Source organism: Melospiza georgiana, chromosome 16 (assembly GCF_028018845.1).
Source record: "Melospiza georgiana isolate bMelGeo1 chromosome 16, bMelGeo1.pri, whole genome shotgun sequence".
Classification (NCBI taxonomy): domain Eukaryota; kingdom Metazoa; phylum Chordata; class Aves; order Passeriformes; family Passerellidae; genus Melospiza; species Melospiza georgiana.
In genome coordinates, this window is record NC_080445.1 from 10,426,353 (window position 1) to 10,714,710 (window position 288,358).

The window sequence follows — 288,358 nt, forward strand, 5'->3', positions numbered from 1 at the left end:
TGATGCACCTGGGCAATGCTCAGCACCACCATCCACTGAAGGGCATCATCCATCTTTCTTTCTAAAACATTATTTCAGCTGGGACCCATAAGGACAGGGTATTAAATGTAGGTTGGGAATTCTTGTAAATTAATTTAGAAAAGGTAAAGAAATCATTAAAAATGAACTCATTCAGAGCTGGAAAATCTTTGAAAATGCTTTATCTATGTTGTTGTGATGAATAAGTGTTAATTAGAATGTTTCATTATGCCTGTCTCCCAACTGCTTTAGTGGTAAATAGATGTTTTCTAGTGCTGCTGAATCAGTACTGGATCAAGAGTGTGTAAAGCAATCACAGTTACCTGAACTGGCTGCTAACTCTGACATTCATGCTCTTCATGAATGATAATCTGAGCATTTAAATTTTCAATATAATTATTTATCAATGTGGAGACACCAGATTTTTTTTTTGGTAATGGAACAGTAACTTTTTTCATTTTGTAAATGACTCTGTTGAAGGGGAAATACAGAAAAATCAAGCACATATTTTGTAATATAGGCTATTACAATTGATCTTGGCCAGAATTCCTTGCAGGTTGAAGGGCATTAGTCTGTGACTCCAGGTTGGTCTAATGCCACTGTTGGTGGTGTGAGTGAATGTAGGCTGGCTGATTTTAAACTTAGTTAGTCTTAAAGGTTTTAGTTGCATTGGCACTTAATTTTGCATGGAATTGGGCTGACAGCCCAAATGAAGACAAATTACTTTGGTTGTGTGTGACAGATTGGTCTGAGGGCAGCTCCTGATGCAGAATGGGAAGCAAATATGGAAACAGTCATCTGAAGCCTGTTTGATGTATTGATATTTATTTGTATATTAACTTAATAAATATATACTAGAAAATAAGTTTCTACTTAAGAAAATTCATAAAATGCATGTAACAAATAGATGCAGCACATAGGATGCTGGAGAAGAAGGCAAGAGTGGGATTATAGGAAGACTTGCATGAGTCATTAGTGAAGAATAAATTCTTCCTGCCTCTATGGACTGTGAAGCATGTGAATTTTGGTTATTCCTAGGTCCTCCTTTTTCATTATTCTTAGGTCCTCCTTTTTTCTTTTCAAATTGTAGCTTCCTGTCTTGCTATACTAACAGTTAGCTTTCTTATTTTGCATAATTTAGTTCCAGACTTTGATACTTTGTTTCATATTCTGCACGAAGATAAACCATTTTCTTCCCGAGCTCTGAAACTGGGAGCCAGGCTCTGCAGCATTGTGTAAATTGGAGCTTTGAGTCAGAGGTTTTGTATTTTAGGTCAGTAAAGTGTTTTCTTTTTTGGGCCATTGACTGTTTCTGACTGGGGATTTGGAAATGTGGATTATATGTGGTTTTTATTTTTTAAATTAGAGCTGATATTCCCTATGGAAGCATTTATTTTCCAGAAGAGCAGCCTTTTGAGAAATTTCTGGTATGTTCTTTCTGTTATCAGTTGAGAAGGGTAGGTACATAGTGAGAAAGCCTGGGAGAAGAAAACAACCCAAAAGGAAAATGAAGTTGATTAGCTCAACATGAAAACATGTTAGGGAGTTTGAAAGAAAAGCATCTAAAGTAAACAAAGCAAAAATATGATATTTGAGTGGGAGGAAAGATGCTTGGAGAAGGATGGATGGGTTTTGAGGTTCTAAATCTTGAGAGGGAGATCTTCATCCAGATCTGAGAAAAGGTATGAGTGGTTGGAATAAAAGAAATAAAGAAGATAGAAATGGCTTTTGGCAGGTAGTGCTGACTGTTTGCATTGTGGAAGAATATTCACTCTTGGCTTTTGGGCAATGCAGCTGTGGGACATGCCCAGCTGAAACACTTTATTGGGCAGAAATGTTCAGTGGCAGAAATCTCTTCCTCTCCCCCAATTGCCTGTGCTCAGTGGATTTAATCTGCTCTTATTGTTCACAAATGTCACAAAGACATGGGTGAGCTGTTTGGAAGGGAATAAACAATGAAATCCTGGGAAAGCAGGTTGCCTCACCAGCTTGTTCATGTCCACAACAGAAGGCCACAGTTGCCTTTGGCAGGTCCACCAGAAATTATCTGTCTTTTTACCCTAAACAGTGGCTCCTATGGGTTTTCAGAAAGAATTAATTCATTGGCCAGAGTCCCTCTCCAAATTTTTTTTTTTTACAGAATGAAATTTTGTGAGTTAAAATTTTAAACAACAAAGCAAGTAACATTTAGTAGAATGCATATGCATACTTGAAGGATAAGTAGCAGTTTAGTAGTGATTTCCGTGCAACTACCAGAAGGAGAAATAAAATGAAAATCAAATAATCCCACCCCCCCAGTATGAATTCCCTGAGTATGTTTAATTTGGGAGATGAACATTTTTCAGCCAAGTGAATTGATGGCACATGTTTGCTGCTCGTATTGAGGCTGGAGTGGCAGAATATGTGTTGTCTTGGAAAGGAAAAAGTTTTACTGTTTAATTGTGTTTATCCCTTTTTATCCCTTATCCATAAAGAACATGCTGAAAGTAGAAAAGCACAGAGGCACTTCAAGTGCATTGCCAGGCAGCAGGTGTCCCTACTTGGTTATTTATAGAGCACAAGAATGCATATCATGGAAATGGGCTGTGAATGGCCAGTGACCCATCTGTTTTATCTGCTGGGTTTTGGGACTGATTGTGTGGAAACTGTTTTTTTTTTTTTAGCTGAAGAAATTTGTGCTTCTGAACAAACCATTAGATAAGTGACTTTCTGCTATCCTTTTAGTTCTGAAAATTAGTCATATGTGGTTTAGGTTTTTTAACAGGAGGCTCTTGCTGTAGACCTTTTCTCATTCCTGCTGAGCAAAGAGATTTCTTCTGGCTGTGAATGCAGCATTCTGGATTGTAGCTATTTAGTACAGATGATTTACTGATTTAGCCTGTTTTTTTCATTACATGTCTAGTGGTTTTTGTTTCCTCATTGTCCCTTTTGGTTTCAGATTAGCTTGAAGAAATGTCATTACCTACTTCCCAATACTTTTCTCTCTTCTCTGCATTAATCTGAGCTTGTGTCCCAGAACTGTGGCTGTCACTGAGAATATGTGAGCTCTTGCTTAGAAATATCCATTTTTTTAGGATCTAGGTCAAAAGCTGATTCAAATGCAATAATTTATAATAATGAAACTAGGGCAAAACAAACAAACACAAAGCTCTAAATGTAGCTTTTCGAGTATGGAGAGGGGGGGATAATCAATTACAAACAAAATAAGTTGAGAGCAAATTACTGTTCTTTAACAAATGAAGCTGTACAGACCTTCTCAAGCAGCTTTAAGCACTGGAAGCTCCTTATGGCTCAGTCTTGCATTTTCAATTTGTGCAGGATGGTGACATCTAGAAATACTGTTACAGCTTTCAAAGTGCAGAAATGAACATGGTAAAGGGAAACTGTCTCACCTCCTTCAGTGTACATCGGTCTATTATAGTGTCACTGCATAAAATGAAAATCTGCTCATTGGTAGAAGAATTTCTTGAGATTGTGCATCACAACAATTAAAAATATTCATATGTGTTGTAAGTGTCCATGGTAATCTTATAAATAAACTGATCTTGTGCCCCTTCTGTAATGATGAGGATTTTGCATCTTGGAGTTGCTGATATTATTAGGTATCTTAAAAGTGTATATATGCTGATTAAAATAAAATGTTGAATTTCTTTTCCCTTTGCTTACTTGCTTCCAGATTTGAACTTGTTATGGTGGCATTGCTCCTGTTGCTCTGAGGTTTTAACATGGAGCTCATTGTCTATTGAAATTCTGTAGAAATGATGCCTTCTCTCTCTGGGATGTAGGATCTGTCCTATTAATTCAAACTGGGATTATTGGGGACTATTTTTCTGATTTTAACTAAGTTCTTCATACAACTAATACATTTTTAAGTGCAATTTTGTTTATTCATACTTTCTGATATCAGAGGTAGTGGTTAACATTCCCAACACTGTCTTGATGGAGAAAGGTATTTAATTAGTCAGTGCACAGAGTGTGCCCTCCCAGGTGGAATGGCTTGTAGGATAAATGCTGTGGTGTACTTCCAGTGGTTAACACAATTAATTATTTCTCTGATCTCCTCAAAATAATGAGGAAGGCAGAGGAGCCTCCTCTGGAGGTGCTGGGAATCCTACAGGATCAGCACTTTTCTGGAGAAGTCAGGACAGTAAAAGGGGTACATAAAGAAAAAAGTTTTTAATGTGTTCTACTTATGAGTAGAACTAGGACAGACTCTTTTCTGGCCACTTATTTATTCAGTAGATACAGATTTGGGTCAGCCAAAGGTATTATAATGCTATTTAATCCTATTTAAATTGTCCAGTTGTGACATAAATAATTTTAACCTGCTGTTTTTGAAACAGTTTTATATTGCTTAGAGAGCCATTTAAAGGTTAATATCCCAGCATTTCCTTCAAAGGCAAGTTTTGGTTTAAAGTGTACAAAATTGTTTTCCTATCTTGGTCTCACCACTGAACTGAAAATATCCTTCATTTACACAGCAATATTTGCAATGCTTCTTTTGGGGGAAGCAACAAACAATTCAAAGCTTCAAAGTAAATCTGCTGTAATGTGTTTAAAAACATGCAAGATATTCCTTGATGGGAAATAGAACACTTCTATATTATTATGTAATATTATGTAAGGATAAAGAAGCTGAGGAAAAAGGGGACTGACTCATCACCAAGAAAGCTGATGGAAAAACATTTGCTCCTTTTCTCCATTACAAGAGTTTTGTGGGTAAGTGTATTGAGAGATTGTGAGATGCTGAAATACAACGAGTGGGGGACATATCTCTAGTTAGAGACAATTCCACATGTTAATGTTTTCTCTTCTGTCCTGACTTGTGCACAGAGATCACTTTGCTTCTCTGAGCCATAAATTTTAAATGTTTTTGTAAAGGCAGGGTAAGTTTGGTTCACACTGATTACACATATGCTCATCTGCTGGAAGAGAAGGAAGTGATGTGGAACAGTTAGGAGTTACAGGTTAGGTTCTGGGCACGTGCTGCAGCATCTTTCCCTTCCACTTCGTGCCTTTTCACCTATTTAAAGTGACGGCAATTTTCAGAATTGAGGTGCGAGTTCCAACCCACTGGAGTTAATCCATGGTCCCAGTGCTGAGGCAGGGGATAAAAGTGGTTGACAAAAAGATTCTTCTGTTTGTTTTGTCATACAGTGAGTTGGTTTATCACAAGTGATGGCACTAACACTTAGAAAAATGTGGAATAGCTGGAGCTTATGTTTCAGTGAGACTCAGCTTGCTTTGGCTACACCTCAGGTTCCTTTCCAAGGCTTTCTTCAAAACCTCATACAGGAAAAATCACATGAATTAAAAACTTATATAGGAGAATGAAAATACAAACTCAGGTATGACTTTGGGAATGGCATCCAAATCCTGAACAATCTTATTCAAGCTCTGTGTGTAGAGGAGAGGGACACTCTCATGGTATCTGTTTGCTGTCCCTTGTTTTTATTTCCATCCAGAAATTTGCAGGCAGGCTATGACAGTGATGTAATTGTAAAGACAAAGAAGATGCAGCTCTACTTAGAAACTTGGAATGCTCTTAAGTAGATGACAAGGGTCAGGGATTATGCCCACAGCCTTCACAAACTGATTTGAAAAGCATCAGGAGAAATAAAGCAATCCCAGCTTGACCAAGCAAAACACTTCAAAACTCCCAGAAGTGAACTGCAATGTTGGTCTCTCTTCAGAGAGGGCTGGAGATGTAGTGTTGTACCAGGGTCAGGGAGGAGGGAAGCATCATGTGCTTGTGCTTGTGTGTGCACTTCAGAGTACTTGGGGGCAGTTCATGTGCACACATGCTGTGACTGCATGGCTGTTATGGTCTATAAATGTTCCCATGCCCCAGCAGATTAGTCTGGTAAAGACCTAAATCAGGGGATTTCTTCTGTGCTATCTATGCTCTGCCAAATTTCTGTTGGCTGCTTATTGTGACTCTGTCTGAAGGGTTAAATGTGCTATTCTTAGCTCTGCTTCTTTGCCTGCTTGTTTCACCTCTGATGCAATGCAGTGCTGGAACTGCAATGCATTGTCAGTTTACATCACGTTACACCAGTAACAATTTTTAAATCAGCACGAGGTAATGTGATTTGTTTTCCTTTCCTGTGGTTAGATGTCTACTAAGTAATCAAGGCTGCATGCTAATGACTCAAGAGTAGTTACAGATCATACCTTGACAAAGTAATTTGATGTGGACACTATGTGGATAGCTTCTCAAATAGTTTTTGTGTAAACAATATAAATATAGCTGTGCACTGGAAATCTTCAACCCAGTTTTGAATGTAGTTTCCATGCAGAATCAAACTAAAATAACTTGCTTATGCTTCATGTAGCTTTGGATTATTTCATGTAAGATAGACTTTATTTTTCAAAATAATGCAGTTGACTAGAATAACCTGTTTTCCTTATTGTTCTATCCAACTGATTATCTTGAAATAATAGTACAGATGGGGGGAAATTTTCTGTTTGTGACTTGAGTTTTGCTCTGAGGACAAATATGTCCCAATCATATGTTTGGTATCATTCTGAGCTTCCTTTTTAGACAGTTGGACAGAAGCACAGAGATTTTTTTCCTTAGCTCATGCAACAGGATTTAAATGAAGTGTCAAACTAGGGAACATTATAGATGAGTGTTCTGGATCCAACTGAGAAACTGCAGTACAGTTGCAGGCCTGGATTTTAAACTTAGCCTGAGACAATGTTAATGCTTAATTTGAGGGCAATTTAAGGTCTCAGTGAATCATTTCACTGCTGCCTACAGAAGTGTAAGAGACTCGAAGAGTGGCATAGGAATGGAGGAATTCTTGCTGTGTGGAATTAGTTCCAATGAATCTATAAGCAACCTGTATGGAAGACAATTTTAACGAGCTTACTCATCCCTGTGCTGCAGTTGGAAGGCATGGTAACTGCTGAAATGACTGACTGGAGTTCTAAGTTTACCTTTCCTATAGAACAAGGTGCACTGTGCACTTGCTCTGTGCTTATGCAAGATTGCTGCTCTTGGGTGACATGCAGCATTTTTTTGGTAATTGCCATGCAAGGCAATGCATGGAGCTGCTTTTTGTCCTCCCCTTGAGTGGTTTTAACATCCTTTGACTTCTAGACCATCTTTCCATCCATTTTAGGGAGTGGATTATATCCTGCTGTTCCCTTTCCTTTTCTCAGAGGGAGGTCGAACACTGGGATACTGTTCAGCTTGATAAGAGTAGTCGTAGAGGAATTTTGGGATTTAGCCAGAGCTTTAACTATTCAGAAGCTCTTGTGAATGAAGTAAATTACCCTGAGCATATGACACTTCAAGAGGAGCATTTTATACAGTGACGTACTGGATGCTAAGAATAGCCCTGACTTCATGTGGTTAGATTAACAATCCCGTGCTCCAGAGGTGATGGATGTACAGTCCTTCAGGGTGCATGTCCTTCTTCTGGGCTCTCTGCAGTCCCTGGAGTGTGTCTGTGTGTGACAGTAGTGTGTGTGTATTTAGCTGCTGCAGGGCATGGTTTGGGACATGGCTTTGTAGGTTGAGTTTGCATCTTGGTCTAAGTGAACAACTGTCCAATCAGACCTTTTATTTTGAATGGTAAATCAGATTGTAATGACCCATGCCCTTTTCTGCAGGAATACACAAAAAGTAATTTCAGTATAAGAAATATAAGGAAAACAGTTTCTGCAGTAAACCCCTTGGTGTGCTTTATCAGTAAAATATTTGCTGAGTTTCTAGATGATTAATCATTTGTCTTTTAAAGAAAAAAATTATTACCTTTTTAGTATTTCTTTTAGAAATTGAGTGCTTCATACTATAATGTTTATATTGTTGTCATTATAAACATTGTAGTGTGTGTTTATTCCTCACATTTAATAAAATTAACTTATTTGGAAAATAATCTGAGAAAATCCTATTCACTTATCCCTGGAAACTGAGCTTGATTCCTGCCTATTCTTTCCTCTCAGCAGTCTAAGTGCCTTAATTGATCATCTTGATATGAGGTTTAACTCAGCAGTTAATTGAACTTCAGGGAGTAAAATACACTTTTATTTACTAAACTGCTGTTGTGCTGACATTGGACCTGCCAATGCTCCACTGCATTGAGTTAACAATTCAGAGATAAAATATAGGTGTAGATCAAGGTAAGATGCAGATTATCTCAAAGCTTCTAAGAGAAATATGGAGGCTTAACATGCGTTGAAAGTATCAAACCTTCCTGGCCCTAGTCTGGTTGGTTGGATAAAAGAAAAATTATCAAAGTTACCCAACAATCTTGCCTGATGTGATGCAATATATTTAGGGTATATATATATTACCCTGTGTGCATGACAAGATAGATTTTGACATAGTACAGTTTTTTATATACATAATTTGGGTGCTCTCTTAAGGAATAGAAGTCTTTATCATTCAGAGGATAGCTGGGTGTTCTTTTTTTTCTTCAGAATATGCCCCACTAAGATTCTTGGAGGGCATTTCTCTTGGGGGGATCTCTTCAGTAACAGTGAAGTTGGAACTGCCTGTGTAAGTGTTGATGGTGATGTTTTAATGACTCTAAATAAGAACTGGCTGTGATAAACAGCAAAGGATTGTCAGCATCAGGGAATTTTGCCCTTTTCAAATACCATAGTGTTTGTCAGGGCATGGAACTGGAGCAAGTGAAACAGATGTTCTAGATGAGTTAATATGAACATCTGTAAATGTTGTTTTGCATCTGTGCATGCTGATGAGTGGTGGAGCTGATAAAGGCTTGCAGAAGGTAAAGCACCAACAGAACCCCTATGAATTACAGGAAGATGTTTTCAAAATAATGAAGGGTTAAAATGACCTGCTTAAACCCCACTCCATGCCTCCTGTCTGCAAACTGAGCCTAATCCTAGCTCAGAGCATTAAGATGTCCTGTCCCATCCCCAAAAATAGGATTGTTGAGAAAAAAAATTCACCTCTTTCAACCTTATAACTTACTCCTGGAGTAAACAGCCAGTCGAGAAATTACTGTTATTAAAAAACATTTTGTTCAACTGGGATAAGAATGAAAGCTGAAAATTCTGCAAAGAGTAAACACAGAGTATATTTTTCATTTTGTTTTTGAACCTTGAAGTGTTTGGGATGAAGAGCTCCTTCACCTGCGTTCAAGGATGAATCCTGATAACCAGCAGAGATGAAAAGTCAGCTGGTAAAAAATATGGTGTTTCAAGTTTTCAGACTTGCATCAAGGAGAGCTTGGAACCATGAAACAAATCTGTGAGCTAGTACAGCAGTGAGATCACTAAGGCTAAGTGGCTATTTAACACTTGGGGTGAATATAAACCCAGTGTGTTTTGAAATTTTTAAAAGAATATAGATATTGTATTCAGTATCTGCTCCTTGGGATACTGCATAAGAAAATGCTGTTTGTCCTGCAAATACTAACAGTTTTTGGTTTTTGATAGGAGAGTCTGTGTAAAGGTGAAGGCAATACAAGGTAAAGAGATGGAGTAGCTCCTGAACCCTTGTCCAGTGTTGTGTACCTTGGAAGAGGGCACTGCTCCCCACTCAGCAAGGCAGTCTGAAAAGGAAGCCTTATCCTTTTGGTTATCTTCCATCATTTTAGCTTTCTGGCTAAAATCAAGAAAGCAAGAAATCTGTCTGATCTTTGCAGATGAAAGATAAGATCTGGCAGGCTATAAACTGGAGCAATATTCTTGTTCCTACATATATCACAGTTATTTTGGAGTCTGTATGATAGAAAGGACTGGTGGGAACAGAAATAGTTGTGTGAGGGTAGATAGCACACAGCCGTCTGCCAAGTGAGATTGCAGTTAATTGGCTTATAAAAATTAAGCAATTATATTAATTCCAGAAAGTGGCTCTGAGACTGATTTTTTTTTTTTCAATAAGTTGGTGAAATAACTTCAGGTGTTTATATTTTTTAGATGATTTGTATATATAATTGTTGCTTAAACACCCCTAATCCTGCATGTGTTTGAGTGTTGCTGAATGTTTGTGATGTATCTATATGGTCAGGTAAAACAAAACAGGATATTTATAGTTCAAAACATATACTTGAGCATATACTTGACTATCTCATGAGTTTCAGAAGTTTAATACTTGTGTTGATATATCAGATCTTGTTTAACAGATGGTATTTAAAAAAAGGAATTGATAACAGTGCAAAGAGTATCATTAATGTAAGCATAGGTTTAATTTGGATCCATTTAAGTTGTTCTAATGAAGTCACATTTGTGAAGTCATTCCAGTAACTCATAGAAGGCTCATTATTTGAAAAAATAACTTTTTTTTGCTTTTTATGTTTCTTAATGGCTATTATAAAGCTCATCAGAGAGGATGCACTAACGTGCATAAAAATTTAAAATGCATTTAGGCATTTCTATTCAAATACCAAAACAACACAAATCTTAGTGCAAGTTACTTATGTCACTGAATGTGGGTGGAATTGTCTTGAATGTTGACCCAGCTTGGAAAGATGAGAGAGCAGCAACACTGCAAGCCAAGCCTGCAGTCAGCATCCTCCTCCCAGGAGTCACTGAGTCTCCCAACTATAGGATCCACTTAATCTCAGCCTCTGAACTCGAATTCTTTCTCAAAGAAAGTTTGAATATATCCTGCATCACCTGGAGAACCAGGAGCTTCCCAGTCCTTGACCTTTCTTTGCAGAATTCATGCAGGAATTATTTTCTTTTGTCCCATTAGGATAGGAGAGGAGGGAAAACCAGGATTCTTGATAGTATCTTTTTTTGGGAAAAGACCTCTTTAAACCTGTATCTTTTCACTGTAAAGAGACCACCACAAACAAAAGGTATGTCTTCTCCTAAGGATTAATTCCATGAGTAACCTTGCAAGCAGACAAGACAGGAGACAATTCCTGTGTTTCTAGCAACCTGAAAAAAACCTCCACTGAATCCAGTTATTTTAGGTTTCAGAGCTGCCCATCAGTCAGACAAGAGTTGAGGTAGGTGAAACTGCATTTGCTTTTCTTGGGAAGACATTTCAGAACTATGGTAATTGGATATGGATGTCAATTCCTAGAAATGTGGTCTCCTGGGTAGGCTAAGCCTGCATTTTAGGTAGGAGACAAATGTGCTTTAATATGTTATTTTATTTAAAAAGCCCCTTTGTCTTGCTCATTGTTTCCAACAGTGAGATTAAGTCAGTTTGAAAATACAGTCAAATGAAACTAATTAAATCTGCTAGTAATCACAGTTGTGATTATTATTACTGCAGCCTGAAATTCTCCTTGGGCGGGGAAAAACAAGGGGAATTCTTTCTACAGAAAGCTAAAAATGGGGTTCCTTTGGAGCAACAGCAGATAAAATGCAGGACCTAGAAGCACCATGGTAATTGCACTCTAAAGAAAGCTCATACTCAAGTGGCTCAATAGCATTCCTGTACATGAACAAAAGCCATGTAGCCTGTGTGGCAGAAATAGGTGACAGAAGGCTCTGACTCATCATGTGGAACTGTAATTTAAGTTCAAGGGGGATTTTTCTATCTTGGATCTATTCCTACTGGCTCAGATGTCTCATAAGCCTTTAGCACCTAGTTTTAATAGAGCCAGTGCCTGCAATTGAGAGATGGGTTGGATGCAGGGAGCAAAATACTACTCATCTTAAAAATATCTTCCAGCTAGAGCTGAGGTAACTTTGTGCTGATAAGAAGCTTCCACTGACCTTTACTAAATCTGATTTTCTAGATTTAGAAAAGTCTCAACTCCCTAAGAATTTGCTTAGTGAAGCACTGAGAAGCAGATGCAGTGTAGGCATCTTGGTGCTTCCCACTCAGTACAACTTTCTTTTAGCAAACAAGTTTCTGCCAATGAACAATGTGTGAGGGGTCACTGCTGGCTCTTATCATTCTTAAGTAGTATTTTTTTTTATGTTAAAACAAATTTTATATAAAATAACATAATATTCCATGAAAGTTTGTTTTACAAGTAGTGCTAATATTGGTGAAGACAAGTAGCTCCCCTCTCTTAAAGATTCATAGGGTATTTTTCTAATTATTTTCAAACTTTACAAGTCTGTCCAGCCCCTTTAATACCTAATACATGAGTATTGTTTGATCAAAAGAGCAAAACTATAGTAATCTCTAACTTCAACCAATTTTTGGTAAAGATCTGAAAAATATACATCAGCTATATATGCAGGGGCCTTTTTAGGTATACAAAATCTTGAAAAAGGTAGATAAAGGCAGAGCGTCTCAAATGTGGGAGCACATAGGATGTTCCAAGTGAGGCAAGAGCAAAACTGCTGCTGTCATTATACCATTCCAGAATCTGAGCATCCTTCAGGCAGGCTAACACAATGCAGTGACTGCTTGGCTGGGAGGCTCATCATGCTGTCCCCAACAGGTACATGAGGCAGATTTGTGGGGCTCAGGGTGACTGAAGAGGAGGCTTCAAATGGTATTTTAAAAAATTCTGCTTTATAAAGGCTTACCACTTTAGTGACCAAATTAGTGACCTAACGGAGGGTTAGGAGATCATATTTTGGTCCTAAATAAACAGTGGCAATTTTTGACTGTTCCTTTACTGCTGTAGGCACTGATGAATAAGCTGTACTGGCCATGCAGTGGTCAGGTGTTTCCTTGGGTGTTCCAGGAAGATTTTATTAGAAAATATACTAACATTTCCCAATTTCTGATAGGGGAGTGCAGAGAGGGAAGAAGAGAAGCAGTGTTAAACTAGTATTTACCTGCTCCAGTTCCCTGAAGCCCAGGCCTTGTGCAGGCAGTTCAGTGTGTGATGGGATTGGTACTGACACAGTCTGCACAGGACTGCACTGCTGTGACACAGATCTTTGTTAACAGAGCTGCCTTAATTAAAACCAGAGTTCATTATGGAATTCTGTTTTGACCCTCAGAGTTAGATTTGAATATAAAAGAATTCCTCTTGGGAGCTGCATAGAAGAGTTTGGAAATACATCTGAAATGGGAAATTGATTACAAAAGAGGCAGAGACCCAATGCTGGTGAATCCTGAATAGCTCTGATAGAGTGAGGTGGAAAGGACCAGTTCTGGCTGAGCAGTCCCTGGGGTGTTCCTTCCTTGCTGGGGCTGTTTCCAGAGAAGCTGAAGTGCTGTAACAGCCCCAAGCTCCACTCAGTGATGCTGCATCCTCTTTTTTTCCATAGCAGCTAGCTCATGTCCTCTGCACAACTGAGAGTAGCTCAAGGCCATCATTTCATGCATGACTTGGTAAATTGTGCAAGAAAGAGCACTGCCAAATGAGGAGCTATGCCAGTTCTCAATAAGAGGGCCATCTGTGGCAAAATGTTTTAGCAAGTTTGAAAACAATTGAGTTCTTTCCCATTTTTACTTTGATTTCATTTAGCATGTAAGTAACTTTGCAGCCTCCCAAGAGAAATTTATGTTACTGTACCCTTGTTTGCTCTGCATTAAGTTGTTCTTGAGTCAAATGGTTCCATTTCAGGCCTGATCCTGTGTGGTACTGAAAAATGATTTTGCATCAATGTGACTTTTGATTCCTGTTGGACACATTTGTCAGCGTAGGTGAAATTCAGATATTTGTGAAAGATAATAAGCATATAAATAAATTCTTAGTAGTTACAGCAAAAGTAACTAAATGTAAAAGTAGTTTATTGCTGGAACTACAGCATTTTTAAATTTGGAAAGAATTCCAAGTAAGCTTCTCTCCCTTAACCCAGCCTGTAATATCTCATTACTACTTTGTTTAATGAAATTTAAGAAGTTGTTGCAATGGAGTTTTCATGTAGCAAGGATTATTGAGGAAATCTGCCATTTGTTTGAGATCTCTCAAATTGTCTTAAACTCTTGCAAAGAAGACTGTAAATACTACCTCTATTGATGGTAGAGGGGCAATAATGGGACCTCTAATACAGTATTTTTTAAACTGTTTTTGGTGTAATTTCATGAGAAGAGTTTTGGTTTTTTAAAGAACATGATTATACTTAGCTTACTTAACTGCACTATCTAAAAGCAAGAGGAAAATTGGAGTTGTTTTCTGTAATCTGGAGGTTTAATTTGACTTTCAGCTGTCTAACATTCTGAGGTTAAGCACCTTTCAGCTGGTAGAGTAAAGCAAATTAGAGAGCAAGTTAGTGTCACTCACTGAGGAGTCAGTGACAGAGACAGAAATCTGCCGTGGAAGCATTGCCTGTACCTCGCAATTTGGCTGCTTGTTTCTGTTGGCAAGTGCTCTCTGCAACAGGTCATGAACAGAAAGAGGGAACCTTTCTGTAATTTGATGTTATTTTAGAAGGGACGGAGTATGAAGAAAATTCCTGACCTTTAAATATATGTTTACACAGGAGACAGGCCTGTTAGGGAAACTTCAGGTGGGAAATATCCTCAGAATGCATGATTCCAAACTTGTTAAACTTGTGTTGTAGCTGCTTTTAGAAAAGTGCAGAGTTGCCCATGTGGAGCAGGCAATCATTTAAGGGTGAATCCACCTGCCTCCCAGAATAAGGGCTGTCCATGAAGATGCTCAGTGCAGGGGTGTTAGTGTTTGTTACAGTGCTTTTGAAGTAAGTGTTCCCTTACACAAAATTTACAGGGGTTGGACACTTAAATGCAGCTTTGTTTTCTTGTTTCTGCTGAGTGAAATTGATGACTTGTCATGTTTGCAGCTCTTTAAATTAACTGTGCAAATATACCTAGAGATGGAATACGAATATCTATTAAAGCAGTAGACTTAATTTTGCAGCATTTGCTCAGTTCTGTAGGCAGTAATCTGCTTGAATTTGGTGAAGCTTTTGGGAAGACTGTGTATGTATTGCCAAGATTAATCCCACTGTGTTTGCACAAAATTTTAATATGCTCTATTCTAATTCTAATTTGTAAATTTGGACTGTTTATAGCATGATATTTCACAAAATTTTATGAGTGTAATTGAGGAAAAATATTTGGAAATAATGCTAAACTATTTCTAAATTTGGATTAATAAAAATCATATAGCTCTGAAGTTAGAAAATGTGGGTATTTCTTGTATTGGTCTTTCACACCATTAGACTCAGTGTATTGTACACTTGTTTACTAAGCATTTCCCAAAAATATATTCTAAACATAGGCTAATGTTAGTGCTGCAATTTTTTACCATTGTGAATTTCACTTGTATTTGAGGATTTTGAATCTGTTTTTGCTGCTGTTCCAGTAAATCTCCTGAATGATAACACTGAAATAACCCTTACACAAGGATGGAACTGCAACCTCATCTCCAGTAACCGTGACAACATCACTATAATATTTACAGGGGGAAAATGTTCATCCAGGGTGAAATGCAGAGATGCATTAAAACATCAAACATTTAAAAAAAAGGGCGGCAGCTGAAACTGCTTAATTGCTTTGCTTAGAAAGACTAATGTAATGTCTGAGGAAGCAATCCCTAAATAAGTTAGGAGGTGAGATCTTTCAAAGGAGGAAAAAAACCAGGCATAGACCTATCAGGGAATTCAATGATGAGACTGTCAAGAGCAGTAAAGCTTATGTGTTGTTAAATGCCTTTGGGAGAGATTTCTTGGTGTTCTGTGTTTTAATGTAGGGAAAAGCAAACTTCAGAGGGTGAACATTTGGCATTTTCCTATTTGGACCCAAAAGTTTCCTCTGGCACAGGAGTGGGGGGTCTGTCAAAACGTGTGACTTTGCCTTACTCTGAAGTCTTCAGTGTGGGAATGAGCATGCCTGTAAAGGATGGAGCATGGAGGAGGCCATCCCTCTGTGGTACTCTAGCTGGCACATTCATTTGTGCTAAACCAAATAAGTTGTGGCAGCTGGAGCAGGATGGTGGAAAGGAAAAAGCAGGAGAGCAGTGGAGTGAGGAAGAAGGCAGAGCAGTGTGTGGTGGAGGGAGGTTGAGGTGGGGTGGGCAGGGAGGCAGGAATTGCTCTAAGGCCGGGGGGGTCTGACACGGGGGCTGTGAGAGGGGAATGGGAGATGGGGAAGCAGGCTCCAGGCTCTGAAATGGGGGATGTGGGAAGGAGGATGGAGCAGCAGGGATGCGCAGATGGAGCTAACTTCTACAGAGCTTTTTTGTGATATTTGCCTGCTGTCTGGAGCTTTTAGGGCTGCTTTTAGTGTGTAAGCTGCTGCTCCACATTCATTCCCCCGAGCCCCACGGCAGGGATTTCTGCTTGACAGCCCCTGCACCAAGGGAAAGGAGAGCACTCTGGGGTTTCCCGGGCTACCAACCTTTGGCCGGGGGATGCTACCGCGGGGAGAGCGCTGGAGTTTGCCGCTCCTGCGCCCCAAACCCGGCGTTCTCGCCGTTCCCCCAGATCTGACACCCCCTCCCCCGATTGCCTGCGTCTGACTCATTCGCTGGTGCTTGTGCAAGCAGAGCGGGGCGGGGGGGTGGGGTGGGGGAGAAGCCTTCAAAGTATCCAGAGCGGCTGCTCCGGCTGTGGCAGGGCGGCCGTGAGCTGCGCCCTGCAAGGGCGGCGGTGCCGGGGGCGGCGGAGCGGAGCGCGCCCGCAGCGCCGCGCAGGCGGCCCCGGGTGGAGCCGCCGCACCTCCCGGAGCCCGGGCAGTGCCCGCCGCTCCCAGGGAGCGACAGCAGCTCCGTGCCCGCCGTCCTGGGGAGCTGCTGCGGCAATATAGCCGTTTAAAAAAAAGGGAAGAGAGGAAAAAAGAAAAGGGAAAAAAAAAAAAAAAAGATGAAGATGCTTAAATGCCTCCTGCCAAAAGTAAAGAGCGAATCTCAGTTGCAGTGGCTCTGCTAAAACTTGATCATGCGGGATTTCAAGCGATAAAGAGCTGCCGGGCTGCTATTTACTGCGGTGGGAACAAGTTGCAGGATGAAATCCGGGCGTTAAGGGACCTGTTTTCCACTTCGCTGTTTGCAAAGGAATCTACTGAAATGACTTTGAGGATCTTTAAACTGGAACTATGTGGAGGGAGAATGCAGTAAGTAGCGCTGGTGGGAGCGCGGATCGCGCCCAGCTCGGGGCAGGGGCGCAGGGCTCGGGCTCTCGGTGCCGGCTCCGAGTTCCCCGGCAGCGCCGAGGGCCGGGCAGGGAGCGCCGGCTGCTTTGCCTGGCGAGCCAGCGTCCTACATAGAGCTGGGGGTGCTTGAAGAACTGCCTTCATGCATATTTACTGATTATGAATGAAAAAAACCGGAGCATTCGCGCTTTCCGTGGCGGGCTCTGCTTTAGTGTCTCCCTGGGTTTGTTTATGGTAAATTGGGAATGAAGCGGTTCTGATCCAGGAGAGCTTTATCCCACACCGCTTTAGCTGTGCTCCGGGTTATGCTCGTTCTGAACCTGCCAAGAAAACTCCTGCCCTTGCTCATATTAATTAGCTTCCTTCTAGCTGCGCTTTCCAGGTTGGATGTCTCTTCCCTCAGCTCTCAAACCCGTCCATCTCACTTGGAAGCACACGGGCAGTTGGGAGCTCAGGATTTTCCTGACCTGGATAAGATGAGAGACGTATCCCGGACGGCTGAGGGCTCACGGAGCTGCTTTTAGCAAAGAGCTGAAATCTAAGTGAAGGGGGGGAACTTTTGATTGTAGTCACTTTATTTCCGCTCACATACCACACGCGATCGAAGTATATTTCTTTTTCTCCTGTCAAATCTGCAACCTGACTAACGGCTTCTCCTCGTCTCCTCTTGTCCCCCCGCTGTCCCGTCCCGTTCCCCCCGTGTCCAGCCCCCCCTTGCCTGTCTCCCTGTTCACGTAGCTGCCCTCCCGGGATGCCATGTCGCTCGCAGGCTGCGGCGGGGATCACGCGTGCGGCCAGCGGCGCGGAGGCCAGCCCTGAGCCCGGGCAGCGAGGGGCGCGACATGCCCGCGGTCGCGACATGTCCTGCAGCGACACCGACAGCAGCACCGGCACCTCCGGCAGCCGCCGCCGCTCCGTCTCCTGAGGCGCTGGGTACGTGCGGCCCGCGCCCGCACGGGGGCGCCCTCGCAACGCGGCCGGGCCGTCCGTGCGCGCTCCCGGCACCAGCGAGCCGTGCCCGAGGGGGGCTCGGAACGGGGGGATCGGGGGCCCCCAGCGTTCCTCGGGCTCGGGGGGAAGCCGGGGCAGTTCGGTGTGCTGTCCCACCGCGCTCCGTGTGACGGGGCCGGCGGGAGCCCGGCCCGCAGTGAATGTGCAGCGCTGATGTGCGGTTGGATGCTCTGTGGAGTGCCCCGAAAGGAGGTGGCTGTGCTGCAAGCCCCTGTCTGGCTGTGTGTGTGTGTCAGCAGCAGGCGGCTGTGGCTGAGGATGGGGATAGGGCTGGCGGGATGAGAGGGGAGATGTGGAAAATGCCACCCCTGATTGGACAGCCCCGCTTGTGTGCTTTGCGTGACGCTCCGCAACAAGCTTGGCTTGATGTGGCACAGGGACTCCCTTCCTGCAGCTAGCGGAGAGCCAGTGTGGGGGTGGAAATCCCCCGGGGCACAGAAACAGGGGGAGATCTTGCAGAGTCAGACCTGCTCTCCTTCTCCCTCCTTCAGATAGCTCAGATCCCTTCTGTGGCTCATCTCTCTCCCCATCCTACTCCGTCTATACTCAGCCCCCTACAGAGACTCAGTGAAGACGTGAGGTAACCGGTGCAGTGATGCTCATTTATGGAACACCCTCCCCTTCAACACTAGGGACAACTTTGTGTCCGAGATCAGCAGTTCTGAGATGCTCAAGTTCTGAATGCTGCATGAGAGGACAGAGAAGAATTAAGATAGAATATTGTGCTTTTGAATCTGTTCCAGAAATGCAGTAGGATTCCTTAAGCAGCGGCTGCCTAGGGGGGATCCTCAGAAATAAAACAGCATGAGTTTGGGATGCTGTGAGATGTATGGAGTGTGTGAACTGGGGTTTCCAGCAGACCTTTGGCTCACTTCTCTCATTTTGGGCTAAAATACCTCTCTCGGATAGACCGTGACTAAAGTTTAAATAGATGTCCAGGATGAAGGAAAATATTCTGGATGGAAAAAGATTGCTTTTACCTATTTTAGCACAGCAAGGTTAAAGAGAAGGATGAGAATGTCTTTTTTAAAAATTATGTCAGTCATTTAAATTTTGTTGGCTATCCCGGAAGAATTTTAATGGGTCTTTTCTCTGAACTTCTGCTACAGTTTTTGCCTTGCTCATGGAAGGCCAGCTGTAATACTGTCATCAAGCCAAGTTTTTGATAGGATATAAGAGGCTTGACTTGGAACTAAGGTGAAGGATGCATTATAAAAAGCTGCTAAAGTTTGCATTATGCCCAGAAGCTTTCTGTTTAAAACCTTCTTTGAAGATATGCAGTATATATATATTTCTCTACTTTCTTCTTATGCATTGTGATCGCTTTTACAGGGGATAAAGCTGGCAAAGATGAGGAAAATTGGCTGTGCTCTCCTGGTACTCCAAGCTCTTCTGGCACCTTTGGATCTTGTTCGTGGAGCAGAGAAAAATTATCCCATCCTGAACATTGCAGTGATTCTGGGAAGGACCAAGCACATAACAGAGAGAGATATCAGAGCTCTCTGGACCAGGGAAATGTCAGCAGACCTGACTGTTGATATCAATGTCGTGACTCTTCTTGTGAACCAGACTGACCCTAAGAGCATCATAACACATGTTTGTGACTTGATGTCAGGCACCAAGATCCATGGAGTGGTTTTTGGAGATGACACTGATCAGGAGGCAGTAGCTCAGATTTTGGATTTTATTTCATCTCAGACTTCTATTCCAATTCTTGGAATTCATGGCGGGGCCTCCATGATAATGGCAGATAAGGTAGGAAAATTTATTAAGAGCTCTTGCTATTCAGATGTACTTCATTGTATTGGTGTCTATCATGAATAATTGCTACAAGCAAGTTTAAAAAAGATGCTCTTAATTGTCTCTCTGTACTTGAAAAAGTATGTATAATGGTGTCTTTGATGGCTCATCAAATATTCAGAAATATTTCAGGGTTCATGCCTGAAACTCAACTTTCTAACACTATCAAAGCAGCCCTAATGAGATATTACTCTCCAGCACATGGAATGATGGTCAGTTAAAAAACTTCAATGGCTAATATGATCAATACATGTAAAAACAGCCTCCTAATAGTAGGATCATCAAATAATTTTGAGGATAAGCTGTAAAACTATAAGCAGATGTTCTGTGGTGCTTATGAGAAATAGCAAGGAATAGATGCACCTGAATGTATCTGGGTGCAACAGTAATAATAGGACAATAATAATCCAGGCTTTAGTGGTCCACTACAGCATCTGAATTAAGTAGTCATGCACACATGAACCACTGCATTCCATGAATTCATTGAATGAGATTTTTGCTAAATGGATAGTTGTACTTTGCTACTGTAGTTCATGAAAATCCAGTAAGGGCCGTCTGAAATCTGGAGGTAATGATAAATGGTCTTGTTGGAAAACATATTTTTATGTAATCTGTTGTGAGACTGGAAGAGCAAAAGTGACTCATGTCCCAAGTTCCTTAATGCTGTAAGGATTTTTAAGAGCTCTTTGCTGGCACTGCAGCATTGATTTTGAGAGGTGATCCCTGCTGCTCCTGAGACAGGCACTGAGTGCAGGGCTCAGCTCTGCTGGGGGCTCTGCCTCACTGGGACTCGGAGGAGCTCCCGGTGCGGTGTAAGAGAGGAGAGCTCAGAGAGAGCGCATGTGTGCAAAGTCACTGGTTTGCCAGCACTTGAGCATCTTTAATGTGAATTCTAACTTATTTCCTGGTATTTCCATGCTTTAGGGTTCCTTATTCATTGAATATTATCTTTTCTTAAGAGTGACTTTTGAGTAGTAAAGGGCTCTCTGAACACATCTGAAAAGGAAGTGGTCCAGATGTATTATTTTGTGAAGCTGGGGGGAAAAGAAGCAGGGTTAATTATGACTGAGGAATCAGCTTTGAACTTTGGAAACTTTTTACCTCTGGAATAGACTTTTTTCCTTTGGGATAAGAGGTCTGTTTCTCTTATTCTCTTATTTGAATAATGGTCCTATAGAACTTGTCATACAAGGGAGGACAATAAGTACTGAATTATAGCAGGGGTCCTATAACAATGGCTTTGACATCTTGATTTATACAGAAAGATCATTACAATCAATGCTGCTATCTCAAATGCAATTGCAGTGACCAAATTACAGAGGCAGTTACTTCATGTGCTTTTAAATTACAGTGCAGATTTACTTGTCTTTTAAAGCTGGGTTTATATGTATTTAGTGCTTCTATTTGATACATATTTCACTTAACTGTGTCTGCCAGTGTAAGAACACTTGATCTCAGCCAGGGCTAAGTGATGAAACACTGGAAGAAATTCTTACAGAATCATCTTCACTCTTGGTGGCAGATGCAGGATGTTACTGATACAGATCTATTTTTACTTTTATGTAAGAGCCTCTAGAAAATGAAACAGTCTATTTTTCTGTCTCAGTAAATTACTACTATTTTCACTGTATGCTAATATCATTATTGTATCACTGCCATTTATTTTAGGGGTTATGAAAGTTTTATTAGCAAACTTTCCTGCTGAAATTTAGCTTCTAAGATTTCCATTTGGGAAATCAAAATTGTCTTTTGTGTGTTAAAACAATCTAACAGAGCAGTCTTCAGTAGCTTGAATTGGGTGAAGGAATTGTTTGTTCATGCAACTAATATTGCCTTAATTTTCAGCCTGACCTTTGCAATGTGCAGTGTCTTGCAGTGGGGTTTGGAACATCTCAGTAATGAGACTTGCAGGTGTCACTCAATTAACCATTCATTTAGGAATGAATTCCTTGGAGATGAAGTTGAAATTCACAGTGCTGTCATAAAGGCGGGGAGATGAAATCTGAGGGAGAAGGATTTGAAATATGAAATGTTTCAAGTCTCTGTCAGGATTTTAGCTGGCACACAGAGGTGTTGGCTGACTTGTGAAGATTATTTTAAGTCTCCTGCTTTGTCTCATGCATTGAGATGCCTGGCTGTGCAAAAGGTGCTTGGTCCCACTCCTGCTTGTGGATGTAGTGCTCTGGCACTCTAATAAGGCCATTTCATTTATGTCCCTATCCTATGAGCTCTGTGCCAGGTTGTTATGTGATGCTGAACTCAACTAAACTGAGGGCACAGGAATGGGAACTCATTTATAATGCTCTATACTGCTGAAGACTTCACTGAATGACTCAGAGGAGATAAGCTACCATATTCTCTGTGGCTAATAAATATTATGTCAATGTGAATCTTGACTGAAGACCCATATCTGTAAAAAAAGAAAACTGTTTTATATTTCCAAGAATGAGGTATGGCCATATTTGGAGTTTGCAGTGATTAATGCAGGACATAGAGCTTTTGAAGTGCTGTGTCCCTGTCTGAACATCTGGGGTGAGTGGTGTGTTGTCTAGACTGCCTCCTTTGCCAGCCCAGCTCTGCTTCAGTTTGCTCAGTTTGCCTGCACTATCTGAGGAGGGATTTTGCATGATTCAGACATGGAAAATAGACAGGCATGTGAAGCCAACCAATCCAGAATGTTTTCTGAACTCATTGATCTCTTTTCACCTGATATCAACCCTACCAACAAACCAATGGGACACCTGGGGGTTTATGGCACTTACCTGCTCCTGACTGTGCTGCAGAGATGCCCTTTGGGCAGTGCCACAGCTGATTTTATCCCCTGCTCTTGGCAGGAGCTCTCCTGCCAATGAGCTGCTCCTTGGCTTTGGTCCCCAGTTCTGCCACGCACTTCAAACATTTTCAGATGTGGGAGAGTCTGCTGAAACAAGATGAGAATTGTCTGGGGCATCTGTGCCAGCCTGCTGTGCATCAGCATCCCTTGGAGGATGCTGAAAACAGGCTGGCTGTTTATTCTTCTTGTATCTCTTGATATTTGAGACGTCTCAACAAACATTGCTTAGGAACTGTTTTCTGACTTGAGCATTTGTTTCAAACATAGTTACCTTTGTTTCACCACATGCTATGATTATAATGGCAGTATTTGTGATACTTTTTTTTTAAAACAGAACATGATGTGTAGTTCTGTGTCAATGCTAAAAGACTTCTTCACATGTGGGAAAATTATCCCTATGTATTGTAAATATGTCCAGGAATATTTAGTGTCTTTGAAAGATACTGCTTTTGCTGATTGCAAACCTAAATGTTTCCAGAAGTCTTTCTAAAAGACATAATTTGAGGCATTTTATTCTTGTGGAAGCACTCAAAGTTATAACATAGTCAAGAAGTGTTAAGGGTGAGGGTAATTTTCCAGAAGGGCTATCACAAAGTGATACTTCTTGAAACAGATCTGGGAATGTTATGCAAAATAATTAACTGCTTTTCCAGAAGGTTAGTGCTATATATTATTGCAGAATCATCCTGTGAGAGCCCTGGAGGTTAGACAGGGTTGCTGGAGGTTGTCTAACCCAGCCCTTGCTCTCTGATGAGCTAATATTGAAATCAGATCATACAGTCAAGTTTTGAATATCGCCCTGGAAGTAGATACCACAGCCTCTCTGGGCAATCTGTTTCAGCAATTAACCTCTCTCACCATGCAAATATTTTGCTTTTATCTCATTAGAGTTTCCCTTGATACCACAGGCTTTTGTTCTTTTGCTGAGTCTGAGTCCAGCTCTCAGTGCCATTGCCGGCTGCAGTTACAGCGCTCCTCACCTGTCGCTTTCCTGGGGAAAAGGTTCCTTCAGCCCTTGCACTTCGGGCGTCCTTGGATACATCGGTGCCTTGTATGGGGAGACCCAGATAGGGCAGGGGGCTGCAGGTGTGGCCCAGCGGGTGCTGCGGGGGGAGCAGCGGCTGCCGCAGCCGGGCTGGGCTGTGCCGCCGAGAGGGAGCACTGCTGACTCACCTTCAGCCCATCCCCTGGGCCCCGGGGCTCTGCCGGACACTTCATCAGCATCGCGTCTAACTGCTCATAAGCACCCAGTGAAACTCTGCTTTGAAATCTTTCCTTCCTTTCGTGGTGATTTTTTAGGTACTTCAGTGAAACACTTGAAGATGTTTGCATTACTTGTCATTTTCACCTCATTATAGGTATAGCTGGAATTGCTTTGTTTTAGCTCGTTTGAGAGGCACAAAACCGTGCTGCACTTGTGCAAACCAGAGCTCTAAGCAGCTGTGATCAGAGCACCCCACAGACTCCGGGCTCTGGAGCATTTATGCTCCCATATCTGTATGTGACTTAGATGTTCAAGTTCCTCCACACATCCTCCAGCCTCTTTGCCAAATGTCTTCATGGCACAGGGATTCTCTAAAGGACCAAAAGAGGTTCAAAAGCCACACTTAACTCTTCTACTATGTGTAAGTGTGCTTCAACTCCTAATGCTTTCAACCTTCTTTGATGGATAGCAGGGGGATGTTGTATTTGTTTTTTATTGTAGAATCTTTTCTGGAGGTCATCCTACATGGAATGTGCTCATTAATTCATGTGTCTGCCATATGCATACATAGATTTGTCTAGTCCGTTTAGTTGGCTTGTAAAAGCAGTTCTGTATTTCATTATAGAAAACTGTAAATTTAAGATTTTCTATAATAGTAACTTTTCATTTCCCCCTTACTGATGGCTGATGTGTATGGCACTATGTATCTGAGCATGATACTCACATTGGCTTTGTTACTGTTAGGAAGATTAAACCACAGGTTAATAATACTTTAGTGCAAAAATAGCTGTATTCATATAACTGCTGTTTCAGGTCTAGACATAGTAGCTTGCACTACTACATAGTCTGTTGCACACAATATTTCCAGCTTCTGACTCATTTAAAGAAGCAATTGAATTTGATTTTCTTCCTTTCTAGCTGTATGAAGGTCCCTATGGGAAGAATAACCTTCAGATATTCTAATTTTTATTTTGAGCTGCAATAGGAATGTAGCACTGACCTCCTTGCAAATCTGTGTTTACTTGTCCATGTCCATAAAGTCAACCTATATGTACTTTTAAGAAAGTCTTGCACATCCATAAGATTTTTAGACCTAGAACGTAATCTGTGGCAGTACCTTTTGCACATTCTGCAATTACACATTTTGTAATCAGTGGTGTTAAATGGTTAAAAACATGCCTGGGATTTGTCCTGTTGAGGAGAATGAAGTGAGTGCATACAATATCCCGTGTTTTTCCTCCTCAGGAGGCAGTGCTGTGCTAGGGTGAGATGGTTGGGATAGAGCCTGCTGGTTGAGACATTGCCATTACTGTGCTGGCATGGCTGGGAGTGTTTGCCGCCTTCAACTGGGTCTTGGAACTCAGAGGAGCATTATATTAATGATGTGAGCTTTGCTTTCTTGCTCTCTTTCTCCCATTCCTTTTACTAAAGGGTTTTCCTAGCAATAAATTTTCCTAGAAGTGATTTTATTCTTCCTCTTTCGCTTGTCCATGAAAGCTTATCCCTCTTAATTGGGTGAAGGAAACATGGATGGATTTCTGGAATACTGCAAGAGTAGACTTGAACTGTCACTCTTATGGAGCTCAAGGGAGGGATATTTAATTTAATTTTCCAAAGCAGAAGGAAGATAGTTTTGAAAATATTAGGAACTTTGGTAACTAATGAGCAGGTTATAGGAAACTGAAGTCTTCTAGAGTTTGCTTGATTTTTCATGCAGTTTACATGTAGGTAAGTTCCTGATATCTTAGTTTGCTTAAATTTGCAGCTGAGCTGAGGGGTGCAGGGCTGGTTTCCACACTCCACTCATTTAGGAGAAAGGATGGTTTGGCTTCACTTTAGTCCTTTGCAGTAAGCTGTATATTTTCATCTCAAAGGTACTGATTTCTCTCTTCCAACTGTTCTTAGTTTTACCTTGGAAATAGAAAGCTTTAAGTATCTTTGTTTTGAGCAGCAACATCTTAAAACTGCTGGCAAGTCCCTGTTGTAGATCACCCAAGCAATCTCTCCAAACTTTTGCCTGCCTGTGGCTAATTACAACACAGCACACTCCTGGGCTGTGAAAGTAGGACACATGACCTTCAGCATGATTTTCAGCTTCCAGAAACTCCTGGTGACTTCTTTGGATTTTTTTTTTCCAAGAACATTCTCAAATAGAAAATTAAAAAATATTCCTTTTAAGCTATAAAATAATTATAGGTCATTACAAAATACATAGCAAGTTTCTGGCAATTAGAATTATCCAGAGAATGTACCTGAAAGTCTAAAATTATGCAGTGTACAGAACAGAAGGGCTTTGATATAGTGTCAAACACATTTGTGTTTCATCTATTAATTATTTTTGAGGATGCTTAGATTACTTGAATAGACAGTTCATTAGTGTGTTTTGTCACTTTATTTGAACTAACAATTTAATTTGGAGAATTTCTCTATAATTTTTTTTGCTTGGAAGACTCTGGGATAGATCTGCCTACGTGGTGATGGTACAGAGGGCTTTGAATAGATGCACAGAAAGAATTTGCAGACTGTAGCTTTTAATTTTTACAAATCTGTGGTCATCTGGTTTGTACTCTTTCCCTTCCCCTCTTCCCTCCTCCTTCCTCCTTTGCCTTTGCTCTTGCCTGGAGCTATGAAGTTGTGTGGATTTTACTGAGAGAGCCCAGCCTGGATTGTCTCCACACCATCTGTCACCATATTGTTTGTTTAAATCCTTGAGATATTTTCTTCTGTACTTCACTGAAATAAATACATAAAGCTGCAGCAGCATCATTGGCTATTTATATTAGATTTAGACTTAATGTCCTTAGGAGAAAACCCCTGTGCTTGCAGTTGAGGTGCATGAGCTGGAGGCACAGTGTGTAAAGCTGCACATGGTTCAGTTCCCTGCCTGCAGAGCTGCAGTGGGTTCAGTGCATCAGCCCAGCCCCTCTGGCTCCTCAGGGGGACACCCAGCTGGGCCCTGATGGCCCTGCAGGGACACTGCTGCTCAGGGATAATGCTCTGTCTCTCCACTCTTTCAAGGAAAATGTTTTGTGCCCTTTGGGAAATGCAGGATGAATCCTGTCTGTCCTGAGAGTTGATAGTCTGGGTCAGGGAAAGGTGAAACTCACAGGCTCTGTGAAACCAGAGCTGGAAATGAGGGGTTGGTTAGAAGGGGGAATGTTTGGAGAGAAATTGAAGTGTGCAGAAGAAAGGTAGTATAAAAGCTGAACAGCCATTAGGAAAATGAGTTTTGCTGTTATGCAAATGTGATATTCCAAGTTGCTGATGGGGTTGGTTGGTGCCACGCTGCTGTAAGTTTATGATAGGCAGTTAACATTGTCTCCTTTCCCTATAGCAATTTTTTCTGTATGTTCCATACACATGAAGCTTAAGGGATTAAAAAGTCTCAGTATCTGGGGGGATGAGCAGGTCCCAGGTGTAAAAGTTCTCTCTTATTTGGGGAAGAGCAAAATTCCTCTGGAGAGGTTTGTCCTTTCTGGCCTCCTGGGCTGAGGGGTAAATGGGGTTCCCTGATCAACCTTTGTGAATGATTTAAACCTCTTGAAAAAGGAACCATTTCTAGTCTAAATTTGAGACTAAGATTTTATTTGCATAGTGATTCTTTCAGCTTCACTTGCAGATTAAAGAAATAATTCATGAATGTACATATGTAGATGGCTTGTATAATCCATTTCTTTTCTGTTCTCCTCTTCAACAGCTACAGAAGCTGAACTAAATTTAGGAAATCCAGCAACATTTCTGAGGTCAGACTGGTCATAAACTTCTAGAGCATGGCAGTAACTCCATTTGGTTGTACATTGGTCAATCTTGCTTAGTAAGATGAACATGTTTTTGGATGGGGAAATTGAAAGTAGAGGTACATTTCCTTCTGGCTGTAACACACTGAGAAACACATTAAAGGGTTCTGGATGAGATTTGACTAAAACATTGTAATATTCTGCATACAGCTCCAAATCAATCTCAATTTCTTTTGAAAGAAAGACATCTCTTTGGACATCTTTTGTGTCTTATTTGGGTGCGATCAGCCCTGAGAAATCAAGGTTTGTGATTTTTGGTATACATGCAGGCTCTTCTCCCTGCTTTTTCCTGCATTCCCTTGCTGAAGGTGGAGAAGGAAGGCTGAGAGAAAAACAGGTGGTAATCTTTTTGCTTTAATATTTTCCAATGATTTACCTACTCATTGGGTGGAGCCTGCAGGTGGTGGTGCTTTGGTGAGCTGCATTGGCTAACAGAAATGTGATTTCCCAGCAGGATCACATCCAGCCATTCTGGAGTAGCTTGGATTTTTTTCAGATCAAGACCTCTCAACTTTGTGCATCCCTTGATCTGGGTTTTGAGTAAGCATTTTTGGAGAGGTGCTTCATTACCACATGACTCCCCAGTCAGTGTTTTGGGCTTCCTGTCTCCATCATAGGTTTGGGAAAGTAATTTCCTTCTAGGCTCTTAATGAAGATAGGCTGAACCATTTCCTTGTCACAAGTTCCTTGCTGCAGCATGACTGAGAGCTCCAGTGCTGGTCTTGCTCCATGGCCTTTGCTCAGTGTTTGTGGCTATTTATAACCTGCCTTTTGTGCACATTGCAGCAAGATATTTCTATAAACATGTTTCATTCAAAGGATTGCTGAGTGGAAAGCTGCTTATCTTTTTTTTTTTTTTTTTTTCTTGACAGTGACAGTTTTTTTAGTGTCCTAACTTTTGGTTCAAGATTTCTTTAAATTTATTGATGGAAAGTTTTGTCTATTTGTGCTGAGCAGTTTGCCTTTCCATGTGACTAAATTAGCAATAGGACTGCTTTGTTTTCACTGCATTGATTTTGTGTCTAGTGGAAACACGCTGTGTATGTAGAACTACTATGAAAGAAGAAAGAGCAGGGATTTTATAGCCACCTTTCAGCTCAACAAAATTTGCAACACAATTATGTATGACAGAATATAGAATTAAGGTAATCTCTTCTAAGTAACAAGTTGCTTTTAGGAGTTACAGAAACATATAATTACCAGATAAATTGCATGTTATTTTTTGTGTGTGAGGCTAATTAAGAGTTCTGAGTAAATTGTGTTGATATAGGCATCAGAGCTTATGAAGTACCTAATTGGGATGAGATAAGGCTTGTGAATTCATCATAAGAAAACAAATGCCAGAATTATGAATTATGTGTCTGTATTCTAGTCAAGTACCATTTAGGATGGTCTGGTTTATTTTCAGCAGTCACACTATTTTTGTAGGAAACAAACTAACCCTGTTCTTTATTTGGTTTTGATCTGTTTGCCATCCCCTCCTCTCTCCTTTATCTGCGTTTAACTACTGTTATCTGCAAAAAGGCTGGCAATTCCTTTTGTGGAATCTGGGTTCCAGAGCAAGATGTGCATGGCTCAGCTGCTTAGCATGTGAAACTTTAAGCTCTGTCCCATAACTGTGTAACAGCAAACTGGTGCAGAAGTTGTAAAAAGAAATACTTGCTTTCTTCACTTGCTCTTAGACTGGATTTTCCTTACCCAGTCCATTGTCTGCTCACCTTCTTTTCCCAGGAGCTGCTTCGAATCCCCCTCCTCTGCTGGAGCTTTCAGCTGCTCCCCATCCATTTGCCATTCCACTTCATACTTGACTGTCATTCTAGTTAGGATGGCTTTTTATTTTCATTTATTGCCTTAATTTACTTCTAGTAGAAGCAAAGGTGAGTAGGAGGGAATACACCTCTCAGCCTAAAATTCTGTATCCCTGAATTTTAGGAATGCTGGGACTCTTTCAGTGTACACAGAGCACAGAAGACAGTTGCTAAAATCATCTTAATTGGAGAAAATAAAAATTCTGTGGGGTCCCAAGAACATAGTAAAAACTATGAATTTAAGCCAAACCTCTTCTTATTTAATAAGTTGGAAACAGAGGAAAGGAGTATAAACTGAGCCAGGTGAGTGAGGGCAGTGTTGGTGGGAAACTGAGGTGGTGATAAAACAGAAATAAAAATTGGTGATGGAAGTGCTCTTTTGTGAAAAAACCAGTATGAGAACCAGAATTACTCAAAATTCTGAACAGTTTCCATCTCTATCTTTTCAGGGTTCCTGACCTTGGCATTTTGGGCAATGCTTTTCAGTCCTAAGTCATTCCTTCTGCATTCATTGACTACTTTAGATACTTGCACAGGGAGGTTCTTGGTTTTCCTTTTGCAGTGTGGGGAGTCTGGGCTGGAGTTAACCATCTGGAAACTGATGTATTCGATTGTCTGCTTGTATCCATTCTAAGGCAATTTGAAATTTCTCTACTGCTCCTGTTTTTTTCCATTAGTGTAACCTCTGAGACAGGGAGTCTGTTATAGGCTTTTCCTGAAATAAAATCCTCCCCTTGTTTTGCTGTGCACTTGGTTGGCCACTGATGCTGTTCTGTGTAAAAATTAATTTCTATAAAAATGGAAAGAGTGTTCACTAATTCTCTGATTTGTAGTAATAGAAGTACTTTTTTCTATGCATCTATATTCACTCTGTTCAGGTGCTTTGTGGGAGTGCCTAATACCTTGCATTATTTAGGAACTGGAGTCTCAAAATATATTAATAATTCCTTTTTATAATTGAATTCAATTCTGAATTTTGCATCTCCCATTAGGGCCTTTAGAATACTTGTGGAGAGGACAGACTGACAGGAAAAAATATGAAAGTAAATTTCTTCCCACTGTCTTAGGTGATTGCTGATTTTGCAGTCTGCCCTGTATGTGAAGGTGCTGTGTTATTACTTTAGAAATGCCATTCTGAGGCTCAGGTTCACTGGCACTTGGTTCCTAAATAGTTATTACATGCACTGAACAAATTCTGGATCCTGAATAACACAAATCCTGATGTTGTCTAACATCTGGTTGGATCATGAGGCTGAAAATGAGCAGTGTCTGCAGAGAACAGAGCTCAGGGGAGAGCCGGGCAAGGACAGCCTGGGCACTTTGTGGGGTGAGCTTACTTGTGAAGGGGGAAAATACAAATTACATGATGCCCTCCACACTCTGGGTTAGAAAAAGACAGAAGTTATTTTCATAGCCATTTCCAGATATACTTATCCGGTCATTTTACCAGTCTTAACAACTGCAAAAATAATGTCACACCTTTTCTAACCTTTCTCAGGTTTCAGGCTTGCAATCTCTCACATTCCTGTTGCTCTTTGCTATCCATCACTATTTTATAGTATAAGAGTAGCTGAAATATTTCCAATGATCAGTGAAAAAATTACACTAAATAGATGACTTAGGACAGGTGCAAATAATAAAAGAAAAATCATGTTATTATATCCTGAACCATTGCTCAGTGTCTTCTCACTATATACAGGTATTTTTGCTATATACACTCCCTATATACAAATATTTTTGATGACATTCCCAATTTCTCATAAAAATCAGAGATCTCACATGATCTCTGAATAAAATTTTAAAAGAATGTGTTGGAATTTTGTGATTGCAGCTGTCACCTGCAGTATGTGTGGTCATTGAAAGCCTTACCAATCTTTAGAGTGCTTGTTTAAGTTGTTTTAATTTATTCTTTCTGACTCCTTCCTGGTATGACATGACTCCTGGCTTAAGAGATGTTGGTTTTTGATGTAACTTTTTTACGGTATGAGGCAAAGATCTTTAAATAGGGAGAGATTTCAGGCAATAATAGAGTGTAACAGTCCACCTCAGCAATCCTTATGCCCGTGTAGGTCCCATTGATTTGTTAAGCTGCAGTGCAGCCCTCAGTGGACACTGCCTGAAAACAGTGAGAAACTTAAGCTGAAATAAGAACGAACTCTGCACATTTCCAACACTCTGCTGTGTTTTTTTAACTGTACAAAGTAGGTTATAGGCATGCAAAACCTTAGTTTTAAATAAGTTATGCAGAAGAAAGCTCTCTAGGTCAGCAAAGGCATTTTTAAAAGCTGAGGAACTAAATGCCATGAGGAAAAGATAGTGTGCAGGTCATATACAAGTCCACGTGGAAAGCAAAAATCTTGCTGGTGGGATCCTGACTTTGGTGTGATTGATTTCATTGGGAAGTAAAGGATGAAGAGCAAGTGCAAAGTAAGCAAACGCTTTAAATAATTAGTCCTTTAGTACTTATTTAATTGCCTTTCCTGAAAATTTCAATGCTGCCATGTAAAGAGATAATGAAGGGGTTTTTTTCTTTCAAATGAAGGGCTTAGTATGTTCTTTATGTAACAGCCATAAAGATGCAGACATAGTCTTGTAATATCTTGTAATATGAGATAGAAAGGCCAAGCATGCAATAGACTTAAAGCATTTTCTGCTAAGAAGAGCAATCTCTGGCTAAAGCAATGATTTGGTTTGTTAGGGGCTGCACTTGGGGAGTTCTGTCTCATCATTTACTGGATTGCTAGTGAAATACCCTGTTGACAAGCTGGTTGGTTTAATTTGAGTTAAACCTGATTATTATACACTAACTTATTTAAACTTCATTTTGATAGCTAGGTTTTTGCCTTACTGGGTCATTCTGAGGTTTCATTTGCATATTCCACCCAGTTAAAAATTCTGGTAGCTTTTCTAATTCAGCTCAGATGGTGGAATATTTTCCTTCTTAACAAGCATTCTAGTTTGTGTTAAAAAAAAAATTCTCCTTTCATTAGTTTCTTTTTAAATCAAGTATGTACAGTAAGCTTGGCTCCCTATTGAGCTGGTTTAATCATTTGTTTTTTCCATCTGCAGAGAGCCAGTTCCCAAAGTAACTTCAAAGAGCCTTCCCTGAGTAAAAGCTTCGAGCTTGGGAGCAACAAAGATTACAGAAATGTGCTTATGCAACTGCTTGAAACCTCTGGCTATCTTGACATGGAGAATAGAACTGAATATTTCCCTCTATTATTCTGTTACTATACACCTTAAATATTTGTAACAGAGAGTTTTGCTGCCACTCTGCTTTTGGCTCCCCTGGTGCCTGCACAGTGTGATGCGTCACACAAGTGCACAGACGAGGCATTTGTAGGCTCAAGGGGATCACTGGTGTTCTGGGTCCTGAAGTGATCTCTCATCTAACTCCAACAAGAAAACAACCATCAAATTCAGCCTTGATGTAAATTGTCTATAGACAAGGCTGAAGACTGGCAGCAGCAGCAAATGCAGACTGTTTGTAATATTTTAGATTTGTGCAGGCTTTAATCAAGTGATGAAGAGGCTTCGAGTGACATGGCTCCTGGGGGAGTGGTAATGTCCCTTTTCATTTTAAAAATTTGTTATGTTGACATGTGTAACCTGTCAGTTTGCCGAGAATAGTCAATCCCTGCCCAATACAGGTAGATAGATATGGGGTGCGTATTTTATATCTAATATATATGTCATGTTTTTGAGGGCAGTAACAAACTTAAAGTAGCTAAGATTGCCAGTGTTTGTGAGAATCTGATTCCTATTAAGGTCAATATAAGTAATTGTCTTTATTTCTATGGTCTTCCTCACAAGTGACTGTTCCTCATTCATGACTTTCCAGTCCAGTGGTTGTCATCATCACTTTGAAGAAAAGCTGATTTTTTTTTTTTCCTTTTTTTTTTTTGACAAAACTATCTGAAAATCAGTGTGTCTGGGATTTGTCCCAAATTAATTTCCTGTGGAGAGAAGAGTTATGAGTTTGGTCTCAGTACAACGACTCTTTTGGATTATAATATCTGTCAGTGGAAATGCACTACTTTAGTTTTAACTGAAGCTATTTCAGATCTTAATTTTTGGCTTAATCAAATCCTTAGCACAAGCAAATCTAATTCTGGCATACTATTTCAATTGCACAGACTTTCATTTCTGACTAAGGATTGGAAGGATTAACCCAGATTTTAGCAGTTCTTTCCATGACTGGGTGGATAGGATTAAAATCTGTGCTGCTCACGGTGGCTTTTTATTCTAGTTTTTGATTAGTTATGTCTGTTGACCAGGGAAATTTTCTGAGGTTAAGACTACAGCTAAAAGAACTATGGTGAAGTCACTGGATGGAATTGTATTTTGATTAAAAATACAGCCCAGACATGCTTTGCCTGCTTACAGCACCACAATTTATAGTTTAGTCTATTCTAGATAAATTTTGTTGTTTGAAGTATTTTGTTGTTTGAAGTATTAATAGATATAAATTTATCATCTTTTGGCTGTATAAATACAAATTTTAGGAAAAAATAATTTGGTACAACAGGAATGGCATTAACAGGCCCCAGCTGTAACATCTTGTTAAGGACTGGCTGAACACAGCAGAAGTTTTTGGGCCAGAAGCTGGAAGGATGTTCCTGTGTCTAATTTCTATCAGTGCAGCTATTAGCAATAGATAATTTTCTGGAATAATGTCTGCAATTAGTCTCCCACCTTCTAAAAAGCCCTGATCCTGTAATAAGCTTAGAAATTTGTTACTTCAGTGACCAGGGAATGAAAGTCTCACCTCCGGGAGATAAGGCACTTTGGTTTTGTTTAATCTGGTAAAAATGAGCCTGGGAGGAGGATGTGGTGGCTGGATGCAGGAAGAAGAAAAACTGATGAAACAGCATAAAATGAGTCAGGCAACTGAAACTTGGGTGGGAAATTGAAAGAGGTGAATGGTATTTAGATGAAAAATGAAGAAGCTCAGGAATGGCAAGAATGGGCTGATGTTATGATGGAAACTGGTCAATGAAGAAGGATGAGCATGTTCTTTCTAATTCTACATTCTTTGCATTTACAGAAATCTGGAGATTTCTGCCTCCACTGCCTCCAAATCTAGTCTTATATAAATGTCCAGGCTTATATAAATGTTAGATTTGGTAAAGGTGAAGTGGGAGGAGTAGGATCCTGGTGTACCCCTTATCAGACAATCAGGAACTCTGCTCATCAGCCTTGGAAAGAGACTGGCCTTGGGATTCTTGTTGGAATATGGCAAACTATGTTCTAAACACTTAAAGCCTCATCTCCTAGAAAAGAACATTTCCCCAGAAGTTAGAAGTATCTTTACCTTTTTACATGAAGCAGGAGAACTCGACTTTTTTTGGGTATTTCTGCCTTTTTGTATTTTGTTCTTTTGTGCCTCAGGCAGTGACAGAATTCTCAAGAGAGAAGTGATGAAGATGTACTCTCCACTTGGAAAAACGATGCTGTTTGCTGCTTGTCATCCTGGTGTGTTAGGGGAAAGGAGAAACTGTTACCAGCCCTGGAGCTGCGTGGCTGGGAGGTTGCAGTATCCATAACAGAACCCTTGTGTGTTCCAGGGTTCAGTCTCAGCCTAAGCTGGCAGTGATGATGTCTGCCTGTCAGACATGCTCTGCAGTGTTTTATAGAACCTAAATTTCTGAGCAGTCTGGGTTGCAGTTGCAGCTGGAAACCCAAAACATTGCAGATTTTTCATGTCTATGCTGGATGTTTGTTGCCATTGCACGGTGGTATTTCTGTCTGTAAATAATCAGGTGTTCTGGGCCAAACAGCTGGATTTGACACTGAAAAATATCTTGATGAATGTTCTGACTCTTATTTAAAGCTTTGTTTCATTGCCTAAAATATATTTTTCATTTTTTCTTTTGCTCTGGAGAAAGGGATTGTAGTGATTGCCATGACACGCAGGGGGATGAGCCATGGGCTAATGCATATGTAGTGAAGATAAGGAGGTGATGATAATGTGATTATTGTAAGTAATCTAGTCAAGGGAGTAGAAATTGCAGTATCATATAGCAATTAGTGCAATGATATTTTCTTTTCACTATTGTCCTGAGGAAAGGATGATTTCAGGTGTCTGTTCACAGAGCTTGAAGAGTCTTCAGCTATGAAGGGTTCTTCAGAGACATCACACTTTTATCTGGCCTTGTTGAGCAATTGGAAGTGAGTGTCACTATCACTGAGAATTTGGTTTTATTATTGAATAGCTGTTAAAAAAGGCTACAGAAGGCAATGCTTTCCAGAATCTACAATTTTTGTGTAGATTCAAGCTGTGGAAGAATGGATTTTCAGTACTTGAGTGAAGCTGTCAGGTCAGCAGACCATTAGGAAAGGAAGACTATAGAACCTTAATTGTGCTGCATTATTTTATTGCCATTTTCTGTGGCTATGTTTAAAGAATTGAAATAATGCCCTTCCAAGAACAGAATAGTTCCTAAAACACTTTGATGAAGTGGGCAAAATCTTTTTTCTGATTATTTGCTATGGCTGGAGGGGAAGGTTAAAATGATGTGTTAATGCTACATGTAGTCTACAACACATGGTTAGACCTTTGTTTGTATTTTTTCCTCCAAAAAAGGTTGAACAGCAAATTGGATAAAATTCTGTTTCAAAATGACCAAGCCTGTTTCTTCCCTGAAGCAATTCACTCTTTTTCCAGACTTCATTAATACTGGAATTCTAATCTCTTTAGTTCTTACAGCTGTTTCATTTTCAGGGACCTTCGTAGGCCAATTATTTTGTTAAAATATGCTTATTAATGAAAATATGTTGCCATGTAGAAAGAAAAGGCCAATGCAGATTAAAGAAAGTGCTTCAGAAATTTTAAGGCCCTCCTAGCTGTGCTTTTGGGAGAGCAGAAGAAATAAAATAAAATTGGAATAGCATACTTTTTTTAGGGTTTTGAGTGTTTTTGTGATGAACCTTTTTTCCTTTTTTTTTTTTTTTTTTTTTTTTTTAGTGGGACTGATGTAAAGGGGATACATCTGTTTCTTTGTACTAATGTCATTAAACAGGAAGGTATGCGGTGCTGGAAGAAGTTAGTGTAGCTTTATGAGGCCCTTGCCAGGCACCAGTTTCTTTTTGAAGCACATCCTTGACCTCTGAGTTAGAAAGGCATTGTCAGTCAGTCACTCAGTGCTTCTGTTTTCACTGGCTTACTGATGAGACCATGCAGATTCATGAAATAAAATCGTGTTGCTGGCCCAGCCAAAACTCCTGGAGCTGCTTCCATGTCTACCAACAAAGCCGTGTTTGCAGTTGTTCTCCTCTTGTTTCTTTTATCAACTGAGATTTCAATTTTTGATTTTGAGAGGAGCACCATCTACTTTCAGCTTTGTGTTCATCAAATAAGTTGTGTCTTGATTCCCCTGATCCCTCCCCTGTGCTGCCAGTGTCACTCTGCTCCAGACCTACTTTGCTGGGTGAGCTTTGGAAAAGCATTTGGAGTTTTAAGTTGTCTCTTCCATCGTTTTTGCTCTTTTGCTGCATCTGATCTAGTCTGACTGGCACACAGAAGCCCTCAGGGCCAGGTGAGTTGCCTATGGTTTGCCTCTGCTTTAAAAGTGAGAGTTGGTCTCCTGCCTTAGTTTCATTGGAAATGCCTTGGAATGGCAGCTGTGCTTTGTCTGCTGTTTTGGACAGAAAAGTTGCAGAATTTGCCCTGTATTTTTTCCAAAGGGAAGATCACATGCTGCAAAGAGAGCAAAACATTAAGAAACATCTAGAAAATCAGCAAATGAGCAGTTTGATCTTTTATGTTAAATGATGCTTTTGAAAAAAACTCCATGCATTCATAATTGCTATAATTTTAGTCCAAGTTAAACATGATCTCAAAATCAGACCCTGATTTTCAAAGCTGGCTGTCCTCATGTAAGCTTATCAGTAACTGTCTGAATGGATATGCAGGAAAATTTGTCGTCCTTAAAGGACTGAAGTACAATACAAGGCAGATACAAGTGTGTAAGGAGCTCTTGCTCACATATGAACAATTGATATGTCAGTTGCTTTCTTTGGTGTCATCTTCTATTGAAGTATTTATTTTCTGCTCTTTAAGAGGTGATTAATGAGCTTGTGAGTGATAAGTTTACTCAAAAAGTGGTGCTGGTGATGTCGGGGCATTTCTGTGGCAGGGAGGAGTTGGAAAGGCTGCAGGTGTGACTCCTGGAGAAGGGTTCTGTGGGGCAGGTTCCTTCTGTCCTCCAGGTACTGGACGTCTGAAGTTCAGCCTGGGACATTGTCCAGGGGATGGTCAATCTGCTTTCCCAAACATCATCTGTGGTTTGGGATTACAGCAGTTTTTACTTTATCGTTATTTCAGACATGGATGGCTGATCTGTGCTGCAGTGTTATCTTATTCCATGTACTCTGCTCAGACACAGCTTTTGTGTATCTTGGTAATATTTTAGGGTTGAAACAGCAGACATTAGCAGACACCCAGATTTGGAAGGAGAGAATAGCTAAAGAGTTGTGACAAAATGGAGCAGAAGATGCTATTACTCAGGCTGTCAGAAAAATAGTTTTGTAAATTACATGATTTTAGTCTTTTCAGGGGATGAGGGGAAAAGAGTAAATCACCCAACATATTCCCACTCTGGCACTTAGTAACTTTTCCCGTTTTCTCCTAGTCCAGTGAATAGTCTGTTATTTACCCTACCAGGTATATGAAAATCGGTATTTTCCTCTGGCATACTGCCATGTTGATTAAAGTCCCACTGATATCATTCTCTTTGGGAGCTGCCTTGATGAAGTTTGAAGTTATGAACTGTGAACTGTCTTCCACTGCAGAAAGCCTATCAGGTAAATAAGTTGTAAATCCCAAATGAGAACAAATGCCCTAATAGGATACTGGGCTTGAATATTAATTTTGTTACTAACTATTCTCAATAGACTTGTAATCTACTGGCTGTTCAAGTAAACTGGTTTTCAGGCCTCAATTATCAGTATGGCAGCAAGTACCTATGAAATACTGTGTGGGTAATGAAATGTTCTCTTTCTCTAACTTTTATTGGCCTTTCATTGAGGATAATGGACTTTTGATTGCTGGGAAAGGCAAAACAATAAACCAGATAGTGTTTATTTCTCCTTAGCTTAATTCATCATGTACGCACTTGCTTGTGCATTGACAAGAAACCTAAAAAATGTATTTTCTCTGCAGGGATACACTTTGCTAGGATAGATCAGTTGAGCTGAGGTATATGCTGAAACATACTGAAGTGATACCAGTATGGGTGTAAGCTGTTTAGGAAGTGCTTGCATGCTCCTCTGTGAGAGACCCCTGGGTGTTGCTTTAATCCACTGCAAGTTAAACTGTAACTGTGCCTGCCATTCAGTGAAACAGAAAGTACCTGGAATTTTGACTGATGCTTTTCTTTTTAAAGAATTTATTCCTTTTATATTTGTAAGAGTACTCATCTCTGTGCCACTGGCCTATGAAAGACTAGAAATAAATTCCATTCCAGATCTCCAGTTATTATCCTTGCATAATGCCAATTTACCAAATTGTTAGGGGAAGTTACATCTTGTGTCACACAAAGTAACGTCAATCAGAAAATTTTGCATGCTGGTACCCAGTGCAGTGCAGCAGCAATCACATCACTGGGACTCATTCTGCTCTTTAGTCTGAGAAGGGTGAGCAGAGCACAGGACAACCACTGGGCAAAACCCAGTGTGAGGGAAGATCACTGTGCTTTGAAATCTGAAACAAAGCAAACAGCCTGGCAAGGAGGCTTAACAAGCTCAAGTTGGCTGAGGCAGCAGTGGATGTGTGAGAAATTGAAAAGCAAACAGAGCTGTTTGTGTGCTGGCCGTGCTGTTCAAGGAGACAAAATTTGTGTTCCGTTTGGGAATAATAACAGAGTGTGTCTGTAGAAGAAAGACAAAACTGAGAATTTTTGCTGTGTGCCAGTGTAAGTCAGTCCTGCAAGTGCTATTGAATGAGTTGGTTTTAGCCCAGAAAGATGTATCTTGTTGCCTCTTTTTATTGTATGTATTATTTTTTCCCCTTAAACTTGCTATTTGTTATTAATGATAAATTACATTAATAACATCAGAGTTAAAATGGAAGCATTAGTGGTACTATGGGAAAATATTTGGTTATGGGGGAAAAATGGAGGTATTGTTGTAGAGGGAGAAAAAGCACTGACATTTATTATATGCATAAATGCATTGTCTGGTGATCACATGAATGGTGTTATAATTGGCAAGAGAAATGTTTTATATAGTTCATGGTATGAAATCCATTATTTAACGTAGTTGCATGGTATATGCCAATGCACTGCAACTTAAGCAGCACTTCCCATTTTAAGGATATTTTCTTCTGGTTCATGCTAAAAGGTGAAAACAGACAATGCCTACATAAAAGAACATTCAACAACTACTTAACAAAGTAAACAGGGGTCCCAACTGATATCACTCCTGTTTGTGTACTTGTGGCAGGAAATTTAGATCTTTACAAAAGATTGTTCTTGTCTGGGATGCTCTTGAAGTGGTAGCTATAGTTAACTCTCCCTCTCTTGGAATATAGGATAATTTCTTTCTTAAAAGGAAGTAGAGCAGTGCTTTGTTTAAAGATAACTGATAGCTTGCCTCTTCCAAATTGTGAATAATGTCAGGATCCCCATCTTGGCATGCACTGCGGAGCTATTTTCAGGAAGTGCAAATAAAAGCTATAATTCCTCCTGGCACATCAGGGGTGTGATGGAGGTGTCTGGCAGCATTTCAGTAAAACAATTAGGTTTAGTGGAAAGGATTCCCTCTAGGCATGACTGTCAGTCAAAGTATAAATAGAGGATGAGAACCTCCTGCCCCAGCCTTGGGACCTCCTGGGCAGCAAGCTCCAAACCAGCCAGCACAGGTGATATGTAATGCTTGTCCCACGATTTCTGGATTTACAGCTTGCACACTGACAGGCAAGGGGCTTGCAAATTAGATGTGTTACAGTCTGTGAGATGAGGCAGAACTCGGATGTTTCAGTGTTTGACATTTGTAACGAGGTATGTGGCAAGAGAAGGCAGCTGAGATGTGGCTAAATTTTGGTAAGACTTCTAGAATGGAACTATTTATTAAAAATAAGTTTTAGAAGGAGATTTGAAACTCCATTGGGCTCTGGTTGCACAGGAGCACGGTGACATGATGATTCATTTGCTTTGTAGAAGTGGACAATTGTCACTTTCACCTCCACAGCTCACTCTAGGGAATGGAACCAATGACACAGAAACAGGTACTTGATGCTTCCTTGAGAAGAAGTGGCCAGGAACATTACAGCACCTGGCCAGTGGAAATTTGGTTTCAAAGGTTTCATAATAAAGTCTTCTTCTGCAAGCAGAGTGAAATTTGCTTTCTCTAACTTTTATTTCTGGCAATTCAAGTTGGTGAGATGTCAAAAGCACTCCTTACAGTGACATTAATGGTGACAGTTCCTTCAGAGTGATTGCCTTCTTTTATCAGAGAACACAGGCAGGGCTGGTCTACACGGAGCTTGCCTTGAGGGCACAAGCTGTGCTTTATACTGCGGATGGGTATCTGGAACTTTTGTTGCTTAATCATGTAAAATATGTAACAAAAAAAGGTGAGGATTATTATATTCCTAAGTGAACTTGTGAAACATAATATGAGAGGCCATCCTTCTCTTATTTTGTATATGGGAGCTGGCTTTTTAGATAGATAGGATGTATAGAACAGGGCATGAAAATGTTGGATTATTATTTTCTTCTTTTTGTGTTATAGTCACTTTCCTTAAAATATTTCTGCATTTCTCATTGCAGCATTAGAAATGTTTTCGTTTTCCCTGCAAAATGTAGAGCCTCAGGGCTCTGTACTGCACCGGATTCCTCTGCCAAGGCACATCAAAGTGGGGAAAATTCCAGTATTATTCCCTTATGGTTAGAGTCCACCTTCCTCTTGGACTCCAGCGCTGTTTTGCTGTAGGTTCTGGTAGTGCCCTATCTCCCAATTACACCACAAGGCTGCACTTGGAGAATTGATTTGGGCAAGGGGTCCCCTCCAATTGACTCCCATTTTATCCATCATTTTACCCTCCTGCTCCCTCCTCCCAGGAGCTCCATGACAGCTCTTGCTGGTGGAGATCTCCTGCAGCAACATCTCCAGAATTCAAGCTGCTCTTCATGACTATGTAAATAATTGGTTAAAGCTGCAAGGTCCCAAATCCAGAATAGAACATGCTGTTTCATTGCAGGCAGTTACCCGTGGATTTTGGAATATTTAGCTGATGGCTTGAAGACAGATTTTGTGAAAAAGCTCCTGCATCCTTTAGCTCCCTGCTGGAGATTACTGGGCGAGATTGCTTTAAGCGTGTTGTGTTCAAGCGCTTTACATAACGGGGAGCAGAGGGAAGGCACGCAAGCATCAGAAAGTAAAACTTTAGTTGGAGCTTTTCCTGGTTCCTCTTTCTTAAGGATTTTGAATTTTCTTTTTTTATTTCAGGAACCTATTTTGGAGCAATGTGTCTGTGGTATATGGGACAGTTTCTCTGGGCTGTTTGTGTGTTAAGATATGTAAATGAATCTTCCTTTTGCCATATGCAGTTACCCTGAAGATTAGCCAGACTTAGTGAGACTGTTCTGTGGCAGGTGTAGGGTTTAATTTTTAATGTGAATTTAGAACTTAGGTAAAAGTAGTTTTAGTTTTTCTTTCCACTAGTCCATGCTATAAATTTTCCTAGATGTGTTGTGTGCTATCCATTCTGCTTTCTTCACTGTTACCTGTTTGCAAATTTGGTTAAATGCTCGAATAAAGTAAAGAGGTTATGTGCTGTCAAGACTGGTTTTTATAAAATATGTGAGTTTCTTTTCAGACTTTCAAGGTATTGGAAAGTGTATCAAGATGTGCTAATGTTTGCTTTCAAGTGGAGGGAGTGGATTTCTGCAAAAAATAACTGATGCTTTTAGTTCAGATGAGGTGCTGTTGATTTAAAAAGCATCTCTCCTTTGTCATGTTTAATGTACATCCTCTATACTTAAAAAATTGAAATAGGAATTGAGGATGTGGAAGAAGCACATCAAGAATAACTAAACATTGTGGAGCAATTATAGGTTTATTTTAAAAGAGGGGTTTTAAAATTGAAAATGGATGTTACTTTACACTTAATGTCAAAACTTAATGCCTTACCTCATATAAACTGCTTTTGTAGGAATAAATCCCATTTATTTGATGTTTTTAATAACTTTGGTTTCCTTTTATGCTATTATTAATGTTCATGCATAACTGCACCACCAAAGAGATAACAAGTGAAACTGGAGGCTCCAGTAGTCATTTGGGAGATGACTTAGGCTGTGGGATAAACATAATAGTTGGGTATATTTGCTAGAATGATCTGTAGTGGTTGGAAGTTACAATTTAGAAGTGAGACCTGCACTTCCTAATGACCCCTCTGAGATGAGAAATTTTGATTATCTGATGTTCTGAATATTCAGTATGATGTGTAATACCATTTTACATCTTCTTGAACTATTTAAGGATAACTGTTGGTAGGTATGATGCTAACCATAAAACGTCTTACAAAGATTGAAATCTGGGACTTGGCTTCAATATTTTGAAGGAGATGATTTGTTGGTGGAGGAGAGTTCCCTTTGGGGGATATTTTGCCTCCTTTTCTGTGCTGAAGGTGAACAAGATGAATCCCCTGTTTTGTTACATTGAGGACCCAATTTAGGGTTAATCCTTTTGCAGAGTGCTCGAGGAATGTGAATGTGGCAGAGGAGTGCTGTGCCTGTGGCTCCTGCTTCTAAAGATGATGACTTAGTAGCCATCATTTCTCTGCTGCAGCATCATTTGCTGCCTGTGTGAGGCTTCCAGCTGCAGACTTCAGGGACTGTCAGAACTGCTTGTCTCATGGAAAAACAAAAGTACTCTCCAGCAGGAACATTTGAATCAGTCTGTCACTATGAAGTTGTTCCTACTACAGCTGTGGCTGCTCTGGATGCTTCAGAACCATGGGATGTTGGCTCTGGGCAGTTGATCCAGTATGTGGGTTTCATCCATGAGCCTAAATAAGACCAGAATGGAGATTTCCAGGTGTGGGACCCATACAGGCACCAGTTTTTCATGTTGGAATCCCAATGGCAGCAGCCCTGGGGTGTCGCTTGGGGCAGGAGCTCAGTCTCTGTCATGGTGCAGTTGCAAGGGAAATGCTTGTTGATCTGTTTATACCAGCTCTTGAGGTTGTTTCTAAAACTCTGTGATTCATTATTTCATCAGATCCATACCTCCAGGAATTCACTTGTGTGGGAGTGTGCAGAATAACCTTGGGAGCAATTGCCAAGGTTTTTCATTTTTGGTCTGTTTAGAGGAATACAATAAGAAAAAAAAGGACTTGTAATTGTGATGACAATTGACTGCTGGTTTTCTTCAGAATTTAGCACCAGTAAAGTGCATCTCTTATATAGGACAAGCTATGAGTTGTGAAATGACAATGCAGCTTTGGTTGTTCTAGGTCAGCATTGATGTGCATTGGATTTCAGGATCTATGAATGTCAGTCTGCCACATCATTTATATTTGGGTTTATTTTTAGTTTTTCTAGTTGAGTAAACTTCGAGTTTCTGGAGGTGCTGTAGACTTCAAGTGCCCAGGAGACAGAATTTCAGCAGTTGCAATCTTGTGCCTCACTAAAGAAGTAAATCCTCCTTGGCAGAGTGTCGTGACTGTATCAAATGCCTCTGCTCAGAATTTGTTGCTATGAATGTTCTTTTGTCCTGAGATCACGAAGGCTGTTCCTGCAGAATATTACAACTTGCTGTGTGGTGCAGGCTACATGTGGACATCCCACTGACAGAGTAAGATTGCTCCTGAATGATGCCTGAGGTTTTGTTCAGAAGGGGTTAACTCACAGGGTAAGCATCCCTAAATGCTCAGTTACTGGGATGCTTGCCAGATGAGGCCATGGATCCAAACAATAAAAAAACAAACTCAAGAGGTCAGATGTGTCCATGCCAATGTAAATCACAAGTACCATGGATCCAAGCTGAATTTCCTATCCATGATCCTACCAAACCTGGGACATAGCTGGTTCTCCAGTGTTATATCCATTCTGCACATGCTTGGTTGCACAATCCCTGCTTAAAAACTTCCTGGCAGCCTTGCAGGGGGAATGACTTTTCACTTTGTGAGGGTGGGAGACAGGACAACTCAAAGAGCCGTGGGGGCTTTGGATTGGGTTTATTCTGCAAGCTGTTTTGGTGTGTGTGATAGCCTGCAGAAACCAGCCCATGGAATGCTCTGTGTGAGCTGCAGGGGCCCTCCCTGGACACTGGTGCTGGGAGAAGGAGGAGAAAGCCCCACTGCAAAGTTTTTGGGAGACTGAGCAGTGAAGAAATGAAGGAATGTCTGCCAATGGTTGGGACTGAGACTTTTATGAGTGGTATCGCTGTCTATGACAGGATTGTTTTCTTAGGCAGATCACATAGTGGAGTTATATGTACATATATGATGGAGAAGAGGGATGAAATTGTTTGGCTTTTAAAAAAACTAATTCCTGGACTTCTGAGCAAATGCATTTCTTCAGTCAGATCCACTGCAGTTCATGCCTACAGTAGTTTTTTTTCCCCAGCTCATCTGTAGTTCTCCTCAGTGCACCTTTCCCCATCAGAGGAGGGAGAGCAGCTTGCTGCTGCAGGAGGAGAGCATCTGTGAATAACTTCTAGTCATGTTCCATTCTGAAAAATCAATACAGCTGGGAGATTTCAATTGGAGGCAGTGTGCTTGTTTTCATCTACAGCTCACATGAAACCTAAAATTTATGTGCATATTTCTCCCAGAATCTCCCATCTGTTACCTTAGAACATGTTTTCATATTTATAAATAAGCTTAATTTGCAGTTGAGAGAACATAAAAAATTATCTGTAGACTCTGTAGGTATCTCAGGGGTTGCCTTCTGCATTAATGTGGTGAAATGAAGACTGTCCAAGAGTTAGTATTAATGATACAAGAAGGATCAACTTAGGTTGGCATTTTTTTTTACAATTTAAATCAAGAAAGGCATTTTTAGGAACATCTTGGTAACTTTTGCTTTTGCTGAGAATTTGGAACTAGTGCAAACTTACCTTCCTTGTCTAGGACCCTGGTGTTTAAACGATCTACCCCAAAAATACTTATTTAAATTAGAGGTGAAGAGAGTCCATAGCTTTAAAGGACTGACTATGAAATTTCTCATAAGATGTTCAAGTTTTACAGGCTCCAAGCTACTATCACATGCTATGCAGGAGAAATCACCTCTCTTCAGTTAGCCTTCTCTCACAAAGCTTTCCTGCAGTTTCTTAAAAGATTCTCACAGTGTTCTTGTGTTAAATATGAGAGACTTTTGACCAATAACCAGAGGCCTGTAATTTTCAACTGGAGTGCAGGAAAGTGAATTGGGAACTAATTCTATTTGTATTTCAGAAGTGGTCATCAACTCCAGGCTGGGGGCAGAGATGGGTGGGCTTGTAGAACACTCTGTGCCAATCTGCTTTGTATAATCCTCTTGACTGGGAAGTTGGAGCCTTCCTGGAAAGTCTTGAGTGGTAGATTGAAATCCTTGTCTAGGATCAAGCAGGAACTGAATCCTGGTAGGAGAGAGAAAGCATGTCAAATTCTAGGAGTTTCACCTGAGCTGAAGAAACAGCATGAGTAAGGAAAAGCTATCTGACTGCAGAAATAGCACAGAGGAAGGTTACTGATCGAAACTTATCACTGAAGGGTTTTGCTGTAACAGTCCTCAAAGCCTCTTCTGTTCCATTTGCATGGCTCAAAAACATCTTGTCTATAAAAAACCCTGTTTTTCTCTGTTATTTAACAACAGCAGGTAGTATTTTCTCTAGTGGTGCCCCAGTAAAGAAGAAACCCTGCTTTGCTCCCTGCTCTGACTGGGGCTATGCTGGGCAAGCCTCTGACTGTACTGGCAGCATCCCAAATGTGGCAGTGCCCACACCTGCACCTGTCTGAGCTAGAAACTGGTTCATTTTGAGAACTTACTGGGATTCAGAAATAGTGGCCCATTTTGCATGAGAGAGCAAGTAATGAATGTTAATGTGCAGTGAATTTGTCAAAAAGCATTAATAGGAAAAGAGTTTGTGCTGGGAAGCAATTAAACCTGAGCTGATGGAGGAAGCTCACTGTACTGTGAGATTACCTGCCAAATGTGCTTAGACAAACAAAATGTGCAGTGCAAGTAACATCTCATATCTTAGCTGTGACCTTAAGTGATATTTTAAAGGGGTATTTATTGCTACTCATGTATTTGTACAAGTTAGCCCTGAGTGGGCTTTGCAAGCTTTAAGAATGAATAGAGGACCAACACAAACCAGGTTGAAAAGGTCTTTTTTCAATATATCACTGAATTTTTGGGGTCCTGTTATATAATGAGTGATCTAGATTAAAGTTGCTGACATTCAAATAAAGGCACCCAGTGAGAAAATCCCAGCAGTTCTCTCACTGGTTCTTCTCACACTTCTAGAATGTATTTTACACTTTCTTGAAGAGATGAGATCAAGCTCTCTCATAGTGCTTTCTTTACTCTATAAAAAGTGTGAAGCAGCCTGCTGTAGAGAAATAGGCTAGAGTCAGTGGAGGTTCTCTGACACATTCTCAGTCTTCTCAATTTTCGTGACTCTACAACAAGAATACCCAAGGCCTATTTTCATAAATACAAGCTATGCATTGTAATTTTAATTAAAGTAATGGTTGCCGGTAGATGAAATACACAAGCAAGCAACTTTATAAATATACCAGTGTTGGTTAAACATCCAGCAAAATTGCCACCTGGTCCTGTCCAATTTGTCATTGTAGGTAGGAAAAAAGCTCTGAAGACTGCTAACCTTGAGGCTGCTCCAACGTGTATGGAACCCAGGGTGATTCTGATGATTTGCTCCTAAAACTCTCTGTAGGATTCTGCAGTATAAATTGGACATTAGATGATGGCAAAATGGTCAGGCATGAAAAGCCTATCCATTACTTCAAGAAACATTTAAAGCTAATTTTAATTCCATTCTTTTGGGGACAACTATCTGGATAGGAAATAGCTCTAGATATGTCAGATACAATTTTTTTATTGAGATCTTTGAAATACTTTTCTTTTTCTCTCAACTTCTGTGTAAAAATAGACAGGAAAGTAAGCCAAGTAATTTTCATCTGAACCCAATTCCTTATGTTTGAGTTTTCAGTGCAAAATTTCAGCATGATCCTTTGAAGAGAGTGTTGGGCTACTGTACTTGTGCAATGACTGAGGAAAAAGAGTTGCTGACAAAGAAAGACTCATCTTTATAGCAAAGGAGCTTATGAAAGTCTACATTGGAAATTAGTTTAGATCTTGGCTGTAAATAGAAACTGTATTTTTCAAATGAAATTTTGTTTGTTTCTGCCCTTTGCCCTCTACTTTTGAATAAGACATGAGTCAAGCATTAATCCACTTCTGCTTCTGAGTTATGATGATAGAAGAATGAGGGGATAATTGGAGTAATCCAAGGAAAATGATTTATCTTTCTATTAGGTCTGCTGCTAAAGGTAGTTTATTGTATTAGATCACCTCAGCTGGTGCACATAAGGTTCTAATTCCTGTCTACAAACCTCGCCAGTGATGTTTAACTGCAGCCATAGAACATGGCTTAATCAGCTCAGTAAATACTGCAGCCAGTCTGAAATGTGCTGGATTCTGTGTGTTTAGGTACAAATGCTTTTGGGAATGTGGTGAATAAGTCTCACTTGTCCAGTGATATTCTCCAGAACCTGGCTGTATCCAGAGAAAAAGAATTCCCTAGTGTTTGGATCTTGCTAAGACCAGCCATTTTTCTGATAAATCCTGTATGAAGAAAGGATCTTTTAGTGCTTCTTGGAGTCCTTTCTTTTCCTTCTGTCTTGCCATGCATGCTTATAATATCTTCCAGTCTTTGTCCCCTAGGCTGGCTCTGTACTTGCCAGTTCACATATCTGCACTGTGAAGGAAAGAGGTCTTGAAATCAAGTAAGCTTCAGTATTATAAATTTAGGGTCTAACTAATATTTACAGTTCCTTTAGTTATTTTTCTTGTGGTTTAATTAAGAATTCATGTTCCCTGAACAGCTATTGAAGAGATGAAGGCCATTCTGTGGACCTAAGTCAGACTTGGTGCGGGGTCTGTGTAGCAAATGTAACCTCTTAAAGTAGATGTTGAAAATGGTTACGTCAATATCTTTCTTTCCTGACCCATTTCATTAGATAATGTACATATTATTTCTACTTTGTATTGTGAGTTAAACTTTTAATTCTGTAACTGCATTTAAATGAAAACCATTTATTTTCAAATTCAAGTCCTTAAATGATGTTTTTCCAATTCAAATATCATGGTAAAATATATTCCCCCAGAGGCTTGGTACAGTGTGAAAATGTGCGAATAATGGATACATGTGCAGTGTACATCTTCCTACCAGATGGTACTGTTCAAATTTATAGTGTGTTGCATAATTGCTTTAGAAGAGGCTGAATGAATTTGCTCAATTTTAAAATTTCTTTTGTAAATGTTGAAGGATTCTTCTTGCCATGTGTGATGCTACTTCATTGCCAGTTTTGCCAGTGCACTGATTTAGACCACAGACACCTGAGTTAAAAGAAGATACAACATCCTATCTGTTACCAGTTGGAGGGCAAACAGTTTTTGTGATTTTTAAAGAACAATTTTAACCACTGATTCTGGCATATCAGTAAAATAAACCTTTTTGCCTTTAGATCTACAATTCACGTGAGCCAATGCATTGGTATGGGGAATGATTTTGGTTGATTATTATAAGAAAGCTTGGAAAACTTCTTTTCCTTGCTGCTTCCCTCAGATTTCTGGTAGGACATTTATTGAGTGTCCAAGCTGTGGTCTTGCACACAAGTAGTTGTTATTTAGCTACTTGTAGTGTGTATATTTTCTAGTGATTCAGAAATTACTGTGGAAGCTGAGTGATTTTTTCTTAGTGTTGGCTCAGGATGCTCTCTATCTTAATGAAACATATAGGCCTTCAAATGTGCTTAACAAATTTAGAAAAATTCTCACGTTTCTTAACATTGTGTTAAATGCAAAGAAAACCAGCAACTGTCTGGGAGAAAATGCTTGCAAAAGTGTGCTGGGTGAGTCACTTAGTACAAGCAGATGTCTTCACTGCTTAAAATGAAGACAACTTGTAAAACATACATTTAGGGCTGAATTATCAGGCTTCTGCCATTTGTGACCTTGGACAGAATTCTGTAGATAACTAACAATCCATTTACAAATATATCTGTGCATGATTTTAGCTTAAGGGCAGTTTATGTTGGAGGATGAAGGAAGCAAACCTGAAACACTTAGGGTAAAATCAAAAGCTTTGTTTTGGTTTTCTTTGAAGCTCTATCTGGTGTTTTATAGTGGAGTAGAATGGAACAAGATTTTATCACCTGTTTCTGCCCCCCAGTTAATTCACTTTTGGTTTTGATAAGAACAGTTGGATCCCTATAAGTCTATGGGCTCTGATGGGATTCATCCAAGAGTACCCAAGCAACTGGCTGAGGCCTCAATGGTTTTTGAAAGGTCTCAGGAATCTGGAGAGGTACAAGTTTACTAGAAGCTGACTAATGTCCAAATTTTCAAAAAGGGCAGGAGGGATGGTCCTGGCTACAGGCCTGATGACCTCACTTGGATGCCTGGTAAAATTACAGAGATGATCATTCTGGGAGTTCTTGAAAAACATCTGAAAGACAGGGCAGTCATCTGTCACAGCAAGCACAGGTTCATGGTGGGGAAGTCCTGCTTGACAAATTTCATTTTCTTTTCTAACAAGGTAACTCATCTAGTTGATCAAGGGAAACCAGTTGATGCAATCTTTTTGGGTTTCAACAAAGCTTTTGTTACTGTCTCTCACAGGATCCTTCTGGACAAGATGTCCAGCCCACAGCTGGATAAACACATCACATAATGGGTGAGCAACTGGCTCATGGGCTGGGCAAAGGGTTGCACCAGGTGGCACCAGGCTGGTGACCTGTCACTAGAGGGGATCCACAGGGCTCCATCCTCGCTCCTGTGCCCCTCAAGGTCCTCATACATGGCTTGGATGGGATACTCAGTTTGCTGATGGTGCTGAATTGGGAAGAGCCATTGACAGAGGGGCCCTGCAGAGGGCTGGGCACTCCCCGCCGTGTCAAGTTTAACAGAGAGGTGACTCTTTGTTCACTGGAGAAACAACAAACTATTTTTAAAGCCATTGGAAACTAATTTCAACTTTATTAGATTTAATTTGTTAAAAGGGAATCAAGGTGACCTCTTTGGTTCTAAAATGTTGACACAAAAATACTACTGAAAGGGGCAAATATGAATTACATTAAAAGCACAATGGTGACAGCAGCCACTGCCTTGCTGCAACTAATTTTATGGATTTTTAGTACAATAATTTATTTTGTACGGTTCCCTAGAGAAATCTTGAAATGTAAAAATAAAAATACAAAACCAAAATCTCTAGAAGGTTGGAAGCAAAAAAATAATAAGATTACATTGCTGGTTTAACAAACTAGTGTTCACATTCTGGTCCAGACAAAATCTGTCAAATTAAACACTCATTAACCCAAATGAACCCTTATTTTAAGCATTATCTCTTTTGGTCAAACTCTGTCATTGATGGATAAAATGCTACTAATGACTGTATACTGAGAATCTACTGAGGATTATCTTAGAACAGTTATACATGTGCCAACACCAGCTTTCCATGATCTTGCTGGCGCTCTGTTAAGTGTATAATAATTGAAATGATACCTGTCATTCAATTTGTCTGTGTTTTGGAAATTGCACAGCTTGCTGAACTTTGTTCTGAATCTGTAATTAGCTACTTCCAGCAGAAAAATGAGTTACTATTCTAGTCTACCCAAGACTCATAATTGACTAAATTTGGATCTTCCAGGAGTCAGTATGTCTGTCTGTATTTTAGCCTCATTTATAACTTCATGGAAGACTGATCTTTGCTTTGTACTTCATGGCCCATTGTGCTCCATAAGGTTAAATGTAGCCTATTCTGTGTAACTCTTTTATAGATCTAAAATAATATATTTGCTTTACTAATGGTTAACTTAACTTTCAGACATACTTGCTCCTGCACTCCCGACATGTGGGTTTCAGACTAAAAGGTTTGTACTTAATTATATGGACTTTAATAAATCTGGCAATCAAGCCACACAAAGCAGAATGGATGTGTTGGCAATGTAGCCAGACTGTCTAGAATTCAAAGTGATTTAAGGAGAAAAGCAGGACCTTGGATGGGGGAGGGCCATGCTGTAACTTTTAAGCTTTCATATGCAAGATTTATATATTCCTTTTTTTTTTCCTTTTCAGTAAGGGGATAAAATAATAATTTTGCTATTAGAGTAAGAGGGTTTAGAGAAAATATTTTATAGCTGCACAAAAAGAGCAGGTTACATGCATTAGTTCTAGTAGTAACAATACCATGCTAGATTTGTATATGGCCCTAGATATTTGTGATAATTTATGCCAGAATTTCCTATCTGTAAAACAGATACTGAGAAGGATAACTCTTTTAATGAATTTTCTTCTGAGGTATTGTTAATTTTGTGTTCTCTGCTCAAGATTTTACTTAGTGAAGGGTTATTGTGTATAACAGAATTTCACTGAGTTTTGTCCTTTGGAACATTACAAAATTTCCTTGTTACTGGGTACAGAAATACTGTAGTCCAATCTAGAAGCAGTCAAAACTGAAGTCACAAGGCAAATCACGTCCTAAGAATGTGACAGTTGCCTTGAGAAATAATTTACCAGTGTAGGGGAGTTGTGCACTGTTTTGATGAGCTTTGTTCACAAGTCAAAGGATGTCTTGAAGTAGTAGAAGGAGGGCTTGGCACCATTTGTTCTTTCTTCCAGACGGTCCTGGTGACAATATAGGTTACATCTGTTTGTCTGGACATGTGATGCTGACTGGTGGTGACTTTTTGAAGTCTGGCATATGCGTCAAAGCCAAGTGATGAAGTGCTGAACGAGGCCAAACCATTTAAGGACTTTGGTGCAACCTGGAACAAGGCCTGGACTATTTTGGTTCTTGGCCTGAGCAAGATCTGCTGTGCACGTCTGCACCTCAATCAGCATTACCAAAGTGTGAGAGAGAGAGCCAAGAATAAAAAAGTGAGAAATTGGTCTCTTTCCAAGGCTGTGGGCAAAGTTACTTTGATGGGGAAGCTGCTGGGACAGCTGTGGTGGAAGGGGCAGTGAGGGGTGGGAGTGCAAGTCCTGCTGGGCTCAGGAGGGGCAGGCAGGGGCTGTGAGGAGCCGCTCCCCTCTCTGTGCTCAGGCTCAACTCCATCTCTGGGGCTCTGGAGTGGTTCCTGTGAGCTGGGCATGCTGCAGTCCCTGGCCCTTGCTGAGCCTTTTGGTAGGGAAACAGTGAAGAAGGAAGAATGAAATGTTACTGGAGAGTGTGTGAGTGTGTAAAAATCCCTATGTGAATATACACACCCATGATAACAAAAGTATGACTTTGACATGATACTGACAAATGTGAGTATTATGTGTTTGGAATTTCCTCCTATGAGTCTGGCAGATGTACAGGGGAAATATCTAAGTCAACCTGAGGCAGAAAAATGAAGAGCAGTGAGTTTCCGGCTCAGTGGAGCATATTTCACCTCCTCCCCAAGGGGAAATGCAGAACATTTCCTTATAATTCAGGTGTGTAAATGAGAAGCACTCCAGGTGCATTATATCAGTCTTTTCTTGTGGCTGTAGCTCACTTACAGAATCATTTTGTCAGCAGTGGTATTTAATCTGTGGTCACTCTTCTTATTAATTTGATAGTTCTGATTAATTTGCATCTGATTTATATGTCAAATAAGAAATTTAGGTTATAATTTGATCATTTTCATAGTTTGTACATACATTGTAGCAGTGTGACCATCAGTGTATAAAGGATATTTTTTGGAAAAGATTATACTATCTGTGAGTGTACTGTCTCTTTCTTCAGACTTTTGCACTGTTCCCCTGAATTAATAAAGATGCCTAATTTATTAGATAACAAAATATTGTTGATGCTTACATTTCTAAAGAATCCTGTAAGATACATAAAAAGTGAGTTTTGATCCAAGCTGAAATGACAGCACTGTCCTACCCTTTTATTCCTTAGATACTTTGAGGAAATAGCCTTTGACACATACATCTCAGAACAAATGTATTTTACCCTATTATTGACAGCCTAACAGCCCTGTATAAATCAGCATTTCCTGCAGTTCAGCTCTTAGCCTCATTTGCTCTAATAACAAGGTGCCCATGGGCTGAGGTTGCTGTACAGGGGACTGATTCCTCATTCTGGTCTCTTAATATGGCTTTCACCAGTTGCAGTTTCCTTATTTCAATACTGTTGCACCGTTAACCAGGGCAAATTCATGGACATGCACATGGGTATTGGGAGAGTTTCTTGGATCAGTGAAACAAAATCTCAGAATAAGAGATGTTGGAAGGAACCTTGAGAGGTCACCTGGCCCAAACCCCAGGCTCAGGCAGGGTCACCTGGCCCAGGCTGCCCAGGGCTGTGTCCAAACAGCTGCAGGATATCCCTGAGGATGGAGCTCCACAGCCCCTGGGTGTCCTGTGCCACTGCTGGGCACCCTCACAGAGGGAAAGGGATCCCTGTGTGCACAGGGAGCTCCCCATGGCTCACTTTGTGCCCTTCTCTGCTGATGCTGTCACTGGGCATCACTGAAAGGAGCCTTCTGCTTCATGAAGACCTTGAAACCTCTTTCTAGCATGGCACAAAAAAACTCCAAGTTAGCTTCTGAACTTCCTTTCCCTCTCTCCTCATGTGCAAGCTGATGTGGAAATTTCCTAAACTGTAAAAAAACATGAGCTCTGGATATACCTAATGAAATGTTAACAATTTGGAAGGTGTGAAGAAGTAAATGTATAAATAATCACAATTCCAAGCTGCACTCTAAATGTTTTGAAACAAGGGCAGAGTATAATAGGCACTCAGCAACTGCAGTTTGTTAGTGTACTTGATTACTGAAGCACAAAGAAAATCCAATAATCTACTAGAATCTAATTCAGTGTTGCAAAGTTTTATTAGCTGCTAGTTTGAATATGATTGCAGTGAAATTAATAGTGGAAGATAACATTAATCTTCTTTTCACTGCTTATGTTTAGAAATGCTTTTTTGTCTTCTCATTGCTGAATATACTGCTTGAAATAATTTTTCTCTGAGTAGCCAGTACTGTGTTTTCCTGATAGAGGGTTGTATTTTGCAGCTTTGATAATGATCTGAAAACACTCAGAGAAGCTCCATTTGGTTCTGCAGTATAGTAAATGAAACACACTGAGATACAAAAAGCAGTTAATCAAATTTTAGCTCCCCCTTGACCTTTTTATTATCTACAGAAGCATAAATGTGCTTCTTCAATATAGTCATCATAATTTAATTTCTTTAGCCATTTAGGTGATTTTCTGTTCTTTAAGTGTCCTTTTTTGTCTGACACTTCTACCAGTGTTTTGAAATGGCAGACAGTTTTATGGGTGAAATCTTAGTGGCGCCTCACAGAGATTGTCCTGATTTGTGCCAAGTCTATAAAAGTGGCAAAACATGATAATGGCTTTCTCCTACCTTTGGTACATTCTTTTATAGCTGGTTGAAAAAACAGCTGCTTAAGTGAGAACTTTTCTCTGACTGTCATTAATATTCAGACAGTTCATTTTTTATCCTTTCAGTGATACTTTTCTGATGGGCCACTGTTTAAAATGGCTTGCACTTGCTTACTATGACAATCCTGTTGCCCATTGACTTGCTCCAAGTTTTATATTTTAATCTCACTGCTAGGTTGGGCTGGAGCTGTTGTCCAGCCTCTGCTGTTCTGTTCCTGCCTTTCACATCTACAGCCAGGAGCCCTGATTTGTGCAAAGGTAACACTTGGGATGATACTGTTGGCTTTGGGTTTAATGTTAAACAGCTACTAAAATAGTCCAATTTTCCAAAAGCCACAGTTTAATCTTTACATAGTGTTGAGAAAATAAGAGTTTCATTGCACAGCTGTTGGCATGATAATAAATGTGAACACTGGAGTCCTGTACTGCAAACAAAAGGCACATCTGTTCTCTCTGTGGAATGTTTTAACATTTCTCACTGACCATTCAGTTGGCTTATCTCTGTCTTATTGGTCAAAAAAGATAATGAAGTCTACGAAAATGTTTTAGTGGCATAAATCTGAACAACCCTTTACTTCAACAAGGCCACCTTCTAACCCACAAGCTACGTTGAAGCTTCTGTGACTGGGAATGCATCAAAAGTTCTTTGGTCAGAGATGAAGGTTAAAAAATAGCTCCATTCTTAGAAATTCACTTAGAGTTCTTAAAACAGGCAAGCAAATGAGGAGATACCTGACTAAACTTGCTATTAAAATACTCAATTTTTGTTAAGGCTAGTGTAAAGAGCTTGTCCTAGCACTGGAAAAAATAGGTGAATGAACCTTTTGGATGTAGCATAGGATTTGCTTTTGTCACAGGCTGCAGAAATATTGCTGATATAAATCCACAGCTGACAGAAGTCATATCTCTGGGTGGTCTTCCAGGACATTGTCCAACATGTGAACTCAATAACCAGCTGTCAAAAACCCTCCCAGTTCTAGTAACTCAAAAAGTTTGCCATTCATTTTAGAGAATTTATGTAAGTCTATTTCCCAGGGTTGATATTCCCATGATTCTGCAGTGTTCTCATTTAACTTACAAGTTTACAACAGGCCAAAGATTAATCTCTCTGCACCAAAGGTAGCAATATCTGCCAGTATTTGTATCAAGAATTGGGAGAAAATTTCAAGCATAGAGATGTAATAGTTTTTGTTACAGAAAGGAGAACCATCACCCATACAGGTGCATGTGCAGCCAGTTGTGCAGGAGGGAGGCTCCATTTGCGAAGACACCATTTCCAAAGCCCTCCAAAGCCATGTGCCAGCCTTGTGACTCGTGTGCTGGACAGGCCTGAGGCTGGGGGGCTTCAGGAGACCTGGGGGTCACAGGCTCTTGTAGCAGCATCTGCTCATTCCCTGTGAAGTGAAAAGGAGGGACCAGGGTTCTTTCTCTTCAAGTCTGTCAGAGAGCAGGCAGCTGTCACTGTAAGCAGGCAAGCCTTTTGTGGAAGACTTTGGCTGCTTTCTGGTTTTGTTTTTCTTTTTTAGTGAGGCTCTTTCCACCCCTTGTCCATTATGCCTTTGAGTGTCCAGTACAGTTTGAGTTCTAAGTAATCACAGATCAAAGGCTTAGCATTTGATTAGCAGACAAAAAAGGGAGATGTTTAAGACAGAAGGGCTTTGCAGGTCTTAAGCCTGGTTCAGCAATTCAGTGATGCAATTTCTGTATTTTGAGGCTGAAGAGGAGGGACAGGCATTCCTCATTCTGAACCTGTTTCCTGCCTGGGCAGTAGAGGTGGGTGGTTAAACCTTATCCTCAGTTCTAACTTGTGGAGCTCTGCCGCTGTGTTAATACTCACTGCACGCTCTCAGTGATGAAATATGAAACATTTTGATGGTACTTAGGAGCAGGACACAGCAATAAAATTTGCTTTCTACTGTGCTGTCTTACTGTTGTCTCCTGAGCAGCATATGCCAGGGCTTTGCTTGTTTGCTTCATCACTGCCTGTGTGTCGGGCAAACAGGTTGTCACAGGTAAATCTGCAGATGGTTTTCTCAGCTTTGATCCAATTTGTCTAATTTGTAGGTTCCTTGTGACTTCCTGCTTCTCCCTGAACTGTGAGACATAGCAATATTGGAGCCACATGAAAACACTGTGTGGCTCATTTTCAACTAAATTACCCCGAGCATGTAATTATAGCAATTAGTAAAGCTCCCTCTGTCTTTCAGCATTCTCCAGAAAACACTCTCCTCTTGCAAGTTAAGTAAAATGCCCTGGGTCAGCAGCTACACAGACAAGTCATTTAAGAATTGCCTTGATGTGACCAGGATAGGGTTTACTACGTGTAATAAAACAATATATCAGCTTGGCAAAAAATGTGTAATGATGTTGTTGTTTGGGATTTGGAACTAGAAAAAACTGAACTCTTCTACAGGTTTTGTGGGTACTTTTTTGCAGTGTCGTCATCCATTTCAGTACTGGGGGAGATCATAAATACCATTGGAGAGCATTTGGGATGTTACTGAAAATATCTTTGAAGACAGCATCATTCCAGGGGTGTGGTTACTTGTCTACTTTATGCTTTGAAATATCAACTTTTTTTTGTTTGGTTTTTCTTTTATTGGTAGTTTTTGTGGAGTGTTTTACTTTGTTTGCTTGGTTTTGTTAATTAAAAAAAATTAATTTCATTATCTGCAAAAGCAAAACACTTAAAATTGTTAAATACACAAACCACTGGGGTTTAAATTCTGCAAGGAAACAAAATATATATATTTATATATATGTATAAAAATATATAATATATCAATATAAATATAAATATATATAAATATAAATATTTAAATTTATATATATAAAATATATATTATATATTAATTATATTAAGGCTGATTCCATTCTGTGGTGGGATCCTTCTTCCTTGCTGGCTTAGCTGACAGTCCACATGACTGTGTCAGAGTTCAGCACTGTTGGGAGTTGGCTTGATTTAGCATTTTGGAGGAAAAGACCATTCTGTGCCCCAGGAAAAATCTGTCCAGCACCGTGGAGAAAACTGAGAACACCCAAAAATACAGCTATATAAATAACTTCAGTTCAAGACCTGTGTTATTTTCAACATCACCTCCATCATGGCTTGGTTTAACTGTTTTGTTGCTTTAAACTCTTTTGGACCAAATCTCTTAGCTGTGAGTTTTGTGGAGGGCTGGTGAAGAGAGTGCTCCTTGGCATTGTCCCAGAGTAAATCAGAGATTTGGGAGTGTTGCAAGAGGTTACTGGATGGAGAATCGGTGGCTGCCTCCCATATTTTTATCCTGCCTGTGTGTATGTATATATATATATATATATATATATATATATATATATATATATATATATATAACTTGAAAGAGATTTCAAGCAGAGTTTAGTACTGCAGCAGATTTCTTGCAAACTCTTGGCTTTCCTTGTGTCTTTGCATGAGATGCTGGGAGTGGGCACTTTTGCTCAGCAGGGTATTTATATCGATGCGAGCTCTTGCGGCATGAACGCTCGCATGTATTGCTGCCTTCTTTTTATAGACTGCTGATCTGAAATAGAAGTGACTGGCAAAGAGAAATGTCTTGAGGCATTTGAGCATCTTAACAGAATGCAAAATAGTCCATAATATATATTTACCTACCTAAACAACGAACCTCTTTCACGCGTCCTCTCTGAGGTCGAAGTGGAATTGTTAATGATTCTCACTGGTTTTCTCTCTCCAGATCTTATTTATCGTATCACCTTTGCTTACAAGTTTTCTGAAGATGATCATTGCACAGCACAGTTCTTTCAGAATGGCCAGTATGTCAAGAAGTGCAATCTGTAATGTGATCTGCCAAGCAGTGTGCCATCCTGTGCACCTGGTGCTTTTTACAAATCTCACCTTTTGAGCTCCGGCTTGTAGTAGAAATGAGCTGGTCTCTGAAGGTGCAGAGGTTCACCTCCCTGAGTGCCAGCAGAGGGATGGTCACTGTGGTGCACTTGCCACCTGAAATATGGAATGGAATGTGAGCATGTGGTTTTCCTGCAGGGGGTTCTCTGTGTAGTTTAAAGACCCAGAACAGGCTATCAAGCAGAAAATAGAAGGAGCTACCCAGGTTAAAAACAAAAAACAGTTTAGCAGGTAGGAAAAAACTTGCAATGCTCTATCTAGGCAAAAAAAAAAAAAAAATTGTGTGCAAGGAATTTAATAAATCAAAGTTTGTAGTTTGCAGAATAGTGAAGGTAAGGTTCTGTGAATGTGGAACAAGCACTGCACTTGCTCCATATTTGCCCCTATTTCAAAGTGCAGGCCTGAACCTGGATTTTTTTTTAGTTGAGTTTTCTTGTGTGCCTGATTACCAGTCTTCTGAGCATCTTGTGTATGCATAAGAACTTTTTTTATTCCTTATATCCTTTGCATGCTTTGATGGAATCTTTATCTGTCCTAAAGTCCAGGATAGGATGGTGCATGCGGAAACCTCACAGGTAAGGGACAAATTAATGCTAATGGTTGTATTTATAATGTAGTTTGGAAACATTCCTTGTCAGTTTCTTTTTTATTTTTAATCTTTTTTTTGACAAATGAACCTATTTCTACAACTTTCTTCATCTCCTCTTTGCCCTTGTTCCATGGTTTCTTTTCTTCAAAGAGAAAAAAGTCTCATATTTCGACAGTTTTCTCTGACCTTTCCAGCTCAGCTCCTGAGCAATTCTGTGTTTTGATGTGTTTATTCAACCACATCTCTAAACGGCCTTATGACTTAGAAGAAATATATTGTCTAATTACATCTGTGAGCCATAGGCAACTGAGAATACTTCTTTGGGTGCATAAGTGGCCAAAATATTTTATAAGCATCCTTTATCTCTTGTGCTAAACCTCACTACAAGATAGAATCTAAATGTTGTAAATAAGTCATTAAAACAATGAAATCCCTTCCATTTATAAAACAGATAACTCAGTTTGCATCTGCTTTTGCAGCAAAGCTTGTCTTGCTGAGCTGGTTGCATCACGTATTCAAGGTGCACACAGTTTCCTTGCCACACAAAGTATGAACACCATCTTTCCCCAAGCCATTTTCCTTTCTGCTTTGACATTGGTCTCTGGGGTAGCTCCCCCAGAGCTGCAGGCAGCAGCAGGATTGTCCTTTCCCAGCTGCCAGCCCTGTTTGACCCTGTGTGTGGTTTGCCCTCCTGGCTGCTGCTGACTCCTGGGGGATCTGCTGCCCCCAGACCCCTTTTCCTGGCAGCTTTCACTTGTCCAGGCTCTGTGGAACCACATGGGGAAAGTCTGACTGCTCTGCTGGGAGCTGCCTCTCCTCTGCCCAGGCATGGCCACTCACCCTGGCTGTCAGGGCAGCTTTGCTTGCCTGTGGATTGTTCCCTGACCTTGGATGAGAGCTGTGCCTGTGCTGTCACCATCTATAGCTGTGAGGGGGTGCACACAACCTTTTCATCAGCCAGCTTGACCACAGGCAGATGCTTCTTCAGTGCAGACCTTAGTGACCTCAGCAGGTCTCTGTCGTTTTGAATTCTGTTCACAGTGCTTGTTTGGGTCTGTTTTAAGGTCCTCTGCACCAAAATAATAGTAGGATCAAACTATTCAGCAGCTGCAGTGTACTTGTGTTATCCAGATAGGTGAGAAATGTGCAGAGAGCTGTGCAAAGTGTGCATGGAATCTACTAGAAGTAATTATCAAGAGATTCTTGGTCCAAAGACACCATAATAATTATTTTACTTCTCACTATCAGGAGTTAAACTGTGTATATTTTGCTGAGCAGGTGGATTTTTTTTTTGGTTGTTTTTGTTTTTGAAAAAGTAACTTAATGACAAGAGGAGTTAGTTCTTAATGTTGTCATCACCTACTTTGCCAAATCCTCTGGCTTTGTTACATGCATATAAGCCATTGAAAAAAAATAATTAAAAAATAGAGTTATGCCAGGGCTAGTTTTAGTCTGGTCAGAATCTATCTGTGGCAAAATACAACTAAAATATTTGATTCAATAAAGAATTCTTTATGTAGCTGGTCACTTCTATTGTTGCTGTCCTCTTGGAAAGAGTTTCTGTGTGAGGGTTTCCATGTGGAGCTGCAGCAAGGTTTTCCTGTTCAGGATAATGATATGACAAACCACCAGTGGAATGATGCTGTTGGGTTTTTAATGCAAATTTACTGGTGTGATCTCTATGAGAAGATCAAAACTAATCATGCTGTGTTTGATAAGCTGCAAATGTAGTGAACAGTCAAAACTGTATGTTTTCTTACTTCAAAAAAACCCCTGTTGCTATTATAAATATAATTGACTGTGTTTTGAGACTCCAGATCTCCAAGATCAAGTCTTCAGGATAACACAGAGGTTTTGCTCAATTTTGTTACCTGACAGAGATGAGACCTTTCTGTTGATGTATCAATTTGTGTGTGCAGGACAAAATGAATATCCACAATTATGCCTACTGTACATAGGGTTTTCAATGTATTTTTTAATAGCTAGATCTTGCTGGAATTGAAGCCTCTGGGATGTTTGCCCAAGCCAACTGGAAATCCTTGGTATATCCACTGAAATGTGCAGATTACTTGTTCCTGTACACTAAAATAATCATGTTTTGATGTGTTACATTTCCTGTCCTGGTGGGTAGCCTGTACAACATGTGTACAGGTTTGTCTGGGAAATTCTAGAATGTCCTCTGCTCTCCACATTGGAAAGCTACTGTAGAAAGGCCAGTGGGCATTACCTCTTTTTGCTGAACTAGGAGATGACAGTTTAGTTTCAAAGCTTGTTTTTCTGCCTGTTTGTAGTTAATTCTCACATTGTCTGAAACACATTAAAGATCTGTTCAAACAACAGCACAGATAAAAATGCAGAAGAATGATTATAGAAACTACATATGCCACACAAATGTGTGGTATATAAATGTTATGTAAAGAAAGGTATTAAATCTTTTATTTTAAAGGAGTTCACACAACGGTGAAATGTTCAAAGTTTCTTAAAAGTCAACATGTGAAGTGAGGTGGTTTTTTATTCAGTAAGCCATTGTTGGGAAGCATTCCCATAGCTATTAATTATATAGCAGTTCTAGTAACCTTGAAAGTTCTGTGTTATGTTTTTCTTTGGGTTTTTTTTTTAATTTTGTTTTGGGGGGGAGGCTTTACTTCCTCCTTATGACAGAAAGATAGAGAACATGGCTATCTCAGAAAAAAAGAAATTATTAGACAAGCATGATTGGAGATGAGGGAACACCCAAGGGACAACTTCACAAGCCTTTGCTCAGTCAACCATGCAATGAAATGCAACCTTGTGGAAGTAAAGGCACCCGAGAGGCACAGGCAAGGCATGGCCCAAAGTCCACAGTCTCTGAGTCTTCTCTAGGTGCAGCTTCATGCTAAAATACTTTAAAACTACTCTACATGCAAACTGTGATTTGTTGCTGAACTTGCCAAAGCATATGTATTCTGCTTGAAACCAAATGCATTTTTATTATAGCACAAAGATGAAAGTATATACAATTAAGATTATTGAGTTTCATTGCTCTGGCAATTGAAAGCAGGGAAGGACTGGTCACTAGTCTGAGCTTGCTAGCCCTTAACACCTTACAGGGATCACTGTATAAGGGAAAAAATTAAACAGTTTCTAAAAGAAGATGTCCCATTTGATTTGGCACTTCCTTTATTTCTTGAAACTAATTTTAAGTAACATCTAAGGAGTTGCAGACTAGATCAAGTAATAATTTTTTTAGTGTATCACATAAACCCCCTCAAACTATTTTCTCATTAGAAAGCCTATTTATACTGCATCTATTTAAATAGAAGGCATTGATATCATCTACCAGGAAAATGATTTGTTGAAACTTGGCTGGGTTCTAGCAAGTGTATTTTTATATTCTTTGGGGAAGTGGGCAATGTGACTGTGACAGTGACTTGGAGGAGTGGTGGTTCAGTGAGTGCTGGTGGGATCAGTGTGAGGCAAGTGTTTGATAGATCCTGGGGGTGCAAAGGCTGTTTGCTCTCTGTGTTTTCCGTGTGGGCAGCGATCCTACAGTGAGTCCCTGCTTGTGTGCCAGTGTTGTGGGACCTTTGGGGGAGCTGCAAAAGAGTGGGAAGGATTTGGCCTCACTTGAAGGGGTGGGCAGTGATCCCACAGTCCGGAGCAGAGCTGAGACAGGGAAAGTCCATCATCCTGCAGCCATTGGCTATGACTGAGCAATTTTAGGGGTTTCACTCTGCATGAATCCAGCAGACAGTCTCAAATGGCAGTCAGCAGCCAGCTCCCCACTGAGACAGGCTGGAGGGAGCCCAGGGAGCTCCAGAGGCTGCTCTGCACCTGGCACCCCCTGCGTGCCCAGGGAACTGAGCCCTTGTGATGCTGCCTGCTCACCTCGCTGTGCACTGGGGCATTGGCCATTTCTGTGCTGGCTTTATCTCTGCAGGCAGATGGTACTCAGCAATGTTAGAGAATTCATTCATTAATTGCTGCTCATACTTAAGTCTCCTGAAAAAATGAGCATTTAAATTTATTTTAAAAAATACATGCAGGTTTTTGCTACCTGCTTGAGATGTTGCGGGCTGTTTGATGTTATTTATATTCCAAATAGGTTTGGGATCTTGGAAAGGTTTAATAATTTTAATTGTGTTTTGTAATGTCTTTTATTCCTGTATCCTGCATTGACCAGTGCACCCAAAAATTAACTGGAAATACAACTAATGCTTGGGAAGTGGAACAGAAATAGCATTCAGTCAAGCATAGATATCCATAACTGTTTGGTGGCTTTGCTCCAGAGTTCCAGCAAAAAGATCTGCTTTTGCAGCTTCCTTCACAATTACAGACTGATATACAGATGGAGCAAAATGATTTCACTTTGTGTTGCAATGCTGTTGGGAACTATTTAAATTCCTGTGCTCTAAGCCTTTTAAAGGTTAAGAAAGACTGCACATGTACTTGTGTGGAGGAGCCCGTGTTTGCTCCGAGGATGAACTGCCAAAGGGCAGCATAGGATGCTGTGAAATTCAACCAAGGAGTTTAAGAATGGCTGGCTCACTCTTACAGTGGTTTATATAGTTAGGGATGTCATTTTGTTGTTCCGTTGTAGTTGGAGAAGATAAGAAAAGGGAAATGTTGCTTCTCATTGAGCTGATTACATAATATAGTTTGCTAATAACTTTCATTAGACATTCTCATTTTTAACACTTGTGTAGAGAAGCAAGTAAGTAAAAGGACAAAGAAAAGTTGAGTGAAGGCCAACAGCAAAGCTGGGGTCAATTTTTCCTGAGAGATTTCCTCTAGCAATGTCTGCTGTATGTGTAATGCTTGGTTAAGGAATTAGCAGTCATACCTTTCTCAAACAAACACCTGCCCATTGATCCATGTCATGTCGGTATGTCAGTTGAAAAGTTTTGGCAGCTTTTCTTCTTACATAATTTTTTAGACAGGTACTTGCTGTCTACAAGAACTTGCTGGTGAAAACCTTCTAATTAAAGTGTATTCTCTGTGCTGGTAATTTCAGAGCTGTCCTAGCCAATTCTGCTTTCAACAGATTTTGTATTTTCAGGCTCAAGATAGGCTGCCTAAATCTTTGGCTCGTAGATAACTGTCGTCTTAAAAATAAAACTTAAGTATTTGAAATTCATATGAAGCTAGAATAGAAGCAGCTTCTCCCCAAACTATGATTTATACAAAACTTCATAGATAAAATTAAAGCAAATGCGTGTTTGCTTGTTTGAGCTTGCTGACATGTTTCCCACATGGTGCCTGCTGTGTGCTCAAGGGAGAACATTTTCTGTGCTCCACTGTGGCTTATCCTTCTATCTCATGGTACAGCAGGAATGCAGGGGCATGGGCTGGAAATGGAGGTTGAAAGGGATTTTATCGTATATGTCTTGTTTCATGTTTTCAGTAAAAGATGGTCAAGTTGTTAAAAGCTGTTCAGCACCTGGTCAGTGTTGTGGTAGAGCGGAGACACAGCCCTGTGTGCCAGCTGGGTTGGTGTTTGTTTACCTGCACCATGCTCTGCAGAAGCACCTTTCACACAGGCCTGGGTAGAAAAAGTCACCTGATATACATTGTAAGTTTTATTTTTGCTAGAAACAGTGGGCACATATCAATGTCCAGTGGCTCAATGTGTGTGACAGCAGCATTACATTCTGGTGTGTGAGTGTACCTCAGGTCCCTGACCTACGCCAAGGTCTCATTGTTGTACAAAAGTGACTGGAATATTACTGCCCAGTGGCTGAAATTTGTGAATTACTGAGCATGAGCTTTGTAACTGTATAGCTGTTAATGTCACTCTTTTTGTTGTCAGGTTCTGCTTTTGACTGTCATTTTCTGGAAATGCTGGCCACAGAGAGGGCAAGTGTGTGCCTGTAAAACCACTGCCTGCCTGCTGGGTTCACTTATTTTGTGCGTTGTAGGGGCTCTGCCAATGTTTCCATGAACTCTTTCAGCTTCTGAGCTACATGTGCTCCCTGCAGCACCCTGCTGACTCGCCTCTTGGAATGGATTGATGTGGAAAATCAGGGGCATTGCTGTGTAGGCAGTTAAACCTAGAGGTACATTTGCAAGTGATGCTCACTATTAGCTGTCAGCTCATTGTCTGTTTAAGATGCCAGTCAGCAGGGGAATATGAACTTCCTGCTATTAAAAAATCCAGTATTGGTTGAGGAGTGGGCATGGTGCCCAGAACTCAGATGAAATTTTTGGCAGATCCTGCGTGATCCCGTGACCAAGCATCGTGATGGCCATGGTACATCTTGAATGTGAGAGTCCCTCGTGGTGGCAGCGCAGAGGTGGCTGCTCTGGGAAGCTCTGTGAGAGAAGGGTCAGGAACTGGAAAAGGCAGGGCCCTTTATTTGGAGGGATCCCCTGGGCAGATGCAGCTGTTGGGGGACAGGACAGAGCCAGGAGTGCTGCTGGGGGAGCAGGAGCTGTGGAAATGGCCTGGGCAGCACCAAACTCCTGTGCTGTGCTCTCCCAGCAGCATTCCAGATTGTTTTATTGCAAAGGCTTCATTTTCTTTCCTGGTCCACAACCTGCTCTGGCAATGTGCACAGCTTGAATGGCCAAATACACATTATCAGGAATTTCAGACAGAAGAAAACGAGCCCTTTCTGCGTTCAGTTACCATTTCAGTAACAGACTGGCAAGGTGTTGGAGCAGGGCCAGCTCCCGCTGCCAGAACAAACAACATTTCTGGGGCTGTGGAGCTACCCTGGTACTGTGTATTTAGTTAAGGGTTTAGCACTGGAAATGCATGAACAATTAAGACTTCATTTCCTAATTGGAGTGCATTTTGTGATTACAGAAGAGAACACTGGTTGGGATTTAGTGTATTTGGGGCTGAAAAATGGTCTTACACTGTGAAACCTGCTGTTTACAGTAGAGCTGACTGAAGAAAAGAAAAAGCAAAGTTTTCCCCATAACTGTAGTTTCAAGAGTGAGATTTATCTATATCAAAGGAAGTTGCCTGATTTTGTAGCAAATGTAATTCAAAACATGCTTTCAAGTTATAAAGGTTATTGCCTCCGTTGTAGAGCAAGACAAAATATTGCCGTAGAGATCACTTTATCCACTTTCATTTGCATTTATATAATTTTTTGTCATACTCTTCACTTAGATTTTTCTATGTAGAGATTTCCTTATACCTTCTAAAGATCATTATGATATCAAACAGTCGTAGTGGCAGATGAAATAAAAAATGTCACATTTAAAGATAGAATGCATTTATCACAAAGAATTATTTGTTTTATCATATCTTTGTTTACTTTTGTGGAGAAACAAAAGAAAGGTGAAAATAATTCTGAATATACCAAAGGCTTTTTTAGCTTTATTTCAGCTGTTTATGTGAAAATCTTTCACTGTTCTTTCTTGATTTTTATATTCCCTGTAAAGTGCTGAAGGGAATGGTGCATTACTACTGCAGGTGACATTAGCCACAGCAGTGTGAGCAGATGTGTCTCAGAAATTGTTTGGAAATCATTGTTATCCCCTGGCTATTTCCCCTGCCCCCTCCCATGGACTGTAACTCTGTTTGGAACTGCTGCAAAGAGGAACAGAGGTGGAGGAGGTTTGGTTTCCAAGCAGTTCATTATGCAAAACCTCAAGGTCTTTATCTGACAAAGAGTGAAATCCTGAGCTCCGGAGCAGCGCTCTGTAGATGGCAGCATTGACAGGCCTGACTCCCTCTGCATCCCGAGCAGAGCAGGCAGTGGGTAACTGCAGGCGTGTTCTCTGCCTCTGTACACAAATATAGAAGTAGCTCTTGGTATTTTTCTTACATAATAAATCGAGGTTGCTTCAAAGTCCAGTGACTTAGGGCTCAGTTCCAGGCTCTACGAGTGTGCATAGATTTTTTTTTTTTAATTTATTAACAATTTCCCTTTTAGCGGGGTGCACTTTGTTTTTCAACCTCTGCTCATTAAGTTTTATTGTGAGACTGGAAGCAGGTGTTAACTAGATCAGTTATCAGTTCTCTTATTTGATCAGATACATAATATTTTATGGCTTAAATTCCTTATATTTAAGCCATATTCCTTAAATGCCCTAGATACTACATGAACACAGGCATAACTATTGCTCTGTGTGCTGCTGAATTACTTTACACCTGGTGTCTTCTGGCATTGACGCATCCTATTTTTTTTTTGGTAAGCAACAATGAAACTCATTCCAAATGCCTGGACATCAAGATGCTGTTCCCCTACCTTGATTAGGATATTCTTCCTTGCTACAGAGCAAGTAAGTCTTACTAGGAAAAGAGAATTCTTACTTAGTAATGTAGAATAATAACTCAGAAGCTTCAAATGATGTACTTTTAAACTATAGATTCTTGCAGGAATTTTAGTTTTCTCACTCCTTGTTTGTCTGCCCTGAACCTTGGTTTCTATCTGTGCTGGTCCTTCACGAAGCAACCACAGGACTTTGTAAAGGGCATCAGGAAGATCAGGTTTTTAAGGAACTTATAGATTAAAATATGTTTACTGATTGAAAAGATATTTACTTAAGAGGTCCATGACACTGTAAGTTGCATGACATCTTGAGACATCTTCATATAAGCCTTATTAACCTTTTCATTTCTCTTGAAATCCATACTTGGGACTCTGCTTGGCTGTAATGTCAGCAGGGCATCCAGCATTTAGTGCAGGCAGGGATGAATAGTTTACTGCAGACTGAAGTCAGTCAATTTTTGTGTCCTTTGTAAGAAACATTCTTGCATGGTACCTTCTGTTTCTGTCCATAGGGTAGGGAACCATGGATTGATGTTTTTGAGTCAGCTGAGCACTCTTATTTTCTTAGTATTATTTCTAAATTATTTCTTAGTGGGGTCATCAAAAACTGTAGCTGCTTCTGTTCTTTTGGATATTTATAACTCTAAAAAGCTGCACCCTTTTCGTTGGAAGAAATAGAAATGGTGAAAAGATGAAGCTAATTTTTTTTTTCTAGTTTCAAGCTTCCAGTTTCGCATCTGCTTCTAGTCACACAATTCTGTTTTCAAGGGAACATCTTAATTATTGTGCATTGGCAGTTATACTTGCTCTGAAGTTCCAGAGTGAGAATGCTAATGAAATAACACTTAATGGAGTTGGAGGTAGGAAAGTGCTCAGAGTTTTATGATTAAAAAATTGTCATTCGCCTGTGTGTGCATTTGTAATTAGTTAGATTGTTTTCCTTGGTAATTTCTGATTTTGCTGCATGAATTAAGACGTGTAGGTCCTGATAGCCAGCATTGTGGACAGTATGCAAATCCTAAACCATAGCTGGAAGTTAATTACTGTCAGTTCTTGGGGTCTGCAGTCTGGACTTTGGGTCAGTTTGAACATGACTGCATTTTGCTGAATACATTGCTTTTACCCCCTGGAAAACAAAGATACTTCTGACCTTGCAGGGTACTGAGAATTAATTTGTGTGTATCAGTAAATTGCTTTGCAACTCTAGAGAGAAGAGTCAAGAGATTGTCAGAATATTGAGAGGTATTGTTATTGACATAAAAGCTTTAATTCTTTAATCACTGATGAATATGCTTAGAGCCTGTGACTCCCTGAGTATGAGGTAAAAATGTTCTTGGCTTGCTGGGATATTAACATGCTGAACAGTCTGCTTATAAGTCCATTTACAAGTAAGACAGCCCAGATATTTGATTCAATTAGGCACAAACTTGTTTTGATGGCTTTTCAATCAATGAGACAAAATAGAGATATGAAGGTAAAATCAATGGAGCAGCAGCTGCTGTGTCCCAGCACCACAGAATGGACTGAGCAGCAGGGATGTACAGATTAAAAATGAAAAGCCTCTTCAGATATGTAGAAATCACTACTACAAAAGGTGTTAATGAACTTGTTCTAAATAATAAAACAGGACTTAGGGTTCATCCTAGTACTGCTTTGATGCCTACATGGGCTTTCTGACAGTAATTTTGAGGAAAGATTTAACTTAGAGTGACTTTTTTTTTTGGCAAATTAGATTTAACATGATTTGGTAAGTCATAATATCTTCCAGTTCAGAGCAGATATTGGATGGATACTTCATTTGCTGTTCCATTTCTATCAACTGCAATGAAGTCATATTATAGACTCTGCTTAGTTTCTGCTGTTAGTTTCTGCATTATGCAAACTACTAAAAAGCCATATGAATTAGGGAAGAACTTTTTATGCACAGTTGAAGTGACATAAATGCACAATCTAAAAATAACTGAACTTCAGTTGCCTTATTGTCATGTTAACTTTTAATCTTTAGATGCTAAAGTCTGAAATGTTTTATTAATTGTAATAGGCCCTGCTTTTTGCTGGTCTCTGGTGTTCATTTTCCTGGCTTAGAGAGCAAAGGTCTTTTTAGGTGATTCCATATATGCTGATGCAGAAATTCACATTCTTGGCTTTTTCCTCTAACGTTCCATTTTAGTTCAAGTAAATTTTGGAACATAAGTTGAGACCTGGATTTTTCAACTTAAAAATGAAGCAGCATCACTTGCTCTGGATCTGGTAGACTGACCAGGTACAGAGGAGACACCCACAGGCCATGTTTTCTCATCCAAGTTTGTGCATGTTCCTGAAGCCTGACTTGCAAGGCCTTTTGCTAAAACCTCTGATAATGGTACCTCTGGGACTATTTTGCACCTTGAGTCTCCTCCTGAGAACTGCTCAGCCCAGGGGATGAGGCATTTGCAAGCACATTGAGATCTTCAGAATTTTCCAGTGCAAAGTTCTGGTTTAATTGTCATCAACAAAGATGTTTTATGTTTTGTCCAATATGTTTGTGATTGACTTTTTCTAAGACAGTTTTTATAGTGTGGCTGAAGTATTTTAAGTAAGATAGTAGGCCCTCTTAAAGCAAGTGTTGCTCCTTGTACATACCTTGCATGATTTTAAGGCAAAAGAAGAACCTGCTAATATTAGCACAGCTAATTACTTTAATCAATTAGCATGGGATTTCCTAAAATAGCAAATTACATGAGCATGATTATTACTAATTTCTTTAGGCACTGACAGCTTTCTGCCATTGTTTCCTCAGTGCTGGATTAGTGTTTTGCATAAAAATGAAGAGCTTCTCACTGTGGTGATGCCTGTGTTCTGTGGGGTAGGGAAGGTGCAGAGGCCATGGTCCATGGGGCAGCCTGGCTGCCACAGTATGTCTCTCCTGACATGGAATATTATATTATATTATATTATATTATATTATATTATATTATATTATATTATATTATATTATATTATATTATATTATATTATATTATATTATATTATATTATATTATATTATATTATATTATATTATATTATATTATATTATATTATATTATATTATATTATATTATATTATATTTTTTATTTTATTTTTTATATTTCCTTTCTAATCCTTCTACTCTGACCACATTTTACATCAAGCTTGTTACTTGAAATATTTTACCATCCCAGTGGTTCAATGAACTGCAGTGGGCACCAAGTCAAGGAGGCATTACTCCAAATGACACACCATTAGAATTTGGATCTAGATTTTTAGCTCCGTGCTCAGTCTTTGAGTCACTACTTGATCTTGAAATATGGTTTAAAATAGCTATCAAATGAGGAGCAAGACAGTAAATGTAGATATTTAAAGCTCCTTTGACATGGAGAAGAAAGGAAATTGGGGCTCTTCGAAGGAGTGTCACTCAGTGTGACACATTTTCCTTGGCTGAGTGTGACACAGAAGGGCTGCTGAAGCCCCAGTGGCAGACTGGGATGTGAACACCATGACAGAAGAAAAGGCTTTGTCCATCTGTTTCTTGCTGTCTCTGAAAAAATTTGGAAAATTACGGATTTTTACTTGATAGGGAAATTGGTGTGAGAGAAGCTAAGTTTTAATCTGTGGTGATATCACTCTTTGCCACAGCACAAAGGAGGATTTTTATGACAGAAGGAGCTAGACATGGCCATTTCTTAGACTACACAGCTTCCCTGAATATAAAATGATGCATGAAAATGTTATATCCTGATAATAGACTCTACTTCAATGTGAAATGTGTCATTGGAGCTCATTTTTATAGTGTTGCACTCTTTTTTTGCAAGAAATCCTTTTGTAAAATAGCTCAGACTTCTATTAGTGCTTCTGAACCTTCTCTTCTGGAACAATTTTTGTCACACATTAGGCATGACTTCCGTGGGATGACAGAGATGAGATGTGGGATATCTTCACTTCTAAGTGCATGCCATACACTGACTTGAGTTTAGATGCTGGATTGGATTTTAGCTGTTTTATATCCTGAGCACTACTTACTGGCATCTGTGAGGAAAAACCCCTGAAATAAGCCCTTTCCATCTGAACAGTTATTTAGGAGGGCAGGTATAGAAACAGGCAATCCCCCAGCCAGGGAATAATGTGTGTTGACTCCAATGATTTCAGAAAGCTGAACAATTGCTTTATTAAGCTATACTATATTACACTAATACTATACTAATTACATACTAAAGAGATACTATACTAAAGAATAATAAAGAAAAACCTGTGGCTGTCTCCAGACAGTCACAACACAGGTGGATCCAGTTGGCCAAGGAATCCAAACAACCTTCACCTGTGTTCAATTAACAAATCACTTTGGGTAAACAATCTCCATAACACATTCCACATGTGCCAAACAACAGGAACAGTGAGTAGAGATGAGAGGTCTCTTCTTCTCTGAGCTTCTCACTGCTTTCCCCAGGAAAAATCCTTGGGGAAATTGTGCCTGCTGCTCTCTGTGAAGGGAGCTGTGGCCACAGGCAGGCGTTGCCATGCTTCTTCCACGGCACAGTAAGTTCAAGGATTTCGTATGGTTTTCTATGAAGGTCTCACTCTTTCATGTGTCCTTTAGAACAAATGCTCTAAAATTTACATCTCATAAGGAAGGGATAGTTTAATGTGATTTAATACATTGATCATGGTGAATGTTTTTAATTGTTAGTTGTTTTTCTGTGTAGTTGAACAGCAGTAATGCTCCTTATGGGCTGTCACAGAGGCTGTTGAAGTTCATTTGGTTTCAACAGTCTCATTTTATTTCTCTTGCTTTGGCTACATGCTTGATAGCCACACTCAACACTAAGACTCTTTAATTAGTTTGTCAGATTGGTGAAGTTCTCATTACTCACAGCAGTGCAAAGAAGTAGGTCAGGGTTTGTATGACCTGACAAATGTTTTAATTATATCTTTATTAAAAGAGTTATTAAAAGAGTTAAACTTCTGGTGGGTATAACCCAGTAGGAAATGAGCAGTCGAGTTGATATTTGTCTTAGCTTGCAGATTGCATGGAGTAACTTGGAAAGAACAGAGGACCTCTGAGGATTGAAGGAGCTGAGGTTTTGATCTGGTTCTTGTTCTGGCCCCTCCCAGCACCAGAGAGGTGATTTAGCCAGCCTGTGTAGTTCGGTGTGCTTGCAAAAGCACGTTTGAACACACCAGTGGGAAGGGAATTGTGGCACAGTGGCTGGGTTATGTTTTGCTGGTGACTCCAGACCCCTCTCCAGTGAGCAATTGCTCTACAGGGCAGGAGAATGAAACACTTCTTGGTGTCACTATTCGCCTTTCACATCAGTGAGTCCTGAAAAGACTCCTACTACAGAGCTGACACTGCTGAATCGCTTCCAATTAGAGCTGATATGATGTTAATTAGCCTGATGCTGCTTGGTAAGCTGTTTAGCACTTTTGTCTCACCTATAATATGTGCTAAGGGAATTGTGGCTTTCCTTTGAGCAAGCCAGTGAATTTCTGCAAGTAGGAGACTGCCTTGAGGGTCTCAGTGTGTTTATGTGAGGACAGATTTCAGAAGGAAGGGAAAGATTTTTTCCTCCTTGGGAATTTTGCTTGTGAAGACCTGTTATCCATAGCAAAATGATCCTTTGTTTATAATCTAAGTGGAAATTCTCAGTGAAATTGTTCACAAAACACTAATGTATTTACCTACGTGTTTAATCAAGAAAAAAATGAATGTGGAACTCTGTGTGCAAAGCAGCTGAATTAATGATGTTTTCATTCCACATTTCCTGTGCTTTTAGCTATGTGAGTTCAATACAGCTTTAATTGCTATGTGTGTTTTGCATATATTCCTCCTTACAGAGATGGTGGGTATCTTGGAGTTGATGATGTTGTTACCTACTGAAGAAATGTCAAGTGCTTGAATATTAAACCTTTATAAGGAGTAGGGTTTTAATGCAAATAAACTACCAAACACTATCAGGTGTTCTTGTTCAACTTGGTAGTTGAACAAGAACACTTGATGGGTGTTCTGTCAATTGAAATGTGCTATTGTGTTGCCTAAACAAAATCATAAGATTACTCCAGAGTGCCCCTGCTCATTCACATGTGATCACTTAGAATGAAGCTGGAAAATGATCTCATGCCATGTGAGCCTGCTGTCTGAATCTGGGCTGATACATTGGCACACATTCCTTTAGTGAAAAACTTGAATTCCAGCTGTGTCTATTAAAAATGAAAATTCCCTTATCCTCATTTATAATTTAATAAATATATATTTTTATGTTCTCTTTATGTAGCAGCCAACAGCTATTCCATATCTTTAGTATGCAAGATGTGTTTTTTATGCTTTTATGGAGGTACTATTAACAAGGCAGCTTCAGTAGTTACCACTTGATTCATCTTTCCTAAGGAAGTGTTTGGCAGTGCTGTGTGCTCACCTTTCTGAAATGGTGCTGGGATTTTGCTTGGAAGTTCAGATAGACTTGCACATAGAGCAGAAACCTTGTGTGACATGTCAGCTCTGGAATTACACTTTTGAATGTATTTTAGAAAGCTGTCATGCCAGAGGAAATGGGGTTTAAATATTGGAAAGCTCTTTTTGGTCATTGGCCAAATCAGTACTATTGTATTTTTAATAGATGGATAAATGAAATCAAGAAGTCCTAGCTGATTTGTTAATTCATATCAGTTTGTATATTTGCATTTGATTTGAAAAATTTTGGTCAGATGTTAATGGAAATGCCTCAGTGGTGGAAGCAGCATCCTCAGCTGAGTACAGAGAACAATGAAAGTGGTGGTTTCTATTTAATTAGCTTTAAAATGTCTGTCTCTCAAGTGAGCTGTGCAAGAACCAATAAAAATGTATACTTGATAAATTAATAGAGCCCATGAATTTTGAATGAAAGGCATTGATCCTAAGGTGCCTTTTTTTCTTAAAAAGCTTTATTAAATGCTCAGGAATGGTTTGTTACTGACAAAGTAATTTGGTCTATTTATGCTCAGTAGGTATTTTTGTTTGGCTTGGCATGTCCTTTAGTTTAGGCCTGTCACAGAACTGCCTGGTTAAAATGGGAACTGACATTTTATGTGACCATACTAATAACTGTGACTACAATAAAACAATTATTTTGGCATTTCCTACCTTCAATAAAAAATGTTACTAATAAAAAAACCCACTGTAAAGTCTTACAGAAACTCTTCATCAGTTGGAGTATAGTTTACAATCATTGATGCTGATGATTATTTTTTTGAATTGCAGGAATCCTGGAGATAAAGCAGTTGTAATGATTGCCTGTTGTGGTGACACTGTTCATTTGAACCCCTTCCCCCTGCTTCTGAGAATGTCCAAATAGGATTTTGTTTTGTAAGAGCTAAAATTTATAAAATTCCATGGTCTCCTTGGCTTTGAGACAATGGAACACTCCAGGTGATGAAGGCACAGTCAAAACCTCTCCCTGAGCTCCTGCCTGGGTGCTGCTGGCCTGGAGCTGCCTTGACTGCTGGTTGTTTGTGGTACTGAGAGCTGGTGCATTTCTAGGTGGAGACCTCCTAAAAAAGGATGAGGAAGCCAGGAAAGCAGTCTAAAGGGCATTACTCTTGAATATTTGGGAGTCTGCAGATAAAATACAGAGACTCTGGAATGCAGTGGTTGGTCACTCCTCTGTGTGCTGTATGCCTGTGTTGAGGATGGGCTCTGTCTGGGCGCTCTGATAAAGGTGAACCCTGTGCACCAGAGAGTGCTGACTTCTCCAGGCAGCTCTGGCGGTGGTGGCTGCTGTAAGGAGCTGTCCAGCCTGGTGCACAGAACGGTGAGAAAATGTGGCTCCTCAGGGAACTGCCCTTGTCAAGTGGTCTTTGTTGGCTGGACAATCCTCTAACCGGCATGGCAGGTTTTAGTAACGCTGCAGAAAGTGTGATTTGTATCATATCAAGTCACATCAGACTCTCCTTGTCAGACAAAGCTGCAAAGGCTCCAGCATGGCAGGTGTTGCAGAGATTTTATCAGGTTCTCAGTATTAAGTAACTTGGCATTTGCTGGTAGGGAGAGAGCAGCAATAAATAGAGACAGTGAATGCCCAGAGATATTCCTATCAAATACAAATGAAGTGAGCAGTATTTGCTAACTGAGGATACTGAGTGGCAAAGGAGGGAATGTGTTTTACTGTCCCCTTTTCACTCAGGCATGGCTCTGCATGTTTCCTGCTGTTGGGTGTCAAACACCTCTGTGGATGCTGGAGAGCAGCAGCTGGTGGCTCCTGTCTGGACCTGGCTTGGGGAGCTGGGAAGGGCTCAGCTCTCCTTGGCTGCAGGCATGGGGACAGGCAAGGATGACAGGCACAGAGAGGGAAATGGGACTGGAACATAAAAGGCTCCTTCTGATAGTTTGAACAGGAAATATTGTCTGGCTTTCATCTGTCTGCAGCCACAGCGTGTGTCGCTTCAGTGCGTTGGGGAATTTTTGTGAGAACTTGTTAATGGTATACAAGTTGGGTGAAAGGCATGGGGGTTTTTGTTTGTTTTTGTGTTTTGTTTGTTGTTTTGCTTTTTCCCATTTAATGCTTGAGTGAGTTTGGATGTAATTTCTTTCTCAGTCCCATTATTCTTCCTTTGCATATTAAGGAGTTTCAAAGTCAGTGTCTGATTGTTGTATACTGGAGGTTTGCCAAAATAGATGCATTTCAGTGTCTCCAAGACTTTTTAATTACAGTATGACATTCAGATACCTTTTATTACAGCATGTAGCCAAGGCTTTTGTTTTCTTTTTGTGAATTAATTCTTATCTTTCTGGAGACAATTAAATGTGTAATTAACTGAACTTGACTTACAGGCTCTGTACAAAACTGTGCACCAAAATGACTCATTAGGATTAGGGTGTTTGGTCTATTTTCAATATGAGGGGGAAAAAGTGCTGGTTTTTCTTTGGGGAACTGTGGATGGCAGTAGCTGGAGGTAGAAAAAACCCAAACACCTTATCCTTTCCCTCCTTAATAAGGTCTCCCATGAAGGGACTCTGTGTTTATTCCTCTTGCTTCTGTAGCTGATTTTGATTTACTCTTACAGTTGCTGTAGTAATTGCAGTTAAGAAGGTACAGAATATTTTAGGTCTTCTATCATTAGGAATCAAACACATGGTTTTCAAGAGATGTTTATTCTCTTAGTGGCTTGATGTTATTTAAATCTCTTTTTGCATAAAATAGATAAGAATTTAAACCCTGAAGTTTTCATAAAGCTGTAATCAGTCAACACAGTGAGGAAATTATCAACAGAGAATAAAGTGTGTTTTATGTAAATAATGCATTTTGTGCTTGAGGGTGCAGAATAATTAAATAAGAGCATAAAGTTTGATAACTGGAAAAATGCTTTCACTGTCTGAATCTATCAAAGGTCCAATTATATTTAACTAGCACCTGAAGCAGAGCAGGGCAGTGGAAGCTTCCTGCCATTCTTCCTGACAGTCCGAAAATCCTGTGCCATATTCCCATGAATACGGGAATATTTTAAAGTAGTGAAATAGTTTATGTAGGAGGTGGAACCCTAGTCATGAGGATTTTTGTTAGTGTATATAAATTACATCTGCAAGTGAAATTCCTTCTTAGTTTTTCTTATGACCAGTGCATGTATTGGCTACAATCAGTTGCTTCTGGATAAAGGAAGATCGCATGGTGGACTTTGCTTCCAAGAGGCCCACCTCCACTTCATGGCTGCTTTTGGGCATTTAAACATTCAAAAAATGAAAATGAAAGTACAATACTCTAAATTTTGGGTTGAAAAACAAGTGATTTGTATTGAACCTTCTGCTTGAGCTGATGGCTGTGTAGATATTTTCTACACAGAAATTTAGAATATCACTGTAGGCAGGCTGGAGAAGTGGGTGTGTTTCTTTGTTCTCCTCCAGAATGTCTTTTCTCTCTTCTAGTCAGCAGTCTGTATCAGTAATAAGCAGATTTAAACCATATCTGATTAACAGCCTAGTTACCATTATATGTAAATATTTTTGAGGGACTGGACTAAGTCACCCATGTGTTTTCATGCTGGAGAAATCCACAGCTTTTGCTTCCTTTTTGCCTGTAAGGTTTTGGGCATTTTTCAAATGACTTCATCTTGGGTTTATTTGTCTGTTGTCTTATAGAGAGGCTATGGCTTGGTGGAGAGTTGTTTTTGATAGCAATACACCATGAAGCATGCCTGCTTCCTCACCTTCCCCCAACCATCTGTTGTGCCAGCACGTTTGTACGGCGCTGCCGTGAACCAGAGCAAGGAACTGATCTGGCTTCCAGCCAGCATTGCCAAGCCTATATGATATATGGCCTCTTTCCAAAATGTGAATGAATTTCAGAGGACCAACAACTGTGAGAAAATGTGCCCATATAGGTATTTCCTGTGCTGGATGTGAACTTGTTTCATGATCAGACTGAAAGCACAGGATCTTCCCTTCCAGAGCATTTCAGATCACTGCCTTCACATGCCTGGGAGATGTGGTGAGTGTTGGATGAGGATACAACTGCCAAGGAATCCATTCACTTTACAAGAGGAGTCTAGATGGTTTTGGGATGAGAACAGTAAAGATGATCCACCTCATAATTTCAAGACATTTTTTTGGAAAGTGTTACACTCAAAAAAATAAATGCTTATAAAATGCCGCAATGCCAAAACCCACTGATGTCACAGGGTACTGCCAGTTCCAAAACTGTATGTGCAGAAAATAGCTTAATTTTAGATCTTTGAGTGTGTTGGTGGATTTTGATCATCCCCCCAGTTCCTCAATCCATCCAAATTTCACAGCTAAGAAATTACAGAACCAATAAACAGTTTCTGGTTTGAACCCCTTTGTATGGAGTATGGCAAAGGCATTTTTTCTGGTTGTTTTTGTTTTGTTTGTTTTTTAATATATAGCTATTATGGGAATTGATCATAGACACAGTATAATACTCTTAAGAATGCAGTTCTTAATTTATCAGAATATGCTGGAGGCATTCACTCAGTTCCTCATCTATTTGATTAAGTTTTCACTCATTTTCCAGTGTGAATATTTTCTTTGTAAGAAACATATTAAAGTCCTTAGGTGTCCTCCCACACACCTAAAGCTGTGTTTGGCAGACTGAAAACACTTTGACAGCTGGCTTTTTGGGTCAATTAAAAATAATGCTACATTACTAATGAAAAATTTCTCTTTACCATGCCTAGTAAGATCCAGCAATCCTGAGGGAGCTGATGTTTGATTGCTGTGTTCAGTTTTTCATAGTATGTTGATAGATGCCATCACAAATCAAATTTACTGTGCATTTGATCCAGTCTACACTTTATTAATTTAAGAAAAAATTATTTTTCTACCACTTCTTTTTCTACCACTGACTCTCCTCAACATCGTTAAGGTTTTGCTCAGAAAAAGGTTTTGCTTACGAGAGACAGTCCTGTAGTCCAAAACCACCTGCTTAGACTTAAAATTAGCCAGGCAGTGCTTGTTTCTGGTGTCCGCAACTGCTCTGCTCCTCACTGGAAATTGCAGTTGGAGACTTCTGTTTCCAAGCACGGATTTTAGGTTGACATCAGTCCAAGGAACAGCCTCCAGCCACCCTTTTGGCTGCCCAGGTTCACTGGACTGAGTGGTTTAATCTTCTGAGCTGGATGGGGTGAGGCTGAGTTTAAGGACGTGTCACTGAAACATTGTTCACTCATGTACAGCTCATGTGGGTAAAATCCTCTCAGAGAGGATCTCAAATGTGTTGGATTTTTCACTGCTTTGATTCTGTGTTTCTCTGCCTCTGTGTATGAGTATGTTAAGAAAAGCAATTCTTTTTGGGCATGATTTTTTGATATTGATACAACATATGCAACAGTTAAGGATTATCTTTGCAGGTCCAAGACAGGTATTTTGATACATTTTGCATTCTCAACTAAGGTGTTTGGTTGGGCTTTTTTTTTTTTGTTTTAAGACACCTATCTCAGGTACAGTTGTACTTTTCCTTCCAGTGATTTTTGGATGGGTGTTAAGCCATTTATATAATCTGCTAATAAGTAGGTTACTGTGGACTCAATATCACACAATGATTAGAAAGCATTTATGCATTTCATGGCTTTCCTGGGGAAAGCAGTCACTTTTATTATAATTGTTAGACTTCTCAAGTAATTCTCCTGAGCCTGTCTCAAAACTAATTGTGATCAAGGTTGGAAGAGTGAAGAGCTTTGGAAGCTGCGGAGGCACATGGCTGTAAAAACTGCTTGAAGAAATCCAGCATTTTTCAGCCAAAAAAGATAGCTTCAGGCTATAGGGACTTAGTATATTTGGGACTTCCTTGTGTGCTGGCACTGCAGATGGCTGCTGTGTCACTGGGCTCTGAGCACCAACTCCTTGTGACACACCTCAGTGACAGGAAGTTTTTGCAGAGAGCTTGCACCCAACTATCTTTCAAATTTAAATTCCCATGTGCTGAAAAGGTTTCTACAAATCCAAGATGACAAACTAGCCCAATGACTAGGAGTTATGGATGATGCACCACTTCTTGTTGATATATGCTCCCTTTCTAAAAATAATTAGAAATGCTGAAGTAACAGAACTGCTTGGAATGCATTTCTGAAGTTCATCGTGAACTGATTTTTCTTGTGCCATCCTCTGAACATGTCTGTGTCAGCACAACTGAGCCTTCTTCCATGATGTAAATGCAAAACTGCTGCAGGTGTCAGAATAGGATTGTCATATTTGGAAGCAGAGTACTGTGATGGCTCAAGACATTTGGGTATAAGCATCAAAATTTAACACAGTGTTATTAGTCACACAGCGTCCCTTAGTCATTGGACACAGTCTGTGAATATGTAGATTGAACAATCAAAGTAAAACTCAGATTCCCAATGGCCTCTGGATGTCTGGTGTCTGCTAATCTGCTCCAGGCAGTGCTGACTCTGGGGACTGGGTGCTTTGCAGCCTTACATGCCTTTAGTGTTTTACCAAATTTTCTTCTATTTTCTCCATCTAGATACTTACCAAGGCTGTACTTCCCTGTAAATGTGTGTGTCCCTGCAGTCTATTCATAGCTCTGAGTGCAGTGATCTCAGTGTTGAGACATTTTTCCTTTTTGCATGAACCAGAATGAGGCTAAATTATTCACAGAAGGTTTGGGATAATAAGCAGGATAAACACCTCTGCTCTAAGCATCCAACTGTTGGAAACACAGATATTGAGCAGATTGATTTTGTGAAACTTGTAATGTCAAGTATTTATTCCACTGCAAGATGGTCTATTTAAGTTTATAATCATAAATGCTCTATGCACAGTTTATTTCCATGAAGATAATTTAATTTAATATCTTGAAATATATATTAATAGAGGTGAATTTAATAGCTTGTGCAGTCAGCAAACATTTGTACCCTACATGACAGTAAATCAGATGTATCACACTGTTTCCTTCTTTCCTGGCAAGTTATGAAGAAACAGCTCAAGAAGTGTTGGCAGCTAGCACAGCCTTTTAGGCCTAGGTAGCTGGGAATAGTCTGCCTGGTTTCTTCAGTTCTTGCCAGGGAAAAGGATGAAGATTTGGAGCTGTATCTGATCTGTGCTGATTTCAGTTCTCTGGTTTCTGCTGAGAGAGCAGAATCCCCTCGTTGTTGTCCATGCTGCAGCCTGGGAGCAGCTCCTGCCTTGTGGACCTGGAAATCTGAGACGTCAACATTTGGTTTTCCTCTGAGTATCAAATATGAATGTCCTGGTGTGCCTGCTTGTGAAAATACCAATTATCTGTATTAACATAGCTATATAGCCTCAGAGCCTGTTGAATTTCACCTGTAACAGAAGTTAAGCAGAGATGAGGTGACTGAAGTTTGTTCAGGTAATTTCTGCCATGCAGCTGCTGGGATGGGTGTGGAGGTGTGCTTTGCATACAGAACTGCGTTTAGTGACAGCAAATTCTTAAAGTCAGTTTGAAAACTTAATGTTTCTGGTGTCTCTTCTCTCTCTTCCTTTTTAATTTTTTTTAACTATTCTACTCCCCCACAAACTCCTGTGCTTTTTGTATATGCTAGTGATTATTTTTCTATAGAATTTTTATGGTAATCTTTTGAAGGTTGGGTTGCTTGGCAACTACTAATTCTCATTTAGGAGGAGCTTGCATAAAACAATCTTGGGCTTTAAAGTGTTTATAACAATCTTAGAGAAGAGTTGTGTCCAGAAAGAATCCTGCCTTTCAAATCAGGAGGCTTCTGTTCTGGTTAGAAAGGTTCTTCTGTGAGGATTCACATTAGCACTTTTGACCAAGATAGTTCTTTGCAAAGACAAAGATGCATTTTCAGTGCTCAAAATGATTACAGTTGAATCAAAGGAGTCAGAGAGCACAATACAGGGAGTGCTGCATTTCTGCTCTCTCACTCTTCAGCCCAGTGGCACAAAGAAAGGATTGGGATTTGGCCCATACAGCCTTGGCTCCAGCTTTTGTTCACTCAAAGCTTTGTGACTGCTGGGAAGAGACTGCCCTGCCTCTGGCTCAATTCCAACCTTCTGCTGAACCATTTCCCCCTGTGAATGTCTCTTGTGCTGTGTTCCCGAACAAGCAAAAAATGCCATTTCCTGCTTGTTGTAATAGTGAATGGTTTAATATGAATTCAGTCTTGACATCAAAAGAGGATAATTTCAGTTTCCTTGGTGGAGGTTGTAGGTGTTGGTACCCCAGTGGTCTGTCCTTATTTGTGTCCCTCCCTCCCTGCAATTGGTCTGACTTTCACCCAGGGTGGCAATGGTGAGCTGAGATGTTCCCCTCTGTGGTGACACCTGCCCAGCACACCAGTGTTGTTTCCCTCTCTGTACACTGATTAACTGTGGCACCTCATGGTTTCTGTAATTCTCAGCTTGTGCTTCCACAACTTGTAGCCAACTGTCATATTTCAAACTGGTGTGAAAACTCTTTGGGGCAGTGTGAAAACACCTATAATTAATTAATCAAGCATCTAGTGTGTGTTCAGTGGGTAAATGACAACATGTGGCTTTGCTTGGCACTCCCAGGCTTGTCATAGTCTGTGAAGCTGCACTTAGCAGAGGGTGACAGTAAAGAATAAGGGGGGCTTTCCAAAACATCTTACAGATCTGGATTTGCTTATACCCACCCCTCTTCTGAAGTTTCTAAGGGCATCAGGGCTCTGCAGTTGTCATTTGGCACCTTTCAGAAGTGGTGTTTCCCCTCAAAAGCAGGCCGCTGTGGGATTCTCCTGTGATCTGTGGCTGTTTTACCCTTGATCCCCTGGCTGCTGCAGTGTAATCCACGGGCTGCACGAGCTCTGGCAGCTCCTGGTTTGGTTGGCTCTGCTGAAAGTGCACATGGAGCTGATGCTGGATAACTGTGAGAGTTCTCTCAGAGCAATACCAACAGCTATTAAACACAGAGCCCTGCTTGGAAGTATGGGATGTGTTAGGAATATACCAATGCCTGGATCCCAAAGGGATTTGGGCTCTGATAACAATTTGTACTTAACTGGACTGGGCATCTACCTGGATATCTTCAAGAATGTGAGCCTTAAGCCCATAGGACATTTTAGTCCTGCAGTCCCTGTGGCCTTGGGAACATTATTCAGCTTTCAGAAGATCTTTTCTGCTGTAGAATGAATTAAACCAAATAATGTTTTATTCTTGTAAGAGACTCTTTTTTTCCCTGAAGGAGAAGGAATTTAAAGCCTTTAGCAATGCTAAGCATTAGAAGAGTTAGAAGTATCAAAGGAGATAGATAAGGATAGATGGTTTCTTTGACAGTTTTGTCTCCCTGCTGTGCCAAGTGACAGCCAACATCTTATTTTAGAGGAAAGCTTTCCATGCTGAAAATGGTGGCACAGAAATTCTTTCCTTTGGCCTCATTCAAATGCAGCTGATCTTGGTGATGCTTCATGCTGATGGCAATTTAAAGTATTGTACATCCTAAGATAAATTTCATTCAAAACCAAGTAGGCCCAATGGGAAAAGTTAGATTCAGTTTTAGAAGAGCACAGCATAAAGAACTCTTAATGAAATTAATTTTCTGGTCTCATCTGGCTGTGTATCTGGAAAAACTGCTAAATTCAGCATTTAGTTGTGGGAGAGTAAATTATTCTAATTTTATTTATTGATTGAAGCAATGCTAGGTTAAACTAATATCACATTAATTCTTGCACTGTTTGCATTAATGTAGTATTTTTTAAAACATAAATAAATATGTAGGTGTCTTCTCAAAATCAGAGAGATCAATTTTTAGACTGTTTTACAGACTTTGCCAGATTAATTAGTGCAGTTATAAAAAATGTTTGCAGAGGCACTTTTCATTAGGACTATCAATGAAGGGTCTAAAGCTATAAAAGGACACTTCCTACATCAACTGTCATTAGGTGTTTTTCACAAAGAGTGCAGTGCATGCAAAGAAGGACTCTGCATGTAAATACATAATCTGTGAATAGGCAGTTTTTGCTAGTGGACAATTAGAAAACTCCATGGTTGAGTACCCTGAGACCCTAAGAGAGAAATTGAGGATTTTATGGAACAGCTTTTCCCCCTGTCAAAACCTCTCCAACCTCAATAACTCCTATTTACATCCTGTATAACTGAAAGTCAGGTTTTTCAGTCTGTGATTTAGGTCTGCCAACATGTTTATTTTATAATTAAAAATAATAAACAATGCTGTTGAAGAATGAAATAAAAGACTGGGGTACAGTTGTCGGAATTGTCGCTGGAGTTGTGCTGAGGCTGCTGCTGCCCTGAGGTGAGGAGCAGGAAGGGGCTGGCTCTGCAGTCTGTCTGTCTGTCTGTCTGTCAGTCCTGCTGTGCTCTGGGCTCCCCTGGAACCTGCTCTGCAGTCCAGGCACTGCCTGGTGCAGCTTGGCCATGTGCATTCTGAATTCAAACACCTGCTTAATGAGCAGTGCTAGGAGTGATACAGGACTCACTCAGCTTTAATTGTGAACCTGTTTTGTCTTTGCCTTGATCCATTAGACAGCCTAGCTCATCCAGACAGGCTGGTACAATAAATTCTGAGAGGAGAGAGTCCTCCATGGATGTGAGATGAGCTCTGCATCTCTGCCTGAGCCACTCTGTAATCACTGCCATCTAATCAGCGCTGCTCTTCTAATCTAAAAATGAAAGTTTCCTGTTTGCTAAAAATTTAGCAATTCCAGTCGGGCATTTTATCTTAACCTACAAGGAACAGATAACAGCTTGTGGCAGTTTTCGGTCAAGCAAAAGCAATCACAAAATTTATTATTTTGGGGTGTGGGGTCTCATTTGAGCTGTTCCTCAGCAAAACCCTCTCCTATGCAATGAGCTTCCCCCAAAAACTCAAATGGCTTTAAACTCTATTCTAATGAGCAGAGGTTTTAAAAAATGTGTTAAGCAGCAAAAATTGGAAACATTTCAAAGAGAGGACAGGAAAGGTTTATATGGTAATTTCCCAGGAATCACTTTTCTAAGATGTGATTACTCTGCTTTGCTTTCCTTCAACAGGATAATTACAGACAGACGTGTTGGGATAAACTCCTCTATGTTTAGGAATCATTGAAACACTGTAATGCTATGATTATGGAAAGCCTGTAAATTAGCTATGAGCACTACAGAAATAATCAGTGTGGCTCAGCACACATGGGGTTCAACACCCACAAACAGGCTTTTCTTGCTGAAAATATTTTTGTTTGTTTCAAATGCACTGTGGGTCACTTGGGAGCTATGTCTTTCTTCCACTTCTAATTAAAACAACTCATTTAAAACAGGAGGAATTTAATTTTCTCTTAATTATTTGTGAAAAGCCCAAAAGTGATTTCTGTCACAGCCTTTTAATGACAGAAGAAAATGCCTTCCACAAAACATCAGGCTCTTCATCCAGGGAAGCATTATGCCAGCAGATTTTTTAAAGGAGTACTTCACAGATCTGAAAATTAGAGATTCACCTTTTTTAAAGTGAAAAGAAAGAGGTTTGCACCCTTTTTGCTCTAAGGAAATGGATACTTGCTTTCTTTTAGCAAAAATGCATGTTTTCTATTCCTGGGTATCAAACAGCTGAGCACACAGGTACTGCAAGGCTTTAAATATAAATTTGGAATGTCAGAATTTTCTAATCTGAGATTTGTCTTTTATGGAAAAGAGAGCATGCCAGATCTGCATAGATGAAGAGAAAGTGTTAAGTTTTGTGGGTTTTGGCTTTTTGTTTACGACTTTGCAAGGTTGGTAAAACACTGAAAAAAAGAAGAAAGAATACATGCAATTTCATTTCATAAATGAACCATCATATGATTTTTGCTATTCAAGGAACCCTGGAATGTGTTTGGGTTATGTTTGGAAGTTATGACCATATGCCAGTTCAGGTATAATCCTCTCTCACCACCTCCTAGAGACAGTACCTGGGTTTTGGTATCAATTTTTCCTGAGCCGGGTGTGAGTAGTTGAACACCTCTGAGACTGTTAATGGTGATGAATGTGATACAGTGATCATAAGAAAAAGACCTGTGTGTTTTGGAGAAACATACTCCTAACATGCTAATGACTCTACTGGGATCCTTTGTAGATCTAAAAATGAACAATTAGTTTAGGTTGAATTGTTATGGGAAAAGCTTCTGTAATTTGTCACAGATGGCAAATTGGGTATTTACTTTTCTTACATTATAAGTGCAGGTTTTACAGCCATGGATGCTGACCAGCTGTAGAATCATTTGAGATTTTTGGATCAGACCTTTCCTGTTTTGAGATTTTGGTTCTGAAAAACTGCTTGAAATATCATTCTGGAAATTGATGAAGTCTAAAGGGAAGAACATCCCTGCAATCTCTGTATGCTTTATCTGCATGATGTGTTATGAAATTTGCTACTCCTTTCTGTAGTATTTCATCAGTCTGCCTGTGTGCAAGTGTAGTAGAGCTAAGTTAAATTTCTGTGGGTACACAGAGTATTACTGACATGAAAGACAAGCATGAAAGCGCTGTGGAAGAATTGTAGCCTGAAGGAAATTTCAGCCAGTCCACTTTCATTAACTTTAAATAGCCTTGGCAAGTCTGAGGTGTAATCCAGAGAGAAACTTGGATGGCAGGAGCACTGCAGAAAGGGAACTGGGATGTGAAGAGGAATTGTGAACCGGGTTGGAGAGGGAATACACACAGAGCTCAGAACCTGACCTGGATTCTGAACAAAACAAGCAACAAAATGCTTTATCCCTGCTTACCTTCAATGCAAGTCTTCAAAACTTTCATCCAGATTTGATGCTGTTCCAATGCTTAATTTGGCTGATGGGTAAATTATAGGCAATGTTCTTCTGGTTGTGATGAACTAGAAACCACTGTTTGAATCCTTCTTTATGGAGAGGCCATACTTTTCCATGTATGCTAATTTCTGCCATAGCCCCAAGCATCTGTATATTACTTTAATTATGTTACATTTATTTATACCTAATTCTGTGCTTTGTGTTGAATTTTGCTCATGAATAGTTTATAAAATCTGTTCTTTCTCTGGGATTTAGGTGAGGTTGTAAGAAATAACAGTTTTTCATAGGAAACACAAATGGGATGTTGTCACTGATCACCACAAGCTGTTTGAAATTTACATAGAGAGCAGGAACGTGTTAGTGTGTCTTGTTTCTATGGAGTGACTGTATAACAACAAATTTAACTCCTTAATGAGATTGGTTGGGCAAAAAATTACAAGGAAAATGTGCTTCTTAATATTCTGGAGAGGGATGAAACTGCAGAAGTCCTCTGGTGTAAATAATACTACACATACAGTGTAAAATTTAGTATGTACAACATAGTTGATTTTACAAGCTTGAATTTTTTATCAGATGTTAATAGAATTTACAATTTTTTCATCTTTAATTTTTATTGCACAATCAGATTGTGTTATCAATTGAGACACTAAGATAATGTAAGTCAATTTATGTCCTGTATTTTAGTTGTATCCTGTATTATGGGCATCAATTGCAACACATCATCATCCATATGTACTAAGAAAAACTCTTCTAGTAAATAAACCACTTTTAGACCAGACTTATCACTTGAAAGAGATTAGAAACCATTTCTGTATGGATGCGTTTTGAGACATTTCATGAGGTGGGGCACTGTGATATGATTCGTGCTAAACTATTCCATCTATTGTTGGGGATAAGTAAATCTTCCAGGAGGAAAGATTTACAAGGATATACATTATTCTGTCTCACTCTAAGGCTTACTCCTTATTACAAAGGGAACCTGTTATATCTTGGAAACTGAGAGCTGTTGAAATGTAGCTTTTGTGAAAATCCCATTTTATGATGCAGTCATTTTACAAATGCAGTCTGAAATGACAGACATTAGTGCTGGCTAAGCTACATTATGGAGAGTAATGGACAATTATTGCTGTAATTAAGTGAGTTAAACTTTTATTGACTCTTACTAATTTTATTTTAAATCATGTTATTCTTAGTATTTGTTTATTAATAAGGGTGATTAACTTGAAGAAATGGGCTTTGTAAATGGCATTCCTTAACTGCTTGTGATTTGTGTCCGGTCACCTGTCACATTGCATTACTTCTGTTCTAAGCTTTTCTATATTTTCTGAAAAAGGCATGAATTCAAATGACAGGACTTCCTGTTTGTGTTTTCAAATGGAAGTGTTTCATTTATAATTGAATAAAAAATTTCATGTTTATTTTTTATTGAAAACCAGTGGTTGTCCAAATTTTTACTAGTAATAATCCACTAACAGTGAAAGGAAGTATTTTCTGATACCCATGAGGGAGTTAATTGTTTTGCACTCTTCATCTATTTCCAACATGCTGAATGTTTGTCTGGCTCTGTGCCAGCCCTGCACAGCAGAACTGGGATAAGATGTGGTGGAAATAGCTGAGCTGTCACAAGAAATGGCTTTTAGAGGCAGTGCTCCAGATGAAATTCTAACTTGTGGGACACCTGGTAGGGGTCGGAGCTCACCTGACTCCTCCTGTCTTGTGGTGCTTTCCAACTTCTGCCCTTCTTCTCCAGGCCTATAAAGGGGAACTGTTCCCTTCCAGTGGGTGGAATTTTGCTCCTCTCCTCCACTCTGGTTATCCAAGATCCTTCGAGTGGCTCAGGGATTCTGAATTCCTTGCCAGTGACTTTGCAGTCTGTGCCAGGCAAGCTGAGCACAGAAGATCCCTGCTGTGGGGTGTTGGCCCACTCCCTGCAGCACGTGTTTGGTGACACAAACATGGTCATTTGTTCTGGGTGTGCTTTTTGGAGACACCTTTGTCCTGAGTACCCCGCTCCTGACCTGATCTAACCAATTCCTCCCCCATGAGGAGGCAGGAGCAGCAGGGAGCTTTGTCTACATAAGCATGTTTTTGCTCCTCTTTTTGGGGTTTCTAATGGACTGACAGACTGTGGACATGCACAACAGCTGTCTGTCCATCAGGAGGAATGCCAGGTCCCATGGAGTCATCCAGGTATCCATCTCCTCAAGAGCTTCACCTGGGTAAGCAATTCCACTTTCTGTGGAATGGAGCCTGTCGAGCAGTACAGCAAAGATTTTACATCTCAGTTTTCTTTCCCAGTTTTCAATGTATACTGTGCAGAAAGGCTGTCTTATTTGAAAAATCAGCACTTCTCTCCCTAATATGAGCTGGATCTGAACACAGAACGATCCCTGCTTGCTCCAGAAGATTGCCTTCCTTGCAGAAAAAGTGGAGATTTGGGACAGCTTAATTATTTGGGTGTTTTAAATTATCTGTTAATGATCATGAAGTGTTATCTTACAAACTTGAAGTCACATTGCTTGTATACAGAGAATTATGAGTCACTGAGAGGAAGGTCAGAACTGCCTAGTGAGAGCTGTGCACTGACTTTCCCTGTTCTTCCACATTTCACCTGTATTTCAGAAGTTCTTGTGGAATATATATATAAATTATGTATATATCTGTTGCAATATATTGCAAGGAATCAGATCATAACTTTTATCTTTTCCTTTCTGATGTTACATCACAGTAAGTCGTCGTGAAGATCAATCCTAAATTACTTAATGACATGTTTAATAACAGTGAAATAATACAGCTGCTGTGAAGATCAGGTATCAGATGGAAATGGCTGGGATGCTGCTCAGTTAGTATTTTCAGACTGGATTTTGGGGACCATAGGTTATTTCTAAAGGACTTGCAAAAGAAAAGCAGTCTTTGTACTTTGTAAACTTAACTTTGCTGTTCCAGAGTATGGCACTGGGGACACAGAGACAAATGGAGATGAACAGTTTAAGGGAAAGCACATTCCCTTGTGCCCTTACACTGAATTCTGATCTGCAACTGCAACTTCCTTAACAAGCTTTGTTACATAAGGTCCCCAAAATGTAACAATACTCATCTTTTATGTGTGGAACCGAAAGCTTTTAACAACTTGTAAGAACAGGTGTTTTGTTTGTTAGTCATCCCACACAAAAGGGTTTTTTTCAAAGGAACCCAAAGGATTGGCATCTAAATTCTTTTTGTTCTGTTAATGAAAATGATCAAGAACTCCCACTTTGTGTTTGTAGAGAAACTATTTCAGTTAACTGAGCATGAAACTCTTTTCTGAGGACACACAGTGTAGCAAAAATATAACGGGAATGGATGAACCCTCATATTTATGCAGATGCTTCCTTCTGCTTAAGCAAACCCACCCCTGAAAACTTTTGAACACGCTGAGCTCCCATTGAACTTAGATGTGATGGCATTTGCAATTTAATTGCACAATGGATACTTGAAAAAATCTGTTGTTGCATATACCAAGATTAGCTATAAGTCTTTTTTGTTTGTTTGTTTCACGCCTAGGTTAGAAAAGCTCAAAAGTATAATTTCATATTTTCACTGAAATCCATGGAAGTAATTTATTTTTTTGGTGTTGTACCAGAAAAGGGCTGCATGCTTTGTGTTGTTAAATGCACCTAATAAAAATTTCTGGGCTTAAAACCATCAACCCATATAATAAGTTTTGTTACGTATTTGTGTTCAGTACAAGGATTATGATGTTTCTTTCCTCAAAGATATTGTGCAGGTTCAGAAAGATGTCTTCAGTCCTCTTCACATTGTACAAGCATGTTTTTTTAATAGCTGGAAATGAGATACTCAGTTTGCTGTAGCACTGCAGCATTTACATTGTGTGATATGACTGTTAAATCTATAATAATTTTTAGAAAGAATTACTATGCTTTGTAAGGAGATGATAAATCGTATTTTGAACATTTCCCTTCTTGATGTTATGTTTTCCCTCTGATATTAACTGTAAATCAGAGCCATGCTTAAAGATGTTTTGCCTCTGCATAACTAAGGAAAAGTTAACAAGCTAAGCTATTTCACAGAAGAAGTAGTTTTACTGCCCATGGAAAGTCTCAGTAATTTGAATATATGTTGGTAAAGCTCTTCTGCCTGGAGTATTATTTGCTTATGGGAATAATGCTTGGGAAATCTCTTGATGTGTGATATTCTTGCAACTAAATAAGTTGGTGCATCCTTAAACAGAATGCCAAAAAGAAAATGTAGATTTAATCAAATGTGTGGAACAGTGTGGGTAGTCAGAGAAGTAGGTGCATTGGAGTTTTTTGTCTGCACATTTCTGTTACATTACCTCACCCTCCATCACAGAATGCAGTCAGTGCTTATGTCCTTATCTGGATTGGGATGGGGGAAACTGTTGGATCTGCCTGCGGCTGAACTCCACAGCCTTCCTGAGTTCCTTCTGCTGTGGATGCAGCAGCTCTGAGCACTGGAGCCCTTGCCTCTGCTTTAGCACAAATGTGATTTGTTTTGTGATTGTTCAAAGGCTCTGCAGTGAGTGCCAGTGAAATACTGTTCATTGTTGGTGTATTTTGTGCTGCCTTCTTATCAGTAGGATTAATTGTAGGATGAGTAGTTAGTCACCCTCTCCTCTTCAGCTAGGGTGATATGTAAGTATGGATTTAGATCACATATCAGGAATTTTGTAACTGAACGTGCTTCTGACCTGCTGCTCTTAAATGTACAGTGGAAAAGGAAATTAATTTCTAGATTGATAGGCTGATCCCTCAGTCTGAGAAAGGCTGTAATATCTAATAGCATAACACAAGAGCAGCTGCAGTTTTGCCCAGAGGCTGGAGATGGTGCCTGAAGAGGAGAATAGAAAGGATAAGCATAAATGGAACTTCCCTCGAGTACAGTCCCCTCTTCAGATGTGCTGATTGTACCTCAGAGCAGAGGAGCATTCTGAGCATTGTGAAACTCTTCCTCCAAGAGGAATTTAATGTGCTTGGGGTGAGTTGCAGGGGTTTTGTCACTTTGCTTTCCTAAGGCAAGTGAGTCAGGTTTGCTCCTCTTCTTGTTTAGCACCCAGACTACCTGGGGAACCAAAATGCCTGTCTTCTTGATGAGATCAAGACTCTTCAATCTCTTATCTTCCTCTGATACTTAAATTTATCCTACAAATCTCTGTTGCCATGGAAAGCTGCTTGGAATGGCTCCCTTGAACTCTGCTCAGCCTTCCTCTTAAAAAATTCCCTTCCCATCTGTCTGCCTGCCCTCCCCAGCTTGTCTCTGGCTGTTGGGTTTGTCTCTTTGGTCCAAGCAGGTTCACAGAGCTGCTGCTCCAAGATTTCTGGCTCATCAAGGAAAAGCACAGTTATAAGCACACAGCAGAAAATTAAATTGGCTTTTTAAATTTCTTTTATTCCCCTAATGTTCTATACTCACCATTTGGTGAAAGGGGGTGGAGGAGGAGGTTGTTTGTTACCTTCGTTTTTACTTGCTAAGTGGAGATGTATGGAAATGACTTAGTTAATGGTTTTCTGGCTTCTCATCCTCAACACAAGTGAGAAGTGTTTTAGCATTCAGTTGAGGCCAAATGTTTTCAGATAAGGAGATGATATCTTAAGGCATTTTTATTTATATTCAATTATGCTTATCTTTCTATATAGTGTATGACATTTATGCTCACGTGCAATACATACTATAAGCAAACAGCCTGTTTCGCTTAATTCAGCTGCTATTAAATCCTAAATTGCTACTGATTTTGGATTTAATGCTGAATTCTTGGCCATAGTTCTGTTTACAGGATTAATGAGATTGGATAGTGTTATTTTAAAAGCTCCTAATGGCAAAAGCTGTAAATTTTTGTAACTTTTGTCGATGTGTGAACTGTAAGTGGTTTCATATTGCAGGATTTTCCTGTGCAGTACTTGTGCTAGAAAAGAGATATGAACAGAAAATTAAACTTATCCTCAACCCTAAATCTTTGTTCTAAGCAACTTTTCATATAGGTTGGGGTATACAATATGTATGCAAATGACATTTTAAAAGTCATATAATTATGCAAAGTGCTTAGGGGTCTTGCATACTAAATACCTGGAATGAAAATTTGTTCCTGGGTGGAATTATTGCATAGCATTGATTCTTGAAAGTTTCCATAAGCTGTTCAGACAACTTACACTTTTTGATTGCACAGCAATAGTAATATAAACACATCAAATTTTATTTAGCTAAAATATTACCACTACATATTTTAATTTAGCAGATACTCAAGAAGATGTCAAGTAAATTGGATTCTAGCATATTCTGTGAATGGCTCACAGTAACTTGTGTGCAGGTTTAAACCTATGGCTGTGGTAGAGCGAAGTCAATATGGGTAACTGATCCTGGAGAGAAAATGAATTAGGCTGGTGCTGTAAAAAGCTGCTGATCAGACAAAATGTGACCACTGTGCTTTTTAAAAACTTATGGTATAATCCTTTGGGGCAGTAAGGTATGTAAGTCTTAACTATTAAAATAAAATTTTATTTACTGAAAATCTAAAAAATATGAATTGGCAAGCTTCAATTCTTATTTAAAGAGGAAGATAAAGCACTATTTTAAATTTTCTTTCTTTTTGGAGTTGCTTGAAAACTTTAGAATCTTCCTTTGTGTCACAGATCCATCTGACTTACCAAAACCTGGCTATCTGGGATTCATTTTGGAACTGGTTAAACCCCATTTACAGGGCTTATTTCAGGAATCAAAGATATTATCAGCAGGATTGTTTTCAAGATTAGTAATTAGACCTAGCTGTCTGCTCCAAGAAATGATATAACACACTGTAACCTAAATGCTTTGCTTTTATATTCATTTAAGTTCCCCCAAATGCCCATGAATCAAGAGCAGCTCACTTGTGATGGCCTTATGGGAGCAGATGTGGTTCAAAGTGAATGAACTAATTGATTTGATAGATAATTCTCCACAGTCAGAGTGCAGCTGGAGGAAGGTGAGGTATTCCCCATGGCCCAGTGTTTGTTTTGGCACTAAAAAGCAGAGTGATATGAAACAAAGGGAACATTGGTAAATAAAGCCCCAGTGGAATATGAGATGTAGTGGGGATGGACAGTTTATATACAAAGATTCTTATTTGTTTCCCAGACATCTATCCAGCTTATTTGATTGGTATCCTCCATATATCCTATATCTTTATGGTATTTTATTTCAAGAGATGAATTGTGTGAGTTATAAGGAGGTACCAGTACTAGGAGAGGAAGGTTACCTTGACTTTTCCTTTCTCAAAGTGCCTGTGTGTATCCCTGCTGGATTTCCTGAGTCTTGGCCTTTCACTGGGTTAATTCACAAGCTCTCTGATGCTCTCTTAATGCTTTTTATTTCTGATACCTGGTGAATAGCCTTCTATAAGGTTGAAAAATGGTTTTTGTTTCTGAAAATGCACCGAGGCTTTCTACCTTCCAACAAGTGCATTTTGATAGTTTTGCAGTAAAATCATGGTTTGGGGTTAGGTTGAATCATTTATTTCTTTTTCTCAGCCAATTAGGTGACCTGTGCAGAACAAGTCACCCTCACTGTGTTCTGAACTTTCTCATGGGGAGAGCTGGAACAGGACCCCATTTTTTTTCCCTAATGCTGTCACCAAAACTTTGTTTTGGTGTTTCAGATGTGAGTTGTTGGCAGATGAATGTTCCCACACAGCAGAAAGCCAGTTACCTTCACCAGTATTAACTGGAGTAACTTCACAGCAATTGCTTTTCCTGTCTTTGGAAAGTCTTTAATTTTCCTGATTACTCTCCCCTCATTCATGACAACTGCCTGAAGAGGTTTCACTGAAAGGACAGACTCAAGAGCTCTCCATGTGAACTCAGGTGTTCCTAGAGGTGAAAGATGTGCTCCATGACTCATTTAAAGTCATTTTCCTATGGAAAATGAAGCCTTCTTGGGCTCTTCAATAAGCTATTTACTTACATCAGTTTAGTGATGACTAATTGCATGAATAAAGCAGGACACTGCTTATACAAGCCACGAAAAAATCTAAATTTAAAAAATGGCAAAGCATTTATCTGCAGTCATGGCAAGGGACATAAGGGAAATGATACTCAGCTATAATCCATCCTCCTTGCTACACAATGTATTAGGTCAAACACATTTTTCAATATTTATTTTCTGGGTGAAATTCTGACAGGAAACAAAACTTGTATGCACATCCCATAAAGGTGAAGTACTTTAGGATAATGCTGATTACACTGATGTACAGAACTACATGACCCAGTGTGGGTTAAAGAGTCAATGATTTATATTCAAGAAATATTTGAACGTACAAAACAAATAGATTCTTTTTGAAAACACTTTTTATTCTCCCTTTATTCTTTGAGGCATCAGTACTCTACTTCTTACATTTGGATTCTTTTTGGCCCCAAAAGCTGCAGAATAGCTGTTACTTATCCAAATAGCAAAGCAGCTCCATATTGCTATTTTGTAAACCCACAATTTTGCCCTTCCTTATTGAAATATTAATGGTAAACATGGTAATGCAAAGCATTTCTGTAACTGTGGAAATGAAAGTCTAGCTAGAAAGAAGGCATCTTGTAAGTCAACTTTGCATCAAATGAGCACCCCAAAATCCCTGCTGATTCATGTGGACATTCTCAGGATTTTATTGCCTGGTCACAGTCTTGTTGGCTCATATTCTTGTTGGCTCATTTCTTGTTGGCTCATTTCAGCCTTTGAAAACATTTTTCACCTGTCTGTCCTGGTTGATCAGGAGCTCACACTGAGCCACCCCAATTTCCAGAGTTTGAACAATCTGTGAAAGAAAACCCAGACGGTGAGTGAGCTCCAGCCCAGGAATGGCTCATGAGCTCTGTGCAAAACTAGTCATCTTCCATAATTAGGTTATTTCACTGTAATCACATATTGAGTTACTTTCATTAGACATGACAATCTATTTTTTGAAAATGTAAAGGATCAAACCCAGGTGACTCTGCAATGATTGCTATAAACCCTGTTCTCATTACTTTCTCTTTGTTTATTTGCTATTCTGGTACCCAAAAAGAAAAAAAAGCTACAAACTTCAGCTCTTTTAACAGGCCTAGGTAAGCCAAATACGTGGTATAACATTAAATGGATATAATAAAAAGGAAAAAAACCCACAGAACCTGTTATCTAGCAAAATTCTTAGGATGAAGCCATGACCTAAAAATACAGAAGTCTTTGCAAAATGAATTTCTGCAGACTCCCTCTGGAAAGAACATGCTTGATTAGGCCAGTGCTAACCTTTTGAAATCATGTTTCTCTGATATTTATTCCGTGAAATAATAAAAGGGGACATGTCAGATATTAGAAACCCATAATGCACTCCCTTGCTTTCTACTGCCCTTCTCTAATTCAGTGTTCCTCTCCTAGAGCAAACTTTTAAAATAAAAAGTAAGGCTTCAGTTTGTCCTTTTAGTTGACCTTTATACATTTAGTAGCTGTGCATTTGCAGCAGTTAAATTACAGAGTAAGAAGATTTCCACCCTTTTTCTGGCTCTGGTTTCACCATGTGTGAGGCCAGAGAGGTGGCAGGTCCTTGGGAAGCAAGGATTTTCTGCTTTTTGTAAGAATGAGTAAATTACTTCCACCCTCACATCTTGCTACGCTTTGTATGGAAGTACAAATTTTTGTATAACCTCCTTCAAATTGCTCCCATGGTGATAATGGAGGAGTTTTCTCCCTGGGCACCTCAGTGAGCTGTTTGTGTTGGGAATTGCCTGCTCTCTCTCTTAATGAATAGAGGCGGAATTTAATAACTTAAGGATTCAAAAATATGCAGGGTGTCTTGGAGGAAAGGTTTTCCTTTCAGCTCTTCCACTTCAGTGCTTGCGTTTACTTGCAAGTTTGGCATGGGTCTGTGCCCCTCCACAAAGGAAAACCCTGTGGCTGGGGCCTGGAAATTCATGGCAGAGAAATGCAATTCACTTCATGTTTACCAGGGAATCAAGGCACCACTTCAAGTAGTCCAAAAAAATGGTACCAAGTTAACACCTTGCAAAATGCATGTTTTTACCTACATCTGAGATCAGCACAAATAATTTTATCCAGTGTATTTTTGATGCGATGCTAAATTATTCAGCTGAATTCATGACTAACCTCTGGCTTTCATTTTTGCCAGTCTTTATAAAAATGAAAAATAACTATCATATTTCATTAAACAGGGAACAGCTTGCACTGTGTATGGGACCTGGCACCACATGCTGTAAATCTTTATGAAAATGGGCTGTCTGATTTACAGTGGTGCATAATCAGAGAAAAATTATTTTTGCTGATCTCTGTGAAAGAGAGTAAGAATGAAGCAATTAAGATAATGTTAAAGTCCTACTTGTAGTCCTGTCATGATAATCTTGCTGCTATTTGAATAAAATCATCCTCTGGATTGCTTTTTAGACTCTCTTTCATATTGGTTTTTCCCTTCCTATTGTTTTTCCCTTCATAATATTGTCTTACCAGTGAAGTGATTGTCCCTTGCTATGTCTGCAGAGAGGAAAATTGATTTGCTCCCATGTTGACCCCAGTTTTGTTCTGGTTGAGGGTTTAATTTTCATTTAACAAAAGCTACACTAGTTTAGATAACAAGTATTTCTTTCCTCAGCTGACCAACTCCTGCAGCCTTTTCCCTGCAGGCACAAAGCAGCACCAGGGCTTCCCTCAGCTGGGCTCGGGGAAAAGCCAGAGCTGGGAAGCTGAGATGTTGTGACAATGGCTGAGGAGGAGATTTCCAGAGAAATATTCCTGTAATTTGCTGGAATTGGGAAGTGAAATGTGCATTTCTGACAACAGTGACAGATTTATGGACTGGGTACACTAATTAAAAACAACTTACTCTAAGATATGAATGTGCAAATGACAGCAGCAGGAGAGCTGGGCTGCTCTGTGCCCGAGCGTGGGAACATTGAGGTGCCCTTCTCCTGCTACCACAGAACCTTGTCACATACAAAATTCAGGAATAACATTCTGCAAGAAGCAAACTGAAGGATTACTTCCTTCTGCTGTGAAACATATGGGGAGATGTTTTGCTGTAAACTGTACACTCATGTGCAAGACAGAAAGAAGCAAAATGTTTTCATTTGCTCTTCATCTTCTCACTGCTGTTGCTTGTTCACATGGATGTGGTGGAATCTAGCTAAGAAGTTGGAAGAGAAAAATACTTCCAACTAAATCTTTACTCATACTAAATGTAGCATCTTGGGATTGTCACGCTTTGAGATTTATCTGAGAAATTCCTCTGTAAAAATTTTCTTGCCCTGGATAAATTGTACTACTTCCTTGCAACCTCCACCAGTAATCTCAATAGTTGGAGGCATTGAGGAATGAAAGAAAAATATTTCTAGTGTGCATTCAAAGCACCTCTGATATTACATCTGTATTCCTGCTTCAGCAATGATTTAGATGGATGTCTCAACACATGACAAGATGACAGTTAAATGAAAATAACGCAATAATTTTGTTTTTTGCAAACATCACTCTAGTTTGCATTTGAATGTACAAAATTGGAACTTAGTATTTTATTACACATATGGAATTTAAGTCTGTATAAAGCAGAGGAATAATGATGCTTTTTGAAAAGAATGTGAAGCTTAAAACTCCCCAAAATGAAAGGCTCTGTAGATGTTTAAGAATACAATAGTTGAATCTGATACAGTTTTATTTATTTGCTATTTCTTCACTAAACTTCACCCTTCCCCCCTATTTAATGGATATGTCCTTGAATATTCTCCTTATAGTCATTTAAGTATCTGCTGAAGTTTCTAAAGCTGCAATTTCCTTGTAATCTTCCATCTGTTTCAAATGCATTGTAAATACTGTCAGGTCTTCAGCTCCATAAAAGCATCCAGTGAAGTCAGTGCAGTTACATGGAATTTCTTCAGATGAGAATCTCACTTGTGATGTTTGTTTCTCCATTTTTCCTAACCCCAAACTTCTTTCCACTGTATAATTACAGGTTTTTTTAGCATTTTAATCACAAATTGATAATGGTTGCCTGATGTTGACTAGACTTTGCATTCACAATTGCAGGAAATGGGTTCTTGTAATATGAGTGTGACCTTTACAAAAATGCCTGAAACTCCTTTCATAAACTTTTTCTAACATAATATTTACAAAAGGAAAGGATTTACTTTTATGACTTCTCTTTGGTTGTCAACCTGCTGCAATGGTGACATGGAGCATTGTGCTCAAGACTGTTCTTAATTGCCAGGGAAGATGCCAAGGACTGCTCTAGGTTAAAAATATGTATTTACTAGTTAGAAAGGTCACACTAGCAAATGTCCATGTGATTTTTTTTTTCTTGCCCTCAATTGTTGGGGGCAATGCCCTCATTGGAGAAGTTCCTTGTGATGCACAAAGGACCAAAGTGTATCTATTGTTTGAAAGAATTATTCCATTGTTATAAAACACATACAGAAATGAGAAGAGTGAAAGGATATGATGGATACAATCTACTTAATCTACTGTAAATGGTTTTACTTTTTACTGTAATTTAGCACAATCATAAATGGAAACCAAGATAAGAGTTGGAGAAGAAAACTGAAGTGATTGGCTTTGAATTGCAATATTTTTTATGATCAGTTAGGAGCTGCACCAAAGTTGGATTCAGGGCACTGTCTGTAGACATGTACTTTACTTTGTAGTAGTAAATCAGTAATTAAATCATTAAATATTGACTCTGAGCAGCTTTTCTGTGTGCTGGGTTCCTTAAGCTGTGAGTCCCCACATGAAAATCTTTACTGGTTTTTACGTATCTAGTCCAAGTCACCAGGAAATAGCTCCTTGTAGAAATCAGCAACCAAATATTCCTCATTCAGTTCTTCTCCAAAACATATTTTATAACATTTGTAATTAACTCAAAACATTTCAAATCTGTCTCTGGCATTCAGAATGTCATGAGGTACCAAAGGAGCCATGGCAGATGATTTCATTACCACCAGCAGTGTGATTTTATACCTTCAGTATCAGTCTTCAGGTCTTACACAAGTTGTAAGACTTTTATTGCTGTCAAACTATATAAAATCCTGGTGCCAGCTTCTTAACACTTGGAAAGTAATAGCACTCTTCATCTATTTGAAAAAGTACAGACTGTTTTCTTGGAATAGATTTGCAGAGCTGAGCTATCATTCTCACTAATATTTGTATGTTTAACACCACCCTCCCATGAAATCAATGAATCTGTTTCTGTTCCCTGCAAGTGTAAAAGAGGATAGCAGTTTGTGACCATGATCATGAAACTCTTTAAATTAAAAACATCATATGTGTCTTCCTTCAGAAGCCTGCATAAGAAATCTTGAATGATTCATATCTTATTTTTAAATCATAAGCTTTTGTTTCACCAAGAGTTCATGCTTTCTGTGTCTGAAAATGATGCAAATAAGTTTCCTCTACTGGTCAAGAATAAATACTGAAGTAAATATAAAATATAAAGAAAAATAAAGATTATATTGCTTCCCATGTATAGTTTAGGCACTCTAATTATTGTATATAAATGCAGAATGTAAAATTAAAAAAATAAATTTAGATCTTTCAGCAGCTTAGTAAAAATATACCACTGAAAGGGTTTGGAAATTTAGTGCCAGCAAAATGAATTGTGCTGCCTATTTCTGATGATGTTAAAATAAGCAGCACCTGCCCTTGTACTGTATAAAATGTTATGAATTCTGTAAATCATAAGACAAATATTAGAAACAAATCTGTGTTGGGCAACATTACAGAGCAATTGCAGACGGTGAGGCCATTGTTTGAAGTTATTTCCATCTAATGAGGACACTGACAGATTGCTGGTTGTCCTTGGAGTCCCATCCCCTTAATTTTCCATCAGGCATCAATGGGCCGTGTGCTCTGAACGGAGCAGGACCAGCACTGAACTCAGTCCCTGGGGATGGAAAATCTCCTCCTGCAGAGTCTGAAAGCTTGCACCAAGCCTAGTGAACCTTGGAGATGAATTCCCCCTCAGACATTATGTCTGGAAGTGCAGAGCTCCTCCAGCATGTGCACTGCAGTTTATTTCTGTTGTAACTACAAATTGCTGTGAGTTTGTTGGGTTGCATTGATGTGTTTACAGGAATGTTAAACTTCCTGCTGGAGAGTTGTTTAACTGTGGGTGGCTGTCCCCAGGGAGCTGCCTCAGTAGATACTGATTTGAGTTTTCTGCAAATGATCCAGCAGTTGGAAATTTCTCATGTAAATATCAGTTTGTTCTTTTTGGCAAATATTTTGATTAGCTGTAAGTACCTATGGTCAGTGTTGCTACTGATGGTCTGAAAATGATAAACCACAGAAAGTTACTGGAATGCAATGGAAGTTTGGCAGCTCCGGTAGAACAGAAAGCAGAATTAGAGATTCTGTTCCCTTTGGAGCTGTACCAAGTTGCTAATCTTTTGCTGTGTTTGATATTTTAGGATGTCATGTCCACGTTCTTCCAGTTTGGGGCTTCCATCCAGCAAGAAGCCATTATCATGCTGAAGATCATGCAGGATTATGACTGGCACGTGTTCTCTCTGGTGACCACCACTTTCCCTGGATATCGAGATTTCATCAATGTCATTAAGACCACTGTGGAAAACAGCTTTGTGGGCTGGGACATGCAGAACGTCATCATACTCGATACTGCCTTTGGAGATGATGCCAAGACCCAAATCCAGCTGAAGAAAATCCATTCATCTGTCATCCTGCTGTATTGTTCCAAGGATGAAGCTGTCTACATCCTGGATGAGGCTCGCTCTCTGGGCCTCACTGGCTACGATTTCTTTTGGATAGTTCCCAGCCTGGTTAGCGGCAACACAGAAATCACTCCCAAGGAGTTTCCTTCAGGACTCATTTCAGCAGCTTATGATGAGTGGGACTACAGTTTAGAAGCTCGGGTCCGGGATGGCCTGGGGGTCATTGCCACTGCTGCCTCAGCCATGCTGGACAAGTACTCCTTCCTTCCCGAGGCACGGACCAGCTGCTACGGACAGCTGGAGAAAAACGACCGGCCCTCTCAAACCTTGCACAAGTAAGGATGATTGCTTTGGGCCATTTTAACCTCTGCAGCCTTGATAGTTTTCTCTTTTATTGCCATTGTATGTTTCTTGAAGGGGAATATTGGTTTTTGCTAATCCCATTGAGCCCTTTTTCAGCACGGATTTTCAGATGTTGCAGGAGAATGTCCAAAAGGACTTGCTGCACTGATAGATTGTGGTGGTGTTCACAGGGGTCCCAGGATGGGGGAAGAGATGAGAATCTTGACTCCATGTTTCAGAAGGCTGATTTATTATTTTATTATATTGATCTATATATTGATCAATATTGATTGATCAATATATTATTGATCTATATTATATTAAAAGAAAATGGTATATTAAAACTATACTAAAAGAATAGAAGAAAGGATTTCATCAAAAGGCTTGCAAGGAATAGAAAGGAATGAAATGATAATAAAATCTTGTGACTGACCAGAGAGAGCTGGACTGTGATTGGCCATTAGTTAAAAGCAACCACATGAGACCAATCACAGAGGCACCTGCTGCATTCCATAGCAGCAGATAATCATTGTTTACATTTAGTTTCTGAGGCCTCTCAGCTTCTCAGGGGAAAAGATCCTAATGAAGGATTTTTCAGAAAATATGTCTGTGACAATAGCTGTGCTCCTGGAGGTGATGTGTGCTGTGGAGAATAAACACTGCTCTGAATCTAGTGTGGAAGATGACAGAAATTGGTCTGAGAGGGTATGAAGCTGAGTGAACAAAATTGGACTGTTGTGTGCTTTAACTATGAGGTAAAATTGCCAAAAAAGCTCTGGAGGCTGAGCCTGTATCACTTGCATCAGCAGGAACCTGGTCATATTTTAGGAGACAAGCAATATGCAGCATTAAAGCACTGTCCCTGGAAATTATGGAAGTATTAGATTAGTTAGGCAGCTTTTATCACATGAGAACTGAAATCTGTCCCCTTTACTTGTAAGGGTATATTTTTGTCACCTCTGATAGAATAACTGTGAAACTTAACCGACATTAATCCAAGCTGATATAGATGTTTTCTCTAAACAGTTTGTCAGATGGGAGCTGCCAAAGTTTAAATCAGGATTCCTATTTTGTTATTATTATTATTTTCTTTTTAATTATCCCTTTTAGACTTGATACTTCTGATTACTTCTATCCAAAATGTTGCATGGTAATATATTTCTTTATCTGGTCTATGAGAGGAAGTAGGATCTCTTGCATATTTTTATCTCTTGCATAACTCTTGTCAATATGGAAGTTACTAGGAAGTATTTATGACCCTTGTTCTAACCAAATAGTGCAGATGAAGTGCTTTCTACAAAAAAGCAGGCACCGGAAGGAAAATTGGTGCTGATTTCCAAAAGGAGGTTTTGGAACAGTTTTAATCTTGAGATGTATGTGCATATTTAGATTAGGGGTTGATTACCACACGATGTCCTGGAACAGTTTTCCATGAAAACAGCCTCTTTGCACACAGCATTCTTCAGAAGCTTCCTTAAAAGCCAAATGCAACTGAGTAAAATAATTTTAACATTTCCTTAGCAAGAACTTGCCTTTAATATGACACTTGCAGGCTTTTTTCTGCTTCCTTTCCTATTTTTGAACCTCTGCCTCAAAAACTACAAATTCCCTGGAGACATTGCAGAAACCCCACGATTCTTTTCCTGCTTTTCCTACTGTTTTAATTACAATAACAAGGTAATGCTCTAATCCAGTAACTTGCTTCCTAAGCTGACCAAACCTGGGAGAGAATTCTAATACAGACTTTCAGTGTGTTCTGGAGTCACTTTTTGGGGCAGGATTTGCAGCTGTGGGTGGCTGTGGTGCCCAGCAGGGCTCTGGGGAAGCCCTGGCGTGTCCCTGGCATGTCCCTGGCGTGTCCCTGGCGTGTCCCTGGCGTGTCCCTGGGCTCAGGGCAGAGCAGGGGAGGCACTGCTGGGGGACTGTCCCCCCCATGTCACCCCCGTGCTGGTTCTTGGTGTGCGTGCTGGCAGTGCCAGGGAGCAGTGGGAGCCTCCTGTTCACCAAATCCTGTGCCTGAACAGCAGCACCTGACCTACAAACCAGGCAGGCACTATTAATAATTGAAACTCCAGTTTCTGTGAAAGTTTAGTTGTATTCTGTCATAAGTGTTGGGGTTTAAAATACTCTTGGAAGGGGCACAAAAACTTGACCCTGGTTTGAAAAAGGCTCCTACCCTGTTGTTTGGCTAATACACTAGTGAAGACTTGAATTAAGTATTCAGAACCCAGCATAAGCTCTATTTCTCTAAATAATCTTTATTTTCTCATTAAACCTGCATGAGTACAAGAACAGGGCTTGTGAGTGCTGGAGTAGTGAGATTAGACTTCACCAGGAGATTCTGCAGCATGCAGTGCATGATGCTCCCAGGAATTATTAATAGGAGAAGCTGTAGTGCACTGTGGTTAAAAAAGTCTCCTCCTGATGTGAAACACTGAGCTATGAAATAAAAATACCTTTTCTGTACTGGAGATTCTTTGAGCTTTTCCAACACCACAAGAACAAGAAGTAGGCTGTTTTTTTAATTTAGAAATGTCAGAATTATACTAAAATAAATAAACTTTAAATAGTCATTCTTATGTAATAACTCCCCAAGACTATTCCTGTCACATATAATCTGCTAGCAAGTCAAGTACATACAAGCAGTTACCAGGACTAAGTAATCCTGGGGAGCTGACCAGTCTCTCTATGCCAAGGTGAATTACATAAATTCATTGGACTTTCTCATCCTCATCATTAATTTTACTTTTCTACTTTACATGAAAAATCAGTGGCCTAATTGGGGTTTTATTTTGAAATGGAATCTTGACAGTTTCAGGTCCCAGACAGTGCAGTTTCATATTGTAAACTACAAGACAAATGTATATATTCTGTATTATTAAACTAACCTGAGGAAAGGATTTTGGAGGATGTTCCAGTGGAAAGGGCTAAAGGAACTGTAAGTAAATTATCGACCTGGGGTTTGCTGTGCTCTGTCCCCCTGTCTGTCAGGGAATCAGTGCTGGGTGCATCAAGAGGATGCTGCTGCAGGCTCAGGAACAGAGAACTCAGTGGAAGTCAGGGAAGGGGCTGTGTAAGGGGATGCCTGAGCAAAACAAAGCTCAAAAGAGAGACAAACCCCAGGAGTTTTGGGCTCCATCTATTGTAATGGCAGTCTAATTCAGCTTTAAACCCAGGATAGTATTCTGAGGCTATGCTATAATAGCTAATTTGCTTGTAAATGGAAGTTAATAATGCTTTATGTGTGACTTCCCACATCTAGATAGCCATTTTATCTCTGTTTGTGAAGAAATTCTATGCAAAGAAAGCAGTGAAGTAAAAGCTCCTCCTCCCTCTTTCTCAAATCCTTTGAGTATTAAATTGGTTTGAAGATATATTTGTTTTGAAGCACACAATTTGTCTTTCCCCCATCACTGCAATTCTGAGATGCATTTATTGGCTTCTTAGACCCAGAAGAAAATAAGGTTTGCTTTAGTTTTTGGAACGATCTGATCAATGCTCATTTCTGGTACACATAGGAAAGCCAGTTTTTCCCTATGAATAAAGGATTTATAATAAAATACAGGGCTCATTTTCAATGCATTAAAAACACAGATATATATGTATATTTGTATCTGTATTGATTCAGATCATCTTTTTCTATCAGTGTAAGACCCAGGTCTCCCAAGGCAGAAAACCACTATTGTGTGAAATACTGGCACAGCAGGATAAATAGAATTAGCACCTCATTAATGCCAAGTCAGTTGAACAAACTCTTTTTCTCTCTAAAAAAGGGAAAACACAGAAGCAAACAAACAGCAAAACACAATAACCCTGCCAGTCATGGAAAATGCTGCAGCTTTGTGCATTGAAATGGGGCTGCTTTGTTTACCAGAGTACTCATGGTGTGTATGGAAATCCTGACCCCGGGAGAGACATTTCACTGCAGCATTTCCAACCCTGCTGGTCCTGGAAAGTCTGCCCATAGCTGGTCAGGGTGTTTGCCACGTGGGGCTGACATTTGGTGAGATTCTGTTCTGCAATGCAGCCCAGCTGTAGGCAGGATTTAGAGACCCATCCTTCAGCAGTGAGGGTGTGGGTTCAGAGTGTATCCTATCCTTCCCAAGCACAATTTCCTTTATTTGTCATCCCTGAACCAGGAGCAACGGGCAGTCCACAGGGCCAGGGACAAAAGCTCATTTGTCCTTGCTGTTGTGCTGCTGTTATCCTTCAGCACAGCACCTTCTTCAGAGGGAGAGGGTTTGCTGTCCCCCTTGTCCTGATAGTCAATCACCAAGTTCAATATTTTGATTCCAGCTTCCATTATGACAGATAGATTTGCCTCTTTTTGAGTGAAATCTGCCATTAAAGGGACACAATGGTTTGATGAATAATCCAGCAAATCTGTTTAATATTTTCCCACTTACAGATCAACAGCCAATTTATAGAGGATTTGTTCATTTAAGTCAGAAGACTTGGGAACAATATGTATCATCTTCTTTATTGGATGATTGAAGGTGTATAGATATTTAACTAATTATGTAGGCGTCCAAAGGAAAACTGAACTTCACAGGCAACAAAGGAGGGGTTCTGTAGGGGAAAACTGCCCCACAGACCCCAGCATGGTGCTGGTTTACTTACGAAGTGATTCAAGAAATTACTGAAAATCTGTATTAGAATTTTCTCCCAGGTTTGTTCAGTTTAGGAAACAGAAAGTACCAAACAGTTACTGGATTAGAACATTACCTTATTATTGTGATAATTAAAATAATTTAAAAGAAGAGAACAAGCATGGCCTCTGGCAGTGGAGTGGAGCCTGCCCTCGGGGCTCAACATCAGCACAGCAGACAATGTTCCTGGAGATGGAGCTGCTGCAGGCACCATCCCCTGGCAGGAAACCAGGGACAGATCATGGGGAGGAGCTGGGGATGCTTCTGAGGTGGTGCAGCAGTATATGATCAAATTAGGGCTGGTTATGAAATGTTGATGCTGCTAATAGAATTAACTTGCTAAACATTCTGGTGTTCAGTTACACTCACCTGTGGCACACCGAGGGAGCTGGGATATGTCTGAATTCCTAACTGTGCTCCCTCCCTTTGCCTCCCTCTCTCGGAAGGGTTCCCCAGGAGTTCTGCTGTTTGTCTGCAGAGCTGGGGCAGGGTGACTTTCCCAGAGCCAGTGCAGTGAGTGCTTTGAGGAGCAGCTGGCAGGAGGTCCCAAAGCTGGCGTGCTGTTCCTTTTGCACAGTCACTGAGCAGATCCTCCCAAAGCTTTACTCATCCTGCTGGCTCCAGGCCTAGGGAGACACAGCTCCAAAGCAAGGGACCCTTGTGCAGGAATGAGGGCTGGGAGGGGGAGGAGGAGGCTGCACAAGAGGAAGAAGTGACTCTGCATCACCGCAAAAGATTTGAATTTAGAAAAAAAAAATCCTACATAGCATAAGATATAGAATTGACTTTAAAAATGCATCAGTACCCTGTTTAATAGAGTTCTATTGCAGATGTATTTCTGTATGTACTTCACACATTATATAGTCTACATGAAGTATTTTTTTGATTTAATTTTACAGAGGAAATCTGTTTCTTAATGATAAATAATGTGTCTTGGGGGTTTCTACAGATAAGTATCATTCAAATGTCATGGATGAATCATAGCAAGGAAGTTCAGCAGTTCAGAGCCTCAACAAGATAGAGAAGAAAAGACAAAATTTGCATTCACTCCTGCTTTTTTAGGTATGAGGCTGAGTGAATGCCAAGCCCAGATCAGCTGGTTGTCTAGGTTATTAAAATGGTTGGGTTTACACTATTTGCAGGAAAGAGAAATATCTCCAGACAACATGTTGGTTTTGAGGCATTTCATCTGCTTTAAATCTCAGTTTGGAAATTCCTTGTTTGAGAGAGAAGAGGGAGAGTTTCTCTTATGCAAGATGTATTTCCCCAAGCCTCTCCTGCTTCTCTTCATTGCCTGCAGTTCTCAGAGATTTGAAATTCTGCCCCACGGTGAAGAAGACGCTAAACAAAAATGATAGTCCCTGATGATGGCACTTGGGGAGTTTATCAAGTGTGATTATCTCACCTGAGGGCAGGAAATGTAGCTCTGGACTCAAGGCAGAGAGGGGTCCCCTGGTCTTTGTGCTCCCTGCAGCTCTCAGGCCCTGTGCTTTGTTTCACAGGTTTAGGGATTAAGTTCTCTCCTCAGAAGGTGGCTTAGAGGTGACACATTTTCATCAATGCCTCTGCCTTCCCCATTCTGTTTTTCCCAGCTGCTGGTGTGTTTGGGAGCTGCATTTTAGGTGAATTTCACACTAATTATAGACAAGCCCCTTGCTGCAGAGCTGATTGTGTTCCTGAGCCTGCCCAGGCCTGGGGGGTCTTTGGGACTCAGCTGGGTGGGCAGGAGAGGGTCCCTGCTGAGGATGCTCCTCCCTGGCACCCAGAGAGGGCACCTGGAGGGTGCTGAGGCTCCATAGCTGGCCTCACACCCACCTCTGTGCCATGGGATTGCTCTGCTGGGCTTCCACTCTGTCCTTGGTGGCTTTCTCAGGTCACTCTGAGGAGTTTTTGAAACCAGGGCTGGGGTTCATCTTTGCTTGAAACAAAGTGACCTTAATAATATACATAAAATTATGGTTTTTTCCCTTAAAATGATGCCCAACATAGAATCCACTAAGCCTTCTTGGTTTTGCTCTCAAATCCTTTGATCTGTTAGGAGAACACTTGTGTTTCTTGAATAGATATATATATGGTAAAGCTCAAAAGAAATGCCATAGCCTGCAATTGTGTTTGCCTTTTCTTTGAGAAAACCTCCAAGATTCTGCTCCAGAATTTCAGCTGTTCCCATTCAGTATAGGAAATCCTTAACAAACACTCATGGATGAGGAAGTCCATGTCTCCTGTGAGGAGTCTGGCCAGAAAGGTGCCTCTGTGTCAGCACTATTGGATCCAAGCAAATGGTGCTCAGAAAACTGAGCCCTGATCCCTTTGGCAGTCTTCACCCATTTGTTAATTGAATTGGAGTCAATGAAGTTGTGATACTGTAGTTACAGGGTAAGAAACCCCAGCTTTTTCAGTATATTCTGGCTTTCAGGGTAAAGCTAGAATTTTGACAGGGATAAATATTACAGTTTTGGCATTAATCTGAAGCTCTGTGTGAACTACTTGATCTTTCTGAGGCTTAGAAAAATGAAGTTGGAAACCTTTAGAGAAGTTTGTAACCTGGGTGCTTCTAAGGCTTGCTGTGAATACAACAGCAAAAGTGCTCTGCTGTTGTGTTCCAACACTTGTCAGTTTTTTGGGGAAGGTGACAAGCAAAAGAGAATTGTATAAGTGTTTAAAAGTGTTTTTAAATACATAGTGAAGCTTTGGTTCTTTGCATGATAAAAGACCTGTTTTGGATTCGATGTGAGACCAGCTTAAACTTCTGTCAGAAAAATGGTGCCATTTTGTATCACTTGGGGAATCTTACAAATTTCAGTTTGCAAAAGTTAATTAAGCCTTCAGTGTCATAATGCCATCACAAGGCCTTGTGCTGTCGTGCCTTTGCAAAGGCTGTAGCTTTAATGAGGAATGAAAACAGATTAACTACAAATCCAAGGTATGTCGCTAATTGCCCCATCAAAGTAAGGAGTTCAAATAACTAAACACCTCATTTAGTTGAGAACGGGAATTTGCATTTCCAAAGCTACTTCAGAAATATATTTTACCAATTCACAAGCCAAAGACCTCTTGCACAGAATTAACCTTGGATAAACTTAAAACTCTAGAAGAGTAACATAATATAAATTCTTCACAGCATTATTGCTAACAGGACCAGACAAGCACTGGGCATTTTTTGTAGGAAAAGCAGTTTGGGATTGTGGCCAGTAAAAGCAGAGCAGGACTTCTGTCCTTTGCAGAGGAAAAATGACAATTCAAAAGCGAGTGTAGGTTGTAGGCATTGATTTCTGGAGAACACAGCAGCTGATGAATTTTGTACAGAAGAATGTGCTTGGGGAAACAAGAATCTCTTTGAAGTTCTTTCTTATTGCTGCAGTGTGAGAATCTGGGGTAGCTCAGAGTGCGTCACTCGCACCTTTGTATCAGGATCAGAGAATACAATTGTAAGAGACTTTTCAGATTAGGGAATTAAAAAAAAAAACCCTCAAACCTTGCAAAATGTGTTTCCTTACTTAATAGCTGGTAAATTCACATGATTTAAAATATACACTGAGCTCAATTTTTCACTTTAGAGTTGTGGTTCATATTAGTCTTTTTGGAACACTCGCGCTTCAGCACTGCATCTTGTGGTGACCCTTGCCTGGCTTCCACGCTAGGACATTTGAACATTAAGCCCAAAATATGATGAGTAGTGTTTGAAATAATTTGAACATTAAGCCCAAAATATGATGAGTGGTGTTTGAAATCAGGAGATCCTACTGAGGAAGGGTTCAACCTCCAGTCCAGTCACCATATTCTGTGTGGTTAAAAGCCCAGGTGAGCACAAGAGCCTGATGCAGTGCAGGGTGTGTGTCTGGGGTCCCTTGGCAGGGGACACACAGCTTGGCCTGCAGCTCCAGTGGAATGAGGGGGTTTAACCTTGGCCTTGTCAGGTGATTTATTCATTGTGAGGGGTGAAAGCTCATGGGTGTGAACTGGGACAGGGTGCAGAGGTGCAAATGCAAGTATTGCCTGTTTTCACAGCACATCCTTGGTTTCCTCTTGTGCTCACTGCCAGGGCATTTCGCTCCCTGGGTCACAGTGAATGTTGTGCTGGTTCCCTACATGTGAGCACAAGTAAATCCTGTTTGCTGCCTCTCAAGGTGGCAGACAAGCTTTTTGTTCCCAAGCAAGATCTTTCACTGCTGGATGAAAAGTGGAATATATAGGAAATTAGTTCAACTGGACAGCAAAGTTCTGTCAAGGGGAATATTTTGACACTGGAAGTCTGTAATGAAATGTGAGTCATTACAATGGGTGAATTTACAAATTGCTGTCAAACTGGTGCTGAATGATGTTAATATGGCTGTCCAGGTGCCCATTTATTTATTAACTGTTATGATACAATGCCATTATTTCTTCTGGGTCTATATATGTTTATTTAGTGTGTATCTGCCACTGGGATTTTCAGGCAGCTATGTCAATACAAAGCCTTCTCCTTTGAATCTGGAGCTGAGGAATTTTTTCAGTGTCACATTCCCCAAGAGATTATGCTGCCACTACTGCTGAAAAAGCCAGCCATAACAACCCACCAACTAACCCCAAAATCCCCTCCAAACCAATGCAAACATATAAAACAGTATTGGTGTCTTGTGGGTAAATCACTACAAGTAATGTATGAATAACAGTGAATTTCTGCCCTTCAGAACACATCTCTTTATAGGATGAACATCTGCACTTCTGTCTGCATCAGTCTTGGGCTTAATTTCTTTCAATTAAATACACTGACAATTCAGAGCAATTCAATGTGAATAACTTCAGACCACAGACAATGCTGGGGGATGCATTGTCTTCTTCCCAAGACTTTGAATTGCAGTTCTACCTCTTACTGTGGGGATAGCCCTGTCAGCTTTACACTAACAGTGTGGAGTTTTGATTTTTTTCAACGAAATTTAAAAAATTTTCATTATTTTGTATTTTATTTTGTGTCCTTCTATTTGCCCCTATTCAAAATACTAATTAATTCATATGTCTTTTGAAAACTGTTGAAAATTAAGCTAAACAAAAAAGAATAAAAACATAAATCCTTTTTCTTTTGAAATTACTGAACTGAATATTTACCAACACCTTCAAAGCTTTCGTGTGTGGTTTTGGCATTAGTGGAGTTTATCCTCGTGGCACAACCACTCTGTGTAGCTCCAGTTTTGGGAGGAGCTGACAGGACTCTGGAGGTCTGAACAGGGGAACACAGATTGGATGATTTGAGTATTTGCTCTGAGTATTACTCAGTGACACAGTAGTACAACGCTACCCACAGAGGTGATGTGGGTTTGTTTAAAATGCTCCTGAAAAACTGGTGAGGTTGTCCAAAGTGCCAGAAAGATTATTCAGGGAGGGGACAGATTAATCATATGTAACATGGAAGCTGTTAAAAATGATGTCTGCATTATAATTCACACATCAACAATATTTTGCTTTGTCTTGAGCTGTGAACTGCCTTGAAATGCCCCGAGTCCCCACGCTGCAAGCACAGGATTCCCACAGCACTGGCAGGGCTTGGTGCATGGATCTCCTCATCCCTGCTGCTGGTGACTGCGCTTGCTGCTCGTTAACTGCTGGACAGACAGCCCATTAATTTTCCAATGAACTTTTCCTCGTTGCCTTGCAGGTTTATGATGAATGTGACGTGGGAAGGCAGAGATCTGTCCTTCACAGCAGACGGGTACCAGGCGCACCCCAGGCTGGTGGTGATCGTGCTGAACAACGAGCGCGAGTGGGAGAAGGTGAGCGCGGCTGTGGGACTGGGGATGGGTTCCTGTCACAGCTCAGGGGTCCTGCTCCTGCAGGTGTGCCACAGCACTCAGAAGGGACCATTTTGCACCATCCTGAGTATATCTGATGAGCTTTAACAGATCAGTGAAGAAAAGCCATGTGGAGTTCAGATTTCTATGAAACACACTTTGCATTTCCAGTTCTTCTTAAAATTTAGTAATGTAAAATGGATAACTGAAAAATGTCCAAAAGCTTGGTCCTCAGCTACTTGAATTTGGATGGATTTTTATATCTTGACTATTCCATTTCTTTCATTTGCTTGATTTTGTGTTTTTTAAGACAGATAGTTTTTATAGTAAAAGTGCACTTAAAAAACCCAACTGTGAAGTTCCTGTTGAATTGGGGAATAATCCTATCCCTGTTTACCTAAAAAATTCAGAATCCTGACTAGTCCGGGTAGACAAGTGATCTCCATATAGACTTCTATATAGACTAGAAGGAAAAATGTTGAGGCATCAATGTTAATCATGTATGCAAGTAGTAAATGAAAAAGTTTATCACAAGCATCATCTCTTTTAAACTCCAGTCTCAGCCTGTGATTTTTTTGGCTCTGAGTTTTGCAGGCTGTGGCCCTATGTTTAAAAACTTGTTTTAGGAAACTGTTTTTAATATAAGACTGTAGGAAAACATACATCTAATCATCCACCAGTTTTATTTTAAATTCATGAAACATGATTCTGCATTATCTAAATTGCTGCTGAAATTTATGAATTCTTTTTCTTATAGTTTTAAAACCTCATTGAATCAGCTTAAAACTCCAGTTTATAAGACTACAAGACTTTTCATGATGATGAATAATAATGACAAAATCAGAATTACTGAAGGACATCTCAATAAATATGCTAGTCATGCAGAAACACAGAGACTAGTCCTAGATTATGTTGTGTATTTCTTTATGTTCATTTGATGCAAATTTAATTCTCTGGATAAATTTAATCCTCTCCAAATGTGTCAATCTGAATCTTTGGAGGAATCATTTGCTCACTAACTGTTATGAAAATTTCTTACCCTATTTTAAAATTCTTCAACAGTCTGCATATCATATATAATGTTCTGGAAAAATATTACACTGCTTGGGGAATGTTATTAGCATGAGGTGCCAAAGGAAGAAAATGCTCAAAGAGGCAGCCAACAATGCTTATGTTAAAATAATTTCATACATTTTGTACCTTGAAACTTCTCTAAAGACACCATTCAAAGGACAAGGAGAGATGGGTTTGGTTTTTTTTGGAAAATAATCTAACAGCAGCAAGGAAATACTGGATATATGAATGAACATTATTCCAAGAAATAACTGGAGCTGTTTTTAACCTTCCAGCGAGTCCCTGTCAGAGGATGAGGTTTGGGCTGGTTGTGCAGTGCCTGCCATGGTTGCAGGGCAGCAGTGCCCGTTCCCCTGCAGTGCTGGGCTCCCTGGAGGCTCATCCTGGCCTTGTCTCTGCAGTTTTCCAGCTGGTGAATCCCTTCCTGCTGTCTGTCAGGTTTGAGGGGTTTCTAGGAGGAGGAACAGCAAGGGATGTGTGTGCTGGTGTGTGCCCTGCTTTGGAGCCCTGCTGGTGCCCAGTGAGGGCAGGGCAGCTCTGGCGCTGCTCCAGAAGGGCTGTGGAAAGGGGCCAGCTTTAATTAGGAATTCTGTCAGAGGGCGGACGTGAGAGGCGGCCAAGAACGCTCTGTCACCACCAGGCTGATTCTCCTGACCACGGGCTGATCCTGCCTCTGTGGATGAGGACAAATAAAGTGACTGATCAATTGTCCTGGCACGCTGGATGTGGCTCTGGGCTGTCTGGGCACACCCCACATCTTTTCAGCAGTGTCGCCATGCACTTCAGCTCCATTGATGGAGGCCCTTCTCTTCCACATGGTTTATTTGAGCAGTTCTCTCCAAGTTGCAGGTTTTACCCCATATCTCTTAAGCAATTTCTTTCCTCTTGTTCCTTTCTCCTTGAGCTGTTTTGCTCAATTTCAAAACTGTCAAAGTTACTCATCTGAGATCTAACATTTGCTGCTCTGAGTTTCCAGACAGGCACTTGCTTCTCCTTTCTCTTACAGTGTAGCAGGGATATCACAGAATGGTTTTATTGAAGTCTTATTAAATATCCTCAATCCTATATGGAAAAATCAAGTCTTAGTATCTAATTAAATAATTTACTCATGTGAAAAAATGACAGTGACACAGCCTGTAAATCCTCATAATGTAACTCATGTGCATACTGCAAGTACCTAATTTATTATTCATGTAGAAAGAGTAATTGTGTTTTATGTGAAGAATTTTTTACCTGGTATTCTCCTAAAAATTCAAGATTTATTTTAAAAACCAATTTTTCTTTGTTTTTAAACTGCTTTTATTCAAATACAATTTTTCTTTGGTTTCAGAATTGATATACTTCACTTAAATCTGAAGGTTATAGAGAAGCTGGAGAACATTTATCTCACCCCTCAGAAAATAAGTTATTTTTTCTTTACTCAGTATTGAAACTTTGAGGTGGTAACTTCACACGTAAGAGGGGTTGGCTGAGGGGTTTGTCCCATATCAGATGCTGAAGAAAGCTGTTTGAACGATAATAGTTTGAAGACTGAAAAATCACTTTTTGGGCATGTTTCACAGGCATCCAGCGAGATATTTTGACAGATCCTAAAGCATATCTCAAACTTCTGACACCGACATTCAAATTCTTGACAGGCAAAGGGGATGCTATTCTCAGGCAAGAGATTTTTAAGAAGACAAGCTTAATGTGCTCGTTAAAGTGAAACTTGATAAAATTTACCAGAGTTAGCAGTGTTGCACAAATATCAGCAAAGCACTGCTGGATCACTGTGCTGGTGCTCAACAACCCTCAGAGGTTCAGCTGCAGCTCCCTTGTTCGTGTTACCTTAGGGAGGTGGGACCTGCGTGTCTCACCTGGCCCATCAACTTCACTGAACTTCACAGTGTGCTAGGCTTTTTTCTTTTTATTTTAGCTTATTTTTAATATGGAAAGAAACCAAATCAATCCAATATTAAAGTAATATGCTAGAATATGATTAGCAGTGGCAAAAGTAGGCAGTTTAATTAGCGGTGTGTATCACATATGTTAAGTGAGGTGGGGAAGACTGCATTTAAAGATGGGTGTGTTCCATGTGTAAAGATGAGTTCCAGGGTAAAAACATTTTTTACTGATGCTCCATGATACAGATAAGTTTATCATGGTGGTCTGTATTCTGGGTGAATTTGTGTACTACATGGCACAATTGCTAATGAAACACCACTGCAAGAACTGTTCCTTTAAATCCAGGTTTATTCTAAACAGAGCCGGTCATCTTTAACTTTCCACTAATGCAGGATTTAATGCAGAACTGGATTTTTCTCTGGTTAAGTAGCATATGCCAGGTTTACAGGCTCTGTGTGGGGTTGTACACATTTGTATCTAAGTAGGAAGGAGTGGGCAGAGGGTGCATGGTTCCTGCCTGGAATAAATGAAGCAAGGTCTTCATGGAGAGCTCCATCTGGCTACCAACATCCACTGTCATGTAGCCCAGAACAGACAGCTCCTGGGGCTGACTTCACTGGGCAGGAGCTGAGAAACCCAACCCAGTCTCAGGCAAATTTCTGACAGAGCTTTTTGACAGGGTACTGTGGGGGTAAAAAAATCAGTGAGGTGCTCCATGGTAATTTTTTGTGAAACCCCGATTGATTTGAGCAAGGGTCATGACAGATGAGAGATCCTTGTGTCTCCTGATGGATATTCCCTAACACTGGTGAGAAATGCAGATATTTTAACTAGAACAGATGAAATTGCCTGAGCTAATAATCTGTTTGCTGGGGTATCTTTTGTCAGTAGCTCTGTGCTGTAATGTGATATATTCTTTTTGCCCATAGCAGAAGCAGCAGCGTGCTCTCTAACATCTGTTGGGTTGTCATTCCCTGTATTCCATCCTTGTTGTTTTGTGTATTTAGCCTTGCTGTAAATATGCCTGTCCTGACACTTACTGTCAGCTGAAAATTGCATGTTGTTTCTGTATCAGTGAGCTTCTGCCTAGCCTAAAGGCCTTTCCTTTGACCTTTACTCTGCTGAATTGTTTGAATTGCACCAACTATTATGCAGCATTTCTTAAATCATGTATTCCCAAGGAGGATCCCACCTCTTTGCTGCTGTAAAGGACTCATAACTCCCATGGAAAGCAAAGGTGGTGTGCTTTGCCCCTGTTCTTTACACCTATATATTAGAGAACAGGAAGACTCTGAAGGCAGCTCTCCCTCTCTGAAGGTAAAGGTGTGTCTGTCTGGGCATTTCTGGAGAGCTGTAAGGTCTTCACTGAGTGCAGAGGTGACAAAAAATCTTCCCCTACTGGGAGATGGAAGAATGAGCTGTCAATTTGTTTATCTCTCTTTCTTTCTAATGACATAATCAACTCTTAAAATGGCTTCTCTGGTATGAGCCTGAGCTCTGGCACTGCACAGAGTTATCTGGGACATTGCCCAGAACCAAAACTGTACCAGCCCCGGAGGATTTGGTGAGTGCTGATTAATAATTCTGTGTTGAAAAATGAGGTTGCAAGACGTGGCAGCTTTTCTTTCTCCTCTTCTTTGTTTATAATCTCCCTGGATGCTGTGTTTTCCTTGGAGCCCTGCTGGGCACAGGACTGGTGCCTTCCTGATGGTGTCAGCAGCAGCCATGAGGGAGGAGCAGGACATTTGCATTCCCCATATGAGAATTTTGCAGCAAATTTTGGAAACTTCAAAGTCTTTAAGTGGACGTCTTCAAACCATTCAGGACTCAAAACCACTTCTTATTAATAAGACATGGAATTGCTCACATCATATTTTGTCATTTAAATTTAGAGTGCCATTGTGAAATATGGACCTTCAGAAACATAAAAGTGGCACAAAGGTTTGCAGCAGGTGGTGTACAGCAGATGCTGTGTCTGGAGGAAAGGTTTTGTTCTTGTGCTTTGTTCTGCAGCTGTTATTGCTAACCTGACAAAATCTATTTTAGCTTTTTAGTTATTGATTTAAAGCTTGCCATAGTAGCTCTTTCTTTTAAGTGGAAAAGTGTAATGAAAAAATAGTAGTAAATAGTTTTTCAATAAAGCAAGATAAGCTAGATTTTTTATTTGCTCAGCACTATTTTCTTAACTGAGACAGCTCAAAAAGTATTGTTGTGCAATGTATGTGTGTTAAATGTAAAAGGAACATCCCTGAAAATCTTTCTCTTTTGAAAGGTTTGGCTGGCTAGTCTGGGAGTGCATTTAGTATCATTGTTGTCATGTAACATTTTTTCCAACAAAGGGATGATGGGTGTGTGCTGTGTACAGCTCCCATCTGCTGGGAGGAGGGTGACAGGACTGAGGTATTGGTTTGTTTTTGGTGAGATATGCTGGTGGGACAGAATCTCTTTCTGTGCCAGCACTGGCACACAGGGAAGCTCTGCTCAGGATCTGGCCTTGCTCTTTTTCTCTGGTTCAATGGCCTCTGTGAGGTGTGTGAGCAGGGCTGTGCTAATCATCCTCGCATTGTTCAGAGACTTCTTTGGGATGCAGCAGGAGGGGGACTCTGAGGTACAGCGATGTGGAACTGTGCAGGTCTCTGTCTGCCACACAGAAACACACCAAATTGTTCATTCTCACTCTCCTTGGCTGCAGTCTTCCAAAGATAACAAGGCTTGGATGGGGTGGTAAAAGCACCTGTGCACCTGTGCCAGAGTCAGATGTGGGGAGCTTTAGGCAACAGTGGATGAGAAGAAATGAGCACCCTGTGGCTGCTGCCTCAGTCTGACTTCAAACCAGCTCTTCTGTCCTCTCAGCTATTTTCCTCTTTCCTTTTTGCATCCTGTGGAGATTAAACCAAAGGGAATATTCCAGACTGCGTGTGAAGTCAGAGAAAATAGGAAAGAATGTGCAAGTTCAAAAGAAGTACAATGGTTGTATGTACCATTGCATGACTTTACTTGAAGATGAGTTTTGCACCTACCATAGTGAATCAACAGTTTGATGTGTTGATAAAACCATATTTTTAATGTAATTTCCATTCTTTTGGCTGTAAATGAGGATTTCTATGGTTTGGGACACAATTTGTCCCAGAAATGTTTCTATTTCTTTTGTCAAGTGAAGGTCACCTTCTGTATTTCTCTGGGATCAAACCCATATTTATTATCAATATAACTAGGAATGAAGGAAATTTTTTATAAGTCTCTGGATATTTTGTGTCATTTGTACATAGTACAGTAAATGGATATGTTGACAGTTCTGTAATGGAGCATGTCTGCATTTTTAGTGTGTTACCCACAGCTTGAATTTTCTTTTTAAAAATTTGGTTTACAAATACATACTACTTTGTTTACTACCTCAACACAGCAGTTTCATAGATGCAACTCTCAAAATAAATAAGTGTTTCTCCAGATCCAGGCATTTAAATGCGTCTGGTTATATCCTCCTCAGAACAGTAAAATGGAGTTGCTCCCATTGAAGTAGAAAGAATATCAGAAATGATGATATCAGAGTATAGAACAGTAAAATGGAGTTGCTCCCACTGAAGTAGAAAGAATATCAGAAATGATGATATCAGAATATCATCAGCTTTAGTGTTCCTCTGTTAATAACACCAGAGCAATCGCTGTGTTCTTGATAGGACTTGGTGACCTCACTGGGGTGGTTCCAGGTGCTCCCTGTGACAGGGATGCAGATGCCAGGGGTGGCTGGCAGGGGGATGTGCCCCAGGATCAGGATCTGCCTCCTCCCAGCATCCTGCCCCAGGTGGTTTGGGATCTGCTGCCCTCCTGACCACACAAATGCCATCACGTTTCCTTGCTCATGTGTGGAATAGGCAGACAGGCACATTTTCCACTTCTGAAATCCCTGTCATCCCTTGGCACGTTTGCTGTTTGTCTGAGGGCCTGGGCTGGCTGGAATCCTCCCATTCCAGATGGTCACCTCCATGTAGTGCTCAGGGCTGTGACGACACCGTGTGAGCTCACGAAAGCCAGCACACGCTGCTGGCACTGCCACTGCTCACCACACCTCCACAATTAAACTGGTTTCTTTATAGAAACAATAGATCGTTCCCCTGGGGCTGAACTGGCTTTTCTCCTAAAGGCTTTGGTTAAATTTCATACTAGAAATATATATATACACAGTAATCATATACACAACTCCCATTGATTTAAGTGAGAATTGCTACTTCCCTTGAGATACTTTGAATTTCCTAATTTAAGTGAGTAGAGATTTGACATTTCTGCCTCCTACATGAAAGTTCAGTAAAACGACTTATAAACAGGATGGAAAGAAAACTGCAAAGGTCATGTGCTTATAGGCTTCCCAAAATAGGAATGGATATAAATCATGTTCTTTGGGAATTTTTGTGATTAATTTTCAAGATTTTAGAAGACAGAACATAGGTAAAAATTTTAATTTCTTTAAATTGCCTGAGTCTCTGATTGTACTGTTAATTCCCACCATTTTCCTTGCAAAATAAATATTTGAACAGTCTTATGATTATGTTGTCATTTGTTTAGCTTAAGCAGCTCAAGAATTATTAAAATGCATTAGGTTTATAAATTATGTGGATTGCTAGCTCATTTATATTATCTGTCATCAGATAAAACATGTAATTAGATTTATGGATAGAAAGTAGTTAAACAATCTGAGGAGGAAAACACTAGACTCAAAAATATTTAAATCATAAACCTCCTTCTGGTGATCTGGAAATGGAAAGAAATGTGGGTTAATTTAGAAGGGATATTTTTAATAGTAAATAAGCTGGAAATTTTCATGTGCAGTGGGGTTTGCTTTCTTAAAAGTACCCAACAGTTGGAAGGATAAAATAGTTCCTTCTAATGGAAAATAGTTATTTCTAATGGAAAATGTGGTTTGGTCTGGCTCTAGTGGAAGCTTGGGTAAAGGCTTTTACATTGGCTTTTCAATGTATAAGAACACAAGAGTCTTCTCTTTGGGAAGATACTGAAATGACATTGTGATATTTTGGTTGTTGGTCAGATGCGTAGGTGTGAGTGTGAATTAGGGTTTTTGTTTGGGGTTTGTTTGGTTGATTTTTTTTTAAATATTTTTTTATTACTTCAAATGGGTCCTGGTTGCAAATAGAGTATCTGGTTGCTGTTCTGGCTCAAATAGAAGAGCTGAATGTCAAATTTCAGTGCATGTAGCACCAGGGGATAGATGGTGTTAACTGATAACACCCAGTTGTTATAAAACAGTTACCTATTAGAATAATGTACCTTATTTGTCTTTGCCACTGTGCATTTTCTCATTTCATGCAATTATAATAAATTTTAATAAATTTTAAAGTAATTTTAACAGCAAAACCCCCATCGAACTGTCCTGGCCATGTAACTCCCTGTACCTGTGTCCCAGCCCATTTAATATTGGCTCCCCTTTGCCCAGCACCATCAAGCAGCTCTGAGCAGCCTGTGGCTCTTGGCCTTGCAGGTGGGCAAGTGGGAGAACAACTCGCTGAGCCTCAAGTACTCGGTGTGGCCGAGGTTCAGCTCCTTCGCCGACAGCGACCCTGACGACAACCACCTGAGCATTGTCACCCTGGAGGAGGCTCCCTTTGTCATCGTGGAGGATGTGGATCCCCTCATGGAGAGCTGCCAAAAAAACACCGTGCCCTGCCGGAAATTTGTCAAACTTAAGTGAGTAAACACACAATGCTTCCTTTTCTTTTCCTGACTGCAAAATAAAATTCCCTTCCCCTTCCCCTTCCCCTTCCCCTTCCCCTTCCCCTTCCCCTTCCCCTTCCCCTTCCCCTTCCCCTTCCCCTTCCCCTTCCCTTCCCTCTTTGCACATCCTTCTTTTTAAAAAGTTGAGAGTTTCTGGTTATACACGTGTAAGTCACATTGAGTTATTAACAAGGTAGCAAGTTTATAGTAAATTCAAAGTCAATGAAAATCAGCCCATTTCAGTCACATGGAAGAAGATTGTGTTCCAAAATGGGACTGTTTTAATGAGCCCTCGTTGAGTTGTTTCCAGCTATGTTGAGATACGCCTGCTTTCATTAGTCTGTAACAATTTGAAAATGTCTCCTAATGAAAGTGTTAAGTTTATGCTGAAATTTGGTATAGAATAAACTACTCCAGCATAAAATACCACTGTGACTTACTGTCAAGAGAAAAGTCCCCTTCTGTCAATGCTCCATAACTTCAGAGCAGTCATTAGAAATCAGTGGAAGAGTTTCCACTGTACATTTATTTGTCAGTGGTGTTTCACCTGCTCTATGCCTTGATCTGTGTATTTCTGAACTGAATGTAACAGGATTTTTACTGATCAGGTGTGAGGGAATATGATGCATGTTTCTGAAGATTCCAGAGGCTGCTAAATGGTTGTGCACATGCTTCCTGAAGTCCAGAGAAATTTATTTTTTAGTTAAGTTCTAAACTACTTTTATTTTAATTTTAATTTTTTCTGAAAGGCTGTAAGATACTGCCTTGCCTTCTGAAGATGCATATACTAAAAGGTTCTAGAAGTCCCAAAATGAACATTTCAGAAAAAAAAAGTGAAGAGAAAGCTTACATCCTTGCACTTAAAGGTGGCCTGAAGTTCACCTTCTCCTGGTGCAGGGAAAGGTGCACTTTGAGAAGATGCATCCATTTCCAGCACGGTGAACTGCTGGGCCTTTTTATAGTTTACATGTTCTTTAATGACTAAATGACATGTAGTCTGATGTCTTGAGAGTAAAAGTAATAAAAGTTTAATCTAATCCTAAGAGAGAGATTAGTAAGAGCAGGCTGTATGTCCTGATGGAGCAGTGCAGAGCGTGAGGCTGGATCCTGGAGTAGAAGGATGTCATGTGAGGTAATGTTGTTTCTGTCTCACCAGGCAACTCTGTCATGATTAGAAGGAGCTGCAAACACCATATAGCTATAAAAGCATCCTGTGGGTTATTTTTGCCTTGATTCAGAAAAACATGGTCATTCACAAGAGTGGCAAAATGTTGTTTCACAGTGTGCTGTATCTTGCTGTTGTGCTGCCTCTGTTTTTCCCAGCAGGAATATTTATGTGTGTCTTCTCTGTTGACAGCAACAAAACTAATGAGGGAACGAACGTAAAGAAGTGCTGCAAAGGATTCTGCATCGATATCTTGAAGAAGTTGTCTAAAACTGTCAAGTTCACATATGACCTGTACTTGGTGACGAATGGGAAGCATGGCAAAAAAGTCAATAACGTGTGGAACGGGATGATTGGTGAAGTGAGTTCTCTTTTGGGTAAAAGAGTTCCTAAGGACTCAGTGATGTCTGGTTGGGCTCTTTGGAGGAGGGAGGAGCTCTGTGCTGACCCTGGTGTGTGCTGTCCCCGTGATCAGGTGGTGTACCACCGGGCAGTGATGGCCGTGGGCTCGCTCACCATCAACGAGGAGCGCTCGGAGGTCGTTGACTTTTCGGTGCCATTTGTGGAGACGGGGATCAGTGTCATGGTGTCACGGAGCAACGGCACAGTGTCACCGTCTGCTTTCCTAGGTATGGTCCCCAGCCCGTCCAGATAACCTGACGGCATTTCTGTGGAGTTGGGTAGATTTGTGTGTTAAGATATGTAGTGCATTAACACAGTTCTGCTGAGTTTTGAATTTTACATTAAGAAGTTTGTGCTGTGTTGATGTGCTGATTAACATGATCATTAACACATGGACACAGTGCTCTTGGTTTGGATGCTGAAAGTGAAAACCAAAGACAGTGATTTCAGTATGAAAAAGAATCCCCTAAAACCTTCAGTTAGGAAAATTACATCCTCAACCTTGCTTCCTTACAAACTAACTTATGCCTTTGCTTAATATCTTTTTAATATTCACAAAATAATTGAAAAAACCATTGTAAAGTTGAAGAACAATTTCCTTATCTTTAGATATCATTTAAAGCTAGTTTCGTAACAGATACCTCTGGCTTCTGAGCACCACACTACTGCACTGGAGAGCTGAGTGTTCTCTCCATTGATGCATCTGAACAGTGGAGATACAGCAAAGAAATGAAAGGCTGGGCAGACAGGAGGTGGGATAAGGAAACAAAGTCTCTGGGCTTCTTTTCTTGCGTGCTTCTTTCAGTTGTGCATTTTTCCTTTCATTGTCTCCCTCTCCTCTTTTAGTGTTTATAGTTTCTTTTAATGTTTGGCCTGAATTTACCTGAAGCTGAAAAGAGAATCAGCCATGAGGTGGTTCAAAAGTACCCAGAATGCTGTTAGGTTCTTCATGATGTATTTGGGCCTACTATTTTTAAAGATATCTTGTACTGGAAGAGTGGCACTAAAACCATTAAGTGGAAAAAGAAATAATGAGTATATTCCAGATATCTTAGGGCACAGTTTAGAATCTTCAAGCCCATTGGGTCAGCAGTGAGACCAGTCCTAAATTGCTAAGTGGAAGTTCTTCACTCCCCCTGAAGTTGCTCACAGACACAGAAGAGCAGATTAGTGGTGTAATATCAGATACAAGCAGGCAAATGATTGAATTTTCTTATACAAGAATCATCATTTACCTACAGAACTTATTTCTCATATCTGTTCCATAAAAGAACATTACAGAGATGATGCAAGTAAATATGACACAGTGAGTAATCAAATAAATTCCCAAATGTGGTGATACCTAAGTAGATTTTGCTGATGTTTGATATGAATGAAAGACTTTAAGTGAAATTGCAAGAAACTGTACTTGTAATAAAAATACTCAGAGAGTATCTTTATTTCTTTGGGTCATTGAGTTGTAAAGTTAATTTTTTAAGTTACAGTTGCAGCATGTTGAAATGACCATTGGAAATAAAAATTGGGGTATTTTCTAAAGTGCAAGTGCAGTTGATTTTTTACTTCTCCCTTACAAACCTGTTTACAGCCACCATCAAAAGAGAAGCTGCTTTTGCATTTTTCACAAGCAACAGAGTTATTAGATTTCTAAAATGCATTTAATGTTATTGGTTTAGTTGGATGTGTATATAATTCAAAAGAAACAAAAAAAGAACCCCTTCTCATAAAGCTCTCTAAAATAGCTCTACTTTTGAAGAAATCTGATTTTACTGCACCAATAAATCAAGTCTGTGCTCTGTTTTTTCCAGGCATAGATGAAGCTGCCAGTTTGCTGGAATTGACTGTGTATTTTGATGAGGTGTGTGTAGTAGTAAAATGTTTTGCCTTGCAAAATACTATCAGGCAGATAACTGAATTTATTCACAGGCTGATTTTGTTTCAATTAAATAACTGTCTGAGAATAGAGTCACCTTATGTAAGACTTTTAAAAGAGTTTAAAAAAAATCTGTCAAATATAGTACTATTTTTGAAGAGTAGCACTTGATTACAGTTCCTGAAATATCTGGGTTTGTGAATTGTTTCTATGAATGTGGACAAGTACAGGATTTTTTGTTGACTAGATTTTTCCAGTCAGTTGTTGTGCCCAGCAGATCTGAGTAACTGATGGGCTGTGACAACCTCGTCCTCGTTATCTGCTCTGTTCTGATTTGTCTCCTTCAAATGAGAATTTTATCCATGGTAAAACATTTTCACATTGTACTTGAGATAATATATGCTAGATCTACAAATACTTTTTTAATGATTCTATGGAGTTTTGGTTCAACTTCATTTAAAAACCAAATAAATAAAGTAAAACCTTAAATCTCCATGTTTGTATTTTTCAGAGGGAGAGTTCATAAGAGAGGTCAGTTTTTTTTTCTGGAGGCATTGATGGAATACAAAATCTATGCCCCTCTTTATTTAATGTCTTCCTTAAGCTTGATTTTGGTGGTGGGAGGTAGTACTCAAAGACACGTTTTCCCTGCTTGATATTCTCTGTTGTCAGTCATTTGAAATATACACTAACAAGTCACATATTAGTTTTTTTCTGCCATATTATAGCTTTACTGAAAATTCCTTTAAAACCTGCTGCTTGCCTGAGGGAAGTTCCCGTCCTGTCCTTTGAGAATCAAAGCACAGTGCTGAATGTGTAATTGGATCTCTGATATGACAGGAAGATCGACTTTGTTATCCAGTTGATTTTGTACTTGCTCAATCTTACGGCTTGCTATCCCAAATAGCTTTTTGTTTTCCTATTGCTTCTATTAATTCACCACCTCATTACCAGACTCCTTAAATTATTAAAGAGAATTCTGCTTAAACTCTTGTTTATAGCTGACTTTTGTGCATTGGCTTATTTTGCCCTTTGCCTTCTTTAGATTTTGACAAATTACCATTGCTGTTTCTACACTGTTGCTTTTGATAAGGGTTTTATCAGCCTTGCTTTCTTCTGTGAGAATGCTGTCAAAATATTATAGTAGTTCTACATGAATTCCAATTTAATCCAGTTGCTAACTGAATTCAGAAAATATTTTTTAGACTGTATTTGGCTACATAATGTCCCTTCCCTGGCTGCATCTACATAGATCTTTCTCTGCCTTCTACAAATTCTGTTATTTTCCTAACTTTCCATTCTCTCCCATACAAATGATTACAGTACTTGAATGAACCTCATACCCTCTCTTAAAAATAAAATAACTAATTGAAAAAATACTGCTCCTTTGCAAGGGGAAAAGAGTTTGGTTTAAAATGTCCCTGCTTTGCCTTAGTTACCATCCAAAAGCACCAGTGGGGCTATCTGTTATTTGGTCTTGTCTAAGTCACAGATTTCTGAAGAAATCATAGCAAAGACAAAAGATCTCATGGATTTTCTATGCTTGGGCACAAATTATCACATTTCATTCTCTTCTGGGTGAATCATCTGAATTTGGGCAAGGCTGAGATTGGGCTGTTGGGTTTAGAACATTTCAGCTCTCAGTCACTGTCCTTTCCTGCAGTGAGGGAAGAAGTTTCAGTGATTCTAATCTTAAATTCAGAAAATGAAAATGCTACAAGAGAGGAACTTCTTGGGCTTTCAAAAACAGGCAAAACATTGTAACACACTAATTTTCTGTAATTTCTATTGTTTCTTGGTTCTGTCCCAGTTAGAAATAGTATACTAAGATTTGCTTTCTCACACTTCAGAGCATGCTCACACTTGCTTTATTTGCACACGTTATGATGAGAAGTGCCCCAAATAAGTTGGCCTGACAAAGAGATATTATTTTGCTATGCTAATCTTTCTAACAAATATCCTTGTACCAAAGCAGATACCACAGGTACTCCTGAAATGACAGAATCTTTGGCTGGGAAAGATGATATTTGATATTGATATGGAGTCCTTTTAAAAAGTTGGTGCTTAGTCTGATATTTGAAGCTGCTTCTAGTTTTATGCTACAGCCTACTTCTTTTACGTAATTATGGTTCTTCTGTCTTTCAAACTGACATCCAATTTTCCATAAACCCTTTTGATTTCAGTAATTTGCTCCCAGATGAGAATGAGACATTCAGAAGGATGTGGTTTGCAATTGATAAATATCATCTTCATTGGTGTTAGATGAAAGTAAACACAGAGAGAAAAGAATCCTTAAACAAAAGCGTTTAGTTTGAGTGCAAGTATTTATCTTTCCTCCTCTAACACTTTTTGTTGGATAGAAAATGAGAGAGAAGTCTACATCCTTGAATTACCAAGTGTATTAAACATATGCTTAATTGCTTTTGCTTTGCAGAAACACAGTCACAGTGGTTGGACCATTCTGTTGATAAATTTCTATAATTCAGGATGAATAGACACAGCAACCTGGTTGTGGACTGAATAAGGAGCAAGTCAAACCAATTATGGGCCACTCAGTGTCAAAGAAAAGTGTGCAGCCTTTTGTTTTTAATTACAACTTACATTTCAGCTTTTGAATTTATGGATTTTGTCTATATATACTAACAGCAGTTCATTATATATTGCTTAGTTATTTGCTTAGTTATTTTTGTTGGGAAAAGCTAATGTAGAGGAAGCTGCTGGGCTTGCCTGGTGAGGACATTAGAATTCTTGTGCTGTGAGTGGTTTAATGAACTGTTTCTGTTTCTCCTGTTTTGCTGCAGAGCCTTTTAGTGCTTCTGTCTGGGTGATGATGTTTGTGATGCTTCTCATCGTGTCTGCCATGGCTGTCTTTATATTTGAGTACTTTAGTCCTGTAGGATACAACAGGAACTTAGCACAAGGGAGAGGTAAGATTTGCATTTTACTCAACTCTATGTTTATTAAAAAATATGTATTTCCCATCCCTGGGTCTCCATCTTTTAAGATTAACATGACATAGGAATAAAACAATGCAATTAGCTATTAGACTGTTTATGTTCTTCATTTAAAGTATGGTTTTTTGAAGGCTGATATGCTCATGTTTATAATTCCAATTCAATGGAATACAGACAGGGAGCAGGGTAAGTGGTATCAGAGTTTTATTCAGGCAGTGTGTGGTTAGTACATGGCATCAGTCATAAAGTGTCAGCAGTGAAATATGTTCCACTCCTGGCCATTACAAATTGATGGCCAGTTCAGTGAAAGTTACCTAAAATCCTGTGCTCTGCTGTGCAGTTTGAAAAATAGCAGTTACACTGTCCATAGTTCTGTATAGTCCCTGTAAATATCAGAATTCTTAGCCTTGAAATGAGGCCCCTGGCAGAAGGGCATCTCTCCTTTCTGTGTAGCACCCTCAGTTATAGAAACTTCATTTTCAAAACAGACAAGCTTTGCTTTAACTCTTTCTCAGTGAAAGCTGCACTTTGACTCAAGAGTGAGGATTCCATATCTCACCATCCCCTCATCCTCCCATTTCTTCAGTGACATTTCAGAGTGCAGCCTTTGTTCAAATTTCTAAATCATTCTTGCCTTGTTTCATAACAAGAGATCTTCCAGCTTGGTGAACACAGTTCTGGGCACTATTAAAAGCAAATGATTTATTCTAGACAATGGCTGGCTTGTTCCCTGAAAAAGTGGATTATTGTAATGTTCAGATGATGTTATCATTTTAACAAGATGGTAAATGTGTAACCTCTGTCTGAAATAAACACTGTGTTAAAAGAGAAGTCAAAGGTGAATATAGACACTGGGGATCCAGGGGCTTGGCTGTTCTGTTCTATGCCTGAATTGATTATTTAGTGCACTTACAGCTACAAAGACATGTTATGGCACTAGACCATCCCAATTTACCTCTAAAGACTTGCCACTAATCTAGCTGCCAATAATTTCAAACCTGTAATAGTAAAAAAAAAAAAAAACAAACAAGTTTATCATCTCTCATTTCCCTTGGCATTTTTTGCAGGATGAATCTCAGTGGTAACACAATCCCCAGTGGCATAAACAGAATTTTAGATTGCTCCCTTGGCATATAATTTCTGTAACACTGTTGTTCAGAAAAATGCACATTATTCCTGTATCAGCCAGTCCTTAATATGGCTAGAAGGTAGTTGCAGCTCCATTGTGTTTATTTTACTGCACTCTATTTTCCTAGTGCTGCTGCAGAACAGGAGCATAATCTGAGATGTAGAGTTTGGCTGCATTGTGAAATGTTTGCACCGCACTAGAGAGCATTTCTACTGAAATGAGAACATGCGCTGAGTATTCCCACTTAGGGTTTTATTATTTTAAGAATTGTTGAATTATTATTAAGATAAATTATAGTTTAAATGAATAGCTAAATCTATATTTGTAATGTGCATCCCCTTGGATAAAGGGACAGGGCAGGGAAGGAGATAAAGTTACAGATTTCTGCATCAGAGTTTATTGACTAATTGCAATTGAAGTGAAAAAAGGATAATTATAAGTAGGCCAAATGAGTCACAGTCAGGGGAGTTCTGTTTCTCTGCACTGAGGGTGCAGGGAGTCTGGGTGATGAGCAACGTGTGATTGCACTGTGCCTGCCTAGGGCTGGGTGAGAATAACTGCCCTTGGTGCTCCCAGGCTCCATAAATGGGGCCTTTGGGGTGGATAATGACATTGTTCATTCACTTCTGCCCCTGGGTGAGCCTGGGGGCAGCTTTGGGGTGAATTAAAAGATGACCCAAAATAGAAATAACAAAAATTACAGAATGGCTTAGCTGGGACAGAATTTCACCTGCAATGTCAACACATTTGGAGCCACAGAACTGACTCTGAACATGTGAGGCAGCCAGAGCCTGACTTGCTCTAAATTCCCTGTCTATAGAGGTAGCTCCTTTGTTCTGTCTTTCTGATTCATGCTCTGAGTACAAAGGTGCTTAAAAGTAGGTGACACATTCACACACTTTGATCTTAAAAATGCTTACATAATGTTCAAAAAGCATAATGTTGGATGACTGGAGATGATAAAAATAATTTGGATAAGAAAAGTACTAGAATTGAATCATTAAGACTTAAACCTCCAGATTTCCATTTCACATGTTTGCTGGCACAGAAAACTGACAGGGCAACAGTGTGGCACATTTCTTCCTGCAGGAGACACACCAGCCTGCTTCTCCTCCAAACCTATCCTTTCCATTTTTGTCTTAAAAATTTTGAACCATATGCCATGCAGAAAAATGTTGAATTATGCTTTAAAAATGTGGAACTCGTTGTGATTGCAATGGAGGGTACCTATGGTAAATCCTGTGAGTATATTTGGAGTACAGTGAATATATATATATACCAAAATATTTTCTAACCATGTCTCTGACACTAATGGATTGTCCCTGCATGGTATATTGGCAAGGTTTAATTTAAGTGCAGCTGAACTAAGTGCTCTTTGAACTTTCAGATCCCCATGGGCCGTCCTTCACCATTGGGAAGGCAGTGTGGCTGCTGTGGGGCTTGGTCTTCAACAACTCTGTGCCTGTGCAGAACCCCAAGGGCACCACGAGCAAGATCATGGTGTCAGTCTGGGCTTTCTTTGCTGTCATCTTCCTGGCCAGCTACACTGCCAACTTAGCTGCCTTCATGATTCAGGAGGAATTTGTTGACCAAGTGACTGGGCTGAGTGATAAGAAGGTAGGTATTCAGCTCAAAAGATGTCAGTGTGCATTCTCCATAATCCTTCTACAAATTTGTACTTCGTGGTAAAATCTCTGAGCAAGATAATGAACTAAAACTGGATGATTTCCTTCTGAGTGCAAGTGCAAACTTTACTAACAAACCTAAGACACAAAGCATGAAAACATCAGTCTATTTTTAAAATCTCTGCATAGCCTATTCAAAAGTAGCTACATTAACTGAAAATCACCTTTATTTTATTACAGAAATCAATTAGTGCTTGGTTAAAAATAATGCCTCACCAAAATAAAAAGCATGAAAAAATCTGTTTGATATTAGTAGTATATTAATAGAAAAAAGTCCATTTACAGAATTATTGTGATGGATATGCACAAGATACTTGAAGGGCATGCTTTTGTTAAGTCTGTGCCCAGTTGTTTGAAAATGAAACTAAATATTGACATTAAGAAGAAATATTTAAATACAGTATAGCCCAGGGGACTATTTCACAAAGGTTTTTTTCTCAAAGGACAGAAAATAAAGGAAAATGTTACTAAAAACAAACCAAAAAGACAACATCTCAGCCTTGTCTGTTTTTTTTTTTTGTTTTAACTTCTTTTTATTACCAGCCTTTGATTGATTGCCTGATATATCAAAGCAAGCATGGTTAGAGGAAAGCTAAAAAGAAACAAGAAATGATAATAGTTTTGTTTTCACTTAATTGTATTGTCAAAACCTTTAAAAGAGCATGAAGATTGTTAAATATCCCTCTATTTTAAGATAATATTCTTAGAAGAGGCAGATAAATGGCATTGTCTCTTGGGGATAAAGAAGAAGAAGATGTGAGAAATGTCTTTCTGCTGTTGGTGAGAGAGAGCAGAGGATTTGGTGAGCAAGAGCAGAGCATTTTCCTGGGCCCTGGTTTTGGCAGGCTCTGCCTTCACCTGGCACAGCAGCGGGCTCAGGTGTGACTGACCCTCACCTTCCCCTCCTCGCTGGCCACAGGGCTGGAAATGTCAGCGCCTGTTCTGTGGCTTTTGGCCAATAACTTCCTCAGGTTTGTCATTTTTTCTATTCTGACTGCTAAGTAGGATTTCGTTTCCACAAAGAGCAAAATAAAAATAGAAAAATACTTGAATGAGAAAATACCATCTGTTCTTGTGTGGTCTGCTGATCATTTATTTGATCTGCCACCTTTGTTTCTATTTTTTGGTTCTTCAAACTTTGCCTGAAGCATGTAGATATGAGGCAGGGAAGCCATGCCTTTTCTGATTAAATAAAAAAAGTTAGAACTCCAGAACAGCAATGAACTATTTCAGAACATTCTTCTTGTCATACATAGGTTTTGCCTCCTCCACAATCCTGAGGTTTCTTGGATTTTAAAAAAACCAAATAATTTGGGATAATTTATGGGAATGTAATCTGATTGATGTTAAATTCTTTTTCTCCCCTCTTTCTTTTTTTCCCCTCTATGTTTATACAGTTCAGTACAGAACTCTGACCCTTGCAGGAAGCAAAGCAGTCACAGGCAAGGGCCAGAAATGTGGGTGTAATCAAATTTGAATAATTAATACCTAAAAGTTCACTAATTTTTTTTTTTTTTTGCAAAAATTTAAAAAAAACAAAAACAAAACCAAACCCCACTTCTGGGCTTGTGAAGTATTCTCCTCTCCCACTTTTCCTGCTGCCATACCTGAAGAGTCAAGCTCTTCTGTCAATGCTGTACTGCCAGTGTAACAAAGTGTTTCCAGTTAGAGATGCTGGAGTGTGATGGAAAAATCAGGAAGAATCAGGAAAAACCAAAAAACCCCCTCTCTCTGAGCAGCCACCCCTGACCCTCAGCACTCAGTGTTGTCCCATTCAGGAATTTTGTTGCTCTCTGTCAGCTGGTTCACCAGATTTGCTGATGTGATGATAAGGTGTTATTTCCCCCTTATGCTCTAAGACCTCTTTACAGTTTCCTCATCCCTTGAAATGCTGCTCATGAATTTGTGAATGCCACGTCACCAGAGTGTCACCCAGGAATCCATGGCACAGCCTGTTCTGGAGTTAGGAGGGGTGGGTGTTCACAAACTCAAATGATTCAGCAAATGAGAGGAAAATGATATTTTGACATTCTTGTGTATGTAATAGATGTTCAAAAGCTTTGTCTTCATCAAAAGGAACAGAAAATTAGTCCAAAGTATCCAGCAAAGACTGAAATTAGTGGCTTTTGTACTTTTGAGACCTTTTGTGCCTATTCCATGCAATGAAACAGAAAAAATTGCTGCAGGAGGGTGGGCAGCTGTGCACAGAGCTGTCTCAGAGTGTTGTTCTGCTGGGGCTCTGCCTCACATACACACGGCCCAGGAGCTGCTCTTCAGCTTTAACAGCAAACCTTAACCATGCCACTGACAGGCAGGAGATTATTTACTGCTGTCTAGTATTTTAGTAGTGTTTCCTGAAGTTCCTTAAAAACTCCAGAACAACAACAAACAGCTGCTCTCAACACCAGCCTTTTCAGGCAAGCAAGTAAATCTTTAAATTAAGTCATTATGTAATGTTTCTGGAAGACTTTGCTGACTTAATGAGATTGCCAGTTTTGTTAAGGCATATAGAAAAAATAAAATAAAAGCAAAAGACTGGAGTTGTGTTCTGTAGGGTGGCAGAGCAGGGGGAGACAAGAGTGAATTGGTCACTCTTCAGAGTAACAGGAGACCTCTCCTCTGTGACTCAAACAAGGGCCTTGTGCATTCAGCTCAAGAGTTCTCTCCATGATTTAAAAGATCAGCATTTCATGAAATGTCTAGGAAGAAAATTATTTCCTAGCAAACATGACATATTTTGTTTCTCATCATGGGGCTTTAGGGAAAATGAATGCATATAGAGCCTTGATTTATTTTTTTTTTTTTGTCTCTTGCCTGCCATAGAGATCTTTGCTGCAGTCACAGACAGCGACAGTCCTGTCTGCTTCTCCAGGAAGTGGAAGTTCACAGAATATAAGTTTAATATTATTGATGAAAACTTTTTGCATCTCAGATATGAGTGCAGTGTTAGAAAAAGATTTAAACCTCTTTCTTCTTTACAAGCAGTCTGTGAGCAGCGGTATAATAGCAGATGATGGTTTCAAAAATAATCTCCTCGTGAGTGATAAAATTTGTTGGTTGGTGCCAAGAAATTCCAGGCTGTAGATGGGGTTTGGAACTATTAATCTGCTTTTTAACTCGGTGACTTTTGAATGAACTTGGGCTTCTTTTTATTCATCCTTGTATTCTGCAGAAATATTTTTGTCTGCCATGAAAGTTCAATTTGAACAGATGTGTTAATTCTTTCAACTATTCCTGTGAGAGGAAATGCCTGCCAACATCCTAGATTAATATGAATGTTTTTGAAAAGTGAGACTATTTAAAAACAAACTCCATTTTGAAATCACCAGAATTCTCCACCTTAAAATCGCTGTTTCCCCAGTTCTCCTGCCATTCCCCCAGTTCCCCTGCCATACTGGGAATTGAGCTTGCAGAATGCTCCCCACAGATGAATTTCCAAAAAATCCCAGCAATATAAGGAGCAGGAAGTCTTACAGGTCCTGAAATTGGCAGTTCTATTTTTTCCAGTTCTATTGACTGGCAGATTTAGGAGACACATGAAGCCATCTCAATACATCAGAGACACATTATCTCTAGATTTAAATAAAGTTCATAGCAAGCTACATTTATATCAGTAGACTCTCTGGACATATATTTAAAAGCAGGGTTTGTTTTAGTGCTGCATAATAAACTCAGAAAGAGAGATAGCAAATATAGACTAAGAATCATGAGTAGTGTACAGTGTAATTTTGGTGCAGGGGTCAATTACTATGTGTAAAAGCAGTAGCAAAGTTATAATTTAAACAGTAAAGCTCTGAAAAGGGAAAATGAGGAAAGTAAGACATCTCTTAGCTAAACAAATAGAGAAAAATAGAGTTCATTCCTTCATGCTTTGTCAAAATATGCTTAATTAAAATGAAGTATTTAATTGTAGTTCTGTAACAAGAAAATGGTGTTGCAGCAATAATTTCACAGTCAAGGTTTGATGGAATTGAAAATACTCCCAGTTTTTGTATAAACCCATTTGTATTCTCTTTGCAAATTGGCACTGGATCTTGGGGATGCTTGATGCCCTGAGACCAAATGTTAAAAAGAGAAATATTTCACGTGGAGCCCCAAAGGAATCAGCAGCTGTATAAATATTAGGCATCTCTTGCAGCACAGGATATATAGATTGCTCTTCTGACTTCAGCAATAAAAACAGAGTGCATTTAGAGTGGAATTCATGGGTGACTGCTTTTATCAATGCTCAATTCAATTTCCTCATTAGCCAATAGTTCCTCTAATGTGAGTGACCTTTTAAATTTGTTTCTTAAAGAGACATTTTCATCCTAAATTGTCACTTGGGTTTTAAACGAAGATGTTGAAAAGGTGCATATAAAATTTTCAGATCTGTTAGCAAAAAATTTATGTGAGATTATTTGAAGGATTGCCAAGTGTGAAGCATGCATGTGCCCTGTGCTATTGCCATTCCATTGCAGATCCCCCCTGGCTGGTTCAGCTGTGCTGATGCAATAATGATAGAGTAAAATTGTAGAATAAACCTCAATGTCCTCAAGCAAATGGTTCATAGCTTTAAATGGTAGGGGTGAACAGGGACTGGGATTACAGGTGTGGGAGCTCCAGAAGCCCTTCTCTTATCAGCCTGTGGGTTCTGAGCCCCTGTGGAAGCTGCAGGAGCTTTTATTCCCCTCCAGTCATGGGTAAGGAAACTCCCTCACTCTGCCTCTCCCTGGCACTCTCCAGGACTGGGGCTCCCTGTTGAGTACTGAGGATGATCCTTTTCCAATCTTCCTGATGGGAAATCACAATGTCCCAACTGAGATGGAAGCATGAAATTACTATCAACAAAATACTCTTTTCCTTTGGTTGCAGTTTGCCAGTGTGCTTGGGTTCCCTGAGAGATGTTGGCAGATGAAGATCTGCTCCAGCTTCTGTTGTCCTGCCAAAGTGCAAAGCATGGGAGAGAGTCACATTTGAGGGGCAAAATGGAGCTGGTTTTACCTTGGATGTAGATTATGTTCACTTTGTGTGAAGACAGTTTCTGGTATAATAGACCTGAATTGACCCACAGATTTGCCTAGAAGAAAATTTGAGGCAATTGACACAACTTCTGTCTTTTTAAAGCTGAAATTGCCCTTCTTCACATTTTGGATGCCTGAAACACTTTGTTTATCCCCTTTATCTCCAGTTTCAAAGGCCTCATGATTATTCACCTCCTTTTCGGTTTGGGACGGTCCCAAATGGAAGCACTGAGAGGAATATCCGGAACAACTACCCTGACATGCACCTCTACATGACCAAGTTTAACCAGAAGGGAGTTGAGGATGCCTTGGTCAGCTTGAAAACTGGGTGAGTTTTTTTTTTCCCATGGTTTTTAAAGGATGCTGTAAACTTTTCAGAGACAGAGAACTATTGATCTGTACTTTCTGTGGTACTGGACAGACTGATGGCAGGCTGCTGTGTACTACAGGGTGCTTTTTTCCCCTCCAACTGCACTGTACAGTTATCAAAAAGGAAAATGATTGACCGTGATTTCTGTGGTTGTTTTAAAATGACATGGTAGCTTCAATGTCCTGTGAGAAGTAGTCTCAAAGGGCAGAATCAATGTTTCTTGAATTTGAACACAGTACAGTCTGTAGTTATATTTGCAGTGCTGCCTAATCCTGCTTCTGACAATCTTGGTAAATATTCTGATAAATATTAGTGTCCTTCTTTCTTAAGATCTGAGAATTTAGTCTTGAGTGCCATCCATCCTTTTCTGTCTGAAGTAGCCCAATCTGCTTGTTTGGACAAAGAAAAATTTTCGTTCTTAATCCTCCAAAGGTATGAGACTGACTCATTGCTCATATATTATTCATCTGGGTGGCAGGCTCTAAACATTTAGGCTTGATAGCAACATGATTATATTTGTTAAAAAAACAGTAATAATATTAGTTTCTCAATATAGGATTTTAGGTTTTGTTTTGAGGTGAGAAGTTACTTAAGTGGGTTTATGTACTCTAGAGACTGTTTCAAGGAACATCTCTCCTTATTTATGAACACAGGAGATGTTTCTTCCTATACTGAAATACCCTGTTTTGATACTTTTTGGGGAACTGCTTATCCTTTTAATTTTTACTCCCCTTCTGCCAAACCTGTATGGCAATATAATGTATTAATTAAGCCAAACACCTTGAAATCTCGAAATCTTTTCTTAGAATAAAGACTCCTTCTTCAAAAAGTTATCCTTCCAGCTGCTTCCTTCTCTTCCTTCTCCTCTCTCCTTGCTGCTGTGTGGACTCAGTGTGCCCACATTTCTGCAGGCACTGTCAGTGGCACTGCCCTGCCTGGTTTGTGCCATGCCAGCCCAGATGTGTGACATTGGCACTCTCAGTGGCACTGCCCAGCCTGGTTTGTGCCATGCCAGCCCAGATGTGTGACATTGGCACTCTCAGTGGCACTGCCCAGCCTGGTTTGTGCCATGCCAGCCCAGGTGTGTGACATTGGCACTCTCAGTGGCACTGCCCAGCCTGGTTTGTGCCATGCCAGCCCAGATGTGTGACATTGGCACTCTCAGTGGCACTGCCCTGCCTGGTTTGTGCCATGCCAGCCCAGATGTGTGACATTGGCACTCTCAGTGGCACTGCCCAGCCTGTTTGGGCCATGCCAGCCCAGATGTGTGACATTGGCACTCTCAGTGGCACTGCCCAGCCTGGTTTGTGCCATGCCAGCCCAGATGTGTGACACTGTGTGAGACCAGCCTTGCCCAGGGCTGCCAGGCTGCAACTCCTGCTCTGACCCAGCCTGGGCGGGTCACATTTCCTGGGTGACAGATGAATTATGCATTAGAGATGGACAGCTGGATCCTACCATTCCTGCTGGGAATTTCTGAAGAAGGAGATGTCCTGATTTCAGCCATTTGTAGGACTTGTTCTGCTGGATGGACAGTTTATTTAGGGGATGTAAACTACTTGTACTTTTCACCAACCATTTGTGCTACTGAAAGCCCTGAAAATCTGCTGTTAGCTTGAAAATCAGGCCACTCTTCAGACACTAAAGTGTGAAAACAGGGGGGCCAACCTGACTGCAGGGCTGCTCAGGATGTTCACTGAAACTCAGGCTGGCTGCTCTGGGCCAGCTGATGGTCCTTCTCAAGAGCTTTGCTCCTTTTGACAGCATCAGCTATTCATTTTTGACAGATTCCTCTTCCCCTGCTGAAGTTTCTTTCCTCTTCTGAGTGATTTCTCTGTGTGGATACCCCCAGGTGTCTGCCTTGCTACCCTTGGCTGATATTTCTGTAGCAGATGGTACAAATAAACTTCTGGGTCAGTACAAGTAACTGCTGCCTCCAGCTGTGCTCCTTGGGATTTTGTCTGGTGGCACCTGCAGAAGGATTGAACAGCAGGATGTCAGCTGCTTTCAGACTCATAGTCTTCAAAAACAATTCTTCATTTCTTCTGCCAGATTTTCTGTTTTTCAGCATACAGAATTGTATCTTCTCTCTCTCCCCCTCATGATTTCGTTGACCAAATTTTTTCTCTCTTCCATGTGAAATTTGTCCTTTCATCTTTCACTAAAGTCAATGAAGTCTAGTTGAGACACCTTTAACTTCCTTCTCTCCCTGATTCACTGGATTCCATGATATTTAGTACATCTGGTCCCATGGAGTCTGTGTTTCTATGGCTCTTTTGAGGATGACTCATCTCTTCTTCCTCAAACTGCTTCTGCTCCCAAACAAATATATAATTTCTATTTTCCTCTTCAGTGTGTGTGTTCTGTTCACCTTATTACAGCTAATTTGTTTCTTTTCATCTTTTTCAAAAACTATTCCTGTACTTTTATCTTTTTTTTTTTTCATCCTTGGGGATACAACAAGCAATTTCCCTTGTCCATGGTAAGACTTGCTGCTTCTGCACAGCTTTTTGAAAATGAACTATCTGATAATTTTAGTCATATTCTATAGACTGAGAAGGACTTGCAAAGAATCTGGTTGATAATTGGTGCTGTGAGCTAAAATAAATATGAACTGTGTTATCCCTGAAGAGTGTTTGTATAACCTGCATATCCAATATCACTTGAAAAACTACTTTTGCTTAATTGGAGACATGAAGTTTAATCCCTTTTAATTACTTTTTTATAGTGTTTGATTCTAATTTCAAGATGGAGAAAAAATGCCATCAGTGAAGCAATGCTAGTGACTGAATAATGCCATACATGTGGCCCTTGTGATCCAAAGAAAATGAAATTATAAAGTAACATCTTGTCACTGTTCAGTCTGATTTTCCTGTGTCTCAAACAAAGTCTTTTGATCAACTTTAATTAGCATTAACATCTTGAGATGGATTGGAAATATCTTGATCTTTGAGATCATTATGTTTAATACATAATGTTATTGAGTTGAACTAGAAGGAGAAAGCAGGAAGAGGACAAACATAAAATTTCAGATGCACAGATTTCTGAAAACAAAATAAAACCAAACTGCTGTGGTTTTTTGTTTGGTTTGGATATTTTTTCAATCTTGCTTTCTTTCAAGAAGTGGAAAACCAGCTGCTTCAGTCCACTTGCTAATGGGGGAGAGAAATATGGATAGAAACATTTATAGAAATATGTATAAAATAAATGGTATTCCTGCCTTTATTTCCTGGTCAGGTGTAAGGATTAGATAAGACTTGTGTTGGAGCATTGCTGTACATGCAGAGGTGAATGTGCTCACATCTGTGTCTGGGACGCCTTGACAAAACCCAGCCCCTTTCTGCTTTCATCTTTGAGAGGTGAGGCTGGTGCTGTTTCCGAAATTAATGTACAAGGAAAGCATCTGCCTTTGTTTTTTTAATTAGAACAAGCAACTTCATTGCATGGCCAATAGGCTTGGACCTATCTTGTTCAATTAGCATCAGAAATGTTTGAGATCATCACCTGGGAAATGCTGCAAATCAAAGTGGCAATGAGATTTTTGTGTTAGCCTGACATTGACATTATACCTCCTCCCTCAGGTGAGTCCCCATAGGGGTTCACTGCAGCTTGTTGCCATCTGGGGTGAAGGCAAAGTTATCAGCTTTATTGGTTTTTCCTCTTTGATACAAAATCAACCTTTGTTTCTGAAAAGATCTTAAAAAAATTCTGTAAAGACTCAGTAATATGCATCTCTTGTCACTAGGGTCTTATTTCTGAGATTCACAGATGTGTTTCTCAGGAAGCTGCTGAAATACCATTTGAACAGCAGCAGAAATTTATTAATTTAATGTGTCAGTTTGCAACCAGGCCTGTTAAAAAGGAAAATCTTGTTAGTGAAGTGCTACTTAATAATCTTCAAAATGGCAAAATATTGTCCCTCCTTCAAACCAGTTTGCTGTTGAAAGCAACCTGGATCTTATAAGCTTGTCAAAACGTGTACTTGTGTTTTTCACTGAATTTCATGCATTTAAGGGATCAGGTGGTCCACATGTGCTGTGCTACGTGCAGAGCTTGGCATTGTTCCTTAGGCAGGACCAAGCAGCTCAGGCTTCTGTAGGGTTTTGTTCCTTAATGAGAAGAGAAATGGCAGTTGTTGCCCTGGGCATTGCTCAGGAGAGCAGGGTCTGTGAGGATTAGCTAATGTGCTCTTGGTGGGAGTGCCCAGCTCTGCCTGAGCCAGGGAGGCTCCTCTGAGCTCTTGAGACGTTTATTGATCAAATACAACCTTGAAAATGCATTGCAAGCATTTCTGTCCATGCTGCATTTAATTGATCTACATTTCTAGAACCCTCTGCACTGGGGAGACAGGTCCTATTGATTGTGCTTTTTGAGGAGAGAATAAATTCCCAAGTAGGAAGTCGTTAATTATTGTGTTATGTTGGCCGTGGCTCTTTGGGTGTGCTTCCTTCTGTTTGCCTGGCTATATCTTTACTGAAGAGATTATAGTTAAAGAATACCATCTTTTTTCAGGCAAAGCATCCTTCCAGTGGCAGCTCTCTGGTGTGGGCTGTATGAGCTCATAACTCTTGAGTTTGCACGCAGAGTTTCTATTTGTGGCTGTAAAACTGTCAAGAGGAGAAATTGCAATGGCAATAAACTGGAAATGCATTCCACGTTCTCACCTTTGCCCCAGCACATCTACAGTGGCATATAGTCTGGGATTTAACTGCTAATGGCTGAAATGAGAAAATTTAATTGGGAGAGGCTCTTTTTACTGTAGGGATAAAATGGGAAATGTTTGCTTGCCTGTTGCCCGTCACTTCCTTTCAAGGGAGCTGCAGGAATGAGTCCCTGGTGTTCCCCAGGCGAGCAGCTGCAGATCCCCTGGCTGTCATGAGTGCTTTACAGCTTTTATTGCCAGCCACAGCTGTGACTGTGTGCTCAGGGATTTGATGCTAAAGTTTACTTGGGACTTCATCTGCCTTCCTGTTAAAGACAGCAGTGCTTGTGTTGATTCACATCAGCTGAACACCTTATTCCCACGTCCTCTGTGACATGCTGATGGAATTACAGAGCTGCTGGGAAAGGCTGCACTGCCACAGCAGGGATGGCCTCAGCTGTGCTGGGTTATCAGAAGTGAAGGGTTACATCCCCATGATTTATGAGCTGCCCCTGAGGAGCTGCCCTCAGCCTGCAGGCTGTCCTGAGCTGTCACTGTGACAGGGACACGTGGTGGTTGTGTCCTCAGCATCCTTTAATGACAAGGTATAATGCCAGCACAAACACCTGGAAGCAGTGCCAATGGCTTGAGGAGTTATTTCCTCCCTGCAAGCCCACTCTCCCATGTGAACAGAACATGATTATTAACATGTTTTATAGAATCTTATGGCACTAAGCACAGAGAGTGCACGAGAAGACCCCAGAAGGCCCCAATGGCCTTTTAACCCCATCTGTGAGTTTATTGGCCTGAATTGGATTTTTGTTGCTCTCACAGTGATTATAAATTATCCAATTCACAGCCTCACACACTCTGTTATTTGTTGAACAAATACAAGCAGGTCAGAGGCTGAGCTGGCAGCCTCTGCAGCGTGGCACAGGCATAACCAGAGGCAAACATCCCTGGTCCCATCAGCTGCAGCACAGTTGGGATTGTGCCCAGCAGGTGCTGCTGCTAATTAGGACTGCCAATTAAGTAGTGATGTGCCTAAAGTTAAAGTCATACCCAACTTGTCTTTTAGGCAGCCAGCTGACATCTCCCCACTTCAATGCAAAACCAATTTCAATATTTTTGTTTTATTTTTATAGAAGAAATATCATTAAAATTTTCACCAAAGGAAAAACTTCCTGGTTTTTGTTATTTCTGTGATTCATACCTTTTCAAAAGAGGAGGGAAAGCTGTGAGAGAAGTAGTCTGTTTGAAAGAAAAATGAAATATTTTAATTTTTCATTTAAAGCACAAATTCCTCATTATTCTCATGGGGATACAATAGCAGCTTACAACCAGGACTCACAGAAATATCCAAATCTTTAACCTGATTTTTAAGAGTTTATGAGGGATGGTTAACTCTGTGAAAAGCCAATTTTTAACAGGGATGGTTAACTCTGAAGAGTGTTTGAGGGAGGAAGGAAAAGGCCTGTAGGCAGCATGAGATATCTGTAGTCATAATAATTTATTGCTTGCAATCCTCCAGGATAGCTGCTATGATGCATGAAGAGAGAGCCCCATGTGTGGGTGCTCTCATCATATAAACACAGAAAACATCAAAGAGCACTGAACAAAGATCCTGAACTACCTGGGACAGGCAGATGTTTGCTCTGCTCCATGGTGTCCACTTACCACTATCAATTTTGACAATAAGCACTAAATTATTGTACAAATACAAATACACTTTCCTTAAAACTGTCCGAAGGAGCAAAAATGTGAATAACTGTTTCCTTCCTGACCTTCTGTGAAAAACCATCTCTGCTAAACAGTTTGGCCCATTCAGGGTTTTCTGTCCTGGCTGACCAAGTTCAGACAACTTCTGCAATCAATAACTTCATTTAATTTGGCATCAGATGGCTAGGGTAACTTAATTTAAATTTACATTATGATGCTTTCTGAGGTGGTTTAATCTAAAATGTATTTCAGTGTTCACTCTAATGCTCATTTTGGCATTGTGCTCTGCAGGGAATGATTTCCAATGGATGTTCCAGCTGTAGCCACACGAGCTAAGAACTGGAAAACTGGTTTGCAGCTGGGCAGCTGCTGCCTGTGCCAGAAGGATCTCTTCAGTATCAATTCTGAAATCTAGTATCTTAAAATAAGTGTGTGGCTGAATGAGCACAGCTTTCATTTCAGTGCTGAAGTGAGCAGAGTTCAGTACTGCAAGCTGCCAGCTCAGACTTAAGGACTCCTGTGGCATTTCCACTCATGGCAGGATTTTCTGGCATCAGTTTTTCTAATGGCTGATTCCTCCTTCCCCATAACTTGCTGTCCTTTCAGGAAATGCAGTTATTCTTATATTCTTGTAATTCTTACATTTTCAGGAATGTCTTCCTGGCTCAAAGATGGCTTCTTTTGAAACTTTTTTTTTAAAGAAAGAGAGACAAGCAACCCTGTTTCTCCTGTTCACCTGATGCATAGAAACTTGCCTTTAGGAAAAAATACTTTTTAGCAATTTATTTCCAATTCTTTTATTCAGTACCTGAGTGCTCTTCTGCAGTCTTTTTTTTTTTTTTTTGATTGTGGTTTTTTTTTCTTTTCTTTCTTTTTTTTTTTTTTTTAAGATTACTCCCTTTGTCTGCATTATAACTTTTTTAGGTAATGCTGTTATCTAATATCTCTAAATATTACAAGTAGCCTGGAAATAAAATGAACAGGTGGAAGTAGCTCTGTGCCATCTAACCCCCATTCTTTTCAGAAGCTATTCTGAGTTTTAGTCTTCATTTCATTTGGGGCTGAGATCAGGTACTTGGTGAGCTGTGCTGAATTTATCCTTCATTATGCTATTGTAACTGGGACAAAATCTTTAATCTAAAAATATATTCCCCCCACTCAGCTCTTCAAGTTTAGTGTTTTGATAAACTGATGCGTTGCAAAAACTTCTTGGCTTGGCTTCTGAGATGTGAAGTGGGACACTCTTCCATTGTATAAATTAATCATAAAGGCACACTAAATTTTCCATTATTCTGTTGCTAAGGGAAATGTTACAGGGACAGGGAAGGTGTTTGGGCAGAGGGGAGGTGGATGGGAGCTCCTGTGAGCGAGGAGGGTGAAGGTGCCCATGCAGGTGACCACAGCCAAGGGAGGCTCTCCATGGATTTCCTGGCAGCTGGGATTGCCCTGACAGGTGAAGTGAAGCCTCCACAGCCTCTCATGGTGGTGTTAATGTCTGTCAGAACCTGCTCTTTCAAATTTGGTCTGTTTTTCCTGTGTGCAGATTGAAGTGAGGATAGTTTAAGCTGGGAGAGAAGCTGAAAGCTGGTTCTGTGCTCCTGAGTTCACCATTTAATGGGTTACACTTTGCTGACCTGTGCTGTTGCAGGGGGTGGTTGTTCAATTTTTCCCCTAATGAATTGGCAATATCAAGATGTCAAGCAATCCACTCAGTGTGTGTGAAGTTCAGTTCTGTGAGGAGCCATTTGAATGTGTACTGAAAGATAAAGTCACTGCTGGGGATGAAGTGCATCAGATAAGCTGAAATGCATTTTAGTCAAAACTGTGTCAGAGGAATCAACAGTCCTTCATGTTAAAGGTTAAATATCTGCTTTTGCTCCAGCAGTATCAAAGTGTCACTTTAGAGACTTTCATGGGAGCCTCATCTTCAGAGCAGCATTCTTTCCCTTTGATTGCTGTGCCATTCCACAGTGACCTTTCAGCACTGGATCCCCAGGACACAGAGACACAAATGATGCTCTCCCTCATTGTTCACTCTTGACACACTTTCTTTTATCCCTTCTGTGGAGAAAGAAGGGATGAAATGAAAGTTTATGACATAAACCCATCAGATCTTACAGACAGTATATTTGTACTTGCTGCCTTCCCAACACTGCTATTGATGATCTCCAAAAACTTAACTTAATCTTGCCTTAAATGGACACAGTTTTTTTTTTTTGTTTTTTTTTTTTTTTTTTGTTTTTTTGTTTTTTTGTTTTTTTGTCATTGTGGCTCCAGAACTACTGAGCAGATTGGCATTTTTGATTTTTATTTCTCATTCCATCAAGAGAGCAAAGTCATTGAAGGATCATGTAGCTGGTTAAGGAAGCAAAGGAACATTTTTCAATTGTGTTGTAATTCTGTTGTAAGGGAGAAGTGACTAATAAAGGAGCACTTGCCTCATCTTCCTTTTCAGTTTTCATCATAGGAATTTTATGAAAAGTTGTGTCAATAATAAAGATGGGGAAAATTATAGGGAAGCATTTTCAACTTTTCTGAAATTGCTTTCTGTACCTTTTTCTCTAACTTAAATTTTCTCTACAAAGGCAATTTTGCATGTGTTAAGCAATGCTTGAGAACAAATTTTTGCTATAGCTATTCTGATTTTTCAACTCTTATCCTTCTTGATGAATCATAAATGTTTAGTTATGGGATTGTCCACACTTATTTTTCACATATCTCCCACTTCAAATTATTACATTCAGTAATGCTCTTTTGAGTTTTTCTAGAACTATTCCAGTTCATGATTTCATACCACCTGATGTTCTCTGATGCTGTGAGATAAAATCTCCCCATTGCCTTTTCTCTTGGTGCTTGCTCGCTGAAGGACATTTGCCTTTGTAGTCACTGTTATATAAACATTCCAAACTGTTTATTTTTCCTGCTAGCCAGGATTATTGCAGTGCTTGTGAGGAGGTTTGCAGACCTGCCTGTAGCTCAGATGAGCCACAGCTCTGTGGTCCTGCACTGGCTGGAGGTGCCTGCCCAGTCTGACCGGTTCATGGCACGTATTAACCTTTGCCATTCCAGCTTTGGCAGTTCTCTCTCAGCTCTCCAATATCTCTAACCAGTTTATTTAAACCTCCACAATGTGACAGAGCTGTTCACTCCCTGCTGAGGCTGCAGTGAGCTGACAACTGTGAATTTGTGGTTGAGGCCTGCAGGGGCTCTGAGCCTCTCTGGGTGCAGGGTGTGTGCTCGGCGTGTGGAGGCTGCTCTGCTCTCAGGGTGTGACCCCAGGGGCAGCGTGCTCACCTTTCAGCACTCTGCAGCTTTGCTGCCACAAGAACCAACACCTGGGGCTTGCCAGTCTCTGTAGGAAGAACAGGGAGAGCTGGAGTGTGGGTCTGAGGATGTGGGAAGAGACGAGGATCTGACTCCATGTTTCAGATGGCTTGATTTATTATTTTATTATATATACTATATTAGAACTATACTAAAACAATAGAAGAAAGGATTTAATCAGAAGGCTAGCTAAGAATAGAAAAAGAATGAATGATAACAAAGGTTTGTGTCTTGGACAGAGAGTCTAAGCCAGCTGACTGTGGTTGGCCATTAATTAGAAACAACCACATGAGACCAATCCCAGATGCACCTGTTGCATTCCACAGCAGCAGATAACCATTGTTTACATTTTGTTCCTGAGGCCTCTCAGATTCTCAGGAGGAAAAATCCTAAGGAAAGGATTTTTCATAAAAGATGTCTGTGACACTGGAGGTCCAGGCTTCCCAGTCCTGCCTGGAGAATGGCAAGACAAGGACAGGCTCCTGTGTCCAGCAGTCCTTGCCATGCTCCCAGCCTGGTGTTCCATCAGAGCCCAGCAAAAACAGCAGCTGTGGCTTTCCCCACACGGACATGGCAGGAAAGAAAGTCCTCCGTGTTCCCAGCAGCCTTCTGGCCTGCACACATCCCTGCCTTGTCTTCCTCCAGGGCTGATCTAGCTGTCAGCTTTGCAAACTGCTCAGAAAGGGTCACATTTTGGGATTTGCCCAGATTTTGCTGTCTCCATTTTTAGAAACACTAATTGAGAAGTGTTTATAGTTATCTGAAAGCTCTTAAAAATTTGGAATGCCAGAAATTCACGTCCTAGTGATGGAAGAGTTGGGTGCCCTAAAATCTGAGCTCTTCAGTTGGGGCTTGTTCCTCCCTGCCCACGCTGCAGGGGTACAGGGTGTTCTGGAGCTTTGCAGGAACAGTACTTCTGTAATCAGCACATTGAAGAGATGATTAAGCCTTGAGAGGTTATAAGAGTTATGTTGGAAATGCAGAAAATATATTGTGAATATAAGTTTGTGTTTGTGGACACCGAGAGTTTTTCAGGGCAATCAATTTTTGATTTATAGTTAAGACATTGGGCAGCGACTGACAGCAGAACCTTCAGCTCTCAGCATCTGTCAGGAAAGTACCTCATGTTTTTAAATTGATTCGTGTAATGGGATTTGTTGTGACCTTAGAGAAGCAGAATAGAAAAAGTCCTCAAAAGTAAAGCCTCCTGCATCCTCAGAACCTGTTCCATGTGTGAGCACTGCACTGATCCCAGGCTCCTGGGAAGCTGGGGAGGCACTTCTACAGCGAGTGAGTGAAACTCTGGCTGTGCTGTGTCTTGCTGTCCCAAGGTTTTACTGCAGTGCTCAGTAACTAAGGAGGCAAACTGCATGTGAAGAGAGTGATTTCAGAGGCAGCACAAGGCTTTTGCCCTGGAGTCTTTAGCAGAGATCTTCTTCCTTTGTATTTCTGACTGAGGCTGTTTTGACAGAAGAATAGCTGACTCTATATTTTCTCTGTGTTTAGCAGCATGTGTTTTATGTGCTTGCATTGCAAAACTATAAATCCCAGAATAAACAGACGACAAATTCCAGAGTGTGTTTGAAGTTGTCTGGTTGCAGCAGTGTCTGTACCCACAGAGAGAGCAAAACCTCCCAGTCCCTGAGCATCCTCTGGGAGGGGAAGAGTCCTTCCCTCCTTCCCTCCCTCCTTGCCCACAGATAACTGCAGGTGGCAGCCAGTCAGGCTGGGCTCTATTGATTTTGGTAATTGTCTGCTGTAGATCAGAAAAGCTACAATGTCCTGAGGGTACAGCAAGAAGGTTTGTGAGGTTTTTTCCCACTGTGAGCCTACCCAAAGGACAGAGATTTTTGTTGTTTCTCTCCATACAAGGAAAGATTGTCTATGAAGTGCTGCATCAAAGCCCATCATTTAGAAAACTCTGATCTTATGTTGAGGGCTGCAAGCTTGGCCAGTGCCCCAGCACCCTCTTGACTCATTCCAATTTAATAATTAAATTAATTACCCCCAGTGCCAGGTAGCCATCCATGTTTTATTTATGGATTGAATTTGTGTCATTGCCTACTAGATGTTTAGTGATTTTCTGCATATTAAATAATCCATTTAAAGGAAGGAGGAAACCAGATTTTGAGCATTGGTGGAACTAATCTGACTTTTAAACTGAAAGTTGCATCAACTGAATTCTAGGGAAGAGGGGAAAAGCAAAAGAACTGATGGCCCAACTAATTTTTTTTAATGGTCGCATGAACCACCTCTACTCTTAATTAACCACATCACTAAATTTCAATTAGATGACTTGAATGGTGACTGTTGGGATAAATATCCTTGAAGGAAAGCAATAAAGAATAGTAATAAGTGGCAGGAAGTTCCCTTTTTTGTGACAGCAGACAAAATCCAACAACTTAATTCTCTCCTGGTATTCCTCTTGGTTTAATGTGAGATAGACACAGGTTTCTTTAGTGCCACATTTTTGGTGTCTGATTTTGAGTTCTGAAAAACTGAGGGTTCTGTTGATTGATTATTTATGAATAAACTTTGAATTATGATATGCATGAAAGCATGTTGGGCCTTTTTTTCTGTAGTAGTCAAAATGTGATATGTCTAGGTCCTTCTCCATTCTGTGGGTATAAATGAAAAGCTTTATCAACATAAACGGATTTAAGCTTAGCAGCAAGCGTGACTCCAAACCTTCATAGCAACAGAATTCACAACTGGTGCATCCTGATAGAATGTAACTGAAGCTGATGCTGTTGTACCTGTTTGTGCGACAGTACATTTATTTTTGTAGCTGCCTTTCCACGGAGACAGGCCCCAACTGTTGGTGGGCAGTGTGGTGCCAAGCTGTGCCAGCTGCAGCCCGCCAGAGGCTCCAGCAGCGCTGCAGGTGCTGCTCTGTGCCCCTGCAGAGGCTCAGCAGGCACAGCCGGCAGGGCCTGGGGCTCAGGGGGAGACTCCCACACCACCCAGCACAGCCAATTGTCCTCCTGCTCCTCTGGCTTCCTGCAGGATCACAGGTGCTGGGAAGGGAGGGGGTGTTCCTGGGAACAGGGTGGATTTGCTTTTCTGTGTCATTCAGGTGAGGCTGGAGCTGAGGCCTCATCTTTTTCCTTCTGCTGCTCTTCTGCAAGCAGTAAACATCTTAAAGGGTTTAGGCTGCAGATGAAGGCAGTAATACAAAATAAAGCTTTGTCTGTTTCTTTCTGAAGTTTGCATGTGAATTTCTGGCAGGGCAAAAATGTCTTTTCTTTGACTGGGATCTGCTGCTGTCAAGTGATTGTCCTTCCAAATGGCCTCCTCCTCTTGTATGTGCATTTTCACTGCCTTCATTTGTGAAACATCCATGCACCTGCCTTCTAGCTTGCTTTACAGTGCTTCTGAGAAAGTATCCCTGGAGGACATTGCTTCTTTTCCATTCTTTACTGGGTTTGTTTTCCACTCCTATTGTGTTCCCTGTATTCTTCAGAGAATGGGATTATCGCATTCTTCCATTTTTAGGTAGATGGGGTAAAAGGCTTAAACTTTTTCACAAGTTCTTTTCTTCCTGCTGTGCTCCAGATACACAAATAGTATGTTTGGAACTGTGAATCATAAAGAAATATTTTCTATCATATTTCAGTGGGATTTAGGTAGCTCTATGACATATGCTCCAGTATATCAAGGACTTTGACATACTGGAGCATACCAAGGACTTTGTCTTATCAAGGACTTAACCTCCACCTTCACTGTTTATTTTTGGAAAGAGAAATAAAACAAGGGTGTGCATGTAAAACTGGTGAATATTTTCAGTCTCCTTCAGTATTTGAAATATACTAATTGTCTATTTTTGTTTCAATTCTAAGTTCTCTCTTGTAATTTCTGTTGGTTTTGGAGACCATTTTTCATCTCAAGGTATTTATTCTCCATACCAAGAGCAAAGATACAAAGATATCAGGGCAAGACATTTTGTAGATTGGTTTCTCCTGCTCAGTATTTTTTAACAGCATCCCTTAAAATAGAAATGCAAAACTATGTGTCCTACTTTCTCCTCACTAAAATAGATGCCTTTTGTTAATTTTAGATACAGCAGAGCAGGATATGTAATTAATGATATCAAAGAATCCATATGATATTCAACAGGGTCCTAACATCAAGGACAAAAGAAGTCTGACAACAGCTGTCCCTAATGATTTGGTTTGTAAAATGTTTTCTTTTATTTCAGGAAGTTGGATGCTTTCATCTATGATGCAGCAGTGCTGAATTACAAGGCTGGAAGAGATGAAGGCTGCAAACTTGTCACAATAGGCAGTGGGTACATCTTTGCCACTACTGGCTATGGGATTGCTCTCCAGAAAGGATCACCTTGGAAGAGACAAATTGATCTCGCCCTCCTCCAGTTTGTGGGAGATGGTAGGGACCAAGCTTTTTCCTTTCTTTTCTTCCTCTGTGTATGCACAGTTAATTCAGTTTTAGTAGCTCTGAGCCTGCTAGTACTGTTCTCTTGAAGTCTTTAAAATGAAAAAAAAAAAAAAGGTAAAACAGAGTAAAATTACTTCTTGGTGCTGACACAGGAGTTCTTTTCCACTCACCTCACCACCAAGGGCATCAGCTTCTATTTTCAGAAAATGTTTTCATATACATCACAAAGTAAAGCTAGCCTAAGTGTTAGAGAGCATTTATCCATTTATTTATTTCCTTTGTTTTTGTCTCTTAGTAGATGAGTTATCCTTCAGCATGACTGTTCTGCTATTGAAAAATGTTCAGCTCAGTTCTGAGCGGATGTGAGTGATCCCTAATCCAGGATGGTTTCATTCAAACTTCTGCTGAAAGAATGCCTATGAAATTGAATTAGGGTGACTCGTTTCATTGCACTTCAAACAAATATTTTTTATTCTAACATGAATAGAAGAACTGTAGGTCCTCTTGGCACTTCTGCCCTGCAGTAGAAAACTTGCTGCATATCTTTGATATATTTGAAAACAGCAATGATGACTCAGTCTCCACAGAGGGTATGAACTCCTTTTTGGTTGTAGAAAGCTTCGTGTTTCACCTGTGGGAGCAAATAGAAATATGGTAATTAAAAGTTTTCTGTGGTGTGACTGATGAAATCCTCTATCAGATAGGGATATGGTGTGTATTACATAATCTTTATTTTGGTTTTTTACATAGATGTGTGTGTTGACTCTGCATTTCTTTATCAGTGAAAGAGAGGGCTTTATGAAAAGATAAATATGCTTTAATGTCACCAGTAAGAAGCAAATGAGGGTAAGAATAGTGAATTTCAGTGGAATAACAGTGGCAGAGAGCAGGACTTAGCAGAGTGGCCTCCTGTTCCATAAACCACAGGACATTAATTTTCATGGGGCAGACAATGAGTGTGTAAGTCTTCCAGCACATGGATTTTACTCCTATTATAACATTAAACAACTGGAAGAGGTGTCATCATCACAGCTGATGCATTTTTTCTGACGAATATATGGAAATAACAGTGCCATCATATCCATCTGTTGGGTTTAGAGAGGCTGTGGAAGAAACCTCTCTAACTTGGGTGAAGGAATGCCTAAATGACCTGCAACGGTCATTGAACCTGCCTTTCAAACATTCACATTTTCCTGAATATTATTTTCTGTTTGTGTAATACTGTTAAGAATTATTAGGTGCTATAATTCAGAGCCACTTTTAAATGAGGAATTTGAATCAGAGAAGTTGAATTATTGGTCCCATACTAAAGAAGAAAAATCTCCTGTAGCCTGAGGGAGGATCTGGGTTGTGTTTCTCAGTGTGGGCTAACCCCTACAGATGAGTCCACAGCAATACTTGAGTTTCCATTCCTTTCACTTTGCATTTCCTTCATGCTTACTCCTTCAGCATTTTTGATACTTCTCATCCAACACAAAAAATTAAATGACAGAGAACAATAATAAATGAAATTGAAGGGAAAGAACTTGAAGCTATTTAAGAAAAATCTCATCAAAATACTGAATGTGCTGCATTTTTATGCTTCACCTCAACTCTCAATATCAGGCACAAAACAAAGTGGGTGGGAGCAAAGTGTGACAAGTCTTAGCCTGTCTTTACACTTTGACCTGTGGACTTCCATAGCATACAAATCCTTATATCTTTAACCCATTTTTAGTTGCTTAAAATAATACAAATGAATTTTCCGCAAAACTCAATATTAAAACTTACAGAATAGCAATAGATAAAGGGAACACCCAGGTGAATGAAACCTCATTATGAAATGTCTGTGCCCTGCTCAGAAGATAAGCAAACATGTTGAATGCACAAACCATGGGAATTGTGACTTTATTGAATTGAAATTTATGGTATTTTTTCCCTACTATTAGAAGTTACTCTGAACAACCCAGGAATGCTAAAACATTACTTTTCTCTTGTGAAGGATCCCTACGTTTGTTCAGAAAATGGTGTGGTCTCTAGTAAAGAGAAAAGAGAATAATAGTTGGACATGTAGGATGTGTAGAAATTCTTATAGGTATGTTTCTTTGAGTCCCAGAACTGTCTCACTTTGTCTCACAGGTCTAGATGACCATTTTCAGGGAAAACAATTGATTTTCCACCAAATGTGGGGGGAAAAAAAGAGAAAAAAAATCAACAAGCCCTAATAATGAAATTTCTTCTGCTGAGTTATAAAGTACATTGCAGGTGAACTGGAACTAAACACCAAGAAATTAAATGTAAAGAGTAATTGCCTGGAACTAGCTCGACCTGATTTTGTAATCCATGTCTAACTTCAGTAGTTCGATGGATAATCTTTTTAGCTGTGAACTTACATAACTCTGTTTTGGTGAGCTAGGAGGGATGAACCCAGAGTTCAGACCAACATCACTTTGCTGTATCACTAAAAATTTCTTTGAAGTTCTCTAGACTAAAAGCAAGTATGGTTGGGGGGAAAGTTTCATCCTAAGAGAGTACTCCTGGGAAAGGCTGAGTGGAGCCTGAATGAGGTTGTTTAAATAAATAGGAAAACACAAACGAAGGCAGAAATCTTATTTCACATGTATTGCTTCTGTAGAATATATTATTCTCAAAGAATAAGCTGTAAAAGAGCAGAGCCCCAAGAAGGATTGAATTATTCTTCAGTATGTGTAATAGGGCATTCATCAGGGTATGGAATAATTTCAGTGAATGATTGTAAACCTAATGAGTTCCATAACTATAAGAAGAAAATATTCTAATGAATTCAACAAACACAGTTTCTTTATCTGAATAATATGTTAATAAGAGGAAAAACCTTGGATAAGACCAAGTAATTTGTGTAAAACTATATCTGATTGCACATACAAAAAGCCATGATCTCATTTATTTTTTACATTTACCCAGTACTGAAATGGCCTTTTGAAATATATTTTAGAGCTTCCAATTTCCTCTGCACGTGTCTTTCTCCTGTGATTTTTCTCATTTGATTTTTTCCTTGCTGCTTCTCTATCATTCTCCTATCTAAGCCAGTTCACTTACACATTGAAATGAATTTTTTGTGCAGTGGGTAGGAACCTCTTCCCTCTTCCTTGCTGATGTAAAACATCCAGCTGAAGAATTAATTGCTTGTTCATGCAGGGGCATCTTTTCATACTCCTCAAAGCATGATGCTGTTTCTGCATTAAAGCCAATGACTTCGAGCCCTCTTTTTAATCTTATTGGCACTGGAAAAAGAATTAACTAAATACAGAGGGCTGTAGGCTTGTGTTAGGGATAACTTCAAGCTCTCACTGGTGGTTATCTATATGTTTGTACATGAATAGTGTTCCCATCCTTAGGATAGCTCTACTGGGTGGACCAATTACACTGACAATTATCAATCACACTGTGGGAGCAGCTCTGAAGTCTCAGTGTAAGGAGCTGGCTACAAGATGCCAAATTTGTTACTCTAACACGGAGGAAAAGAGACAGAGGAAAGAATGATGGGAATGAGTTTCTGAGGAGTTTAAAGAATAGCTACTTAATTGTCTCAAAAGTATAGTTGTGCTCAAAAGGTTTCATCCCTTGGTCTGTGCAAGTTCACGTAGATAGCCCTGCTCATGGGAAGCTGAGATGAATGAGCAGTTGTTAGTGCAAGATTAATTGCTTTGGAACTCTGAATCTTTGTAGCAGAAAGAATTAGGAGTTGCTTTTTCTTGCGTAAAGGATATGAGTGAAGTGCATTGTTAGTGAATTTCTGGCTTTGTGCATCTTGCTTTCTGTACAGCACATCTCATTATCTGCAAAAGCTTTGAGTTGATGATTAGCATCTGCAGCTTTGTTTAAGATAGTTGATCATTGGTATTATTCTCTAAAGCCCAGTGGTGGTTGTGTTGCTTTTTTTGTCTTGCTGTGGTCACAAGATGAAACTTCCATTGTTTTTTAACAGAGAAGTAAAAATATTTCTACTGAGACAGAATCTCAATCTTCTGTTGAGAAGTAGAAGCACCCAGGAGTTCAGAAGCAGCTCAAATGATACGGCTGCTAAGAAACAGCACCATCATTTTGTTTGGATCCTCCGCCCACGGCCGCAGGAATGTGTCAGAACAGAAATGCCGCGCGCTGGGGAATCGCATGATCCCTGCTTGGATTTCTGTTCTGAACCTCTGCAGGAGCAGCTGGGCAGGCTGATGTCCCCACAGCAGCGTGGCACCTGGCACTGTCACTGCTGTGGGCACACAGGGCGTGAGGTGCCAGCAGTGGGAGAGGGCTCGGGCACAGCCTGCGGTGCCCAGCTCTGGGCGCAGCATTGGGAACACAGCCCTGCTCCTCCAGGAACAGCAGGAGCTTCAGGCACCTGCCTGCAGGCCCAGCTGTTGCTGATACTCCTCTGGCTTGAGCTGCACAGGCCAGTTAAAGAGTAGTACTTGTTCTAAAAATATCCCACTAAGTTATTTGGGAGGAATTGTTTCTGAAACCCATAGCACTCTGTCTTTGGGGTTTGGTGTAGAACCACTGGTGCATAGAAACTGAGGAGAATTTAGCTTTCTCTTCCTCTCTTTTTCTTTCAGTCTTTCTCCCATCTCTCTTTGAGAAGATGAGATTATTGAGCTACAAATGACAAAGCTGCTTCAGAATTAAGAGAGTAAGAGAGATCCTGAGTGTGAATGAGATGAAGAGAAAGACAGCAAGGAGCCTTTAGCTATGAGGGATGCAGCAGAATAGAGGGATCAAACACTCATGGCAGCAGAAATGGTTGGATACAAGGAACAGAAAAAGCTGGGTAAAGAGAGCAGTTTTGGGGAGGAGTGTTGAGTACCAGCCAGCTGGCCAGGTTATGCATCCACTTGTCTGAGGTATTTGTAATATATTGCACTACCTGCAGATGAAGAGCTCAGTTCAAAAGACAGTGTGGGAAGAGATCTCCAGGAAGAGGGCAGATGGTGTAGCAGTATTAAGCCCTTAACCCTTGAAGCTGAAAACTTTAAAGCAATTAGACAGAAGCATAAAGAAGAAAACTGGTTCTGGTCTGAGTTTCCACAGAGTCTGTTATCCCTTCCTAATAACTTTCAGTTCTGGTTAATCTTCATGTGCTTTTAGGGCAGCTTAGTACACTAAGAATTGTTTTCCTGGGTGGATAATTGCTTCCCAGTCCTTACGGGTAATAGGTAACTGTGGAAATGAGATTTGCCCCCTTACATCTGGAAGGGGAAAGCTCTTTGCTATTTTGTTCATATTTTAGCATAAGCCTTCCAAATCACTGTCTAGATTATAAGGAAGTGTAGCAGTGTGACTCACACGGGCTGATAAAGCCCAAGAAGGAAATACGTATGTGATTATAAGGACATATTTTCAGTGTGTGCTGCTCAGGCTGAATACACCCACAATCACAGTGATTTTCTGTTTATATATTTAGTGTCCTCCTTAAGCAGTGGGTGGAACAAATGTGACTGAAGAGTGTGAGTGTATAAGTGGAGGGCGTTTGTGTAGCTGAACAAGAGTTAGAGGGATTGTAATATTGAAAGTCGTGCTTAGCAGTTCTGTTAATTCATCCTTAACTAATGGGGACATGCAGAGTGAAGTCATTAGCTCACAGTAAGTTTATTGCTGTCAGTCATCTGTGTTCCTCTTGCTATTTTTACAGGGGGAAATAACTCAGAAAATAAGGCTGAGAGAAATTGTTTTGGGGGATCCAGGCTGAATTTGAAAAGTTACTGTGCTTTTATGTAATCTCTTCTCTGAAACATTCTGTATGGATCATATAACTGGGTCAGATTGGAATTGATGAGCTTATTGAACCAAATGCACATCAACCCATTTGGCTGCTGACCCCACTATTTAGGGGGAAACGCCCTTTTATTTTAGAGTCCCCACGTGGTGAGGTGCTATCCTGCTCCTCTCTCAGGGGGAGTTCTACCACAGTAAACATGGAACAATCTGCCCCTAAATTTGAAAACTACCCTTTGTCCAGCCTGAGTAAGCAGGTGATCGTGTTAGTGCTGCCAGGGTCTGTGAGGATGATGCCCTACATCTGACCAGTGTGGGTGTACATATTTAACCCTCCTGCTGATCATCTCTTCTGGGTACATGCCAGTTTGCTGTGCTGGCTGATCCTCAGGGTAGGACATTGCACGAGAGGCCCTGACACTGTCACCAGCAGCCAGCTCCTCTGGCACCTTCTGCTGTGACACATGCACTGTGATCTCCTGCAGTGCCCTGCTCCTGGCCCGGGCCTTATGTAAGTGCCAGGGAAGTGCTGACTCCAGAGGTCTGCTGTACTTAACCAGCAAAGCACAAGGGTGCTGGGCTGCAGCTCTGCTTTCCCCACTGGGACAGGGCCTCCTTTCCTCCTGCAGGCTGCACAGAGCAGGGATGGCTGCGATGCACGACACAACACAATATAAGGAGAATTAATTTTTCCAGACAACTCTCATTGGTGCAAGGCAATGTTTTTTGGAGTCAGGGGTAGGTGGCTGCATGTGCAGCTGCAGTTGCTGATACAGCTGCTGAAGGGCCTGGTGCTGATACAGCTGCTGAAGGGCCTGGTGCTGATACAGGTGCTGAAGTTTGGTGCTGGTGTACCCAGCACTGCGGGTTCCAGTGCTCAGGTGGTTGCAGGTGCCTCTGTGCCACAGAAACAAAAGGAACTTGAGGAGACCAGTAACTCCCCTAAAGGAGTCCCAGAGAGCTGGCACATCTCAAGAGCCAGTGACTCAGGCTGTGTGAGGGATGGGATGGGTGGCACAGCCTGCTAAGGGCCCTGATGAGGAAAAGCATGTAATTGTACCCTTTAGGCTGTATGGTTTCTGTGTCTGGATAATGAAATTTTTATTGTGACAAAATTGTTCGGGGGACACAGTGGACAGTTTATCAGTGCTTTCCGAGGATGATAACGTGTGAAATAGGCCAGAGGACTTTATGTAGATTGGAAGGCCCTTGTGGGTTGTGCAGGCCAAATGGCCAACTGGCATGTTTCTGTGCAAATAGCAGCCCCAGCAGAGAGCTCCATAGCCACAGGAACAAACCCAGGAGGAGCACAAAGGGATGGGTAACCTGAACCCATTGTAAATAGTGCTGGATTACCAGTGAGAGAGCTGGAATGTTGCAATTTATTGGAGTGTGCTTTGAATGAATACTGCAGACACTCAACATTGCTTGAACTATGGATTTTTAAAGCACTTGCTTATGCTCATTCTTACATTATAAATGAAGCAGATCTTTTATTATACAGTGCTATAGAATTTTTAAAATATCTCTTAGTGTAGGAATCATGTAGTCATTTGTGAGTTTTTCAGGTTAAATAGATTGTGGATGTGTTTAACAGAAAATAAACACTGTACTTTTTTGTCAAATACACAGTGACACTTCATTTTCTGGTCTTTGCAAGTGTCATGATGTACTTTGCTGCTGAGATCAGCTGTTCATTTACATGTTAATCTAGTCCACACATGAATGAAGGTAGGAAATGATTGTGGCATTAGTTTCCTTTAGTAAGTGCCTGAAGTGGAAACAAAACCCTTTAAAATAAGTCTGATTAATATTTATGAGTAACTTGAGACCCCCCCAATTAGATGCAGACTTGAACTCCATTAACACTCAGTTCAGTGAGGCCTGGCATTTATGGATATTGAGGTTACTGACTTAGAATTTCAAGGTCTGTTTTATGGGATATTTGGAGCTCCCACTTGCTAATGAGTATTATGCACACACAGGGATGACTGAACTCTCCAGTGCCTGGTAATCACAAATTGCTGGCCTTTCAATTGCCTACTGTAATATATTGCCATAGGTGTCATCACCCTGCACATTCAGCTCACAAGCCAGACCACCCAAAAAGATTTGAAAAATAACATTTCTCCAAATGGACTTTGTTCTTTTAAATTAAATTTTTTTCTGAACTGAATTATAACTAGCCTCAAAGTTCAATGTTTTGAATTCAAACTCCAGGCCAGTTTTTTAAGTGATAGATTTTAATAAGGAATGAATTGACACCACAGATAAAAAAGTTTCTTATGCCTGAGGATTTTGTAATAAAAATGTTATGGTTTCTGTGACTATCTGGTTTAAAGTGTAATGGGCAGGAAAAGCAATAAGAAGACTGGGCATTTTTGCCAGTTTTCTAGGGTCAGCTATGCTGAAGTGTTATTACAGTTAGATTATTACCAGTTTTGTCTGTCTTTCTTTGTGTACATACACACACGCATATGTAAATATTTATGCACATGTATAAAAATATATACTGGAAATGGCAACAGCTTTATATGGAGAGACCAGAATTATCAGCTAATATGTCCATTCCCAGATAGCATCATTCCATAGATATGCTAATCCAATGATAAACAGTGCTTTGCTGTCTTAAAAATATGGATTCCTTTTGAGCATTAATTAACATTGCTGTAATTGTCTGATATTATGGAAGGGATATTGCAATAGCAGGATCTGCAAGGCTCTGGGATGCTTTGTTCTTCTTTACTTGCCAGGGCACTGTCATTTATCTTGACTCAAAACAAGCTTAGTTCATTTCTGTCAGGATGTTTTTGGAAAGGTTGCTGGATTATCAATAGTTACTTTAAATGTACATGCCAAAAGGAAAGGAACACAGAGGAAACAGTAATAAAATAGAGGTTTAAATTCCTTCGTGAATTTTGTTATGAACAGTGAAAGGGCACAGCAGTCAAATCAAATTGATGCCTGACAATCATGGGAGATGTGAGCTTTCCTGTGGGAAGTGATGAGATCTGATTGGCAGAGCTTCAGCTAATGCACAGACCAGAAATATTGCTCTCTCTTTGGACTTGGGTTCTTTTCTCTTCCATGGCCTCTGTGAGTTTTATTCATAGACCTTGGGGAGGACTTGAAAGAGAGACAAGGGAAACAGTCCACTGAGGTTTAGCAGAACAAAAGAAATCCAAATGTTCTAAGAGATGGAAATGCAATAATGAACCCCAATTATCTATGTATGCAATATCTATACTGCTACAATTAATAATTTATTGTCCCAATGTCCTGGATTAGAAGATTTTTAAAGATTCATTAGGATTGACTTTCTTCTTTGGGATGCTCTTAGGTATTTTGAAGATTGAGCACTGTAATTTGGGAGAAGACACATTGCCTTTTGCAGATGTAGGGGTTCAATTCGTGCTTCAAGCACAAAATTAAATTTGGAATTAGCTAGAGACCGAATAATCCCTCTTACAAATTTGTGAAATGCCTTTGCTAAAGTGCATCAGAACTTGTCCTTTCTACTTCAGTTTTTCATTCACATTCTCTGAGAAGCAATTTCTCCATCACAGTGTTGTGTTCCATTTCCAATTGGAACTCACATCCAAATTATCTGTGGGCTGCAGCTTTCCTGGTGCCCTGGCACTCTATCCTGCAAAATGGTTTTTCACAGCAGGTCATTGATCTTCTAGTCTAGCTTGAAGGTAGCTGAAATGTCAATATAGCTTCTAGCCATTTTTTTCTGTTCTTTTTTTCCAATGATGTATGAATTATAATAATACTGAAAATGTATTTCCTAATCACTGGCTAAGGATTAGGGATTGGTACCATGGAAATTCTCCCCCCATATTGAAGCCATATCTTAAATTGGAAAACACACCAAGAAAGCTAATACTGTCCTTTTAGTACTGTCCTTTTTGGCCCTCTACATTGCCTGCTGTATTTTCTATAAACAATGAAGTTTATGACATTAAACATTATAAAATAATTACTCAGCTGACTATATCCCAAGAGAGTAAAAAGGCCTGTATGCCCATGCAGTGCTTCAGTAAGAACACCACTAAATGTCTGAAAATTAGTCAATCATGCAAAATAATAATAATAAAAAAAATGTTGGCAGGAACAATTGCAGTTTCTTGCCCACCTCTGTCCATGCTGGCAGTAGCAAGCACTGCTAGGTGACAGTGTCCTTCATTTGAGGCCAAATCTCATCAGTGAAATATGGACTCAAAGTTAAGAGTGCACAAGAGAGGCAGGGAGTGGATTTGCTTCCTTAGCTGTAAGTGGAGTTGTTTAATGGCAGTGGGGATGGGGCACAGCCAGAACCAGCAATGCTCCATTTCAGGCATGGGATGCGGCTGTTGGTGTTTGTGGTGCTGCCCAGGAAGCTGGAATGGCAGCAGCACAAGGGAATAGATACCAGAGATAAATGCAGAGACCAGATGTGTCTCTGAAGGAGGGCTCCAGCCACAACACTGCAGTTTATTTACAAAGAAGAAATAATGTCATCACGGATCAGATGGGAAAGAACAAACTTCTCATGGCACTCTAAAAGAATTACAAGAATTTGTGAAATTTGTCTTGTGATGTTAAAGGGAAGGGCCAAAGGGAGGGGTCAGAGTGGATCAGGGAGGTACCAAGTGCAGGGCAGTGGAGAGGAGGGGGCATGAAAGGGTCTGGTTGGGTGTCAGGATGCTTCTCTGACGAGTTCTCCCTCTGATCAACACAGCCTGTCCCAGCTCTTCACTAACTCACTCCACTCTCTATAACAAGTCCTAATAGTTATAGCAAGCAGAAGAAAGTTCTGTCTAAACCGCAGATCCTGCTTTCTAGAGCATCCAGCTTCCCACGTAATTTATGAAATCTGAGGACATCTGAAACTAGGGTGCTGTGAGTTGAAATCTGCTATATTTGCAACTCCTGGCTCGATAAGTCTGCAGTGCTCCACGAATGAAGCATTAAACGGTGCTGTATTTTTAAACTTGCAAAGACTTTCGAATTCTGTGAGCAGTGATTTTTGCATTTTAACTGGTTTGACTCCTTGCTCTCCTTAGGGGAAATGGAAGAGTTAGAAACCCTGTGGCTGACTGGTATTTGTCACAACGAGAAGAACGAAGTCATGAGCAGCCAGCTGGACATCGACAACATGGCAGGAGTGTTCTACATGCTCGCAGCAGCCATGGCACTCAGCTTAATAACCTTTGTCTGGGAGCACTTATTTTACTGGAAACTCAGATTCTGCTTCACTGGAGTCTGCTCAGATAGGCCAGGATTGCTGTTCTCAATCAGCAGGGTCAGTACTGCTTTCATTTATCCCCTTTAGGCAACAGAAGGAATAAACGCTGCCTCCCTAAAATATCATCCTTCCTTTTATTCCAACCTGAACATTTAAAATCCAGGTTAGAGAAGCAGCGTGGTGCTCTGGAGTAGTCAATGGGCTTAAGATGTATTTGCAGTCTTTGGGAAGTCTTAATCCATTGGATTTTTCAGGATATGAATTATTTTATACAAGGATAATCAGTAACTGAATACTGAAAACAAATACAGTAAAGGAAAATTTCAATGAAGAAATTGTAGATGCAGGAAATGTATTTATTTCCACATTAAAAATCCAAAAAAACCCACCTAATTTGATAAGAGACATTAGCTGTTGGCTTTGTGCATTTCTTAAGCAAGAGAATTTTAATTCATAAAAATACAGTGGAATATTTTTGTAAGCTTTTTTTGATAAAAAACTTGAATAAACTGTATGAGAAAAGTCAAACACAGGTATCATTTATGTCTGGTTAGTCACTAAGGAAATTTTAATGATAACTTTACCAGATCCAAAGGAGATTTACTTATGCAAGAAACTGATACTTGTAAAAAAAATGGAAATGTGGCTTATTCTATTATTTTTGACAAATTGGTTGGTTTTTTTTTTAAATATATTTTTAAAACAGATAGAACTTTCATTAGGTAATTGATTTTTCTTGATTTTTTATATAGCTGAGGAGAACTGAAAATGATACTAAAATGGCTAATTGCTTTAAAGTGTGCTGCAATTACCCTGTTGAGTAGATTGGAGCATTTTGGAACTGCATTAAAAATAGTCTGCACTACCCTGTTGGGGATTGTCTAGAAACCACATGCACCTTAACCTCCACATTTTATATTTGAACTTTATGTTTCTGGCCTTTTTTTATATGAAATTCTCCTAAGAATTGCAGGGGAAAAGAAGTATTTATGCCAAAGGTAAATGTCTGAGAATTGCTAATTCACAGGATTGGAAATGTCAATTGGGCTCACAGGAGTGACCAAAGAGGTTGAAGTGAGAAAATGGGCTTCAGCCTTTTGCTCACAATTAACTCAGATGCAGCTTTAAAAAGAGCTGGGTTTTTTTGAGATAAGGATCAGAAAAGCTAAAATATGATGGCTAGAAGCCTTTTTATTTCAGTACAAGTGAAGAATACCTTAATCTCCAATAAAATAGTCCCACTACAGGCTTGTTTAGAGGGGAAACTGAATCACTGGTTTAAAATAAGAGAGTATCTATTACTGAAGGTTAGTTTCATTTTGTGACAAGATTAGGGAAGCCTTTGGGGTACCTTCTAATCTTGTATTGTGGAATAAGCTGGGGATGTCAAGACAGACCACTAGATTGTGAAATACTGGCAGTTTTTTCCCTTTGTAGTTCTAATAGATATAGCAGAAAATATTCCTCCATTTCAATGCAAGGAAATGATAAAAGGTTGCAGATGTACTTTTAATCTTTCCAGTAATGAGATAAGAAATGTTTAATTTTTCTTTATTGCTAATTAAAACTAAATTAGAAGTTGTGAAAAGTTATACCTAGTGATTTAATTTGTCTTATATTACTCATATTACAGGGTATTTACAGTTGCATTCATGGAGTACACATTGAAGAGAAGAAGAAGTCTCCTGACTTTTCTTTGACCAATTCACAAACTAACATGTTAAAACTGCTGCGAACAGCGAAAAACATGACCAATATCAACCCTTCAAGAATTGACTCCCCCAAAAGAACAGCTGATTTTATTCAGAGGGGTTCTTTGATTATGGACATGGTCATGGATAAGGGAAACTTGGTATTTTCTGATAACAGATCCTTTCAGACAAAGGACAACTTTTTTGGTGACAACATAAGTGAACTGCAGACACTTCCTGGAAATCGACACAAGGACAACCTGAACAATTATGTTTTCCAAGGGCAGCATCCTCTCACACTGAATGAATCCAATCCAAATACAGTAGAGGTTGCAGTAACAACAGAAGCAAAAGTCAACTCCCGACCCAGGCAGCTTTGGATGAAATCTGTTGAATCTTTACGCCAAGATTCTGTACGTCAGGGCCAAGGATCCCAGAGAGAAAACGGGTCTGAGGAAAACAGGCAGCTTTCATTGAAAAGCCAAAGATACCTTCCTGAAGAGATTGTTCATTCAGATGTCTCAGAGACATCAAGCAGAGCTACTTGCCACATGGAAGCTGAAAACAACAACAAGCACCACAAAACCAAGGACAATTTTAAAAAAAGGACAGTAGCATCAAAATACCCAAAAGACACTAGTGATGTGGAACTGACATATCTGAAAACCAAACAGGGCTCTCCACGGGATAAAATCTACACGATTGACGCTGACAAGGAGCCAGGGTTCCGCTTGGACACACCTCAGTACATCGAAAACATTGTCCTTCCAGAACCTGTAGAGCTTCCTGATGTTTACCAAGATCACAACGACAACTACAGGAAAGCCGAGCACGCCAACAGGACTCCATCACATAATGAAGACAGTCTTCCAAATAATGACCAGTTTAAACTCTATGGAAAGCACTACACTCTCAAAGAAAAAAATACTTCCCTAGGTGACATGAACGATAGGTTCAGGCAGAATTCCACGCACTGCAGGAGCTGTCTCTCCAACATGCCCACCTACGCGGGGCACTACTCGACCAGATCTCCCTATAAATGCGATGCGTGCTTGCGGATGGGGAACCTCTATGACATTGAGGAAGATCAGATGCTGCAGGACACCACGAACTTATCACTTCCTGAAGAAATATATGAGCGTACTTGGTCACAAAGTAGTGCTCTGCAATATTCTAAAAAGAATAAACTGAGGATTAGCAGGCAACACTCTTTTGATAATATCGCTGATAAGTCCAGGGAAATTGATATTGGAAGACCTTCTCGTAGTATAAGCTTGAAAGAAAGAGAGAAATTTCTTCAAAGTAGTCCATATGCAAGCATGTTTAGTGTTCCCTCAAGCAAACTGTTGGGCAACAAGGCCTCACTTTTAACCCATGCTCTGGAGGACAGTAAGAGGAGCAAGTCCCTGTACGCTGTTCACTCGGATGATAACCCCTTCCTGCACTCCTATCGTGATGACCAGCATTTATCTCTTAGGCGAAGTCCAGCTGATCTTTATAAACATTCATTGCCAACAAGAGGAAGAAATGATAATTATTTAAGGTCATCCATACAGTCTACAGCATCATACTCTTCCAGGGATGGTCGGATCCATAATGACATGTACATTTCAGAGCATGTTTTGCCTTATGTTGCAAATAGGAATAGCTTGTACTCAACTCCAAGGTTTTTAAATTCCTGTAGCAATACACGTGTGTATAAGAAAAGGCCTAGCATTGAATCAGATGTTTAAATTTTCCATGAACACTTTATCTATAGGGAAAGAATAGTTGCCACCATCTTAGAGGGAGAATTTTTCCTTTAACAGTATCCTGCTCTGGTAAATGATACGTAAACCTCTCCCTTTCCCAATGTACTTTTGTACATGAATAGGTAAACTGGTATGCTCTGATCTATCCTTTTAAAATATGTCTTGTTAAAAAGGATAAAAAATAGCCATTTATGTGTGCTTTATATATAAATGGCAAGTTGTACTGAAATAGCCCCAATATATGTTGGCAACTATGCTGTTTTGTACCTAATTATTTTACTATTTCAGTTATTCTAATTTATGTTGCTAAGTATCATTCAATGTATTTTTGTCCTTAGAAATGTTAATGATTTTCTAGTACTGGATAAGCAATATGGTATGCATGTAGTATGACACAGACAACAAGAAATAGGGATGCATTTGCACAGATTCAAAAGTAAACGAGAAAAGAAAGCTAAGACTTCCAAAAATATATTTTAGCTTCATAATCATTTTCAAAGCCAAATAATTGAAAAAAACCCCAAACCCCAGGACCTTAATAAATAAAATACAGTGTGTTAGCACAAAAATTAGGATGTTCCTTCTAGACTGACAGACAGTAGATGGGAAGGCAGTAACCCCAAACATGTGAACTGCTGTGTACCAAAAGGAAGCCCCATAGATATTGGTTAATGTTCATGTACAAATGCTTTTCTTATATTGCACATGCACTTACCATTACAAAGTAAGTTCATTGAAAAGTTTGCATTAATCTTGTCAGAAATTTCACAGCTGCCTAATCCAGAGTATATATTTTTAGATATCACTATATGGCACTTACTATGGAGCTGTGGACTTTATTAGTAACCTTGAGGCCTAATGTGTACGTAAGTTTGCATTTGCCCCTTACTGGTGATTACTCAGGGCTGTATAGTATTTCTTTTATTCTTTCACTTCCCAAACCAAATCCCAACCCACTGTAGTTCTTTGTTCATAGTGTATTAGTGACGACTAATTAATTGTATATTAATAGTACTAAAGCTGTTAATACAGTATCAAACACCGACAGCCATAAGTTCAGTGTGGTCAGTGAAGAGTGTGGTACCATTTATTTCCATACACAGAGAAGGATTAACACCTTTGAAAGGACTTCTTCCTTCCACAATATTGTGCATATTTGTTGAACATCAGACCATTTTTTTAACCTCTCCAACCAAGTCTGTTGTATAAAGTGAATATATGCACATGTAACTAAGAAACAGTAACTTTATTATCACTTACTGATACACAAAGGTATTCACATAACAGGGATGCATTGTTATATGACTTTTCCTTCTATAGATGTCAGATTATTTCACAAATAAAATGTCTGCTACACACCCTTCCATACCCTCACTGGAATAAAAAACCCCACTAGATTTTAACCATAAGGGAGCATGAAAGGGAAGAGAGGAAGTCTTCCAGGAGAAGAGTGTACAGCTGCAAATTTAATTTCAACTCAAGAAGTAAATATAAGTATTAATACATTTAACTACTGAAAGTGTTCCAGAGGTGGTGCTCTCCCATTTTCCTGCTTCTCTGAGAATTGCTTTAGGATTTTTGTGTAGACAAAATTTAGATTATTCAAGCATTATTCCCTCCATTTCACTGAAGAACGGTGAGCAGGGAAACCATTACCACTGTGAATTGGAAAATGTGAATATTATCCTAACTTTTCTCTAAACTGAAACTCTTTTCAGCAGAATCGTGCCTGTCAGCTGTAATTGAAGCATCTGCATGCCAGAGGTGCAGTATGCAAGGTGTTTAATTTAGAACAGCATACTGCAGAGCAGAGTGCAAATGGGAGATAATATAGATGGGAGATGTGTAGGGATAGTCAAAATAAAGTTTCTTGAATTTTGTTTACAGATTTTTTTTTTTTATTAAACAGATTTAAACTGACTTTGGCTATCAAAGTCCAGAATGAATTCTTGGTATTTGCAAATGAATTTGTACCTTCACCATGATGGTGAAGGATGATATTTTTTAAGGAATGAAATGTAATCAGATTTGGTCTTCCAAGTCTCTTTCCAGCTTCCAAAAATCTCAGTATACTTTATTATAAGTATGATCAGAAAGCATATCTATGGGTATCTCTATGCTGTTCAGGTTCTGTTTTGGGTATTCTTTATTCAACACTTGGTCATACTTATTGGCCCTGATTCACATGGGATGCTTTCTGATTCCTCACTGGAGGGAGTTTTTATAAACAGAAGTTCCTTACCTACCCTTAGAGAGACTTCTTAGGAAGAGTTGTGTGAGCTAACATAAGGGGTTAGGATGTCTGTGGGATGAACACTTGTCATGAACCCAAACCTTTTCCCTAAGACACAATTATGCTTTGCTCTTATGTCTGCAGGAAGGCAAATGCACCGAAGGCATAATGTTGTAATGACTATAATAAAAATATTTCAGCCAAATTTTAATATCCGGTCCAAATCATAGTATATTAACCAAAATCCAAAGTGTTTTGAACTATCTAGTGTGTATCAGCAGATATATTTGCTGATGTCGTGCCAAATCCTGCCATGGAAGTTGCTGAGCATATTACCCAGTAAATCATAAAACTCAGTGGTGGCTCTTGTCTTTCACATTATCATTAAGCTCTCAAGTATTTGTTGGTTGCTCCAAGTCTTTTGTATCATCATCTCTATCTAACCAGACACACATTATATTCAATATTTATACGAGTACTGTATGGAAAGCTGTGGGAAAGAAAAATTCCCATTTACATTTTCTCTCTTGAGATTCACTTGTAAATATCCTCAACCCAGGTGGATTTATCTTTCTGTGAAATGTACAAGCAAATTAGCTACAACAAAATTTATTGCAGTGTTTGCTTTTTCTGATTTGAGCAGATTTCTGGTGACTGTAGAGATTTATTATTATTATCTGCAATATGCAATACAACCACCTGCCCTAAACCAAAATAACGAGACTGTGGGAAGACTTGATAATGTTGCATGCACAGCAGTTGTTCACATGGAAATGTAAGATGCTGCCTTAAAGAGGGAAAAACCCCACCAGATACTGAAAGTAGAGGGAGTCAGAGTCTGCATGCTTTCGTTGTTGTGATCTTGGCATAAATCTGAGTTGATGAAGGGGGAAGGAGAGCTGAGGCAGGGATGAGGGCAGTACCGGTGTGCTTGCAGATGTGCTCGTGTAAAGAAGAAGCAGCTGAGAAGTTGAAGAAAAATCTTCAACAGAGCCACAAGCCACAGCTTGTGAGGCTCAGCCTAGAGCGCGTGGAATTCTGAGTTTTGCCTGAGCTTTGTTGATATATTTGCACTGACTTTCAATTAAACCGAGATCAAGACTTTCTGTATTTCCCTCTCTCTCACTCTAGCTGCTGCTATACTTGAAGAGGAGAAAAGAATCTTCCTGCATAAGTGGCCATCCTTTCTGTACCTTTCTGGATGGTGCTGGTGACTTGTTACATTTTCCTGATTACAGCTCTAGCAGTTTGTTGGTCATTCCTATCACCACGATTTCCTGTGACTCCAGCTGGAACTGAATCAGGCTGTAAATGATTTGGGCCATTCTTGGTAGCATGTCCTGTAGTGTTACACTGCTCCTGGATGACACCTTTTGTGGAGGCAGGATATTGAATTGCTGAGGAATGCAGTAGGTACATGGAGGTAAAAACAGATATGTAGACATACCTGCCTCTTGCTTTTTTTCCTCTTTTAAAGATATTGTAGAATTTCTTCATGTTTTTGTCTTTCCCTTTTCACCACAGTAAATTTTCCTTTTTTCTCTCAGATAGATTTTGTGTTCTGCTTGTGTTTCTTAGAACAGTGTAGCCACCCACTAATTTAAAAGCATGGAAATAAGATATTTTAATATATAAGATAAAATAAGGGAAAATTAAGAGATTTTGCATTTCTGGAAAATTTAATTTAATGTTTTTGCAGCTTTTGCTCAGAATTCATTACTCTGCTATCTAAGAAGCTTGGTTAGGAAAAAAAGAGTGCTGTGGACAAACAGAAATGAAATCACCGCCAGCTCACTGTGTTTTGGCAGCATCTCATAAATACATGTCTCTTTATGGTCTTTCAGGAACATTTAAGAGGTGAAATAAGGCTCACAAGAGAAATCAGATGTGGTTGTTTGTTTTTTTCCTGATGAAAGCAAATATTTTTATATAGTTTTAAAGGAAGCAAAGGCTAGAGCTGTGAGAGTAGCTTTGGGTTTCTGTGCTGGAAGGCTGAGCTCTGTTAGCAGTGGGGAGAGAGAGAAAGCAAGAGAAAGAAAGCTCCCTGTGGATGGAAGTTCAGAGGACTGAAGGCTTTGGAGCAGTTATGTGGGGGATGTGTCCAGAAATATATTACCTCTTGCTGTTGACTTTTTAGAAAGTATAGGCTCCTAACTCATGTAGCTCAGTTAGGTGGGCTTAGAAAAGCAATGCTCTATTTACCCTCAGCCTCAAAAATCTGCCAGTGAGTACCATGTTCAGCCCTGGAGGTGTTATAGGTTCCTGTGCTCATGAAAATAGGGTTTTTGTTGGGGTTTGCAATACCCCCTGCATAGTTGGGATGATAATTTGCTTTATACCATGTGACTGCCCAGCAAGGGTGAAAAGTATCAGAATCTAATCCTTGTGTAATAAATTGCTGCTTTCATATTTCTGCAGTGTACCATTTGCACCTTAGAGATGGGGAAGGTTTTGGTACTGCTCCCTCCCTTGCTGGGTTTATCAATGTAGAATGGAAATTGTGTCACAAATCTAAGGGTCTGAGAATCTACCTGGATTTAGGAAGAATTCAAGAGGGGAAATTTTTTTTTGTTATTTTACATTGCATTTAAGATATTTGATATATAAAACCTAGTGAAAACAGAACTTTTATGAAAAAAAATCCTCTCCTACTTAATATAAAAGAGTAACTATCCTGTGGCTTGGCTAGATTGTGTCAAGTGTTAATCATCACATTCTGTGCTTCTTTCAAGATGAGTGTCATCCATTCCCTTCTCCCCCAGCTCTGGTCCTATCTTAGCTCAAAAGTCCTTTTAAAGCAGATACCTTTCCTGAGTAGGACAGTCTGGTTTGCAACATAAAAACAGCTTTCCAGGGATAGACTTAAATTATTTTCTCAGCAATGATTTCTTTTTTTTGCTAATATAAACTTCCTTTTTATTGAGAGCTGAGCCTTCCAAACTTAGCAGTAGCGAAGGAACTTCTGAAAGAACATAAAGGCCTTTCAAAATGTGACTTATGATACAAGCCATTTCCCTGCCCAAACTCACCTGTACTGTCTTATTTAAATGTACTGGCAGCATGTCAGCATTTGAGGGAGCTCAGTTTAATCACAGCTTTGTGATGTGGGTATAAGCACAGACAGGATAGTGGTGTGATGGAAGAAAGGCTCGATGTGCTGTGGCTGGAGTCACCTGTGAAGCTGTGGTTAAATGGGAGTAGCCTCAGGACTGTGCTGTCTCTTCCATGTTTCTGGTCATGCAGAGTGTCTGTCTGTGTGCCCATCCTGTCCCTGGTGTGAAGCTCTGTCCAGTTCCTCGCTGTCCTTGTGGAGCTGCCCCTTGCTCGCCCCATTCCTGTGTCGCAGCGGTGTCTGTCAGAGGGGACGTGGCTGCTTGTGCTCTCAAGGGAGCTGCAATCCTGCCCTGCTTCTCCCTGCCCTGCTGGGGAGGGTTCCTGCACTCTCTGTAAATAAGCTCTTCATTTATTTCCCTCACTCAAGCTTTAACTTTTTTTTCCCCCTGCTTCTCTCGACCTGTGTACAGAGAATGCGCTCTGAAAATATGTGCTCTTCCAAAGTCCTGTGGCTTTGGAAGCCAGGAATACAGGTGTGCATCACCCTGCAATGCAGTGAAAATGCACTTGGTTCTCCTCGTGGGATCATCAGCTTTTTTGTTTCATACTGCAGAATGTATCTGCCATGGTTTAAACTGTTCTTTTTAAAAAAAAAAACATTCTGCCATTCTAACAGCTGTAAGAATCCACTGCTGATTTTGTGATGATTTTGTCATATCTATAATTTAAGAACCAGAAATAATATAAGTAAAAATAAGTTACCTCACTATTTACCAGGTTTTTGTTGTTTTGCGCTTAAATGACAATTTTTACTCCTTTTGCTTAATTCTTTACCTGTATTGGAAACAAGGCTAAATTAGTAGAGAATATAGCCATGCTGTAACATTGTCATGCAATACCTTTATTAATAGATAACCACACTAAATATAGTATTACATATTTAAAAGAGATGGGTTCGACTCTCCAACTCTTAAAAAGTAGTGGTGATAAGCAGTTATACTACTAGATGTTTTGTCCTTTCCCTTTTGTATTAGTATTTGTTTTCACTAATATATTTCAAAAATTCTATTTCTGTGCACGTTAGAAAACTGTGAAAATAAATACCAATAAATATTGTGATACTTATTCAGTGCACTGTAAAGTTCCAAGTGAGATGGTACTTTGCTTCTGGGAATTGATGAAAGTTTCCTCACTTCTCAGAAATGGTACTAAGCTTTAATGTGGGAAAATGGTAATATTTACAGTGACATGAAATTTTAATGGAGAATGTCTTGTTTTGCACTTCTGGTACTATTAGAAGAAATGATATGTTTTTCTCAGCAAATGCATTATGAGATTACATTTTTAAATTTGTTTTGTGCATTGCAGTACATAAGAATAACCGCTTTGAAGAGATTTGTGTTACTTCATTACTACAGCATTTTTTTGTCTGATAATGTTTTTTCCTGAGCCCGTTGAATAATGGTATTTAATGGCAAAAACCTTTTTGGGAATGTATTTTGGCTTCTGTCTCACATTGCAAACCCTGAACTTGGACTCAGTGATGCAGTGGAAGGCCCTGGTGAGGCTGCTCTGCCTTTCTGCGCTCCTGGGGACGGGGACCTTCCTTGTTCCCAGCTGGGACCAGATTAGAGGAGTCCAGGATACTTTTGGAGGATGTGCTGTGCAACAATGCAAGTGTAAATGATCTTCAAAAGTGAAAATAAAAAGAAGTTGGAGGGTCACAGTTAGCCACACTAGTTGGGGGGGGGGTGGTTTGTGACAGAGGTCTGCAGTTTCTGGAGGAGATGATAATTTTTAACTAAAGTAATTTGAATTCTACTTAAGTTTCTGAAAGTAACTGAAAAAGCGGGAGTTTCCTTTTTGTTTTAAAGCCAAAGTCTTTACGTTTTCATATGAGGTTTCACAGGAAAATGGGCCAAAGAATACAATTAAATATGCAAATGGTTAATCCTATGGAAAAGGGTATCCTGTTATCTTGATATGCACAAGTATATTAATGGTAATAGGAACAATGTGTGTAATTTTCCTGTATATTGCTATGTAGGTTGCACTATTTTGAATGACACAAGCCTGATATTTTAATTACCAAATACCATAAGATGCTGTTTATTAATAGTTGAAACTTGTTAACCTAAATATATATACAGTATACACAGGCGTGCGTGCATACACCTTCCAAGCAGTCATGCGTGAGTAATCTCCCAAAGCTGTGGAACACATCTCAGCAGTGCTTTATTTTAAGTGGTTTTCTCCTTCCCAAACCTCCCACATCTAGAAATCCTCTAGCAGTTTTTATTGTAGTGTTTGATACTGGGTACAGAAGGGGCTAAAGGACTGGTTTGGGTCAGGACTGCTCTGTGCTAGGACACATGGAAACATTCAGAAAGTTGCTGTCCAAAAGAGCTGGAATTGATGCTTGCTGTAATAACCAAGCCATAGGAAAAGGATTGCTTTTCATGCTGGTTTAAAATTCTTGGCCAGAGAGGCTCTGTTGGCCGGGTGACTGATCTTAAACTCAGTCTGGACTTAGACTGACCTTAAACTCGCTGTTAGTTCATGTGATCCACATCTGTTACTTTAGGTAGCTGAGGAAGGATCCTCCAGAACAAAATCCCCAGGGAAGAGGAGCTGGAGTGTGCACCAGTGTGTTCTCCCATGCAGACTGGGCAGGCTCCAAAATGGGTTTTTCATGCCTGGCAGGATTTAGCAGTGGTGGGTAAGGCACAATCGCATCTCTCCATGCACAGGCTTTTGTGCTTGCTAGTACTGGTGATGTGGAGATTTCCACTGAGGAATAAGTGTGGAAATAGCTTCTTTTCTAAATTTATACTGCTCTAACTAAAACTTAAAAAAAAAATACCTTAGAATCATTTGTTAGAAGTAATTATTGAGCTGTTTTTGAAGGTTGTATTATTACCAAATTTTCCACCTTAACCAAGAAACAATAAATTCTGTAGGGTCAGACTTTATTTACTGCTCATTGCAAGTATGTTTTGGAGCAGAACTTGGTTTCAAGAAAATTTTTGCTTAGTCTAAGTTTGGGTTACAAATGTGGAAAAACCACCTTTTGACTTAAATAGGGGTGTTTGAGGGAGTGATGGGAGGGCAGATCCTAAATGCAGTTCACGCTCAGATTTTAAAAATCTCCATGTTTTAAAACCTCATGTTGCAGAGGTTTGGAAATTGCATAATGTTAAATTGTGTACAGCTAGGAAGGAAACCAGTGCAATTCCAGTAAGAGCTGTTAGCACTTTATACTTGATATCAGGTAAAATACTTAGGAGTAGTCTTGCTCATTTCAGAACATCCATTTTGCACCAACGATGAACAGCCTGATCTCTCTGTCTTCTCACTCACACCCATGCACAGTGGATCTCGTGCCTTCCCTGCTAAAACCAGGAGGCACAAACAGAATTCATTAATGTGTTAGGCAAACTCCTACCTGATTCTTAACCCATCACTGCATTTTATACAAAATTTGCATCCATAGATGCTAGGGTCTCACAAGCACTTCACCTGTGAGTTAATAATGTTGATTTTAATTCATCAGATTCAAATTCACACTAAACCTTAAGGGTATTTTGTGCTTCCTTTCATCCTGTTTAAGGATATTTGTGGGCTTAGATGAAACACTAATATTTCTGTGCTGCTAAACAAAACCCACCAGAAATATTTTAAAAATCTCAAATTACACTTTGAAAAACATTTTTTACCTGTTTACTTGAATAATGTCAATTTAATGTGTTGTCTTGATCAGTTTTTGTACATATACATGTGTATATATATAAGCTATATATAAATATGTATATGTATAAAGTTTTTTGGGGAGAATGAGGGGCAAGACAGAAATCCAGAGTTGTGACAAAGATTCTATAATAATTTATTAACAGTTTCAAGTAATATATTGTTGTTTTGAGTTTGATTAGAAGTTAATTGCAGTTGAAAAATGAAAAATGAAATGCAACCGAGAAAAAGAATTCACAATATTAACTTAGGATTTTTTAAACAAAGAAAACTAGAATATTCTTTTTTTGATAGGAGAAAAGAACTCCAGGTGTAATAGTTTGTATCGATTACGTGGAGCACTAACCTACAATACACTAGGAGAAATTTGCATGCCAAAAAAAAATTCTACCAGAAATCTTGGAACCATTCCATTCCATACACAGTTAAATAAAAATCCTGTCACTTCTGTTATTTCCTAGTACAATTTGCTGTAGCAGTCTCAAAAGCGTCATACTTCAAACCAAAGTGTAAGTCACAAATTTCTGATTACTGGCAAAGAATAGTAGAGATTTGAAGAGCTCTTTACATCTGGGAAAACAAATCAGGATGTTAGAGTAGAAATAAAAGAATATTGGTGAAGTGGAATCAACTATAAAATAATTATGTTTTTAGAGAATCCAGAATTCCATTATAAAATTCACAATCTAATGGATTCTTCAAAAGAAAGGGTTTGGGGGAAAAGGGAAGTTTTAAAATCTAGTTTTGACATTCCAATTACTGCCTGTTTTTTTAGCTAGGTTTAGCAAAGTGAAATGAGTTAGAGCACACGCAGTTTCCGCTGCTGTGTGGCACTGACACGCGAGCACCCAGCTCCCCCTGCAGCCTCTGCCCCTTCCCTGAGACCTGGGGGAGGCTGGAGCTGCCCCAGAGCAGCGTGGGGGAGCTGGGGTCTCGCTCCTCTCTCCTGTGTTCACATCCTGTCTCACTGCAGTTCACCCTGACCATATTCTAACCCAGTGCATGACTGAGTGCTAATACTGTATAAATATTTTGAAACATATCTTTAAAGAAAAAAAAAAAAGTTTGCTTCAAACTTTTTATGATAGAGAAATATATAATTATTATGGTTGTCTGACAAATTGTATTGTGTTAATTTTTTTTTTTTTTTTGTTAAATATGTAGAAAAACATTAAGGGAATGGGGGACTTGAATGTCTGTGTGTACTGAAATGTATATAACTATTTGGAAGAACACATGTGCCAAGTATAACATGATGTAAAAATTGTAAATATATGAAAAATTCATTTTTCTAATAAAGATAATTTCTGCCAATTAATATGAAAAGGAACAATGTTATCATTCTTGTCTGTCTTCCTCGTTAAATGGGGCAAGATGAGGCATCACCTAGGAAGAAGGTTTACATTTGTTTTTTCTTTAGCCATTGATGTGATTTGAAGGGTGCTAACAGCCACATGTTTTGAGACATCCTTTGCTGTTAGAAATTATGTAAAGGTGAAGATGCCTGAAGTTAAAGCTGACAGTGTGTGCTTGATGATCCCAATTTAATTTAATTCACAAAGAGGATCGAGACAATTAAGTTATGGAGAATCCCTTTGTTGTGAGAATGGTGCTTTGAGAGGTACTCCCTGAGCAGAGGGGGCAGGAGGAGCTCAGAGAAGGACAGACCCTCCCCTGGGGCACCAATCCTCCCAAATCCCGAGAGGGTTGGATGCACGAGGCATGGTGGGCCTGCAGGAGGAGGAGATCTTGACCACAGAAAGGCAGGAGCTCTTTGGGCCCTTGTGGAGGCAGCATCCAGCCTGAGAAGGAGGTGTCCTGCCAGGAATGATGCCACCCCTGAGGAGAGCTGGAGCTGTGGAGTCAGCCAGGTGAGGATGGAGGAGAGCAGAGCAGGGGGTGAGAAAACAGCAGTGATGTCTCACATCTGCTATGACTCTTGGTACCCACAGACTTGTCTCATGTTCTGGTTAATCAAATTATAAATCAAAATAGAGGTTTTAGTGGTGCATTTAAAATTAGTTCTATTTGCCTGGCCATGGGGGCTAAAGAAGTGAGGTTCACACTGTGCTCTGAAGTGGTTCCATAGGACCCCATTTTCCCTGATGTCTCATCAGCTAATTAAAATCTTTGAATCCACAGAATGGGCAGAAGCAAACCTTTGGCAATTACAATAATGGTCTTAGAGGCAATTGGAGGAAAGTCATTATAAAAACTCAAAGTATCGTTTTGATAAAGGGACATGTTGGATGTAAATATAACAACGGGGTGAAAGGTGCTTATGGATATCTCACAGCAGAACAGTCTATTTGTTCCCAAGTTGAACACGACTGCATGGATAATATGAGAGATATAAATTTGGACTTCTGTCCTTAATGAGGTTTTTAATGAGGTAAATCCTGTTGGGTTTATGGTCTTCTGCTAGAAGATTCTTTCAAAGGGACCCTGCCCTATTTGTATCTAAACATCTCCATTTCATGAAACAACATGAGATGTGCCCCAGTTACTGAATCATTATGAATCATCATCTGAGCTTGAATCTTTGTTTTTATGTGATAATGGTGTTTGTATCCAGGCTGGTGTTGGCATCAGGGCTGCTCCTCCCAGCTCTACCTGCCAGCAGAGCTGATTCTCTCTGTGTGTCTCTGAGTCAGCTCAGCCTCAGCTTTGATTCCCTTTGGGATCTGGTTCAAAGACAGTCACATTCCCCCAGATCGTTCTTTTGAGGCTTTGCTGATGTGTCTATGGCAACTACCAGTCTTCTAAGACTTTGTTTGCTAAAAAAAAACAAAGTTTAAGTGGTGACTGGGAAATGGAAGCTTTTTAAGTATGGCATATTCTGCATGCCACTGCCAACAGCATTCCCAGCGAACTGAGCAATGCACCCGGTACCAACACAAGTTTTTCCCTGTAATTTGGACTCAAAAACAGCTGTTCCAAGGCCAACTGCTGAAGTCTGCTCATGTCTATATACAGAAACACAATTCAACCTCCTTGTGGTGAATTTTCCAACTGATCATTCTAGCTGTTTGTTTCTCTGCTTCTTCCAGCAGTTTACAAACAGCATCAGCTTCCCCTTGCAGACTTGTTGCAGTACAAAAACCAAACCATGGCTTCCACAAATTGCATTATTGATCTATCTTATGATTCTCTGTCACGCTGTGCTTCTCCCACTTCAGCAGGCACCTCCCCATGTGCAGCAGCCTGGCCCTGTTTTCCACTGGAAAAGGGAAGTTTCACAAGCGGAACAAGGGTCTCTGCACTGCTTTCTGTGTTTTCTCTCTAGATGTTCCCAAAGAAGTTTTCAGGTGGGAGGAAGGATGGGGTTGTGTTTGTGTGTTGTTTATTGACTATTTATTTGTTTGCCACTAGTTAGCTTACACAGGATGATCATTGCAGATATTGACTGCATTCTGTTCAAATCAACATGCTCAAATATTTTTAAAAATAATGCGTATTTATAATGTAAACAGTGATTTTCCTCAGCTATGGCAGTAATGATTTTAATGCATGGAGGTTTCTCAGCTTTGCAGTAGGCAATAGGGGATGCTAATACAGAAGATAATGGTGATTAGCATTGTGTAGACAAGGTTACTGCAAGGTCAAAGACATTTTCCAGGGGTCTTCATGCAGCTCCAGGTGTAATTTAATAGCAATAATCCTTAAAAAACTATTGGCACTGCTAAAGCAAATGGTGTTTTTAGAGTAGACCTCAGCTTACTAGTTAGATGTGACCCAGCTCATGAGATCATTGAACCCTTTCATAGTCCATAACTGCATAACATTTACACTGTGTGTAAAGAGCTATGAAAGATACAAAAAGCAAAAAATCTGAACACAAAACTCCAGAGACACAAAATACAATATTAACCAGGTTTGAAAGTCTCAGGCCCTCTCGTTATAGAATTGTGCAGTTCTGCTAATTACTTTGGGGACTGAAGCTGTTTGGCATTTCAGAGGCTTGGATGTGAGCAGCTGTCTCCTTCCATCCTGCATGGGGAAAAGCAAATTGAGTAGGAACCATAACAGGCATTTCTCTGTGCTCAAGGGAAAGCGGAGACCTTGGCTGGATTTTCCTCCAGTTCCTGAGATGGTGTAGTTTTATCAGTTAAGAGGCTTGCCAACTTAAGAAAAAGGTTCCTCAGTGTTATCACAATAGAACAATGCTGATTTTACCCTCCTCTTTCCCAGAAAATGTGGTAAATTGCATAATTCTCCTGGTAGCTGAAATGCCTTCAAGTCCCTTTTCTGCAGTTATAAAAGAAGAACCATTTCTATACCTTGGAGAAGATAAAAGTAGTAGGAGTGAGGATGACAAGAATAGCTGATTTTCCTCTAAGAACAAAACTGCTGTTGCATTGATTTGGCCACAGTGAGTGTTTCCCAATATGGGCTTCAAAAGCTGCAGAGCATGTTAATTCCTGTTACCCTTTTTATTTTATACGTAAATGTGCTAAAAGCTTATGTTTAAAAATAGGGGTGAGGATGATGCTGAGGGTTTTTGCTATGGGGGAGACTTTCAAATAGGACTGGACAACTCAAAGTATCCTGTAAAAAAATTGTGTAAATCTCTTTGAATATGCATCTTGCCAGTAAGAACTTCTAGCAGTAGCTGTTAACAACCCAAGAAAATAATTTATTTTAATGAAACAACAAATCTCAAATTGTTAGGTCATTTAGATTTTTTCTTTAATTTGAAATGCTGAAATGCTATTCAGGACCTCTTTCCCTCACCTTTAAACCCACTGCTGTTCTTTTCCATGGATGCACTATTGTCTCAGCAAATGGGAGCAGCCAATGTGACCTTAATTATATTTGTACTTCTCTGAACAAAACAGCTGTGATCTTATCACCTTCCTTCTTATTTCCCATTCCTTCCATCTACTCCTAGCAGTTTTCGTTATTTCTGTCCCTGTTAGATTGTGGAAGTGTGAGCTGCACCTGCATGGTCAGCACATTTCTGTGTGTTACAAGCATTGTAATCTCCATGTTCTTTTCTATTCCTGTCTTTATAAAAACTAACATTTTGTTTATTTCTCAACTGCCACTCTGCAATGAGATGATTTCAGTATTCAGAACATAATGGCATCCATAACCTTCTTTTTCAGATGTTGGTTTTGCACTCAAAATATTTGGATAGGTTGAACTATTTCTCCTTGCATATGTTTGTTTTTATGACATTTCTAAGCACTAACATACTTTTTCCCCTTAAATGTTTGAGTCTGACAGGTCGTTTCAGACATCCTTCAAATTTGTTGAGCTTGGAATAGCAAAGAAATGCCAGAACATTTACAGATCAGGGCTTGGGTATGAGTTGTGTCTTGCAAGGGGTGCTGGACAGATTTACATGCCTGAATGCCTGCATGTTGTGGAATTGCATCCTGTGTACTGAGGACTTTCTGAAATAATGTTTAGCATTTAAAAAAGGTCGATTATGTAATGTGATGTTACTGGGTTAGACCATGAAGTGCTTTGAAGCCAGATAATGAAAAACCCACAGTTTAGGTGATCAAGAAGGTATTAAATATTGATACCTTGAGAAAATGGCATGTGTCTTCAATTCTTTCACACTGCAATCTAAATAAATCACAAATTTATTTCTTTGGGGAGCTGGATGCAGGTAGCAGAAGCAGTTTTATAGAGAGAACTTGAGGCAATGGTGAAAATAGCCCTATTTAATCATGGTATTTTACATATTTCTCAGTGCAGTGGGTGGGTACATTCGAGTGTTTAAGAACCAGAGCTGCCAGCTCGTTGCTCACATCTGTGTATTCCCTGGTTCTGTGTATTTCTCTGGAAACCTTTCTTCCTCCTGAGGCTGGGGGGGAAGTAGGATGTGATGTTATCTGCAGTGTGATGCTTGTACCCCCTTGCTGTTTGTGGGCTACAGCTTCACATTGGTTTAACAGCTGGACTCGATGATCTTGGAGGATTTTTCCAACCATAATAATTTTATATTTCTATAACTGTAAAGCCTCAATGATGGATCAACAGAAGCCCATGACTTTAGATGGAAAGTTGAGAGGTAGTTATTTACACATAGGCAGCACTAGAGGAATTAAGGGCAAATGAGCTGCAGTGAACTGCAGACTCTTAGCCCTGTGCCAGCAGTGGCTGTGGCTCGGCAGCCCGTGCACGAACAGCTGTGCTGATGTGCACAAAGACCAATTACCATCCCTCTAATTGCAAAGTGTTCCCACTGGCTTCATTGTGCTGGTGTAGTCCAGGGAAAACTTGGTTCTGGATTCTTGGTCTTCAGCAGGCACTGCAGGGCTTGAGCAGAGGGGGCGTGGGGCTGTTACCAAGTCAGGGCTACTGTTGTTTCAGTGCTGGGTGTTTGTGTGCACACACTTGTGCATGAGTGTGCATGGTTTAAACAAACAGCCCCTCAACTCCTCCCTAGCATGACTGCAATGCTCTGATCGCAGACCCTTATTTGCTGATTTTAGCAGCAAAAATATGAATGATTTTTGGGGTGATGGATGACTCAGTGGTCATTAAGGCCAGGGAAGCCCTGCCAGTGTGTGCCAAAGAGCCCCCATGCACTGAGGACAGCCTGTGCTGTGTGATTGCCATGTCCTGGAGAAGATGGAAAACCTTGAGCCTGCTTGGAATGGGATTTTGTGAAAGTCCTGCTTCATTCTTGGTAGGGATCAAAGCAGATTGCTGAACTGGGAATCTCAGGGTGGTTTCTAATGCTGGCCTGGCGTTACCATGTCGTGGGATCTTGTGAGCCCCTTCAGTTTGTATAGTGTCTCTTGCCAGTATCTCATATGGAGCAGGCACTAAAGTCTTGGCAGAGACTCACTGGCTTTGCAGCAATAAAATAGTTACTAACACTAAAATAATTAATTTTTCTCCTAACATGCAGTCTGTTGGCATTTCACCACATCTGTCCCTTAGTCACCAGAAGCCCAAAGAACAGGGAGGTGTAAACAAGCAGAGAGTGTCACTGAGCCACCAACATTCAGGATGAAGTGTAACAATGAAGGTAAGCCTCCAAAATAGTCTTATTCCACAATTACCTGCAAGGCAAGCTATAAATCCTTGACAGGACTGACACCAGGTTGCTCTCCATACTGTAGAGACCATTTGCAGTGTGAGCACACAAAGTACTGCTTTTAAAGCTGTGGACATGAAATTAATATCAACTCAAGGAAAATGCTGGGTTTTTTGACCTTTGTGGGATGCTTTGTCCTGAGCTTACACAGAAACTTCTTTTTCTTTTAACCTTATATAAGTTATGTTGTTAGATCATGTTTTTACAGACTTTTCCACATGGTATTTTCAGTGGACACACTTGTGACATTTGCTGTTCGTATGACCCCTGTGAACTCGCAGTAGTGCCCTCAGGGAGTAATGAATATGAAAGTGTTTCCTTTTTTGGCTTAATTTTTCACTGTTTTTGCTGGCTGGTTGGTTGTGTGCAGTGCAGAGCAGCTGTCCTGAATGTTATTGTTCTGTCCTCCTTACAAGGGGCACAAAGGAAAAGTCTTCTGGAGAAAGCAGCTTGTTTCCCCTCAAGAACTCCAACATGCGAAAAATGTCAGAAAAGAGGACTTAATGAAAGAATTTGAACTATTACAAGAGTGGTCAAAATATTTTTTTAATGAGATATGTTATAAAAAGAGAAGCAATGTAGTAATGGTTTTGGAGATTTAATCAGAAGAGTTGATTTGTATTCCAAAAATGATCTTTGCACTAGAGTTGCATCTTAATCAAGGGCCTGCATTTTAATGGTCCACCAATCAAACTAAAGATCTCTTTGTGGATATAAGATGGTGACAGTCCTATTTTAATATTGTGATGTCTTTTAATTGCCTTCTCTGCACAGCCTGTGCCCACACCCCACCACATCTGTCCACAGAGCCCTTTGTTAAGCTGGCAGGTGGGAGGGAGGGACAGGGGGGACAGTGCCACTGGGTAACTCAGTGTATTGGCACAAGGGTCCACCCACTGGCAGAAAAGAAAGTATTAAATGACAGTTTCAAAGGGAAAAAATGCCCAGCAGAAACTCTGCTTGAGGAGAACTGAAAGAGTGAGTAAGAGGCTGTATTTGCTATTGAGCCTTGTCTGCCAGTGCAGAAAGAGGCAGAGTGAGAGAGTGACAGTGTTGGGGATGGGATGGAGCAGCCACACGGCAGCTGCATCAAATGTAGCAAAGCTCCAGTCAAATTTCTCTATTGAATAATGAAAACAGTACTCAGCCTACATAACAAGCAGAATGAATCCCTCCTTATCTGATAAATGCTTCCAAATGCTGAATAAAATGTTTATATTTTGAATAAGTGATGCAGCAGAATATTCAGGACAGCAATTTTGATTTAGGGCTTTAGCCCTGGGAGGTGCAGTGCTGTCTTGCTCTGTGCCATTGAATTCAACAGTGTTGCCCTCTGATTCAAATGAATCTCCTGAGTGTGAGTGAGCCAGTTTTCCACTGGTGTAAGTATTACACTTCCCAAAAGTGATATAATGCCTCTGAATGTTTGATTTATTTTAATTCTTGTATTTATTTACATTTTAATTGCTACAGTTGGAATAAATTCTCTACTTTGAAGTTTTATTAATTAATGAAGCTGGCATAGTGTAGCCCAACTAAGTTTGGAACCTCTCTTCAGACTTTCCAGTTCTGTGAAAGAGAATTTCAAGTAAAACACAATGAGTCCTGATTAAGTTGATCAACATATGGCACCCTGGTATCCTCAGAGGTACAGAGGGGAAGAAAAAGATATGTATCAAATTTCATAGTCAGCAAGAACATTAGCCCTTAATAAAATTGAGTGTGGTGTTTTGGGCTTTTTTTTAGAAACATGATTTATAATTAATTATACTTATTTTTTCCTTTCAATCTTTCTTTTTTTATTTTAATTTTTTTTTTAATTTTTCCAGTACCTTTTCTCCTATGATATGTTCACTCTTCCAAGAGACAAACACTGTGTTGTATCCTGACAGACAGAGACAGAAGATACATGTTTTCAGGAGCCATGTATATGTGCTGGACTCTGACAGGTATGTCATAGCCCTCTATGTTTGCACCCATTTTCAAACAGATTTTTCTGTTGTATTAAACTTCCAACAAGAACTAATGAAATGCAGACCCGGTGAAAAGTGGCGGGCGGGAGCGCAGGACCCCCTTGGTGTTTGGCACAGATGAGCTGACCCTGAATTTCAGCCCTGTGAAGGGGACACAGCCCTCTCCTGTGACTGCCCTGGTGGCAGCAGGTTGTCCTAGTTGCAGTTGAGTGTCAGAAGAACTGGTTTCTGTTCAGCCATCCTTGATGTTGTGTCCTTTCATACCTATGAGAGAAACTGTCTACGCAGGTGCTGGTGCAGAAATACATCAGCTGAGCTGTGAACAATGAACTACATTCTTTCTTCTAACACTAAATTCAGCTCTTGTTAAAAAAAAAAAAAAAAAAAAAAAAAAAGAGAAGGACAGGTTGCACAAGAACAAGAACTTTCAGTTCAGACTGTGCCCGGGTAAGTAGTTAGTGCTGGGTTTGAAAGTCCTTGTCAGATTTCTGCTCAGCTGGTGTGTGCAGTGTCGGAAGGAGCAGGAGTGTGTGTATTGCACAGGCAGGCACTGAGGATGCTGCTGACTCCCCTCACTCCTGAGCCAGCCTTTCCCCAGTGTGGATGTCTTATCTGTTGAGTGTACCATGTACCAGACATTTTAAAATCCTTGTATTTTCCCACATGACTTCTTTTGGAATAAAGTGAAGCTGCAAATGGATTTCCACTCTCTAATTTCCTTCCCTTGCAATGTGGCAACTTGAAGCTTGGCAAATGCAGTTTTTATAACCTATAACAAATGTGCTCATAGCCTTGTACTTTAACATCAGCTCCTCACTATTCTTGCCTTAATCTGAAAAGCTTGATAATAAACATTCAGGCAGGAAAAACTACTGAGACTATTGAGTGTCAGTTATAATAACTCTGATTCAGTATCTTGAAGGATTAAAATGAAATTGAACCTGATAACATCAATTTTGTGCAACCTGTCTTTTCTACCAGCTTTTAATCATTTTTCATAAGAACTCTGCATTAACACCCTATTCTGGAAATGCATTCTTCTGTTGTTCTCTGGTATTACACACTCCTTGTTTTGCTTTTATAAATAATATTTCTCCCTCTCATTCATCTGTGCTCCCCACATATCACCAGGTAGATTTGATGGATTTCTCCTCCTGAAAGCCATCTGCTCAGTTATGTTAGATAACATATACCCATCCACCAAAATGCAGGCTGATAGCCCCAAGCATTCATTTATGATCCTTCTTTCCAACACTTGCCCCTGGCCAGGCCTTCCCAGCTAAAACCTTTCAGAGAGTGCTGGGACTCAAGACATATTTTGGAATTGTCCAGTTGGGCACGGTAAGAACTCCTGGGGCCTGCCTGGGAAGCCTGGTCTGAGTGCATGGAAAGAGGTGGATGAAATGTCCTAAAAGGGAAGGGGTCACATACTCACTGCTGTAGTGGGTTATTGTGCCCAAACCAGAAGATGGATGAAACTGGGAGGACAGAATTCAGAGACAGTGGAGAAAGTAGGGGAGACAGTGGAGAAAGTTGGGTAGGCAGTGTGTTCTTGGAGCTGGGGGTTGGGTGACCCTAAAGAAGAGCAGCAGCAGGATGAGAGGCTCCTTTCTGGCCCAGGGAAGTTCTGCTCCTGCTCTTCTGGCACAAACCCTTGTTCAGGCCACCAGAGAACTGAGTATGACAGTAAAGGGCTTCACAATAGAAACAAAACTGAATAAAACTATGTATTTCTTCTAATCAGGCCTTTCTCTGCCTTTTTTGCCCTGCACTTGGGCAGGAGGGGAGCTGCTTGTGCAAGAGGCCGTGGCCTGTCCTCTGGGCTGTTGGATGGAAAATGCATCTGCCATCAAGACCTCAAGCCGTGGTAAAAGCCTGAAGGGCTCCAAGACATTCAATCAATTTTGTAAGAGCATTACAGTGAGTCTGTCATGCTCATGACTAAACAGTTTTATTTCCACTGTGTTTTGACTGAAGATATTTTCTGTTTGACCTGCCCATGTACAGGAGCACTGTGGCATGAACCAGATGGGCCCTACTCAGGCTAAAAAGGAAATATTTTTTACTTTTCCTCAGATATTTCTTAACCCAGTCAGTCAGAGTTGCTGAGGTCACTGGTCAGCAGTACAGGGGTGTGTGCCAGAGCAGCCCAGGCAGTGGGTCAGGCTTTTGGGGAGGTTTTTGGTCAGGGTGATGGGTGTCACCCTCAGGTGGCCACGAGCATCAGGTGCCCAGTTTTTCCCAGCCTGAAAAGACACTGAGATATTACACAGAGCCCAACTGCTGCTGGCTGCATCCAGCTGCATGAAAAAGTGTCTACAGAACTTCTCAACCATGCAAGTCGTGGTATGTGTAATTTTCACCACTTCCCACCATGGGAGAGGTGGGATTTCTCACTCAGAGGGATGCATGTTGTACTGACTCTGGAGACTGAATATGTGCCTCCAAGAGGAATTTCACAGCCTGGCCCTCTGCCTCAGTGCTCACAGGGCTTCTGGTTTCCTTTGACAGGAAGGTGTGCCGTGGAAAAAGTTACTCCTGGAGGGATTGAGTATTTCCTGGGCTAATTACCTTGCATTGTTTGCAATCCTTGAAGCATCTAAGTTGATATGCTGAGTTGAAGAAAGGAAAAGTGGCTACAGCCTGTAATGTAGCTTAATGAAAACTAATGCAAGTTTAAATAAAAAGAAGCAAAAAAGTCCCTAGTGAGATACCTGAGCCACAGTTCCACAAAATTTAATTAATCTTTCCTTTGTATTAAACATTATGTTGCAGGGAAGAATCTGTGCCGAGGACAGCAGTGACTAACTTCACAGCAAGGAGTAAACTTTTGTGTGTGATTTTGTCTCACCACATGTCTGGAAGCAGGTACAAAGGAATAACAACCGAGGACTTCAGGTACAGAGACAGCTGCTGGATGGGCCAGGTCATGAGCTGACATCATCAGGTAAATATAGGCAGGAGGTGTTTGGTTTTTCTTCAATCAAGAAGTAAAAGGAAATATTTTTAGTGCATGTTTGAAACAGCTCTGCCTGCTCCAGATGGTGTGTCATTGTTCTGGGCTCTGACCTCAGCCACTGGTAAAGTTTGGTTCTGCACAGCACTGGCCACAGGCTTGCAGCTCTTAGGCCAAATATCCCAGGAACAGCAGCTATTTAGAGTTAGAGCTTTATATATCACATGTTAACCACATAAGCCTCTCCAGAGGTTTAACACAACCATTTGCAGGGCAAGAACATTTAGTATGTCCTCACAATAGGCAGAAGTTGTTCCCCACTTGGCAAAGAGCTGTTTGCTTCCGTGTTGCAATATATATAAACAATTACTAGAGAGGTAGATATTTGTTTTCTCAGGAGATCCATACCAATATCTAAGAACTGGGTGAAGGTTTGCATTTCCCTTAGCCAGGATCCTGTTTACTGCCCCACTTTCAGACCTCCTGCCATAGCCTTTGAGAGAGTCAATATGCCTGAGATTTGCTGAATTCTGCTTTTTGTGTGCCTCTGCCTCTGGAATCAGCTTCCTGTGCTGGCAGGAGCACCTTCACAGGAGGAGGCAGCTCCTCAGTCCTGAGGAAAAGGACTTTGGGATGCTGGCAGCTGCACCAGCTGCTGCTGCAGGCTTGCTCTGCAGGATTTCCTTCTGGCAGCAGTCAGTGCTCTCTTTTATCTTAAAAAAAAAAATAAAATCCTCCTCCCACTGCTGCATGAGTGGATTCCCTGTCCTGGAAAAGGAAAGTAGACCAAGAAAATAAGAGTCCTACCCCTGGTGCAGACATTTTAGAGGGGGCTTGAAAGGCTTGAAGGTGATGCCTCAGCCCCAGCCCCACCTTGGCCTGGTGTGGGGCTGTCCCAGTGAGCAGGGAGGGCAGGGAGTGAGGGCTCCTGCCCCCAGAGTTGCAAGGTTTGAAGGGCATCATCTCACACAATTTAACATGCTGGGAGACAAGCAGTTCACAGATTCTTATCACTGATTTTCCCTCTGACACCTCATCTGCTGTTTGTAACCTTAACCATTTCTGGTTATACCAGTAGTATTTCTACCCCTGAATATGTTCCACAAATCACTGGAATCATTAAATATGCAGCTGCTGATGGAGGCTGTGTCTTCCAGAGCTGGTGGTTAGCCAAAAGAGCTGGATTTGCTCTGGGGAGTCAATCTTTGTAGAGCTAAAGACCCAAAATAAGAATGAGGAAATGATGTGGCAGATTTCATGAGAGAAATGTCTGAACTTCTCTGATGAGTTTATTTTGCCTCTCTCTGATGCCACTAAGCTGACAAAAAGCAGGTGGTTGATTAAGTGTCACAGTCAGCCCCGTGGCACTGGTGATCCCAGGGAGGACACTCTGACAGGTAAAAGGAGCTGTGTTTCATCCTCTGCATGTCTTGCATGTAATTTGTTGCGCTGGCTGAGGGCATTGTGAGAGATGAGCAGCTCATCACTCCTTGGGTCTCTCCCTCGCCTTTTCCATCAGATATTTAATGTACACTGTGTATTCCTGACCACTGCACTGCCAGGAAATCTCTTGCCACAGAATTTTGATTGAGTTGGGTTTTTTGCATGTTTTGAAAATACGGTTTCACAAGAAACACAGCATTGCTGCAGATCTTTCATTACCTGTTGGTGCATGACAAGAAAACCCTAAAATATCAACACAGGAAAATTAGCAAACATATTTATAAGTTAATCCAGAGAAAATTACTCATGACTGGGCTTTTCTAATGGGGATGCAAAAGCAGAAGAGCTGTCAATATTATTTTATGCCAAATAAATAATGATAACAAGGTCAGTCTTTTCTAACACCCTCTTTCCTCTATTTGACTTACACTTGACTTATTGAAGCCAGAGACCTGCATTATTTCATAAATGCATTGGGCACAAATGCTCTGATGGGGAAGAAGTTAATTAGGATGAGGAGGGAAGCTGTGTTCCAGGTGCAGGAGCCATTAGTATTCTTCTGCTCCAGTTCCCTGAACTGCTGCATTTATTAACCTTTAGCCAGATCAGAGCTGATTTCTCCTGTTTCTTACATAATGTTGGAATTCTAATTGACAGTACTGATGAAAGGGAAAAGTCTCTCTGCAACTCAAATTTTTCTTGCTTTCATGTAGAGGGCTTTAGAACAAGAGTCTTATCAGCTGTGAATAATTGCATCTCATTAGCTGTGTACTGGAGTTATATGTATATGCATATGGGAGTCGTGTATATATTTGGCTGGGAAATGTTATGGCTTGCTTCAAGTGGCACTGGGGATGTGAAATTCAGTGTGCATGGCATGTTTATGCAACTGAGTGACATTGCTGAAGAGGCAGGAGATGATGGTTGCACGTTTGGGTGTTTGCAGTGGTTTTCTCCGGTGCCTCAATAGGTTTTGTGCTTCTAGGAAAATTTAGTTCTGTGCTGATCTTGTAAATTCAAATTCACAGAAAGTTTTGGAGTCTCTAAGAGAGAGAGAAAGCTGCCAAAAAAGTAATTGGCATGAGAATGCTGTTGTCTTAGCCCTCAAATCCTTTAGAACATTAGGAAATTCAAATAATCCATTTACAATCTTTTCATTGCACCCCTTATTTTGATTTTTTTTTCCATATGGCTAGAAGAGGGTTCTTTTTAATAAAATACATCCAAGAGGGAAAGTCTCTTCTCCTTAAAGGGGCTAAGCAGTTATTCAGAGATGATTTCCCATTGTGCAGAAGCTGCAGCTGCCACTTGTGATAGGGGCTCCCACCCCTGGGAATAACCTGGCTGCAGAGCAATCACTAATTGCTTTCTGGTACAAGGATTATCTTGTATTGCTCATAGTTCAGAGACAATTCAACTCACACACACACATATATTGGCATGAAGAAAATGCCAACTGCTCTGATTTCCAGCAAAACAGTGACATAATTGTCAAGCCGATGGAAAACAAAAGCTTCCTCATAATTTATTTGTTATTAAACAAAGAAAAAAAATCTGCTGTTTAACTAAGAAATGCTTCCACACTTTGCAGGGAAAACAGCTAAAGTTTAATGCTGGGACAATTCATGATGAAGTTGTTGAAATATGAGTGTTACATAAATCCTCATGGATTCTTTCTTTCCAAAATGCAAACTGCTGATTTCTTCTTGATCCTATTGGATTATAGATAGCTAACCTAAGCAGAGCATTCATAAAGGGTTCATTTTATATTATTTTTTTCTCAAAATTACAATTACAGGTCCCTTTATATACAGAATTACAGGAATATTTCATATTATATCAAATTATAGGAATATTTCCTACTTTTGGCTGCTTTATACTGTCTCTTAAAGAAGAAAATAATTTTTTTTTTCTTAAGACAACTTATGTTTGACAGCTTTGTCTTTGATTTGACTGGAGGATTTCAGTACCTGACCAGAAAGTTCTGTAAATCAGATTCCCAGTACTGCCCAGCATAGTGCACAGCAAGGAGATAAGAGACCAGAAATCACATTTCCACTTGTTGTGTCAAGATGAACATTTGAAGGACAGGATTGCTACTGACTGCAAATAGTGGAGCTTGCAGGACTTTTTCCAGAAACAAAATGAAGTATGTTCAGCAATATATTAATTAGCAGCTGGAAAAGAATATTGGGAACGTTGTGGTAGTGATTAATTGTTTTGGTTATTAAATTATTTTCCTGGCATATGATTTTTTTTCTGCAGAAATAGATTATTTTGAGTATTATAGCTCATGCTTATGTGAGGAAAGAAGAGGGTATTTTTCTAAGGTAGCAGAAGGATTTTCTCCTGTATTTCTAAGGAAAGTAATAATGAAGATCAACACTTGAGAACTGCCTGGAAGAAAATAGATAATTATAGACTTCATTATGCTTTCAAACAGGCAAGCAAAATTTTAAATCAGACCTTTAAAATCACAGGAGTGCAGGGAAAAAAATTGTGAGGAGCACCAATTTTCTGATCAATCAACACTTGCAATGAAAACCAGCATTATGTTCTTAGAGGCTTAGTGACTACTTTCCCTTCAAACTTAGGATTTTAATAAAGCAGAGATGGAATTCTACACATGAAACCTCCCAAGCCATCAGCCATAACCAGAGGCTGGAGTTACAAACTCCAGGCTGGACAGAAAACTGAGAAATTACATAAAACTGAGAAATTACATAAAACTGAGGCACAAAGATAAGCAAAGAAAGGAAACCAGACTGCATGAAACTGCAGTTAATCCAAAGATTGGCTTCCAAACAATATAAACTCCCTTCCAAACAATATAAGCCCCCCAGGCTGTTTCGAGCACTTGGCAACCTCTCCAAAGGAGTCAGTTCCCCAGGAGGTCACAGCATTCACAGGTACAAGGGAATATGCTGTCCCCTGGAGTTTTCTTCTAATGTTGGGTGCACACTTCATTACCCATTAAAGCTTCACCTTGCCCCTGAAAACCACTGCAATTAATGCTTTCCCAGTAATCAGGACCTAAGGACTCTCCTACTGAAGCAGGTCACATTATGAGCATTTAGCTTTTCATTAGTAGCCTGTCCTTTTCAACTTTGTGATTTAGCAGGAGGAATAGACTAGCTGGAACAACTTGACACCTTCAGCTGTTACCACCTTCAAACTCCCAAATAAATTCCTAGCACGGGTGATATCCTGCAGCTTTGCAAAGCCCACATTGCTGATTATTTTTATCTTCCTGAGCTTGGTAATGTGGCCATAGTGACTTGGGGACCTGCCTCTCCTTGACCCAGGTGCAAGGATGGGTCCTGGTGGTGGATTGGCTCTTTAATGCCCTGCAGCTGTGTTTTCCCCTCAGTCTGTACTGAGGAGGAGCGACCCTCTTTTCAAGATGTGCTAAGAAATAATCATAACTTGGCTGAAGAGCCCTATAAAAAGCAACAATGTCTGGGCTTGCTGAGCTGGGCAGAAGAGCTCAGCACTACTGTAGTTTCATTTTGGAGTCCAAGGTGCCCAGAGGGATTGAGAGGGATGAGTCAGTGCCTGTGCTGGGTGTTAGAGCCTTACAGAGTGCTGAGTAAGGAACTCCTGCTGAGATGGAGGACACAGGAAACACCACTGGGTTGGTTCAATGTTAGCTAAACAGCTAACAACAGCCTGCAGCTCTGTGGCAGGACACACTTTTTAGACAGGCCTTACCTGTTTTATAATCCTGTCGAGCCCTGGAATTGGCAACATTAGTCCAGGCTTGCACTCTTCTGCTGTTGCTGTACTGAAAGGTGGAATATTTAAGCTTCAATGAGGACAGAAAATCAGGCTAACTCATCTGATGGGAACCCTCCACCTGCTCACCTCTCCATGGGTGAAGCACTGAAGAAGACTGTTCTTCCTCCAATAATATCATTTGGTTCAAGGTAGGCCAAGCAAAAAGTCATATAAAATATGTTCACACAGGTGGTGATATTGGTATAATTTTACCAATTGCCAATTTTACTTTAATGCCCATGCAGAAAAACTAGAAGAACAGGTCTTAATCAAAGATTAACTTAGATGACAGTTTAAGTGATCAGATTCATGCCTTTTTAAAATATGGGTCTAAAACAGATATGTTGTTTCTGTTTTGGTCCTCTTTAGTGCTGTCTGTAATCATGCCCCTATTAAAATGGTACTTTTAGGGACTATTTATTTGCTATACTCTAAAGTATTCATTATCTTAATTATCCACTATAAATTACCCCTGATACTCTATCCTTGTTTGGTGCAAAAATAATGACTTGTTGTCATTCAGGTGCTAATCACCAAATCTTAATCCTTTCCTAGTTTATTATGGATTTTCAGAGGAGAAATTAAAGGAGAATCTTAAATATGTCTGTTCTCTAACTTATGTTTTAACAGCAGTGCATCCATTCTGCCTCTGGAGAACTTCAGCAGATGGTGTCAGGCTGCAGAGCCAGGGAATTGCCTGCCTGTGGTGCTGGAGGTGACAGGAGGGGTGTCCCTTTGCTGTGGGTTGTGATGTGCTCCAGCTCACTGATAGCTGTGCATCAGCACTGCTCCATGTGTGCTGATGGCATTTCTTGTTGGCACTTTTTATACAGTTGTTTGTCGTTCACGTGGTGCCAACGTGTGCCACAGCAAATGGAGCCATCTCCTGATGGTGCCCTGGCTCAGAGCAGGGCTGTGTGCTGCCTGCTCACCCTGGGACTGGTGAGCTGCTGGCTGTTACTGCTGCAGGGGACAGGGGTTGTATCTGTCCCTGTGCTTTCTGTAAGGAATGAAATGAAATCTGTGGGGCTGAGGAGTACTGGCATGGCCAGGTTTGCTTCATGGGCTTGAGGAAGTGCCCCAGAGTGACTGTGGCTGTGCTCTGCAGGGAAGGTGGCGCTGAGGGGAAGGCGTTGTCCATCTCCAGTGGTGAAGGAGGGACACCTGTGACAGTCTTTCACAGGTCTGGCTGGGTCAGTGGTGTCCACATCCAGGGCAGGGCTGCAGAGCAAGTGCTTGGAGCATGAGCCTTTCAAGGCCCTGGATCTGGAAGGTGTGCAGGAAAGTGAGCATTGTCCTGCTCTTCAGGACATTTGCCCTGTGCTCACACAATATAAGAATGTGTGTGGACAGAGTAGAATAACTACACACTTATGAATTGGAAGAGCACCTTATTCTTGCTTAGGTTTTTTTGTGGAGACCCTGCAAGCATAGTTAAAACATGGGACATCAGCCTTCCTAGCCAGAAGGTCACACTTTGTCCTGGCACTACAAAATCTGCCCATGGCTGATGCCACATTCCCCTCACAACTGCAATCTTTGACCCTTCTTAGCCAGCCCATCTCAACCCAAACTCATTTATAGGCTAATAATAAGTCCCTGTTGTTGCAAATGACTGCAAAGAATTTTCTTAAGGTCGCCTATCAAAGAGCAGAAATGAAACCATCAGTTAGATTTTGGTCCTATGCTGCAGTCACTAGGCTGCAGCGCTTCACCTGTACAAAAAACTATACAATTAATCATATTCTAAAGATATGGTGAAGACCAACAGCATAAAAATATGGAGAAGTTTCTCCATAGCTCATTAGAATAGTGGAGGTTGTAGTGTCTATAGATGGTTCACTGTAATCTAACAGCTTGCCACATGCCAAAAGAAGCCCACAGCATTTTATTTCAGTAGTGTTATCACTGGAATTATTTATTAATGTTCCAGTCTTACTCTAGTGGAAGAGTCTTTTTGTTAAATCAGATTTAAGATATTTTTATCAGTGCTATTTCCAGCTGACATGATTTTTTATGGCAATTGGGTAAGCAAACATTTACACAGTATGTTGAAGGTCTGAAAAATTTCATATATGCCATGTTGTCTATAATGCTCAAAAATAATCCTGATCAAAAGATGGTGTGAATTGTGTGGGAATTAATATTATCACACAAATGTATTTAGGTGTTAATTCTCTTTGATGTGACCATGTAGAAAAGCCTTAGGAATCAGTGAAGATTAGGGGAAAACTGACTATTTCTGGTTACTTGCTCATAATAATACAGACAGATTGTCTGTGCTAAATTGCTAAACCATTTTACCAGGCTCTTCAATGTCTTTTTTTTCTTGTCCTTTTTTTTTTCAAACTTGATTTTATTCATATTTCCCTCTTAAGATGTTGGGAGAAGAGAGGAAGAAAAGTCTTCAAGGCAAATACATTTTATTATTACTATATGTAAACAGCACCTGATGTTGCACTCAGATTTGAATTTCCTTCTTCCAGAAATGTTAAAGAATTTTTGTAGTCAGTGATGAAGAGAAGGAAAGCTCTGCATTAGAGTTCATTGGTCTTTATAGCAGTACAAGTCTCAAACTCTTGACTTCTACATGCCTGACACCTGCAAGGAACCCCCTGCATGTGTAGGTCTTTTACTTCTAAAAACCTTCTGGCTAAAAGAGACAATGTCCCATTTCATACCTGTTAGCAAGGCTTGGCATTGAGCCTGTAGTAAACTGACTAATATGTGTTTGGGTTTATGCCATTCTAGATGCTTTAGAAGAAATTAGTTGGAAGTATTTCCAGTTTGTCACTGAAAAAAAAACTGAAGTAATTTCAATATAAAACTGAAATATATGATGGTAAAGTGCTGATCGTTCTAAAGGCCAGCTGAACACCTGATTTACATAATAACCTGATTTTTATGGCACCTGGCCAAATGAGAATGTAAATGATGGTACAGACAGGCTTTTATCTGAATTTCATTGTTTGGCTAGTGTGGCAGGACAAAGCTGAACTACTCGTGAAAAAGAAAAGTAACTTGTTGCATACATTTGCAAATGGGTTTTGATGATATATGCAAATATTCTCTGATTGACTATTTTGATTCCATGAGTTGTATCTGTATGTTTCCTTCTCTCACATGCAATAGGGGTCTGCACTTGAAAACCTGCCTACTCTTCTTAGTTGAAATATTAGTTTTTTATACTATCAGAACACTTTCAAACCAATGCACCTGTTCTTAATGGTGCACTGTTCAATTCCTTGCAGCAGTCAGTCATTTTACTGATATTTGTTGCTATGTGCCTTCAAAATTAGTAGTGCTGCTGCTTAAATATGAATGCTACTAAAATTACATATTAACTAGCAAGCTGTTGGAATCTCTGTTACCAATAACTGCCAGGAAAAATAATTTCATGCTATAAACTTAATTTGGAATTCACTATGGGCCAAGAATTACTTACATCTGTCAGGGTTTCCCAATAGAAGACTGGAATAAAAGACAAAAACAAAATAAGTATTGTTTAAATGTTAAACTTTCTTTGAACAAATTTCTGTACTAATATCTTGAATGTTCGCTGTCTGGCAAGAAATAGAATTTTCATATATAAAACCACTGCAAACTGAAATTGCTAATGATTACTCCATGGTGCATTGGACTGTGATTGAAGATCTGGATAGCAAGATCCTACTGGGTTTGGACTCTATTCATAAAATAAATTTTCTTTATTCTAGTAAGAGAAATTTCTCCTAGGTAGTCCTTGTTTCTTGCAAATTAAATTCAGTGGAGTGGGTTTCTTTGGCGGCAGCACTTGCTGAGGCCTGCAGGAGGAGCAGAGCAGCCGTGCTGCCCACCTGAGCTGGGCTCTCGTGCATCCCCAGGGCCTGAGAGGGACCATGAGTGACACTGATGGACCTGCTGCCAACTGCTGCACACTGGTGTTTTAGATATCATCCCCTTTCTGTGCTCAGGCCCAGAAAATTGAATTCCTATAAACTGTCTAAAAGATCATGGCTTTATTAAAATAAATCCCAGACACTGTGAAGGAAGCACTTGAAGCTGCAAATGCATCGAGGTTTGTTGTGGCCACTGCTGAAGGCAGGAGACTGAGTTAAATGGACTCTCAATCTGAAAAAGTGCAATATCCTCATGTGTTTGTTAATTCCAGCTGTGTATCTTGCTTAAATGACTTAGTGTAATTCAATTAGTGGATCTTTTCACTTTTGCTGCATTTCTGCGAGCCTGAAAAAGGCTTCAATGTGTGGCACACATGCAGTGGGTTTGGCTACTGATGTTGTTGCATTCTGGTTGTATGAATGATTAGAGGAGATCAGAAGAAAATGGGAAAGCTCAATGATTTTGGTTATAGTAAATATGACACTGAATCAGTGCTTGTGAGGAGACATAGCAGGTCCTGTTCACATTTCCAGTCATTCCTACAGTGCTTTGTGTGGCCACATGTATGGTCATATTGTGTGTGGGTATTGTGTGCAGGGTCTTAGATGAATCTTTTACTGGTGGCAAATGATAAGACATTATTTTACTGGGGAAAAATAAGCTTTACATTCTAAGCATTTTTGTGTAGTTTCTTTTTTGCTTCTTCAAAATAAAAGGGAAAAGCAGCGAAACTCTCTGTGTTGTGCTCTTGGAAGAGGGAAAAGAAAGATTACATTAACATGCAATGGTATTCTTTTATCAGTGTTCCCATATTATCTGAGCAACACATAACTTAGCACCTATTTTTTTATTGCAAATATTATATATTTTATTTTAGAAACTAAAGCTTCTAAAAAGAATCTGATAGCCCCAGGTGCAAGGCCAGTGAGATAAGGGTATATTTGAGGCCACTCAGCTAAAATTGCAAGTTTAACTTGCTAAAGAAAGTGTTAGAAAATTAGGAGGATAATCTTGAGGATGCTTAGTCCCAGCTTCTGGCCCTGGTTCCCTAGTCTGCCTAAGTATTTTTGTGAATCCATCCCTGGATAATGTGTATTGTCACTACGCTTGCAGCTGTCAACATTTCTCTGGTTTCAAACATGAAGAAATTCCTTTAGATGACCTATTCATATCTTCTAAGTTTCATTCCTTCAGGCCATATTTCCATGGGGTTATCAAAGATTTTTATTATCTTTTCATGAGTGCATAGCATTTGAGTCTTGAAATGTGCTCTGGAATGAAATTCTGCTGGAAAGAATAGTTTTTCCTTTGTCCCTTAATTCTGTTGTTGTATCAAAGCAAAAAATACTGCAGACAGTGCCATAAAATTTAAGTAATGAATGTAAAAATCTTTTCCCAGCTGTGACAGGGCAATATCAGAATGTTCTCAATTGCTTGTCTGTTTCTTAATAAGAAATAAGGAGTATTCTAGATATTAAGAGATTCCCTAGGGCTATTATGTTTGAGGACCATGTACTGAAAGTTCCTAATGTTTAATAAATACAAACTAGCAATGTAGAATGATTTCAAAGAGTGCTTAGAGTATTTTTATTCATGAATTTTGGTGGGGTTTTGCCCCAGATTTTATTTCAGTAATGAACACAAATGCATTACACCTTTGCAATCCCTGTCTGCTCCCACATGAAATTCATGTTCATATTGAGAGGCCAGATCCTATTTGGGAAAGGCTCTTGCTCACAGGCAGAGTTGATTTTTCCCTTCTGCCTGCAGAGAGCAACCAGGGAAACATCTGTGCTAAGCTGGGGCTGATTTTAATGGGTTGGGCTCAGATGTTGGCAGCAGGCACATGCTCCAAGAGCCACCAAAGATGGTTAATTGGCTGTGAGCTTTGGAGCCTGATCATTAGCTGGGAGACACAAAACTTCTTCACACAGAGTTACAATAGTTATTTCCAAGGCAAGCAGAAAGCTCTGTGTCTGTATGGCTGGGAGGATTGGCAATGGAAAGCCACAGGGTAAGTCCTGTCTTTGCTACAAAGGGTAAACGCAATAGTGCTGTTAGCTACAGGCCTTATTACTTCTCCAGTCAAAAAGAAGCAAAAATCCAAAACAAAATTCAAAGAAAAAGATAAAACAGCAAAACCTTATAATTATTTTTGTGAGGGAGTTTTAATTTGAAGTTTTTAGCACAATTTTTTGTATTTCAGGAGTCGGGGTTGTGCCAGGTTTACTGGAATTGTATTACTAGTGGCTAAATTATCAATTGATTACAGGTGTGTGTCTGCCTTAAAGGGGATTCAACTGCCTTTAAAGGAAGCTAATAAATAATATTGGAAGCAGCTGGCTTTGCTGCTTCTTTAGAGTCCTGTCACACCCCTTCCTGGGAGAGAAGTTAATGCTCCCTTTATTTTTCTCCTGTCCTTGACACAAAACTGACTGAGCGTGGAATCAAATGCTTGATGGGGTGAGTTATGAGTACAAGTTTGTCTTCTCAGTGTGCTAGGACTTGATTATTTGGCAGTTCCTCCTTTTTTAGATGGGGTATTCTTGAGATTCTGTAAAATGCTTGTTGTAATAAAAAAGAGGTTGGGAAAGGGAGGGACTTCCAGCCCTGCATTTTAGGAGAATAAGTGTGTGCAGGCCGCTGTAGATTTTATAGTGATGCGTGAAAATGGAGAAGTATATTTTGTAACTGGAAAAACACAGGTGGATTTTAATGTTTTGGAGGAGTTTTCCTTTGTTTGGCAAAGAACAGGGATGGCTGGTCTGGAAATTGCTTATTGGATGGAAATCTGTGCTGTGCCTTTGAATGGGTCAGCCCCATAACAGCCATTGCTGTGGCCTCTCCCAGCTCCCAGTGCCTGCTGCTGGCACAGGTGTGGCTTTGAGCCCCTTCCCCAGGGCTGTGCTGTCCTCAGCTCCTTCAGGGAAGGAAGTTCCAGGGCTCTTGTCCTGTCTGCCCAGGGGCCCCTTGTCTCACTGCAAGTTCAGTCCTAGTGTGGAGCAGGAAAAAACCCTATGGCTGCCTCTAAAGGAATTCAGCTGTAAGTTCAATGCCTATTAAATTTAATAAAATCCACTTAGATTCTCATCCTCAAGAGCCAGTCTGATGCTTTACATAAATCTTAATTTGTTTACCACAGTTGCTTTAAAAACAAACAAATACCCCACCACATCACAACAGACATAGCCCCTGCTAATTAGACCTTAAAGTACATTGAGATAACTTTGGACAGATGTGCCAATATTTTATTATGCCAATTTTTGGCCAACATATTTTTTAACATGTATAGGCCTGATAAACTGCAGTTTTTAGGTTTTTGGTTTACTAAACAGTGGCAAAAGCAGTTGGAAAGGCTGGCATGCAGTATGCTTTTTTCACAAGCAAGAAGCAATAAACTCCTGAGACCTGAAAAAACCAGTTCTTCCTTCAGTTTGACAGAATGATATCTGCTCTAAACTGATACGTTAATTGAGTCTGGCAGCCTCCATTTAATTGTGACTCATTGCAAGTGATCGAGTTAGTCAGCTCCTCAGCTGCAGTTCTGGTTTTGTCATGAGAATAAAAGAAAATAGGTAGCATGCATAGTTTTCCTTTCTTTTTGTTCCTAAAAGGTCTGCAATTTTAAATATTTGTGAGATTCTTGGGGTTTGTGTGGTTTGGGTTTTTGTTGTTGTTGTTTTTGTTTGTTTGTTTTGGGGTTATTTTTGTTGGGTTTTTTTTTTTTGGTCAGTCTATTTCACACATTTTGGACCATGATAATTTTAGGCCCTACCTGTGAAATCCCATCTCACAATTTGTTAGCTGTTATCACAACCATTCCAGATTTAAATGTACATGGGAAACAATTAAACAGAACTAAACTTATTTGACACAGTTATGCTGTAACAATAATGCCAGTAAATTTCAGCACTGGTTACTAAAAAGAACAATGCTTGTGACAATGAGGAGCCCCAACATCTGAAATCAGCTTCACTCCACTGTGGCTCACATGTGGCTTTGTTGGGTTAGAACAAAAAATAACTTCCTTCAACGAAGATACCACTGTAGATCAACCTTGTGAGATATATCCATCCTCGAAACCTTTTTAGTCTGAGGAATGGTGCTAGAAAATAAGGAAATGGTGAAGGAGATTCCTTCCCTTACCTGCCTGTAGAAAGTAATTACTTGTTTTTATCTCCTGATTGGTATTAAGCCTGTTGTTAAGAAAACTTAAGCTAGTCTGAAGTCTTATTTTGCTAGGAGTCAACACTTTGTTTAACTGCACCTGTATCAAAAAGGCTTTTAGTCCAAAGTAACCAAGCTGAGAAAAGAGAGAGTGGAAGGGAAAAGAGGGACAAATAAATAATGATGCCTGCAAGGTCTTTGCAGAAGCAGAATAGTTCTAAATCCATTTGGTTACTACCAATTACCTGCAGACCTAAAGAACTGTTCTCTCTCACCAACTTGCCAGTGTAGTGTGGTTTATAAATGTTCAGCTATACAATGGCTTGGTTAAATACTCCAAAGTATGTAACATTTAGCAGATTCTTCTTGACTTGTAAACTGGAGTCCTAAGGCACCTGTGAAATTCTGACCATGGAGTAGGAACTTTTCTAATAACTACAGAATAATATTTAATGCTTTTAAAATGCTTTCCAAGAAGAGGGTAGAGTATTTTTTTTTTTATTTCAAAAAGGAATGGGGGAGAAATTGGTGTCAGATGCATGTTCACAGAGATCTGCATTGGTGTGCTAAACTCTTGAAAGGAAGAACCTGTTACAGCCTCTGCTGTCATGGTCAGGGATTGAGTCCCAGAGCTTCTGATGGTGAACAGAATGTTTGGAATTGCTGTTTTGTATGTGTGCTCATGTATTAATATACTATAAAAATGCATAAATAAATAATAATTCAGATAAAAATAACTTGATATCAGAACAGTTAGAAATTACAATATAAGTTGGCATTGATGTGCAATGCTGATTACTTAAAAGTCTGCTACTCCCACATAAATATGGGGGGAGGGGCGGGGAAAGTGAATTATCTTCATCTACATAATAGCTCATCTCAAAAATATAGGCTAGTAGGACCTGATTCTTTATTTGAGATTAAAAGTTTAATGCTTACATTCCGACATCATATGGAAAGGCTACAGCTTCCCTTTTCTCTGGGGTAAGACAGTGCAATCACTAGGCTTTTATATGCAAAGGAGCTGTGTGTAACTTCTATGCTTCCAATGATTAATGTTGTAGTTATTTCTATTGTGCTAATTCATAATGCTTCTTGCATTTGCTTTTGTGGGACAAACCTCAATCCATCAGTGGTGTGTTATCTTGCCAGTTTCTCCACTATTTTTATTTAGCTAATTCAACCATTGCATTACTTAAAAGGATCTAATTAATCATTATGTTAGTAATCTTGGCTTTTATTGAGACCACAGTTAATTAAGTTTACAAATTGACATGGCAAAATTTGATCCAGACAAATTACATTGGAAGAGGATTTGTATCAATAAAAATCTCTGGACTGATAAATTGCTGGCTTTTCCAGCTGGTGACAAAGATCTGTCCTGGGCTGGGGAGGGCTCCTGAGTGCAGCCACTCAGTGAAGAACATTCCTCTGCAAATGAGAACTTGGAGATGTCAGGAGCTCTTCAAAAGCATTCTCTAGTGAGAAGAGGCTGATCTTGCAAGGCCTTCAACGCCCACCTCCTGCCTGAGTCAAGGGCTTCTCTGAGTCTAGCAGGCACTGCTGAGATAAATAAGGAGCTTTCCCTGCATTTCTCTGGGAATTGTTCAGCGCTGCCAGGGACAGGCACCTCCATCTACCAGATCTGTGGGTGCTGAGGATGGCGAGCACGGTGGAGCTGGGGCTGTGATGGTGAGGGGCCAGGAGCTGAGGGAATCAGCTGACAGGACGGATATTTAGTACTGACAGGAGGATATTTATCCATGGAAACTCAGGGAACAATGCCTGGCTCCTGTGGGAGGCAGCTCCTTCCCCAGCAGCTGCACAAGGGGCTCGGTGCCCCAGGAGCTGCTGAGGGCTGAGCTCTGTCTGAGGGCCTGAGCTGTGCCCCAATGGCCCCTGTGCAGGGAGGGCTGTGCTGGGGCAGAGCCCCTCAGGCTCCAGCTGCTCCAGGCACTGTGGAGGTGCTTCTGTGGAGCCCAGGGGGCTGGGGAGAGGCTTTGTGTCCGGCCTGGGGATGTTCCCCACTGTTTGTCCCCATGAGTGTCAGTGGTGGGGCTGGAGGGGCCTGGGCAGGAGGCCTGGAGGGGCCTCCTCCTGATGGGATCCACCTGGACAAAATGGGGACAAGGCCTCGTTTTCCAGCCTGCTGAGGAGAGATTGCAACTTGGGAGGCCACAGGGAATCACAGAATCAATGAGGATGGAAAAGACCTCTGAGATCATCGAGTCTCACCTGTGACCAAACAGCACCAGAGCAGACAATGTCAGCCAGACCATGGCACTGAGGGCCACATCCAGTCCTTCCCTAAACACCTCCAGGCATGGTCACTCCATTCAATGTTTAGTCACCCTCTCTGTGATTCCTAATGTCCAACCTAAACCTCCCCAGGCACAGCTCAAGACTGTGACCTCTTGGCCTATTGCTGGGTGCCTGGCAGAAGAGACTGAGCCCAGAGCGAGGCAGGACTGAAAGGATGTGGTGACAGGGACAGGGGAAACCTCAGGAATAACAAAACAGAGAGATGCCCTTGTGTGTGCCTGCACAAACATGAGAAGTACCCTTGGAGTCCCAGAGAACAGGCTGGGCAGCTCAGGAAAAGCAGGCAGGGAAGGGGAGGAGGAGGAGCAGGAGCCATGAAGGAGCAGTTGGAGGTACATGGAGATGAGTCCTCTTTGAGAGACTGTGGGGCAGGACTGGAAGAGAGGCCTTTGGTGTTGGGGTTTGTTCCTCTGGTTCCCAAACAATTCAGTCCTGGTGTTTCCAGAGTAATAGGTCAAAGGAATAATTTAGTGATTTTGTGTGTGAGGTGATGGGAAATACATTATTGCTGTTAGAAACACATTAAAATGCTGGACATTATTGATGGGGGGGGGGGGGGGGGAGAACAACGTGTAAAAGTTATAGCTTACTGGATCTCTTATTTTTTTTCCCCAATACAATCAGTGCTGAATATATTTAGAAGTGTTTTCCCTGCACTATGTGCAGGCTGTGCCAATTAGATACAAGAACTCATTTAAAGTCTGTTGTCCTTTGCAGAGGCTGCATGAAGCACTGCAGGGGTTTTGTGTGTTTACTGTGGTACTGTTGGTTCGATTCCCATTGTTATCCTGAAGCATTTATTCACATCCATTCTCCACCTTGCTGCCTGCTCTTGTGGAGCTCAGCAGATGGCTCTGACCACTCCTTGAAGGGCTCTCAGGGTCCTGAGGTAGCTTTAAATCCCACTGCTGCTCTTGGGGCTGTAGAGCACATGGATTTGGCACAGGCAGATGTTCTGCTCCTGTTCAGCCCACTGCTGAATGGTCCTGGATGCCATTGGACCTGTAAAGAGCAGGATGTTTGATGTGTTCTGAGGCAGAAATGTATCTTTTGGGCATGTTTGAACATTTTAGTGCTAGTGCAGAATGGCTGAAGGAAGGCCTGAGTAGTTTGCTGACTGACAGTGCAATGGTTCTGAAGCAATTGATGAGGTTGTTCCTTTGAAAGACAGACAAGTGGGTGAATGCAGAATTCAGGCAATGCTCACTGAAATGTGCTGTTTTGCTGATCTTTAGCAGTATTTTAGAAAAGGTGGGGGAAAAAGAACTCCAGTGTTTTATGGTTTAAAGAATCTTAAAAGATTACTATATTGATTTTCCTTTTACTGATAGAAGTCTCCTAAGTATTTTGATTCTTAGTTTTTATGTATTTTGGTCCCCATCCTTAATTAAATGTTGAAAGAACTCACTGGGAAGTAACTTACTGTTTTATTATTCTGTGTCAAGTGCTGTTTGAATCAGGGTGATCTAAAATAAATTGGCTTTGTGTTTTATTGTTTTCTAGCTGTCCAGCAAACTAGAATATTGCTGATTCACCCAGCTTTTCTTTTCAACTGTGTGCCAGGAATATTTATACATGTAAGTACTTTAAAAAAAATCCTTAAACATTAGATAATTTTGCATTTACTATGAAAATGGTTTTGAGAAAGAATTCTGAATTTAGATATATTGTTATCTTTTGCTAATTTTGAAAACAATAATAGGTAAAAATAAATTTGCTTTTTAAACATTAGTTATTATGGTATTTCAGTACAGAAGAGACCTCTGTGGTTATATTTTTCAGAGTAACGTGCCATTACTGGAAGTAAATTATTCATATGAAAAGGATGATTGATCAAACACAAGTTACCATAATGTGAGGGTTGGAACAAGGTCAAACTTATTTTACAGGTGTACAGAAACTCATAAAATCAGTAAATTGGACATGCAGACAAATATTTGAATCCATGAATATAATTGTCTTCATTGTTATAATTCATAGCCTTTCTCCTCTGACTTTCTCACAGACTGCAATGTGCATTTATTCATCCTGGCCTGTAAGCGCTTTAAAAAAATCCTTTTTAATTGCAATTTTAAACCCCTGTCCTCAGTTAGATATACACTCCTATAGCCCAGAAAAATTGATGTAAACTCCTTGCAGTTTCTGGACATGTCAAGTAAAGATTACAACTGGTTCAGTGATATCTCTCCCAAGTACAAGCACTCTGCCCTCAGAGGTGGATAATTCACAAAGAAATTTAGAGTCAACAGAATAATAATTGTGAGTAGTTTATCTAGTGAATTTCCCAATCAGTTGTGAGACAAATAATTGATGTTTGAATTCCAGCATCGCATGCAATACCATTCCTAAGCAGTGATTATATCCCATTGGAGACTCTGGACTCTAACTGTTTAATAAAGCCAGTGCAATTTAGGACAGGTCAGAGAGAAGCTTTGTTAAATATGAGAGAGCAGGGGGACAGCATTTCCCTCCTGGTGCCCTGTTCTCTGATTGCAGACCCAGCCATAAACTGGGGTGGAGAAAGAGACAGGGGAAACCCACGAAGTTCAAAGTCAGCACAGCCAGGTGTCCATCCCTGGGGAGGGCAGAATGCTGAAGTATCTCCTTAACTGCCACTGTTTTGGGAATCAAGCTAATGCAGTGAATAATATGGACAATAAACCCAGTAAATGGTACAGCAAAAATTATTGACAGTAAATAATATGGGCAATATAGAGGGGTGGCTCTTGGTGGAGCCTAGACTGGTATTATCTTAGCAAGGAGTTGGACATAATCACAGGCCATCAGCTTTTAGGTGAAGGGAAGCCTCTTTTAGTAAAGACAACTTCTTAGCTTGACCTCAGTCATCAATATTAGTAGTTTTACCACAACAGTCTGAATCCCAATCACACATACAGCAGAGAAAAAACCCAACAAAACAATTAAATGCTGTAAAAAGTGGATTGAAAAGATACCATACAACTTCCCTGACCACCCACACAGGCAGCACTGCTTGAGTAATTAGAAAAATTTAATTATCTACGCTGAAATCAATGGCAAAGAAGAGCAAATATGAGAAATATGTTTGTTTCTGGCTCCTACTGTGAGTTCATTCTTGAAACCAGAGACCAGTCCTGGGTATCATTTACTCCTTATCTCTGCTTGTTGCTGTGACCTCTGCCACACATGGTTTATCAGTTGCTTGCAATTGCAAATCAATAAGATTCTTCAGGAATGTAGAAGTTCTGGGATTTCTTCCTATTGTTTGAACTCAGAAAAATAGGAGAAGAGTGTTTTGAGAGAAGAGGTCAGATCAGGTGTGGTCTGTGTTCAGAAGCTGTCTAGAAGAAGCCAAGAAGTGATTTATTTCATTTTATTGCAATAAAGTTCTGTGAATTTTCCATGCTCCTTATATTAAACTGAAGGAATTGTGTCCTCTCTATTTAAATTTTTATTCATTGATTACAGCCTGATATATTACTGCACTACAACTTGGGGCTTGAATTCTTCCTGTTGATTGATTTACTTCAAATCTTAAAAAAATCTTAAGAAAAATTTTACTTCAGGTTGCAAACCACTGACTTGTCTCTAGTCAGCTGCAGTTACAGTTTAGATTTTACCATGACTTTAAAAAAAATTGATTGCTATAACAACTGTGTTGAAGTCTATTTACTGCCCATTATCTGAGACATGGTTGAGGATATTAGTTATTTTACTATTTTTTGTGAATATTTTTATCAATCTCCCATTATTTTAGTCCCATATTAGGTCACTAAATTAATGTTTTAATTGTGCATTTGAGCTCTGCACTTCTCATCTCCTTATTTTAATTAATTTTTAGATCTTTTCATCAATGTACAGAGGTCTGATACAGTTTCTTATGCTTGCTGTCAAATAATATGATTAAAAATTAAGGGAATTTGTAAAACAAATGAATTCATAACATGATTATTGAGCTAAATGACGGGTAACAAATTATGGATATTTGCAAGACAGGATAATGTTTTCTATCATGCATTTCTAAAAAAAATTAGGAATGATTATGACTTAAAATTTCAGCTTATTCAGTGTTCAACTGTTCTAGTGAAGCCTCATGGATATGATTATTTTATGGCACTCTCCAGTACTGGATGTTGGAGAAAGAATTCACATCCAAAAAATGAAGGGGCAATAACCAGTGCAGTGCCAATTGTGCTATTATAAGATTTAAATTATCTGTAAAAATGAATATACCATGCTAAAATGGCTCTATTTGGGCATCACCAAGCTTCACAGTACCAAGTTTAAAACACTATTTTGCCCCTCTTTTACTTGGAATAGCAGTTGAATATTCTGAACACCTCTGTGAGAGAAGCAATGACATGAAAATTATTCTGTTTGCAACACAGGTACTTTTTCTGACTGCTATCTCCTCACAGATCCAGGGAGCAGCTGGGTCAGGATTGGTTCCTTGGAGTGAGTGAGTAAGGCTCCTGTAGCCATGTTCAATATTTCATGATTTCAGACCCATCTAAAATATACCTCATCACATAATTTCACTGCTCGCATTTTTTTATGTATTTAAATAGAACTGAACAGGATGTTTTAGAAGAACATGCTTCATCTAGAAATGCCAATTTGTCAAACCGGAATTGTGTGGGAAAGGGCTGAATCGATCTTTTTTTTTAATTTTTGTGTAGAAAAAGCTTTAAGAAACAGATTTCAACTGCTGAGAGCACCTCGTTTCAACATTTTCAGCATGCAAGTGGCAGTTTTCTTGGCATGGAGAAATATTTAAACTATAATTAAATGCTATAAGAATAAAAAATGCAGAGAATTTTAAGAGAATGAAATAATCCTAGTGAAGTAAATCAGACTTAAAGCACGTAAGACTTTAATTAGACTTTATGGCTCTGCATCCACATTGTGTTCAGTACCCCTGTGCTTTGATGCAGCCAGCTCATATTTCTTAATTTTGCATGATGTAGCCTTTGCCTGATGCTGCTTCCATTTGTACTAAAGAAAAACTGCTCTGGGATGAGCTGGGTTGGACTCTTGAGCAGTCAATCCTGGCTCCTCTGGTGATTTGCCCAATGCAGTAGTTAGGTGCTGACTCCAGAGCTGTACTGCCATGGCTGCCAATAACAGAAAATATAAATATAATACAGAATATATATATATAAATATATAAGTATAGAATATATTCTAAGTAATATAACAACCCCCAAAATAAAATTACTGCTTAAATGATAATCTCACTGGGAAGACTGGAATATATTACAATATAATTTTGTGTGACCTTTTGGTGATGTTGGAGAATGCTTGAGTTACCATATGATAAATGCAAAATTTTGTGCACCATTAGTTATGAGAAGAGTTGGTGTTAAGAAATTCCTCTTGCCATCCCTTGGAATCACACCACAAGTGTTAAATCCAACAGGTTTCCATAGAAATATCCCTGAAATCAGTAAGTTATTAGAATTACTTAGATTTTCAATTGGTAGAGAGTCAGACTACTGTGCACATTAAAAAAACCCCCAAACACTCACTTGGCCTTTGCATTTGGTGCATTATATTATTATATTTCCTCTTTTTTTTTTTTTTGGTGTTTTATTAACCAAAATTAGATCAAACTATTGAAAAGTCACCACTTTTGTTAAATTATACAGTGTTTAAAGGCTTGAGAATATTAATTAAATATTACTGCAATAATTTGGTTAATAGAGAGCTCAGGGAATATAGGATTTTATTTTTTCATGCTGTGATTGACTGGAATGATTTTCTTTTTGGCCAGCTGAGTATTGTTAGAATTGATGTTATCATGTAAAACACTGCTTTGCTAGAGTTTAAAGGTTCCTCTGTGGACCTGTAGAGAAAATGGCTGTGGAAGGTTATTTGTATGCCATGATCAGCTCTCTCCTTATTCCACAGCAATTGTAAGAAGGAAAGGGTTATTTAGGACAATCAGTGGCCTCACTGTCATTAACTGAATTACAAGAGCTTATTATAATGTGAACCTCACGATACTGAGTCACTGGCTTTAGAACCTTGGGCTAAATGTAGATGTAATGCATGGTAGAAAAATAATAATGCACCAATGCCTACATAATGATGAGCTGTACACACAGGGATTTTGAAATATTGGTAATTCTGTGAATATATCAATCCTGAGCTGCTTAGTAGTAAAATGTAAATACAGTCTTAGAAATTATTATGTGAACTTGAACACAAGTTCCACTCTGTTTCTTTTTGAATCATTCATACAGATGTAGATTCATGTGTGGAATGCAACACATTTTTCTGATTCTCATCACCTCACAAAACAGAAGTAGAGAAGAGGGGTGGTGTATCTGGAATGAAAGAGATGGAGTGGCTTTCATGTGTAGTAAAATAAAGGGATTCTAAACAGAGTTCTGAGTAGGTCTTTAAAAGGAGTGTGTATCTGTAAATTATAGCTGCCTCTAAAACCAGGAGTGGCGAATTGAACTGAGAAAAACAGTACAAGGTTTAAAGCAAAAAAAAAGTATTTCTTCATTTAATGCAAAATAAGAGTCATGGAACCACTTAGTGTAAAGAGCTGTGAAGGCAAATACACATGGATTCACAGTGGATTAGAGAAATCCATGTTTAAGTGTGTCAGGGGCTGTTTAAGAGGTTTAGAAGAAACTTCAGGGTTGCAATACCTAAGTGAACCCAAACCAGAAAGCCTGTCCTCTGGCCTGTGAGAGGGCAGAAACCATTTGAATTATGGAGAAAGCTCTTAGGATCATATTAGGTGTAGCATTCCTACCTCTGTGTGCACATGAATGCACAAAGTCAGCGGCTTCTGGTGTTTGTGAGTGTGCACAGAAAGAGAGCTCTGTCCTCAGATGGGCACAGCTGGGGCCGTGCACACCTACTGAGTTGCTTTGCTCATCACATATTTCTGGTATTATTTTCCAGGTTTTACAGGTTGTCCTGTACTTGTCAGCTATTGTCACCTTAAAATTGTGAGGTCTCTTTCTGCTCTGTATTAAGTGGAAGATTTTCTTTCCTCTCATTTCTGTCATCTGTTAGAACTTGGCTTTGAAGCCTATTTGCTGTGGAGGACAGGATCATACAGCTTAACTACCCACTTGGCTGGGAAATGCACTTTAGAAATAACATCTGTGCAGCTGCTGGGGCATCCACAGCACTGCCAGGCTGCGAATTCCCTGTGATTACAACTTGCATGTCCTCTGCTGCTTTCCTGCTCTCAAAATTGAGAGTGGAGATCCAGGATCCTCTCTGTAATAAATATCAAATTTCTTATTTGAGTTTGACTTGAGCCTTTCAGGGATTAGGTGAATTACAAGGGTCGAGCATGCCCATGGGGAATGAGTGCTGTGTGTTGTTAATCTCTCTGAGAAGCAAAGCACTGCTGGGCAGGGTGCAGAGAGCTGCAGGCTCTGTCTGGAGAGTGGTGGGGTCACAGTGATGCCAGGCTTTGGATGGAGAGTTGATTATAAAATGCTATCCAGGGAGCAGGAGTGATTACACTGCCCCAGAGCAAGCTGAAAAACATCTATATAGCTCTAAATACAGGCTGTGGTTTCAGAATTTTTGGTTCCAGGTGCTTTCCAGGGTGTCATGTACTTGGTTTTATATGGCCAGCTGAAATTAATGTCATAAAAGACTGGCAAGCTTAGAAAGGCTTTCATATATGTGTAATATAACAAAATGCAGGAAGATGCACTTGGAACTTTATAGATTTATGTCTTCATTAAAGAAAAAAAAAAGCTGTTTCACACCAGGGATGTTTTTTTAAGATGTTTAGGATGTTCTCTTTGACCAGTGTATGGGGAGGGAAAATGCACTGGGACAGAAACCAAAATGGAGACAAAAAAAATTGCCTTTTTTGGAACAAAATTCACCTTTGTAAATTAGAGATGGGAAAAAAATTAACCTTTGTAAATTAGAGATGGGGAGCCTTGAAATTAAATAAATTAAAATAATTTTTACTTGAATGGCTTTTAGCAAGGAAAGGATCTTTCTATGGCCAGGCCTAAAAGCATCTTTAATTCTTGCAGCGCCATGGGCCTAGGCTCTGTCTGTGAGCCCTGTGCCCAAAGACATGCAAGGCATGGGGTCCCTTGTACCAAAACTGCAGGTTATTGACCAGAAAGGCTCTGCTCTCCTTCCTCCAACCTGAGAAGGTGAACATGGGGTGAGGAATTTGGGAGGGAGCACAGAATGAGCCCCAGTCACCAGCACACACTGCTCAGCCTCACTGTTGGGTCTCTCAATCACAGCAGGAGCACAGGCACAGCCAGGGCTCTGAAAACTCATACCTAGGCTTGAATAGCAAGAGTCAGACTCAGTCTGCCGTCTGATCACAAATAAAAAGAAAGTGCATGTTGGAAAAACAAGCTCTTAATCTGGTCTTGAATAGCAATTATGATGCATTTAGCATAAAATAATAGTTACCGGAAAAATAGGTTTTGTTTTCCATTTGCAGCAATGTGGTTCCCTGTGAGATTTAATTAATGGCTCTCATTTATTCTCTTATTTCTCCCTATTCTGTGAGTGCTGAGTATAAAGGAGCACATTTAATTTGGCTTCTAGGCAGCAAACAAGTTCATTTAATGTTGATATAGAAGCATCTCTGGATTTTAGAGGGAAAAGAGAGGAAGGGCCATGGAGGGGAAATGTGATTAGTACCATTGATATCACAGACAGCTTGAATGGCTTTAGCAATCAGGGGGAATTTTACTGAAAACCAAGTTTATATTACTGCACAACAATTCAGAGAATGGGGAATTATCTCCCATAGCACATTAGATAAATGGAGCCTGGAAGTTATAATCCACTTAACCTGGATGCAACATTTTGTCTTCTGGAGGAAGTAGGGTATGTTTGAGACATGCACACCTATGCTCTCTTTTATCTTTTTCAATTAAGAAAATAAAATTTCCTTTGGATAATGTTATCTTGGGGAATATATTTCAAGTTAAGCAAATCTTCCTGTTGGTTAAGACAGGCTATAGCACACATTTAAATGTAATATGGAAAGGGTCAGAGTGGGCAATCTGCAAAGTTCCTCCCACAGACGTAGAAACCAGGGAATGGGGAGGGTTTTGATTGATGGTTTGAGCAAATCAGATAGAGGAGGACTGTATTCCTTAAACTGAGGGAAGCTTTGCTACCAACTTGCATTTATTTCAAGATCAAAGCTTCAGGCTTTCATTTCTACCACGCAGAGCCACTGGCATCCAGAACAGAAACCCAGTGCTATAAACTCACACCTGATTCTTTTACAAGAAAAATGCTGCGTGTGTGGCTCGCAGGAGAGGCTGGAACTGAAAGGAGCAGCCTATTGTTTCACCTGGCAATTATTTCATGCTTTTATCTGGTTCACAGGGAATGGAAAGATGATCAAAGTGAAAACGTTTTGTTCCTATCTTGTGATAGCAAAAGAGAATTAAAAGAATAATGAAGCCATGGAAGCATATGTTAGGGGTAAAAATTTCTCCTGGTCCTTTGCAAAGGGCATCAGTAGGCAAGAGAGAATGCTGAGCAGGACATGGTGCCTAAAAGCAGAAACATTTCAGTTCCCTGACTGTACATAATGTGAAGTTTGAATCCGGCTCAGTTGTTTCTAATATCATCTGCTCTTGATGTAGATCAGCCAGGATGGAAGCACAGGTATCTCTGCTTCTGATGACATGACTAATTTGTTAAAAAGATTTGGAATGGGAAATAGGGATTTATATTTTTGTCTGCCTAACTCGTGTCATTCATCAACTGCTTTTTTGCCTTTGGCAATGGACATATTGTCCTCTGGCATGAGTACTCATTTAGTTCATTTGGACTTTTGGTTTTATGGGGAATTTTTTCATATTTATTGCTACTTAAAAATGTGGGACTCAGGCAATTTATGCATGCCACAGGCTTGGGCTGTTTATCCCCTTCTCTCCCTGTTCCCTTTTAAAAAATCCTCTTTATTAAGTTTTCTGATGGAGTTCTAAAACCCAACAGTATTGGCAGGAGAGGCTGGCAGAGCTGAGTAGCCAAGGGCCTTTTGGCCGTTGTGCAGGTCTCTCTGCCCTGTAATGCTGTGCAATTTTCACCACTCATTCTTCTCTCCAAATGTCCTCCTTGGTCTCTCCCAGCCCTGGGAAATGCACAATAGCAGCACATTTGCTCACCAGATGTTCTCCTATCTGGTCTTAGGAATGGCTTATAACATTTGATTGGAATGCCATCAATATTTTTCACCTTGGGTGTGAAATGGGTGCTCTTTGTACTGATGGAAGTAATCTGGTGTGGAAAGACATTGGAGGGTTTTTCAGGCAATTTTTGAATGAGTTTGAGACATGAAATAGGAGATGATTTGACCAGCACCCTGTGATGCGAAAGGCAATGGCTGCTGCTATTGACTCCTGAGTGGATATGCAGCTTTGTAAATAAAATGGTTAAATACAGCAACATTCTGAGCTTAACATTGTGTGCTCAGTTCTGTTATAGGAAGAAAGTAAGAAAAAATTTAGTGTGAGAATAAGCAGCTCCCTGCATGCATTTGTGTGCTGGATTCATGAGGCACCCAGCCGTGGAAGCACTTTGGATAGAACACTGTAGATGTGCTTTATTCATTGTGTTTTATGAACGGCATTTGGAGAGCATTCTTTAGGATCAGAGAAGTTCTTTTTATTTTATTCCCTGGCATAGTTCTCAGTTTTATTCCCAATTGGTTGAGTTCTCTGACCTGGTACAATTTATTTTTCTTTCCAAGAGGAAAACCACGGAGTAGCTCTGATTTGCATTGGCTTTCAGATTCATTTGGCTTGGTAGAAAGTGCCTAATACAAAATCAAAGCAACAGATGCTCCTTGCTGGCTTTCTCTAGAGCTCACACACCTGCAAGTGCTTGCCATAAACTTGCTATAGGGGCTGCTCTTGGCCATCCTCCTGTATTTTTAATGTCACTGTCCTTTGGCAATACATAGATCTTAGTGAAACAAGATGTTTTTTTCTCTCCAAGCTGTATGCATGTTTTTTCTGCAGTCTGCTGTGCATTTTAGGCAGGCTGTGAGCTAATGATAAGATTGCTAAGATGAATTCCCAGATCACCATGTTTTCTGCCAGAGATGAAAGGCCATGTAAATATGCTTTTCTGGTTCCTTTCTCAGATATAATTTCCCTGTTCTCTCTTTTTCCTCTGCACTCTACTTGCAATAGGGAATTGTAATACCTGTGTTTGCCTGCATGACCTCCTGCACAGTGTTATCAGGGTACAATTATTAATTGAACATTACATATTTTCACCTAAGTTCCAATTTATAGTTAAAACTTTCCTCCTTCAATTTGTGCTAAATACTTCAAAATGTTATAATAAAATTAGCCTCCAAAATTGTTAGATAATGCCTCTTCCAGAAGAAAAATACCTGTTTTGAAGAGACTAAGTCAGAAATTTTAGAATTTGCTATATCTTCAACCCAGCAAGGGCAGCCAAACTAACCTTACAAATAGGGAAAAGTACTGAGAGCTCTGTTTTGAGCTGGGAATTTCAAGACTGCCAAGGCTCCTGATCTACAACTGGAAACCTAGAAGCTCAGGACAGAAACAATTTGATACTGAATGTCTGCAGTCCCATGCTAGAGCTGCTCCGTGGGAGCTGGTGCCATGAGGGAATTCCTGCTCATCTGTCCCACAGACCCTGGATGTGTCAGGAATTTTAACATCTTACAGAACACAAGTGCCTAGCAAGGAAAACATACCTTAGCCCGCTTTGATGGCAACAGAAGTTGTGAATTTAAACAATTTCCTCATTGAATAGGAGTGTTTAATTAGGCACATAGGGGCATGTGGGCAGAAGGAAGAGCATGCTTGCTCATACATTGGTTTTAAGGAACAATACAATTCCTTGGCATTCAACTGTAAATGCAAGTTTATGCAAGATCTGCAGCATGTCTCCAAAGGCAAAACTGAGGTCCATTTGGAAATTTGAATCTAGTTAAATACTTTCTGCAAACTCTTTGGTTGGGGTCAAGTGGTAGAAAGAACAATTTAACCCTTCTCGGTCCATATGCAGTCAGTCAGGTTATTGGTGTTCCTATTATTTTGCCAAGTATTCAGAATATGTGTGGCATACATAGAACTGTATGCCACAGAACCTCATGGTAGGTCCTCAGGCACTGAAAGAGCTGATGACATTTTATAAAATGCAGTTATGTAAAGCATTGCTGGAGGCAAGACTGTGAAGCTAAAGCTTTACTGTTTCCAATGCAGAAAAAGTTCTAATGTGTTTATCTGGTCTCAATTGTCATCAAAACTAGCCTAGGCTTATTAGTTACAGTTAACAGGACTCTTCAGTTCAGCAACTGAAGGTATTTCTTAATTAGTGTAACAGGAAGGCAAAATTATTCTTCATATTTTAAGTTGGTTATACTCATTCATAGCTTATTGAACTAATTAGAATCCCCAGACAACCTCTTATTTTTATCTAAAATAATAATGTTCCACATCTCATCACTGATTTAGTATTTCTTTTTAACTGGAGTGCTATGGAATCTAAATTTAGACAGGAACTCTGAACAGGGACAGTTTTGGCATAGCTTACCAAGGAATTGCTCATGCATCATCCCACGACAGATTTGGATGAGTAATGTATTTTTGTAATGAGCAGTGCATCTTTGTCAGTCTTCAGGTGTAATTGGGAATACATCAACTCTCTCTAGTGCCACCTGTAATACAGTTTTGGGGACCTGTGTGATTAAAATGGGAATAACACGTCAGTGACATTACACCGGTATTAGCACTGTGGGTTGGAAAATAGGTGTGAGCAAGGCAGGAATGGTATCTATCTAAAGGTGTACTAAATTTCTGCAACTTGAATCATTCCTGTTTAAATTTGTTAAAGTTATTGAACTTGATCAATGAATGACAGAAGTAGATGATCTTTTCATTTGTCTTATTGATAACTTTTAAAAAATTTTTCTGGTCCTAATGCTTCTCTTGGTAACCCTGTTAGCTATGGCCAAGCAATTCCTGTGAGTGTAGTAAGGTTGCAAGTGCATTTGTCTGCTCAAGAATTAGGACTCTAATGGCTGACCTACTCATTTTTTTTACTTTTTTTTTTTTTTTTAGAGGAAGATTCTCTCAAAGATTCTCAGATGGCAGGCTGCAGGAAGCCTGAGATTAGGTTTTATTCACTTTCACTGACATATGGTAGAGTTGATTTGTGTTGACCATTTAGTTTGCAGTGTCTGTGTACTTCAAGGTGTGCAAATATTCTTTGAAAGCTACAGTAGATTCATGCTTGTAAATTGTTATAGCAGTTAATGAGTGACTAAAGGAGAGCAGAAAAGAAAATTATAAGCCAAACAAATGGACTGTGACAAGCAGTCTTTGTGTAAATTACTGTACATAACTGCACAGTATTTCCTGCAAATTGTGCTCTACAAGTTGAAGATGTAATTAATGAAGTACTTTAACAGATTAGTATTTGAGTCATTTTTCTTATTAGTAATTGCTAATGCCAGCTAGGAGAATTTTATTACCTTGCCTGGGCTTGGAGATTTATTTATGGAAGCTGTGGTCACAGACTAGTAGAGGTTTTGTGGGTGGGGGTTTTTTTAGGTTTTTTTTGACACTTCAGTCCAAAGTAATTATTGGTTAGGCTTGGTGTGAAATACCAACTTTTTGGGTTTTTTTCTTAAGTCATTCTAGTATACTTGGAGATTTCTAGGCTTGAAATAACATCTGCAGACGCACACACCCACACACACCCACACACACACCTATCTATCAGACATTTTATTTTCAGCAGAAACCCCTTGAAAAACCAAACTGGGAAAAAGCTACTGGCATGTAAAGATAACCATGTTTCACTGGGTACAGCAACCTTGTACGGGTGTGGATGGAGAAGCCAGTGGCACAGATCAGTGACCCAGTGCTTGGGCAGCTTTCACACAGGTCTGCTTGCAGTCATGAACTGGTTCATTCAGCAGAACACGATACTCCAAGCCAAGATACACAAAAGTATGTGAATATATCCTTGGCTTCTACTGTTCCTTAAATCCTGTTCTAACACCCATGAAATTATGGAGCAGTCTGCTGCAGCTTGAGTTTTGTGCTGATCTCTTAAACATGCTACAAAGCAGTGGGGTACAGGAGCAGTGCTGCAGCTGAGCATGGATTGATTTGAACAGGGCTTGGTGATTTATTGCATCAGGTGGAACAGCAGGGTACAAGGCAGCACGCTATGATTAGATTTAAGCAACATAACTCAATGTGATGTCTGACATGTCGAGAGGGGAAGGCATTCATTTTTCTGGTCAGCCAGTATTAATTCCCCTACCTGATGTCCAGCATAATTTTTTAAAGAATCAGAAGAGTGGGGGAAAGTTTACAAGGAGAGATAAATGTAGTTTTTCTGACCAAAGAACGTCATGAACAGAATGATTTGTAATAGATGGATAATCTAAGTTTATATCTGGCTGTTTTAGCTGTAACTAGCAGTTAGATGGAATCCTTCAAGACCAAATCATCCCTAATCCTAGTTCAGAGCTTCTGTTCTTACAGCCCATCTGTTCACATGACAAATTTGTCAAATTTCAGAAGACTGTTGCTCTGTAATTTTACATACCCCAAAAATGCTGCTGCATAAATAAATCAAAGTGAAAACTGAAGAACTTTGGCTTGGGATAAAATATTTTGCCCATTATATCTTCAGATTTTTTTTTAATTCTCAATTATTTCATGATAACTCTGATATTTATTTTTGTGTCTGGTAAGGAAGACTCATTAATCTACTAAATTTTTTTCTCACCAAATATTTCTGTTTCAAACCATTTGCATGAGATTTTGTTAGCCTGTGCCTCCAACTCTAATAGGTGAGACACCTGAATCAATCCAGAAAAAAAATCAAGGAATTCCTCAGATAAGAGATTATGCCCACTAAGCTAGTTAATTAGGACAGCTTTGTATTTAATTTATTTGGCTTTATTGATCTTTTTCTGCCATGACAGAGGTTCTGGTACCAGGAAAAATGCCAGCAGAATTGCAGAGATGTTTTGTGTAGTGGGCCTGTGTGTGGTGGGGACTGGGCAAGGCTGGGTTGTGCACCCAGAGCTGGATGTGCAGCCCAGCACCAGGGTGGTTGTGCAGTTCCAGCTGAGGTGGGAGCATGGGGATGCATTTCCTGTGCTATTCACATGCCCTCTGAACAGAGAGATTTAGCTTTCTCAGGATTCTCCTGAGATAAGCTGTTAGAGAAGCAGGGAAACCATTTCTTATCTCTGCTTGCTGCTCCTGGTGTTTTGTACATGTGGAATGTGTTGGAAATTTGTTTATCTGAAGGAATTTGGTAATTGGATCCTGGTGGAGATTGTTTATGTTAATTAGCCTATCAGGTCCAAGCTGTGTGGGCTGTGGGTCTGCAGACAGTCCTGAGTTTTTCAGTAGTTAGAAGTATTCTTTGTAGTATAGATTTAGTATAATGTAATATAATATAGTTTTGATAAAGTGAGTGTTCAGCATTCTGAAACCTTGGAGTCAGATGCCAATCCTTCCCAGATGTTGAGTTCTCCTGTTTTACTATAATCTCCTGCCTCCTGCACCTTCTCTCTGTGCTGCTGCTGGGGATAAGGTGGAGCTGTAGATGTTTCTGCTGGGGATAAGGTGGAGCTGTAGATGTTCTGCACCTTAACAGCATCTCTGATTTCTCCATTGCATCCTTCTGTAGCCCTGGGCACAGCCTCAGAGGCACCAAAGGCTACACACTGGGGTGAATCCATGCTGGAACCTCCTTGTTTTCAACCACAGAAACACTTGGAGAAGGACAATGAGAGGCTCTTCCTTTCAGTGGCAGGGGTAGAATTTCCCTTCCTGCACTGTGGTGCACATATCTCATGTCCAAATTCAGTCCAGGGTTAAAAAATTACCCAGGTAAAGCAACTCCTCAATCACAGGAATGAGCTTTGTCCCGGCTTTCTGGCTGTAGCTTTCTCCCACATGGGAGTTCTGGGAAAGAACCTCTTAGACCTTCCCCCTTTCTTGAGGCACAGGAGAGCTTCCACCACGTGGAAATGTACGAAGGCTAATGAAAAACTTCTCTTAATGAGAATCTGAGGGAAGAACTGCACAGCACAGCAAAGATGAAGCTTATTAACTGATAAACAAAATATCTCTTTAATGATTCTTTTCTTAATATTCTCCCTTGGGCAATTTCTGAATTATTTCTAGTTTTTGTGTTTTGTTTTTTCTCTGGCCAAATAAGGGCTAAGGAGCGTAAGAGCCCTTTAAGAAATAGTGGCAACAAAGGAAGCAATTTGTTTTGTGAGTGAATAAAGTAACCTCACAAATTTCAGGATAATGCATTATCAATATCTTAGAAGGTATCAGGAATTATCAATTTAAGCACTTGGAGGTTTTTTTCCAGGAAAGGATCTTGGTGACAAAAAGAACAAGTGGCTGAGGGGAGTTGGTGTGATGTAGTTGCAAACCTCTAAAGGTTAATTTGATGGGTCTCATGAGATCCATCTCAGTTTTGTTCCTTGCCATAGTGCTTGTTCTGCCATGCTGTGGATGCAAAGAAGGTTTTAAAGAGGAAGGCAACCTAATTGCTGGGATAAGTCATGTTTTGGTCTCCCATTTTAAGGCCACCAGAATTTAATATTCAAGTAAGATGTAATGAATAATGGGTGGTCATTTAGAATAGGATTTTCTCAGCTAGTAATTGCAGCTTATTTGTTTTTCTGAGGAAAAAATTCTCCATGGAAAGAGCTCCAGGCTGGCCCTGAAGAGAGGTAATGAGGTGGTACATGGAAGTGTATTCCTGAGGTGTCCATCAAGCCCACTGACACCTGCATGCATTTGCTGGGTGCTGGTGAAAATTCCCTGCACCATTTCAAAGTAAATGAGTGTATGTAGGTCGTTTGTCCATGCCACTGAAACTGTATTCTCAGTAATAGACTGGTGTTCCAGGGTGCATCATACAGAAATGATTCTTAGGGTGAGTAACCCTCATTTAGAGTGTATCGAGTACCAAACCATGTGAGGAATATAGAACTTCAGGTTCTTCTATGGTCATAGAAGATTCAGTGCTTGAGTACAGAGTTCAGGGAAGAAATTTCATCAGTGTCTTTCTTCTGCTTTGCATGTAAGGGATGCAGAGGATTCTGAAAACAGAATTCTCAGTTTTGAAGATCTTTCCTAGACACCCCCTGCCAGCCAGCTCTAGACCTGTGGTCCCCATTTAGCACTGATCCCTTCAAATGCACAGCTCTGCTCAAGCAATTTTTGGCCTTATTTTGTGCAGTGGTCTGTGCTCTGAAGTGACTCCTTGTTTCTGTGCCAAAAATACCCATGGCCTCAGGGTGTGCAGGTGTTCCAGGTGCTGTCCCAGTGTCTCTCTCTGCTGCCTGGTGGGATGCTGAGGCAGCTGGTGGCTTGTGCTACAACCCACCCCCTGTGCTCCACCTGCCCAGAGGGCTCAGGTGTCTCTGGCAATGCCAGCAGCCAGCTGGGCTTTCTTCTACACATCTTGATCTTTGCATGTTAGTGCAGCAGCATGACCTTAATTCTTGCACCATGATTGAATCTGTAGAAAATGTTGAGTCTGTTCCTTTTTTGCCCCTCTCTCCCCTTCCTGCTGATATCTGTTTCTATTTCTATTTTCCTGCTCCCTCAAAAGAAGTCTTAATGCATGATCTTCACAAAAAGGAAGCATCCAAGAGCTATTTCTCTGACAACCAGTGAAAAGTAGCAGCAGTGTGTGTTAATTTGTTAATGTTTGTTGGAAAAAAGCTCCAATTAATTTCTAAAAGTTTGGCTCCAAAAGAGATTTGACCTTTGTGTCTTAGGATGACTATATCACCTAAACCTTGTGACAAAATCTTAGAAGTGGCCTAATTTCTACAATTACCATGATGAGATACAATTTCTATGGAGCAGAATGGAGTCCAGTGTTTGCCACAGGCATTTTTCTGACTCTGCAACTGAACTGTCTGTTGATAAACTTTGGCATATTAATTAATCACAGTGGTTTGATGGCAAGCAAATTTCAGTTTATGTATTTTATGGATATTGTTCACTCAGCCATTCTTATTTGAGTATTTTCTTGTTCAGATCTTGCCAGGCTACCTGGATCAATGAAAATATTGAATGCTTGTTCATTTACTGTTTGAATAAAGCCAAACCTGCTGCAGCTTTTAGCTGGCAAAGTGATATTGTTCAGAGATATTATGTTATGCTATTCTGTCAACAGAATCTCTTAAAAAGGATACAATTTCTGTGGCAGAAATGTGTTCTTGTAACTAAATTCTTCTGTTTGTGTGTAGTTCATTGGAACACCAGCATGAAACTGAACTCTGATAACACAAATATGTCAGTATTTCATTGTTACAGCAAATAGCTGGAGAAAATAGTTGGGTGGTTTTGGGTTTTTTTTTCCCCCTCTAGAAACCATGGCTAAATCATTCTGAATGGATTTATGACTCATTTTTCTTCTGTGGGCATTCTTATGGCAGCAATATGGTCTCAGCATAGTGTTAAAATGCCCATATTGAAAGAAGGAGAAATAAAAACACCACTTGCAAAAGCAGATTCATGTGAAAGAAGTGAAGAATAATCCTGACTTCCAGGGGATTGAAGCTCAAAACTTCACAATTTTTTTTTTAAATAACACAGACCTCCCACTGTTTTTCCTTCTTCTCATTCCCTTATTCTTGAGCTTCCTTTTCAGGGGCTAATCTAGGCCAAAGAAGAGAGTGGTATTAAGGGAATAGGCTTCTAAATCATCCATCTTTTTAATAATCTCTTTAATTACCATGACTGTTTATACATTTTAGCTGAAACTGCACCAAGTAATTTGGCTTTTGCATCACTCTGGCTGATATTGACAGTTCATGCAGTAGCTTGAAGAAGTTTATGGCAAAGGACAGTCATTAACTTGTCAGTGAGAAATGGCTTCATGCATAAATGTAGATGTATAAACCCAACACACCTTCAATTCTGCTTTCAAATGCTTCACTGGAATAATATCTGTAAAACTAACAAAAGTGTTTGGCCATGAATAAATTCTGATGTATGGATCTTCTATCAGCCTGCTTGTGCCTTTCTGAAATGAAGCAATTATGTAAAAAAATGATACTAGGTGCACAGATTCTTTTATGTAGGAATTTTTTATTGATTTTGTGAAGATTTTCTGTCGTCTGGAAGAAACTGAGGCTCTTCATTTGGCAAATATGAACACATTATTAAAGAAAAAGAAATCACTCCACTAATGTGGGTGCACTTCCAGTCATCTGCCAACACTGACAAATTGAGCCAATATTATCAAAAATAGCACTTTTCTCTCTCCTTTTTTTCCCCCCCAGATGCTCCAAAGCAATTACTGTGAAAGCTCTTCTTGGTAATGAGCATTATGCCTGTTTCAGAAACGGAGAAATCAAACCCTGTGGTTATTGAAGATTTGTGGTTCCCTCACCAGAACGGTGCATGTTCTTTGATCACATGGTCTGGATGCCCTTGAATAAAATTAAATAAGTCTTTAATGAGTATTGTAGTAATGTCACCCTCTGCTCATACTCTACTTGCTTAAAAATTATACTGGATTTCCACTCCAAACAGTCTGGGGATGCGAGAGATCTGTGTCCTCTCTGCCAGTGATAAATTAGGGCTTGACTGGAAGATGCACACAGCATTTCTTAGGGAAGAGTGCCAGTTTGTGAGTTCCACAGAGATTAGTGAAATGTGTTTAAGTGTTAAACTCTTGGAGCCTTGATTCCCACCTTCACCTTCTGCCCTGAACTCTTGGGTAGGGGTGTGGAAGTCAAAGGTTTCAATGTGAGCATTTGGGAGGATTTCTTCAGGGATTTGGATTCATGTCTGGTTTGTTCCTCACCATTAGGGCCATGTCAGTTTTCAGACAGAAGCTTGTCCAGGTATTACTTCTGCAAAGCAGGAACAAACCAATCCTTAAGCGACTGTAAATCAATATGGGGACTGTGATGACTTAATTCAATGCAGAAATGGGATTTCTCCATCTCTGGGAACTGTTGAACGCGCTGCTTCAGCTGAGCTACCTGCACTTGTCAGGTACTGCATGTTTCAGGATTTCCCCTTATCTGTAAGTAAAGTCCAGATCTCCACAAACAGCGAAACCTGGCATTCACCTGGGTCCTTGAACTGGAAATGAGTCTGGTCTGGGCCGGTTTCTCATTGCTTTTGCTTACAAAGGTTTTTAGTTTAGTACACCTGTGCTGCACCTCACAGAAGAGATGAGATACCCTGTGTCTGTTCCACAGGCAGAATATGCTCCCAGTGATGCCTTAAGGAGCTGGAACAGAGGCTGGATGGAATTCAGAGGAAAAAATTGGATATTTATTGAAGAGCCTTCAAAGGCCACACCCTGGCAGTAGTGGAGCCAACAGTCGTGGCCCTGCCCAGATGGCTCCAAGATGGGAGCAAAAGAGCTTGGTCATGAGACCTCACATTTTTGTAAGTTTTAGTCCATTTGCATATAGGAGTGAATTGTCCAATTAACAGCTTCAAATGATGGAGTTTCATCCTCCTTGCTTGCTTGCCCACCCTCCTCTTCTCATGTCTGTGCTTTGGGCCTGAAGTTTGAAGAGGTCCTCCTTGAGTCTCCAGCTAGAATGGGATTGTTTTGTCTTCACCACTCTGTGAAAAAATCCTAGTAATACTTAATATAAAGCTAAAGCTGCACACCAAAACAAAACAGAAAAACTTAAAACCTAAGGTATCACCAGGAGACTGGGTTCTGTGTGTAAATCAAGGGAAAACAGGTAGGGAAGGAGGCACAGGGGAGCAAAAGAGTTAATATTGGTCAGACAGAGGGAGAGGTATTGGCAGTGGCTGAACAGTTGTTGTCTTTATTTGTGTATTAAGCTTTAAATGAAAAAATGTTTTGTACAAGAAAGAGGGATTATTAATGCTGTCTGGCCTTTGTTTTTCCTTATCTCTGTGAAAATATTTTCAAAAATATTTTTAGTAAACAGAAAAACCCTTTGGAGCAGATTGCTGCAGATGGTTTTGCTTAACAAGCTGCATCTGTCTGAAGATTACTAGTACTATTAAGTTGCCCTTTATTCAGCTGATCTTTTGAGATGGAAGCCCATGTGTGATAATATTGACATATGTTGATATTAATAAGTTATCACCAATATAAATAGTCAGAACTGTTTTCAGCCTAAGGGAAGGAGCAGCACAGGAGTCGGGGGTGTTGCCAAGGTCCAGTGGAAGCAGTGAATTGGGTCAGAGTGTGGTGCCTTGCCCCAGGAGCTGGCTGCCTGCACATCCTCAGCAAATGTCACTGCAGCTGTGGGGACACTTCCCAGCCTGGCTGCCAGCCAGGCCTTGCTGCCACAGGAGCTGCTGAGGGAATCCTGAGCTGCTTTGCTCCCTGCTGGCCCCTCACTCTGCCCATGGGGTCTGCCCTGTGCTGGTGCTCAGTCCCTTTCTTGCTTTGTGTTCTTGCTCTCTGCAGCACTCTGAGTTTCACAACACAGGTGATATAGCTGCAATAGAGCTATTATTTCTGTCAATATAGCACAGTGTTTTTACAACAGCTTTTAGTGACTAAGACGCCAAAAACCTGACAGATTAAAAGGAAAAGTGGGGGTTTTCTCCTCAGTAAGTTTCTTTATAGATTTTTGTATATATATCTAAGAAGGTCTCTGGAATTCAAACTTAAATTGCAGAGGTTTTTTTATAGGTCAACATCATTATTTTGAATGATGCTTGCCTACTCAAGATTGTGTTTCATATGTAGTAAAACACAGGGTAGAAGTTCAATGATAGCCACAAAAAGCTTATAAATATATTTTAATGTGGGGGGAGAATTCACCATTCAACCAAGTCATTTAAAGATATGGTGGATTTGTCATATGTTGCTTGTAAAGTACTATTCAAGTAAAAAAAAGCTGTATGGTTTATCCAGAAATTGCTGGTTGAAGTTTTACTGTCTGCTCCTCGTAAGTGGTCAGAACAGATTTGGATTTTAATCCCTGCAGACTGTAAAATTAAGTGTGATTTTAAGTGTGAATCAGAGTGGTAAACTTCTGCAAATTTAGTTTCAAAGATGGATTGTTGAGACTTGTTGAAGACTATTGAAAATCTGTATGCCTTCTGGCATTACCCTTGGGCAGATCTATTTCATAAAATCTCCAGCTTGTTGACTTGTTTTAAAAGCAGAGACATAGAAGGGTCAAGAGAAATAAGAGAAACAGCCCCTTAACTAGGTTAGTTGGGTTTCTACAATAAAAATGAAACTGAAAAGCCTTTGCAGGGAAGTTGAGCTGGTAGACAGATCCCTGAGGGGTCTGAAATAGTTGCAGGTTGCTGCTCTGCTGGCAGTGCCTGGTGTTGAGGCAGCTCCTGTCACTGCAAGCACAAACCGCACAACCACACTCCAGTTAAAGGGAGCCTCGAGGCCCAATATTTCTGATGTTACAGCAGCTTTTCACAGGGGATGACTCAGGATTCAAGTAATCCACATTTTCATTCCACTTACAGACTGAGGAGCATTATGAGATGTACAAACCAGTTGTCTTTCAGTGAATTAAAATCCCCCTTTAGAAGAAATGACTGGACCATGCTAACCCAGCTTGGGTAAGGACAGATGCTTTGAGGAACAGAATCACAGCATCTGGAGGGTCCTGCTGTGTGCAGGAATGGCTAAGAAAGACAAAAGACAGCTTGATATTTCCTTGAGTCACCCTCCCCTACAGGAATGTTCAGAACTCTCCTGGGCAGAGTTGACCTGAGGTAATAGAAAGTACTAGAAAGGTGCAAACAGTACAATTGCAGTGTCAGAGCTCTGTCATGGATCATTGTGAGATTTGGCCAGTGAAGTGCCTCCATCTCAGCCCACCCCTCTGCAAAGAACTACTCATGTCCATCACTAACTCCTGGGATATCATCATACTAAACAAAGAAAAGCTAAATATTTATTTCTCACTTTTCTTCTCACTTTGAACTCATGCAAGAGGGAGTATATTGCTTGTTTCAAGATGGACATATCTGGAATTGTAGATGATTGGGCGCTATTAGAAAGGATTATTTTTTTCAATGCTACTCTCAGCTTTGCAGAATGGTTAAGTGGATATTTTTAAAACCGGTGGGGGAAAAATTGTATATTTAATATATATGTTTTATTTAAGTATATACCCCCATAAAAGTGTGGCTTTGTTGGCTGCAGTGAAGCACTTGGAGCTCATCAACTAAGCAAAGCCATCCTCTCTCAGAGTGGAGCAGTGCCTTTAGACTCTGTGAGGAGAGGGTACAACAGTGAGAAGTAACAGAAATACATGGTGCTCAGCAATGTTAGTATAATGGAGATATTTCTAGGCGTAGAATCTGTAATTCATGGAAGCTTAAGGGGAAATCCTGACCATATTGCAATCAGTGTTTTTCAAATTAGGATGGCTTTTATATTTGAAACAAGAAAAGGAACAAAACTCCACCAAACAGTTTAAATTAAATTATTCCTATTTAAAACTGCTACTGCTGTCTTCAGATCCTGGCTGATTCTCAATTCAAGGAATGTGTAGCATTTTGAAAAGGATGAGTGCCTTTGCAGATGATATCGCTCTAGATGGTTTTTGAGGTGCTGCTCAAAAACCTCTATATATCCTCTGTAGTCCTTGGGTAGATTTCAGCAGACATAAGCCTTTTTTATGGTTTATGAGTGTTGGTATTCGTTATATTCAGGAAACAAGTAGCTGAGGGAGAATCTTTGTCCGCTCTACAATAGCTTCTTATCATCTGTTTTCATCCTGAACCTTGCAACATCAATCAAATGAGAAACAAAAATGGCTTTTTCCCTGAGCTGTTAACAAGTGCCATGAAGATGGATGTACAGATACAGATTTGAACATGACTGGCATGGGAATCTTCAGGGGAAGCATCATGGGTCAGAGGATTGGCAATGCCAGGAGCAGCCTCAGTTCAGAAACGAGGAAACCTATATTCTGCTTTTAAAAGGGAAAAAAATCCATAGTGAGAGCAAACAATGACTGAGTTGTGAAGCCTTTTCTGTGGTGCAGTGAAAATCTGTGTATGACTGTGAGAGCTGCTGAGACAGTGACTGCAACTGGGGGTAGAGGTGTTGTGTTATGCTGGGCTGGCTCATTGATTAGCAATTAGATATTTCTATTGATGAGGAATCTGGAAAAAGACACCCTGAGGTTTATTGCAGCTTGCGTGGTTGGGTACCTGGATCTTGCTGCTCTGCCAGCAGTAGACATTAAAGTGCCAAAGTATTGGTGAGACAGGTCAGTGCAGCAGAGACATAGTGATGACTGCACCTCAGGATTCCCAAAATATACTTTTGTGTTTTGTTGCTGCCCAGAAACATCCAAGATCAAATTATTTAGGGGAGTAAGTGGGGCAAAAAAATGCTGAAGTTCATACAGAGCTAGTCTGTTCAAAACAAGAGGGAATTAAGGCATAATTAAAACTGGTGTGGGACACCTGGAAAAGCTCCCAAATATTCTTTCTTTTTCCCTTCAGCTGCAAATTTCCTGTTCCTCTTTGTAATGGTCACTGCAAAAGCTCAAACAGTGCTTAGAGCAGTTGATAATTTTTTACTCTTTCTGCCTGGGGAGTATTTATTAGTTTGTGTAAGAGAAACATGTTTGGCATAAAACAAGTATGGAAGGAGACCTTAGACTGGAGTTCTAACTGGTGCTGTATGGAAAATGTGTAGCTAAAGAAACATCTCTGATGTCAGATACTATTTGGGTACTGAAGCATGCTGTCATTTGAAATGCGTACTAAAATTTATTTTTCCCTGCTTCTACTAAGCAAATATTTGTGGGGCATCCAGCACTGGATGTGGATACACCATGTGGAAATAGCATATTTTTAGGAGAACATTTTCTGATTTCTCCTGACTCTTACATTATTTTTAAGACTAAGGGAGCAGACAGGTCCTATTGAAAATGTGTTTTTGCCTAAACTGAGCAAGAACAAATCAGGTTCATGTAGCTCTAGATTGACTATTCAGTATTTGACCACTGGAAAGCTTTGCATCAACTTTGATGGAGCACATTCCATGAAGAGCATTGCTTGAATGGTTGTCAGCTTTTTCATGGCAACTTGATATCAGTCATTATCCAAAATTGCATTGCCAAAAATTGACTTTAATTTTAATATCACTGTGATGAAGGTGGGAAAATATTAATGTATCACAGTAATTAATGCTTGGCATCATTTATCTGTAGGTTTATTTATGGAAATAGTTTTGATCTACACTTTTGTAGTATCATCACTTAGCACTTGTCCTTTGCTGTCAGATTCCTGTGGTTTCATCTGGAGTTTGTCCATAGCGGGAATTTTGGTCCAAGAGTTTGAGTGTGAAGCAGGTGACACAATTTGGATTTTAAAACTCATGTTTGTTGGAGGAATCATCTTCAATAGGGATCATTTGAATTACCCTCATAAGATTTTTCTTATTATGAAATCTATAAAAACACCCCTGGTGTAGTTATGTGGTTTCCAGCATCCAATGTTATATTTGTCATTTCAGAGCTAAAATCTTCTGAAAGGACTCTCTGAAACTTAGCTTGGCTTCAGAATTCATATCATTTGATGTTTCATATATAAAATTTAGGCTTTTTTGCTCTAGCAATCACAGGCTCTCTGCTGTCATCTTGGATATTGTTGTCTCTACCTTGTCTATAGGAACAAGATTTCTGTACCTAAAATATTATTTCAGGAGTTACTTCACATTCACTTCAGAATAACTGAGAAGGAATTCAATTTGTGAGCCTTAAAATCAAGGGAAGAAAAAGGACCAAGTGTCCAATCAGAAACTGCAGATTCTATTCAGAAGCATCTTCACAATTCTGTATATTCAGTAATTATCATCACAACATTTTAACTAATCACAACTTCAAGAAATTTGTTTGTACAATGACCCCATAATTAAGGAAGGTTTTTTTTTTCCATATAAACCTAAAATTAAATTGCATGTTAGAACAGACAGGTCACTGTTCTTTGGGGAAACCAAAATCTCTAATTTGTACTGAATTCAAAAGGCTCTTGATCAAGATCATGCCCTGAGGTTGTAGAAGGGTAAATAAATTCCAGTTCTAACTCCTGCGGTGTCCATATTCATGTGCCTCTAGAGAATATTTCTGAATACTGTTTCAAATGCATATGCAGATTGAAATGAAATTGAATCAACTTTTAGAATATGAAATTCTTAAATTGAATGGTTAGAAAAATACGTGTTCATCTGGATCTTAGAAATAGCTTGCAAAATTAAGGTTATTGAATAATCTTATATAATCTTTGACATTTGGTAATAAAGAGGTTGTGGAAATTCTTAATAATTTCAGGAATACATCTGAATTTGCATTTATTCTGAGTCTTTTCAGCTCATGACCCCTTTCTTTGGAGTCATCTCACCTTAAAAGACACCTTTTCAAGGTGACCAATGCAAACTTAGCAGCAGAGTATTTTGATCAGCTGATTTTTCTTGTTTCCGTCTATATTTTCCCCCCTCTCTTTTCTTCACACTATTTCTATTGCGTTTTTTTGTGGCCAGTACTTGTTATTTTCAGCATAACCACTTTTGCTTTTCTGGACATTTTTGTTTAACTTTATACTACTCTCCTGTGGCTGTAAATTGATACATCATAAATAAATCAGGCTGTGATGTGAGTAGGGATATGATTTAAGTTGAATAGAGAGTCAATGTCATTGCAAATGATAAAGAAAACAATTTGAAATCATATTCTGAGTATGGATTCATCAAGCATTGGTAAATGCTAATAAATAACCAAAGACAGTTTCTATTGTATACCTTTTTTATTGATATATACACCCGTATTACTAAAATATTTATAGAATGAAATGGGAAAATTTATTTGCTGCTCATCTTTCATCAAGAAGAAACTATCAATAAAAGAAAACACAAACAAATTAGGAAAGTGCATAAAAATAAAATGGCTTGGAGAAATTTTGTCCCTGATAATTCACCAGGCAGGCTGAGAATTTTCTCCCAAGTTTGAATCCTTCAGTTTAAAGGGCTGAGATGGATCAGAGCTCAGCCCCGGCTGCTCACCAAAGCTGCCTCACATCACTGCAAACCTCCTGTGATGGTAAAAGAATGAAATAGGCTGGAGGCAGGAAGGTGGCTTGGCATTGTGTATGGGCAGGTGGGCAAGGGAATTTTGCAGTGAGTGGATGGGAGAAGGATGATGTTTCTGTGTGAAATGCTGTGATTGCCCCATGGCTAATACTGGGAAACTGCTGCAGCAGTTTGAAGACCATATATTGTTTTTTAAGTCTTTGGAATTGGGTATGTGATGCAACCAACAGGCAGCTTGGTGTCTTTTCCATGGCAAGGCCCATGAGAAGGGAATTGGTGTCTTACCAAACCTAAATCAAAGTTGTAGAAAGAATTAGTGTGGAAGGTAACACACATAGAGTGGGACTTGGCTGTTTCTAATTGGCAGAAACAGATCTTTTATCATTCCATGATTCCTTCTGGAATCTGTTGATATAAAGCAAGTGCAAATATAAAAAGTCATTCTGGAATATGGGTACCTTGGGTTAAACGGAACAGTTTTCTCCTGAAACAATGGACAGCCAACTGACAAAACAAGTTGATGTCTAGAACAGAAATGTAATTTCCAAGTTTTCTTTGAGGCATTTCACTCACTGACTCTGTCAATTGAGGGTAAGATGAAGAAGGTGCACTCAGTGTGTGCTACATATCCATACCCTGGAATCCAGTGTGTCCCAGCCAAGGGGAGAAGGCAATGTGCTAAAAGCCACAGCCAAACTCTTTGGCCAGAAATTCAATGTTGAAATAAGGCATCTGTGAGTCTGGGGAGATAGAGCACCACCAGCTGAACCAAGTATGTATTATCTGAGCAGGTTGTTTGTGATAAGACACCACAGAGCTGACACAGCAATCTCTGCTTTTGTGTCCTTCACTGAGAGAAAGAGCTCAACTTTTTCTGCTGGTCCCTGTGAGTTACTGTTTCTCAATACACCATGGTGGAGCTATTTGATTTCTAGTAATTTGATCCTTCATGGGATGTAGATAGAAACTGAAAATCTAATAACATGGACCATGTTATCACCACAGTAATGAAATGTCTTGTCTCAACTTGTGAGGTTTTGTTTATCATTAAGAATTTCATTGCTTTACAGGGAACAGCAGGTGAATTTGCTTGTATAGCTAAAGAGAAAATGAGGGCTGCTTTTTACATAATCCACTACAGATGTTATCTGGAATTTGCTTCAGAATACATTAATATGGCTTTTGTAAGCAGTCTTATAATTGGCAATATGTTTCAAATGCCTTGGATATTTAACTTGGGCAGGAGAGGAAAAGTGATAGCACCATTTGCAGAAGTTGCTTTGTAAATTCAATCTGTGGTCAAACTTTCCATGCCCATAACTTTCAGGAAAAACAAATTAGAAAATGCAGTCCATCACTTTTCTGTGGAGGGTTATGTGAGGCAGTTCAGGAAAATCACTGCACTGAATGCAGCAAGGCAAGGATAGAGGGAGTAAGAGGTGGCTGCGGTGCTTCGGGGGAATCTTATTTTCTGCCCAGCCCTTTTGAAAAAAGGGGTTCATGCAGGAGCTGATGGGTGGCTTTGGGTGTGATGAGCCAAGCTGTTTTCAAGATGGACACAGCTGGTTATGAATGGGAGAGGGTGATAAAGTCCTGATGAGTCCTAGATGGATAAGGCACCCTTGTGGTTACCCCAGACACCCTGTACTGCCCACTGTGCAACCCCACCTGGTAACTCATGCTAAAATTCATGTCTCATCTAGAAAGATGCTCAGTATTGAGGGAAAAACTGCAATAATTGGGGAGGTACTTTAACAGCTAGGGTAAGGATAGCATAGCAGAAGTTAGAACTGACCTAAATTGAACTATTGAGTTTAGAAATCAAAACAATTCTAAACAGGAAAAATGTTCAGAAGGGAAAAAAAACCCCAAACAACAAAAGGAAAATCACATCATTTAGCCATGAATATTATTTTTAAAACCCTGATTTTTTTAAAACTCCTGTGTTTACTATCAGTATCCTGTGTGTCTGAATTTGATGTATTCAGTCTTCCTGTTTGCAGTGGGGTATGGGGTATTAAGCTCTGCTCCTGGCAGAATCTGCATTTTAAAGAAGGAACTAAGATAAATGGTGTTAGAAGGAAATAGTGATGATCATCTTTGTGAGGGGTAATCTTTCAAAAAATATCCATGAAATTATAAAATTAATCATTAACTCTCCAATGACAGTTGATAACAGCATTCATTTCTTTATTGGACAGATTATGAAGATCTGCAAAAAGGAGATTTAATAGATATTATACAATTTCTAGCAGGTTAAAGGCTGCGTGAAAACCTTTTAATTATTAGAAATAATCTAGGCAAGCAACACCTCCTCCTCCCCATTTGTAGCACTGCTCAAGTGCCTACACAGTCCTATTCTTTTCTAGCCATTATGGACGTATTAGGTAAAGGTACACTTCAGAAATAGGAGGCTATATTTAAGGAATCGTGTCTCATTTCCCAGCTCTCTGTAGGTTTTCAAAGACAGCGTTGCTTATATTTAGTAGCAGTTTTACTGAGAGAAAAGGAATACTTCTTTCAAGAGAGGTTGCCTTTTTAAAATGTTTTTCAAAATAATTTTCAGTCTTCAAGAAGATATGCTAAGAATCCATAGCAGTACCTTTGCAAAGGAGTAAATGATGGCTGGAAAGGGCCAAAGGCTAAGGCAGGTCAGGGAGTGAATTTGTTATGAAGCTTGCTTCTGTATTTAAAGGGGAGATGACCTGATTGAAGTGATCGCACCAATTCCTTTGCTGGTAGGAATTTGTACTCTTGTACTGAGCACTAAGAGGCTGCTGGTGTCTGTGTACAGGCTGCAGGTTGTCCCTAGGGACACCCTCTAGGGAGACAGCCCAAATATTATATAAGCTGCCTGTGTCTCTCCCACAGCAAGAACTGCAGGCAGGAAGCAGAAGGTGGTGGTCTAATTATTTGGCTGTGAGTTGAATCATGTGTGACACCAGCATGAGCTAACAGGAGGGTCCATCTGGTTCCTGTCGCTGGGGCCCTGGCTGATGGCAGCACAGACCTTTGAGTGCTGCCCCAAGAATGGGGGAGAAGGGTGGTGGAGATGCTCAGGGACTGGAGGATTGGATTTGCAATGAGCTGAGGGCCCAAACATGAAGTGGAAAGAAAATCAAGTAAAAATGCTCAGGGCTCTGTGCAGCTGGTGGAGACACAGGCACAAGCTCATTGCTGTTTGCTTTTGGTTGGATACAAGCAGCACAGTGATTTGGAACTGTGGCCGATCTGCTCTTAAGGAAAACATAGAAATCCATTTTCTGGTTGTTATTTGGGGTTTTATTTAGTGCTGCTGAATTTATTTATTTCCTAACTTGGAGCAATCCACCAAGGGCCATATTACTAATACTATTTTAAGACGTTCTCTCTGAGAATTGCCTATGACAACGTTTTGCCTTTCACTTTAAAAAATGAGGAAGGAAAGGACTTGGACCACTTAGAATTCCTTAAATAATCAATAGTGAGCCTTTGGATATACAGTAAATATATTTCTATAGTGAGCCTGCAATGGATACACACATAGGACCACGGACAAAATATTCTATCTGTGAAACACTCATATTTGAAGTCTACATGTAAGCTGAACTTGGGATTTCATTAACACAAGGCAAGCAGTATTAATATAAAATAATATTGTATTCCAGGGCTGAAAGTAATAAAATTAACTCACAACATTATAACTTGGGATTGTAGTTCCTTCCTGAGGCTGCCAAGGAGGCAATCCATCTTTTTATTATTGCTGCAAGATAGAAACATTATCAGCTTTACATAGGATAGTTAACACCTGGTGTGGAGGAATGCACAAGTTCTGAATTCTGATCATGTGTAAAAGTGATGATGTTGGTATTCAGGAATATTCTCTGGAGTGGGTTTTTGTTACAGGATGAATTTCATGTTGCAGTATTTAATCATTTATAGTATATGATTTCTTACACCATTGTTCCTTTCTTTTTAAGCTATGAAAGATAATTGTATCTCAAAGAAGGGACTTATCTCTCTTTATCTAGTCCTCTTTACTCTTCAAGCAAAATTATAATGTGGATTTCTGATGGCTGGTTTCAGGCAACAGATTATTTTAAATCCTAAATAGAGAAGAGATTTTAATTTCATTGCAAGAGCAGTCAGGATAAATTAGTTGGGAGGGGAAAACCTCGATAAATCACATTTTTTTTCCAAGGGTAATTATTTTGAGAATATCCAGGATAAGCAAAGACTTATTGACTGAGCAGAATGCTATTGCTCTGGGGTTTGGTGTTTTTTTGTATAAAAATATTTCTAAATTGGATATCTGTGAACATATCTAAGAAAGACATCTATTCCTGTTAACAGAGTAATAATTTAAACTGTCTTTCACTCTGCCCTGAAATTGCCCCTGGAGCAGCTCCATCTTTCACAGGATAGAATCCCAAGCAGCCCCCTCCCTGCTGCCTGGCTGGGGGAAGCTGTGCAAGCTGACAGCAAGCACCCACCCTGCACCCTGCAACTCCTCAGCACTCCACAAACCCCCACGGAACAGCCGAGGCACAGAATCCTAAAATGACAGCATGGGCACTTGTCTGGGTGCCATAGAAACTGCCACTGCAAGGGAGAGCTTTCCCTTCCTTGGCTTTGCTATTCAAACCCTGAGAATGCAGAGACTTTATAGACAAAAATAAAAGTGCCTGTGTGTTGTTTCCATGTCAGGTGATTGTCCACTTGCTGCAGTTTTCATTTGCTTCTTGTGCAGGACCAGCTTCGTGCAATTGACTGTAATATCCAAAACTTGTGTGTCTGTTCTTTTGTGTGATGAAATTTCCTCTCAGAACCTCTCACAGTGTGTTCCTTCCCAGTGCTGGCCTGCAGGCAGTGGGTGCCTTGACCTTCATGGCTTTTCTCATCCCTGCTGCAACCTGCAGTGCCCCTGGGCTCTGTGCCCTCCTCTGTGCTGGCCCCAGGGGGTTTGGGCATTATCAGGGCTGGGGAGGTCTCAGTGACACCAACCCCTGGCCCTGAGTGCCTTCAGCAGTGGGACAGCGAGCAGAGCCCCTCAACACCCTGGGAGCTGCATCCCTTAGAGAAGCCTCTCAGCTGGCTGCAGGGAAGGCTCCAGAATGGAGGCAGGAATGGCTCCAGGCTGCTCCAACAGTGTGCAGTGAGTGTGTTTATTATGGGAAGGGATCCCAGGCCAGCCAGCTGTCCACAGAGTGCTCCCACACCTACACTGAGAAGGACATGGCAGAATCCAGGACACGCTTCAACATGACAAATAGCTGCCCGAAAAGAAACCACAGGGGTTTGCTTCAGGTCAGCAAGCTCGTGCTCGGGTGGGGAAATCTTTAATTTGCTCTAGAGCTGCCATACAGATGACAGCCTTGTTGGACTTTGCCTTGCCTTTGCCTGATTTCCCTGGGCTGTTTGAATTAACCTCCTCAGTGTTGGATGAGGGCTCTCCAAGGCATGATTTGTGCTGCAGATGGTGGCTTTCCAGCTAAAAGCCTCCAGCAGTGCAGTTAATATGCAGTTGCTATATCAGGATGGTGGGGGGAGATGGACTGATCGACTCATGAAACATCTCAGATCTTGTTCTTTCAATGACTTGTTGTAATTTCCACAATGCAGATTTTTTAAACTGAATATCCTAAGCTAATTTTGAAAGGAAAGTTCTACCTATCTAGATTTCCTCCCACATTTCATTTAAATAAGTTATTCTTCACCTTTTGTTCCAGGCTGCTGTGCTCTGTTAAATGCTACTTCAGAAATGACTGCCTTTTACTGATGGGTGAAATAATCTCTGTGCAAAGTCTGGAAATTATTTTCAGTCAGGGAGGTATTTTAAGCTGCTTTGAAATGAGAAGTGCAGGATAAGGGGGATAGGCAGTGTGTGGGACTATGAAGTAAGTATTATGAGTTTATTGGCTTCTGATATTTTGTGCTTCATGGGGTATTGAGAATGTCACTTACTTTCTTATTATTGCCTGTTTTTTTCCAAAAAGATGTCACATTATTTTGCCGCAAAACCTGAGAGAGGTTGAATGGAACAAATATGGTCATGGAATCAGAAAGCTATTTTTCATCAGCTCAGTGGGACAGGCATGGGCTGCTCCCTGTGTGATTTCCCTTGAACACTCATCTCCTCAGATAAATCTAACAGGTTAAATTGCAGCAATGAGCAGACTGTACTAACATCCCTCTCAAACACCAGGATGTTCATGGAGGTCAGACAGTGCCATGTCTTTAAACATGACTGGTGCAAAACATCTGATTCTCCAAATTCTAAGTGTTTGTGCTTCCTTTCCCATATTGATCACACTCTGGGCCTTGCTCTGGTGTGGGATTGATTTTGGTCAGTCCCGTGTGTGCCACTCCTGTGGCTGTGGGGGGATGTGTGTGCCTCTGCCCAGGGTAATGTTGGCTGCCCTGCAGGTCAGAGCTGCTCTGACACCTGCCCTGCTGCCAGCCCTTCTCCTCTGCTGCTTACAGACCATGGGGCTTCAGGACTTGCATTGGGAGTGACAGAAACAGGGATTGCCTAGCACTGCTGGCTCTGCTCGGTGACAGTCCTGCCCTGAGGGCTGCTCCTGGGGGATGGGGACAGGGGGAGCCACAGTCTGTGCAGTCACCAGGGTCCCAGCAGGTGTCACAGTGATGGCACAGACACAGGTCTGTGTCCTGGGAGCTGCTCACTCAGCTCCAGTGCTGCTCAGGCTGCCCCTGGTTTTCAGAGATTCAATCTCCACCCAGGGATTTGTACTTCTGTGCTTGTGGAAAGTGATTTTGCAGCTCTTGTGTTATTGACTCTAATGCTGAGTGAAACACAGTGCAATTCCCATGTTCCTGTGAAATCTACACTGTGCTTGCTCTGATCATGGTGTTTGTTTCCTTATCTGGTCCAGACACGTGCTGAAAGAAACACAGAAAATTGGTCCTCTTGATAAAGCTGGTGTTCACAAAATGTTAATAAAATTAAAATGTAATCTCAGTATCTCCTTAATGCTCCTGTACCCTGTATGCCTTTAATCATCTGTACTGTTTACTGCCAGTTCAATTATCAGGTGTAATAAGTGAGCCTAATGCTTTAATGTTTGTTACTGGCCTACTTTCAAAATCCCTTACACATGCAAGTTGTATACAATTTAAATAAGAAATGCTGCTTGGAGTCATCACCACTCTTATCTAGAGGAAAGGAATATCATTCCCTTTATTTAACCCACCAGCCTGTAACCCCTGGGTACAATTCCTGGAGTTAAAACCAATAGTGATCCAGTTTGTAGATTGGTGTTGTTTAAGAGCTTTGCAAGCATTTCATAATGCTGGGTCTTCAGTCTTGCTCTAAGTAGTCTTACTGCTAGTGTTAATTTTAGCCAGAATGCATTAAAAAAAAAAATAAAAATTGGAGATTTAAATGGTGTGTCAGTGCCATTTTTACAGTACAGTGGACCAGAAAAATGACAGCCAGGCTTTTATATTTTTTTTTATTTTTCTTCTATTTTTTTTTTTTGGCTTTAAATATTGCTAGATATTTGTGCTGAAACAGAGGCAATTTCTGTTTGATTCTGCTGCAAACATGTTGCATCTTTTCTTACTCTCCTATCATTTCTGTGTCTGTTTTGTTTTGGGGCCTTGAATTCTGTGTTTTAAGGTTTGACAACTTCTAACCACACAGCATGTTGTAATAGCCTGTAGAAAGAGCCTTTTTGATTCATGTGTATCAAAGTGCATGACTAAACCCTCACTGTATATTTTGCTGGTGTCTGGTATTAAACTTCTTTATGCTTTAGTCACACATTAAGAAGTGATGCATTTATTTTCATAACTGAATTCAGCATTCTGGCTCTGCACTTTGTAGAAGGGAAGATAAGGGAGGAAAGCAAACATTTCTATTGACTGCCTGTAATGTGTGATCTCCCAGACAGAAGAATTTAGGGTTTTTTGTTTAGAAGGGAAATGTTCAGAGGGAGGGAAAGAGAACTGCTGAAAGCAAAAATTGCAGCTATTTGCTTCTCATTTCAAAGCTTTGTCCTGGCTTGTATGAAGCTTAGAGAGATCTTTTGCTCTGCAGGCATTAAATTGATTTAATGTGTAGATACATTATATTCTTGTCCTAGTTGTAAGCATCTTAATGTAATTTTAGGGGTTTTATTGAGGTAGAACTCTTGGATGGGTGTCTATTTTCCTGGGTTGTTTTATTTATGCCTTTTATATTTTTCATTTGCTACTGTATCACCAGACTTTCAGTTCTGTTTTGGGCAGTGAAATACAGTAATAATGAAAATTATTCCCTTCATCCAGGGCTCTTGGAAATATCCTTCAGAAGTGCAGATAGTGTTTTTTTTCTCTTTTGAAGCCAGTGAATCAGCATTAGTAGCTGACATGTTGATTAATATCTACTTGTAAATCTTCTAAACACAGTTTTTCTATCAGAGTGTAATTTGCTTGATTGGAGTTCCAGGAGGTTCTGAACCAACATGCAAAGCTGAAGGGATGGGACAATGCCCTTACTCAATTTGCCACATTTTCTGGACATTCTCTAGAAATGTCTCCTTACATTTGAAAGCTTTTAAGCTAAACCTCCTCAATTGGTAGGTCAGGAGCATCCCAGCTTTGGGGTCAGATGGAATAGTTTCTGTAGCCATGGGTTCTACTGTTGGATACACAAAAAAGTGCCAGCAGGGAAACCAGAAATGTGAATTACCATGGAGATGAACACAAACTGGGTAGAGGAGCTTTCAGCAGAGCTGTCTCCTTGGCAAATTCATCAAAATTAAAACTTTTTGTGGAAACATATCAGTTGACAGGAGGAAGATCTTGGAACAGATGCTAGCTTAGAGCCCAGGATATTCAAACTGAGCCATGAGGGAACCAGATTCATGTCTTTACCCTGAATAACATCTCCAATTCCTGCTCTTTTTGTCTTTGGCTTCCTTCTCCTCTAAGTAAAAAAAAAATGTTGAAAGCTTTTGAAATCTTTACATTTTAGCTGGAATTCATTTTTCCTGATTCAGGTCATCACCTTGAATAGTGACAGAAAAATCTCATTTTGTCATTCTTTGGTTAAAGGAACTAAGCCATATTTGCCATGTAACAGCAGGTAAATAATTTAATGCAGTTTCTTTGATTTGCATTATTGCTACAATTAATACTTTTGGTCAGGCTTTTGTGGGGGTGGCTGAAAAATCAAATTCTGTCTGCTTTGAGGTTTTACCAATATTGCTTCCCTCTGAGGCAGAGCACAGGAAATTGTATTCAACACTGAGCAGAGGACCAAGGCTCATTCTGGAAGTGAATGTGAAACTTGGGACTGGAGGAAGCTGTGAATTTGTCTTTGTTGCATAGCTCAGATGAAAGAAGACAGATGAGGGGGAAAGGGAATTCTTTCGGAGAAAAAAGTCCTGAAGGCTGGGAAGGAATGCTAAACCCCATGGTTTGGGATAATCCTCAAAAAGTTCCCAGTCTTTTGGGTGAGTGGTTGAAATGAGCTGATATTTCAGAGGCTTTTCAGATTCCACTCAAGCTATTGAAATGTCAGAGGAAGAGAAGAAAATTTGCCTTCACCCAGGAGATAACTTTGAAAAGTAGTAGAAAGCTCTTGCATTCATCCATCCTCAGAGAGCAATGGGCTGAGCAGTCCTGGCAGGAGTGAACGTGGTGAGGAGCTGCTGTAGAAATCCAAGGGCAAAAATATTTAGAGTTTTGTGGAGCTTAGAGAGCTCTGAGTGTCCCATCATCAAGACATTTTACAGCTCTTAGGAGTGCAGGGCTGCAGGAGTTCTGTCTTTTTGCCATGCTCCAGGAAGGCACAGGCTGGAAAAAAAACAAAAAAAAAAATCTGTGATACCTTGCATTTAATCTGGGATATAGCAGTGAAACAGCAGTGCTGGGTACCAGATACAGACCCCTTTGGGATGGCAAATGGCTTTTCTCTGTCCTTCCTGAGAGATGTCTTCATGGAGGAACTGAGCAGATGTCCTGCAAGGGAGCCAGGGAAGTGCAGCTCAGGGCAAAGGCAGAAGGAGCTAAACCCCACCATTGTATTCTTTGGCCTTGACTGCTTCTTGAGTATAGTCAGAGAGGAGATATTAACTGAAAATCGAATCTCCTAAGAAAATTTCTTCAATTTGTTCAGCTACATTACTGCACTGTTGGCTTGTTCTATAGAATGCTAAAGAGGAGATGGTTTTGTTCCAAATCTTTATTTTTTTAGGAAGAGAAAATGTAGCAATCTGCAGGGCTCTGGGCTGAGTGCTAGCCAGGGTGAGGTGAATGAAAGTGAGCCTCTCCTTATCTCAACACATGTCAATTAAATATTTCATTTCAAGAAAGCTGAAATTTTCCCTAGGAAGGAAATCTTTATTTTCATACATTTTCAATCTGAGTTTTGACTGTTACTTTGGAAATTGCATTTTTCAGTTAAATATGAATGAATAATGAAAAATAATTGGAAGCTTTTTGTCGCATCCATCTTCACAACACAAAGGCACAACCAGAAATTCTTCAGTTTGAGGCCAAACAAACATTTTTAGTTTAGAGCCGAATAATTATTTTCTTTTTTTTTCCCCAAATGAATATTATGGAAAATATTACTGTATTTTCAATATTTCCTCTTTCTTCCTTTTTTTTTTTTTTAAGATGAACTGCCATATAAAATAAATCACAGCTCAATCAACTCTCAATCCAAGTTTTAAGGTTAGCTAAGAGACATTTTATTGTCAAGTAAGTCTATGTTCACTAAGTTCTTTGGAAATAGGCATTGACATTGTCATTGGGTTCTGTTACCTCAGACGTGCAGCACCATTTGAAATAAATAATCCCAGATAAGTGAAAGGCAGAATTCATTATATACAAGGAAATGAAAAAGAAGCTGTGAGAAAAAGCATCCAGATTTGATGTGGTGTTCATTTCTTATTGTGGAAGAAGATTTGAGCTCTGTTGGTTGCAGTGGATTTTGTTGCCAAAACCAGCCCCTGGCATCTTGTGAGTTTGCTTTGGAGCTGGAGTGTGTGTGTGGCTCCCTCAGGTCCTGCAAAGGCTGCTGCTCATGGGGACTCTCTCCTCCAGCCAGCCTTGTGCTTGGGCAATATTTGTAGAAATTCAGTGCCTTGGCACTTCTGCTGGATTTAATGACATGAACAACTGGTTTCATATCAAGGGAAGCACAGGACTTGTTTAAGAAAACAGGCAGCTACCTCCAAATGGAGGAATATTGATTTTGGAAAGTGGTAAACATAAGTGCACGCTGAATAACGTGAGAGGTGGAAACTGTGCAGTTAAAAGGAAAAAAGCTCTGGGGCTGACCACCTCCTGGTAGGAATATAAGTCACTGTATTACTTTTAATCATTTTTTCAACAACCCTCTTTCTTCCTCTCTGCAAGATTCCCAGGAAGACTAGTTTCCAGCTTTGACAGTTATTGTTAGATGCATTAAATTAAGCAGTGTAAATCCACCCCTGAGAATTTACCATTTGTCTAGCTTTGTGCAGCAGGTGGAATCTCACTGGGCAGAATTGATGGCAGTTTTCCTTGCAGGACCATTCTGAAATGTGTGCCTTTTCAGTCAGCAGTGCTCCTATTTTCCCCTTGGCGAGGCATATGTCTCACTAAAGAGCCTGTTTGGAACTTGTTGGTTTAGGCAGCCCTCTGCTTTTAGGTTTGATTTTTATACATGCTTATCTGTCCTTTTTCAAAAATTCATTGAAATTCTGGGCTAAACTCAAGGTTTTTTTCCCTGGCATCCCCACCTGGGAGGAGATGAGCCTTTCAGGGAGGTGGGCATTGCAGATGTGATCTAAGCACTGTCAGCACTGCAGCGTTTCCCTGGCTGCTCTTGGCCTAGAGAAGCCTACAGCAGTAGCTCTATATTTATCTTCATGTGTGCATAGGTTTGAGTGAGTGGTAGGAGGAAAAAAAATCCCCAAGAGTGCTCACATCCCTTCCCCTGGAGAGGGGTGGTGGCAGATGTTCCTTATTTGTCCTGCTGGAAGGGCTGAGCTGACTGTGGGCACAGAAACTTCTCATTGCCATGGTAATGAATGTCTTCTAGAAAATGTGATTTCTATCACAGAGTTGGAGAGTGCCTTTTATTTAGATTTCCTGGAAAGGTTTTACTAAGCAGATTATTTTGACACTTGCTTTTGCAGCTGTCTGTGTTGCCGTGTCAGAGATCCCCTCACCACTGTCCCCAAGGAAACTGCAGCACCTTTCATGGCAAGGCAGAGTTTGTATTAATTGTTTGCAATGGCTGGTGTTCTCACTTAATTTCAGGGCCACTTTCTTCAGGATAACATATTACTGAAGAAGTGTTGAATAATTTACAAGATTCACATCTAATTAATGCAAGGAAACACCAGGAATGTAAACCCATGGTACTTGCTATTCTTTTGTGTTTCATATTAGTCTGACAAGCACTTGCAGAGCTTCCTCTGCAAGCCTCTCTGCTCTTCAAAATTGAAAACATAATCTAAACAATATTCCTCAACTTCATGTAGATTTTTCCATGAAAAAAACCACTTCAGTTTACATGATGAAATTTGTAAGCTATCATTAAGTGAAGATGGTTTAGGGTTTTTTAAAATTATCTTTTGCATTTATGGTGTTTCTCACAGCTCAGATTATAAATGATATTACATTTTGCATTACTATCAGTTGGAAATATCTCCAGCTATTCATTTAATGATCACTTAATACAGAGCAATGCCAGGGCTAATGTTACCTCTTACAGCATATGAAATAAAGTAATTCCCTTTTTATCCCATTCTAAATCCTGCCTGTTTTGGTAAATCTTTCTGGATCCAAGGTGTAAAAATGACCTTTTGGCATGAGGTTAAGATCTAAAGCCACATCTTACTTTTGCTACAGTTTCCTTTATGTGACTTGAATGAATAATTTAATCTTGGTGGGTTAACTCTCAGTTCACAGATAACATTGTATAATTTATCTTTTGTGATTTTTTAGCCAAAAATATTGTAAACTGTGAATGTCTCATAAATATTTTTAAAAAGCTGAACCCTATGGAAATGCAATATTTTGTGTCTTTTTGCAATGCAATGCAAAATGTCTCTTTTTGTCTTTAGCATCAACTTCAAAGCTCCTCTTCTTTCCTCTGTGTATACACACACCTCGCTGTGCTGTAAAATGTCCATGAAATATGGGTGCATTGGGTGCACTGGGTCAGGTTTGATGAGAGGTGTCAGTAAATTGGAAGTGCTCTTCCCCTGCTCACTTCTCATGGCACAGCCAGAGATGATGGGGTTTTGTTCTGATTGCTGTCTTGTAGTTTAATAATGGAGGAAGATAACAAAGGAGTGAAAAATTGTAAAAAACCCACATGGCAACTGTTATTGCAGTCGTTCACAGAGTACTAGAGGGAATTCAAAAACTATTGGTGCTATATAAATAATTGATGTTGCAATCTTCAGGCCAGCAATCCTTCCATGAAATAGCAGTTCAGGGAGCACTGTCACTTTGTGTCTTTGGGACACAGGTTTGTACAAGAGGTGTCAAGAGACTCAGAATCACTTTGAGTTTGGATGTGCAGTTGTGAAATACCTCAGGAGTCACTGCTGACACAAAGGGGATTCATAGCAGGTGACAAAGAAATGCTCTAGTATTATTCAGTTTACAGAGGTTGTAGATAATGACTCTGAGGTGTTGCCTAAGAGGAATAAGAGCCAAAGTCTCTGGAACATTGCTGTGATCTTCATGCACATCACCTGTGTGAAATTCCACTGAAGATCACAGTGATCAATGGGACAGTACAAGATGTATTGCCTTTCCAGAGCTGCACTCCCAAGGGGCCTTTGCCAAGTTTTAAATTCTGCCTTTAAAGGGCTGGAAACACATTCTGCTTTAATGATGCATCATTGAGAGCAGAAAAAAATGTAGTAGTGGTAGTAGTTATGGCTCTAACTGTGCCCTGCTAAATTTGAGAATGATCCATTATCTTTGACTACAGACCGCTCTTGAAATTCTCAGTTTTAAACTGTGCTGCATCCATGACACAAAGCAATCAAAACCAAAAAATGCAAATGAAATACTCAGGGAAAAAGTGAGTGCTGGATTTTCTGATAAACAAGTAACAGAAAACCGAGTCGTAGGAATACAAACAAATAGCAGCTTTAGTATTGAAATTACCCAGATTTTGCCAATTTCAAGTGCAGCTGTGCTATTTAGGTTTGGTGAGTTGAAAAGAAAAGAATTTCCTTGAGCACAGAGTTCTGCAGACATTGGAGTGGTGTAATAAATAAATAAATAAACAAGCCCAGCCAGGAGCACAGATGCCACTTAATGTGGCAGTGTATTAAAGTTTACAGCTACTTCTTTTAGACTCTTCCCTGGGGTGCCATGTGTCAGCCTCCCAGAGAAGGCACTGCAAAGTCTGATTCACTGACGTATGAGATGACATCTGTGCTTGCTGGCTTGGATTAGGGATCCTGAATCAAAAGGAGCTTGATCTGCCTCAGCAGCACTAAGCTGACACGGGGTTATACAGCTTTAGCTTGTTGTTTTTTTATCTGCTCGTGTTGGATGCCATGAGTCAGCACAGGGTGGCTTTTCCTGCTTTGCCAGGCTGGGTGAGAGGTGTGAAATGGGCTTGGCTGTGTCTGTGCCCTGCAGAGGAACAGCTCTGCATCTGCATCTCACCTGGTCAGCTGAAGGAGAAATGCAGGGGAGCTCACAGGTGGGAAAAGGTGGCAGCCTGTCAGGGTACCAGCTGCTTCATGTGAGGTTAGCTCGGGTTTAGAGGTAGGAAAGTTCCCTCTGAAGAGATCCTGCTGCCCTAAGTCCCTCTGGGTCGTTTTGTTTTCAGCAGAGTCTTGTGTTGATCAGCAGCCACTGTGCCCAGCCCTGCTGCCAGTCTGTCATCACGGGGGGCAGCCCTGGCACAGGAGCTGCTGCTGGAACCAGCAGTCCAAAGGCTGCTGTCCTCTGCTGCAGGAAAAGGCATTTTCGTAATAATTAATGTGTAATGTATACATTTTTCATGTAAATAATGTGCATTAAATGTGTAATTTTTCAGTAATTAATGTGCAAAAATACTGGGGACACAGGCTTGCTTTGGGTTGGTACCACACTATTGCTTCATGTCCCACTCTCCTTTGTAACTAAAGCCCACTTTATCTGTATGTTTATTTCAATAATTCTGTGAAACATTCACTGAGCTTCCGAAATATGTGGCTGCATATTCCTGGGTTCCTGATGGCTTTGACTTCTTGAAATTTCAGACAGGAGTAGGAGTACTGAGTACTGGCTCTCTCTGTGCAAGCTGCTCATGTGCAACTTCAATCATTGCAAAAACCTGGTATTTCTGCTTGTGAAATACATTACTAAAGTTTGAGATTTGGGGCTAAATAAAAACTGATGTTTTTGTCAACCGGACACAGGAGAAGCAAGCTGCCAGACATTCATATTTTTGGCTGAGAGTATTCCACTGACGTGGTAGCTATCAAAATACAATCTGGTGCCCATCCTGACAGATACAGAGCATTTGTGTGACATAGGGAAATGTCAGCTTGGGGTTCACAGCCAAAACACATTTAGCTCACAGGAGCAGAAAGCTTAGTACTCCAACGCTTTGTTCTTCTGCTAGAAATGCACTGGGCTGAGGGGAGAGGGAATTACAGGGAAAGGCAAATGCACACAGATATTGCTGTCACTGAAATTAGAGTGGCAATGTGTGCACCCTGCTCTGTAGGACCCCTCAGCTCTAGGAAGCAGAGACCCTGGTGCTGGTGATGCTGAAGACAGGACACAACATCATGGGCTTAATGTTCAGCTGTGATGGAAATGGATCATGGAAATGGGAGTTTTGCTGTAGCCAATATACTGGTGGGCTGACAGAATACAAGCCAGCAAAAGCCTTACATTTATTTACATAAGAAAATAAATAAGAAAATAAACCAAGGGACTTTCAGGTCATTTGTGTGACTCCTCGCTATTGCCTTCTTCCAGCCTTGTGGGTTTTGCTTCCTCTTTTAGAAGATAGGAATCATAAGGAAAAGCAGAAACCTCCAAACTAGAAATTTTGGGTTACTACCATATGTCCTTGGAACACAGAACTGCCCTTGAGGACTTCAGTGGATGCTGAGTGTATGAAAAAAGGATTTGAATCATTGAAATTCTGTGTGAGTAAATGCAGGCATAGCTATTGCTTTTTTTTTTTTTTTGAAGAAAGAGAAAAAGTCTAATTACACCACTGTGTCCTATTAAATTGACTATTATTTTAGAAGAACGATAGCTCTTCATTTTTTTGACAAACAAATCAGATGAAAACAACAGCAAATGGGTATTTAACTCCATGACAGCATCAACAAATCAAGTGTGATACATCTCAGTGCAGTTTCCTCCTGCACAAAACCTTGTCTGGGTTTCTGCCTGCAAAAGATGAGAAGCAGAAAAGTGAAAATTGCTTGAGCCTTCCCTGAAAGAAGTGTTCCAGAGGAGAAAGGGAAATGTAGTAATGCACCAGTCCCCAATTTTTGTGTGGTTCTCATCTTCATAATTACCTGTGTGGAGGAATCTGGCATGTCTTGGCTGATTTCAGAGCTCTAGACTCACCTGACAGTGCAAATCCTAACAAACAGCAGGAGCAGCAGCTCCCCTGGCCAGCAGCCATCAGTCAGGTGCATTAGCCAGGTATCAGGTACTTCCTGACACATTTTTAAAGCTCCTAAATTCAAAACAATTGAAAATTTGAAGGGCAAATCTAGGACTAATACAAATATTCATTTAAACTGCTTAAATAGGAAATTCTAGGGCTTTGTATTTTTTCAAACTTTTTTTATACTTGGCATCATGGACAGAAACATTTGTTCCTCTTAGCAACAGAGCCTGAGACTAAAAGCTCTGCATTTCCCCTCACAGGCAGGGCCTGTCTCATTTCCTCTGCTTCTCAGGAAGCTCTTGTTCAAAACATCTAGAGCAGCTGGCATCTCTTAGCACAGAGGACTGGCTTCTTGACTGTGGATGACAGAGGCATAATCAGATTTTTGTTTTCCTATTTTTTTTTCTGCAGAATACAAAAGCATGATTTAAAGAACTTTCCATTTCACTGGGAAATGGAAAGTCTGTCATTTGTCTTAAAATCAACACCAATGCAGCTTTTTTTTTTATTGTTTTGTTTTTCTCTACAATCCCTTGTGGTGTCAGGGGCTAAGAGGTCTGTTTGATACTTCTGTTCCTGCATTTGATTCAGTCCTATAACTAACAATGCCAGCGTTTGAGGGAGGTCTCAAACTGACCTGGAAATGTGGAAATTCTTTATCATAGCCCACAGTGACTTTTACAAGCCCTGCATGACCAAGGAAGACAGGAGAGCATTTTGAATAGCTGTGTGTTGGTCCCTCAGATGTAATTTACATCTACACAAAATAACCTGTGTATAAGTATAAGTAATATATCTTGCATCTGTTAAAGCATATCTGTCCTAGCATTCAGTTGCTGGTTTTGAATTTGAAGAGTTTTTGGTTAGAGCCTGAATTTTAAGGTTGAAATATGAGTCCATCATATTGAAGTAATCGAGGTTACTAATGGAGGGTACTCAGAGTGAACAATAACTGCAGAGTGCCACCCAGGCAGGGGATTTGCCTTGGAAGAGTAATGGACCCAAATTCTCACTCACATCACTCTAAATCAGGAGTGAATTCAGTTAAGTAATGAGAATGATATCTGTGAAAATTACCATGAGAAGAGAATGAGATCTGCTTTATTTACTTCTGGAACTACTCAATGTTTGAAATGGGCATTTATGGCTATATGTGCTCAAGTAGGATTTTGAATTGTCAGAATTAGTTAAAATCACTGCTTTTTCTATACATAGGATGTTTTTAATGGTGCACTTATTTTCTTAGTGCCGTATGTTCCTCCTTATAGAAAAACAAACAAAAAAAATTGACATCATCCAACAAGTTACTACAAAATGTGGCAGCTCCTTATATCTGTTTGTATATAAACATACATTGTGCAAGCCACAGAATAATAACAAGCCTTGGTAATCAGCCCAATCTGAAAGTGGTTGTTAATATACCATGAAAATTAGTGTCTCTGTCTCTCTTTCAGAATGGAAAGACAGATATTGCAAAATTTCTGGGGAGCAAAGGCATATCACTAAAAGTATCAAACTGAACTTTACCAGATCCTCTGCTCTTGTTGATAAAGTGTTTTTTTTCTTGCCCACCCTGTCATCTTCTGCTTCATCTCCATAAGATGTCCTGCAGGAGGTGAAGAAAAATAATTTTGTCAGAACCAACTTATCCTTTCTCTAAAGACGTCACTGACACAAGGATGCATTTTGGGCACCTGGTGGAATGATGCAGTGCCCAGAGGATTCCAGTCAGTATTCCTGTGTTTTCCCAGGTGGAGAAATTGAATTATTCAGATCAAAGAGCAACAGGTGTTTGTGGTGAAGGTGTCAGAATTGGGCTGAATTGTACCACAGTTCTACCATAAACATGAACCTACCAGTGTGAATGAATTGCTGCTCAGTCTGGGGCCAAGATGTTCCTGTGAATTCTTCCTATACTTGTTTTAAATTTTCTGTGTCTTGTACCTGCAAGGGGCTGGGAGGTGTCAGCAGTGGCTTTTTGAGATGCCGAGGGATCCCTTGGCCCCCAGGGGGTGTTGGCACTGCCATGGCCCCACTGCCCCTCCATGGGGCACACACACTGGTATCTGCTCTCCATGGGAGAGTTCATGGAGGCAGGAAGGGAAAAGTCGGGCTGTATTCACAGAGAGTCTCTACTCTGTCAGGCAAATCCCAGGAAAGTCAGAAAAAGTTCTAAGGTGCCCTTTGAGGGTGTTATTTTATCTTTTTGCATTCCACAGCAATGGAGCAGATTTTACTTTGATCCAGTCAGCTTTTCTATGGAGGTGTGCTCAGATAAAAGCTGGGTGTTAACTCTGGCTGCTCTAGAGCAAGTGGTGCTTTGGATACTGGGACTGTAAGAAATACAAATCCCCCTGGGAATGAGGAATATATTTCCAACCTGTGAGGAATTTTTTACAGCATTCTTAGAAGGTCTGTTGCTCAACTCTGCCCATGTTTTTACTGGGCAGAACTCAGAAACAGGCCCTGCTCTGTTGTTATCTGTCATGTTTCCAGAGGTGGATGTGCTGTCACAGGCTTGAGGAACTGAGGAAGTTGCTGTGGATACACTCATTTTTGTCCCATTTTTCTGAACAATATGCCTCTCAGTCTCCCTGTGTCACGTCCTAAATCTTTAAGGCCTGTGTTAGATGCCTAATAGAGATCTAGTCTGGGTTGATATAGGATGTACTCTTTTCCTCTATTCTTCCATTAATAATGATAATAACCTGTCAGCACAAGGCATTTCAAAGGTTTTTATCTTACTTCCTTTAGATTTTCCAAGTCTGTGGTTTCTTCTTTGAAGCCACTTTTTTAAACTATGAGCTACCCAAATTGACATGATTAGCAACACCTGTGCTAGAAAGTAAAAAGAAATTCTGAATCTCTAGGGGTGAATGTCCATTTGATCAGTGTTTCTAGCTCTGATCCTTTACATTTATGGTGTGATACCTGGATGAGACTATAATGCATCTGGGATACTAATTGATAATTACATGTAAAAAGCTTTCTGGCCAGATGGTGTTCACTGCAAATCCATGAGCAAAGATGGTTTTCACTCATCTGTAGTGTGAAAACCCCAAAGAACAAAACAAAGAATGCAGTGGGAAGGGCAGACTGGCTCCGTGCCCATCACTTGCCCAGTGGTTCCACTGTTGTTTCTCAGCGCTCACCAAAGGCTGTCTCTGGTCTCACTCAGTGATAACTGCTGTGGCTGGTTTGGGTTCTGCTGGTTCATGCCAGCAGCTGTTTCACTACAGTGCTTTGAGCAGGGGTAAGCCCAGATACATAAATATATTGATATATGTACACACAGAATTGAAATCTGCCTTTCAGCTCTTTGGCAGCTTCAGTTACTCTCTGTACACAAGTTGTGATCTATTTTGCTTTGTTAGGTTGACACAATTTTCCTTTTTTGCTGTGTGGTGAATTGCTCTAACAACCACTTCATACCAGCTCAGAAAAATACAGATTTCCTGGAAGGCAGAGTGTTCAGAGACCTGTGGGACACTGCTGAAGCAGACCCTGCAAGCTCTGCAGTGCAGGCTCATTTCAAAAGAGGTGTGTGGCAGGTGGAAAAAAAAGTGACATTAACGCTAATTTGTATTTTTCATTATTAAGCACTTTCCTGGCCTTGTCAGTGCTGCAAACAGAAAGCAAAAAGAACAATAAAAAAGAATGATCTCTATAGTTATGCCTAGTGCACCCAAGGGTGCTAGTTTAGTGTGGAAAGGATATATTGTTTTATTTCCAACAGTTTAAGATCCAGAGCTGTACAGGTGGCATAGAGCCTTCCTTTATTTCACTAGGCTGTTTTCATTCAATATTGCTTTTAAAATTAACATTGACCTTTAGTGGCTTTGGAAAAATCAGTGTACAGAAGATTTAATAAAGAAATAAAAAGCATGCACAGTAAATAAGTACATAAAGATGTAACTGATAGATTGACTATGATGTCCCAGTGAATAAAGCTCAGAGCAGAATTTCCTACTGGGGACTGGTTCATCAGCACTCTGACCCTGCTGCTGGATACAGCAGGTGTAGCTTGGTCTGTATATTATCCATCATTCCCATGTGCACTTAGGAAAACTGGTCTCAAAAAATATGCTTTTAAATTACTTCCCCCCCCTTCCCCCTGCTGAGGCTTAAGTTATTCAATGTATGAGGACACAGCAAATAAAACTGAGTGGTTGGACAATAAAATGGCAGAGGAAATTCAGTGTGAGCAAATATAAACATGGAAAAGAGCCACTACCTTTGCTGTAAGTTGCTTCTCTTGACTTCAGGATGTATCTGCTGGGGCTCTTTTTCTGATCCAAACCTGCCCTACCCTGGTGGAGGTGTTTGCCATCAATGGAAAGGGATTTGCATGTTCACACAACAATGGAGGTACAGATTTTCGGACTGATTTTGATGAGTAATTTCAGTGGTTAGAAATCAAAATGTCTTCTTGGCTATCTGAGGAGACATGAGCAGCATTTGTAGTTGTGCTGTGTCTTTCATCTGTGGGTACTTGAACTACAGCTCAATGATTCCTTGAGCTGAACTTTAAAAAGGAAATTGCCCCAGTTCTTAATAGTTTTGTACAAGACTTTTCAGATGTATGTCTTTATGGATAAAAATCCTGGATTCTTGGGGAAATCCCATTGGCATTACATAGATAAAATTATACTTCACTGTGTCTTCATGGACTGTGATACAATACTGTTTCCTCCTGTACCTTGTGGCAGCTTTCAGTTTCACCATTGGGTGAAATATCCTCAATAATATCAATATTGGCTCTTAAATGAAATATAGAGGGTTGTATGAAGACCTTCGCCATCTGAAGTATGAATTGAAGGAGGACTGAACAAAGAAAATATAGAGAGCCTTTTTCCAGGAGCATGTATTTTCAGACTTTCAAAGAACAGAAATTTGAGTCTTAGAAATTCCTAAGTGCCTGTGCTCACTGCTGAATTTTAACTTATTTTCTGCACTCATTACATCAAAACTGCAGGTATAAGATGTGAGTTGTGAATTGCTGTGTGGAAATAATGAGCATTTCACACCTTCCCATGAGTCCTCAGCCCAGCACTTGCCTGAAGAGGGTTCAGTGGGAATGCAGGGAGCCAGCCCAGCTTGGGCAGCTCTGAGGGGGAGCCTATGGAGATGCAGGGATGTGCCAGTGCTGCACTTTGAAAAGCACATGGAATCTCCCCAAAAATGCAGCATCTTTGGATTCAGCCTGACAGGCGCTCAGATAACAGGAGTGCAGGTGGGACAAATGCAGAGCTGTGAAGAAAAATTGTGCAAGCTCATTGTAAAGTTAATTCATCTTCAAATCCAAGCAGATTTTACTTCATTTGTTTGATTTTTTTTTTTTGTTTGGGGGATAGAGATTAGATCCAGCTATTGTTTGAGAAGAATCTTTATGCTAACAGAACAATGATTCCTCATCATTCAAGGCAGATCAGGAATAAGCATGAAGTAAGATAATTCTTAGATGAGGATCTCTGAATCCATGGGATGTGTGGTTGGTGGAGCTGCCTGTGACTTGAACCATGCCCTGATATCTCTATTGCTTTTTGCTGCATGTCAGGCCCTACTCCCTTATAAAGTAGCACGTTCCCAGTGCTGCTTTCCAAGCACTTGCTGACAGTGACTAGCATAGTCCAGAGCTGCTCTGAGCAAGGGATGCTTTTCTGAAGGAGTCTCTTTCTGTGGGAAGCTTCAGCCGGAGCTGAAGGCAGAATGTCCCTGTGTGGTTGCCCAGGATGAAGGCAGGGATGCTGCTCTGCCAAACACACACTAACTCATGCACAAAAACCATCACATGGGTATTTTTGAAACATATGAAAAATATATGGGCAATATGTCCCTTCTCCAGGCATGGTGCCAGGCTACTGTGCTCTGCTGGGCTTTTGTCTTCTGCAGAGCACCTCAAATTAGAACAGCAGAGGCAAAACAACAGGGAAATAAAAGAAAGAAAAAAATGAAAGAGGGAGAACAAGGGAAGAAATATTTTCTGGCATCTTAATCTTCATATCTTCAAACTAAGGGTCTGGCTGCTCTTTTCTCAAGACTGCGCAGTGTTCACCTTGGTGTGGAGTATGTGATCAAGCACTTTGCTAAGGATTCAACTATGTGCAGCTGAATTGAATTCCCCTTCATGTTGATTTTAATCTAATTACAGTCATGGTGCATGTTAATTGCAACCTGCCTGCTGTGCCAGGTCTTGGCACGCTCAGCATGTGGGGACATCCAGCTGGAGATGGTTTTCATGGAGCTGATTTTCAGTCTGGACCTTTTTGTTGCTCTGCAAGAGTGTGGAACTGTTGGTGTGAACTTGCTCAGAAATTTTTGGAGTGAAGTTAATATGTGCAGAAAACATCCTGCTGACAGAGGTTGCCCAGCCCTTTTCTAGTAGAGAAGACTTTTTAAAATTTTTATAAACTATGTCAAATGTCTTTGACTTTCATAGAAGGAGTTTGACATTTAAGTGGAAGCCCCTGGGTTTACAGAAAAGCCACAGTTCTTTCTCCCATTATTTCAGTTAACTGGGTTATAAGCTCCTACAAGTTGCTGTTTCTCTTCCACATTCTTGTATTCCCCAAGAAAATTATGGTATCTAACCTAATTAATATGTGAATATGAAACTCTCTGAAGGGCTAAAACTCAATTTAGCCTAAGTGGCAGCAGAAACACAGCAATGCTGGGTAAAACACAGTGCAGAGCAGCAATCCCAGTGAAGGGATTTTCATGGAACCCATCCATACCTTCCTGCGCCCCCCACACACACCTGTGACATCCCCCAGTGGCACTGGGGACAGCTGAACTGAACCAAATAGCTGGGGAAATAAAATTTTAATAGTGTTACCTGATTGTTTATTAATTTCTCACAGTATTCCAAATTGAGGGCCAATGGATTTGCCATCCTGCCCTCCAAAATTAGAAACTGTGATATTTAAGGTTGCCCACTGAACCTTCATTGTCCCCCAGAATTTCTGGTCCAGTTTCTAGCTCCTCAGTGGTACCCTGGGTTTGTGGTGCTGCTTGCAGCAGAGAAGTTGCCCACAGAAATGACAGAGGGAATATTCCTCAGGCCTCTCTAATTCTGGCATGTGCTAACTTTCAATTGGGTGACTTTGCTGCGTCCTTTAACGTCGCTATTTTTGTGTGTGTGTGTGTATAAATTAAAAATAGCTCTATAGAAATAACTTTAAAACCCTGGAGTATTTAATAGCAAGCAATTCCTTTTTATAAAAAATTTATAACAACTTATAAAATGTAATCAACAGAGAATTGTGCCCCCGCTTTTGAATTCTTTAGATGGTTTTAAAAATAATACTTTAAGGATGTTGGAAATGGCAGCATGAAGTGTTTCTTTCCTGTTGAATAGATGCTAAAATAAATTATTCCAACTGTATTAAAAATATGAAAAACCTACCACTGCTACATATACTTGAGCTGTGTGAAAGCACCTCTGTTTGATGGGATAATTGCTCTGGCATATATAAACATAATTTATTTTACTGAGATTTAAATATTAAACACCAAAGTTCTTCAAAATGAGGTCCTAATGATGCAGTTCTTCCCTATGCCTGCAGTCAGAGGTGTTCATCTCTAGTCAGTTTATGAGAATTGTTAAATATTAGGCTTTATTTTACCTTTATTTGATGTTCCTTCTTATTTTCAGTAAGGAGTAAATACTATAGTAGAGGCTCAATGCAAAAAAGCTGTGAAAAAAAATCCTAAAAATCAACATTTAAAAATCTATAAATTTGAAAAGGATGACAAATTGTGGAATGCCATTTAAAATGCTCTTTAGGGAGTAGACAAAATACTAAGTCTGTTGTGTCCAGATAAAACTTGGTTTAAAGAACTTTACATAATCACTGGAGATGGTAAAAATGTCAACTGGTTTTAATAGTGTTAGGGAAATTAGCTTATTTTTCCCCAGCCAATATTTTCTAGGAAAATTGTGGATGGGGCTTTTTTTTGAGATGTCAAAAGGTGAAAGATACCATTTAGTTTTAATTTTTTTTATAAGAAAGCATAAAAGCTGTGGCCAGAATGAAAATAATTGTTAAAATATTTGATCCCCCAAGCAGTGTTTCAATCCAAGGCAAAATAAAAAAATATAAATAAATAATCTTTTTGCTCAAATCTCTCTATTGAGCTCACGTCACACAAGTCTCATCCTTGTCAAAGAGAGCAGCTGGGTAGAACAAATCCTGGCATTACACTCCTGAGTCTTTGTGGAGAGCCACAGGGTAAATCTGCAGCAATGGAACAGCTTCCCACAGCTGGGCTGTCTGATTATGTGCTGTGCTGCAGAAATTACAACACACTGTGCTTAAATGTGGTAACAGGATAAAGCTGTAATAGAAAGCCAGATGTGGATAACCAATACAAACACTCTGCCATAATCAAATATTTGATTTCCCTTCACATGTAAAAATGTCTTGCTTTTAGAACATGCATATTTGTAAATAATGAATTTTAATGATGAATGCTAATGACTGTAGATCAAAACAAGACTCTGGAAGTTCACAATTATATTCTAAGTAGAGCATGTTGGCTTTAATATAAGGTACATTTTATATAATATTTCTTGTTGCAATGAAACTTTACTGTACTACTGCCCTTCTTCTCCTGCCACATATTATCTCCTTAATTCTCTGTGCATTGAGGATGATTTACATGCTGGGTATATCTGATATGGCTTAGAAAAATGTGTTCTGCAGTCTTGACTAGTGTAGGAAATGCCTTCTTTAGGGCCATAAATGAATAGTTGAAAACTGAGCTTTAACAATCTGTTACCTGCTCCTCTTACACTTCTCTCTGGGAAGGGAAACTGTTTCATGACAGTCCTTCCAAAGCCTGCTCTTCAAACCTGTTTTCTATGCATTAAAAATACCCCAAGCCAAATACAACATCCCAAAGCCCCTTCAAAGGTTAAAGAATAATCATGTTTTGTCTAGTATTGCTGTCACTTCAGCATTGCAGAGCACAATTTCCCCTTAGAAACAGTTTCACATTCCTTTCAAAGACTGTTCCAACATGAATATATTGTGAAGGGGGTCCTGCTATACTTTGTTGGCTGCAGCACTCACAGGGAGTCAGCACGAACACACTGCAGGCCAGTCCTGCTCTCAGGGGTGTGAACGAGAGTCTGCCACAACTTCTGTGTTTGCCTTAAATTGTTATGTGGTAATACACATATCTGTTTACACTGGTCCTGCCAACTCCCTGAACCCAAAGTATGACAGGATGGGCTTTTTTCTCTTTTCAGTTTCTGCTGTTTGCCCCTGGGTGTCTCCTCCCAGCTCCCATTCCAGCAGGCTGGTGTCAATGAGATCAGGAGCTGTGCTGCAGCTGTCCTTGGCCTTTGTTATCAGGCCAAAAATAACATCAGCACCATGTGGTGGTGCCAAGATTGTAGGCAGCTATAATGATATGTGTTTTGTTGAGAAATTGGTGCTGTGACTGTGAATAACAATAATAATAACAATAATAATAGTGATAATAATAACAGTGGTTTTGCTGGTGCTGGTGGGGATTGCACAGAGGAGGAGAGCTGCTCTGCTCTGCATCCTTCACAACTCCCTGGGTGCAGAGTGAGCTTGCCACTGTTGGGATATTGGTTTGCATTTAGAAATCTCCTTGTGAAATGCAAAACTGGCATCAATGTTTGTAAATTCAATCTGGGCCAGTTCCCAATGGGCATCATCACAGAGCCAAACCCTGCTGGGAGGGCTGGGACAGACCAGAGCCTTTGGCGAGAGCAGGGCTCCCATGGGCAGTGCTGGGATCTGAGAAACCTGGGTTACTTAACAATAACATATAAATATACAAAATTAATTTCAAGCACTCCATTGCCCTGAGAAGACATAGGGAGAGAGAATGCATCCATCAGGCTGCGCTGATTTAAGTCAGGGGAGTCTGGCTGTTTGCTGTGTGTCAGAGGATGTTGCACACCAGGGCTGCTCCTCCAGCACAGTCCAGGCTCATTCTGTGCAACTGCTTGGTGTGGCTGAGCAGGGTTTGTATTCTGACCTGAGGGAAACCCTGAGCACTGCTTGCTGCTCCATAGAGCTTGGAAAACCAGCAAAGTTCTCACATTTGTGAGTTACTCACTGGACAGGGTCCCTGCTTGCCTCCTCCCAGCACAGAGCAGACTTTTGGGGCTGCTCATCAAGCCCCTGCTAGCTACACCAGCAAACACCTCTCCAGCAGTGTAATTTGCTGATAAGCCACTTGCCATCCTGCCTGTTAAAAGCCAAGAGAAAAAAGGAAAAAAGGTGTGAGGTGTTGACATCAGAGGGTATTTGTAATAATGAGTAATGTGCTGCAGAGCTGATATAGCTTGGCTACCATCTCTCTGCTGCATTATTTTGGTGGCTATGTCTAGCTGTCTACTAGCTTAGCTGTGACACGTTTTTATGGTTTATCATAAAAATAAAAGTGTGTCTATTACCTCTAGCCGGAATCTGGATGATGCATAAAAACTGAAGCAAGGGAGTTCATGTAAGGAATAATATCAAAGCAATTTTTAGTGTGCCATGACAAGTATTGCTCATGCAGCAGGGCCTCCGGCAGGCTGAGGCTTCCCATGTACAGCCCCAAAGCTGAGGCACCCCTGAGCTTCCCCAGACAGGCTCTGGGCTGGGTAAGGCAGCAAATTATTGCAGATTGAGTGTAGCAAAAAGTGTTAGTCATTTCTGATGGGAACACTCAATCACCTGGTATCTAAATAAGTGTGGATCTGTAGTCTTTCTTCACTTTGTTGCATTCTTCAGTTCTTCCTACTTTCAGAAGCTATTATAAAGTCATTGAGAAGAAGAAGGAAAAGTTTTTTTTCTGGCCAAGTATTAAAAATACCAGCACTTGTATTTGACAATGAAAAAACTTTCCAAGGGATTTTACATGGTAAATTAAAAGAAAATCTCCAGTTGCTTCTCTTCAAGTCTTCATTAGCTTAAATGGGCTCTTCATACACTGAAGGAGTCTTAGAAGAATATTAAAAGGAGGGGAAAGATGCTGGATAAAGCAGGTCAGCTCAATTAGAAAAAATCTTTTTGGATTTCATTTGTTACCTCTGTGTAATTCTTGTGGGAAGTGCATTAATGGAAACCATTCTGGCCTGGCAGAGATGTGATATAGAGAAATAAATATCAAGAAGACCCTCTGGGACTCTATCCTCATCTGTGAACTGGAAGAGCTCTCTCAAAGTTGTTCTAAATTATAACAGCTGAAACTCTGCTCCTTATCCCTTGCTTATTTGGTGCAGCAAAGTTTTTTCTTTGTTAAGTAATGAGTAAAAAATTTATTAGTAAAATGAAGAAATTTTTATGTTAATTTCTCTTCTCTGTAGCCAATGGACTAATAAAATTTGTGTCCAAAGTCACAAAATAGAACATGCAAGAAATTTTGAAGTTCAGAGAGAAGAAAAATGTCTTGTTAGCAGTTGTTATTTCCCTTTACTGTAGAAAAGGGAACATTACAGATATGATGCTGATGGGGCCATAAAACTCTCAAACCAGGATGCTGACCTGAGATGCATCAGGTTAGTGCTGCATAAATCCTGAAAGAATGCTTGCTGTGGGAAATGGTCCATCTAGACATTATGTTTTAATTTAAAACAAATTACTGGTACAGGGAGAAGTGGATATTGCACCAGGATCACTATGTCCATAGTCCTACTTCTAAAGCTGGAGACTTTTATTAGAAGCATATCTGAAACACAAGGTACAGAGTTGCTTTGCACAAATTTGTGGCTTGCTTCCAAGGCAGATTACTTCTCCCAACATTTGTATCTTTCTTCTCATATAATGTAACAACAAAGCATTAATCATGCAAATATCAATATTTAATGATTATGCGGTTAATGCCTGCAAAGCACTTTAGAGATAAAAAGTGCTCTATAAATCCAAATGTAGGATATTTACTCCTTGCCTTATCTTAGTTGGATACAGAAGGGCTGAGAACCTGTTCATGTTATCTGGAAAGGCAGGTGCCTGATGCTTCTGATACCAAGAGTGAAATATTAATTCTAAACCTACTGAGCTCTATGACAATCTTTTCTTTCTCTTCTACTTGCTTTTGAAGTTTGCACTATTAGAAACATTTGTATGGTAATGAGGATACTGCTCAAACCTCAAAATATACTAATTAGGCAAAAAACCAGGACTGGGAACATTTGGCCAGCTAATTAAAATGTCATAATTGGTGCTGCAGAAACCATTGTTACTTCATACAATTATATAAATGAAGATCTACTGTCTAATGAGGGACTGAGAGAAAAGTAAGAAGTCGAGTGGAAGCTTTCCCTGCACGTCAGCATTGCTAAAAACCCCTCAATATGGTCCTTTTAAAGTGATGGGTGAGTCATAGTAGCCTTTGCTAAAACACCTCCTTTTATTGAAGAGTTTCTTTTGGACAGGATAGCAAAAGTTTAATGACAACTCATGGAAGCCCTGCTGGGTGTTACAGAGGTTGTGTACGTGACTGCTCTGCTGAGTTTGGCTGTAAGCACTCACTGGGCAACGTGAGCTCCTCAAAACAAAGATGTTTGCTTATCCCAAGTCTCCCTTGCTCCTTTTACTTTCTGTGTTTGTGTTATGGGAAGTGCTCAGGTTTAAGTGGGAGATGAAACACACCAAAAGTTGTTTCCTTAAGTGTCATTTTTTCCAGCACCATTCTTAGTTGTCTGCTGGCATGTAGCAACTTTCTCAGCCATTACAACATGTGAAGAGAAAATATCCTGTTTATATATTCTTGGAGAAGGTTTATTTAGCAGGATCCTAGCTTTTTCAATATAGAAGAGGTCATGCTCTCCCCAAAAATCTCTGCTGAAAAACCTTTCCCTACCCAAAAATAATATTGAAATCTACAAAATACTTAAATGTGTTGACTTTTGAGTTAATGCATAAGTCTTCCCAAGTCATCTGAGAGTTTTGCAGAAGAGCTATGGGTGTGTTTTTAACCAAGCCTGTAAAAATGATGAAATCTCTATTAAACTGTGTGTGCAACAGCCCCCGTGCACAGGAGGAGGCCCAATGAGAACCCTGTGGCCATTTGTGGGGGTTTCAGACTCAAAGCTGCCTGGATGGGGGAATGCCTGGAACCCTGACAAAGCCCAGGCCAAAGTGATAGAGAAGATTACAGAGAGCAGTGGGATCTGGCAGCTCAAAGTCAAAAGTAGTAGGGGATATTGAAACACTGCAGAACATAGGGGTGGAATAAAATTGTGAGGCAATTCAGTGAGGAAAGAGCAGGATTGCTTTGGAAGGGTAGAGAGCAGTTTGTGTCCTCAGTGAGCTCAAAACGTGGCTTTGCAGAGGAGAGATCTGTCTTTGGTGGGAACTGATGCAAACCCCTGCCACCAGCAGAGCAAGGCTGTGCACATTTGCTAACAGAAGGGTGACAGCACAAAAGGAGGCTATTCACATAAGGCTTCCATGAGTAGAAGCGCAGATTTATTTTTGAAATTTTTTGAATTTTTTTGTTTCCTAAGTATGATTGCAAAAAAAGACTATCATTTGATGAAACCATGTTGAGATTCATTTCAACCTGACAAATAAGGGAACATAGCAGAGAAGGCGGGTAAGGTTTAGTTTATTTAAATTGGTTTAAAAATAGTGTCTGAAATTTTTTGAGTGACATAATTTCCTCATGGTTTGCAGACACCAGCTGGAGGTAGCTAGGATAGTGAAGAAAACCTGTCAGGCACCTCAGTCCAAGCAGCTAAGAGTCCTGCTGGAAGCAATGGGGAAGGTAACACCCCATTCAACACTCAGTGTTTTGAAGGCAGATACTGATTATTGTCTGGAATGACCCAGGGCTGCTGTCAGTTGGTTATAATTACCTTCAGGCTCTTCTCCACGCTCAGAACTCAGTGCTCTGGGTGTGGGAAGCTATTTAAATCTATTTACATACTTTTGGTACGTTTTTCTTAAAATGTTTCTCTGTGATTGAAGAGCTCTTTCCTGGGTTGGCCCTTGCTAGAGCTGTATTGGCAGTTTTAGTGGGCAGTTAGATTTCAAGGGAAAAGGAAAGGCCCCTGTGTGGCACTGGGCTGATGGAGGTCCCTGGGCAGGACAGGTGGCACAGCCCTTGCCCAGGTGCCAGCCTGAGTGGGAGCAGCACCGGCCCACACCCCCCTGCACCACTGTCTGCCCATCCAACCTGAGTATTCCTTGTGCCACAAAATCATTTCCCCCTTGACCAGGGCAACTTTGAAAAGGTCTGATTTTTTAAAATTTGGGGCCCTGTGGGTAAGACATCATCATTTAGTTATGTTGAAAAAGAGAGGAAAGGAATCCAGCATTGCTAGCAAGGTGTGAGGCACAAAGAAACAATGAGCAATTAAAACCCCCCACAATTACTTTTGCTTGGATTTTTCCTCAAAATTTTGAGTAATTTGTCACATCTTTTAAACAATCAGGTGCATTAGCATACTGAAAGTGTGTAACCCCACATCTTCTTGATGCCTCTTAGAGTAAACTGCAATGTACTGTGTTTAGAGGCTTTAGACTGGATGACTGATTCATTCAGAGATATTACTTTAAAATTGGACTTTGCTATGGTTTTTAATATACTGTACTTCTGAACCAGCTCTCAGAAAAATGTATGTTTTATAAGGGAAATAGTTTTGTTATAAGCTGACATTGGCTAAAAAGTAAAATTAGGAAAGTTTGAGTGAGAGAGAGGAGTAAAAAGATATATTTTGTTCATCAGGGGATGTGCAGTTATGGGACAAAGGAGGACACATTTGGGATTCAATTCAGGCTCAGGGTTACAAACGCTTCCTTCTAATCAGAAGCACACAGGTGAGAGACATGCTTTGTGTCTTTTGTGCCTCCCATCAGAACAGATTCAGGTGCATGCATAATGCATGAGGCAAGTACCAGCACTGATGCAGAATAATCCATAAAATATGAAGCTGATGTTATGAATAATTAAAGCACAAACACACTCAGAAACACCTGCATGCAGCTAATAGGATGGGTTGGACTTGGCCTGTGAGAAATGTAGAACTGGAGCTGTCCCTCCTCCCCCTTGGTGTCCCTTGGGCTCGGTGAGGTTCCTGCCTCAGGGCACAGCTGGGGACCCCTCTGGAGCTTCAAACCCCTCTCTGAACACTGTGATTTTCCTTGGCTACAGCTGCCCAGGGGCCTGGTACCTGTTTTCTTCAGAGAGAAATTGCCCAAGTGTTTCCATGTTATAATATTGAGAAGGCTGAACTTTCAGCCTCCTGGTAAGTAAATGCCAGTTTTGTTTAGAGACAGTGCAGAAAGATGAAATATTTAGCTTTTATCAATAATGTACCCTCTAAGTAACAGTGCCTACATCGACACATAATCTGAGACAAACTTTCACAGATCCCCTGATGCATTTGAGGCAAGCTCAAGGGTTTTTTTAACTTGTAGGAGATGAATAACTTCTGATGTTCGCTGCAGAGAAGGGAAAGAGCAGGGCAAGGACTGAGCTAAGAGTATCAGCAGCAGAGAAGGTCATATAAATTATTACTGCTTGTATGGCTTGGACAGATACCCACTCAGGTGCTGTTGGTGTCTTGCTTAATACTTTTATGATCTCAGTGGAGATCCTGGGTCTGTTGGAGAAGACCTTGAGCACAGAGCAGAGCAAAACATCCAGGTCCTAAAGCATTTGTTTGAAATAGAGGCAAAAAAAAAGTGAGATCTTTTCTGAAGTTAAATGGCCACATTTTTCTGAATGAGTAAAGCTAGGCAATATATAAAGATACCTAGCAGAGATTGGTCACACTTTTACCTGAAACAGGAGAAAAAGCTTCCCTCATCTTAGGCAGCTTCCAAAATATGGTTTAATTTATATCTCTGTAAGAGTGATTTGAATGTAATGGAAAATAATGTCTGGATTGTGGTTTACATTTTATGTGCACAACTGACTCTACAGCATATTTTAGTTTTTACATTTATATTTCTAGGTTTTTATACTGCTGCTCTGATAAAGGAGCTCTAGCTGTTTGCACAGCAATCTTACATCGCTGTTATTTAAAATATCTTCTTTGGTCTGATGTATTGGCTCTAAGGAAAGTCCTTCTGTACTTTTATTTCTTGAAGACAGACTGTTTATTACTGGAAGCAGAGCTTTCAAAGTAACCAAATCACAGTGCTCTGGGTGGATCAACAGTGTGGGCTGAAGGGACACAGGGCTCAAGGGATAGAGTGGAGAGAGTGCAGGTGAAACCAGAGAAGCTGGACCCTGAATTTGGATCAGCTAAAGAGACAAAGCTCCAAGAGTCCCCCAAAGCCAGTCCTTGCAGGGGCAGTTTGGGTGGTGTTTCTGCCTACAAGAGGAACAGTTTTCCTCTGGTTTCAAAACAATGAATTAATTTCTATTTTTGCCAGGAGACTCACTGTGTAATGCTGTTGAATGTTTTGCACTCCCTGTACTCAATTGATAGACCTGGAATGTGTTCCTATTTAAATTAGGCTGTAGGCATTAGGCAAAAATAAGTCATTTTTCAGTTAATTCTAGAACTAGGACAACAGCCCCTTTGGAAAATGCTTCCTTTATGAAAATCGTACTCAAATGAGCCTGACAAAGCACAAAATGATTATGTGTGATTCTCTAGATTGTTTTACCAGCTTAGTTTGCAGAACCAAAAGTTCTGAAATACTTTATGGCTGATGTCTTGCATCAAACATCAAGAATCACCATTTGTGTTCATCTCTTGAGGTTAGGCTAAGTGCTGAAATATTTTAGCAAGATTTGCTGTCAATTTATATCCAATGACTCTTTCCTTGCCTCTGTAAACCATCAGATCCTGGGATGCCTTGGGTTCTCCACCAGCTTCAGATTTAATAGGGCAGAACTGCAGAAAACCTTGATATACTATCAACTCACTGCTGTTTAAGGGAAAACCAAAACCCACCAAGCACCCTAAACCCAAACAACCCCATATATTATTGAGGAGAAAGATTAATTATTTCTATGCTCCTCCCCTAATTTTTCAGTTCAGTGTCATTTTCACTGTGGTAACTAAATGTTTACATCCGTGGCACTCTTCCTCCCCTGCTCCAGAACTGAAGGAGCTGCAATGGCATTGGCACATGGACAACACTAATTAAGCATGCAGGATCTTTCCCACTGGCAGATTGAGGATTTTCATGCCCTTCACTGTTTTTCAAATTATTTTTTTAGGCAGTGAATTTTCTGTTAATTCTGTCCTCCTAACAGAGAGGAACAAATTTGAAAGTGTAGGTTCATAGAATATAGAATATCTTTTGACTTTGGGCTTCTGAGAAAGTGTTCCTTTGTCACAAACCACCACAGAGCTTCACAGGCTTCCTGTGAGCTGAGCTAACAGGTAGGATGCTCTTCACACAAAGCCTATATTTTCCTTAATAATTGCTAAGTACTTAAAGAAATAAATGGCTATAAACAAAATTTAAAAATGTATATTTACTGTCACCCAGTCACAGCAAATGACTCTATGCAAGTACACATCCTAGCAAGAATTAGGGCTTTTCCTAAAACTACTTTAGCCTTTTATTTTGTTTTTAATTATGGCTTTACATCAAATTCAAGAACTTTTATGCTTCAGACCTGCTTTAAAAAAAGTCCAGTGTGGGGCTGCTGAATTCTCCCAAAAGCACTTTAATACTGAAAAGAAATGCTGCATATGTACAGCAGCTGCTGGAGGTGCAGGTAAAATAGAGATGCTTGTGAATTACTTTTTCCTATTTAGTAAGGAATTGAAAAATGACGTTTCAGCCCTATGACCTCTGAGAAAGTATCTGCAAACAAAGTTGTGCATATTTTAACCTTTACAGCCACACTTGCAAGATCCACACAGTCAGACTAACGATGCAGTTGATGGATACTCTGTGATCTTGGTCACATTATGCCAATTATCTGGAGTGGCCTCAGAGCCACTGATGGTACCACAATGAACACTTGAGATGTAATGGATGGGTCTCTTGGTGAATCATTTCCTTTGAAGGACTGACAGACCTGCTGCAGTAGGAATCTCGTACAATCTATCCAGGCTGTTCTGCTGCTAATACTGTCCACATGGTTCCAAAATAGACCTTGCCAAATCATTAAATGGATCTTGCAGAGCACTGAATTTTAATTGCTCTGGGGATACTGAGAGAGAGCAGTATTGATTGACTAACTTTATGTAAGTTTATTAAGAGTTGTTAATCTAATATCTAATTAAGGAATTTTGTTTTACTTTTTTGCACGGTATCGCTGTGATTTTATTAATGATATTTTAAATGTTCAGTCTGTAATAATTTACATGCACCAAAAGGGATTTAAAAGTATTAACTTGAACTGAACTATTTTCCCTCTATGGCCAACCTTTCAAACATGGTAGTTTCAGACAGCTAAACTCAGAGTTAGCCACAAAGAGGTGCTGAGATGCTGAAAGGTGGGAGGCTGGCTGTTCATGTTAAAGGTTACACTGTGAGAAGAGGGAGGATGAGGTGGCATTGGACAGGATGGGGGTTTTTCTCTGTTGTAAGCTTTTCCACATCAAATCCCCTTGCAGATAAAGGTAACCTAAGGAAGGGACAAACAAGCATGGAAGTGAGGTGGTGGGATGCTCTGATGAGAGTGGGATGGGAGTGAGAAAGATGCAAGAAGTACTTTGGAAAGACCAACTGTGTCCTGCCAAAGTGACTTTATGTCACCTCTGCATTACAGATTGTGATCCTGTGAAAAAATGAATTTTAACATTAGTGTCAGTGGATCACATGTTTCACCTCCTTCTGTGTGTATCCTGTGAAAAAGTGAATTTTAACATTAGTGTCAGTGGATCAGAATTTGTCATCTCCCCCTGTGTGTATCCTGTGTGGCTCCTTACAGGGACAAAGCAGACTAGAGAAAATGGTGAAGATTTCCTCTTTTTTTCTTGTGTGCCCCAAATCAGAACAGGATTGGTTAGTTTTGAGTTAAATTTGCAAGGAGGCTCTGCAGACTAAGGGAATTTGTCTAGGAAGAGAAAGAGCTGATCAGGTAGTTTAACAGAGTATGACCTCTAGCCCTGGAGTTTTTCTACTGAAAAATGTGATATTACTGGATATTCTTGGAATACAAATTACTACTGTGGTGCATATGTCATGGGTGGATACCATGTTACACTGAGCCTACCAGGAGTTTTTAATGAAAAGATATAAAATAAAATAAATTTCAGACCATGTTCCAGGGAGAATATTTTCCCTGTGAAAACTGTAGTAAAGGACATGGAAATGTCAGGGAGAGTGAATTTAAAGAGGGGGTGCAAAGCTTCAGAGCCACTTCTGGCTCACATTACTGGGAAAGGACATATTTTGCATAGCCAATGGCACAAATAAAGTACACATCCCATGGGGAAGGTGCTGGAGAGCCATTAATAAATGACCATTTCCATATAACACATGGCACAGCTGGCACAAGGCAAGGAACGAGTGATGAGAAGGTTGGCAGATCCCACTTTTTTATTAATTGTTATAAGAGAGGGAGCTAAGAGATGTTTTGTACAAGATATATAGCACTAACCTTTGGTTTGAAGGATTTAGTCTGTAAATAGCCAAAAAAAACATCCAACAGCTTTTTGTGTACTGCATTTCAAGTAGAAAATGGTGATCAGCAAAGGCAAACTCAGAATTTGTCTCAGTCATCTCATTGCATCAGTTGAGAGTTTGTAAATGCACAGAAAACCCCTGACCTGACATCTTGGTAATCAGGACACTGCTTTGTGAAGGAAGTGATTGAAAAATAACTTATTGTTTGTATATCAATTATTCAAAAACAATTTCAACTTAGTAAAATATGCCCGTGAAAATGCACCTACTTTTAAACCTGCTTGAAATAAGTCATCTGAGGATTGGTATCAAGGGTATCATCCTATGCAAATCTGATCAATTAAATAAATATCTGTAGGGAAAAGCCCCGGCTCTGAGTCTGTCAGTGCCTAGGAAGGCTTGTCTCATAGGGAGCATTATTGAAATTCATATGGACACTGCCTCCCATCCTCAGGCTGCCTCCAACGTGTGGCATTCAATTCCAAAACCTTTCTTGTTTGTCTCCACTAAGAAATGTCCCTGATGACCAGACATGCCAAGATTTAATAATCAGCCTTGGACAGAAATAAAGCAAATGCATAAATCCCAGAAAGAGCAAAGTGAGTCTTGTGGTTCCTACCACGAGAGGCTTCCTACGGCAATTTTAAATTGTGTTTGTATGCAGAAGTGTTAGTTATTAGCTTTCCCTCTGATCTCTTAAGTCATCATGGTTTTTTGATCACAAAATTCCAAACATTTTACTAGGCAGAAAATTTGGTCCCTTGCTTAATTAACGAAAGTAGATTAAAGCTTATGCTGCAAGGATAGCGATAATGTCACAAGGAAAAAAAAAAAAGATTATGTTATTTACATCATGTTTGCATCCTGGATAAATAGGCAAAATGTGGAAAACACAAGGATAGTTCCCACCATCTGCAATTTTGTCGGAAAAAACCTGGTAATTAGCAGAGTGCAGTCTGAGCTGGGTACATCTGTATGCATTTCTATTAAATGTTTTAAAGGCTATTTCAATAAAATGCTTCAAATGACTGTCTATTTTCATGGTACACAAGTTTCAACAAACACCCAGAAGAGCAAATGAGTTTTTCAAAAGAAAGGTGCCATGCTCACTTAGCATGGATTTCATTTTTGTAGAAAGGGATGAGCTTAGTAGCAGCAATTTCACCTACAGAATTGATAGCATTTAGGAAGTTTTAATTGTAGACCGTAAAATTCCTCTTAGCTCCTGGCTCTGTTACTCTTGGATACAGCATTGCAGGGTACAGGGTCTGCTCCAACCACTCCTGCAAACTGCAATGAGGAAAAATGCATTAAAATGATTCTGCTAGTTTAGCATATATCATGTTTTTCCTAAAGAAAAAAGAAAGAAAAAATCCCCAACACCCTGGGCACTAAAACAGCCATGGCATGAAATCAATTTTGTAAATGTCAAGACATCGGACTGGAATTTTCCAGGGAGTCTAAGCGCATTAGCAGCTCAAATCCCATTGAAAAGCTACCATATATACTCTGGGCAAATTACAGAAACAGCAGATCTGTGAAAACAGCTGCCCTGGCAGTGTGGAATGTTCCTTGGAGGGGAGCTGGGGTCAGCCACAGAGAGGGGTTGCAGGGAGGGCACCTCACCAGAGTGACCAGAGATGTTCTTTGTGTCCTTGCCAGCAGTGCAGGATGCTGGGGGGATGCTGCCCTCCCTGCAGGGCTGGGTGTAGCTGCAGCTCCAGTTTACCCTTCCAGCAGTTAGGGAGAAGTGGATGTAGAGAGAGAGGTTATGTACCCATTTAAAGCTTCCTGGGCAAATAGGATAAATATGAAAATATTTCTCTAAAACAACAGCACTGATCCCTCACTGGCACTCACTCCTGTTCCTCCAAAGCAGTTAAGTGAGGAGAGGATGGGTAATTCACACTGTCTGCCTTTCAGTATTCTGAAAAAGGAGAAAGCTTTTTCCCTGGGATAGTGTCTGTCTTCCCTTCAGTGGAAATGTGGTCTGAGCAAAACCCCAGGATCCTCTTTTCCTCAAAAATGTATATTTGTATGTATAAAAATACACATATATAAAAAGAGCTCCTTTTTACCCCCGAAATTAGTTATAAAATGATGGTGATGATGCTTTGAATTTGTGTTTTACCATGTGTTGTAGCTCAAGTGCTTCTAACTCCGGTCTTTGCTTTAAACAAAGTTCTCCCCTCTGGCTGTGTTTCATGGCACTGGCTGTACCTGACACCAGGGAGAGCAGGGATGCACTTAAGTAGTGTGCTTGCATTTATTCACAGATTGAAGGTGATGCTTCCCTTCCACCTCCCAGGCACTGGGGATTTCAGACTTGAGCTCATGGTCTTTGTAGGCAGCAATACAGCCTTGTTCAAATCCTTCCAGCTTTCAAGTTGCACTGAAACAAAAGCTGATCAGCACTTTACTTTTGCTTAAATCATACCAACATCTCAAGAACTGTTTGGTAGTCTTTGACTATACTTCACTGATTGCTGCTGAGAAAGAGTAATTGTAAATGGCAAGGAAATAAAGTTTCGGGCTTGCATTGCAGCTGATTTTAAACATCAGCCTGAGAAGTGCAATGTTAGCTCTTTGCATGGAGAATACTGCTGAAAGAAATGTTATTTTCTCTAGTTTTATTATTGCCTTAAAATTTTACTCATTTCTCAGAAAAAGAAGGCATAATTCTGATTTCCGTGAAATGCATCTGCTGAGGTTGATTTTCTTTCAGAGCTATTGTTCACTCAGGTTCCTGTTGATTATTGGATGTGTCCCAAAGAAACATTTTGTGCAATTTGTTTAGTAACCTCATGAAGAAATTCTGTTTACGCAGGTTCTTAGTTCATCTCCCTTTAGCATCTGAAGGCAGGACCTTTATTCCTGTTATGATTTGTACCACAAAGAAAAACATATTTGAGAACATTACACATTCTGCCTCCCATTCCACAGTAAAACAGTGATATGTTTTACTGGACTTTAAAGTGTCATTTAAAAGGATAGTAGGATTAATATTTGCACTTTTGCTGTTGTAATGAGCACGTGGAAGAGCAGAGTGTGCCTGTGACACGTTGGCCAAGGGGATGCACAGACCATGTGTGCACACATGATTTAAATACAAGAACTTTGTCACACAATTTTTCATCTAAACCTATAACCGGTTTATCTGATCTCCATTAACTGCTTTTATATATTTGGAAAACAAATGTCCCTGAAACAGTTAATATGGAAAATAAGTTTGCTCTTGAAGTTTGTATTGCCATGGCTTTCTTTTTATCCCTCTGTTGTGAAGCAGCTGTTATGGTTGTGCTAGAAGGTAAAATCCTGTGTGCTGGGTAATAAAGAGGTAAAGTTGCTGGTTTGGTGTCCTGAATGATTTATAAAAGTTGTTAAATGTAACGAGCAAAGGCAGAATACAGTGGTAGCTGTAGTGTAAAAATATTATCAAATGATATAACTGTCAAATTAATTAAATTCAGTGCGATATAAATTAGGCATAGTTGTATGCAAATAGGTGTTCAAGCACTTAGCTGCATGGTTGTAACTAGTATGTCCAACTGATGCCAAGTAACTATTTCAGGATAAAGAGCACCATTTGCATTTGTTATAAAATCCATGAGCTTGACAGAACTGAAATTCTGTTTGTGGAAATTTGGCCTGAGTTGTCAAAATAAATTAAAAATACTACCTGCTCTTCATAACACTCCTGTTCTGGATCGTGGGCTTGTATAAATTAGTGTAAATCCACAGAAACCAAATATATCCTGAGGAGAGAGAGCTGGATGTGAGGAGTGTGGACATGGAGGGTTTCTATTACCAGCTTTTACAGACATTCTTGACACATCTAACTGGTAACTAATCTCTCAAGCTCCATCCTAAGCTGTTTTTTTCCCACTGTCACTATTTCTAAAGCTGTGCCATCCTGCTGGAAACACATTTCAGGTGTCTAATCTAAATTACTGCAGTCCTTTGCTCCTCTGACAGTATTTTCCTCTGGCTGCTCTCACTTCTTAGCCTTTACTTTGTCACATTTGCTCTTTGTGGAGGTGAGGATCTCCTTTCTCCTGGTTGCCACTGGTGCTCTCCTCTGTAGCAATTGGATGTCCTCTTTCTCAATGCTAAACATTGATATTGGCATGATGCTGTATCATCTACTCAGCTTGAATATTGGGATTTTTAGCATTATCCCCCAGGCCTTTGAAGGATTTGGTTTATTAGCACCAGACATTCCTGTGAAAGTCATCATCCTGCCTTGTGAAGGACATCAGCCCAGTGAAAGACATAATGGCACAGGCAAATATAACACTTTTTTTTTTCTTTCTGATAGCAAACCCATAGTGTAAGAATTATATTAACAGAGCTAGCTACAACCTGTTTTAGAAGCTGACATCTATTTGATTAAAATGAAACAAAGTCTTTTGTTATTTTCCTGTTCTTCACTGCTAGAAAATTATTAATATTCTAGGGGAGACCAAGAGGACTACTGTGTGAAAATATAGGAGGTATGAATGGAGAGAATAAACAGTAATGACAAGTAGATTCATTATTGATAATGTTTTATTGGAAGTTCAGAGAATTCATCTCTGACTGGAGGAGATGGCTGTCAGACTGCCCCTGCAAAGCTTTTCTTTTTGAGGACATGACTTTGGAGGGCATGTCAACTGTATTTTCTAATATACAGCATAAAAATGGAAGTGGTTCTCAGTGGTACATAGCTCTGTAGTGACCCCAGATGCTTACAAAATAATTTATTTGAACAGGAGAACATTAACTACTTGAAAAGCACAGGATAGTCACTAAGAACTTGAATAAAATTCAACATTAGATATTCCCAAAACAATGGGTCTTCAAGCCTGTTTAATTTTCTATACTAACAAGACAGGAGATGTCTCATATCTAAAGTTTTTGATAGTCTCTCCTGTGAGTTCTTGTAAGCAAGATAGAGGAAGACAGTTTGAGAACAATATAGTGAAATGAGGTCAAGACTTATTGTGAAATGAGCCTCGGAGAACAATTATAAATGATTGTCAGCATGGGAAGGCTGTACCATGCAAGTGCCCCAGTGGGCTGCCCAGGTACTATCAGTGTTCTCTGTAGCAGCCTGCAGCAAAGGCAGAGTCAGTTCATTAAATCTGCAGGTGATGTTAATGTGAGAGCCTGTGTGAAGGAGATTTAACATTTAGGAAAACTTGAAGAGTGGAAGGAGTTTGCAATGCTGTTAAGGGTAAATAATAGAGCTAGACTTGGGTACAGGTGATTATCATTGCACCAGGCTGGGGAGGTGCTCTGGGGAAGGGGATGTGAAGGGCCCTGAGTGAATCCCAGGTCAGAGGGGATCACAGGAGTCTCATTAAACTCATAGTGGGAATTTAAAGTAGTGAATTACATCTATGAAATCATCCTTCCCTCTCCAGAAACTAGTAAGGGACCTCATCTGCCAGACCCTCGCCTAGTCATGAAAAAGGGGGCATTGCTGAAAAAGTATCTGCATGCCTATATCTACATTAATTTTCTGTTAGTCAAAAGTTTTATAAAATTTTTTTTGCTAAGATCTAGCCTTCACGAAAGAGAATCCAAGAATTTTAAGCCAAGCTGCATCAAGCATGACAGATAATAAATCTGGGGGAAAGGTTTCACAAAGTTGTGAGGATTGTCACATCTCAGTATGACTGAATTTTCTACATCAAAAAGACTGGAGATTTCTGGTTTGCCTATCCCAAAGACTTGAGATTCTGTGTTTTCTACACCAGACATACATTAAATATTAAACATTGCTTGGGAGAATCACAGGCAAGTGAAAATCATCCATGATCTTTACTTTAAAGTCACTGTTCAAAATTCTGAACCTTGCTTATTTTAAACTGATGAGTTGGTCGTTGCTTTTAACTTATTACTTCTTATCACTGATATTTTTCCTCCAAGTGTAGATTTTATTGTTCAGTTTCTTTGTAGTATCAACTATAAAAGTCTTTACCTAGGGCTTAAATCATTATTTTAACAGATTTTCTTGCACAGAGCTATCTTGTTTTCCTAGACAAGTTGTTTAGGTTCACTGATGACGAGGGAATCAAAAGTATGCTCGAGACATATGGTTGTTTTCAAACTTGGACCTAAGTCCTTGCCACGCTTTGCCAAGGAGCGGGCACAGTGTGTTCCTCAAGGACAGCCCCAGAGCAGAGTTACCCCAGGCCACAGAGGCTGCAGGGCTGGCTGTGCTCCCTGGGGCTGCAGACCCTGGGCTCCCTCCCTGCACCCCTGGGATCACAGAGCAGCACCTGCAGCAGCTGCACCACTGGGAATGCAGAAGCTTTTAGAGGGTCAGCCAGAATTTATTAAAGCACCTACTCTAAATATAATTCAGCTCATTTGGTTAAGCACCTGTAACCTGCATCTGAAAAGCACAGCCGCCTTGGTGATCCCTGTGTGTGCTGAGTAATAATAATGATAATTTCTGAGAGTTTCCCACAGAGGTAAACAGTCAAACATTTCCAGCTGTAGGGAGATGAGCACAAGAGATGCCATGGTTCACCACACCACGCTGGCCCTGGGGTTCATGAGGGACACGGGAGAAATTGTGGCCAGTGCTTACCTACTAAGGTTGTAGCATTTGCCAAACATGTATTTACTTCTATTTGAAGTGGTATTTGGACTGAGCTCTTTGGGCTAGAACTGCAAATAGGTTAGGGACAGTAATGCTGATTGCTGTAATTTCTCTTTTTTGGCCTTGTATAGATAAGGCTAATTAGGTTATAGGACAAAATCAGGTTTCCAAGGAACTTCTGTGAGCATAGGACTTGGATCTAATTTAATGCTATGATTTTATTCATGCTCTGTGGCATATTTGTTACCTGCCATTGATGATTTTGGAAAGTGACAAAGTAGTTTAAGTTCTCCTCCAATATTTGCAGAAGCTGAGTTCTTTGCAGGAGGGAGCTGAGGGCCCTGCTGGAGGCCATGGTAGGAAGATTATGGATTGCAGAGTTTAATCTGTCTCTTTTCACACATCATGCACCAACTACAGACCCTGCCTACTGACTTTTTTTTTGTTTCTATGACAGAATTTAAAAAATAAAATCTCTGTAGCATAAGAAATGAGGCCATAGAAAAGATAGTCCTTTTTATATCTCTGCTACTGTCTTGCTGTGCAGCCTTAGGTAAATGAGATTTTCTCTCTGTGTTCACTGTTCCCTCCCCTTGGCTTTTTAAATAAGCAGGATCCCAGAAGCAGGGACTGTGTCTCTGCCCTTCTATAACATGGACCTTTAAAACCCACATTTGAATTTAGCACTGAATTAGCACACATGAGAATCATGCACATGACTGCAAACTGAAATGTAAGTCAGTAAAGAAACAGCAGTCATTAAACTGAGAAATAAATACAGAAGTAAACATTTCTGTTTCTCAGAAACTAACCAGGTAAAATATATTGTTCCACTTGGAGTTTATGGATTACAATGTAATTGACAGTTAAAAAACATGTAGACTTTTAAATATAGTTAAATATTTCAGTAAAACATTCTAAATTACAGCTGTAGAAATTTAAATCTTACTTATCTTTTCCTTCATGGTCTGGTGGCTTCAGAGCCTGACTTTTCTTCCAAAATAGTGGAATTATGATAGGAAAAAGCACAGTGCTGCTGTGAATAAAAGCTACTGTTGTTTCCCAATGAGATTTTGTTGTCAAGAAGCTCTGAAAGAGCTTGGGAAAGGACAGAGGAAGGAAATTATTACAGATCTAAAAAACCCAAACCCAGTGAGGGTGGTTACCATAAATTATTTCATCCATTAGAAGTAGAAAACCTTCACCACTTCTGCAAGAATTTTCCTGCTCAATAGTTCCGTGTTTTATTGTTCCTTGTTTTATTGTTTTTTTTCCTGGCTGATTATTGCTGCAAGGTTTGTGAGTGTCAGGAATCCAGTGGTGAGGAGTTATTGAAGCAGCTCACCTGTGCTCCTGAGGCAGCTGCTGGCCTCTAGAGCTGTTTGACTCCAAATCAAACCCTATTGCCTGGCACTTTGAACAATTTCTTTTTGGCTACTCTGCAAAACACCATTTACCCTGGGCCAACACACACATGCAGTGAAATGTGAGTCTGCAAGGGTCACTAGAATGGAAAATAACCCTTCTGCCTTTAGAATTCAGGGCAAAACCAGTTTAAGAATGTTACTATTTAGAAGATTGAAATGTATTGAGATGATCAGGATTCTGGCTTTGATGAATTCCCTTGCCTTGTGCTTCTTTCAGCCTCCTGAAATTTAAACTCCAGCTAGAACCTCAGGGGCTCCCCAGGGCATGATTCAGCCTGGAGCCCTCGGGAGCTCAGCCTGGGGCTCACCAGGGATCTGAGCTCAGCTGCTGACGCTGGAGGCTCAGGCTGTAATTCAGGTCTCCTCTCTGTGTATTTGGATTTCATTAAAGAAATGGCTAGACAGAAACTGATTGGAACATCTTGATTGTGTCACTGTAATGCCCAGCAGAAACTGTAAATTGTTTGTTGCGTGCATTAAGAGATGAATGCTGGCAAATGCCAGCTGTGAATTCATAAGGGAGATAGAAATATCTGCTTTTCTGGCCAGATGTCAAATCTCTTTCTTGGATCATGTGTAAGCTTTAAAGAGAGGAGGCACTGGTTTTGAATTCAGACCTAATATCTGGTGAAGAGAGAAGAGACATGTAAGGATATTTTTAAAGCATTTGAGAATTGCCAGGTGGGTTCTCCTGTGAGCTGTACTCCACTACAATCAGAACTCTGGACTACTGATTTTATATATCTGCAGTGCCTGAGGGAGGAAATCTAAAAAGGTTTTGAATAAATTATCTCTTGCCTACAAGTAACAAATGCAGGAAGACGACTCCAAAGAAAAATGTTTCCATGCTGATGCTGCTTTAAGAAATGTAAAGGTAAAAGAGATTTCAAAAATAAGAAACTGTAAAAACCAGCTATAGTCTTTCAAAATGTTGGTACCTGTGGGAACAGCAAGAGGGAGCAGAAAGGCACTGAAACCCCAGGAAGACGTGTTAGTGTTCAGAAAATTCAGTGTGATAGATTGCAAACCCCAGCAGTGCACCAAGCAGTGTGTGTGAATGGGTAGGGACACACCACTCATCCTTTTAGCAATGTCCCATGGTGGATGGATAACGTCTCCACAACACAATCAGTTCAGGAACAACAAATTTTCCAGCTGACAGAAGGAAATTTGCTGCTCTTCTACACAATCATGCATCCCATCTAAAGGTGCACGCCTCAAATGAAGGTAGAATCACTCCCCAGAGCACAGATTTTTCTCCAAGAGCTGCAGTGACCAGGCAGGGTCAGCTGCAGTGACCAGGGGTGGGACAGGGGTTGGGAATGGGCCCTGGGCTATCAGCTGCAAATCCCCCCAGGCATCAGTGAGGCTGCTTGGGATGCACCTGGCTCTGCTTCCAGGAGCTGTGAGTTGTAGCAGGAGAGAGATCCTGACAGAAATACACACGAGATGCCAGAATGTATGGACAGCACCTTACTGAAAACTGCATTTAGGGCAAGAGCTGCTTATGCTGCATTCATTTTTGTGGTATGTCACATTATTTTATTTTTTGAGTTAGGGAGCAGGTTTTAGAGCAAAGGAACTGATTGCCACAGTGAATGCAAGGCTGAACCACCACCTCTGAAAAGGGCTCTTTTCCCACACCTCTACTTGAGGTAGCATGTGGGAGACAAGTTGGAATTTGATGGGATTTTTTTAATCTCTTCTTTTTTCTATTTTTATCTCTGGCAATGAGAGTGATTCACAGATTTGGCAGGCAGAAGTCAATCGGGGCCATTGCTATTTTAGGCCTTAAAAATTATCTCACAAAATCAAGAACATAAATTAAATACACATTTTCTCATTTGTAAAGTGTCAAAGGTTCAAAGACATACAAATGTACATTGCTTCCCCACCTAGATTTTGTAAGGCTTGAGCATATTTTGCTAGCAAAAGGAAAATTTAAAAAAGGAGCTGTATGTTTAACTGATGAATCTGTCTGGGAACTCCATGGGAAGTTGTTTGCATTTAACAGCTTCTATTCATAGGAGCGCTAAAAAAAACCCTTGTAAACCTTTAGGTTTGTGTGAGTGACTGCGTGGTACTTAGATGCCAGTTGGGGTTAAACCATAATGTGTTACATTTTTTATCTGGTGGATTTTGATCCTTTTTTATTTTTTTTCTGGTTGAATAGGCACAAACATGTCACAGTTTTCAGAAAATTAGATTTTTAAATCAAATCTATTCAGTTAATATTGTTTCTGCATAATTTTTTGAGTGGAAATAGTAAAAATTCAATCTCTTATCTAATTTTAAAATAGTTGTCATTGGCTGGAAAAGGACTTATACTGAAGACCAAGTTTCAAACTGAGTGGCTATTCCTGTACAAAAACTGTCTAGTTGTTTTAATTTCTTTATTGGGTGTAACAGCATTTTTAGGGGGAAATAGTACACATGGAAATGTGAAATCTAGTCCATGTAATTTTCCACTGATGCAACATCTCCATTTCCTTTCTGGAAAATCTGCTGTCAGCAATATTTTATACCTGAATATTGAGATGAGGAATGTAAACAGGCCAAACTTATGTAAAACCAGAGACTGTTAAATAATGAATAGTCATACACTCCCTGATGTCTTGCCATCAAAACATTTGTGATTTTTCTTATTTTCACTACTTGATTCAGTTCTTGTGAAGTGCGGTGGAAAGAAGGAAGTGTTTAAAAAAAGACTGGATATGGCACTTGATGCCATGGTTTAGTTGAGGTGTTAGGGCTGGGTGGGACACAATGATCTCTAGGTCTCTTCCAACCTGGTCATTCTGTGAATTTTTGTGAATTCTGTGAATATTCACAATATTGTCCTCAAGCTGCATGCTGGCTTTGTTTGTGTAACATTTGTTAAAGTGAGCTTAGGAAGAGTTTCCTGAGGTGCCAAGTGCTGTGTAGGGCTACAATCCCACTGACTCTTTGTTCTGTGGGATGGGAGCTTTTCCAAGAGCTGTGGATCCCCTGTGCTCATCAGACTCTCTGCTCCTTGCCCACTGGGAGGGTTCTCTGCTGAAGCTGTCTGCCTGCTCTAAAATCAGAGGACAGAGGCTGAGTTGCATCATGCTCTGGCTGGGCTCTGCAGGAGCTGGGGATGACCCCTCAAAACCATCTGTCATGGGCACTCGAGGCTGATTCCTGTCCTGGGAGTCTCCCATAGTGAAACACAAGGCAAAACCAGCTTTTCACCAACAGCTGCCTTATATTCCCATTTCATGATGCATGATGGGCCTCAGGAGAGTAAGAACATCAGGGAATGAGGTGGGACTGTTTTATTAAAATGTTTGATCTTTGCTGTGGAGTCATCACCATAAGATCCCTCCATCTAGAGAATTGTGTGGTTTGAATCTCACCAAGAGCCATTTTGCCTTGCAGAAATGCCAGAATAAATATCCATGTTATGAAGGTGCAGCTAAAGCTCATACTGTTATCTTGCTGTATTTTGGAAATAGTACAGTAGTGAGCCAGGCCCTTTAGTTTTCATTTGGAAGGTTTCCAGCTTGAGCTGGCATTTTGTTACAAAAATAAAATCTAGCTGAGCCAGTCAAAAAACCCAAAAACCCTTGCCTTGCTGGTAACTGTAAATATGTGGAATGCTGCAATGGAATGCTTGCAGGCATCACACTCAATTCTTGTTTAATTAATGACATCATAAGAATAACTAAAGGCTCAAAGTTTCAGGTTTAAATATATTCTGAGATATAGGAGTGTCCAGGTGTAGAGTACCAGCTATTTGTGGACTGCTCAACAGGCTTTCCTTCTAAATCTGCTAAGGGTTATTGTTGATTGTTTCTGTTTCCTCTGTTCAAATGACATCTCCTCATTTTTGGCTATAAACAGGTACCATATGCTCAAAGAGCTGATGGGTTTCACTGTGATTGTCTCTGATGTTATTGATTCACAGAATTGTAAAACAGCAATGTCTGAAGTAACATGTTGCCCAGATTTTGTGGGTTTGAATTTTAGGCTCTGCTAGTTGTAGTGTATTTATTAATTTATTACCCCCCCCCTCCAAATTTATAAGGACAAAATTACTCAGTTCTAAAATTCTTTGTAATAATACTGAAAATCTCCAGTTAGGCAGTTAGTAAGAACAAAAAAAAAAAAAAAGGAAGGGTAACAAACCAACTCTATTATTACTGGTTCACTTCAAAGTACTCAAATTACACAGTTCAATTAATGAGACTGTAAATGCCCTTGCTCTCTGTTTCATTATATTGCTAATGTCTAAGTGAAGTCTAAGGTCCTTGCTTGTTTTCCTCTGGATGATTTTCTTCCTCTGTCTGTTGTCAGGCTGTCTCCTCTGATGTGGGCAAGCACAGAGCATCTTTGCCAGGGCAGCAGGGCAGCTCTGGGCAGGCTGGGGGCAGTGGCACCAGCTCTGTGTGCAGGCAGGTCAGCCAGGCCAGGACTGTGGGCACAGGGACATGGACATGGTCTCTTGTGGGAGCCCAAAACATCAGATTTGAGCCTGGCAGTGGCAGGAGTCACAAGCACCAGCTCCATTCTTTGCTTCTGGCCCTTTCCATTTCCAGCTCCATTCTCCGCTTCTGGCCCCTTCCTTCCCATTTCCATGGAGGAACAGCCCCAAGTAGGGCCTGATGCTGCCAGCACTGGGTGTGTGGAACATGGAATGGCCACCCAGGCCCTGAGCTGCCCTCTCTCTAGTGGCTGCAGCAGGAGCTCCAGACACCCCTCCAGGGGATCAGGATTGCCACCATGTCTCCTGTCAGTGCTGGTCTGGCCTGGGCCCCGAGCTGGCCCCAGAGCCACCCTGCTCTGGCTGCTGCCCTGCCAGCACAGCCCTGCCAGGCCACACAGTGCATGGGGCTGGGGAAGGGATCCAGGATAAAAATCAGCTTGATCTGCTCATGGCTCGTCCTTGTGTGGGCTGAGCAGGAATGGGAGGCTGGGGGAGATGAAGTAGCAGAAGCAGCAGCAGCAGCTCGTGAGGTGATGCCACGGATGGGACGGCCTGAAGGGTGACGGGACTGGCCTGAGGGGTGACGGTCACCAGCTGTGGGGACAGCGTGGCACCACCCAGGAGCTGGGCCTCCATGCATGTGGGACCCTTGTAGGGCATTCTCCACAGCACAGGAATTTCTCTCTTCAGCAGCACCAATTAATGACTCTTAACAAATCATGGTCCCTTACACCATGCACTGAGAATGGCCTGCTGCAAATTTGCAGTTTTTCCTTCCAGAGGAGTGCAGACAATTAGACTGGAACCACCTCAGAAGCTGAAGGGTGAAGGACATTGGGAACTTCAGAAACTTTGTGATCCTTTGTTTGAGTTATATTGCAAAATCCTGCACACAAACACCTTGCTCCCTACAAGTCACTGAGTGTTGTTAGCATGCATAACTGGTCTACCAGTAGTTTGAGAAAGTAGCAAAAAAAAACCTGAACCCCATGAGAATTTTCATTTCCTGATAGCTGAGGTTGCCGTGGCTGAATTAGCATTTCAGAACTTACACTGGGATAATCATGCAGCAGTTAATTTCAATGTTTTACTGCTATGGTAGTGTAAATCCTAGTAAATTAATTTCTATAATGCTTGAGAAGAATTTTTTAAAGACATTTCCTTTCTCATTCATATTTAATGAACTCTGAAAATCTGCATTAGGACATCTGTGTAAATCTCTTGGTTTTTTGTTTGTGATCTAAGGCAACTATTGATATTTAAGCAGAAGGTTACAAAGAAATTAATGATACTTAGTCAACCATATTGTAACTGACAGACCTCCTTTCCTTAGGTGGATTCTCTCCAATTCTGTTTTTAAAATATCTACTTTCTCACTTGAGACTGGTGTTCATGGCCAAATAATCTAAGTCTTGAGGGGCATGTACTTTAAATAATATTTTGATGTAGTGCCTCTGTTTTTTCCTTTTGATTTAACAAATCAGGAATTTTGCAGAAGTACAGGTTAGAAGAAACTTTTCTGCTGAGCTCTGTTATAACTTCTTGCTAAATGTGCTGTCTCGGAAAAGCTGTAGTCTCCACTGGGATGCAGCTGTAAATGCAAGAGGAAAAGAAAGAATTCAAAGATATGCAACTGATCATCAATCACAGGGATGCCTGTGCCTTGCACCCTATTTTTCTTATAAATTTGTCCATGAAGTGCCTGGAAAAGGGAACAATAATTTAAAATAACTACCTAGTGTAGTTATATCCAATATCTTTCCACACTGATTTTTGATCCTTTCATTTCAATCTTCTAGCTCAGGCAAAGTGTGCATCACACTCACTTTGTTCCTGCTCAGACAAAAGCAACATAATGTCAGTGAAATATTTTGGAGGCAGAATATAAAACTTGTAGATATAAATTACTTAAAAAGAAAATGAAGCAAATTGGAGGGCCTTAGGATGAATATTAAAAAGTTAAAAAATGTCTTTCTCCTGCAAAGTCATGAACTCCGCATTTCACTTTCATAACTCCATTTATCCAATTATTCTAGCTTGAAATTGCTAAAATCTGCAGAGAATCCTTACAACTTAATTTCAAATTCATTCCTGTGCAGTATTACTAAACATTGACATATTCTGAACGTGAGAACTGCAGAACATTTTTCTGCAGAGAATGACCAAACCTCTTGGGGTAAAAATATTTGCTACTGATAAATAAAGCTGCATGCACCATCTTCACAAGATTTTAGGTTTTATTTTTGTGTTTTTAATGGTGAAAAGTACTGTAAACCACCATTCTGCTGGTGTCCTCTCTTAGTTAATCCCCTGGGAAAGATGTCATGGGAGCTGATGCCTCTCCAGGGGTAAAGGAGAGAGAAGGGGAACAGAGAGGGAATGCAGGGAATATGAGGGGCAGGGAGGGGAGTTTTGTGATTTGGAGAGAGGGTATAGAGAGAGGCAAATCATGAAAAATAAGTTTGCAGCTGGTAGGAACAAGCTAAGAGACAAGGAGCATGGAGTTCATGAGCAGGACTGGGCTGAGTTAGTTTACAAAGAAAGAAAAATTGATAGTATTTCAAAGGGTCAAATAGGAACACCGAGAAAATTCTTCTCCAGATATCAGTGGATAAACCTGCAAGCAGAAAAAATTGATAGTAAGGAGTAAGGCTTGAGAAACTTGGGCTTCCCCCCACCTTGTAGTGGATTCACAGGATTGGGGATTTATGATGAAAAGTTAATTGTAAAAAATGTTGTAAAAAATTAAAAATTATTTACTAAATTTCCAAAAATGATGATAGACTGAAGAGTTGATCAAATTTAATAGCTATTGTCCAGAGCTAAAAAGAATAACACACTGATATCAGTGAGGTAAGAAATGGTCTACTCAGCATTCTAGCAAGAGAGACTGGCATCTCTGGCTCTCCTCAACCACTTGCCTCAATAAAAGTCTATGCAAGAAAAAGAGAAAGCATGGACAGGCATTTGTGTGGGAGGAATGCTCATGAAGATGGTCCATACACTTTAAAATTTACATACTCTCAGTCACAGGGCTCACCAGAGGGGACTACTTACATTCTCTTCAGAGTGTGCCATCATAAAGGACTTTCTGTGCATTTTTGTAATGTGTTGTCAAAAAGAATAATTGTTTGGCAATCCTTTTGAAAAAGTAATACTCTCAAAAATTTCACTCCTTATGGAGAGTTTAATGAAAGTCTTTATTGACCCAATTTAATCAAATTTTGTACTTCCCCCATTTATTGATTAAATTTTCAATAGAAAACATTCCAGCTGGTGATCAGTGGTTGTAATTTAGAAATGAATTCTTCCCAGGCTGCATAGCTCAGAGGTGTCCCTGCCATCCATGCTGTCACTGCAGTAGACGTGGTACTTGGGTATAATATTGCCAAAAAACATTTCATGTAAACTTTTATTGCTTTGTAAATGGGGAGGAGACTCTCAGGGCCCTGAGGGCAGAAATGTGCTTTCTCTGCCCTGAGCAGCCTCACCTGTGATCCCAGGGCGATCCCCCACTCCCTGCTCCAGGCCTAGGTGTTCTCCAGCTGGGCTCAGGTTTGGTCAGTGCTGCCCTGGGATTTCTGTCTCCATCTCCTGAGAGGCTCTTTGGGATTCCTGGACTGATCCAAGATGGGTTCTTTCTCCTGCTATGACTGCTGAGGGCATCCTTGGGGTGGCCCTATTTGTGCCAATCCCAACAAAGGTGACTTGCCAGAAAAGGGCTCAGCTAGGATGGCTTACAGGGTGTAAAGAAATGGAAATGAGAAGGAAAAGAGTCTTGTTCCCACCTGAATAGGTAGGATAGCCATAAGAGCTGAAAGAAATTAAAAAACTAAAATGATCAGCTGCTGGGGAAAAAGGAAATGGAAAGCATTAACTGATGACCCAAGAGAGAAACCCTCCAGAGACTGAGATAGGGTCCCCACTGCTTAAGGCTTGTGGAAATGGAGATAGAAAGAGGACTGGAAATTCTGAATCAACAGTAACTGTGTATTTCTGCACAGGAAAAGACTGTATGGGAGCTGACCAGAGCATGATGTGCAGAACTAAAGGAATTTTCAGTAGGCTTATGGGGGACAAAATACTAGTGCTGAGGGGAAGGAGAATGACGGAGTAGGTGCTGAGACCAAACCAATCCTATCAATTTGACTTAGAGCAGAGTGTGTGCTCTGCATGGTGGACACACAAAGTATCTTTACTGATACTTTCGTATTCAAGATGTAAGAAGAGGAAAAAGGAGATTAGAATAAAAATTGAGCATGGGGGAGCAGAGGAATGCAGTAAGAGAATAAAACAAATTTTATTTGAGAATAAAAAAAGAAACAGGTAGACATATAGTTAGTGCAGAAAGAAGGTAGCAACATAAATACCTCCACTTGTGTGACTCATTTGCTCTTTCTTTGCTGGCAGATTGTGCTTTAATTATGTCTCTGTGAATCAAATAGTGGTGAACTGTGTATGTTTGAAATACATAGATGGAGGTAATTACTGAAGAGGTGCCAGTGTCCTACAGGCACCCCTTTGCATCTGCTTCCCATTGTGGAATTTAGTACAACTAGAAACACCATTGGGCTTAATTTTGGGTCTTGGTGACCAGGTGTTGAATTTTCCCTGCCAAAGCTCAGGAACTGCACTGGCAGCTCTGCCAAGGCAGACATCCATGGCTGATTTCCCAGTGTGTGTGTTTGATACCACTGGCTGTTAGGAGAAAACATTTTTTTGCTGAAACATCACATTGAATGATTTATGGCAGACAAATAAAGATGTATGTGTGAGGCTCCCTAAGTAGGACTGGTGTCAAAGGAAAATATTGAGGGGAAGAAAAAGATTGCAAATTTCTAATTAATTTTGTTTATTTATGCACAGAAACCTTGAAATATTAATAGAGAATGCATAAGTAATTGATGGGCTACATATAATTTTTCATGATCTTTATGCTGAGATAGGCAGGAAAGTCATTTGACAAAAGGCACAGGCACATTACAAGCACAAAACTGCTGTAGGTTAGGCCTGGAGCTGCCCAGCTAATGGGAATGACTGAGCACCCCTTTCCCAGAGCAACTCCCAGGATTTTCCTTGAACCTTATGGGTCTTTTCCTGGTCTGATCAACCTTGATATCAAATGGTGGATCCGTTTTTCATCTCCTATTTAAAGCAATGAATTGAAGGTATGCTTTTAAAGTAGTTTAACAGCTGAAGTAAAACTAATTCATGTCCCAAGGGCAAATAGAAATCTATTAATATAGGGTATTAAAACTCTGATAGATTTTAATGCCTGACTCATGATTTTTGTGAGTGCTGGGATTGCCAGCAGACACTTGTCTGAGTTGTGGAACAGACTCTCTGGAGGGTGCAGAAGGTGGCATGCATTAGCAGAGTGGGAAGCACTCTGAACAAGGGCTTCTTTTTTCCTAGATTGAGAATTTTTCCTTTTAGAATAGGAAAAACAGGCAGAAGGAGAAGAGCTGAAAAGATTGAACTGCTAGGATTACCATCTTAATTCCATTTAATTTGGGTGAGTTCTGGCAGGGCAGCCAAGCCTGGAGCCTCTGTGCTGGATGTCCCCAGCTTGCTTTGCTCAGGTCTGAGCTCACTGCACTGAAGGCATCAAGACCCCTGAACCCTCAGGCTCCCATATGTGCCAATCTGCAAAGGAGTACCTATGTTTCCATATTTCTGTGCAGGGAGAGAAACTGCTGAACCCCAGGAGTTTCCTGGTGTACATCTCTGTGGACTTTGACAAACCCTTTGATGCCCCCCTGCCTCCTCTTCAGCTGTTTCCCACTGCTGGCAGTGCCCACTCTGGCACAGACCAAGCCATATGCCTGTTCTCTTTAGCCCAGATGCCCTTCCTGTTGGGCAGGGTCCCAGTGTCTGTATTTTCAGCTGAAGGAGAGCAAGAAATACCTTTAATTTTCCTGCAGGCAACTGTCCCTGTTGACCTTTTCAGCTTCTGAATCTTTAGCTCTCCCCTGTTCTCTGATGAATAATTAAAAGACTGGGGAGAAAAGAACACAGGAAATTCCATGGTTTTTATTTTAAATGCCACTGCTGCGATGATAATTTTAAGATTTGCATTTATCTGGATTTGGTTTGGTTGTAAGTTTTGTTTCTTAAGCTATCCTATAAAAAGGACAACTAGGACAGTGCATCAGGAGGCTCATTTCTCTACCAGCACCCTATCAGCCTTCCCATAGTCAACACCTCATATCCCCTGTGGCTAAAACTGGCTGATAGTTCTGTACCAAATCTTGCCAGCAAAGACCTTGGGGAGCTGTAATATCAGAAACTGTTTCCTCCTGATGCTTTTGATACTGGCTGATCTGAGGCCACTGATATGCTGATGCTTCTCCTGGTGGCAGTGATGATGTTGGCTGCTGGTTTCCCTTCCCAACAAGTTGTGCTTGCATGACTTGGAGGACAATTTGTTTAAACTACTTTATTACTTTAGAGATTATTATTATTATTATTCTCAGTATCTATATTATTATAGGGTATAATATTATAATGTGTCAGTGGAGTCAGACAAGCATTTTCTGAAAGCCATTCATCCCAATTAATCCCTGATAGTGACTCATTTGTCTCATTTGTTTAGGTTAAAAGCAAAATATTATGCTGATGTTTGAGCACTTAGAGTTGGTTGAAATTTGTGTCTGTGTAGAGCATTGGCTTGAAATGAAAACACTGTTACAATATTGACTGTATCCTTTCCTCTATTCCAACCTGAATGTCCATATTCTCAGGGGTTTCTGAGTGAACACTACAGCAAAGCAAGCAGCCAAAAGTCAGACTAATATTTTGCAAGTTGTCTCTTTTGTAGAAGGCTTATTCAGGCACTTCTGAACAGGGTGTCTGTTCTGTGCTTCCTACCTGGATTTTGTCAGGAATAATTGACTGCAGTGGCTTCACTCCTACTCCTTCACCCACAATCTCACCTCCCTTGCATAAGAGAACACCTCAGCTAGCACAAACATCCCTGTCCACCCTTTGGGGGTACATGTTCTTGTATCTCAGATACCTGCAGGAAAACATCTCAGTGAAGTGCACAGTAGCCTGTAATGTAACAGTGAGAGTTTTGCTTTTTCAGTAGTTAAATTGCCCATCTAAAAGGTCATGAAGATTTTTATATGTCTCTCTTGCCTATAAAATGTATCAAGAACTCTTCCAAATTCAAAGCTGCTATATGGGTTTTTACAATCTAGGGATGTTGCCAAACTAGTCCTAAATCTGCATTATTTATTTTGACTGTTTAAGAGCCAACATTTGGTATCTTTCTTCACTTTTTCCTTGCTTAGAGCTTGGGCTGTCTCTACTGCATGTTGCACTGTAGAGTGAGCCCTGCCCATCCTTGCTGCTTCTCTGGAGCACTCTGCATCCAACAGGATTATTTGCCTACAGAATGCTTAAAAAGAGACAAAAATCCTGACCCAAAATTGTTATAGGTTTGCTATTCCCTCCTTTGGGCTCGGGATTGTTCCCTTTTATTTCAAAACAGATTAAGTGCAAAGGCTTTTTTGACAGCCTGGATTAGTTAGCAGTTTATAAACACCTCTTTCCCAGACTGGGCTGACTTAGCAGGCACCTTTGCAATGCTGGGTAAATACAGTGAACCATTCAAGTGGAAAATCATTTTAATAAATAACATTTTAGTAAAACCTTTGGTTTGCCCTCTGAATTCTTACTAATAAAAATAAATCTCCATTACCCTCTCACTTGGCCTTACCTTCCTGTTTGGTAGAAATTTTTCTTTTTTTCAGTAGCAGCATTAAAGATTCATCCATGATTTGGAGTAATTCTTGTGCAATGCAAATCTAATAGACTTGATGCATAGCATTTTCTTTAGGGTAAAAGCTAACTGCCTTTATTCAGCCCTTCTGAAAGAGCCCTTTATACAGCTCATGTCATGTCAGCAGTAATCATGGCCTGAGTGGTGGTGCATGCAAATCAGCAGCTGCTCTTTAGCTGGGCTGGAGGAGTCACATAATGAGTTTTCCAGTAAATGCAAGGGCAGACCGTTTTTAATCCTGATGGTGCTTCAGGAAATCACTCTGTTATCTCTGCTCTCTTCACCCTGCCCAGCCAGCTCCCAGGCTGCCCCTCTGCAGTGCCCACCACCTGCCAAACCAGCCAGCAGCACCCACTGCTGGGAACACTAAAGAACAGTTTCCATTGTCTGGTGTTGGTTTTCCCCAGAGTTACAGCATGGGATGGAAGCACACCCCAGCACTGCAGCTGTGTCTCTGGAGGATGTGGCTACCTTGGCATTTCTTTGGCCATGCCAGATTGCACAAGAGGCAAAGCAGTGCTCTGGGTTGGTACATCAAGTGTGAATTTTGAGGCGTCTGGAGCTCAAGAAGGCATTAAGATTCCTACAAAACCCCTTCAGTAAAATGGAGGTTTCCTGCTGTCTTGCAATAGGCAGGATGCAGGAACTGTTTCAGAGGAGATAAGTGGTTTGGGTTTGGTTTTGTTTTTAACATATATATTTAGAAAAAAATAGTCTGGAAGTGTATGTGAATCTCCTTGCTCTGCTTCTCCTCTGGTTCCTGTTCTCTTTCTTTTCATGGAAGGTTTCCTCACTGAGTGTTACAGTGAAAATGCTTTTCAAACATCAAAGAACAGTAATGTACCAAAAAGAGGAGATTTCACTATTGGAAAATAAACTAAGAGCAGTGCAAATGCCACCTGGGTTTTTCAGGTGGTGCCTGCTGCTTTATGCTGCTGTCAGTGCTCATCTAGTCATTGCTTTCTCATCTCTATTCCAAGATTTTGTGAAGAAATGAAGCACAGTTCATTCCCACAAACTGCTTTGGGTTTACAGATTTCTCTCTCTTTACCCCTCACTTCACCCTTTCTGCCCCCTCCCTTCTCCCCCGCAGCCTTCGTGCAGCCTGACAATCCTTTGCTTAATCCCAGAGAACATATTTTGGGTACTGGCACAATAAAGAAAAAAGAGACAAATTGATTTGCATTTCTTATCTGGGAGATTCGCTTGCAAAATCTAGAACAGTTTCACTGACGCAGAGGCAGGGGAGATGATCTGTAAATCTGACATATCTTTATTGAGGCTGAGAGGAAAGGGAGTGGGAGGATGGTCTGAGCTCACTACAAGAAATCACACTGTAGGTAGCTTTGTTTGTTGTCTCAACACAGATTTCACAGAGGCCTTCCTGGCTGGTTTGGGGATGCCCTCACAGTGCCATGAGCAGCCAGTCCCAGGTTATCCAGGTGCATGCAGCTCCTGTTTCTGCCCAGCTTGGCTGGAACTGAACAGCCCCCTGCCAGCTGGGGTGTGCACACGCCCTGTCAGTCCAGCCACATCATCTTTATTTTTACACAGATGCATGTGCTGCGCCCAGGGAATCAGTCAGCTCCAGTGAGAGTAGATGTTTGCCTTTCCCCTGCTGCTTGCCTGAGTGTGAGGGCTTGGAAGGCAGAAGTAACCAGAGTAGAAAAATCACCTTTTGGAAATTTCTGGGTCTCCTCCTTCCTACAGAGAGCAGCCCCACTATTGCCTGTCTCTGACTGTTGTGTCATTCAGGTTTCCTCTGCATCAGGCTCAAGGTGTTAGCAGTGAATTCTTTCCTGTCCTATGGCAACCTGTGCTAACCTGCTGCTGTCAGGGACCTGTGGAGCAGAAGGGTGAAGATGTCCTGATCATCATCTGCCAGAATTCCCTCCCCTCTTTAAAACAGCTGCTTGGTCAAAGCCCAGCAGCAGCAGTGATGTACATCCCTTGTTGAACTACCAGGGTGTGCTTCCAAAGGGGACACAGAGGGTTCTTTAAGCATAATTTTGGGCAAAAAGAAATGGAAAACTGAGAGGTGGAAAAAGACAAGTATAATTGGGTGGATGAGACAGTAACCTCCTTGGGTGCCTCTGCACTCAGCACTTAATGCAGCCTCTCAGAGCTGAACTACTCATGCAGTAGGCAGGAGGTTGCCCACGCCTTGGATCACTGTGTTCCCTGTTCAGGTGACTCCACCGCCTCTCCAGGCATGTCTAGGAACACCGAGTCTAAGGAAATGTGGGGTTTTGGGTGCCTGATGCCTCAAACAAGCAGAAATTGCAGATCAGTCATAGAGATATGACAGTGCTGCTCTGGGAGCTGGTTAATCTTTCAGGGCTTGCATCTGCTCTGCTTGCTGCAGCTGCACAGCCACCCTGTGCCACTGTTTTACAGAAGTGTGAAGGAAGAAATGGACTCTTACATATTCAGTTTTCATTCCCTGATGCTCCTTTTGCTCCTCTAGTTCCACTCTGCCCTTCACAACATCTTCAGATCTGTTTGCTCCAACTGTGAGATTACACGGTAACAAAAACCTCTGGCTACTCAGGGCAAGGTCCTGTCAGGTGTTGAGTATCTCCAAGGATGAAGATTCCACAACTCTGAGCAACCTGTTCCAGTCCTTGATAACTTCAGAGTGAAAAGGTTTTTCCTTGTATTTGACCAGAACCTCCTGTGTTTCAGTTTGTACCCATTTCTTCTTGTCCTCTCACTGGACACCACCAAGCAGGGTCAGGTTCAGTCATCCTTGCACTATGCCATCAGCTATTGCACACATTAATGAGACAGTCATGAACCTTCTGTCCCCAGACTGAGGTCCCAGCTCTCAGGCTTTCCTCACAAGAGCAATGCTGCACTCCCTTCACTGCCTTGGTGGCCTTTGGCTGGACTCACTGGAGTGTCTTTTGGGCAGAAGCCCAAAGATGGGCCCAGCAGTCCAGATGTGCCTCAGCAGGCCTAAGCAGGAAGGATCACCAAATGCCAGAGGTGTCACTCAAAATCATTGCCAGATGTGCAATTTTTTGTGGCTGTTCTGTAGCCAGGCCATGGAGCAGATTAACTTCAATGAATTTTCTAATTTTATCTTGTGCTGTATCAGCAGAGCAGTTTGCTATTTGGCCCTGAATAATCTCTTCTGAATGACAAAGCAACCCAAAGTCCAGCCCCACTGCTGAGTCTGTGGTGAAGTGATTTGTGGTACTGGCCTGGTTCTTGGGGAATTTTCTTGTTCTGATTTTTCATCTTGGCTTTGTTCAATGAACATAGAAATCATGACGTCAAATGTAGACAAATGACATTCCCAAAGTTGTGTTTTAAGGATTTCTAACTTGGTTTTTGTGATTTACCTGTCTTTGAATTCTTATGAAGGCCAGGGAATTGAAAACAATTGGTTCCAATTTATTTTAAAATGTTCACATCATTCATGAAATACATAATGACAAATATTCTATAGTCTTTTTGTGAGTGGGCTGGTAGCCTGTTATTTAGAGACATTTTTGAATTGATACTCTCAATCAATTCTTCAGCAGTTCTGCAAGGTTCAGGTTTTTTCATTGGATTAATCATTCTGTGAAATCTGTCAAGTAGCCATCACCCTGATGATGCTATTTTTGTCACTTCTATCCTTATGTAGAGCTAGATATTTATTATGATAGCAGACTGTAATATTCCAGTAGAATTTCTGTGAGGTGTTAGTCATTGTGGAAAGGCGTTTTTGCTAAATACATCCTGGGTTGCATATATGGAAGTGTGACCAGCAGGTTGAGAGATGATTCTCCTCCTCTGCTGCACTCTGCTGAGACCCCACCTGCAGAGCTGCCTCCAGCTCTGGGCCCAACACAAGGAGGATGTGGAGCTGTGAAATCAGTTCCAGAGCAGGCCGTGAAGATGCTCAGAGGGCTGGAGCACCCCTGCTCTGGAGACAGGCTGGGACAGCTGGGGGTGTCAGTCTGCAGTAAAGATTTTGAGGAGACCTCAGACCTCTTCCAGTGCCTAAAGGGGCTCCAAGAGGCTGGAGAGGTATTTGGTCAAGGGCCTGGAGGGACAGGACAAGGGGGACGGGCTTCCCACTGACAGAGGGCAGGATTAGATGGGATGTTAGGAAGAAATCCTTCCCTGGGAGGGTGGTGAGGCCCTGGCACAGGGTGCCCAGAGCAGCTGTATCTTTCCCTGGATCTCTGGAGGTGTCCAAGGCCAGGCTGGATGGGGCTTGGAGCAACCTGGGATAGTGGAAGCTGTCCCTGCCCATGGCAGTGGGTAGAAGTGGATGGTCCTTAAGGTCCCTTTCAGCCCAACCATGCTGGGATTCTGTATCTTCATTCATTTCCTATGAGTAGAAGATGCTTTTTCTGCTTACAGATTGCAG

General features: G+C 40.3%; 1 protein-coding gene across 2 annotated transcripts; it reads left to right on the top strand.

Annotated features, from left to right (window-relative positions):
* Positions 1–16,470: 16,470 nt before the first annotated feature.
* GRIN2A (glutamate ionotropic receptor NMDA type subunit 2A) lies at positions 16,471–174,346 on the top strand. 2 transcript variants are annotated; one of them, XM_058035943.1, is made up of 15 exons: positions 16,471–16,885; positions 17,632–17,857; positions 19,268–19,690; positions 101,239–101,834; positions 112,123–112,237; positions 120,705–120,910; positions 122,295–122,463; positions 122,578–122,731; positions 127,176–127,301; positions 129,845–130,074; positions 135,313–135,473; positions 149,399–149,586; positions 160,368–160,606; positions 162,183–163,843; positions 167,356–174,346. In XM_058035943.1, the coding sequence occupies exons 3-15, from the start codon at positions 19,286–19,288 to the stop codon at positions 167,369–167,371; spliced, it is 4,266 nt and encodes a 1,421-aa protein (XP_057891926.1). In that variant the 5' UTR covers positions 16,471–16,885; positions 17,632–17,857; positions 19,268–19,285; the 3' UTR covers positions 167,372–174,346. The 2 variants fall into 2 exon arrangements, with proteins under 2 accessions (XP_057891926.1, XP_057891924.1); XM_058035941.1 differs by having other exon boundaries at positions 162,183–174,346.
* Positions 174,347–288,358: the final 114,012 nt, after the last annotated feature.

Excerpts from the sequence above, each read along its gene's own strand:
- GRIN2A (XM_058035941.1), top strand. The coding sequence starts at position 19,286 with ATGAGGAAAATTGGCTGTGCTCTCCTGGTACTCCAAGCTCTTCTGGCA. Across the intron at positions 19,691-101,238 it reads CCATGATAATGGCAGATAAG|GATGTCATGTCCACGTTCTT; the intron begins GTAGGAAAATTT and ends TTGATATTTTAG. Across the intron at positions 101,835-112,122 it reads CCCTCTCAAACCTTGCACAA|GTTTATGATGAATGTGACGT; the intron begins GTAAGGATGATT and ends GTTGCCTTGCAG.